The 202,602-nt window shown below is 45.8% G+C and overlaps 3 protein-coding genes across 10 annotated transcripts; 2 read left to right on the forward strand and 1 right to left on the reverse strand.

Annotated features, from left to right (window-relative positions):
• Positions 1 to 4,148: 4,148 nt before the first annotated feature.
• Positions 4,149 to 36,426, forward strand: MLF2 (myeloid leukemia factor 2). Its single transcript, XM_073684866.1, has 9 exons — positions 4,149 to 4,286; positions 17,978 to 18,086; positions 18,172 to 18,304; positions 18,417 to 18,452; positions 31,447 to 31,500; positions 31,604 to 31,738; positions 31,902 to 32,061; positions 33,736 to 33,899; positions 35,590 to 36,426. Exons 2-8 carry the CDS (start codon positions 18,034 to 18,036, stop codon positions 33,894 to 33,896), a joined length of 732 nt encoding a protein of 243 aa, XP_073540967.1. The 5' UTR covers positions 4,149 to 4,286; positions 17,978 to 18,033; the 3' UTR covers positions 33,897 to 33,899; positions 35,590 to 36,426.
• Positions 36,427 to 52,064: 15,638 nt separating this feature from the next.
• Positions 52,065 to 124,409, forward strand: PIANP (PILR alpha associated neural protein). 3 transcript variants are annotated; one of them, XM_073684875.1, is made up of 6 exons: positions 52,065 to 52,262; positions 53,583 to 53,633; positions 60,873 to 61,438; positions 61,516 to 61,597; positions 77,425 to 77,607; positions 123,818 to 124,409. In XM_073684875.1, the coding sequence occupies exons 2-6, from the start codon at positions 53,626 to 53,628 to the stop codon at positions 123,837 to 123,839; spliced, it is 861 nt and encodes a 286-aa protein (XP_073540976.1). In that variant the 5' UTR covers positions 52,065 to 52,262; positions 53,583 to 53,625; the 3' UTR covers positions 123,840 to 124,409. The 3 variants fall into 3 exon arrangements, with proteins under 3 accessions (XP_073540976.1, XP_073540975.1, XP_073540977.1); XM_073684874.1 differs by lacking the exon at positions 52,065 to 52,262 and adding an exon at positions 52,618 to 52,781; XM_073684876.1 differs by lacking the exon at positions 52,065 to 52,262 and adding an exon at positions 53,369 to 53,436.
• Positions 76,647 to 181,963, reverse strand: LOC141273269 (F-box/WD repeat-containing protein 9-like). 6 transcript variants are annotated; one of them, XM_073684870.1, is made up of 16 exons: positions 181,849 to 181,962; positions 174,600 to 174,705; positions 162,001 to 162,107; positions 160,864 to 161,027; positions 156,613 to 156,718; positions 155,995 to 156,113; positions 155,834 to 155,917; positions 154,658 to 154,744; positions 143,223 to 143,311; positions 142,931 to 143,138; positions 142,623 to 142,748; positions 127,247 to 127,415; positions 126,760 to 126,833; positions 124,458 to 124,530; positions 118,091 to 118,393; positions 76,647 to 77,592 (listed from the first exon to the last, which is right to left on the reverse strand). In XM_073684870.1, exons 1-15 carry the CDS (start codon positions 181,926 to 181,928, stop codon positions 118,381 to 118,383), a joined length of 1,605 nt encoding a protein of 534 aa, XP_073540971.1. In that variant the 5' UTR covers positions 181,929 to 181,962; the 3' UTR covers positions 76,647 to 77,592; positions 118,091 to 118,380. The 6 variants fall into 6 exon arrangements, with proteins under 6 accessions (XP_073540971.1, XP_073540968.1, XP_073540974.1 ...); XM_073684867.1 differs by lacking the exon at positions 118,091 to 118,393 and having other exon boundaries at positions 76,654 to 77,592; positions 181,849 to 181,963; XM_073684873.1 differs by lacking the exons at positions 118,091 to 118,393; positions 181,849 to 181,962 and adding an exon at positions 177,215 to 177,260 and having other exon boundaries at positions 76,656 to 77,592; positions 174,600 to 174,734.
• Between the last annotated feature and the right edge of the window lie 20,639 nt (positions 181,964 to 202,602).

Here is a 202,602-nt window from a genome sequence, read left to right on the forward strand (position 1 = left end):
CCATGTCCCTGCTGGAGTGGGGAGGGAGGGGTGGAACACCCAGTGCTGTAGGGGCAGATAGGGGGCAGTTCCTGAGCGTAGGAAGGAGCCCATTGGTTGCTGGTCACCTGGGCTCATGGCTAGAAGGAGGTATAAAAGGTGGGCACCATCTTAGATCAGTGTTCAGTCTGTGAGGAGAGGAGAGCTGACAGGGAGCAGCAGCTCAGGCTGAGTGCTGCTCCAGAGGCAGGCCTAGAGAAGAGGCCGGAGCCTGAGAGGAGAAGGAGAAGTGGGCCTAGAGAAGAGGCCGAGGAGGAGGTGAAGGGGAGCTGAGATTCTAGCTCATCTCAGCTCCAAGAGAAAGGAAAAGGAGCAGAAAGGAACTGCAAAGAAAGAGAGACAGAGAAACAGAAGGGCTGAGGAACAAGAAGGTGGAAGGGACCCTAAGAACCCACGAGAATCCAGGGTGCAGGGTCAGGCAGATTAAGGGTACCGGATCCCAAGTTGGTGGAGGAGAAACAACCCTCAGCCAAAGACCGGTCGTCGTGATCATATATTGGTGCGACACCTCATCAAACCTGCTAGGAAGGCACCATATAGGACAGCGGAGGACGGGGCCCACGTTTAACCGCACAGGTCCGCGGCAGCTGGACAAAAGTGGGTCACTGGTGAGGCAGGCCAGAGAAAGGATAAAAGGGGGTCCTGTGCCATGCTCCTGAACTGCCTGGGAGTTGACCGAGCCCCACACCTGGTGGACGCAGCACGGCTCGGGCAGTCATTGCCAGCTGAAGTGACTTGGATATTAACCGTGAGTAAAGACGCTGGACTGCAGTACGTTGTCTGTGTGCTTTTTCGCTCCTCCGGCACTACCGGTACTGGGACTCTCACTACCATCACTCCCACCATCCACTACACTGCCCTGGGGCTGCACTCTTCCCGTGGGGAGTCACATTACCTCAGCTGCACCCATCATCAGCCCCAGCGGACTGCCTTGCAGCGGCGGTTCCTAATAACCGCAATCCACGAGTGGCGTAGTCAGACATTATCTAAAGCACGTAGCAGACTACCATTGGCCTGACCACCCTGAGCCACGGAACTGGGTTGCCACTACTACTCCCACTGTTCCCTTAATTGCCCGGATCCGAGTGCCCCACGGCCCAGGGGGCGAGTCAAATGCAGCGTCCACGAACATGAAAGAGAAGTGGGTCGCCTCGTCTCTAATGGATCCGGTTAGTGGTTACCTCTCCTCATCCGGCATCATGTGATTATTATTTTAAGCTTATTATTACACAGCCCCGGGTGGTGCCGCCACGTTACGGCTCGCAGAATATTACACTGATGCCAATGATATCTATCCCATCTGACATCTGCCACATTTTATCATCTTTTTTTTTCATAATTTCCATCTACAAATTAAATAAATCTAAATATTTTATCCCGTATTTTCTTACCATCCAGTAAAGTGACAGCGCATCGCTGGGAAATAGGATCAAAGGGGTCATCCCATGAACATATATCACCGGTTTAAAGAACAACCCCTTTAATAGCCTTTTTTTTTTGTTTGTTTTTCTCTCCTTTTTTATTTTTCTTGTCCACATAACTGTATCAGGGCTTGTTTTTGTTTTTTTTTGCAGGAAGAGTTGTAGAATTATTTGACTCCATTTACCAAATAATATACTGAAAAATGGGAAATGTAACTTCCAAGTGCAGTGACGTGATGAAAAATACGCCATTGTTTTTTGGCTTTTGCTTTTATTTGAGCGTGATTCTTCAAATGAATACGAATATGACGATGATAAACCTACGGTATATAGTTTGTTTTTAAGTGGTGAAATATAAATAAAAAAAATTCATTTGTGTCGCCAATTTTTGATACTTGTATTTTTTTTTTTTACACAACAAACTATTATTATTAATTCACACACTTTTGGGCGGTTTATACAACATTTTGATCACTTTTTATTACTTCTTTTACGGAGGTGCAGCGACTGAATGATGGAGTTTCCTTTTTTTTCCACATTACCGTGTGGGTCGAATTTGTATTGATGCAACGATATCAGATATTTTTATTTTTCTATTTCCTTATTTTTGAACTGGGAGAAGACTTCAGATTCAAATATCTATCTATCTATCTATAGGTATATATATTTGTATATATATAAATAATATAAATAACAATATAAATATAAATCATAATAAATAAAAAATAATAAATAATATAAATTATAATATATAAAATATTTTTAAGCATGAAAAAATCATATATATATATATATATATATATATATATATATATATATATATACATATACATATCTTATTTTCTTTTTTATTTTTAAATACATTTTTTTTTACTTTATTTTATAATCCACCTTAGAGGACTTGAACCTTGATCCTCCTATTGCTAATACTAAATACAATGCAATAAAATATTTTTAAAAATGAAAATAAAAATATAGGAAAAATAAAAAATAATAAATATATATATATATTATTTTTTATTTGATTTTTTTCTATTTTTTAAATATGTTTTTTTTTTACTTTATTTTGTAGTCCACCTTAGAGGACTTGAACCTTGATCCTCTGGTCGCTTATACTATATAATACAATACTACAGGATTGCAGTAAATAGCAAAATTGACATTCTGAAATGAAGACCACTCCTCGGCTGCTCTTTACTGGAGGACAACCTATTTACGCCCTGCAATTGTGTTACTGGGGGGCTGATGGGACTTGGAGCACTCCGCAACCAGTGATTGACAGCAGAGTTTAAATGATTAAGCAGCAGCGATTGGAGCTAAGCTCTGGTTGCTGTTGTCACAGGCAGATTCCCCTGGAATAACACAGCTCCACACGTTCTATATCAGGAAGGACTTAAAGGGGTATTCCCATCTCCAAGATCCTATCCCAATATATAGTAGGTGTAATAATAATATTAGCAAATACCTCCAATTAGAAATATAGCATAGTTCAATTGTAGCATAGTTCTTCTGATTAGCTATATCGCTTACCCCATGTGCAGGCATTGCGGTAGCTTAGGTATCCATGGTTATGACCACTCATATAGTGACAGTCAGTTAGTTGTTAGTGGTCGTAACCATGGATAGATAAGGCCCTGCAATGTCTGCGACATAGTGAATCAGAAGAACTATCCTACATTTCTAATTGGAGGTATTTGCTAATATTATTATTATTACACCTATTACATATTGGGATAGGATCTTGGAGAGGGGAATACCCCTTTAAGGGTTCCAAAAATTGACCTCCACCAATCGTAAAGTGACCACTTTTTAACCCCTTGGGTTCCTATGGCATATATTTACAGCAGAAAGCAGCAAGAAATCTTAGTTCTGTCTATAGTCGGGGGAGCAGGCAGAAATAAACAGCCGGGATCGGAGATAACTCTGATACTGGACATGTCAGCATCTCCCGTGAGCCGGGGTCTCCTCTGCCACCCGTCGTGAACACAAGAATCCTATTTGTCGCCTCTTCCCCTCCCCAAAATAATGCAATAAAAAGTGGTCAAAAAGTGACGATGCCAAAAAAAAAGTCAGCGGATGGAAAAGTAAAATGGTTCAGTAGTTCTGGGTGTCACAATACGGTGACACAACAAAACACACACACAAAAAAAGTTTCTAAAAACTTAATAAAACTTGTTAAAGTAGTAAAAGACAAAGAAAACGATATAAATTAGGCATCGCCTGCGCTGACCGCAGGATAACGTCAGCCATACGGTACTGCTGCGAAGCTAAACACACAAAAATGGTGGAAATCCACCCACAAAGGAATTTTTTTCCCAATACATAGATGGTAGATTAAATTTAAAAAAAAAAATCTGGATAGCAAAAAAAAATCCAATAATCATATGACGATGCCAAAAAAAAAAGTTATGGCTCTCCAAAGGCAGGAGGAAAAAAAATGAGAAAGTCTATATAGTGCTATATAGGACCAAACAGGAGGGGGGGGTACAAAAAGTAAAGTGAAAAAAATGAATATAAATGAGAAATAAAATATCTGATCCTAGCAGAGACCAGCGCGCCTGCGCAGTGCGCCGCTCACAGTGATACGTGCTACCTGCGACACCTGTTGGCTCTTGTGGGTACTGCAGTGGCACCTTCTGTTCTGTCAGGCGGCCACACCCCTCTGAGAAGCGTCATATCTTGCGCGGTGCATGCTGGGGGAAAGACGGAAGTGCACAAGGTTCTTCTCCGTTATGGAAGAGAAGGCAGTGTGACGTCACTTCCGCTGCGAGGCTGTGTTATTGTTGTGTTATAGGCTGCGCCGAGCCGAATCCGGAACGTTACCAGGTAACCGGGGACCGCGGGGATGGCGGAGGGGAGGGGGTGACTGACCGGAGGATGTCTGTATGTACGGGGAGGGCTGAGAGAGGCGACCACCGACCTGTGTGTATGCACAGCAGAGAGAAGATGTCACTGAGCTGAGGGGGAGATAGATGTATTACAGGGCAGGATACTGACCTATATGCATATAGTAGAGGGGGATCACTGAGTATACACTGTGTGTATAGAATATATATATATATAATCACTGACCTGTCTGGGGTCTGTCATTTTTAGCAGAGGCCTGAAGGCTTTGATGCAAAATTGACTGATATTTGGAAATGTCTATAGATTCCCCCCCCCCCCTCCTTGACTAAAGCCCCAGCTCCAGCCGCTGAAAAAACAGCCCCAAAGCGTAATACTGCCCCCCCCCCACACACACACCATGCTTCATTGTGGGTATGGTGTTTTTCTGGATATGCGCAGTGTCTGCTTTGCTCCTTTTTGGAATTCTGGCCAAAAAGTTTAACCTTGTTCTCATCAGACTATAGTACATCTTCCCACATGCTTTTTGAAGACTCAACATAGGTTTTGGCCGGGCGTGGATGTTTTTCTTTGTAATAAAAGGCTTCTGTCTTGCCACCACCCTACCCCAAAGGCCAGACTTAGGGTATGTGCAGACGATCAGGAGTGTTATGCAGCGTCAAACCCGCAGCTGCCAGCTGTTACAGCATAGTGGATGGGATTTGTAGAAATCCCATGTCCGCTACACGTCTCTGCTCCTGCGGACACGGTCGTGTGGCGCGTCTTTCCAGATCGCAGCATGTCAATCTCTGTTGCAGAGTCACTAGTCTCCGTAAGAGAAATTCTATCAGTGCAATGGGTAGGATGCAGTGAATCTGCACGGTTCTATGAACACATGTGGCTTCACCTGCTTGCAGCGCTTTGAACGTAGCATAAAGTATACTGTGTTCAAAGCGCTGCCTCTACGGATGGTGTGCACACACCCTTACACTACTCACAAAAAGTTAGGGATATTTGGCTTTCGGGCGAAATTTACTGAAAACGTAAAAAGCACACTCTCCAGTGACATTTTATCATGAAAGTTGGGCATTTTCTGTAGAAGCAGCAATGGTGATTTCCTCATCTCAAACAATTTATTGAAAGAAAAGCCAAGAACAGTGGTGGATATCCCCCTTCCCAAAAAATGTCAATGTCTCAATAACTTGTAATGTGGCCTTGAGCATCAATTACAGCTGACAACGACATCTCCCGCTGTTCACAAGTGGAGTTCTTGTCTGCTGAGGCCATATCCCACTCTTCTTGAAGGGCAGCCCCCAGGTCATTGAGGTTCTGGGGTACATAGTTATGACCCTCTACACTATGACTCAGCTGATCCCATAGGTTTTCTATGGGATTCAGGTCTGGAGAAAGTGCAGGCCGCTCCATTTGAGGTTCCCTAATGATACAACTTTGATAAGCTGGAGCATGGTCATCCATGAAGATGAAATTAGGCCAGTGTGGTTTGTGCAGAGGCATAATGACTGGATTAATGATGTTATTCAGGTAGTAGAGGCTTGTCACAAAGTGTAGGGCAGTTCTTTATTGACTAGACACACCAGCTCACACTAACACCACCACCAAAGGCTCGTCTGGTGACAACTGTGACTGATGCATAGTGCTCTCCTTGACGTCTTCAACATCATTGGCGGCCATCATTTCCGCTCAGCGTGAAATTACTTTCATCAGTGAACGCACTGAGGCCCACTGGTCCCGCGTCCAGCGTAGATGCTCCCTGTGATGACACCTGTGCCTGGTGGGGTGGTCTGTTACCTTGCAAGTTGTCTAGCACGCAGACATAAATGGTTTCGAATAGTCTGACGTGACACTTGGGTGCCTCTCATCCTCTTAAATGTTCCTGGAGTTGTGTGGGATGTGGCTAAAGGACTTCCACTTCTCTGCCTTTCTGTGACTCTTCCAGTCTCTGTATCTCTGTTGCCACCTGCTGATGACTCTGACTCTTTAAGCTCAGTGGCCACTTCCTTCTGAGAACATCCTGCTTGAAGCCTCGCAATGACAGCGTACTGTCGATCAATTGTTAGATGTCGTCTTGGTCTCATGATTTTAAAATGTGAACAGTGTGATGTGAATGACTGTTTAATACCAATTCTAATTGCACCCTGAAATTTATTGGGCGATTCTTGGATCAAACACCTGTTGCAAATTTTGCCATTAAACTCTGTTAGAGAACAGCAAGTATGAAGAATACAGGAGATTGATGTCACATGCAGTACACAACCAGTACTTGTCAGAAGTTCCTGCAGCTCCTTTACTGTTGCTGCCGGCCTCTTGACAGTCTCTCAGACAACTTCTTTGTCTTTTTATCAATTTTTGAGGCACCTCCAGTTCTAGTTAATGTCACTGTTGTGCCAAATATAAGCTGCTACTTGATGACATCTTTTCAGTGTCTATTGTAGATTTTATTCTTGGAGATTGTTATACCCTTCTCCTGACTAATAGCTTTCCACAATGAGATCCATTTGCTGTGTTGTCAGCTGTTTACGGTCCATGTCTTTTGATGTAAAATGTAACTGAGAAAATGTCAGGAAAATTCTCGTAGAACAGTAAAACTTTATACAGGGTTAATCAGAATGTCTGTAAATGATGGCAGCTGAGCACGGACTACTATGTTACATGAGGGTAAATGTGATTTCTGAATGGTCCCTCTCCTTGATGTCAGCGCACATTTCCTGCATCTCTGATGTATAGGGGGCATTATTGCCTATGGCAGACGCAGCGCACACCTGAAAGGCGTCATCACTGCTGAGCCTTATATAGAAATGATAACACAACATCTGCTCCATCCAGACAATGTCTATTTCGGGGAAGGACTTGTATATTTCAGCAAGACAATGGTAAACCACAGACTGCTTCCATCACAGCAGAGCGGCTCCGCAGAAGAAGAGTTTAGGGGATTAAACGTCCACCTCCAGTCCACCTTCACCAACAGAAAACATTTGGTGCCTTATGAAATGGAAAAAAATTCAGCAAAGACCCTGAACTGTGATGCAACGAGAATCCGACATCAGACAAGAAGGGGACAACGTTCCTCTCCCAAAACTCCAGTAAATTGTCTCCTCACTTCCCTCAACATTTACAGACTGTTATAATGAGCAGAGGGGACGCTACACAATGGAGGACACGGCCCGGGCACATGTTTTCTGAGATGTGTCGCTGTCATCAGTTTCCAAATTAGTTATTTTTTCCAAATGATATGGAAAAATGTCCAACGTTCCCCTTCTGATCTGTTCTATGTTTTGCAGCGAATAAAATATGGCGATAAGAGATTTCCGAATCATCGCATTCTAGTTTTCTTCACGTTTTACTCAACGTCCCAATTTATGGGGAATTGGGGGTGTGTGTATATGAATAGAGCAGGGAATCACTGACTGTGTATATAGTAAGGTGCAAAAGTCTTTGGTGTTGGGGGGAAAACTGCTGCAGAGTAAGAAGCTCACAAATCTAGAAACATTCTGTTTTATTTTTATCAATTAACAAAATGCAAAGTGAATGAAGAAAAGAGAAATGTAAATCCCATCAGCATTCGGTGACCGCCCTTTACCTTCATCAGTTCTTCTAGGCCACTCCTGCACAGTCAGGGATTTTATAGGATTATAGTTGGGTGTATGAGTAACTACGGTAATTATACCAAACCGGTGATTATCATCCTTTTTTTTTTTATATATATATATATAATATATATATATGTATGTATGTATGTATGTAGGTTGAAACAGTCATGAATGCTGCTTAACCCCGTCATGACATTTTGACATACCCATACGTCATGGAAGGGAAGGCGTTTCTGACCGATGAAGTATAGTTACGTCATGGAGATTGTGTGCGTGCGATCGCCGCCAGGAGCTCAGCTTTCATGACAGCGGAGACCCGGCTCTTGCAGCCAGGATGCCCCCCCTGCTGTTAAACCCCCTGACTGCTGCAATTGATATTGATTGCAACATTTAGGAGGGAGGGGGCTCCTGTCCGAATTGCGCCCACAACGTTATTGTAAGGGCCCAATCATTGCCATGGTTACCAGGGTCATCATAACGACATCCGGGTCACAGAGCTACGAAAAGCCTGTTAGACCATGCACAGAGCGAGGTCTAAGAGGATTCGGTCAGTGCAGCTCTGACAGGTATAATGCATTTCAATGCTTTATATCAGCGATCAGAGTGCTAAAAGTTTAAGTCCCGTAGAGGGACTAAGTAAAAAAACATTTTGGTATCGCCGCTTCCGGAACGACTCTACATTTAAAACTGTCACACTAGTTAACCCCTTTAGTGAATACCGTTAAAAAAAAAACCTTTTATCATTTATACCGCCAACCAAAAAGTGAAATAAACACAATCAAAAAGACAAATGTAAATAAAACTGGTATCTCTGAAAACCTGATCTTGTCCTGCAAAAAACAAGCCGCCATACAGCTCCATCAGCCGAAAAATAATTTTATTTTTTTTCTCTATAAAATAGTGTTTATTGTATAAAAGCGCCAAAACACAAAAAAAACATAATAAAGTATCACTGTTTTCATACTGACCCCCAAGAATAAAGCTGCCTTTATCAATTTTACCACACGCAGAACGACATAACAAAAAACAGTTCCTGAATTGTTGCTTTTAGTGTATTCTGCCTCCCAAAAGTCGGAATAGAAAGTGATCCGAAAATGTCACGCGCCCGAAAAACGGTACCAATAAAAACGTCAACTCGTCCCACAAAAAAACAAGCCCTCACATGACTATTTCGAGAGAAATAGAGAAAAACGATAGCTCTCAAAATATGGCGATGCAAAAACTTGTTTTTGCAATAAAAAGTGTCTTTTAGTGACAGCAGCCAAGCAAAAAAAACCCGTAACAATAAATCTGGTATCGCTGTAATCGCACAGACTTGAAGAATAAAGTCGTGTAATCACTTATACCGCATGAGGAATGGCGCAAAAAAAAAAAAATCTTCACCTGCTGTTGACTTGTTCATTCTGCCTCCCAAAGATCGCAGTAAGGCTCGGCTCACATTTATCCTGCGCTGAGCGCTTACACCGGGGTTTCCGTGTAAATCACCAAAATGCGTGATTCAGACGCAACCCCAGGAGGAAGATTCCCTGTAATGAGGCAGGTGGAGGCACCGTGGACGCCGTCTGGCCTATGATCTAATGGTGTCAGTCTTTTTAGGTGTATATAAAAAAAAGCTGCCCACCACAGTTTTGTGCACCTCTGAATAGGACAACGCTTAACAGAGGCCAGACTGGGTCCAGAGTAACTCTGTTGCCTCATTATAGTGAATGGATCCCCTGGGGGGGTTTCATCTAAATCACGTCACTCGGAGATTTAGATGGAAACCCCGATGTAAGTGCTCAGTGTAGAGCACAGGATAAATGTTATGTAAAATGTTCCCAATAAAAGCTTCAACTCAATCCACTAAAAAAAAAAAAAAAAGTCCTCACTCAGGTCCGTCATCTGTTATTGGAAATATAGGGGGCTTCCATGTTACTGGTAGCAGAAAGGCTCTGGAAAAGTCTGCTCTCCCACATCCAAATGCCCCCCCCCCCCTTCCCTTCTGAGCCCCACAGTGTGTAAATCACAATTGGCATTCCTGTAGCCATGAGAGCCCGCCTAATTTACGGGTGCGTGTCTCCAGAAGCATGAGATGGGCGCAATGCACTGGGCACTACAACGTACGGGCACTACACTGGCAGATTTACAATATCCACTGCTGCTTGTTTCTGGCAAGCGTCCATGAAGTCACAATCGTCACTGTACCTGTAGATAAATTCCCAGAGGGGGTGTAATTTCCAAAAAATGGGGTCACTTGAGGGGAGATTCTGCTCTTCTGGCACTTGGGGACTCTCTATGTCGTCTGCGTACAATAATTTGTTCTCCAAGAGTCAAATGGCGTTCCTTCCGTTCAGAGTCTCGCCTTGTGGCTAATCAGTACTGTACAACCACATTACTACTGTACTGTAATACCACGTTCTTCAAAAATTGTCTGACACATTTTGGTGCCATTTGGGGAAATCTGGGGCCAAAACAAAATTCTTGTGGTAAAAATGTAATTTTTTTTTTTTTCCTTCACCGCCCAATGGTATAAAATTCTGTGACACTCATGTGGTGTCAACATGATCACTGCACCCCTTAGATGAGTTCATTTGTAAAATGAGGTCACTTTTAGGGGGTTCTGCTACCTCAGGGGCTCTGCCAATGTGACATGGCACCCACAAGCCATTCCAGCAAAATGTGCAATACAGTATGGTGCGCCTTCCCTTCTGAGCTTTGCATTGTTCCTCAAAAGTAGTTTTCGACCACATATGGGGGGGGTATCGACCTTCTCAGGAGAAATTGCGTAACAAATGGTACTCTTCTTTTTCTCCTATTATCCCCTTTTGAAAATTGAAAACTTGAGGCCAAAGTAACATTTTGCAAAAAATGGTAATTTTCCATTGACACAGCCCAATGTTATACAATTCTGTGAATCGCTTGAGGGTTAAAAATGCCCACTACACCGCTAGATTAATTCCTCCAAGAGGTGTAGTTTCCAAAATGGGGTCACTTGTGGGAATTTCTGCTGTTTTGGCATGTCAGGGGCATCCGCAATCTGTTCAAGCCAAAATTGAGCTCCAGAATTCAATTGGCGCTCCTTCCCGAGCCATGCACCCAAACAGTAGTTTTCCACCACAGATGGGCTATCGGAGTACTCGGGAGAAATTGCTCAATACGTTGTATGGTCCTTTTTCTCCTGTTACCCTTGTGCAAAAGGAATATGTTTGTGGGAAAAATTTTAATTTTTACAGCTCAACGTTATACAATTCTGTGAAGCACCTGTGTGGGTTCAAGGTGCTCACCACACCTCTAGATAGGTTCCTTGAGGGGTGTCGTTTCCAAAATGGGGTCACTTGTGGGGGGTTTCCACTGTTTAGGCACATCAGGGGCTCTGAAAACGCAACATGGCTTCCACTAACTATAAGAGACAATTTTGTGCTCCAAAAGTCAAATGGTGCTCCTTCCCTTCCGAGCCCTGCCGTGCGCCAAAACAGTAGTTTTCCACCACATATGGGGTATCGGCGTGCTCAGGAGAAATTACACAACAAATTATATGGTCTATTTTCCCTGTTATCCTTGTAAAAATTTAAAATTTGGGGCTAAATGAACATTTTTGTAGGAAGAATTAACCCCTTGACCACCGAAGGCTGTATGCACATGAACGACCAGGCTAATTTTTACAATTCTGACAAGTGTCACTTTATGAGATAATTACTCTGGAACGCTTCAAAGGATCCCACTGATTCTGAAAATTTTTTTCGTGGCATATTGTACTTCATGGTAGTGGTAAAATTTCTTCAATATGACTGGCGTTTATTTGTGGGAAAAAACGGAAATTTGGTGAAAATTTTGCAATTTTCAGACTTTAAATTTTCATGCCGTTAAATCGGAGAGATGTCACACAAAATGTAAAGTAGACATGTGGGAAATGTTATTTTCTATCAGCATAACTTTGGAGCGAATTTTTTTTTTGTTATAAGGGTTAAAAGTTGACCAGCTATTTCTAATTTTTTCCAACAGAATTTACAAAACCATTTTTTTAGGGACCACATCACATTTGAAGTCACTTTGAGGGATCTTTATGACAGAAAATACCCAAAAGTGACACCATTCTAAAAACTGCACCCCTCAAGGTGCTCAAAACCACATTCAAGAAGTTTATTAACCCTTCAGGTGCTTCACAGGAATTTTTGGAATGTGGAAGAAAACAATGAACATTTAACTTTTTTTCACAAAAAAATGTTACTTTAGACCCACATTTTTTTTTTTATTTTCACAAGGGTAGCAGGAAAAAATGGACCCCAAAATTTGTTCTGCAATTTCTCCTTAGCATGCCAATACCCCATATGTGGGAAAAACTATTGTTTGGGCGCACGGCAGTACTCGGAAGGGAAGGAGCGCCATTTGACTTATTGAATGTAAAATTTGCTTGAATAATTATAATTAGTGAACGCAATGTTGTGTTTGGAGAGCCCCTGATGTGCTTAAACAGTGGAAACCCCCCACAATTGACCCCATTTTGTAAACTAAACCCCTTAAGGAACTTGTGTGGTGAGCACTTTGAACCCTCAAGTTTCACAAAAGTTTATAACGTAGAGCTGTGAAAATTTAAAAAAAAAAAATCACTTTTCCACAAAAATGATCTTTTAGCCCCAATTTTTTTATTTTTCATAAGGGTAACAAGAGAAATTGGACCCCAAAGGTTGTTGTGTAATTTCTCTTGAGTATACTGATACCCCATATGTGAGAGAAAACTACTGTTTTGGCGCACGGCTTGGAAGGGAAGGAGTGACGTTTTGGGATGCAGACTTTGATGGAATGGTCTGCGGGCGTCATGTTGCTTTTGCAGGGCCCCTGATGTGCCTAAACAGTGGAGATGCCATGCCAACACGTGCCGATCTTTTTGGAAACCAGACACCCCCCCCCCCCCTCCCAATGAATTTATCTACATGTGTGATGAGCACCTTGAACCCCCCAGGTGCTTCACAGAAGTTTATAATATTGATCCGTAAAAATAAAATGTTCAAATTTTCCCACAAAAATGTTTTTCATAAGGGTAACAGTAGAAATTGCACAATACCATTTGTTGTGTAATTTCTCCTGAGCAGGCCAATACCCCATATGTGGTCGAAAACTACTTTTGAGGCACAGTGCAAAGCTCAAAAGGGAAGAAGCGCCATATTGGAGTTCATATTTTGCTGGGCTGGTTTGACGGTACCATGTCACATTGGCAGAACCCCTGAGGTGCCAGGACGGCAGAACCCCACCCCTATGAGACCCCACTCTACAAACTACACCTCTCAATGAATTTATCTAGGGGTGCAGTGATCATACTGACACCACATGTGCCTCACAGAAATTTACACCATTGGGCGGTGAAGAAAGAATAATTAAATTTTTACCACCAAAGTTTTGTTCTGGCCCCAGATTTTATATTTTCACACTGGGAAATGGGTAAAAATGGCACCAAAACTTGTCACACAATTTCTGCTGAATGTAGAAATGCCCCATATGTGGCTGTACAGTACTGCTTACCCACACGGCGAGACTACGGAGGGAGCACTATTTGCCCCCTGTAGCACAGATTTTCCTAGAATAGTATGCGGACTCCAAATACAGAGACCATAAGTGCTAGAGAGCTGAATTCCCCCTCAAGTGACCCCATTTTGAAAATGATACCCCTTTGGGAATTATTCTACAGGTGTGGTATGGATTTTTACTATATGGTGTTTTCCAGAAACAAGCAGCAGTTGATGTTGCTGAGTGAAAATTGAAAACTGCTGCTGTAGTGACCAGTACGGTGTAGTGACCACCTCATGCTTCTGGAGACGTGCACCCATAAATTGGGCAGGCTCTCATCGCTACAGAAATGTCAAACATGTGGACGCTAACTGCGGTTTAGGCACACACTGGAGCTCAGAATGGAGGTGGGCATTTGTATTTGGGAGCACAGAATTTGCTGAATTTATTTTGGGAGGGCAAGGGGGGCCATTTTGCTTCTCCAGAGCCTTTTGTGCTACTAGTAACGTGGAAGGAAGCCCCTTATAGTTTCGTTAACAGATGACGGACCTGAGTGGGGACTTGCTTTTATTGTGATCCAAAATGTTATGTAAAATGTTCCCATTTATCCTGTGCTCTACGCTGAGCAGTGATATTGGGGTTTCCATTTAAATCTCTGAGTGACGTAATTCAGATGAAACCCTGAGGGATCCATTCACTATGAGGCCGCAGAGTTAGGCCTCTTTTCACATGTCAGTGTGTTCGGTATGTGTGGTGACCGTTTTTCACACGTACCGGAGACGCATACACATGCAGACCCAGTCAAATGAATGGGTCTGTGCACATGTTGGTGTGCTTGCACGGACCCTGTGTCTGTGGGCAAAACACTTTGACATGTCCATTTTTTTTTCACGCTGCACGGGCCGCAAAACGTCCCACACTGATGACATACGGATGTGATCTATGTGTTATCAGTGTGACACGTACCGGTGCCTGAGAATCAGGGTACAGTTAGCGCTATTCCCAAGCGCCGGGTGCTGAACGCTGCCCTCATCATTGTCCCCTACCTGCGCTGCGATCAGCACGAGCAAGGGACAATGATGAGAGTAGTATTCTGCTCCCGCTGTGTCCTGGCGTAAAAAAATGAATAGGAATAAAAAAATCCTTATACTCACCTGTCCGAAGATGTCCCCCGCTGTAACCCACCTGACCACTCGTGCAGAGGAGCCAAGGAGAATGACTTTCTCCTACGGTTGCCACACAGGTGCACAAAGACACACACGTTTCTGGTACTGTTTTTTCCGGTACCGGAAATATCAGGATGTGTGAAACCGGCCTTACTCTGGACTCCGTCTGGCCTCTGTTCAGTGTCGTCCTTTTTTTCAGAGGTTCACAAAACGTACAACGTCAGAAAGGGGTTAAAATGTTGTTTGTTTTGTTTTTGTTTTTTCCTTCCTTGCATAAATTCCTGAGAAGCACCTATGGGGTTAATAAACTTCTTGAATGTGGTTTTGAGCACCTTGAGGGGTGCAGTTTTTAGAATGGTGTCACTTTTGGGTATTTTCTGTCATAAAGGCCCCTCAAAGTCACTTCTAATGTGATGTGGTTCCATAATTTACAAAAAACTTTTTTTTTTTTTTTTTGAGAAATTGCTGATAAAATTATAACCCTTTGAAACTATTTTTTTTGTTTTGTTAGGAGGTTTATAAGGGTTTAAGGGGTTGTCTGGTCTCAGAAAAAAGACTGCAGACTACCGAATTGAGAAGGGTTGTGATGCACTCCATGTCACAATTCCCGTGATCACCGTGCGGGTGTATGTCCAAGTGCAGACTAGACTCCTGCGTGTTTTTCTATATAGAAAAAAAATTTGGAGAAGTCTGTCTGAGATTCAATTTTTCTTCTAAGACTGGACAATTCCTTTAAAACTGGTTGAGGAATAGCCATACTCTGCTACAAAGATGAGGTTGTGGAAGACTGTTCCATGTCACCAGTCATACACCATGACGAGACTGAGCACAGCAACAAGACACAAGGTAGTTATACTGCATCAGCAAGGTCTCTCAGCCGGTCACCAAATATTGATGGGGTTTACATTTCTCTTTTGTTCATTGACTGACTGACTTTATTATTTTATCAATTAATAAAATATATTAAGGGGGAACTTGTCACCAGATTCATGCTGCAGAAAGCATAAATTGCAGCCAAGTATAGTATTCTCTGAAACACTTCGGCGTTCCAGAGAAAATCTACTTTCAAGATCTAGCCAGGGACCATAGCCGGAGACGAGACTAGTCCTTGGATGGTTCTTCCCAGCAGGTGATTAACAGGTGTCTCTTGATATAAATGTATCAGCGCTGAGACGGCCTAGTCTCCTCTCTGGCTTTGGTCCTTGGCCAGATCTTCAAAGTATATTTTTTTTCTGAAAGGCCAGAAAGTTTGATAGAGTAATATATTTGTCTGCAGTTGTTCAGTAGAGCTCTGAATCTGGCTGCCCGTTATTTGGACAGCCTGAATCTCCAAGTTCCCTTTAACATTGCTATTTTTGGAAGCTTTTTACATTGCAGCATATTTTTTTCCCTCACCCCTGCCTAAAACTTTTGCACAGTAATATACACTACTCAAAAAAATAAAGGGAAGACTCAAATACCACATCCTAGATGTGAATGAATGAAATATTCTCATTGAATACTTTGTTCTGTACAAAGTTGAATGTGCTGACAACAAAATCACACAAAAATCATCAATGGAAATCACATTTATTAACCAATGGAGGCCTGGATTTGGAGTCACCCCCAAAATTAAAGTGGAAAAACACACTACAGGCTGATCCAACTTTGATGTAATGTCCTTAAAACAAGTCAAAATGAGGCTCAGTATTGTGTGTGGCCTCCACGTGCCTGTATGACCTCCCTACAACGCCTGGGCATGCTCCTGATGAGGCTGAGTATTGTGTGTGGCCTCCACGTGCCTGTATGACCCCCCTACAACGCCTGGGCATGCTCCTGATGAGGCTGAGTATTGTGTGTGGCCTCCACATGCCTGTATGACCCCCCTACAACGCCTGGGCATGCTCCTGATGAGGCTGAGTATTGTGTGTGTGGCCTCCACGTGCCTGTATGACCCCCCTACAACGCCTGGGCATGCTCCTGATGAGGCTGAGTATTGTGTGTGGCCTCCACGTGCCTGTATGACCCACCTACAACGCCTGGGCATGCTCCTGATGAGGCTGAGTATTGTGTGTGGCCTCCACGTGCCTGTATGACCCCCCTACAACGCCTGGGCATGCTCCTGATGAGGCTGAGTATTGTGTGTGGCCTCCACGTGCCTGTATGACCTCCCTCCAATGCCTGGGCATGCTCCTGATGAGGTTACGGATGGTCTCCTGTGGGATCTCCTCCCAGACCTGGACTAAAGCATCCGCCAACTCCTGGACAGTCTGTTGTGCAACGTGACTTTGGTGGATGGAGTGAGACATGATGTCCCAGATGTGCTCAATCGGATTCAGGTCTGGGGAACGGGCGGGCCAGTCCATAGCTTCAATGCCTTCATCTTGCAGGAGCTGCTGACACACTCCAGCCACATGAGGTCTGGCATTGTCCTGCATTAGGAGGAACCCAAGGCCACCCGCACCAGCATATGGTCTCACAAGGGGTCTGAGGATCTCATCTCGGTACCTAATGGCAGTCAGGCTACCTCTGGCGAGCACATGGAGGGCTGTGCTTCCCTCCAAAGAAATGCCACCCCACACCATTACTGACCCACTGCCAAACCTGTCATGCTGAAGTATGTTGCAGGCAGCAGATCGCTCTCCACGGTGTCTCCAGACTCTGTCACTTCTGTCACATGTGCTTAGTGTGAACCTGCTTTCATCTTTGCCAATCCTGGTGTTCTGTGGCAAATGCCAAGCGTCCTGCACGGTGTTGGGCTGTGACCACAACCCCCATCTGTGGACGTCGGGCCCTCATACCACCCTCTTGGAGTCGGTTTCTAACCGTTTGTGCAGATACATGCACATTTGTGGCCTGCTGGAGGTCATTTTTCAGGGCTCTGGCAGTGCTCCTCCTGTTCCTCCTTGCCCAAAGGCAGAGGTAGCGGTCCTGCTGCTGGGTTGTTGCCCTCCTACGGCCCCCTCCACGTCTCCTGGTAGCTCCTCCAGCCTCTGGACACTACGCTGACAGACACAGCAAACCTTCTTGCCACAGCTCGCATTGATGTGCCATCCTGGATGAGCTGCACTACCTGAGCAACTTCTGTGGGATGTAGAGTCCATCTCATGCTACCACGAGTGTGAAAGCACAACCAACATTCAAAATTGACCAAAACATCAGCCAGAAAGCATTGGTACTGAGATGGGGTCTGTGGTCCCCACCTGCAGAACCACTCCTTTATTGAGGGTGTCTTGATAATTGCCAATAATTTCCATCTATTGTCTATTCCATTTGCACAACAGCATGTGAAATTGATGGTCAATCAGTGTTGCTTCCTAAGTGGACAGTTTGATTTCACAGAAGTTTGATTTACTTGGAGTTATATTCTGTTGTTCCCTTTATTTTTTTTGAGCAGTGTATGTATAAGAGTAGCAAAGACAAATATGTTGCTGAGTTTTCCACTTTTTTTTCCCATCAGTTGTGTCTTTAGATTTTCCCAGGAATATTCTGCAGGTAGAAGAACGGTCAGCTGCCATGTTTCGCTTCATGAGAGACACCGACCCCCAGGATCCCGCCATGTTCTTGATGTGAGTGCTGCCCCCTTTCTTTTGTTGCACGTTCTGGATGGTCTTCCTCCTGTGATCACTCCTCATATCGCTTCTTCCTCCACAGGGATCCATTCGCATTGCACCGTCAGCACATGAGACGCATGTTTTCCGGGAATTTCGGAATGTCGCCATTTCTGAGTCTGACGGACGGGAGTGTCCCAGCGCTCCCTCGCACCGGCGGACATCGGGACATGCAGGTGATGCCGCGTACCAGCTCTGCGTTGCCGTAATGTATTACATTGTCTGAGACTCATGTCTGCTCCTTTTTTTTCCCTTTTCATGTCTCTTGCTGCCCGTTCTACTTTCCAGGCCGGAGCACTGAGCCCGTACGGCATGATGGGAATGGTGAGTGTCCTCTTGCCACAATGCAGACCAGCCTTGATGCCAGCTTATGGACCTTAAAGGGGATGTCCTCTCCCTTCTGTCCACACACTGGCAAAGATAACCCTGCCCTTATCATACCATGGGTCTAATATCTTAACCAAAAGCATAAGATGCCCACGTCAGGCCCCAAGTATCACATACTTTTATCATGAGAGAATCCTCATTGCCTGGGGACTAATGTGAGTCACAGGAGAATGAAGCTAAGGCTTCCATACCTTATCACATTTTTGAGGACATTGTCTATTTTTATATACCGCCCTTTCATAGAAAGCTTCAGTATTTGCCATATTGACCGAGTGTGAAATCCACAAGGGGGTCTTCTATCCATCCATCTTATGGCGATCGCCTTGAGGGCCTAAAAACAAGGTTCCCCTGGGAAGAGTGCGAGGGTGGGGAGGCCAGGTCTCTTCTTCAAGGATTCCTAATAAACGCACCTTACGGCAGAAGAGTACAGGGTGTTGTATGATCTCGATGAGGAAAGCTAGGACCTCTTTCTAAAAGTCTCCAATAGGAGGGCAATACCACATCAGGTGTATAAAATCTGCCGCCTCTTCCCCACACCTGTGGCAATCTGCAGTGGTGGATCTACGCATTTCATACCTGCTTGGGAGTCGGGTAGCATTGATGAACTATATACATCCGGACAAGCTTGTTATTAATTGCTGGTGAAACATATGGAAAGATCAAGACCTCGATCCAATCCTCCTCTGACAGTAAGGGTAATACTGTCCTCCCATTTGGCCTCAACGAACAATGGTGATGAGGAGCATCTCCTGCTTAGGAGATCACCCCCTTGGGTCCCTGGCTCCTTAGTATCCCAATCAGGGGTATGAGGATATGAGAGAATTTCTGGGAACTGGATATTTAAGACATGCCTTAGTTGCAGATACCTAAAGAAAGCGTGTCTGGGGTTTTAGAGCTGTTAACATTGATCGAAGGAAACAAGAACACCCTGTGCCAGAGTCTTCACTCCTAAGTTCGTCCAAAACTGAGCATCTTGGGAATTCAGGAAGAGCACCGTTATACCATAAGAGGAACTCTGCTACCGTGTCCTTGAATTGAATAATCTATTTGTTGTCTCTCCCCACTACGCAAGTCTGTGGATGTGCAAGAAGGAGCTTGTGTATTGCTCTGGTGCCTCCAAGACCCCCATAGACTCTGAAGACTCAGACAAGGTGGTGGTCACAATTAGGCAAATGATTATCTGCTGTCCAGTGTTTGTAGAAAGCAAAGTGGTATGAGAAGTAGTCCGGGAGTGCCGCCGCTGCCTCATCCCTGGGCCTCGGAAGGGCAGTTAGCTTCAGTTTGTGTCTGTCTGAGCCCCACGGAGGCTGAAGGGTCCAGAATATACCGGAATTTAGGGAGGACTATTATTTTAATGACATTGATTCTCTTAGCTACTGACAGAGGGAGGGCTCCCTATATTCTGATTTTCTCCCGCAGGTATGACAAAAGAGGGGATATACAGCCAAAGGTTTTGCATCTACTATTTATGAATCACAACTAATTCATTGCTTACAGTGCCATAACTTAGTATTTTGTAGCATAACCTCTTTCTGTAATTCCTGCACCGCATCAACGGGGCATTGAAGCCACTCGGGTATTCAAGACATCTTGAGGGATCTTGCTCCAGTCCATTTGCAAATCTGCAAACAATTTGTCTTTATTGCTACGGGTGCGGGCCCCAACTCTTCGCCCCAACTCATCCCAAATGTGCTCTATGGGTGTAAATCAGGTGATTGGATCGGCCATTGCAACAGGTGAACATTTTTTCTTTGCTAACCAATTTTTGAGTAAATTGGATGTGTGTGTATATCCTTGCACATGATTGCAGTCATATTTCCATCAATTCTATGCAGAGGGCCAATGGAAGATGCAGAAAGCAGCCCCAAACCATGACATTGCCACCACCATGTTTCACTGTAGGTGTTTTGGTACCTTACATCATTACGTTTTCCAATTGGGCGGTGTATACATACAGTGGGGAAAAAAAGTCTTTAGTCATCCACCAATTGTGCAAGTTCTCCCACTTAAAAAGATGAGCGAGGCCTGTAATTGACATCATAGGTCGACCTCAACTAGGAGAGACAAAATGAGAAAACAAATCCTGAAAATCACATTGTCTGATTTGGAAAGAAATGTTTTTTCAAATTTTGGTGGAAAATCAGACAATGTGATTTTCAGGATTTGTTTTCTCATTTTGTCTCTCCTAGTTGAGGTCGACCTATGATGTCAATTACAGGCCTCGCTCATCTTTTTAAGTGGGGGAACTTACACAATTGGTGGCTGACTAAAGACTTTTTTTCCCCCACTGCAGTGCTGCCATCACTACCAAACAGATTGACCTTGGTCTAAGGTGTTGTGGTCGGATGAATCCAATCTGTCTCTTTCCATTGCTGTGTTCTTTGGCAAACTCAAGTCGGACCTTCCGGTTCTTTGCAGAGATGGAGGGCTTCTTGACTGCTCCTCGTACATTCAGCCCTACTGCTCTTAGCCGTCGCATCACAGTTTGGCGATTCACTTTGACCCCATATTCTTCCTTCATTTCGAGTGAAATCTGTACAGCACTTTTATGGACATCAGATAATGACTTTTTTCATAATAATGTGATCAACTCTGGAGGACTTTTTCGGTGGTCGTCCAACTTCTAGGTTCATCAGCTGTTCCAGAACCTTCTATTTCTCTCTTTAATATACGTGACACTTGACTCTGAGAACAGGTGAATTCCATAGCTCCTCTTTTTGGCTTTTGCCTGACTTTATTCTCCGAATAATAAGCTTTCTGACATCTGGTAATAAATTTGGCTTGGTCTTTGCCATGTTTTAACCTAAAAACACATAAAAAAATAAATAAATAAATAAATAAAAAAGTAGGCAAAATTCGACTACCCATGACAAAATATGCAAAACATTAGGCCCAGCAAATGGTGAAAACTAACACCTAAAGGCATAAAACAATGTCTTCGACACAATTTTCATCCTTTTTGCTGACAACCATTTGCTTCCGGTTTACTAAAGTCACCAGGAAAATGGCAACAACCAGACAGAAATAATCACACTTTAAAAAAAAAAAAAAAAAAAGCAAAACTTTTGGTCACCGCTGTATTTACACTGATGAGCAAAAGGGTAACAATGTTTTGACCTTTTGACTTTCCGGCTCCATATCTCACATCCTCTACTGCTGAACGTGAGACTCCCATCATTTTATAGACAATCATCTTGGCTATCTCATACATAAATTTGACTTACAGCTATTTAGCATATGATCAGTTTTGCAGATTTTTCTCATGTCGCTGCATTGTTACTGTTTTGCTCCTGGTGGTGGAAAAATCTTTTTCTTCCTGTATACTACAAATTACAACCTGTTCTCACATTCCCTAGTTAGCACAGTGTGTTATTAGGCTGATTTCCAAGCAAAAGGTCACTGGTTTTAATCGAGGAGCAGCCATGTAGAAGATTTCCCAAGAAAAGAGAAACCGCATCATCCAACTCATCGATAGGGGTCTCTCGGCCAAGAAAATTGACAAACTGCATCATGTGAGCGCCATGACAGCTGGAAGAATATGAAATGAAGTCCGTCCATCCATTCAGAAGCCAAGAGGTGAACGTCCTGGCAAAATATTGGAGTCAAGAAGTCGGCTCTTCACAAGGTCTATCAGTTCTTGCGCGTCAAACACGGCAGTGGAGGAGGCTCGTATGCTTCGTAATAGTGAGATCACAGACGTACATTCAAGCACCGTGCGACGCACGTTACACAAGTCTGGAATGGTGGCCCGAAAAAAAAGGTGGAGAAGCCTCGACTTCAATATCGTCATAAGACGCATTGGCTCGAGTTTGCAAAAAAAGTACGAAAAGTGGACAGTAGAAGATTGGAAACGGGTGATTTGGAGCAATGAGATGAAAGTCAATAGGCTCTGATGGAAGAAACAAGGGGGAAAAACGGCTAACACATCAAGAAATTGAAGGATCTGTCAAGTTTGGTGGAGGAAACCTGATGATATGGGGTTGTTTCAAACCTAAAGGTATTGGATACTTGACCAGGATCGATGGTGGCCTCAATGCTGAGCTATATGTAAGTATCCTACATGACGAGTTTCTTTGTACACTCGAGTTCTATGGGTACGAAAAGGACGACATAGTGTTCCAGCAGGACAACGACCCGACACATATGTCGAGATTGGTGAAGAAACTGTTCAATGACAATGAAGTAGATGTACTGGATTGGCCCCCACAGTCCACAGACCTCAACCCAATCCAACACTTGTGGGTGGAGGTGTATACATACCCAAGTGAGTCAACCAGTATCCACCAACTGTGGGAACTTGTAGAAGAGACCTGGGATCCGATTTCTGTGGAGCCATGCTTGAATCTGATGGAGAGCAGCTCCGAAGGATTCAGGCAGTGGTGAAAGCCAAAGATGGATATACTAAGAAAATAACAAAAATTTTAGATTTTTAGGAGCAAAACAGTAACGATGCAGTGACCTGACAAGAATCTGTATAACTAATCATATGCTAAATAGTCGCAAGTCAAATTTATGTATGAGATAGCCAAGATGATTGTCCATAGAATGATGGTCGTCTCACAGTTGGAGCTGTAGAGGATGGTGCGATACGGAGCCTGAACATTGTTACCCTTCTGCTCGTCAGTATAAATCATGGCGTTGCGTGTGATTTCTTGCTGTGTATATACCTAGATATTTAAAGTTGGATACTATTCGTGCAGAATTCATCCCCTACTCTCCATCCCACAGTGCTTAGAGGTAAAAACATGGATTTCTGCCAGTCTATTTTTTAGGCCGGAGAGTCAGCCAAATTCATTAATCAATCCATTAACAAAGGCAGTGTAAGGGTGCAGTCATACTTGTATATCACACGGACGACAGTCGCATCGCAATGTCTGGACTGGCCGGCAGCTCTCCTGACCCTGAGCTTCATGTATTTCTATGCAGCTGTCCCGCTCTGGTCAGGAGAGCCGCCGGCCAGTCCGAGCACTGCAATGCGACCTTTGTGCATGTTATACGGCCATCTGATCGCTCCGTTTTCTTGGACTGGCCAGAAATAGGATTATATCATCGGCCTATAACCCCCCAAGTGGTCCTCAAGGGAACCCATTTTAATCCCTTGATAGCTTGCTGTCTGATTGCAAATAAAAGGGAGGACAGAGGGTGCCTCCTCCCCATTGAAAAAATGGCCTATTTTATTTAGTGCTAATTTTGATGGTCTTTTTGTAGAAAAGACCTGGAGACCCGCCCCAAGGATCCTGTGAGCCACACCCCTTTGTACATCCCATAAAGTTAGCACGAAGTTAAAACAACTCCTCTAGAACCGTATGGCAGATTAAAGAAACAACTAATGTTCAGGGGAGCAGTGGGAATATACTTAGAGCAAAAACTCTCCGCTTTTCATCTGGTGACCGGTAAGGAAGCTGCCGGTGTTTTTTTTTTTTTTTTTTTTTTTATATTCGTTTCCAAAGAGAGAACTTTTGTATTTTTCCATCAAAGTTGCCACATAGAGCTTGTGGCTTTGTTTTGTTTTTTTGCAGGATATTTTATTTTTAGTGCCACCGTTTTGTGGTGGTTTGGGTTGATAGGATGACAATAATGCCATATTTATTTAAAGCACAATAAAAATAAAAAGTTAAATATAGAGGTTGCACCGTTTGGGGCTAAAAATCACTTTTTGCTATTGGGTTTCATCAAAAATTTTGCACCATTTGCCTGCTGTGGCCTATATATCGCGGTCTTTATTGCTGGCTGTAGAATGAGGTAACTTAGAATTCATCAGTGAGCTCATCCTAAAGGCCTGAAAGGGGAGGTTGTTCCTCTTTTATCTGACTTTTCTGATCTCCTCTCAGCTGATTTATGACCACAGACTACATCCGTGTTGAATGTGAGTGAAGGGAAGCAAAGAGCCTGTAGAAGTCAATCGGTGCAAAATATTTAGTAATATAATTTTGGTTTTATAGCACCGACCTATTCTGCAGCACTGTACAATTCAGAGGAGACGTGCTCACAAGCTTAAATCTGTATAGAAGTAGGGGAGACAAAAAAGATAGAAAGTGATTGTCGTGTACGGTCCGGACATCGGTATAATAAGTGTAAGCGGAGCCACGTGAAGCGGTCGTCATCTGTATATGTAAGTATCCAGACGCTGAGTGCATGGGGGGTGTGGGAACAGATGATGGGACCAGATTCTGAGGAAAAATGTAGAAAGGGAGGACTGAGCACACAGACTGGTGAGGGGATGAGAGAGGCCTGCCACAAAAGATGCATTTTCAGAGTACTCACAACTGTGGATACTGGGAATTAACCAAATTGTCTGGGGTAGTGCAATCCAGAGAACTGGCACATCATGAGAGAAGTCTAAAGACAGGAGCAGAAGGTTCTGATTATGGATGATGTTAGTCTTGGATCATTAGCAGAACAGAGAGCACTGGTGATAGACAGAGATGAGGAGGAGATGTAGGGCGGTGCAGCACTGTGGATAGAACTAGTAGGATGTTAGATGAGGAGGAGATGTAGGGCTGTGCAGCACTATGGATAGAACTAGTAGGATGTTAGATGAGGAGGAGATGTAGGGCGATGCAGCACTGTGGATAGAACTAGTAGGATGTTAGATGAGGAGGAGATGTAGGGCGGTGCAGCACTATGGATAGAACTAGTAGGATGTTAGATGAGGAGGAGATGTAGGGCGATGCAGCACTGTGGATAGAACTAGTAGGATGTTAGATGAGGAGGAGATGTAGGGCGATGCAGCACTATGGATAGAACTAGTAGGATGTTAGATGAGGAGGAGATGTAGGGCGATGCAGCACTGTGGATAGAACTAGTAGGATGTTAGATGAGGAGGAGATGTAGGGCGGTGCAGCACTATGGATAGAACTAGTAGGATGTTAGATGAGGAGGAGCTGTAGGGCGGTGCAGCACTGTGGATAGAACTAGTAGGATGTTAGATGAGGAGGAGATGTAGGGCGGTGCAGCACTGTGGATAGAACTAGTAGGATGTTAGATGAGGAGGAGCTGTAGGGCGGTGCAGCACTATGGATAGAACTAGTAGGATGTTAGATGAGGAGGAGATGTAGGGCGGTGCAGCACTGTGGATAGAACTAGTAGGATGTTAGATGAGGAGGAGATGTAGGGCGGTGCAGCACTGTGGATAGAACTAGTAGGATGTTAGATGAGGAGGAGATGTAGGGCTGTGCAGCACTATGGATAGAACTAGTAGGATGTTAGATGAGATGTAGGGCGGTGCAGCACTATGGATAGAACTAGTAGGATGTTAGATGAGATGTAGGGTGGTGCAGCACTATGGATAGAACTAGTAGGATGTTAGATGAGATGTAGGGCGGTGCAGCACTATAGATAGAACTAGTAGGATGTTAGATGAGGAGGATATGTAGGGCGGTGCAGCACTGTGGATAGAACTAGTAGGATGTTAGATGAGATGTAGGGCGGTGCAGCACTGTGGATAGAACTAGTAGGATGTTAGATGAGATGTAGGGCGGTGCAGCACTGTGGATAGAACTAGTAGGATGTTAGATGAGGAGATGATGTAGGGCGGTGCAGCACTGTGGATAGAACTAGTAGGATGTTAGATGAGGAGGAGATGTAGGGCGGTGCAGCACTATGAATAGAACTAGTAGGATGTTAGATGAGGAGATGTAGGGCGGTGCAGCACTATGGATAGAACTAGTAGGATGTTAGATGAGATGTAGGGCGGTGCAGCACTATGGATAGCACTAGTAGGATGTTAGATGAGGAGGAGATGTAGGGCGGTGCAGCACTGTGGATAGAACTAGTAGGATGTTAGATGAGGAGGAGATGTAGGGCGGTGCAGCACTATGGATAGAACTAGTAGGATGTTAGATGAGGAGGAGCTGTAGGGCGGTGCAGCACTGTGGATAGAACTAGTAGGATGTTAGATGAGGAGGAGCTGTAGGGCGGTGCAGCACTGTGGATAGCACTAGTAGGATGTTAGATGAGGAGGAGATGTAGGGCGGTGCAGCACTGTGGATAGCACTAGTAGGATGTTAGATGAGGAGGAGATGTAGGGTGGTGCAGCACTGTGGATAGCACTAGTAGGATGTTTGATGAGGAGGAGCTGTAGGGCGGTGCAGCACTGTGGATAGCACTAGTAGGATGTTAGATGAGGAGGAGATGTAGGGCGGTGCAGCACTGTGGATAGCACTAGTAGGATGTTAGATGAGGAGGAGATGTAGGGCGGTGCAGCACTGTGGATAGAACTAGTAGGATGTTAGATGAGGAGGAGATGTAGGGCGGTGCAGCACTGTGGATAGCACTAGTAGGATGTTAGATGAGGAGGAGATGTAGGGCGGTGCAGCACTGTGGAGAGGATGGGTAGGATGTTAGATGAGGAGGAGATGTAGGGCGGTGCAGCACTGTGGATAGCACTAGTAGGATGTTAGATGAGGAGGAGATGTAGGGCGGTGCAGCACTATGGATAGCACTAGTAGGATGTTAGATGAGGAGGAGATGTAGGGCGGTGCAGCACTGTGGATAGAACTAGTAGGATGTTAGATGAGGAGGAGATGTAGGGCGGTGCAGCACTATGGATAGAACTAGTAGGATGTTAGATGAGGAGGAGCTGTAGGGCGGTGCAGCACTGTGGATAGAACTAGTAGGATGTTAGATGAGGAGGAGCTGTAGGGCGGTGCAGCACTGTGGATAGCACTAGTAGGATGTTAGATGAGGAGGAGATGTAGGGCGGTGCAGCACTGTGGATAGCACTAGTAGGATGTTAGATGAGGAGGAGATGTAGGGTGGTGCAGCACTGTGGATAGCACTAGTAGGATGTTTGATGAGGAGGAGCTGTAGGGCGGTGCAGCACTGTGGATAGCACTAGTAGGATGTTAGATGAGGAGGAGATGTAGGGCGGTGCAGCACTGTGGATAGCACTAGTAGGATGTTAGATGAGGAGGAGATGTAGGGCGGTGCAGCACTGTGGATAGCACTAGTAGGATGTTAGATGAGGAGGAGATGTAGGGCGGTGCAGCACTGTGGATAGAACTAGTAGGATGTTAGATGAGGAGGAGATGTAGGGCGGTGCAGCACTGTGGATAGAACTAGTAGGATGTTAGATGAGGAGGAGATGTAGGGCGGTGCAGCACTGTGGATAGAACTAGTAGGATGTTAGATGAGGAGGAGATGTAGGGCGGTGCAGCACTGTGGATAGAACTAGTAGGATGTTAGATGAGCAGGAGATGTAGGGCGGTGCAGCACTGTGGATAGAACTAGTAGGATGTTAGATGAGGAGGAGATGTAGGGCGGTGCAGCACTGTGGATAGAACTAGTAGGATGTTAGATGAGGAGGAGATGTAGGGCGGTGCAGCACTGTGGAGAGGATGGGTAGGATGTTAGATGAGGAGGAGATGTAGGGCGGTGCAGCACTGTGGAGAGGATGGGTAGGGTGATAGATACAGTTGAAACCAGAAGTTTACATACACTATATAAAAAGATACATATGCATGTTTTTCTCTCTGACATGAAATCAGAATAAACCTTTCCTGTTTTAGGTCAGTTAGGATTACCATAATTTTTAATATTTGCTAAATGCCAGAAGAGAGACAGAGAGAATTTGGTTAGTTCCCAGTATCCACAGTTTTGTGAGTTCTCTGAAAATGCATATCTTCCCCTCACCAGTCTGTGTGCTCAGTCCTCCCTTTCTACATTTTTCCTCAGAATCTGGTCCTATCATCTGTTCCCACACCCCCCATGCACTCAGCGTCTGGATACTTACATATACAGATGACGACCGCTTCACGTGGCTCCGCTTACCCTTATTATACCGATGTCCGGACCGTACACGACAATCACTTTCTATCTTTTTTGTCTCCCCTACTTCTATACAGATTTAAGCTTGTGAGCACGTCTCCTCTGAATTGTACAGTGCTGCAGAATATGTCGGCGTTCTATATGCATATGTGTCTTTTTATATAGTGTATGGAAACTGCTGGTTTCAACTGAAGATGAGGAGGAGATTTAGGGCAGTGAAGCACTGTGGAGGGGACTGTTAGGGTGGTGGACAGATGAGGAAGAGATGTAGGGCTGTGCAGCACTGTAGAGAGGACAGGTGGTAGACAAAGGAGAGGAGTTGTATGGTGGTGCATGACTGTCGAGAGGACTGGCAGGTTGTAAAGATAAGGAGATGTAGGGCGGTACAGGTAGGGTGGTACAGAGGTGAGAAGGAGACGTAGGGTGGTGCAGCACTGTGCAGAGGACGGGTAGGGTGGTACAGAGGTGAGAAGGAGACGTAGGGTGGTGCAGCCCTGTGCAGAGGACGGGTAGGGTGGTACAGAGGTGAGAAGGAGACGTAGGGCGATGCAGCACTGTGCAGAGGACGGGTAGGGTGGTACAGAGGTGAGAAGGAGACGTAGGGCGATGCAGCACTGTGCAGAGGACGGGTAGGGTGGTACAGAGGTGAGAAGGAGACGTAGGGCGATGCAGCACTGTGCAGAGGACGGGTAGGGTGGTACAGAGGTGAGAAGGAGACGTAGGGCGATGCAGCACTGTGCAGAGGACGGGTAGGGTGGTACAGAGGTGAGAAGGAGACGTAGGGCGATGCAGCACTGTGCAGAGGACGGGTAGGGTGGTACAGAGATGAGGAGACGTAGGGTGGTGCAGCACTGTGCAGAGGACGGGTAGGGTGGTACAGAGGTGAGAAGGAGACGTAGGGCGATGCAGCACTGTGCAGAGGACGGGTAGGGTGGTACAGAGATGAGGAGACGTAGGGTGGTGCAGCACTGTGCAGAGGACGGGTAGGGTGGTACAGAGGTGAGAAGGAGACGTAGGGCGGTGCAGCACTGTGCAGAGGACGGGTAGGGTGGTACAGAGGTGAGAAGGAGACGTAGGGCGATGCAGCACTGTGCAGAGGACGGGTAGGGTGGTACAGAGGTGAGAAGGAGACGTAGGGCGATGCAGCACTGTGCAGAGGATGGGTAGGGTGGTACAGAGATGAGGAGACGTAGGGTGGTGCAGCACTGTGCAGAGGACGGGTAGGGTGGTACAGAGGTGAGAAGGAGACGTAGGGTGGTGCAGCACTGTGCAGAGGACGGGTAGGGTGGTACAGAGGTGAGAAGGAGACGTAGGGCGATGCAGCACTGTGCAGAGGACGGGTAGGGTGGTACAGAGATGAGGAGACGTAGGGTGGTGCAGCACTGTGCAGAGGACGGGTAGGGTGATACAGAGGTGAGAAGGAGACGTAGGGCGGTGCAGCCCTGTGCAGAGGACGGGTAGGGTGGTACAGAGGTGAGAAGGAGACGTAGGGCGATGCAGCACTGTGCAGAGGACGGGTAGGGTGGTACAGAGGTGAGAAGGAGTCGTAGGGTGGTGCAGCACTGTGCAGAGGATGGGTAGGGTGGTACAGAGGTGAGAAGGAGATGTAGGGTGGTGCAGCACTGTGCAGAGGACGGGTAGGGTGGTACAGAGGTGAGAAGGAGATGTAGGGTGGTGCAGCACTGTGCAGAGGACGGGTAGGGTGGTAGACCGAGATGAGGAGGAGTCGTAGGGTGGTGCAGCACTGTGCAGAGGACGGGTAGGGTGGTACAGAGATGAGGAGGAGTCGTAGGGTGGTGCAGCACTGTGCAGAGGATGGGTAGGGTGGTACAGAGATGAGGAGGAGTCGTAGGGTGGTGCAGCACTGTGCAGAGGATGGGTAGGGTGGTACAGAGATGAGGAGGAGTCGTAGGGTGGTGCAGCACTGTGCAGAGGATGGGTAGGGTGGTACAGAGATGAGGAGGAGTCGTAGGGTGGTGCAGCACTGTGGAGTTCTTTGTGGGTGAGTCATAAGTTTATATTGGATTCTATAGCAGATGGACAGCCAGTGCAATGACTGGCACGGCGTGGAGGCTTTGGTGTAGCTGCTGGCTAGAAATAAGACCCTGGCTGCTGCAGTCAGGATGGATTGGAGAGGGGAGAGGTGAATAAAAGGAAGGAGGAGGATCAGAGTGTTGCAGTAGTTCAAACGAGATTAAAGAACAGTGACGGGAAGAGTTTTTGCCGTTTCAAAGGTGAGAAAAGGGCGGATTCTGGAGATGGCTTTTGAGTGAGTGATCGGATATAGGGAGTAAAGGAAAGATCTCTGAAATATAACCACAAGACATCAGATGTTGAGGTTTTAATGAATCCCAATTGCACAAATGTGTTTTTTATTTTTTTTAATCCCAAATACATTCATTTAAGAGAGGAATAAGTCTCCTATAGTGGACAACCCCTTTATTTTAATATCTTTCCGTCGATGGAGCTGTATGAAGGATTGTTTGGGACAACTTGTAGTTTTCATTGATAATATATTGGGGCCTGTGACTTTCTGATGGTTTTTTACTCTGTGGCGAAGAGGCGACAAGGACAGCATAATTGCATTGTCCGGTGTTCACCTTGCTGAAAAGATAATGTCCTAATTGCATTGTCCGGCGGTTGGGTGTACGGCCGATACCGCATCCTTCCCTTCAAATTAAAGCTTTTTTCTGTAAACTTGATTGATCTTTTTGCTTTGCTCTTGTCGGGGACTTGATTGATGGCTTCTATCATACAGTGAGGCTCTCTTGTATTGTGTCGTGCATCCGGCTTATTAGTCCCCTGTCCATAGATACCCCCAGGGCTGTTACGTCGGGCCCCTGGCTGCAATAATGAAGTCAGCATCCCGCAGTCTTGTGTTCAGGGCACCAATGTGCCGCCACCCTTTATATAGCCACTTAGATGCCGCCATCACTATGGATGGTGTCGGAGATAATTCATCTGCCACCCACAAGTCATAGCGAAGAGCAGCCCCTGTACACTCCCCATCACACACTATTACATCGCAGGGGCAGGAACGTGTTAAAGGGATTGTCCAGTTTGGTTCCCGGTCATGGGTGGTCTCCCACTGCCACGTTTTTTTGTGGGGGTTTTGAGTGAGACCCAGTGACTGATCCACTGTATTGTGCACTTTTCTGTTCAGGGCGGTGGATTCATCGACATGTTCTCTATGATGAATGACCTCATGGGCGGCATGGTGAGTATACATATATACACGTGGCTGTAATGTCTGCCATGATATTTCTGCTCCTTTCACCCCTCCATTTACTCCTTTTTCTCACCTGTTTTCTTTTCTTTAGGATCAAATGACGAACGCCTCAAACTGTCAGACCTTCTCGTCTTCCACAGTCATCTCCTACTCCAATATGGGGGGAGTAAGCGGTGCCCCCAATGTGTATCAGGAGACATCGCAGACACGCACTGCACCTGGAGGGGTGAGCAGGATTTTATCTATTGATCTCGTATCTGTCTGTCAATGTCGTCCTCTCGTATTGATCTTCTATCGATCGATCTCGTATCCATCTCTTCGAGGTCTGTCGCTTGGGGGGGGCACGAGGACCACACTTGTCGGATATTATCAGAGTTCTTTTTCTCCAGATCCGTGAGACGCGGCGCACCATGCGGGATTCAGACAGCGGCATGGAACAGATGAGCATCGGACATCACATTGGAGAACGATCACACATCATGCAGCGTTCACACAACCGCCGCACCGGAGACCGAGAGGAGAGACAAGAGTTCATCAACCTTGATGAGCGTGAGCAGAGAAGCCTTTATTAGATAGTTATACAGCGCATCTGGCCCCAGAGATCACAATATAAACTTCATATATTATTACATAGGTCTTGGACCTGAAGACACTGGTATACTCACTTTGAAGCATGTTATCAGTCCAGTGAAAATGTGAGAGTTCAGGAATCCAAGTTTATTCCGTCTCCGCCCGCCCCGGCCTGACTGGCGGCTCTTTGGCCTCCGCCCGCCCCGGCCTGACTGGCGGCTCTTTGGCCTCCCTCCGCCCCGGCCTGACTGGCGGCTCTTTGGCCTCCGCCCGCCCCGGCCTGACTGGCGGCTCTTTGGCCTCCGCCCGCCCCGGCCTGACTGGCGGCTCTTTGGCCTCCGCCCGCCCCGGCCTGACTGGCGGCTCTTTGGCCTCCGCCCGCCCCGGCCTGACTGGCGGCTCTTTGGCCTCCGCCCGCCCCGGCCTGACTGGCGGCTCTTTGGCCTCCGCCCGCCCCGGCCTGATGGCGGATTCAGCTTGTACTGAGCAATTGGCAATTTCAATTGCAGCAGGAAGAGGGGACAAGTCTAGATGGGCGGAGATTGAGATTGGCTGTATAATCTAATATAGATTGTTACAGTAAGTACACCGGCCTTTTTCAGGTCCAAGAGATTAATTTAATCTATGCAGTCTGTACTGTCAAATCTGGTGACTGATCCGCATTTTCTCTTCATTTCCTTCAGACTCTGTGTGTGTATATGTATGCGTGTATATCTCTATCAATATATCCGGTTGGACAGTTCATCAAAGTAGAGCGAGCTCTGTATCTGTGGTCTCTGTTCTGCAGCTACCTATACCCTTTTGCTGGGAGTTGTAGTTGTACAACATCCAGAGAGACGCATAATACAGACTTGTCTGCTCTATCCATTTACTTCACCGGGTGTTTTCCTGGCTTCTCCGTAGGAGAGTCTGTCGGTATCAGATTGGTGGGGGTCTGACTCTTCGCTCCCCCTATACCTATCAGGTGGTTGATTGGGCTGCGGAGCGCTACCAACCGTACGCAGCTGTGCCAGGTGGTTTCAGCGCTCACCAGAGCCCCGAGGGCTCCTCAGTCATCGCAGACTTCTAGCATTCAGGCCCACGAGCAATCTGATATTGATAACCCATCCTCTTGAAAGACCATCAATACAAACACTTTTTTTAAAGAGCTTTTTCTTTAAGGGAAAACAAATCCTAAAAATATAAAGGAGGCCGTGTCGTCATCAATATTCTCTTTAATCCTTTCTGAACAAAGTAATACTGGAGATCGGTAAACGAGCATCCCCCACCCGCCATGTTCTGCAGTTATCAGCCCTAACACTGGGGAGACTATTGCGTCCTCCCGCGCTCTGCCTCCTCCCGCGCTCTGCCTCCTCCCTGCAGCAGGGTGGTTTTTGCTTACCGCCTGTGAGGTGCTTGCTGCTGCGCTGTGCAGTCTGTGGCCTCTCCTGTGCATTACACCTGCATCTAGGGCTCTCAGACCCCCCCCCCCCCCCCATGTAATATCTGGGCTAAGATAAGTACCGCTGCAGACAATCAGCAGAGCTGCAATAAGCATGGAAACGATCCACTACAACATACAGACGACCCAGTAGGGAAGCAGACGAGGCTCTTTATGCCGCCATCTGTCCCCACATTTCTAATATAACATCTTTTCTTTATCCTCCGTTACAGTTGATGCTGCTGAGTTTGATGACGAGTGGCAGAGGGGGACGTCCCGCTATAGGAACCAGAGGGGGCTGGCATACAGAAGGAGAGGCGGCCCCGAGGAGCAGCTCGCCATCCAGGGACCTGAAGACAGCACAATTAGGCCGTCTCGCAGATACGACTGGTGATAGGTGAGCGCACGTCACCATTACACTCCCCGCCTGCTGTAATGAACCCAACGCATTGCACAGAACCTGCTGTAAGAAGAACCGGGTGCAGTTATGGACCAGAGCACTTAAAGGGGTTGTGTTGATTAGAAAAAATATGCCTCCTTCCCAAAAAGAAAAACAGCACCACACCTGTCTAGAGGTTGTATGTGGTATTGCGGCTGAGCCTTATTCACTTCAACAAAGCTGGGCTGCAATTACAGATACGACCTGTGGGCGGGGTGGCGCTGCTTCTGGGAGAAGGCAGCCATTTATTTTTTTTTTCAAGTCTTCTAACCGATGCCTGATAATTGAGACCCCCATAGATCTGCAGAATAAGGGATTATTGCCCATTTAAGCCTTGCAGCCCATTTGGCTTTTCTCTGATTCAGTGCCAATCCAGATAAAACCCCATTCACATGGATTGGACTGGTCCGCAGCGGCGTGGTGCAGATCCAGAAGCCCCCGCCGTGTGTCCTCAATGTGCATGCAATACCCCGTCAGATAAGACGTTGTAGCTTTATTTTGCAGTGCCTCGTACTTACCAGCAGGTGGCGCTCTATGTTTTGGGATTTTTTTTTTTTTTTTATTATTTTAGATTTTGTGTAATCAGGAAATCTTCCCGCTGAGCAGTAAAGTCGCAGATCTGCCTGTGATTTCTGATGGAAACTGCAAAGTTATGATCTAATTAAGATTTTGTCACTTACGTTATCTACTGCACCCAAACCTCAACGCTTCCCACATGGGTGGAGCAGAGTGGCCTCCAGAAGGACCGCTGCCCCCCTCCACCCTGTGCAGGCGATGGGTGCTTACTCGCCCCATAGCATTGGTTCGTCAGCTAATTTCTAGGTCCGTCGTGCCCTCCATGTTTTATGCATGCCATTCTTTTAGCTCCGCGGTCCTGGCAGCGCCCTGGAGACTTCACTGTAAGCAATTCACTGAATTTTTAAAGTCCAGAGTGGCACGGTGCATGCCGCGAGGAGCTGCCGAATACCGTCCCCGGGGTGTACGGAGCCGGCCCGTCCTCTACGTGTAATGCCGAGCAACCGCACACGCACTTCACATCGGATCTCACTCCAGTCACACCGAGAGCTGCTGCACACAGCATCCTGCTAATGGACTGCACAGCTTTTCTTACGAGGTCGGATCCCATTCTGTCCTCATGGCCTTAAACCTGCCAGGACCTGTAAAGCCATGTTCTCACATAGCATAAACGCTGCTTTTTTTTTGTTGTTGTTGTTTCGCTCTTTTCCAAGCAAAGTGGATGTGATGTTATGAAAAATGCCCACTGTGTCTAAAGACGCTGATAAAACAGGGTTTTGGTTTTTTTTGCTGTTTTTCACTATAGACTGAAATAAATTGCATGTTATCACCCCTCCTAGCTGTCGAAAAGGCTTTGTGGTGCCAAGTGAATGGGACAAGCGCCTATAACGAGGTGAACGAGATCAGTGATCACACCCACTTTTGTGAAACTATAACTACCAGCATGCACTAGCAGCTGGTGGCTGTCAAGGAATGCTGGGAGCTGTAGTTTAGCAAAAGCTTGTTTGCCGAGGGTAGATGATTTGCACCATGTCCATACTTGTTGCTATTGATGAACGGCCTGTAATGCTTTGTTTCGCCTGTGGTGGCGCTGCTCCTGGGCCCCTCACCCGCTTCTCCTCTCTCGTTGCAGGGAACGTCTGCACGGATAAGACAAGATTCCGAATATTCCCAAAGGGACCACTCCCTCCGCTCACCGCTGCATCATCTCCTGATACCTCTGTCCAGTCCCCCTCGCCCACTTGCTCCCTAATTTTTAATTTTCCCCTCACGTCTGCACTTTTTTTTTTTTTTTTCCCCCCCTCCTCTGGAAAGTCCATAATCTGTTCCATACTAATGGGAGCTACAATGGGGAGACGGCGATGGCTGCTGTCGGGGGGGCTACGCAGGGGTAGATGGAGTCTCGTTACATGGGGGTGGCGTAGAGGGATTCGGGGCCTGTGAAGGGTCGGGGGAGGGGTGGGGAGGTGGACTTCATATTTAATTTCTGTAGATGTAGACTTTTCAGTATAGACCATCATCCTGCAAGCCGCCGGCTCTTTAATGACGGAACTACTGCTCCTGTCTATGCTGGGAGTTGTAGTCTCGCTGCGAGTTCTGTGATGGTGGTAGAAGAGATGGGAGAGCAGGACGGACATGATTTTTACATCTGGGTGGGGGTGGGATTGGGGGGGGCAAGGTACTCTCCGGCTTTTACAACATGAAGGGGCGGCCATCTTGTATTATTATTCTCGTGGGTTTGTCGGTGGATTCACATTCCTCTACAGCGGGGCGCGACGACGCTCTGCAGAGTTACTGATCCTGGGTGGGTGCAATGAAGGCCAATTCGCTCTGCCTGATGGGGGTTGTAGTATAACTTCTCTTTTTTTTTTTTTTTTTTTGTTTTGTTTTTCTTTTGTTTTTGTTTCACAATGTTTAATAATAATTGTACAACTGTATTAATAAAAGGAGAACGTGTTCTGTTCCTTCATCTGGTCTTTCACCTCAGTGACAAGGAAGCGGGCACGCCCTTAAAGGACACAACATTGGGTGGGGAAGTAACAGAGGGACAGATGACGGGGAGCGTGACTGCAGGACCCTCAGCGTCTGTCAGGTGCCCCCCTACTGCTACTAGAGAGAGGAGGCCCAGCCACGTACTGTGCCAGCCAGGGTATAGGAGGCCCTGCCCCGTACTGTGCCAGCCAGGGTATAGGAGGCCCTGCCCCGTACTGTGCCAGCCAGGGTATAGGAGGCCCTGCCCCGTACTGTGCCAGCCAGGGTATAGGAGGCCGTGCCCCGTACTGTGCCAGCCAGGGTATAGGAGGCCCTGCCCCGTACTGTGCCAGCCAGGGTATAGGAGGCCGTGCCCCGTACTGTGCCAGCCAGGGTATAGGAGGCCGTGCCCCGTACTGTGCCAGCCAGGGTATAGGAAGGCCGTGCCCCGTACTGTGCCAGCCAGGGTATAGGAAGGCCGTGCCCCGTACTGTGCCAGCCAGGGTATAGGAAGGCCGTGCCCCGTACTGTGCCAGCCAGGGTATAGGAAGGCCCTGCCCCGTACTGTGCCAGCCAGGGTATAGGAAGGCCCTGCCCCGTACTGTGCCAGCCAGGGTATAGGAAGGCCCTGCCCCGTACTGTGCCAGCCAGGGTATAGGAAGGCCCTGCCCCGTACTGTGCCAGCCAGGGTATAGGAAGGCCCTGCCCCGTACTGTGCCAGCCAGGGTATAGGAAGGCCCTGCCCCGTACTGTGCCAGCCAGGGTATAGGAAGGCCCTGCCCCGTACTGTGCCAGCCAGGGTATAGGAAGGCCGTGCCCCGTACTGTGCCAGCCAGGGTATAGGAAGGCCCTGCCCCGTACTGTGCCAGCCAGGGTATAGGAAGGCCCTGCCCCGTACTGTGCCAGCCAGGGTATAGGAGGCCCTGCCCCGTACTGTGCCAGCCAGGGTATAGCAGGCAGATGTATCACCACCCATGGAAAAGTTGAGCAGCTGCCTTCATTTTCCATAGAAGGGCTGAAGAACAAGGTGACTGCGCCACTTTTTTTTGTATTTAATTTTTTAGCACCCATTTATTTTTTTAAACTGTTGAAAAGGAAAAATTGATATTGCTGCCCGTGATGACCAATGATCATCAAGTTAGATAATTTACAGTTTTTCTCAAAAGTTTACATACCCTGGCAGAATTTTTCCTTTCTTGGCCTTTTTTCAGAGAATATGAATGATAACAAAAAATATTTTTCTCCGCTCATGGTTATTGGTTGGGTGAAGCCATTTATTGTCAAACTACTGTGTTTTCTCTTTTTAAATCTTAATGACAACCAAAAACATGGAAATAACCCTGATCAGAAGTTCACATACCCTGGTGATTTTGGCCTGATAACATGCACAGAATTTGACACAAATGGGTTTGAATGGCTGCTAAAGGTAACATCCTCACCTGTGATCTTGTAATGTTTGCTTGTAATCAGTGTGTGTGCATAAAATCTGAGTGCGTTTCTGGGATCCAGACAGACTCCTGCATCTTTCATCCAGTCACTGATGTTTCTGGATTGTTGTACAGAGGGTTGATGACAGTTAAATTTACTTAGTCAAATCATAGTTACTGTCATCAACCCCCTTGTACAGCAGCAGTGACTTGAAGGAGGATACAGGAACTTTTCTCCATGTTATCACCTCTTTTTACCAATCACAGCCACTGTCAACAACTCAGTTACTCGAGACGCCGTTAGTAATTTGACTAAGTAAATTTAACTGTCATCAACCCCCGCCCTCCCATACCCTGTACAACACCAGCGACTTGAAGGAGGACGGTACAGGAACCTTGTGAATATACCCTGTCTGGAGTCTGCTCTGGATATTGCACTGGTAGTGGGGTGTTATATGATTTTTTTTTTTATTTATTTTTTTTTCATACAGTGTCAAAATGATTGCAACATCAAAAAGGGTTAAAAACTGTGATCTAAACCTCCTTTATGTGATTCTTGCACCTTTTTGGGTTGTAAATCTTTATCCTAGTCCTGGCGGTTTAGGACGCTCCCAGCAATCGGACCCCTCCTATAAATTTTCATGCTGGCAAGATTTGCACGTTTTATCTCCCAGATTTGGAGAAAAAAAAAAAAAAGCAAAAAAAAAAAAACTGTGAGAAATTCTTATTAAAAATGCAATAGAACAACAGAAACTGTTCCATCCATCTAATTGTCAGAGGCGAGGAGCGGCTCACCGTCCCCGAAGAATAATAACCAGAGCGAGCGACGGCGGGAAGTGTTATGATTGTGAACAGGATTGACCTTTTCATTATTTTCCCTCCGAGTCGTTTTTATACTTGTCCCCAGTCTTCACATTTTATTTTTTCTTTTATTGATGGCCCTAAGAGCTTGCAATCTATACTGTGCCAGTATAGGGTGCCCCCCCCCCCCCCCCTTTTTTTAGAAGCCAATGACTCCTATTGGGGGGGCTGCTTCCTAACTAGTACGGGCATTAGTGCAACCTCGCATCCACTAATTGAATTGCTTTCTGTGCTCTCAATTTCCTGTACAATAGTCCAAAAGAGCAGAGCTGCAGTGTAAAGCATGGAAGAGAGAAATAACAGCTGTCTGGACGTTTCTGACGATCACTGACTCCCAATAGACAATGCAGCTATAAGGAACTGTTCACACTTTATTTATTTTTTTGCCATCTTGGGAGGATTTTAACAACCTCTACTTGCTGCCAGGGAATGGAAAGCTTCATGCCAAATACTTCTCACAGCTGAGGGTTTGTTCTAGTTGTATCCAATGTAGAAATCTAGAGTTTGTTACAGTGTATCAGTGTAGGTAAAATGTTCAAGCTGGGAGGGGGGGGGTTAAACAGAATTGAGTACACTGAAAGCAGCTGTGGCAAACCCTCAGCTGTGAGCAGTATTTGGACAGGATGTTTTCTTTTTATCTTCTGGATGGAAATATTATTTCAATTCACCGACGGCTTGCAGAGATCTTGACGCCGGTGAGAAATGGAGACACCAAGTATATTAGAGAGCGGCAGAGCCTCATTATACCAAGTAATAAGCCGCTTCCCGGGTTCTGCGCTTTCATCAGAGCGGACGGAGACGACCCGTGGTTCCTCCATTGTTATTGTCACGACGTGCTCAGCTCTGCACAGTTTAGAGAAGACGTAGATCTTGGTGCTTCACCTGCTGCAGCAGCTGGAGAGCCAGGGGCAGAACGTAGCGTCTTACCTCTTATCTCCACCTAACAGAGCGCAGGCCGCAGCTCCCTCGAGACAGCCTGGTCGCCATGCTTTGAAGCGAGCCACCTCCGATGCTTTACGGATTTACATTTATCAGCGAGCGTTAACCCCTTCCTTCATACGGAACAATCACGTCATCTAAGGGAATCATAAAATCCTGTACGAGGAACAGGAACGATCCCCAAGTGCTTCACATTCTGCCATGTAGACTCGTACTACCGCTTTAAGAACTACCCCCATTTATTAATTAATCCCCATGAAATTTTAAAAAATTCTTGAGTCACTTTTGTTAAGTTATTAAAAATTCTATTTACCTTTTCTAAGTTTTGATCCAAGCCATCCTAAATACTGACAAACGTTGCCGGATTTGGTAAGCTGTCCCGCCAGGTTGGTGGTATGTGCCACAATGGTGGAGAAAGGGGCCACCAGCTCTCTTCACCATCTGAGGCTTGGCGCAGGGGGCCAGCAGCTCTCTTCACCATCTGAGGCTCGGCGCAGGGGGCCAGCAGCTCTCTTCACCATTTGAGGCTTGGCGCAGGGGGCCAGCAGCTCTCTTCACCATCTGAGGTTCGGCGCAGGGGGCCAGCAGCTCTCTTCACCATCTGAGGCTCGGCCCTGGGGGGCCAGCAGCTCTCTTCACCATGTGAGGCTCGGCGCAGGGGGCCAGCAGCTCTCTTCACCATGTGAGGCTTGGCGCAGGGGGCCAGCAGCTCTCTTCACCATCTGAGGCTCGGCGCAGGGGGCCAGCAGCTCGCTTCACCATCTGAGGCTCGGCGCTGGGGGCCAGCAGCTCTCGGCGCAGGATGAGTGAAGACTTCACTAGGGGGTGCCTGTTGCACTGAGCCTCATGCAGCAAAGATTTGCCCCACTCATTGGGGAGAACGGAGCCACGTATTTTTTTTTTTTATGTTCATTCTGGATTTGGGCGCCTCATATTGTGCGGGGAGGGGGGCAGCAAAATGTATGAGGGAGCTGCTATGGAGGCTTCATAAAGTATGTGGGGAGCTGTGGGTGCATCATAATGTTCAAAGGGCCCTATGGGGGCCTCATATTGTGTGTGGGGCACTGAGAGGGTATTATAATGTATGTGGGGGCACTATGGAGGCTTCATAAAGTATGTGGGGCGATTTGGGACCATAATGATGTATAAGAAGAACTAAGGGTGTTTCATAACATGAGGGACACTGTGAGGGTATCATAATGTATAAGGTGTACTATGAAGGCATCATAATGTATGAGGGGCACTATGAATATCTATTTAGGGGGTCTTATAATGTATGTGGGGCACTGTAAGTATTATAATGTATGAGGGGCATTGGGGGGGCCCCATTACGTATGTGGGGTAGGATGGAGCCTTCATAATATGTAAGGGGCACTATGGTCGCATTATACTGTGTGTGGTTGCATCATACTGTATGAGGGGCACTGTGGGGGCATCATAATGTATGAGGGGCACTGGGGGTATTATACTGTGTGTGTGAGGGGGGTACTATGGGGACATTATGTATGAGGAGCATTGTGGGGGCATCATACTGTATGAGGGGCATTGTGGGGGCATCATAATGTATGTAGGACACTGCTGGGCATTATACTGTGTGTGTGAGGGGCACTATGGGGACATTATAATGTATGAGGAGCATTGTGGGGGCATCATACTGTATGAGGGTGCACTATGGAGGCCTCATAATGTATGTGGGGGCATTATAATGTACGAGGGACATTATACTTTGTTGGGAGGCACCTTTTGGGCATTGTACTGTGCAGAGGCCATGAATATCGTAAAGGGGTGGAAAACGCTAAGGGGCTTCACTGGGACACGATTCTGGCAAATTTTCAGTTTCCCAAACTGAAAACGGGAGGGGTTTACATGGGTCCGGCCACAAATGGGATTTTCCCAAAAAATGCCAACGCCAATTTTGGTAACTATGTAAGTATATAATGGGGAATGTGCCGTTATAGAAAAGAGTCAGAACATCGCAGATTGCGTCGTATGGGGCTGCGGAGCAAGCGAGTGCCCATACTGAGCCCTGTCCTTCATGGAGTCCAGGAATCAATGACTGCGGGACCTCTACCCTATAGTGAGCGGATGCTTTTAATGCTATGGTTGATTTGGTGTATAAGGTGGAAGCCATACTAGTCTGGGAGTAATATGCCCCATATTCCCCTCAGACCTCTCCTCCCGGGGAGGGGCAGTAATGTTGATATTATTGTCCCCCAGTTTTCCCAGATAGAACTGCCGCAGCATCAGACGGTTTTTATTTTCGGAGATGTCACCTGAGCCGCACAATTTCAGAGGTCGACATAATTTGTAATCTAAAAATAATAGAGTGGTCGTTGGTGGCGCGGCGGCTGGAGGGCAGGCGGCTAATGAACGTGACGGGCTGGAAGCCTCCGCTTCTCTCTTGTCGGCTTTTGATCAGTGAAATAATGGCTCGTTTGCCGCGCTGGAGCTCTCCGAGCTGCTCCTCGTCTTCTGCTGTGACAATCTGTTCTCTCTCGCCGCTTCTTCTTTTCCAAACTAACCAACTGTGTCACGGGTCTAATGTGCCCTCCGCGCTGCAATATTGATTCCTGTGTATTCGCACATAAGCGCCGCTCGGGCCGGCAGATGCCGTCATTGCTGTTGTGGGCGCACGGATATTTCTTGCTCGTGAAGCTGGGACTGAGCCAGGAGAGAAGCGCTGGATTCACACCCGGTGGGGGGCAGCTGTGATACCCCGTAAATTACAGAACATCTTCAGTATAACGATGCGGATATGCAAAGATGCTTTATAAATGTGGAGAACGTCAGGAAAAGATTAAAATGGCGGGGGGGGGGGGGGGGGTTTCCATCCCCAAAAAAAAAAAAACCGCTCGGAGGACATTCTGTGCCGACGTTCGTTCTGTGCCGACGTTCGTTCTGTGCCTTTAGGTTCACCGACACTTGGGAACGACATGATGTTATTTGAGGGGGTGCAGGGTTTGGAGATGCTGTGAGCGTAGAGATCCCTGTCCTTGACGGCAACAATAGCCATAGGAGCCATGATGTACAGAGACCCCAGACAGGTGGCGAAACATGGTGCCGGCGTCCTGCGCCATCCTCTTACCCCATACTTACCAGCCCTTAAATCCAAAATTTTATTACTTTTGTAAACCAGGAACCTAAAAGACAGCGGTGCAGCAGCAATGGTGGCAGACCACGGAGATGGCTATGGGGCAGTGGCAAATAGCCATATCCCCTCCCTGGCATCGGGTGGAGGCTCACACTCTGGGCCCGCTCCATACCCGGTACATCGGCTGTTTTACACAGCAGACACCTGCCGGTAGCAGAGCTAGCTTTGATCGCTGCAGTTCAACCCCTTAGATGCTGTGGTGAACAGCGACCATGGCATCTACGGGGTTATAAGACTGACCCGCTGTAATCCTCGTTGTGCCTCTGTGGCGCAACGGCGTGAATCTGATAGGTTAATGGCAGCTTTGGATTTTAGCTCCAGGTTCCCTGGAATTCTTTGCTAAAGTAAATACCCTTTGGCCGAACACTTATAGCTGAAAGCCGATAAATTGCTCCCGAACATCCCCATACATGTGCGTGCTCTGGTATCGACTTATCTCCCCTGATCAGGCATATTGAAATCCAGCTGCCCAGTCCTTCTTGCTCAGCTGATCCTGGTAAAATCTAAATGTTTGGTGGCCACTAATTTATTATGTATGGCCGGCTTAAAGGAACGTATTCCGGCTCTAGCCCCGATCACTCCTACGTTGCTGGGACAGCCGCCTGTCGTATCATACAGGCCCGGCCGGTGTCACTCACGAGTCCTAATAATTAGACCAGGCAGCGCCTCTTACCGCAGAAGTGGAGGCGCTGGATGACCCCTTTAAGGCCGCACGGTTTCTAAGGCAGTCCCACAGAGAGGAAGGTTTTCCCTCCTCGTCTTAATGAATATTATCTGCAAATGTTCAGGTTTCTTGAATAAAATTTGCAGTTGCCTAGCAACATGTTATACGGGGCGGAGAGGTCGCGGTAACACGAGGGTCCTTGTCCAGGTCCGGCCTCCATCTACATAACACAGCGGTGCTATACAGCAGCACCATATGGCGGAGGTGGCCATGTATGGACCCAGCACCTTCCACTGACGTCTATGGGAGCTATGGAGACTGAACACGAACATGTAAGACTTTTAAAGGGATTGTCCAGGCGTCATCAATATCAGAGCGATTGGGCCCCATTGATCAGCTGACACCAGGGCCCGCAGCCGGATGTACCCAGTATAGAGAGTCAGAACAGCACAGCGCCGTACACCATGTAGTGTCCGTTCTCGGTACTGCAGCCCAGCTCCTATTGAAGTAAATGTGATCTGAGATGCAGTACTTAGAATGACCACTACATGGTGTATGGCACTGTGCTGTCCCGGTCTGTACACTGTGCATACCCACTGCTGATTGGTCGGGTGCTGGGTCAGCTATTGTCCAGTAGCGAGGAGTACCGCCAGTAATGGATCTGGTGACTAGGAAAAAAAAGTTGCAGGGGTGGTTCAGGAATTAGGAGAAAAAAAAATCAGCGCCTCCGGTCTACATCTTTGTGTCTGGGATGGCACTTTTGTTGAGCAGATCTGCAGTACCAGACATTACCTGGTGACAGGGGTGGCACTGTTTCTGGAAGAAACGCGGCATTGTTGTTGTAATCCTGTAAACCCCTTCAAAGAGTAAATAGCTGGTGTTTAAAGAGGGATGGGGGGCCGCACCTTCATATATTACACCTGCTATGTTGCTACTATAACAGGACTAGATAATACCTACAAGTACAATACTACCAATATACCGCTATACTGGGTCGAAATAAAAACCGCCACACCATGACCACTACATAGTGGACAAATAATATGTCTTCGGAACAAAGCACACTGTACAAAAAAGAATATTACCAATAATACCACTGTAGTATATACTTCTACATATACCTGTGATGAGCTGCAGTACCCAGAATGACCACTACTTAATATAATAATAATAATTTTTATTTTTTTATAGCGCCAACATATTCTGCAGCACTTTTCAATTTTAGGGGGGGACTTGTACAGACAATAAAGACATTACAGAATAAGCATAACTCAGATATTACAAGGAGCGAGGGTCCCGCTGCTCGCAAGCTTACAGTCTATAAGGAAATAGGGGGGACACAAAAGGTAAAATGTAGAGATATTGTATAATACAGCCATAATATGGTAAGTAGGGTAAGTACATAGCACTACATGAACTGGTCGTCAGCCGGTATGTGCGCAGTACAGACAGAGGCTAATCAGTGCATGGATGGGATCAGCATGATTTTGAAGAAAATGTTGATATGGGCCAAACTGGGACAGATAGATAAGTGTGTTGAGGCGATAGGCCAGTCTAAAGAAATGGGTTCTTAGGCCACGCTTAAAGCTGTGGTTATTGGGAATTAATCGAATTGTCCTGGGTAATGCAATCCAAAGAATTGGTGCAGCACGTGAGAAATCTTGGAGACGGGAGTGGGAAGTTTGGATTAAGGAGGATTTTAGTTTTAAGTCACCACTACTTGGTGTATGGCGCTGTGCTGTCTATTATCTACAGAAGCACTGAACTGAACCAAAATGGTTACCATATTATCGCCATACAGTGCTCATATAGAGGGTAGATACCAGTACGTTTATATATAGCTGACGCTCTGTCTGATGGGGTCGCTCACTTTTTCCATCTGGCCCAGACCGCCATGACGACTTCTTGGTGACTTTTCTCTGCAGACTTTGTATGGCTGCTTTCACACTGCGTGGGTCCCGTCGGTACTTATGTCCGAACACTTTGTAAAATGGGATTCGGACATATGCTCCGATGGGGACATAGACTATAATGGTGCTGACGGAGTGAGCGTGTGCTCTGCCATGCATCATTTTTGGCCGCATACGCCTACTGGAGGTGGAAACCCAGACACAGTCTACTACATCTGAGTATACACCCAAAAATGATGCACGATAGAGCACACGTTCACTCTGTCAGCACATTATAGTCTATGGCCCCGTCGGCGCATAGCCCAGAATCAAGTTTTGCGAGGTGTTTAGACATAAGCCCGGACGGGACCCATGAATGGGCGCCAAAATGCAGTGTGGAAGCAATCTAACACAGACACATTTGACTTCTCTTATTTCCAGCTCCGTCCCTATCTATTCCCAACCTAGATAATCTCTCCATCCTGCTGCTACCCCCTACAATGGCCGCTGAGTGCCCCCTTCAAGTAATAATGCCCCTGGCTGTTCCTTTAATGTAATAATGCCCCATTAGTGCCCCCTCCAGAAATAATGCTCCCAACTTTGTAACAGTTTGGGGAAGACCCTTTTCTGTTCCCTATGACTGTGCACAAGCTCCATACAGACGTGGAGCGGGGCAGAACATGAGGGGCCGCGCTGAGCCCGGACCTCAGCCCCATCCAAAGCTTATAACGGAGATGGTGAGCCTGCCCCCCCCCCCCCAACATCAGGGTCTACCCCCCAAATGCTCTTCTTGATGAAGGGTTAAAAATTCCCAAAGAAACTTGTAGAAACCCCAGAAGAGCAGGAGCCGTTATTCCTGCAGAGGAGCGATGCCATATTAATGTCTATGGATGTAGGATGGGAGGTCAGAGAAGCCCCTGGAGGTGGATGTGGGGGGGCACATACTTTTCTCCATATTAATGTCTATGGATGTAGGATGGGAGGTCAGAGAAGCCCCTGGAGGTGGATGTGGGGGGCACATACTTTTCTCCATATTAATGTCTATGGATGTAGGATGGGAGGTCAGAGAAGCCCCCGGAGGTGGATGTGGGGGGCACATACTTTTCTTCATATTAACGTCTATGGATGTAGATGAGGACAGAGAAGCCCCTGGAGGTGGATGTGGGGGGCACATACTTTTCTTCATATTAATGTCTATGGATGTAGATGAGGACAGAGAAGCCCCTGGAGGTGGATGTGGGGGGCACATACTTTTCTCCATATTAACATCTATGGATGTAGATGAGGACAGAGAAGCCCCTGGAGGTGGATGTGGGGGGCACATACTTTTCTCCATATTAATGTCTATGGATGTAGGATGGGAGGTCAGAGAAGCCCCTGGAGGTGGATGTGGGGGGCACATACTTTTCTTCATATTAATGTCTATGGATGTAGGTGGAGGACAGAGAAGCCCCTGGAGGTGGATGTGGGAGGCACATACTTTTCTTCATATTAATGTCTATGGATGTAGGATGGGAGGTCAGAGAAGCCCCTGGAGGTGGATGTGGGGGGCACATACTTTTCTTCATATTAATGTCTATGGATGTAGATGAGGACAGAGAAGCCCCTGGAGGTGGATGTGGGGGGCACATAATTTTCTCCATATTAATATCTATGGATGTAGATGAGGACAGAGAAGCCCCTGGAGGTGGATGTGGGGGGCACATACTTTTCTTCATATTAATATCTATGGATGTAGATGGAGGACAGAGAAGCCCCCGGAGGTGGATGTGTGGGGCACATACATTTCTCCATATTAATGTCTATGGATGTAGATGGAGGACAGAGAAGCCCCTGGAGGTGGATGTGGGGGGCACATACATTTCTCCATATTAAGGTCTATGGATGTAGATGGAGGACAGAGAAGCCCCTAGAGGTGGATGTGGGGGGCACATACATTTCTCCATATTAAGGTCTATGGATGTAGATGAGGACAGAGAAACCCCTGGAGGTGGATGTGGGGGGCACATACATTTCTCCATATTAAGGTCTATGGATGTAGATGAGGACAGAGAAGCCCCTGGAGGTGGATGTGCAGGGGGCACATACCTTTCTCCATACAGAGCAGATGATGTTCTGTAATGGGTATGGTAGGAGCCCTTGTATGGGATGATTTCCATTGACTCTCACTCTTGTAGGACATATTTGGTTAGTTTTATCGCGTATAGTTTTCCGGGATTTGTGAGCGGTGACGACGGTCCCTTCCGGTGCCTGGATCCACATCACACAGGGTGTCGGGGTCCTCGGTGTATAAATACCAGTAATCGCTGTAACAGATGGACTCAGTGTGATTGACGGGAAGTGTAATGACAGGACGGGGACCAGCGTAGACGGAGCCACACAGATTGTGAGCCTACGAGCCGGGCCTTCCTTGTGTTCCCGCAATGTGTTCCTGCCATCTCCGGCAAGTCTTATGTAAGACGACTATTATTATTAATTGAGTATGTAGGCAGATAACAGAGAAGCAAGGCTGAAAGCCGAGGCTCGTGGCAGGGGAGAATGAAAGAAAGACCACCCTGCCAGTGTGTGGGGGGAGCGCGGCGTGTGCTGCGCTGTCGACGAACCTTTCATGAATTCATTCACCGACTCATTCAACGCTTGGAAGCGGCTTCCTAAAATTAGCAATAACTTACAATGGACGGGAGAGAAAAAAAAAAGAAAAAGCCTCTCCTTCAAGGACTGAACGCAAAGAACGTTATGCAGAAGACGGTATAATTCTCCTTCAATGATCCCGCTGGGAAATATAGTGATCACATCAGCTGCAGACTATCTCAGACAGACGCCCTGCAGATGGCGAGTTAGAGGTGCCCGATGCAGACGTATCTAGGGTGGAGATTGCAGGACGGCAGTGTGGTGGGCGACCGGAGACCACGCGGTGAAATCACGTGAAAACCCAGCCTTATAGGCAGTGTCAGACTGAAGAACATTGGGCCACACCAGAGTATTTTATTCTGAGGGCCCACCTTTCTCCCCCACTCAAGAGCCCCCATAGCAGCTGCAAGGTTTGCGCTATTAACTCTCCCGAAGGAGAAGCCAGGGCCCACCGGAGGATTCTCCGGTTCTCTGGTGGCCAGTCCAACCCTGCTTATAGGGGTACCCGCTGCTCCTATCCCGGATCATGCCCCCCAGTATCTCGCCCGCTATTGGGTAAGCCAGGGGGTTAGCAATGTCTGCCATATGTATTCAATCTGGATGGTTTTTGGAGGGTCTTCTTAGACACCACCAACCAACCATCTGCCATTTATACTGGTGTTTTTTTACGTGGCAGACTGGCACTGAAGCACCAGGGTCCAGGTGGGACTATTACCGCTGTATGTCTTAGCCGTGCCCACGAGAAGTTCTGACGTCTACTCAGTGCAAACAATTCTTAGGGCCAGGAGGGTGCCCACAAACAAGTGCCAAGAAGGTGCCCACAAAGGGGCAAAAAAAATAAGGTACGGTGTATTAGGATAATCCATACAGAATAGATAGAAGTTACCACACATAGGCCTCACATGGCATATCAATGAATGCCCACACCAAGGGGCAGCCACAGCCACTGCTATCGGGCATCTGAAGAGCACAGCGGGACCCAAATCAGGCTGGTATATTTCCCTATGTTATTAGGTGGCGAGAACCTAACATATAGACATGCCATGGATCATGGAGACCTCTTGTTCCCGGGGGTGAAGGACGTGGTATTGTTAACCCGCAAAAATATAATGTCTTCTTTGGTGCCCGCTCACCTGTGTGGACACTCCTGTCTGACACCAAAAGTTTGGGTGAATGCTAGCATAAAAGAAAAATCAATGGGTACCCAGAGATGGCATTAATATTAGATGCCAACACTTTGTATACGGTTCTGATCCAGATCGTAAGTGGCTCAGATGAATGTCTATAAATGATTGGGGCAGAAGCCCACACGTGATCTCCAAAGTGCCATTAGATAGAGTTGGGGTAAAAGTTAACGAAGCACAAACAAGAGGATCAATGAGCGTCTCCAGAGGACATTATTAAAGTGGGCAAACACCAAAGTCTGGTGAATATTAACAAAAGTTTTTGTGAAGCAAGCGCCCACGTTAGGAGTCTGGATGAATGTCCACACACAACAACAATAGGTGCCCACTGCCCACCAATACAATGTTCACACAGAGGGCACTCTTGCATTGGAAACATCGTGCCCACCATTAGGACTCAGCAGGTGCCGACCGATGGGGTTCAGGTGAATGTCAACATAGAAGATTAATAAGTGCCCACATAAAGGAGGATCATATGGTGCTGAAAGAGCCCACATAAGGGATTTGGTTGAATGTTGACACATCATCAATAGCTGCCCATCTATGTGTGCCCATGGATATATATCCATATCATATGGCAATATCAAAGTGGCCACATACCCAAAATCTGAGAAGTTATATCTTGTTTTGGAATCACAGTGCCCACATTGAGGACTCAGTTGGTGCCCACTGATAGGGTTCAGGTGAATGTCAACATAACAGAGAGGGCATGATCAAAGTGCCCACACACAGGAGTATGAACATAAAAGAGAGGGCATGATCAAAGTGCCCGCATACAGGACTATCAACATAAAGGAGAGGGCATGATCAAAGTGCCCACACACAGGAGTGTCAACATAACAGAGATGGCATGATCAAAGTGCCCGCATACAGGAGTGTCAACATAACACAGAGGGTATGATCAAAGTGCCCACACACAGGAGTATCAACATAACAGAGATGGCATGATCAAAGTGCCCACACACAGGAGTATCAACATAAAGGAGAGGGCATAATCAAAGTGCCCGCATACAGGACTATAAACATAAAGGAGAGGGCATGATCAAAGTGCCCGCATACAGGACTATCAACATAACAGAGATGGCATGATCAAAGTGCCCACACACAGGAGTGTCAACATAACAGAGAGGGTATGATCAAAGTGCCCACACACAGGAGTATCAACATAAAGGAGAGGGCATAATCAAAGTGCCCACATACAGGACTATCAACATAAAGGAGAGGGCATGATCAAAGTGCCCGCGCATACAGGAGTATCAACATAACAGAGATGGCATGATCAAAGTGCCCGTGCACAGGAGTATCAACATATCAGAGAGGGTATGATCAAAGTGCCCACACACAAAAGTATTAACATATCTGAGAGGGTATGATCAAAGTGCCCACACACAGGAGTATCAACATATCAGAGAGGGCATGATCAAAGTGCCCACACACAGGAGTATAAACATATCAGAGAGGGTATGATCAAAGTGCCCACACACAGGAGTATAAACATATCAGAGAGGGCATGATCAAAGTGCCCACACACAGGAGTATCAACATATCAGAGAGGGTATGATCAAAGTGCCACAGGAGTATAAACATATCAGAGAGGGTATGATCAAAGTGCCCACATACAAGAGTATCAACATAAAAGTGGCCACATACCCAAAATCTGAGAAGTTAAATCTTGTGTTGGAATTACAGTGCCCACATTGAGGGCTCAGTTGGTGCCAACTGATAGCATTAAGGTGAATGTCAACATAAAAAAGAGGGTATGATCAAAGTGCCCAATACCGGAGTATCAACATAAAACCTCTTGTTCTGAAAGTGTCCACATTTAGGGTTCAGTTGGATGACAACATCAGTCGGTGCCACCGAACAGGTTCATGTGGCTGTCAAAATAATAGATTCAGAAAATTGGCAAGTGCCACACAGGGCACTATCAGAGTGCCCGCATACAGGAAAATCAACATAAAATGTCTGGTTGGAGGAGCCCGCATCGAAGGTTTAGATGAACGCAGAACATTGATGTGGCCCCTACACGGATGATGTAAGACAACATAGCAGATCAATGAGTGCCCATTATCATAGTGCCCACATAGAGGGTTCGGATGAATGTTAACATAAGTGTTAATGAGTGCCCGCATACAGGAGAAGCAACATGAAGCTTCCTTTGCTGTAAGTGCCCACATGGAGGGTTCAGGTAAAAGTCAACACTGGCAATGAGCGGATGATGAGAAGGTGATGAGCGGGTGCCCGCATAGGGCACGATCAAAGTTCCTACAAAGGATGATGATAAAGAGACGGCTTACAAAAAGGGTTTCGGCCACACGTATGGGCATTTATGGGTCAGGGCAGGTGGCCCGGATCTGTGCCCGCATACGCCCCACAGGTGATGGAGGGTACCAGGCACCTTCATGGGCTGAACTGGATGGACCTTACAATATAACTACACAAACATGATGCACATGCAATACTGAACCACAGAGACATCTGTATGGAATAAGAGACAGTCAGGACCAAGGAGAGAGAGACGAGACAAGACATTATGCAATAATGAGACCGTCTCAGACAGGTGACCAGACTGCTGCTTGGAAAAAGTGGAAGCAAGTGCAAAGGAAAAGAGACAGACAGAGCAAGCGGGAAGAAAGGACCTGAGACAGACAGACAGACAGACAGCTTTGGAAAAGACAGCCGTTTGCATCTAGAATTAGCCCCGGTCCTCAGAGACAGGACATTTGTGCAATGATTTGTGCAACTGAGAGACGAGCGCAGGGGGAGGAGATGAGAGACTTGCAAAATAGAGACAGACCAGACAGCTGTGTGCGGAGAGAGCAGGAGAGAGGTGGACATTTGGGTGGAAAGGAGACAGCTGGTACCAGTGATACGCTCTCCTCTGTCTCCATGGTAACCTCCAGGCATCTCGCAAGGAGACAGCAAATAAGAGATAGGAGGGGAAGGGAGTGCAGGGAGGATGGAAAGAGACTCCGAAAGTAGCAGATAGCGAGAGAGCGCCGTAGAGTGCGGCGACGGAGCCGGCATCCTCAGGATGTCACATGAAAAGAGACACACAGAGAATCGAGCGGGAGGCGTCCTCTCTTCGGTACGCAATGTCCCCGTCTTGTCAGAGCCTGCAATAACTTGTACCATTAACGCAGCTCTGCAGAGCATCTCACCATTAACCAGTTCTTCACAGCCGGGCTAAGTGTCCGTCTATTAACCTCCAGCTTCCCAAGGGCCTACGAAAACCATCTTTGGTTTTTAATAACCGGTCAAGCCGAGGAAGTCACCCCTGTACTCGACCCCCGCAGATGGTCACTCCATTTGTTGTCGCCCCCCCCTCAGCACTGTTCCCAAGACACTGCAGAATGTTGCATCTTGCATGCAACAGTGGACAAGGAAGGGTAAAGAGCAAGAGAAGAGAAAGGTGGAGACAGTCTGCGAGGGAGGGAGAGAGATAATATGAGTGGATGGAAGGGAAAGAGGGGGAGAGAGTGAAAGTGCGAGAGGGAGGGAGAGAAAGAGAGAGCGCAGTGATCCTGCCAGACAGAGACAGAAAAAGAGAAAGCAGAGGTAGACCGAGAAGCATCACCCCAAAACCAGCCTGCACCCCACACCTGAGGTCAGAGCACCCTGCACCAGCTGTGTGTGTCCCTGTATCGTATGTGATGTTTAATGGGGGGAGAGGAAAAATCCTTCTTTGCTCTGTAGCTCAGGGCATGTCCACCTGTTGTGCATGCATGTAGTGGTGCGCCAGATGGGTGTGTGGCTGCAGCACTCGCTGTGTGTGGCACTGACACTGCATGCTGTGTGTGGCACTGACAATGGATGCTGTGTGGGTGTGTCACTGACTTGTGCGACGTTAGTGCAAGGACCACCACCAGTTGCTTTTGTGTAGACGTCTACCAGCACCAGGTGTGATACAAAGTATTCACCTTCCAGAAAGAAAGCCACCTGTGCCATGGGGGAGTGTGGGGATTATAGAACTACAAGTCCCAGATCAGTAAAGCCAAGTGCAGGTCTCTTTTTCCCTAATCTCTGCCTTACTTTAAGACAAGCTGACAGTGCTGATTGCGTTTCATCTTTGAACGTCGTCTATATACCTCCCACAGAGTCCTAGACACTTTCCAAAGACTCAGACCTGTACGTACATACCCCCCTCCACTGGCACCAAGCATGCACCCCCCGAGCACCTACGCCCCTTATTTATAAAACACCCTATAACGACTGACGCTATTTCGGTGGTATTTTTCCAGCTCCCACTTGCAGATATCAGGGTACTGAGGATGTCTATGATCATATTGGGAGGGTTTGGGGAATAATACGGGATGGACCAGAATGATCATTTTGATAATAATGGGTAAACGGGGAAGTGTAGGCTTTTCTACAGATGTCTCTGTCTAATCGAATCTTCAACCCACAGGCAATGATCATCTCGTTTTGGGGTTAACGCTGTGGGATCCAACATGACGTGGTATGTAAGACCATATAATGGGGTAAACAATCTAAACTGGGTGTGGGGGGTAATAAGAGTGGAAGGGTACGACTTCTAGATGTCTGTATACGCCCGTACTGATAAAAGGATACAGAAAGTATATGTGTGTCTGTATTAAGGTTATATATGTTTATATAAGGTGTATAGGATATATTTGATACATTTAGGTATACAGAAGAGATATGTATGGGTATATAAGGATATAATCATATATAGAATATATGTCTCCTAAATTACAAGATATGGTGTAAAAATACTAGTGTCGGTATACAGGAGTGGGGTACATCAGTATATTTAGGACGTATGCATGTAAATAACAATATTTAGATTATCCGAGACGTTTTAGAAAGCAAGAATAAACTATGAAATAATGACAGGGTGTTAAATATTTGGGGGGAGCAATGGTAGAATGCTCATTCTTCTAGGAAACAAAGTTAGAATGCCCAAAATTAAGAGCGTGGAGTGATTGATGTAGAAAGATCAGAATGTGACGATGCTACAACGGCCAAAGCGTGAGAGAAAACATAGAGTGCATGGGTGTTGTGCCGAGTTAGATTTCCTAGTGTAGGGAAATATTGCTGCTTCTGTGGGGAAAGCAGAATTAGAATGTGCGGAGTGTTTACAGGAGCAAACATCGATCTTGTGATGTTCTAGATAGAATGCTTTCCGTAAGGAAACAGTGTTAGAGCGTGCTGTTTGTATGGTGGACACGATGTGATACAAAGACTCGCTTCGGAGGAAGGGATGTTAGAATTGTTTACATCTTGAGAAAAGCAAAACTAGAAAGTCCAGGATTTAAAGTTACAAAGATTAGAATGCCTCGCACAAAGAAGCAATGTTAGAATGCTCTGTATGTATGATGCCACATTGCTACAATGTCTAGACGGCAAGAAAGGGAGCAGTTATAATAATCTGCGATATTCAAGGAAGCAAGCAACAGATTAGAGTGCTTCATAAAGGGAAAGTAGACAGATTAGAGTGCTTCATAAAGGGAAAGTAGACAGATTAGAGTGCTTCATAAAGGGAAAGTAGACAGATTAGAGTGCTTCATAAAGGGAAAGTAGACAGATTAGAGTGCTTCATAAAGGGAAAGTAGACAGATTAGAGCGCTTCATAAAGGGAAAGTAGACAGATTAGAGTGCTTCATAAAGGGAAAGTAGACAGATTAGAGTGCTTCATAAGGGGAAAGTAGACAGATTAGAGTGCTTCATAAAGGGAAAGTAGACAGATTAGAGTGCTTCATAAGGGGAAAGTAGACAGATTAGAGCGCTTCATAAAGGGAAAGTAGACAGATTAGAGCGCTTCATAAAGGGAAAGTAGACAGATTAGAGCGCTTCATAAAGGGAAAGTAGACAGATTAGAGTGCTTCATAAAGGGAAAGTAGACAGATTAGAGCGCTTCATAAAGGGAAAGTAGACAGATTAGAGTGCTTCATAAGGGGAAAGTAGACAGATTAGAGCGCTTCATAAAGGGAAAGTAGACAGATTAGAGTGCTTCATAAAGGGAAAGTAGACAGATTAGAGTGCTTCATAAAGGGAAAGTAGACAGATTAGAGTGCTTCATAAAGGGAAAGTAGACAGATTAGAGTGCTTCATAAGGGGAAAGTAGACAGATTAGAGTGCTTCATAAAGGGAAAGTAGACAGATTAGAGCGCTTCATAAAGAGAAAGTAGACAGATTAGAGTGCTTCATAAGGGGAAAGTAGACAGATTAGAGTGCTTCATAAAGGGAAAGTAGACAGATTAGAGCGCTTCATAAAGGGTAAAGTAGACAGATTAGAGTGCTTCATAAGGGGAAAGTAGACAGATTAGAGTGCTTCATAAAGGAAAACTGTCCGAATACTCTGTATGTAAGGTTGCAAAATCTAAACTATCTGAGGTACGGGCCACTGCATGTGAGAATATACATGTTGCCTGCACTCTAATCCAGCCAGCCTGGATTGATTGACCTCTTGGAGGACTAGAAACGTCATCACGAGCCTTTCCAAAATATTCCACTTGAACCATTGAGCTCCTGGTGCAAGTACAGTGAATAAGACTCATGCACCTTCAACCGAGTACATATAGTATCTCAACAGGACTTGTGAAGTTTTTTCCTGTCCTCAGGTAAGGGATTCAAGCCAGATTCATTAGGATTACAGAGGGTGAACTTCTCGACTCTTCTTTGAATGGTCTCCACCTCTCCGGCTGGACAGAGCTCATTAGCATTTGGCACATGCAAGCATTAAAAATATTTTTTTTATCATGATGAAGATCTACAAAGGACACTTTTGGAGAGTACAGGAAAATAACAGTCAGATACTGTTGACAGATTAGGATAAAGGATCCTTCTCACAGGGTTCCCTTTAAATTATGACAATCCGGCTGCTTGCCGACACCATTAGGGGGTGATCACAGCATAAAAAAAATGATACCCATCTCATTAAACTGAATAATCAATCTGTATGCACTGGACTATTAGAATCTTCCTAGTAGGATATTGGATAAGGAGAAAGATTAGAATGGCCAGCACAATAATCTGAAGTGTGAGGGGTGGCAGAATGCACAGAACGTAAGAAGAAAGGTTAGAATCCGTAGAAAGGGAGAGAAGTGACAGTACATCAGCTTATGCAGAGTTAAGATTAGACTGCTCATCACAAGTAAAAAATAAAATGAGAATGTCCACGATGTGGGCAATGCTTTCATAATTGCAGAGTGAGGAAGCAATAATACAGTGCTCGCACAGCCTTTATATCAGGAAGAAAAAGTGTGGTTGAGCATCATTATAAAGCTTAATAGAAATTCATAGTCACATAGCCAGAATATTAGCAGATCGTATAATAATGAAGCATAACAGCACTGTTAAAATCTTCATGCTCACATAGTGGGGAGGTAATAGTAGAAGGCTCACATATTGTGGAATCAAGGCTGGAATGCTCACATAGTAAAGAAGCAATAGTATAAAATAGTAGAATGCTCACATAGTATGGAAGAAATAGTATAATGCTCACATAGTAAAGAAGCAATAGTATAAAATAGTAGAATGCTCACATAGTATGGAAGAAATAGTATAATGCTCGCATAGTAAAGAAGCAATAGTATAAAATAGTAGAATGCTCACATAGTATGGAAGAAATAGTATAAAATAGTAGAATGCTCACATAGTAAAGAAGCAATAGTATAAAATAGTAGAATGCTCACATAGTAAAGAAGCAATAGTATAAAATAGTAGAATGCTCACATAGTATGGAAGAAATAGTATAATGCTCACATAGTAAAGAAGCAATAGTATAAAATAGTAGAATGCTCACATAGTATGGAAGAAATAGTAGAATGCTCACATAGTAAAGAAGCAATAGTATAAAATAGTAGAATGCTCACATAGTATGGAAGAAATAGTAGAATGCTCACATAGTATGGAAGAAATAGTATAAAATATTATAATGATCACATAGTATGGAAGAAATAGTAGAATGCTCACATAGTACAGAAGCAATAGTATAAAATATTATAATGATCACATAGTATGGAAGAAATAGTATAAAATAGTAGAATGCTCACATAGTATGGAAGAAATAGTATAAAATAGTAGAATGCTCACATAGTATGGAAGAAATAGTAGAATGCTCACATAGTATGGAAGAAATAGTATAAAATATTATAATGATCACATAGTATGGAAGAAATAGTAGAATGCTCACATAGTACAGAAGCAATAGTATAAAATATTATAATGATCACATAGTATGGAAGAAATAGTATAAAATAGTAGAATGCTCCATAGTAGGAAAGCAATAAAAACCCCTTACATAGCAGGGAAGCAGAAGATTGCTTCCGGAATACTCAGATAGCAAAGAATGCTAACATACATAATAGAGACACAATAGTAGAATGCTCACATTGTACAGAAGCAATAAAAAAAAGTATTACATAGCAGAGAGAAGAATGCTTCCACTATAGAGAAGCAATAATAGAATGCTCACATATTAGGGAAGCAATAGTAGAATGCCCCTGTAGAAGGCAATGGTAAAGTGCTCACAAAGTAGAGAAGCAACAATAGTAGCGCTCACATAGTATGGAAAACAATAATAGAAAGCTCACATCGTATGGAAGTAATGGCAGAATGCTCATACAGTGTGGAATAATAGTTGATTGCTCACATGGTAATGATAAAACGCTTACATATTATGGAGGTAATGGTAGAATGCTCTGGTGATTTGCATTCTAGGAAGCAAATTAAACCAATGCAGGAGAAACTAACTGCCCTCCTGACTGACTGCGTCAATTATCTTGCTGTTTTCAATAATAACCAGCAGAACTGTGAATGCAGCTATGGAGAATAATACAGGCTGTAACTCAGAATCGGTGCAGCATAAAAAAAATGTCAATGTATTTACACTGTGACTTAATTTCTTCAGATGTCTTTGAAGGATTTTCCGCTTTGGACAATCTCTTATTGTCAAGATTAATCTGACAACAAACTGACTTGTAGGGTGACCTAGTGCTGGGACCCCCATGATCAACCGTAATCTGCAGAGAAATCCAGCAACAAGTGTTCAAATTACACATAGCGCCACCACAGAGGAAATTTAAGAACAACCCAAATTCCTAAAAGGTTGGGCCGCTGTGTAAAATTTCAAGAAAACCAGAATGTGATAGTTTGGAAATCTCTTATCGCCATATTTTAGTCGCAGCAGAACATAGAACAGATCAGAAGGTGAACGTTGGATATTTCTCCTTTACATTTGAAAAAATTAACTAATTTAAAAATTGATGACAGCGACACATCTCAGAAAAAGTTGTGCCCAGGCCGTGACCACCACTGTGTAGCGTCCCCTCTTCTTTTTACACTAGTCTACAGACATCTGGGGAGTGAGGAACAATTGCTGGAGTTTTGAGAGAGGAACGTTGTCCCCTTCTTGTCTGATGTCGGATTCTTGTTGATTCAGTGTTCGCGGGTCTGTGCTGAATTTTTTGTTTCATAATGCGCCAAATGTTTTCTATTGAAAGGTCGGGACTGCAGGCGGCTGGATCATCCCCCGAACTCTTCTTCTGCAGAGCCGCGCTGCTGTGATGGAGGCAGTCTGTGGTTTATCATTGCCTTGCTGAAATATACAATTCGTTTCCTGAAATTAAGGTTGTCTGGATGGAGCAGATGTTCTATCACTTTTATATAAGGCTCAGCAGTGATGGCGCCTTTCATGAGTGCGCTGCCCCTGCCATAGGCACTAATGCCCCCTATACATCAGAGATGCAGGAACTGGGCATTGATAACAAGCTGGATGGTCCCTCTCCCCGATAACAAGCTGGATGGTCCCTCTCCTCGATAACAAGCTGGACGGTCCCTCTCCTCGATAACAAGCTGGACGGTCCCTCTCCTCGATAAGCTGGATGGTACCTTTCCCTGATAACAAGCGGGATGTCCCTCTCCTTGATAACAAGCTGGATGGTCCCTCTCCTCGATAACAAGCTGGATGGTCCCTCTACTTCATAACAAGCTGGAAGGTCCCTCTTCTCGATAACAAGCTGGATGGTCCCTCTCCTTGATAGCAAGCTGGATGGTCCTTTCTCCTTGATAACAAGCTGGATGGTCCCTCTACTTCATAACAAGCTGGAAGGTCCCTCTTCTCGATAACAAGCTGGATGGTCCCTCTCCTTGATAGCAAGCTGGATGGTCCTTTCTCCTTGATAACAAGCTGGATGGTCCCTTTACTTGATAACAAGCTGGATTGTCCTTCTCCTTTTGAGTCCGCAGGACATGACATCCGTGGTTTCCATAAAGAATTTCACATTTTGATTCCACCGACCACAGAACACTTTTGCATTTTTCCTCAGTCCATTATAAATGAGTTTTGGTCCAGAGAAAACGACAGTGTTTCTGGATTGTGCTGATATTTGTCTTCTTCTTTACATGATGGAACTGTAACTTGTATTTGTGGATTGCACGGAGAACTGTGATCACAGAGAATGATTTCTGGAAGTTTTCCTGAGCCTGTTCGGTGATTTGCACAACCGAATCAGGTCTGTATTTAATGCAATGGGACCTGAAGGTCCACAGATTACAAGCATCCAGTACTGACCGTCTGTCTTGTCCTTTCTGTACATGGATTTCTCCAGAATCTCTGAATCTTTTGATACTAGGTCCTGTAAATGGAGAATATTCAAAGACTGCACAAAAATTTTCTGAAATTGTTCCACAAGTTTTAGGCACAGTCATTCAGAGTTGGGTGACTTCCAACCATCTTTGCTTTTGGGAGACTCTGCCTCTCTAGCATGCTCTTTTTATACAGTCATGTGACTATATAAATTGACCCTCCAGCTGTTTTTCCTATCAATTACTTTTCCAGCCTTTTACTATCTTTGTCCCAACTTTTCTGAGAGCTGTTGCCACCATTAATTTCTAAAAACTTATTTTTTTCAACTAAAAGAGAAAAATGTTCACCATTCACCTTCTGATCTGTTCTATGTTCTGCCGTGAATAAAACATGGCGATAAAAGATTCCCAAATCATTGCATTCTTGTTTTCTTTACATTTTACACTGCGTCACAACTTTTTGGAATTTGGGTTTGTATAACAAATCTGAACTATGCATTTATATGTATCATTAAAAGGGTATGTAGACTTTTACATCCAGTTTTTAGCACTCTAATGCATCTAAAACGAGAAATTTGTAACTTTCAAATATTCTTAATTTTAAAAAAATTCCCTTACAATATTATGTATGCAGCTATTATGCAGACGCATGTGTCTCTGCTAACAGACAATGAATAAATCCTGCAATTAGTGTGATCCTGTAGCCATATCAGAGCAAAGAGCTATAAAAAAAAGTTACTATGGTGGACCGGATATAACATGGACAGGCTACTTACTTCAGTAAACGTTGTGTAATACTTCACTTCTCCTGTAGGAATGCTGTAGGGAAACTGAACACTTGCTTCCAGGATACAGCTGATCACTCTGGGGTGTAATTCTTCACTTCTACTGTGGGAATGCTGTAGGGAAACTGAACACTTGCTGCCAGGATACAGCTGATCACTCTGGGTCCTAGTGCTGAGACTTTTCATGGTCTGCTCATTTTTGTGGCAACCTCTTAACTAAATGGATTTGTAAAAAGTAGGACAATGCCTTTAAGAAATGAATTGAGGTGAGCTAAGTATAGGGTGATGAAGTAGGGCGAATGAACCAAGGGCAGGGGGGTTGATGTTAAAGTCAATCTACTAACCTTCCCCCTCTCTCTCAGGTCTGGTTTTCCTTCCACCTTCTTCATTTATTATTCAGTACTCCTATCAAGCACGTGTTCCTCACTCCCCAATCTCCTGCACCCTACGAGGTCTCCCCATCATAGTGCAATAAGATCTTCCTCTATCCCAGCTGTCCTTAAGCATCTACACTCCTCCCATCATCCTGCTCCACAACCCTCAGCCTCAACTCACCATCTCGACCTTCATGCTTCCTCCATGATCGGATCACAAGACTTTCCACCAAAAATCACATACTTCGCCCACAGGAACCATAAGTACCTCCATCAGCGCTCTGCGCCCACACGAGGCAAGCGTCAGTCCTCGGCGTCTAGCTTGCTCTTCCCTGCAGCCATCGAAGGAGCAGTTCCCCCATCTCAATATCCATGGGCCATCTTGTGGGACCCTACAGTATCGGACGAAGAAGGGGCTCAGAGTTCTTCCACTCCTCGACCTTTTTACCATTCGGAGTGGGGCATCTTGGAAAATAATGAACCAGCACGAGGACTCGATTTGCGAGGGGTCCCGACGACACTCAGACCCCACGGATTTCCTCCACAAGATGAAGGTGAGGGAAAACCTTGAAAAAAAGCTTAAAATCCAAGATAGTCTCTGCACCTTTTTATTTTCTGCCTTTCTTAACAGGAACGGACCCCCAACTGTATGTGACGATCGTCATCTCCGTGGTCATTGTGTTCGTGGCAACCGGAATAATCATCAAGTTCTGGTGAGTAATTATCAACATCACATTGTGTCTTCCATCCAATCACCAGAGCTACATCTGTAACTCCGCTGCTGCTTCACTGTTAGCTCTCAGGCAGCGAAGCAGCACATCGATGTTATGTACATACGTACAATGCAATGTATGATCCGCTGGAGAACTTTCTGGTTAGTGTCTCCCCAGTAATGAATCTGAAGACTCCCAGGTTATACCAGCTGTACATATATAATTATATACAGGAAATACCCAGGTTATACGGGCTGAACATATAAAAATATATACAGGAGATACCCAGGTTATACCAGCTGTACATATATAATTATATACAGAAGATACCCAGGTTATACCAGCTATATATATATAATTATATACAGGAGATGCCCAGGTTATACCAGCTGTACATATATAATTATATATAGGAGACACCCAGGTAATACCAGCTATACATATATAATTATATATACAGTGGGTACGGAAAGTATTCAGACCCCTTTAAATTTTTCACTCTTTGTTTCATTGCAGCCATTTGGTAAATTCTAAAAAGTTCATTTTTTTTCTCATTAAAGTACACTCTGCACCCCATCTTGACTGAAAAAAAACAGAAATGTAGAAATTTTTGCAAATGTATTAAAAAAGAAAAGCTGAAATATCACAAGGTCATAAGTATTCAGACCCTTTGCTCAGACACTCATATTTAAGTCACATGCTGTCCATTTCCTTGTGATCCTCCTTGAGATGGTTCTACTCCTATATTGGAGTCCAGCTGTGTTTAATTAAACTGATAGGACTTGATTTGGAAAGGCACACACCTGTCTCTATAAGACCTCACAGCTCACAGTGCATGTCAGACCAAATGAGAATCATGAGCTCAAAGGAACTGTCCAAGGAGCTCAGAGACAGAATTATGGCAAGGCACAGATCTGGCCAAGGTTACAAAAGAATTTCTGCATTAGTCAAGGTTCCTAAGAGCACAGTGGCCTCCATAATCCTTAAATGGAAGAAGTTTTGGACCACCAGAAGTCTTCCTAGACCTGGCCGTCCAGCCAAACTGAGCAATCGTGGGAGAAGAGCCTTGGTGAGAGAGGTAAAGAAGAACCCCAAGATCACTGTGGCTGAGCTCCAGAGATGCAGTAGGGAGATGGGAGAAAGTTCCACAAAGTCAGCTATCACTGCAGCCCTCCACCAGTCGGGCCTTTATGGCAGAGTGGCCCGACGGAAGCCTCTCCTCAGTATAGAGTTTGCTCAAAAACACATGAAGGACTCCCAGACTATGAGAAATAAGATTCTCTGGTCTGATGAGACGAAGATAGAACTTTTTGGTGATAATTCTAAGCGGTATGTGTGAAGAAAACCAGGCACTGCTCATCACCTGCCCAATACAATCCCAACAGTGAAACATGGTGGTGGCAGCATCATGCTATGGGGGTGTTTTTCAGCTGCAGGGACAGGACGTCTGGTTGCAATTGAAGGAAACATGAATGCGGCCAAGTACAGAGATATCCTGGATGAAAACCTCTTCCAGAGTGCTCTGGACCTCAGACTTGGCCGAAGGTTCACCTTCCAACAAGACAATGACCCTAACCACACAGCTAAAATAACAAAGGAGTGGCTTCAGAACAACTCTGTGACCATTCTTGACTGGCCCAGCCAGAGCCCTGACCTAAACCCAATTGAGCATCTCTGGAGAGACCTGAAAATGGCTGTCCACCAACGTTCACCATCCAACCTGACGGAACTGGAGAGGATCTGCAAGGAAGAATGGCCGAGGATCCCCAAATCCAGGGGTGAAAAACTTGTTGCATTATTCCCAAGAAGACTCATGGCTGTACTAGCTCAAAAGGGGGCTTCTACTCAATACTGAGCAAAGGGTCTGAATACTTATTTCTACATTTCTGTTTTTTTCAGTCAAGATGGGGTGCAGAGTATACATTAATGAGAAAAAAAAAACTTTTTAGTATTTACCAAATGGCTGCAATGAAACAAAGAGTGAAAAATTTAAAGGGGTCTGAATACTTTCCGTACCCACTGTAGGAGACCTCCAGGTAATACCACCTATACATATATAATTATATATTGGAGACACTCAGGTAATACCAGCCGTACATACTGTATATAATTATACAGGAGATGCCCAGGTTATAAAAGCTGTTCATATATAATTATATACAGGAGATACTCAGGTTATAACAGCTGTATGTATATAATTATATACAGGAGATGCCCAGGTTATAACAGCTGTATGTATATAATTATATACAGGAGATGCCCAGGTTATAAAAGCTGTTCATATATAATTATATACAGGAGATACCCAGGTTATACCAGCTGTACATATAGAATTATATACAGGAGATGCCCAGGTTATAAAAGCTGTTCATATATAATTATATACAGAAGATTCCCAGGTTATACCAGCTGTACATATATAATTATATACAGGAGATGCCCAGGTTATACCAGCTGTACATATATAATTATATACAGGAGATACCCAGGTTATACCAGCTGTACATATATAATTATATACAGGAGATGCCCAGGTTATAAAAGATGTACATATATAATTATATACAGGAGATGCTCAGGTTATAAAAGCTGTTCATATATAATTATATACAGGAGATGCCCAGGTTATACCAGATGTACATATATAATTATATACAGGAGATACTCAGGTTATAAAAGCTGTTCATATATAATTATATACAGAAGATTCCCAGGTTATACCAGTTGTACATATATAATTATATACAGGAGATGCCCAGGTTATACCAGCTGTACATATATAATTATATATAGGAGATGCTCAGGTTATAAAAGCTGTTCATATATAATTATATACAGAAGATTCCCAGGTTATACCAGCTGTACATATATAATTATATACAGGAGATACCCAGGTTATACCAGCTGTACATATAGAATTATATACAGAAGATACCCAGGTTATACCAGCTGTACATATAGAATTATATACAGGAGATACCCAGGTTATACCAGCTGTACATACAGTTGTGCTCAAAAGTTTACATACCCCGGCAGAATTTTTCCTTTCTTGGCCTTGTTTCAGAGAATATGAATGATAACAAAAAAACACTTTTTCTCCACTCATGGTTATTGGTTGGGTGAAGCCATTTATTGTCAAACTACTGCGTTTTCTCTTCTTAAATCTTGATGACAACTGTGATGCAGTGACCGGGATCGTATACGAGGGACGTTATATATCCCCCAGAATGTGTACAGAGACCTATTAAATCCATTGGAGTGCACTGCAGTCACAAACTCACCTGCGGCTGCAATGCAGGAATGAAGGTGAGCATTGACCTGGTCAGGCTATCTGGCTAAGGCAGATTAGTAAAACCCGGCAGGGCCTTCATTTCTTGGAGGAGGTCACAGGAGGCAGTGGGGCGGCCTCCTCCCTCCAACCCGGGTTTTCCAGTGGCTTTTGCCACAGATCCTTTAAAAACCCTGCATTAAGGATTAGTGTTGTTCAGTGTTGGGACCTGCTAGGAACATAGCAGGAAACCTCGGCGGGCCTGTGTGTAGCTGAACCCACGCCTGGGAAGGCTCTGCACCCGTCAGGCTCTGAGCGGCCCAGCACGGCCGTTGCCCCCGGCAACCGTTGTTATGGACTTGTGTTAACCCGGCTGCGAACCGGGGAACTCTTCTGTTTACCCGGAGTGCTGAATAAAGCTGTCTATGTTGGACTTGCTTGGGTCACTGCCTCAGTTACTGCACGGTGTGAACACCGCCGCCTTACAGCTTGGTGGAGAATGCAGGCATTGTGACTGAGGCATACCCCACCAGCAGCTGCATGACCACAATCCGGCCGGCCACCTTTCAGCCCCACCCCATGGACAAAATGGAGGAGCTGTTAAAGCAATTGGTACTCACCCAGCAGCAGCAGCTGCAGTCTCAGCGGCAACAGCAGGAGCGGGAACAGCAGCATAATCAGCAGCAGCAGCTACTGTACCAGCAGCAGCAAAAAACTAATGAACTGTTGCTGCAACAGATTGCTGCCCTGCGGGAAACGGCCACAACGCCGATCCCCGGAACGTCGAGAGGCCCGGGACAAGGTTCCCTCAGTGCTGAGGAAGATGGGACTGGCGGACGACGTGGAAGCCTTCCTGTCCATCTATGAATGCACAGCAGAGCTGGAAAACCTACCAGCAGTCCAGTGGGTAGAAGTGGTGGCTCCGTTTTTGGTCGGCAATGCCCAGAAGGCCTACTTAGTCAGTCGGGAGGAAGCCCCAGACTACCAGAGGCTCAAAGGTGAGATCCTTGCCCGACTGGGGGTCAATACATACATGATGGCTCAGCGCGTATTTTCATGGGCCTTTGTGGAGACCGGACCCGCCCGGTCTCAAGCTTATGACCTTCTGCAGCTGGTACGGAGGTGGCTCCAGCCCGAGACTTTGACTCCAGCCCAAATGGTGGAGAAGGTGGTGGTCGACCGGCAGGTGAGGACTCTGCCGGCCACTATCCAACGTTGGGTGGGGCAAGGGGACGCCGGCACCCTCAACCATGTGGTCAGCCTGATCGAGCGGTACTCGGACACTCAGGACTTTATATGAGACTCTGCCCCCTCGCTGCTGTCATGCTGGACCCTGCCAGACCAGGAACCGGGAAAGGGGTTGCATCTCTCTGGTGAGGACAGTCAGCACCGTACCCGTGCTGAAGGGGAACCCCAGAGTGAGAGTGGCAGGAGACCAGTTCCCTCCCAAACGGTCACAAGATCTAACAGTACCTCCGCCATTAGGTGCTGGCGGTGTCAGGGGCCGGGACATGTGGTTGCTAACTGCCCCCTGACTACAGAGCCCATGAACTGCGGGTATAACCGCCGGGTCTCACTGTACACCCAGACCGTCTGCTCTACGAGTGCCGACCCCCTGGACAGTGAACCCCAACTGTGCCAGGTACTGGTTAATGGGTACCCAATGGAGGCCATCTTAGACTCGGGGAGCCTAGTGACTTTGGTACATGAGTCGCTGGTGGCAGGAGACAACTCCAGTGGACGGACCGTCGGGGTTGTGTGTATCCATGGGGATCTCCGAGAATACCCAACCGCAGAGGTAGTGTTGTCCACGCCATGTGGGGACACTAAACATGTGGTGGGGATGGTAAAAACTCTTCCCTATGGGACTGTGTTGGGAAGAGACTTGCCCCTGTTCTGGACTCTGTGGAAAAACAAAAAACACTCTTCCCCGGTAAAATTTATTACAGGTGCTGTACCCGAAGAACCCGCGGGAAAGGGTGTTAGAGGTAAAAGGTGTAGCTCAAGAGCCCGGTGCAGATACTGTGATTCCATGCATGGTGGTCAACGGTGAGTTGTTCTATAGGGTAGACAAAATCAGGGACGAGGTCATGGAACAGTTAGTGGTACCTGAGTCGTACTGTCGGGCAGCTCTGGAGATGGCACAAACACACCTGCTGGGTGGACACTTAGGGGTTAAAAAGACACAAGAGCGTATCTTGCAGTGGTTCTTTTGGCCAGGGATTTATGTGGAGGTCCAAAAGTACTGCGAATCCTGCCCCGAATGTCAGCTGACCACACCCACCGCAAGCTTCCGTAGCCCATTGGTACCCCTGCCAGTGATAGAGGTACCTTTTAAACAAATTGCAATGGACTTGGTAGGGCCCATTGTAAAATCCGCTCGTGGCCACCAACATATACTTGTGGTCGTCGACTGTGCCACCCGGTACCCGGAGGCTATACCGCTACGCCACACCTCGGCGAAACTGATTGCACGGGAGCTGTTTGCCATGTTCTGACACCTTGGGCTACCTAAGGAGATCCTGACGGATCAAGGGACCCCTTTTATGTCCAAGGTGACGAGGGAACTGTGCAAACTGCTAAAAATAAAACTATTGCACACCTTGGCGTACCACCCTCAAACCGACGAGCTAGTATAACCGTTCAATAAAGCCCTCAAGTCCATGTTAAAAAGGGTGGTTTCTAAGGACGGAAGGGATTGGGACACGTTGCTACCCTATTTGATGTTCCCCGTCCGTGAGGTACCCCAGGCTTCCGCAGGGTTCTCTCCCTTTGAGTTATTGTACGGCAGACACCCTAGGGGTCTGTTGGACATAGCCAAAGAGACGTGGGAACAAGAGCCAACTCCACATAGGAGTATAATTGAACACGTGGCTAGTATGCAGGACCGATTTGCGGCGGTCATGCCCATCGTGAAAGAACATCTGTTAGATGCCCAGGCAGCACGGAGGCGCACATATAATAAAAGAGCCAGAGTCAGGTCTTTTAACAAGGGCGATCGAGTGGTAGTACGTGTAACCTCAGCCAGGGGTGCGTCCGGGGGAGAGGTCAGGATAAGTGATGCTCTCACTAAACAGCAGCGACGGGAGGCTCGCTCGCTGGTGCAGAAGAATACCGACATGTTCTCAGAGCTACCGGGTAGGACTGGGGTTCTCCAACATGACATTGTCACCGAACCTGGGGTAAGGGTACGAATGAGACCGTACCGGTTACCCGAAGCTCGGATGCAAGCCATCACGGCTGAGGTAAAACAAATGCTCCCGTTAGGAGTCATCGAGGAATCACAGAGTGAATTGGCTAGCCCCATCGTACTGATCCCGAAACCAGACGAATCATTACGCTCCTGTAACGATTTCCGGAAATTAAATGAAGTGTCGAAGTTGGACCTTTGTCCAACGCCAAGGAGAGGAATGCGCGAGTCACCAGGTGGTTTCTGTCACTGCAAAATTTCAGTTTCTCTGTAGAAGTCGCAGGCAAATGCGGATACCCTGTCCCGGGCACCCTGTATGGTGACAAATGTTCAACCCCACAAGTTTGAACAGAGTGGGGGGGTATTAAAAACCCTGCATTAAGGGTTAGTGTTGTTCAGTGTTGGGACCTGCTAGGAGCACAGCAGGAAAGCTCGGCGGACCTGTGAGTAGCTGAACCCACGCCTGGGAAGGCTCTGCACCCGTCAGGCTCTGAGCGGCCCGGCGTGGCCGTTGCCCCCGGCAACCGTTGTTATGGACTTGTGTTAACCAGGCTGCGAACCAGAGGACTTTTTGATGAGTGCAAATTTGCCTCCAGTATTGCCTCCATCTTTCCTTCAACTTTTACCAAGTTTCCCGTACCTTTGTAGCTCACACATCCCCAAAACATCAGCGATCCACCTCCGTGCTTTACTGTAGGAATGGTGTTCCTTTCATCATCGGCCTTGTTGACCTCTCTCCAAATGTAACATTTATGGTTGTGGCCAAAAAGTTCAATTTTGGTCTCATCACTCCCAATTACCTTGTTCCAGAAGTTTTGAGACTTGTCTCTGTGCTGTTTGGTGTATTGTAGGCGAGATACTTTGTGGCATTTGAGCAGTAATGTCTTTCTTCTGGTGACTCGACCATGCAGCCCATTTTTCTTCAAGTGCCTCTTTATTGTGCATCTTGAAACAGCCACACCGCTAGTTTTCATAGAGTCCTGAATTTCAGATGATGTTATTTGTGGGTTTTTCTTTGCATCCCGAACAATTTTCCTGGCAGTTGTGGCCGAAATTTCTGTTGGTCTACCTAACCATGGTTGGGTTTTTACAGAGCCCCTGATTTTCCATTTGTTAATCACAGTTTGAACGCTGCTGACTGGCATTTTCAATTCCTTGGATATCTTTTTGTATCCCTTTCCTGTGTTATACAGTTCAACTACCTTTTCCCGTAGATCCGTTGACAATTCTTTTGATTTTCCCATGACTCTCAATCCAGAAACGTCAGTGACTGGATGAAAGATGCAAGAGTCTGTCTGGATCCCAGAAACTCAGCTTTTATGCACACACACTAATTGCAAGCAAACAGGTCACAGATGAGGATGTTACCTTTAGTAGCCATTCAAACCCATTTCTGTCAAATTCTGTGCATGTTATCAGGCCAAAATCACCAGGGTATGTGAACTTCTGATCAGGGTCATTTCCATGTTTTTGGTTGTCATTATGATTTAAAAAGAGAAAACACAGTAGTTTGACAATAAATGACTTCACCCAACCAATAACCATGAGAGGAGAAAAAGGTTTTTTGTCATAATTCATATTCTCTAAAACAAGGCCAAGAAAGCAAAAATTATTCCGGGGTATGTAAACTTTTCAGCACAACTGTATATAATTATATACAGGAGATACCCAGGTTATACCAGCTGTACATATATAATTATATATAGGAGAAGCCCAGGTTATACCAGCTGTACATATATAATTATATACAGGAGATGCCCAGGTTATACCAGCTGTACATATATAATTATATATAGGAGACGCCCAGGTTATACCAGCTGTACATATATAATTATATACAGGAGATGCCCAGGTTATACCAGCTGTACATATATAATTATATACAGGAGATGTCTAGGTTATACCAGCTGTACATATATAATTATATACAGGAGATGCTCAGGTTATAAAAGCTGTTCATATATAATTATATACAGGAGATGTCCAGGTTATACCGGCTGTACATATATAATTATATACAGGAGATGCTCAGGTTATACCGGCTGTACATATATAATTATATACAGAAGATTCCCAGGTTATACCAGCTGTACATATATAATTATATACAGGAGATGCCCAGGTTATACCAGCTGTACATATATAATTATATATAGGAGACGCCCAGGTTATACCAGCTGTACATATATAATTATATACAGGAGATGCCCAGGTTATACCAGCTGTACATATATAATTATATACAGGAGATGTCTAGGTTATACCAGCTGTACATATATAATTATATATAGGAGACGCGCAGGTTATACCAGCTGTACATATATAATTATATACAGGAGATGTCCAGGTTATACCAGCTGTACATATATAATTATATATAGGAGACGCCCAGGTTATACCAGCTGTACATATATAATTATATATAGGAGACGCCCAGGTTATACCAGCTGTACATAAAGAATTATATATAGGAGACGCCCAGGTTATACCAGCTGTACATATAGAATTACATACAGGAGATGACCAGGTTATACCAACTTGGTCCAACGAATAAGCTCATGTTATACCAGTCATGCAGGCAGCACGTGGACTGAAGTTGATTGGTTGGAGATGATAGACATTTCATTACAGAATATACAGTAACATTTATAAATCTTTATTCGCCTATGTCGTTCCAGCTGCTTATGTCGTTGTATAATCTGAGCCGTGTAGAAGGCATGCACTTACTTTGGATAAATGACTGCCAGCCATTATGAGCCTTTAATTGTGGCGGCGCTGAGTGCTCCCCTGCTGTGTCCTTCTGCGTGACTTCCTCATCACAGCAGAGCAGAGGAACTTTGCTTCCCCCACAGAACAAATTACATTACAGATCCATTCTGCTGCGATGTCACCTTGAATTTTCGGCATCACTATTTACATCAGAAAAATATTTTATGGAGCGACGATTTCACTACAAATCCCTGACCCCATATACTGGAGGAATGAGGAGCGCAGGGGATAAGCGGTGCCAGGGGCTGCTGCACCACTCCAGGGGCCGCTGCACCACTCCTCACCTGTACGCTGGAGTCCTGGCTCCACAATAAAAGTGGAAGCAAAGTATAGCTTCAGCATTCTCTCACTTCCCACGGTCCCGATTGTACCAGGACAGTCCCACAAATAGGACCTCAGAAGGAAAGTGGCTCAATAAGACTGAACCCACCCAAACCCACAGGTTCCAATTTTAGCAAATAAATGATGTTCTTGTATGATAAAAAATAACTTTCCAGCAAACTTTCTGCATCAGTTTCACAGTTTTATAGATCTTTGCTTGCTGTCATTCTGTAGGAATCTGACCTGGTCGTGTGATGGACCCACAACTGTGACAGCAAGCAGAGATGTGTCCACCACAAGGCCGAGGCCGGCAGCTAGTGAGACAGCAAGCAGAGATGTGTCCACCACATGGCCGAGGCCGGCAGCTAGTGAATAACAGCAAGCAGAGATGTGTCCACCACATGGCCGAGGCCGGCAGCTAGTGAATAACAGCAAGCAGAGATGTGTCCACCACATGGCCGAGGCCGGCAGCTAGTGAGACAGCAAGCAGAGATGTGTCCACCACATGGCTGAAGCCGGCAGCTACTGAGACAGCAAGCAGAGATGTGTCCACCACATGGCCGAGGCCGACTGCTACTGAATAACAGCAAGCAGAGATGTGTCCACCACATGGCCGAGGCTGACTGCTACTGAGACAGCAAGCAGAGATGTGTCCACCACATGGCCGAGGCCGACTGCTACTGAATAACAGCAAGAAGAGATGTGTCCACCACATGGCCGAGGCCGACTGCTACTGAATAACAGCAAGCAGAGATGTGTCCACCACATGGCCGAAGCCGGCAGCTAGTGAGACAGCAAGCAGAGATGTGTCCACCACATGGCCGAGGCCGACTGCTACTGAGACAGCAAGCAGAGATGTGTCCACCACATGGCCGAGGCCGACTGCTACTGAGACAGCAAGCAGAGATGTGTCCACCACATGGCCGAGGCCGACTGCTACTGAATAACAGCAAGCAGAGATGTGTCCACCACATGGCCGAGGCCGACTGCTACTAAGACAGCAAGCAGAGATGTGTCCACCACATGGCCGAGGCTGACAGCTACTGAGACAGCAAGCAGAGATGTGTCTACTACATGGCCGAGGCTGACAGCTACTGAGACAGCAAGCAGAGATGTGTCCACCACATGGCCGAGGCTGACAGCTACTGAGACAGCAAGCAGAGATGTGTCTACCACATGGCCGAGGCCGACAGCTACTGAATAACAGCAAGCAGAGATGTGTCCACCACATGGCCGAGGCTGACAGCTACTGAGACAGCAAGCAGAGATGTGTCCACCACATGGCCGAGGCCGACTGCTACTGAGACAGCAAGCAGAGATGTGTCCACCACATGGCCGAGGCCGACAGCTACTGAATAACAGCAAGCAGAGATGTGTCCACCACATGGCCGAGGCCGACAGCTACTGAATAACAGCAAGCAGAGATGTGTCCACCACATGGCCGAGGCCGACTGCTACTGAGACAGCAAGCAGAGATGTGTCCACCACATGGCCGAGGCCGACTGCTACTGAGACAGCAAGCAGAGATGTGTCCACCACATGGCCGAGGCCGACTGCTACTGAGACAGCAAGCAGAGATGTGTCCACCACATGGCCGAGGCCGACTGCTACTGAGACAGCAAGCAGAGATGTGTCCACCACATGGCCGAGGCCGACTGCTACTGAGACAGCAAGCAGAGATGTGTCCACCACATGGCCGAGGCCGACTGCTACTGAGACAGCAAGCAGAGATGTGTCCACCACATGGCCGAGGCCGACTGCTACTGAGACAGCAAGCAGAGATGTGTCCACCACATGGCCGAGGCTGACTGCTACTGAATAACAGCAAGCAGAGATGTGTCCACCACATGGCCGAGGCCGACAGCTACTGAGACATCAAGCAGAGATGTGTCCACCACATGGCCGAGGCTGACAGCTACTGAGACAGCAAGCAGAGATGTGTCCACCACATGGCCGAGGCTGACAGCTACTGAGACAGCAAGCAGAGATGTGTCCACCACATGGCCGAGGCTGACAGCTACTGAGACAGCAAGCAGAGATGTGTTCACCACATGGCCGAGGCTGACAGCTACTGAGACAGCAAGCAGAGATGTGTCCACCACATGGCCGAGGCTGACTGCTACTGAATAACAGCAAGCAGAGATGTGTCCACCACATGGCCGAGGCTGACAGCTACTGAGACAGCAAGCAGAGATGTGTCCACCACATGGCCGAGGCCGACTGCTACTGAATAACAGCAAGCAGAGATGTGTCCACCACATGGCCGAGGCTGACAGCTACTGAGACAGCAAGCAGAGATGTGTCCACCACATGGCCGAGGCCGGCAGCTACTGAATAACAGCAAGCAGAGATGTGTCCACCACATGGCCGAGGCTGACAGCTACTGAGACAGCAAGCAGAGATGTGTTCACCACATGGCCGAGGCTGACAGCTACTGAGACAGCAAGCAGAGATGTGTCCACCACATGGCCGAGGCCGGCAGCTACTGAATAACAGCAAGCAGAGATGTGTCCACCACATGGCCGAGGCTGACAGCTACTGAGACAGCAAGCAGAGATGTGTTCACCACATGGCCGAGGCTGACAGCTACTGAGACAGCAAGCAGAGATGTGTCCACCACATGGCCGAGGCCGACTGCTACTGAATAACAGCAAGCAGAGATGTGTCCACCACATGGCCGAGGCTGACAGCTACTGAGACAGCAAGCAGAGATGTGTCCACCACATGGCCGAGGCCAACTGCTACGGAATAACAGCAAGCAGAGATGTGTCCACCACATGGCCGAGGCTGACAGCTACTGAGACAGCAAGCAGAGATGTGTCTACCACATGGCCGAGGCCGACTGCTACTGAATAACAGCAAGCAGAGATGTGTCCACCACATGGCCGAGGCCGACTGCTACTGAGACAGCAAGCAGAGATGTGTCCACCACATGGCCGAGGCTGACAGCTACTGAGACAGCAAGCAGAGATGTGTCCACCACATGGCCGAGGCTGACAGCTACTGAATAACAGCAAGCAGAGATGTGTCCACCACATGGCCGAGGCCGGCAGCTACTGAGACAGCAAGCAGAGATGTGTCCACCACATGGCCGAGGCCGGCAGCTACTGAGACAGCAAGCAGAGATGTGTCCACCACATGGCCGAGGCCAACTGCTACGGAATAACAGCAAGCAGAGATGTGTCCACCACATGGCCGAGGCTGACAGCTACTGAGACAGCAAGCAGAGATGTGTCTACCACATGGCCGAGGCCGACTGCTACTGAATAACAGCAAGCAGAGATGTGTCCACCACATGGCCGAGGCCGACTGCTACTGAGACAGCAAGCAGAGATGTGTCCACCACATGGCCGAGGCTGACAGCTACTGAGACAGCAAGCAGAGATGTGTCCACCACATGGCCGAGGCCGACTGCTACTGAGACAGCAAGCAGAGATGTGTCCACCACATGGCCGAGGCCGGCAGCTACTGAGACAGCAAGCAGAGATGTGTCCACCACATGGCCGAGGCCGGCAGCTACTGAGACAGCAAGCAGAGATGTGTCCACCACATGGCCGAGGCTGACAGCTAGTGAGACAGCAAGCAGAGATGTGTCCACCACATGGCCGAGGCCGACTGCTACTGAGACAGCAAGCAGAGATGTGTCCACCACATGGCCGAGGCCGACTGCTACGGAATAACAGCAAGCAGAGATGTGTCCACCACATGGCCGAGGCTGACAGCTACTGAGACAGCAAGCAGAGATGTGTCTACCACATGGCCGAGGCCGACTGCTACTGAATAACAGCAAGCAGAGATGTGTCCACCACATGGCCGAGGCTGACAGCTAGTGAGACAGCAAGCAGAGATGTGTCCACCACATGGCCGAGGCCGACTGCTACTGAATAACAGCAAGCAGAGATGTGTCTACCACATGGCTGAGGCCGACAGCTACTGAGACAGCAAGCAGAGATATGTCCACCACATGGCCGAGGCTGACAGCTAGTGAGACAGCAAGCAGAGATGTATCCACCACATGGCCGAGGCCGACTGCTACTGAGACAGCAAGCAGAGATGTGTCCACCACATGGCCGAGGCTGACAGCTACTGAGACAGCAAGCAGAGATGTGTCCACCACATGGCCGAGGCTGACAGCTACTGAGACAGCAAGCAGAGATGTGTCCACCACATGGCTGAGGCCGACAGCTACTGAATAACAGCAAGCAGAGATGTGTCCACCACATGGCTGAGGCCGACAGCTACTGAGACAGCAAGCAGAGATGTGTCCACCACATGGCCGAGGCTGACAGCTAGTGAGACAGCAAGCAGAGATGTGTCCACCACATGGCCGAGGCCGACAGCTACTGAGACAGCAAGCAGAGATGTGTCCACCACATGGCCGAGGCTGATAGCTAGTGAGACAGCAAGCAGAGATGTGTCCACCACATGGCCGAGGCCGACAGCTACTGAATAACAGCAAGCAGAGATGTGTCCACCACATGGCCGAGGCTGACAGCTAGTGAGACAGCAAGCAGAGATGTGTCCACAACATGGCCGAGGCTGACAGCTACTGAGACAGCAAGCAGAGATGTGTCCACCACATGGCCGAGGCTGACTGCTACTGAGACAGCAAGCAGAGATGTGTCCACCACATGGCCGAGGCTGACAGCTAGTGAGACAGCAAGCAGAGATGTGTCCACCACATGGCCGAGGCCGACAGCTACTGAATAACAGCAAGCAGAGATGTGTCCACCACATGTCCGAGGCCGACTGCTACTGAATAACAGCAAGCAGAGATGTGTCCACCACATGGCCGAGGCTGACAGCTAGTGAGACAGCAAGCAGAGATGTGTCCACCACATGGCCGAGGCTGACAGCTACTGAGACAGCAAGCAGAGATGTATCCACCACATGGCCGAGGCCGACAGCTACTGAATAACAGCAAGCAGAGATGTATCCACCACATGGCCGAGGCCGACAGCTACTGAATAACAGCAAGCAGAGATGTGTCCACCACATGGCCAAGGCCGACTGCTACTGAGACAGCAAGCAGAGATGTGTCCACCACATGGCCGAGGCCGACAGCTACTGAATAACAGCAAGCAGAGATGTGTCCACCACATGGCCGAGGCCGACTGGTACTGAATGACAGCAGAGATCTTGAAAACCATGAAGAATTGATACAGAATGTATATTGGAAAGTTGGACAACTTTTAACTAAAGATTATCGCTCCAGAGTCTCTACTGTACAGGGGTGTGAAAAAGTGTTCGCCCCCTTCCTGAGTTCTTATTATTTTACATGTTTGTCACTTAAATGTTTCTGATCACAAAACAAATGTAAATATTAGACAAAGAGAACACAAGTAATCACAAAATGCAGTTTTTAAATGAAGGTCTTTATTATTAGGGGGAAAAGAAATCCAAACTTACAGGGCCCTGTGTGAAAAAGTGATTGCCCCATAAACTTAATAACTGGTTTCGTCTTTAGCAGCAACAACTGCAATCAAGCGTTTGTGATAATTGGCAATGAGTCTTTACAACGCTCTGGAGGAATTTTAGCCGCTCATCTTTGCAAAATTGTTGGAATTCAGCCATATTGGAGGGTTTCTGAGTATGAAAAGCATTTTTAAGGTCATGCCACAGCATCTCAATCGGATTAAGGTCAGGACATTGACTAGGCCACTCCAAAGTCTTAATTTTGTTTTTCTTAAGCCATTCAGAGGTGGACTTGCTGGTGTGTTTTGGATCATTGTCCTGCGGCATAACCCAAGTGCGCCTCAGCTTGAGGTCATGAACGGACATTCTCCTTCAGGATTTTTTTGTGTATATTATGAGGTTTTACAGCAGGTGAGGTGTATATTATGAGGTTCTGCAACAGCTGAGGTGTATGAGGTTTTGAAGCATCTACTCGCATCTAGTACACACTTTGCAGCTGCTGAAGAACCTCTTTTTATAGAATGGAATCAATAAATGCCAGTCAATCAGTGAGCGACATAAAAGCTAAGTCCTGTAAAACTGAGGTAGCCGACTGCTCTGATAAGCGGTGTCTGCATAGTGTATCTTCGCAGGCTACCTTCAGGCTGGTTTCAGACCTTGTTCACACCTGAGGTTTTGCACAATTCCGGCTCTATAATTTTAGCGGTTCTGTAAATTGCCTCTTACATACATGGCGTCTGCAGCGGGCGACACTCTGAGGACACAGGTGTCGCCCCCTACAGGTGATCTGCTGCCAGCCATATGACCGATATATATTGTCTCTTCGCATCACGTATACTTCACGCTTTCTCATCTTCCCCTCAGTTGTGAGCGTAAACAGAAGCGGAGACGTCACCGGAATGACCGCTGCCCGTTACCGGAGGAGGGAAGCTTACAGCCGCTCACGGACCTTTCACCCGACACCGATATTCCTGGGCTTCATCCTTTAAAGCTGGGAGACTTCAAAAGTAGCCTGGACGAGAGAGGCATCCCCTGCCGGACAAGCAAGTAAGAGAAGTGTTGTGACTGCTACTAATGCAATGTTGTGTCCCTGGTGGGCTAGTGGTAGGGTATCATGCTCCTGGTGGTCCAGTATTCTGCTTCTGATCGCTCAGTGATGAAGTCATCTGTCCTTGGTAGCCAAGTGATAAAGAATTATGTACCTGCAGGTTCTGTATTCAATTTCTTGTGGTCCGATGTTCTGTCCCTGGTGACCTAGTGGTACTGCATTACATCCCTGGTGGTCCAGGATTTCAGTGTTTACTCACTAGGGGCCTTGTGGTACAGCAACAAGTCCTTGGTAAACCAGTATTCTGTTAGTGGTTGCCCAGTGATGTAGTGCTCTGTCCATGGCGGTCCAGTATTACAGTCTTCTGTTCCTGGGGGCATAGTGCGTTTGTCTGTACCTGTTCTATGTCCCTATCCTTTACAGACCCTTTTGCTTCCTTAGACAGTCTGATTGCAAAAAGCCTCTAAGTAAAATTATGGAAAACTTACAATAATGCATCTTATAGTTTATATAGTAGTTTACACTTTCAAAACTACATTGTATTACTTACCCTGTATTATACTCCAGAGCTGCACTCACTGTGTACATACATTACATTACTGATCCCGTACCGATTCTGAATTACATCCTGTATTATACTCCAGAGCTGCACTCACTATTCTGCTGGTGCAGTCACTGTGCACATACATTACATTACTGATCCTGAGTTACATCCTGTATTATACTCCAGAGCTGCACTCACTATTCTGCTGGTGCAGTCACTATGTACATACATTACATTACTTATCCTGTACTGATCGGGAGTTACATCCTGTATTATACTCCAGAGCTGCACTCACTATTCTGCTGGTGCAGTCACTGTGTATATACATTACATTACTGATCCTGAGTTACATCCTGTATTATACTCCAGAGCATCACTCACTATTCTACTGGTGCAGTCACTGTGTACATACATTACATTACTGATCCTGTACTGATCCTGAGTTATATCCTGTATTATACTCCAGAGCTGCACTCACTATTCTGCTGGTGCAGTCACTGTGTACATACATTACATTACTGATCCTGAGTTACATCGTGTATTATACCCCAGAGCTGCATTCACTATTCTGCAGGTGCAGTCACTGTGTACATACATTACATTACTGATCCTGAGTTATATCCTGTATTATGCTCCAGAGCTGCACTCACTATTCTGCTGGTGCAGTCACTGTGTACATACATTACATTACTGATCCTGTACTGATCCTGAGTTACATCCTGTATTATACTCCAGAGCTGCACTCACTATTCTGCTGGTGCAGTCACTGTGTACATACATTACATTACTGATCCTGTACTGATCCTGAGTTACATCCTGTATTATACTCCAGAGCTGCACTCACTATTCTGCTGGTGGAGTCACTGTGTACATACATTACATTACTGATCCTGTACTGATCCTGAGTTACATCCTGTATTATACCCCAGAGCTGCACTCACTATTCTGCTGGTGCAGTCACTGTGTACATACATTACATTACTGATCCTGTGTTACCTCCTGTATTATACCCCAGAGCTGCACTCACTATTCTGCTGGTGCAGTCACTGTGTACATACATTACATTACTGATCCTGAGTTACATCCTGTATTATACTCCTGTATTATACTCCTGAGCTGCACTCACTATTCTGCTGGTGCAGTCACTGTGTACATACATTACATTACTGATCCTGAGTTACATCCTGTATTATACTCCAGAGCTGCACTCACTATTCTGCTGGTGGAGTCACTGTGTACATACATTACATTACTGATCCTGAGTTACATCCTGTATTATACTCCAAAGCTGCACTCACTATTCTGCTGGTGCAGTCACTGTGTACACACATTATATTACTGATCCTGAGTTACATCCTGTATTATACCCCAGAGCTGTACTCACTATTCTGCTAGTGCAGTCACTGTGTACATACATTACATTACTGATCCTGAGTTACATCCTGTATTATACTCCAGAGCTGCAATCACTATTCTGCTGGTGGAGTCACTGTGTACATACATTACATTACTGATCCTGAGTTACATCCTGTATTTTACTCCAGAGCTGCACTCACTGTTCTGCTGGTGCAGTCACTGTGTACATACATTACATTACTGATCCGGAGTTACATCCTGTACTATACTCCAGAGCTGCACTCACTATTCTGCTGGTGCAGTCACTGTGGACATACATTACATTACTGATCCTGTACTGATCCTGAGTTACATTCTGTATTATACTCCAGAGCTGCACTCACTATTCTGCTGGTGCAGTCACTGTGCACATACATTACATTACTGATCCTGAGTTACATCCTGTATTATACTCCAGAGCTGCACTCACTATTCTGCTGGTGCAGTCACTGTGTACATACATTACATTACTGATCCTGAGTTACATCCTGTACTATACTCCAGAGCTGCACTCACTATTCTGCTGGTGCAGTCACTGTGTACATACATTACATTACTGATCCTGAGTTACATCCTGTATTCCTGTATTATACCCCAGAGCTGTACTCACTATTCTGCTAGTGCAGTCACTGTGTACATACATTACATTACTGATCCTGAGTTACATCCTGTATTATACCCCAGAGCTGTACTCACTATTCTGCTAGTGCAGTCACTGTGTACATACATTACATTACTTACCCTGTACTGATCCTGAGTTACCTCCTGTATTATACTCCAGAGCGGCACTCACTATTCTGCTGGTGCAGTCACTGTGTACATACATTACATTACTGATCCTGAGTTACATCCTGTATTATACTCCAGAGCCGCACTCACTATTCTGCTTGTGCAGTCACTGTGTACATACATTACATTACTGATCCTGAGTTACATCCTGTATTATACTCCAGAGCCGCACTCACTATTCTGCTTGTGCAGTCACTGTGTACATACATTACATTACTGATCCTGAGTTACAGCCTATATTATACTCCAGAGCTGCACTCACTATTTTGCTGGTGCAGTCACTGTGTACATACATTACATTACTGATCCTGAGTTACATCCTGTATTATACTCCAGAGCTGCAGTCACTATTCTGCTGGTGCAGTCACTGTGTACATATATTACATTACTGATCCTGAGTTACATCCTGTATTATACTCCAGAGCTGCACTCACTATTTTGCTGGTGCAGTCACTGTGTACATACATTACATTACTGATCCTGAGTTACATCCTGTATTATACTCCAGAGCTGCACTCACTATTTTGGTGATGCAGTCACTGTGTACATACATTACATTACTGATCCTGAGTTACATCCTGTATTATACTCCAGAGCTGCACTCACTATTCTGCTGGTGTAGTCACTGTGTACATACATTACTGATCCTGTACTGATCATGAGTTACATTCTGTATTACACTCCAGAGCTGCACTCACTATTCTGCTGGTGCAGTCACTGTGCACATACATTACATTACTGATCCTGAGTTACATCCTGTACTATACTGCAGAGCTTCACTCACTATTCTACTGGTGCAGTCACTGTGTACATACATTACATTACTGATCCTGAGTTACATCCTGTATTTTACTCCAGAGCTGCACTCACTGTTCTGCTGGTGCAGTCACTGTGTACATACATTACATTACTGATCCGGAGTTACATCCTGTACTATACTCCAGAGCTGCACTCACTATTCTGCTGGTGCAGTCACTGTGGACATACATTACATTACTGATCCTGTACTGATCCTGAGTTACATTCTGTATTATACTCCAGAGCTGCACTCACTATTCTGCTGGTGCAGTCACTGTGCACATACATTACATTACTGATCCTGAGTTACATCCTGTATTATACTCCAGAGCTGCACTCACTATTCTGCTGGTGCAGTCACTGTGTACATACATTACATTACTGATCCTGAGTTACATCCTGTACTATACTCCAGAGCTGCACTCACTATTCTGCTGGTGCAGTCACTGTGTACATACATTACATTACTGATCCTGAGTTACATCCTGTATTCCTGTATTATACCCCAGAGCTGTACTCACTATTCTGCTAGTGCAGTCACTGTGTACATACATTACATTACTGATCCTGAGTTACATCCTGTATTATACCCCAGAGCTGTACTCACTATTCTGCTAGTGCAGTCACTGTGTACATACATTACATTACTTACCCTGTACTGATCCTGAGTTACCTCCTGTATTATACTCCAGAGCGGCACTCACTATTCTGCTGGTGCAGTCACTGTGTACATACATTACATTACTGATCCTGAGTTACATCCTGTATTATACTCCAGAGCCGCACTCACTATTCTGCTTGTGCAGTCACTGTGTACATACATTACATTACTGATCCTGAGTTACATCCTGTATTATACTCCAGAGCCGCACTCACTATTCTGCTTGTGCAGTCACTGTGTACATACATTACATTACTGATCCGGAGTTACAGCCTATATTATACTCCAGAGCTGCACTCACTATTTTGCTGGTGCAGTCACTGTGTACATACATTACATTACTGATCCTGAGTTACATCCTGTATTATACTCCAGAGCTGCAGTCACTATTCTGCTGGTGCAGTCACTGTGTACATATATTACATTACTGATCCTGAGTTACATCCTGTATTATACTCCAGAGCTGCACTCACTATTTTGCTGGTGCAGTCACTGTGTACATACATTACATTACTGATCCTGAGTTACATCCTGTATTATACTCCAGAGCTGCACTCACTATTTTGGTGATGCAGTCACTGTGTACATACATTACATTACTGATCCTGAGTTACATCCTGTATTATACTCCAGAGCTGCACTCACTATTCTGCTGGTGTAGTCACTGTGTACATACATTACTGATCCTGTACTGATCCTGAGTTATATCCTGTATTATACTCCAGAGCTGCACTCACTATTCTGCTGGTGGAGTCACTGTGTACATACATTACATTACTGATCCTGAGTTACATCCTGTATTATACCCCAGAGCTGTACTCACTATTCTGCTAGTGCAGTCACTGTGTACATACATTACATTACTGATCCTGAGTTACATCCTGTATTATACTCCAGAGCTGCAATCACTATTCTGCTGGTGGAGTCACTGTGTACATACATTACATTACTGATCCTGAGTTACATCCTGTATTATACTCCAGAGCTGCACTCACTATTCTGCTGGTGCAGTCACTGTGTACATACATTACATTACTGATCCGGAGTTACATCCTGTACTATACTCCAGAGCTGCACTCACTATTCTGCTGGTGCAGTCACTGTGTACATACATTACATTACTGATCCTGAGTTACATCCTGTATTCCTGTATTATACCCCAGAGCTGTACTCACTATTCTGCTAGTGCAGTCACTGTGTACATACATTACATTACTGATCCTGAGTTACATCCTGTATTATACCCCAGAGCTGTACTCACAATTCTGCTAGTGCAGTCACTGTGTACATACATTACATTACTTACCCTGTACTGATCCTGAGTTACCTCCTGTATTATACTCCAGAGCGGCACTCACTATTCTGCTTGTGCAGTCACTGTGTACATACATTACATTACTGATCCTGAGTTACATCCTGTATTATACTCCAGAGCCGCACTCACTATTCTGCTTGTGCAGTCACTGTGTACATACATTACATTACTGATCCTTAGTTACATCCTATATTATACTCCAGAGCTGCACTCACTATTTTGCTGGTGCAGTCACTGTGTACATACATTACATTACTGATCCTGAGTTACATCCTGTATTATACTCCAGAGCTGCAGTCACTATTCTGCTGGTGCAGTCACTGTGTACATACATTACATTACTGATCCTGAGTTACATCCTGTATTATACTCCAGAGCTGCACTCACTATTCTGCTGGTGTAGTCACTGTGTACATACATTACTGATCTTGTACTGATCCTGAGTTTTATCCTGTATTATACTCCAGAGCTGCACTCAATATTCTGCTGGTGGAGTCACTGTGTACATACATTACATTACTGATCCTGGGTTACATCCTGTATTATACCCCAGAGCTGCACTCACTATTCTGCTGGTGGAGTCACTGTGTACATACATTACATTACTGATCCTGAGTTACCTCCGGTATTAAACTCCAGAGCAGCACTCACTATTCTGCTGGTGGAGTCACTGTGTACATACATTACATTACTGATCCTGAGTTACATCCTGTATTATACTCCAGAGCTGCACTCACTATTCTGCTGGTGCAGTCACTGTGTACATACATTACATTACTGATCCTGAGTTACATCCTGTATTATACTCCAGAGCTGCACTCACTATTCTGCTGGTGGAGTCACTGTGTACATACATTATATTACTGATCCTGTACTGATCCTGAGTTGCATCCTGTATTATACCCCAGAGCTGCACTCACTATTCTGCTGGTGCAGTCACTGTGTACATACATTACATTACTGATCCTGTACTGATCCTGAGTTACCTCCTGTATTATACCCCAGAGCTGCACTCACTATTCTGCTGGTGCAGTCACTGTGTACACACATTACATTACTGATCCTGAGTTACATCCTGTATTATACTCCCGAGCTGCACTCACTATTCTGCTGGTGCAGTCACTTTGTACATACATTACATTACTGATCCTGAGTTACATCCTGTATTCCTGTATTATACCCCAGAGCTGTACTCACTATTCTGCAAGTGCAGTCACTGTGTACATACATTACATTACTGATCCTGAGTTACATCCTGTATTATACCCCAGAGCTGTACTCACTATTCTGCTAGTGCAGTCACTGTGTACATACATTACATTACTTACCCTGTACTGATCCTGAGTTACCTCCTGTATTATACTTCAGAGCGGCACTCACTATTCTGCTGGTGCAGTCACTGTGTACATACATTACATTACTGATCCTGAGTTACATCCTGTATTATACTCCAGAGCCGCACTCACTATTCTGCTTGTGCAGTCACTGTGTACATACATTATATTACTAATCCTGAGTTACATCCTGTATTATACTCCAGAGCCGCACTCACTATTCTGCTTGTGCAGTCACTGTGTACATACATTACATTACTGATCCTGAGTTACAGCCTATATTATACTCCAGAGCTGCACTCACTATTTTGCTGGTGCAGTCACTGTGTACATACATTACATTACTGATCCTGAGTTACATCCTGTATTATACTCCAGAGCTGCACTCACTATTCTGCTGGTGCAGTCACTGTGTACATATATTACATTACTGATCCTGAGTTACATCCTGTATTATACTCCAGAGCTGCACTCACTATTTTGCTGGTGCAGTCACTGTGTACATACATTACATTACTGATCCTGAGTTACATCCTGTATTATACTCCAGAGCTGCACTCACTATTTTGGTGATGCAGTCACTGTGTACATACATTACATTACTGATCCTGAGTTACATCCTGTATTATACTCCACAGCTGCACTCACTATTCTGCTGGTGTAGTCACTGTGTACATACATTACTGATCCTGTACTGATCCTGAGTTATATCCTGTATTATACTCCAGAGCTGCACTCACTATTCTGCTGGTGGAGTCACTGTGTACATACATTACATTACTGATCCTGAGTTACATCCTGTATTATACCCCAGAGCTGTACTCACTATTCTGCTAGTGCAGTCACTGTGTACATACATTACATTACTGATCCTGAGTTACATCCTGTATTATACTCCAGAGCTGCAATCACTATTCTGCTGGTGGAGTCACTGTGTACATACATTACATTACTGATCCTGAGTTACATCCTGTATTATACTCCAGAGCTGCACTCACTATTCTGCTGGTGCAGTCACTGTGTACATACATTACATTACTGATCCGGAGTTACATCCTGTACTATACTCCAGAGCTGCACTCACTATTCTGCTGGTGCAGTCACTGTGTACATACATTACATTACTGATCCTGTACTGATCCTGAGTTATATTCTGTATTATACTCCAGAGCTGCACTCACTATTCAGCTGGTGCAGTCACTGTGCACATACATTACATTACTGATCCTGAGTTACATCCTGTATTATACTCCAGAGCTGCACTCACTATTCTGCTGGTGCAGTCACTGTGTACATACATTACATTACTGATCCTGAGTTACATCCTGTATTATACTCCAGAGCTGCAGTCACTATTCTGCTGGTGCAGTCACTGTGTACATACATTACATTACTGATCCTGAGTTACATCCTGTATTATACTCCAGAGCTGCACTCACTATTTTGCTGGTGCAGTCACTGTGTACATACATTACATTACTGATCCTGAGTTACATCCTGTATTATACTCCAGAGCTGCACTCACTATTTTGGTGATGCAGTCACTGTGTACATACATTACATTACTGATCCTGAGTTACATCCTGTATTATACTCCAGAGCTGCACTCACTATTCTGCTGGTGTAGTCACTGTGTACATACATTACTGATCTTGTACTGATCCTGAGTTTTATCCTGTATTATACTCCAGAGCTGCACTCACTATTCTGCTGGTGGAGTCACTGTGTACAAACATTACATTACTGATCCTGGGTTACATCCTGTATTATACCCCAGAGCTGCACTCACTATTCTGCTGGTGGAGTCACTGTGTACATACATTACATTACTGATCCTGAGTTACCTCCGGTATTAAACTCCAGAGCAGCACTCACTATTTTGCTGGTGGAGTCACTGTGTACATACATTACATTACTGATCCTGAGTTACATCCTGTATTATACTCCAGAGCTGCACTCACTATTCTGCTGGTGCAGTCACTGTGTACATACATTACATTACTGATCCTGAGTTACATCCTGTATTATACTCCAGAGCTGCACTCACTATTCTGCTGGTGGAGTCACTGTGTACATACATTACATTACTGATCCTGTACTGATCCTGAGTTGCATCCTGTATTATACCCCAGAGCTGCACTCACTATTCTGCTGGTGCAGTCACTGTGTACATACATTACATTACTGATCCTGTACTGATCCTGAGTTACCTCCTGTATTATACCCCAGAGCTGCACTCACTATTCTGCTGGTACAGTCACTGTGTACATACATTACATTACTGATCCTGAGTTACACCCTGCATTATACTCCCGAGCTGCACTCACTATTCTGCTGGTGCAGTCACTGTGTACATACATTACATTACTGATCCTGAGTTACATCCTGTATTCCTGTATTATACCCCAGAGCTGTACTCACTATTCTGCTAGTGCAGTCACTGTGTACATACATTACATTACTGATCCTGAGTTACATCCTGTATTATACCCCAGAGCTGTACTCACTATTCTGCTAGTGCAGTCACTGTGTACATACATTACATTACTTACCCTGTACTGATCCTGAGTTACCTCCTGTATTATACTCAAGAGCGGCACTCACTATTCTGCTGGTGCAGTCACTGTGTACATACATTACATTACTGATCCTGAGTTACATCCTGTATTATACTCCAGAGCCGCACTCACTATTCTGCTTGTGCAGTCACTGTGTACATACATTACATTACTGATCCTGAGTTACATCCTGTATTATACTCCAGAGCCGCACTCACTATTCTGCTTGTGCAGTCACTGTGTACATACATTACATTACTGATCCTGAGTTACAGCCTATATTATACTCCAGAGCTGCACTCACTATTTTGCTGGTGCAGTCACTGTGTACATACATTACATTACTGATCCTGAGTTACATCCTGTATTATACTCCAGAGCTGCACTCACTATTCTGCTGGTGGAGTCACTGTGTACATACATTACATTACTGATCCTGTACTGATCCTGAGTTACATCCTGTATTATACCCCAGAGCTGCACTCACTATTCTGCTGGTGCAGTCACTGTGTACATACATTACATTACTGATCCTGTGTTACCTCCTGTATTATACCCCAGAGCTGCACTCACTATTCTGCTGGTGCAGTCACTGTGTACATACATTACATTACTGATCCTGAGTTACATCCTGTATTATACTCCTGTATTATACTCCTGAGCTGCACTCACTATTCTGCTGGTGCAGTCACTGTGTACATACATTACATTACTGATCCTGAGTTACATCCTGTATTATACTCCAGAGCTGCACTCACTATTCTGCTGGTGGAGTCACTGTGTACATACATTACATTACTGATCCTGAGTTACATCCTGTATTATACTCCAAAGCTGCACTCACTATTCTGCTGGTGCAGTCACTGTGTACATACATTATATTACTGATCCTGAGTTACATCCTGTATTATACCCCAGAGCTGTACTCACTATTCTGCTAGTGCAGTCACTGTGTACATACATTACATTACTGATCCTGAGTTACATCCTGTATTATACTCCAGAGCTGCAATCACTATTCTGCTGGTGGAGTCACTGTGTACATACATTACATTACTGATCCTGAGTTACATCCTGTATTTTACTCCAGAGCTGCACTCACTATTCTGCTGGTGCAGTCACTGTGTACATACATTACATTACTGATCCGGAGTTACATCCTGTACTATAATCCAGAGCTGCACTCACTATTCTGCTGGTGCAGTCACTGTGTACATACATTACATTACTGATCCTGTACTGATCCTGAGTTACATTCTGTATTATACTCCAGAGCTGCACTCACTATTCTGCTGGTGCAGTCACTGTGCACATACATTACATTACTGATCCTGAGTTACATCCTGTATTATACTCCAGAGCTGCACTCACTATTCTGCTGGTGCAGTCACTGTGTACATACATTACATTACTGATCCTGAGTTACATCCTGTACTATACTCCAGAGCTGCACTCACTATTCTGCTGGTGCAGTCACTGTGTACATACATTACATTACTGATCCTGAGTTACATCCTGTATTCCTGTATTATACCCCAGAGCTGTACTCACTATTCTGCTAGTGCAGTCACTGTGTACATACATTACATTACTGATCCTGAGTTACATCCTGTATTATACCCCAGAGCTGTACTCACTATTCTGCTAGTGCAGTCACTGTGTACATACATTACATTACTTACCCTGTACTGATCCTGAGTTACCTCCTGTATTATACTCCAGAGCGGCACTCACTATTCTGCTGGTGCAGTCACTGTGTACATACATTACATTACTGATCCTGAGTTACATCCTGTATTATACTCCAGAGCCGCACTCACTATTCTGCTTGTGCAGTCACTGTGTACATACATTACATTACTGATCCTGAGTTACATCCTGTATTATACTCCAGAGCCGCACTCACTATTCTGCTTGTGCAGTCACTGTGTACATACATTACATTACTGATCCTGAGTTACAGCCTATATTATACTCCAGAGCTGCACTCACTATTTTGCTGGTGCAGTCACTGTGTACATACATTACATTACTGATCCTGAGTTACATCCTGTATTATACTCCAGAGCTGCACTCACTATTCTGCTGGTGCAGTCACTGTGTACATATATTACATTACTGATCCTGAGTTACATCCTGTATTATACTCCAGAGCTGCACTCACTATTTTGCTGGTGCAATCACTGTGTACATACATTACATTACTGATCCTGAGTTACATCCTGTATTATACTCCAGAGCTGCACTCACTATTTTGGTGATGCAGTCACTGTGTACATACATTACATTACTGATCCTGAGTTACATCCTGTATTATACTCCAGAGCTGCACTCACTATTCTGCTGGTGTAGTCACTGTGTACATACATTACTGATCCTGTACTGATCCTGAGTTATATCCTGTATTATACTCCAGAGCTGCACTCACTATTCTGCTGGTGGAGTCACTGTGTACATACATTACATTACTGATCCTGAGTTACATCCTGTATTATACCCCAGAGCTGTACTCACTATTCTGCTAGTGCAGTCACTGTGTACATACATTACATTACTGATCCTGAGTTACATCCTGTATTATACTCCAGAGCTGCAATCACTATTCTGCTGGTGGAGTCACTGTGTACATACATTACATTACTGATCCTGAGTTACATCCTGTATTATACTCCAGAGCTGCACTCACTATTCTGCTGGTGCAGTCACTGTGTACATACATTACATTACTGATCCGGAGTTACATCCTGTACTATACTCCAGAGCTGCACTCACTATTCTGCTGGTGCAGTCACTGTGTACATACATTACATTACTGATCCTGAGTTACATCCTGTATTCCTGCATTATACCCCAGAGCTGTACTCACTATTCTGCTAGTGCAGTCACTGTGTACATACATTACATTACTGATCCTGAGTTACATCCTGTATTATACCCCAGAGCTGTACTCACAATTCTGCTAGTGCAGTCACTGTGTACATACATTACATTACTTACCCTGTACTGATCCTGAGTTACCTCCTGTATTATACTCCAGAGCGGCACTCACTATTCTGCTGGTGCAGTCACTGTGTACATACATTACATTACTGATCCTGAGTTACATCCTGTATTATACTCCAGAGCCGCACTCACTATTCTGCTTGTGCAGTCACTGTGTACATACATTACATTACTGATCCTGAGTTACATCCTGTATTATACTCCAGAGCCGCACTCACTATTCTGCTTGTGCAGTCACTGTGTACATACATTACATTACTGATCCTTAGTTACATCCTATATTATACTCCAGAGCTGCACTCACTATTTTGCTGGTGCAGTCACTGTGTACATACATTACATTACTGATCCTGAGTTACATCCTGTATTATACTCCAGAGCTGCAGTCACTATTCTGCTGGTGCAGTCACTGTGTACATACATTACATTACTGATCCTGAGTTACATCCTGTATTATACTCCAGAGCTGCACTCACTATTTTGGTGATGCAGTCACTGTGTACATACATTACATTACTGATTCTGAGTTACATCCTGTATTATACTCCAGAGCTGCACTCACTATTCTGCTGGTGTAGTCACTGTGTACATACATTACTGGTCTTGTACTGATCCTGAGTTTTATCCTGTATTATACTCCAGAGCTGCACTCAATATTCTGCTGGTGGAGTCACTGTGTACATACATTACATTACTGATCCTGGGTTACATCCTGTATTATACCCCAGAGCTGCACTCACTATTCTGCTGGTGGAGTCACTGTGTACATACATTACATTACTGATCCTGAGTTACCTCCGGTATTAAACTCCAGAGCAGCACTCACTATTCTGCTGGTGGAGTCACTGTGTACATACATTACATTACTGATCCTGAGTTACATCCTGTATTATACTCCAGAGCTGCACTCACTATTCTGCTGGTGCAGTCACTGTGTACATACATTACATTACTGATCCTGAGTTACATCCTGTATTATACTCCAGAGCTGCACTCACTATTCTGCTGGTGGAGTCACTGTGTACATACATTATATTACTGATCCTGTACTGATCCTGAGTTGCATCCTGTATTATACCCCAGAGCTGCACTCACTATTCTGCTGGTGCAGTCACTGTGTACATACATTACATTACTGATCCTGTACTGATCCTGAGTTACCTCCTGTATTATACCCCAGAGCTGCACTCACTATTCTGCTGGTGCAGTCACTGTGTACACACATTACAATACTGATCCTGAGTTACATCCTGTATTATACTCCCGAGCTGCACTCACTATTCTGCTGGTGCAGTCACTTTGTACATACATTACATTACTGATCCTGAGTTACATCCTGTATTCCTGTATTATACCCCAGAGCTGTACTCACTATTCTGCTAGTGCAGTCACTGTGTACATACATTACATTACTGATCCTGAGTTACATCCTGTATTATACCCCAGAGCTGTACTCACTATTCTGCTAGTGCAGTCACTGTGTACATACATTACATTACTTACCCTGTACTGATCCTGAGTTACCTCCTGTATTATACTCCAGAGCGGCACTCACTATTCTGCTGGTGCAGTCACTGTGTACATACATTACATTACTGATCCTGAGTTACATCCTGTATTATACTCCAGAGCCGCACTCACTATTCTGCTTGTGCAGTCACTGTGTACATACATTATATTACTAATCCTGAGTTACATCCTGTATTATACTCCAGAGCCGCACTCACTATTCTGCTTGTGCAGTCACTGTGTACATACATTACATTACTGATCCTGAGTTACAGCCTATATTATACTCCAGAGCTGCACTCACTATTTTGCTGGTGCAGTCACTGTGTACATACATTACATTACTGATCCTGAGTTACATCCTATATTATACTCCAGAGCTGCACTCACTATTCTGCTGGTGCAGTCACTGTGTACATATATTACATTACTGATCCTGAGTTACATCCTGTATTATACTCCAGAGCTGCACTCACTATTTTGCTGGTGCAGTCACTGTGTACATACATTACATTACTGATCCTGAGTTACATCCTGTATTATACTCCAGAGCTGCACTCACTATTTTGGTGATGCAGTCACTGTGTACATACATTACATTACTGATCCTGAGTTACATCCTGTATTATACTCCAGAGCTGCACTCACTATTCTGCTGGTGTAGTCACTGTGTACATACATTACTGATCCTGTACTGATCCTGAGTTATATCCTGTATTATACTCCAGAGCTGCACTCACTATTCTGCTGGTGGAGTCACTGTGTACATACATTACATTACTGATCCTGAGTTACATCCTGTATTATACCCCAGAGCTGTACTCACTATTCTGCTAGTGCAGTCACTGTGTACATACATTACATTACTGATCCTGAGTTACATCCTGTATTATACTCCAGAGCTGCAATCACTATTCTGCTGGTGGAGTCACTGTGTACATACATTACATTACTGATCCTGAGTTACATCCTGTATTATACTCCAGAGCTGCACTCACTATTCTGCTGGTGCAGTCACTGTGTACATACATTACATTACTGATCCGGAGTTACATCCTGTACTATACTCCAGAGCTGCACTCACTATTCTGCTGGTGCAGTCACTGTGTACATACATTACATTACTGATCCTGTACTGATCCTGAGTTATATTCTGTATTATACTCCAGAGCTGCACTCACTATTCAGCTGGTGCAGTCACTGTGCACATACATTACATTACTGATCCTGAGTTACATCCTGTATTATACTCCAGAGCTGCACTCACTATTCTGCTGGTGCAGTCACTGTGTACATACATTACATTACTGATCCTGAGTTACATCCTGTATTATACTCCAGAGCTGCAGTCACTATTCTGCTGGTGCAGTCAATGTGTACATACATTACATTACTGATCCTGAGTTACATCCTGTATTATACTCCAGAGCTGCACTCACTATTTTGCTGGTGCAGTCACTGTGTACATACATTACATTACTGATCCTGAGTTACATCCTGTATTATACTCCAGAGCTGCACTCACTATTTTGGTGATGCAGTCACTGTGTACATACATTACATTACTGATCCTGAGTTACATCCTGTATTATACTCCAGAGCTGCACTCACTATTCTGCTGGTGTAGTCACTGTGTACATACATTACTGATCTTGTACTGATCCTGAGTTTTATCCTGTATTATACTCCAGAGCTGCACTCACTATTCTGCTGGTGGAGTCACTGTGTACAAACATTACATTACTGATCCTGGGTTACATCCTGTATTATACCCCAGAGCTGCACTCACTATTCTGCTGGTGGAGTCACTGTGTACATACATTACATTACTGATCCTGAGTTACCTCCGGTATTAAACTCCAGAGCAGCACTCACTATTTTGCTGGTGGGGTCACTGTGTACATACATTACATTACTGATCCTGAGTTACATCCTGTATTATACTCCAGAGCTGCACTCACTATTCTGCTGGTGCAGTCACTGTGTACATACATTACATTACTGATCCTGAGTTACATCCTGTATTATACTCCAGAGCTGCACTCACTATTCTGCTGGTGGAGTCACTGTGTACATACATTACATTACTGATCCTGAGTTGCATCCTGTATTATACCCCAGAGCTGCACTCACTATTCTGCTGGTGCAGTCACTGTGTACATACATTACATTACTGATCCTGTACTGATCCTGAGTTACCTCCTGTATTATACCCCAGAGCTGCACTCACTATTCTGCTGGTACAGTCACTGTGTACATACATTACATTACTGATCCTGAGTTACATCCTGTATTATACTCCCGAGCTGCACTCACTATTCTGCTGGTGCAGTCACTGTGTACATACATTACATTACTGATCCTGAGTTACATCCTGTATTCCTGTATTATACCCCAGAGCTGTACTCACTATTCTGCTAGTGCAGTCACTGTGTACATACATTACATTACTGATCCTGAGTTACATCCTGTATTATACCCCAGAGCTGTACTCACTATTCTGCTAGTGCAGTCACTGTGTACATACATTACATTACTTACTCTGTACTGATCCTGAGTTACCTCCTGTATTATACTCAAGAGCGGCACTCACTATTCTGCTGGTGCAGTCACTGTGTACATACATTACATTACTGATCCTGAGTTACATCCTGTATTATACTCCAGAGCCGCACTCACTATTCTGCTTGTGCAGTCACTGTGTACATACATTACATTACTGATCCTGAGTTACATCCTGTATTATACTCCAGAGCCGCACTCACTATTCTGCTTGTGCAGTCACTGTGTACATACATTACATTACTGATCCTGAGTTACAGCCTATATTATACTCCAGAGCTGCACTCACTATTTTGCTGGTGCAGTCACTGTGTACATACATTACATTACTGATCCTGAGTTACATCCTGTATTATACTCCAGAGCTGCACTCACTATTTTGGTGATGCAGTCACTGTGTACATACATTACATTACTGATCCTGAGTTACATCCTGTATTATACTCCAGAGCTGCACTCACTATTCTGCTGGTGTAGTCACTGTGTACATACATTACATTACTGATCCTGAGTTACATCCTGTATTATACCCCAGAGCTGTACTCACTATTCTGCTAGTGCAGTCACTGTGTACATACATTACATTACTGATCCTGAGTTACATCCTGTATTATACTCCAGAGCTGCAATCACTATTCTGCTGGTGGAGTCACTGTGTACATACATTACATTACTGATCCTGAGTTACATCCTGTATTATACTCCAGAGCTGCACTCACTATTCTGCTGGTGCAGTCACTGTGTACATACATTACATTACTGATCCGGAGTTACATCCTGTACTATACTCCAGAGCTGCACTCACTATTCTGCTGGTGCAGTCACTGTGTACATACATTACATTACTGATCCTGAGTTACATCCTGTATTCCTGTATTATACCCCAGAGCTGTACTCACTATTCTGCTAGTGCAGTCACTGTGTACATACATTACATTACTGATCCTGAGTTACATCCTGTATTATACCCCAGAGCTGTACTCACTATTCTGCTAGTGCAGTCACTGTGTACATACATTACATTACTTACCCTGTACTGATCCTGAGTTACCTCCTGTATTATACTCCAGAGCGGCACTCACTATTCTGCTGGTGCAGTCACTGTGTACATACATTACATTACTGATCCTGAGTTACATCCTGTATTATACTCCAGAGCCGCACTCACTATTCTGCTTGTGCAGTCACTGTGTACATACATTACATTACTGATCCTGAGTTACATCCTGTATTATACTCCAGAGCCGCACTCACTATTCTGCTTGTGCAGTCACTGTGTACATACATTACATTACTGATCCTTAGTTACATCCTATATTATACTCCAGAGCTGCACTCACTATTTTGCTGGTGCAGTCACTGTGTACATACATTACATTACTGATCCTGAGTTACATCCTGTATTATACTCCAGAGCTGCAGTCACTATTCTGCTGGTGCAGTCACTGTGTACATACATTACATTACTGATCCTGAGTTACATCCTGTATTATACTCCAGAGCTGCACTCACTATTTTGCTGGTGCAGTCACTGTGTACATACATTACATTACTGATCCTGAGTTACATCCTGTATTATACTCCAGAGCTGCACTCACTATTTTGGTGATGCAGTCACTGTGTACATACATTACATTACTAATCCTGAGTTACATCCTGTATTATACTCCAGAGCTGCACTCACTATTCTGCTGGTGTAGTCACTGTGTACATACATTACTGATCTTGTACTGATCCTGAGTTTTATCCTGTATTATACTCCAGAGCTGCACTCACTATTCTGCTGGTGGAGTCACTGTGTACATACATTACATTACTGATCCTGGGTTACATCCTGTATTATACCCCAGAGCTGCACTCACTATTCTGCTGGTGGAGTCACTGTGTACATACATTACATTACTGATCCTGAGTTACCTCCGGTATTAAACTCCAGAGCAGCACTCACTATTCTGCTGGTGGAGTCACTGTGTACATACATTACATTACTGATCCTGAGTTACATCCTGTATTATACTCCAGAGCTGCACTCACTATTCTGCTGGTGCAGTCACTGTGTACATACATTACATTACTGATCCTGAGTTACATCCTGTATTATACTCCAGAGCTGCACTCACTATTCTGCTGGTGGAGTCACTGTGTACATACATTACATTACTGATCCTGTACTGATCCTGAGTTGCATCCTGTATTATACCCCAGAGCTGCACTCACTATTCTGCTGGTGCAGTCACTGTGTACATACATTACATTACTGATCCTGTACTGATCCTGAGTTACCTCCTGTATTATACCCCAGAGCTGCACTCACTATTCTGCTGGTGCAGTCACTGTGTACATACATTACATTACTGATCCTGAGTTACATCCTGTATTATACTCCCGAGCTGCACTCACTATTCTGCTGGTGCAGTCACTGTGTACATACATTACATTACTGATCCTGAGTTACATCCTGTATTATACTCCAGAGCTGCACTCACTATTCTGCTGGTGTAGTCACTGTGTACATACATTACATTACTGATCCTGAGTTACATCCTGTATTATACTCCAGAGCTGCACTCACTATTCTGCTGGTGCAGTCACTGTGTACATACATTACATTACTGATCCGGAGTTACATCCTGTACTATACTCCAGAGCTGCACTCACTATTCTGCTGGTGCAGTCACTGTGTACATACATTACATTACTGATCCTGTACTGATCCTGAGTTACATTCTGTATTATACTCCAGAGTTGCACTCACGATTCTGCTGGTGCAGTCACTGTGCACATAAATTACATTACTGATCCTGAGTTACACCCTGTATTATACTCCAGAGCTGCACTCACTATTCTTCTGGTGCAGTCACTGTGTACATACATTACATTACTGATCCTGAGTTACATCCTGTACTATACTCCAGAGCTGCACTCACTATTCTGCTGGTGCAGTCACTGTGTACATACATTACATTACTGATCCTGAGTTACATCCTGTATTCCTGTATTATACCCCAGAGCTGTACTCACTATTCTGCTAGTGCAGTCACTGTGTACATACATTACATTACTGATCCTGAGTTACATCCTGTATTATACCCCAGAGCTGTACTCACTATTCTGCTTGTGCAGTCACTGTGCACATACATTACATTACTGATCCTGAGTTACATCCTGTATTATACTCCAGAGCCGCACTCACTATTCTGCTGGTGCAGTCACTGTGCACATACATTACATTACTGATCCTGTACTGATCCTGAGTTACATTCTGTATTATACTCCAGAGCTGCACTCACTATTCTGCTGGTGCAGTCACTGTGCACATACATTACATTACTGATCCTGAGTTACATCCTGCACTATACTCCAGAGCTGCACTCACTATTCTGCTGGTGCAGTCACTGTGTACATACATTACATTACTGATCCTGAGTTACATCCTGTATTCCTGTATTATACCCCAGAGCTGTACTCACTATTCTGCTAGTGCAGTCACTGTGTACATACATTACATTACTGATCCTGAGTTACATCCTGTATTATACCCCAGAGCTGAACTCACTATTCTGCTAGTGCAGTCACTGTGCACATACATTACATTACTGATCCTGAGTTACATCCTTTATTATACTCCAGAGCTGCACTTACTATTCTGCTGGTGGAGTCACTGTGTACATACATTACATTACTGATCCTGAGTTACATCCTGTATTATACTCCAGAGCTGCACTCACTATTCTGCTGGTGCAGTCACTGTGTACATACATTACATTACTGATCCGGAGTTACATCCTGTACTATACTCCAGAGCTGCACTCACTATTCTGCTGGTGCAGTCACTGTGTACATACATTACATTACTGATCCTGTACTGATCCTGAGTTACATTCTGTATTATACTCCAGAGCTGGACTCACTATTCTGCTGGTGCAGTCACTGTGCACATAAATTACATTACTGATCCTGAGTTACATCCTGTATTATACTCCAGAGCTGCACTCACTATTCTGCTGGTGCAGTCACTGTGTACAAACATTACATTACTGATCCTGAGTTACATCCTGTACTATACTCCAGAGCTGCACTCACTATTCTGCTGGTGCAGTCACTGTGTACATACATTACATTACTGATCCTGAGTTACATCCTGTATTCCTGTATTATACCCCAGAGCTGTACTCACTATTCTGCTAGTGCAGTCACTGTGTACATACATTACATTACTGATCCTGAGTTACATCCTGTATTATACCCCAGAGCTGTACTCACTATTCTGCTAGTGCAGTCACTGTGCACATACATTACATTACTGATCCTGAGTTACATCCTGTATTATACTCCAGAGCTGCACTCACTATTCTGCTGGTGCAGTCACTGTGTACATACATTACATTACTGATCCTGAGTTACACCCTGTACTATACTCCAGAGCTGCACTCACTATTCTGCTGGTGCAGTCACTGTGTACATACATTAAATTACTGATCTTGAGTTACATCCTGTACTATACTCCAGAGCTGCACTCACTATTCTGCTGGTGCAGTCACTGTGTACATACATTACATTACTGATCCTGAGTTACATCCTGTATTCCTGTATTATACCCCAGAGCTGTACTCACTATTCTGCTAGTGCAGTCACTGTGTACATACATTACATTACTGATCCTGAGTTACATCCTGTATTATACCCCAGAGCTGAACTCACTATTCTGCTAGTGCAGTCACTGTGCACATACATTACATTACTGATCCTGAGTTACATCCTTTATTATACTCCAGAGCTGCACTCACTATTCTGCTGGTGGAGTCACTGTGTACATACATTACATTACTGATCCTGAATTACATCCTGTATTATACTCCAGAGCTGCACTCACTATTCTGCTGGTGTAGTCACTGTATTCATACATTACATTACTGATCCGGAGTTACATCCTGTACTATACTCCAGAGCTGCACTCACTATTCTGCTGGTGCAGTCACTGTGTACATACATTACATTACTGATCCTGAGTTACATCCTGTACTATACTCCAGAGCTGCACTCACTATTCTGCTGGTGCAGTCACTGTGCACATACATTACATTACTGATCCTGAGTTACATCCTGTATTCCTGTATTATACCCCAGAGCTGTACTCACTATTCTGCTAGTGCAGTCACTGTGTACATACATTACATTACTGATCCTGAGTTACATCCTGTATTATACCCCAGAGCTGTACTCACTATTCTGCTAGTGCAGTCACTGTGCACATACATTACATTACTGATCCTGAGTTACATCCTGTATTATACTCCACAGCTGCACTCACTATTCTGCTGGTGCAGTCACTGTGTACATACATTACATTACTGATCCTGAGTTACATCCTGTACTATACTCCAGAGCTGCACTCACTATTCTGCTGGTGCAGTCACTGTGTACATACATTAAATTACTGATCTTGAGTTACATCCTGTACTATACTCCAGAGCTGCACTCACTATTCTGCTGGTGCAGTCACTGTGTACATACATTACATTACTGATCCTGAGTTACATCCTGTATTATACCCCAGAGCTGTACTCACTATTCTGCTAGTGCAGTCACTGTGTACATACATTACATTACTGATCCTGAGTTACATCCTGTATTATACTCCAGAGCTGCACTTACTATTCTGCTGGTGGAGTCACTGTGTACATACATTACATTACTGATCCGGAGTTACATCCTGTATTATGCTCCAGAGCTGCACTCACTATTCTGCTGGTACAGTCACTGTGTACATACATTACATTACTGATCCTGAGTTACATCCTGTATTATACCCCAGAGCTGTACTCACTATTCTGCTAGTGCAGTCACTGTGTACATACATTACATTACTGATCCTGAGTTACATCCTGTATTATACTCCAGAGCTGCACTCACTATTCTGCTGGTGGAGTCACTGTGTACATACATTACATTACTGATCCTGAGTTACATCCTGTATTATACTCCAGAGCTGCACTCACTATTCTGCTGGTGCAGTCACTGTGTACATACATTACATTACTGATCCGGAGTTACATCCTGTACTATACTCCAGAGCTGCACTCACTATTCTGCTGGTGCAGTCACTGTGTACATACATTACATTACTGATCCTGTACTGATCCTGAGTTACATTCTGTATTATACTCCAGAGCTGCACTCACTATTCTGCTGGTGCAGTCACTGTGCACATACATTACATTACTGATCCTGAGTTACATCCTGCACTATACTCCAGAGCTGCACTCACTATTCTGCTGGTGCAGTCACTGTGTACATACATTACATTACTGATCCTGAGTTACATCCTGTATTCCTGTATTATACCCCAGAGCTGTACTCACTATTCTGCTAGTGCAGTCACTGTGTACATACATTACATTACTGATCCTGAGTTACATCCTGTATTATACCCCAGAGCTGAACTCACTATTCTGCTAGTGCAGTCACTGTGCACATACATTACATTACTGATCCTGAGTTACATCCTTTATTATACTCCAGAGCTGCACTCACTATTCAGCTGGTGCAGTCACTGTGTACATACATTACATTACTGATCCTGAGTTACATCCTGTACTATACTCCAGAGCTGCACTCACTATTCTGCTGGTGCAGTCACTGTGTACATACATTACATTACTGATCCTGAGTTACATCCTGTATTCCTGTATTATACCCCAGAGCTGTACTCACTATACTGCTAGTGCAGTCACTGTGTACATACATTACATTACTGATCCTGAGTTACATCCAGTATTATACCCCAGAGCTGTACTCACTATTCTGCTGGTGCAGTCACTGTGTACATACATTACATTACTGATCCTGAGTTACATCCTGTATTATACCCCAGAGCTGTACTCACTATTCTGCTAGTGCAGTCACTGTGTACATACATTACATTACTGATCCTGAGTTACATCCAGTATTATACCCCAGAGCTGCACTCACTATTCTGCTGGTGGAGTCACTGTGTACATACATTACATTACTGATCCTGTACTGATCCTGAGTTACATCCTGTATTATACTCCAGAGCCGCACTCACTATTCTGCTTGTGCAGTCACTGTGTACATACATTACATTACTGATCCTGAGTTTCATCCTGTATTATACTCCAGAGCCGCACTCACTATTCTGCTTGTGCAGTCACTGTGTATATACATTACATTACTGATCCTTAGTTACATCCTATATTATACTCCAGAGCTGCACTCACTATTTTGCTGGTGCAGTCACTGTGTACATACATTACATTACTGATCCTGAGTTACATCCTGTATTATACTCCAGAGCTGCAGTCACTATTCTGCTGGTGCAGTCACTGTGTACATACATTACATTACTGATCCTGAGTTACATCCTGTATTATACTCCAGAGCTGCACTCACTATTCTGCTGGTGCAGTCACTGTGTACATACATTACATTACTGATCCTGTACTGATCCTGAGTTACATCATGTATTATACTCCAGAGCTGCACTCACTATTCTGCTGGTGCAGTCACTGTGTACATACATTACATTACTTATCCTGAGTTACATCCTATATTATACTCCAGAGATGCACTCACTATTTTGCTGGTGCAGTCACTGTGTACATACATTACATTACTGATCCTGAGTTACATCCTGTATTATACTCCAGAGCTGCACTCACTATTCTGCTGGTGCAGTCACTGTGTACATACATTACATTACTGATCCGGAGTTACATCCTGTACTATATTCCAGAGCTGCACTCACTATTCTGCTGGTGCAGTCACTGTGTACATACATTACATTACTGATCCTGTACTGATCATGAGTTACATTCTGTATTACACTCCAGAGCTGCACTCACTATTCTGCTGGTGCAGTCACTGTGCACATACATTACATTACTGATCCTGAGTTACATCCTGTACTATACTGCAGAGCTTCACTCACTATTCTACTGGTGCAGTCACTGTGTACATACATTACATTACTGATCCTGAGTTACATCCTGTATTCCTGTATTATACCCCAGAGCTGTACTCACTATTCTGCTAGTGCAGTCACTGTGTACATACATTACATTACTGATCCTGAGTTACATCCTGTATTATACCCCAGAGCTGTACTCACTATTCTGCTAGTGCAGTCACTGTACACATACATTACATTACTGATCCTGAGTTACATCCTTTATTATACTCCAGAGCTGCACTCACAATTCTGCTGGTGCAGTCACTGTGTACATACATTACATTACTGATCCTGAGTTACATCCTGTACTATACTCAAGAGCTGCACTCACTATTCTGCTGGTGCAGTCACTGTGTACATACATTACATTACTGATCCTGAGTTACATCCTGTATTCCTGTATTATACCCCAGAGCTGTACTCACTATTCTGCTAGTGCAGTCACTGTGTACATACATTACATTACTGATCCTGAGTTACATCCAGTATTATACCCCAGAGCTGTACTTACTATTCTGCTAGTGCAGTCACTGTGTACATACATTACATTACTTACCCTGTACTGATCCTGAGTTACATCCTGTATTATACTCCAGAGCTGTACTCACTATTCTGCTCGTGCAGTCACTGTGTACATACATTACATTACTGATCCTGAGTTACATCCTGTATTATACTCCAGAGCCGCACTCACTATTCTGCTTGTGCAGTCACTGTGTACATACATTACATTACTGATCCTGAGTTACATCCTGTATTATACTCCAGAGCCGCACTCACTATTCTGCTTGTGCAGTCACTGTGTACATACATTACATTACTGATCCTTAGTTACATCCTATATTATACTCCAGAGCTGCACTCACTATTTTGCTGGTGCAGTCACTGTGTACATACATTACATTACTGATCCTGAGTTACATCCTGTATTATACTCCAGAGCTGCAGTCACTATTCTGCTGGTGCAGTCACTGTGTACATACATTACATTAGTGATCCTGAGTTACATCCTGTATTATACTCCAGAGCTGCACTCACTATTCTGCTGGTGCAGTCACTGTGTACATACATTACATTACTGATCCTGTACTGATCCTGAGTTACATCATATATTATACTCCAGAGCTGCACTCACTATTCTGCTGGTGCAGTCACTGTGTACATACATTACATTACTTATCCTGAGTTACATCCTATATTATACTCCAGATCTGCACTCACTATTTTGCTGGTGCAGTCACTGTGTACATACATTACATTACTGATCCTGAGTTACATCCTGTATTATACTCCAGAGCTGCACTCACTATTCTGCTGGTGCAGTCACTGTGTACATACATTACATTACTGATCCTGTACTGATCCTGAGTTACATCATGTATTATACTCCAGAGCTGCACTCACTATTCTGCTGGTGCAGTCACTGTGTACATACATTACATTACTGATCCTGTACTGATCCTGAGTTACATCATGTATTATACTCCAGAGCTGCACTCACTATTCTGCTGGTGCAGTCACTGTGTACATACATTACATTACTTATCCTGAGTTACATCCTATATTATACTCCAGAGCTGCACTCACTATTTTGCTGGTGCAGTCACTGTGTACATACATTACATTACTGATCCTGAGTTACATCCTGTATTATACCCCAGATCTGCACTCACTATTTTGCTGGTGCAGTCACTGTGTACATACATTACATTACTGATCCTGAGTTACATCCTGTATTATACTCCAGAGCTGCACTCACTATTCTGCTGGTGCAGTCACTGTGTACATACATTACATTACTGATCCTGTACTGATCCTGAGTTACATCATGTATTATACTCCAGAGCTGCACTCACTATTCTGCTGGTGCAGTCACTGTGTACATACATTACATTACTGATCCTGTACTGATCCTGAGTTACATCATGTATTATACTCCAGAGCTGCACTCACTATTCTGCTGGTGCAGTCACTGTGTACATACATTACATTACTTATCCTGAGTTACATCCTATATTATACTCCAGAGCTGCACTCACTATTTTGCTGGTGCAGTCACTGTGTACATACATTACATTACTGATCCTGAGTTACATCCTGTATTATACCCCAGAGCTGCACTCACTATTCTGCTGGTGCAGTCACTGTGTACATACATTACATTACTGATCCTGAGTTACATCCTGTATTATACTCCAGAGCTGCACTCACTATTCTGCTGGTGCAGTCACTGTGTACATACATTACATTACTGATCCTGAGTTACATCCTGTATTATACTCCAGAGCTGCACTCACTATTCTGCTGGTGCAGTCACTGTGTACATACATTACATTACTGATCCTGTACTGATCCTGAGTTACTTCCTGTATTATACTCCAGAGCTGCACTCACTATTCTGCTGGTGCAGTCACTGTGTACATACATTACATTACTGATCCTGAGTTACATCCTGTATTATACTCCAGAGCTGCACTCACTATTCTGCTGGTGCAGTCACTGTGTACATACATTACATTACTGATCCTGAGTTACATCCTGTATTATACCCCAGAGCTGCACTCACTATTCTGCTGGTGCAGTCACTGTGCACATACATTACATTACTGATCCTGAGTTACCTCCTGTATTATACCCAAGAGCTGCACTCACTATTCTGCTGGTGCAGTCACTGTGTACATACATTACATTACTGATCCTGAGTAACATCCTGTATTATACTCCAGAGCTGCACTCACTATTCTGCTGGTGGAGTCACTGTGTACATACATTACATTACTGATCCTGTACTGATCCTGAGTTACATCCTGTATTATACTCCAGAGCTGCACTCACTATTCTGCTGGTGCAGTCACTGTGTATATACATTACATTACTGATCCTGTACTGATCCTGAGTTACATCCTGTATTATACTCCAGAGCTGCAGTCACTATTCTGCTGGTGCAGTCACTGTGTACATACATTACATTACTGATCCTGAGTTACATCCTGTACTATACTCCAGAGCTGCACTCACTATTCTGCTGGTGCAGTCACTGTGTACATACATTACATTACTGATCCTGAGTTACATCCTGTATTATACTCCAGAGCTGCACTCACTATTCTGCTGGTGGAGTCACTGTGTACATACATTACATTACTGATCCTGAGTTACATCCTGTATTATACTCCAGAGCTGCACTCACTATTCTGCTGGTGCAGTCACTGTGTACATACATTACATTACTGATCCTGAGTTACATCCTGTACTATACTCCAGAGCTGCACTCACTATTCTGCTGGTGGAGTCACTGTGTACATACATTACATTACTGATCCTGAGTTACATCCTGTATTATACTCCAGAGCTGCACTCACTATTCTGCTTGTGCAGTCACTGTGTACATACATTACATTACTGATCCTGAGTTACATCCTGTATTATACTCCAGAGCTGCACTTACTATTCTGCTGGTGGAGTCATTGTGTACATACATTACATTACTGATCCTGAGTTACATCCTGTATTATACTCCAGAGCTGCACTCACTATTCTGCTGGTACAGTCACTGTGTACATACATTACATTACTGATCCTGAGTTACATCCTGTATTATACCCCAGAGCTGTACTCACTATTCTGCTAGTGCAGTCACTGTGTACATACATTACATTACTGATCCTGAGTTACATCCTGTATTACACTCCAGAGCTGCACTCACTATTCTGCTGGTGGAGTCACTGTGTACATACATTACGTTACTGATCCTGAGTTACATCCTGTATTATACTCCAGAGCTGCACTCACTATTCTGCTGGTGCAGTCACTGTGTACATACATTAAATTACTGATCCGGAGTTACATCCTGTACTATACTCCAGAGCTGCACTCACTATTCTGCTGGTGCAGTCACTGTGTACATACATTACATTACTGATCCTGTACTGATCCTGAGTTACATTCTGTATTATACTCCAGAGCTGCACTCACTATTCTGCTGGTGCAGTCTCTGTGCACATACATTACATTACTGATCCTGAGTTACATCCTGTATTATACTCCAGAGCCGCACTCACTATTCTGCTTGTGCAGTCACTGTGTACATACATTACATTACTGATCCTGAGTTACATCCTGTATTATAGTCCAGAGCTGCACTCACTATTCTGCTTGTGCAGTCACTGTGTACATACATTACATTACTGATCCTGAGTTACATCCTGTATTATACCCCAGAGCTGCAATCACTATTCTGCTGGTGCAGTCACTGTGTACATACATTACATTACTGATCCTGAGTTACATACTGTATTATACTCCAGAGCTGCACTCACTATTCTGCTTGTGCAGTCACTGTGTACATACATTACATTACTGATCCTGAGTTACATCCTGTATTATACCCCAGAGCTGCACTCACTATTCTGCTGGTGCAGTCACTGTGTACATACATTACATTACTGATCCTAAGTTACATCCTGTATTATACTCCCGAGCTGCACTCACTATTCTGCTGGTGCAGTCACTGTGTACATACATTACATTACTGATCCTGAGTTACATCCTGTATTATACTCCAGAGCTACACTCACTATTCTCCTGGTGGAGTCACTGTGTACATAGATTACATTACTGATCCGGAGTTACATCCAGTACTATACTCCAGAGCTGCACTCACTATTCTGCTGGTGCAGTCACTGTGTACATACATTACATTACTGATCCTGTACTGATCCTGAGTTACATTCTGTATTATACTCCAGAGCTGCACTCACTATTCTGCTGGTGCAGTCACTGTGCACATACATTACATTACTGATCCTGAGTTACATCCTGTATTATACTCCAGAGCCGCACTCACTATTCTGCTTGTGCAGTCACTGTGTACATACATTACATTACTGATCCTGAGTTACATCCTGTATTATACTCCAGAGCTGCACTCACTATTCTGCTTGTGCAGTCACTGTGTACATACATTACATTACTGATCCTGAGTTACATCCTGTATTATACCCCAGAGCTGCACTCACTATTCTGCTGGTGCAGTCACTGTGTACATACATTACATTACTGATCCTGTACTGATCCTGAGTTACCTAATGTATTATACCCCAGAGCTGCACTCACTATTCTGCTGGTGCAGTCACTGTGTACATACATTACATTACTGATCCTGAGTTACATCCTGTATTATACTCCAGAGCTGCACTCACTATTCTGCTGGTGCAGTCACTGTGTACATACATTACATTACTGATCCTGAGTTACATCCTGTATTATACTCCAGAGCTGCACTCACTATTCTGCTGGTGGAGTCACTGTGTACATACATTACATTACTGATCCTGAGTTACATCCTGTATTATACTCCAGAGCTGCACTCACTATTGTGCTGGTGCAGTCACTGTGTACATACATTACATTACTGATCCTGAGTTACATCCTGTACTATACTCCAGAGCTGCACTCACTATTCTGCTGGTGCAGTCACTGTGTACATACATTACATTACTGATCCTGAGTTACATCCTGTATTATACCCCAGAGCTGTACTCACTATTCTGCTGGTGCAGTCACTGTGTACATACATTAAATTACTGATCCGGAGTTACATCCTGTACTATACTCCAGAGCTGCACTCACTATTCTGCTGGTGCAGTCACTGTGTACATACATTACATTACTGATCCTGAGTTACATCCTGTATTATACTCCAGAGCTGCACTCACTATTCTGCTGGTGGAGTCACTGTGTACATACATTACATTACTGATCCTGAGTTACATCCTGTATTATACTCCAGAGCTGCACTCACTATTCTGCTGGTGCAGTCACTGTGTACATACATTACATTACTGATCCTGAGTTACATCCTGTACTATACTCCAGAGCTGCACTCACTATTCTGCTGGTGGAGTCACTGTGTACATACATTACATTATTGATCCTGAGTTACATCCTGTATTATACTCCAGAGCTGCACTCACTATTCTGCTTGTGCAGTCACTGTGTACATACATTACATTACTGATCCTGAGTTACATCCTGTATTATACTCCAGAGCTGCACTTACTATTCTGCTGGTGGAGTCATTGTGTACATACATTACATTACTGATCCTGAGTTACATCCTGTATTATACTCCAGAGCTGCACTCACTATTCTGCTGGTACAGTCACTGTGTACATACATTACATTACTGATCCTGAGTTACATCCTGTATTATACCCCAGAGCTGTACTCACTATTCTGCTAGTGCAGTCACTGTGTACATACATTACATTACTGATCCTGAGTTACATCCTGTATTACACTCCAGAGCTGCACTCACTATTCTGCTGGTGGAGTCACTGTGTACATACATTACGTTACTGATCCTGAGTTACATCCTGTATTATACTCCAGAGCTGCACTCACTATTCTGCTGGTGCAGTCACTGTGTACATACATTAAATTACTGATCCGGAGTTACATCCTGTACTATACTCCAGAGCTGCACTCACTATTCTGCTGGTGCAGTCACTGTGTACATACATTACATTACTGATCCTGTACTGATCCTGAGTTACATTCTGTATTATACTCCAGAGCTGCACTCACTATTCTGCTGGTGCAGTCTCTGTGCACATACATTACATTACTGATCCTGAGTTACATCCTGTATTATACTCCAGAGCCGCACTCACTATTCTGCTTGTGCAGTCACTGTGTACATACATTACATTACTGATCCTGAGTTACATCCTGTATTATAGTCCAGAGCTGCACTCACTATTCTGCTTGTGCAGTCACTGTGTACATACATTACATTACTGATCCTGAGTTACATCCTGTATTATACCCCAGAGCTGCAATCACTATTCTGCTGGTGCAGTCACTGTGTACATACATTACATTACTGATCCTGAGTTACATACTGTATTATACTCCAGAGCTGCACTCACTATTCTGCTTGTGCAGTCACTGTGTACATACATTACATTACTGATCCTGAGTTACATCCTGTATTATACCCCAGAGCTGCACTCACTATTCTGCTGGTGCAGTCACTGTGTACATACATTACATTACTGATCCTAAGTTACATCCTGTATTATACTCCCGAGCTGCACTCACTATTCTGCTGGTGCAGTCACTGTGTACATACATTACATTACTGATCCTGAGTTACATCCTGTATTATACTCCAGAGCTACACTCACTATTCTCCTGGTGGAGTCACTGTGTACATAGATTACATTACTGATCCGGAGTTACATCCAGTACTATACTCCAGAGCTGCACTCACTATTCTGCTGGTGCAGTCACTGTGTACATACATTACATTACTGATCCTGTACTGATCCTGAGTTACATTCTGTATTATACTCCAGAGCTGCACTCACTATTCTGCTGGTGCAGTCACTGTGCACATACATTACATTACTGATCCTGAGTTACATCCTGTATTATACTCCAGAGCCGCACTCACTATTCTGCTTGTGCAGTCACTGTGTACATACATTACATTACTGATCCTGAGTTACATCCTGTATTATACTCCAGAGCTGCACTCACTATTCTGCTTGTGCAGTCACTGTGTACATACATTACATTACTGATCCTGAGTTACATCCTGTATTATACCCCAGAGCTGCACTCACTATTCTGCTGGTGCAGTCACTGTGTACATACATTACATTACTGATCCTGTACTGATCCTGAGTTACCTAATGTATTATACCCCAGAGCTGCACTCACTATTCTGCTGGTGCAGTCACTGTGTACATACATTACATTACTGATCCTGAGTTACATCCTGTATTATACTCCAGAGCTGCACTCACTATTCTGCTGGTGCAGTCACTGTGTACATACATTACATTACTGATCCTGAGTTACATCCTGTATTATACTCCAGAGCTGCACTCACTATTCTGCTGGTGGAGTCACTGTGTACATACATTACATTACTGATCCTGAGTTACATCCTGTATTATACTCCAGAGCTGCACTCACTATTCTGCTGGTGCAGTCACTGTGTACATACATTACATTACTGATCCTGAGTTACATCCTGTACTATACTCCAGAGCTGCACTCACTATTCTGCTGGTGCAGTCACTGTGTACATACATTACATTACTGATCCTGAGTTACATCCTGTATTATACCCCAGAGCTGTACTCACTATTCTGCTGGTGCAGTCACTGTGTACATACATTAAATTACTGATCCGGAGTTACATCCTGTACTATACTCCAGAGCTGCACTCACTATTCTGCTGGTGCAGTCACTGTGTACATACATTACATTACTGATCCTGAGTTACATCCTGTATTATACTCCAGAGCTGCACTCACTATTCTGCTGGTGGAGTCACTGTGTACATACATTACATTACTGATCCTGAGTTACATCCTGTATTATACTCCAGAGCTGCACTCACTATTCTGCTGGTGCAGTCACTGTGTACATACATTACATTACTGATCCTGAGTTACATCCTGTACTATACTCCAGAGCTGCACTCACTATTCTGCTGGTGGAGTCACTGTGTACATACATTACATTATTGATCCTGAGTTACATCCTGTATTATACTCCAGAGCTGCACTCACTATTCTGCTTGTGCAGTCACTGTGTACATACATTACATTACTGATCCTGAGTTACATCCTGTATTATACTCCAGAGCTGCACTTACTATTCTGCTGGTGGAGTCATTGTGTACATACATTACATTACTGATCCTGAGTTACATCCTGTATTATACTCCAGAGCTGCACTCACTATTCTGCTGGTACAGTCACTGTGTACATACATTACATTACTGATCCTGAGTTACATCCTGTATTATACCCCAGAGCTGTACTCACTATTCTGCTAGTGCAGTCACTGTGTACATACATTACATTACTGATCCTGAGTTACATCCTGTATTACACTCCAGAGCTGCACTCACTATTCTGCTGGTGGAGTCACTGTGTACATACATTACGTTACTGATCCTGAGTTACATCCTGTATTATACTCCAGAGCTGCACTCACTATTCTGCTGGTGCAGTCACTGTGTACATACATTAAATTACTGATCCGGAGTTACATCCTGTACTATACTCCAGAGCTGCACTCACTATTCTGCTGGTGCAGTCACTGTGTACATACATTACATTACTGATCCTGTACTGATCCTGAGTTACATTCTGTATTATACTCCAGAGCTGCACTCACTATTCTGCTGGTGCAGTCTCTGTGCACATACATTACATTACTGATCCTGAGTTACATCCTGTATTATACTCCAGAGCCGCACTCACTATTCTGCTTGTGCAGTCACTGTGTACATACATTACATTACTGATCCTGAGTTACATCCTGTATTATAGTCCAGAGCTGCACTCACTATTCTGCTTGTGCAGTCACTGTGTACATACATTACATTACTGATCCTGAGTTACATCCTGTATTATACCCCAGAGCTGCACTCACTATTCTGCTGGTGCAGTCACTGTGTACATACATTACATTACTGATCCTGAGTTACATACTGTATTATACTCCAGAGCTGCACTCACTATTCTGCTTGTGCAGTCACTGTGTACATACATTACATTACTGATCCTGAGTTACATCCTGTATTATACCCCAGAGCTGCACTCACTATTCTGCTGGTGCAGTCACTGTGTACATACATTACATTACTGATCCTGAGTTACATACTGTATTATACTCCAGAGCTGCACTCACTATTCTGCTTGTGCAGTCACTGTGTACATACATTACATTACTGATCCTGAGTTACATCCTGTATTATACTCCCGAGCTGCACTCACTATTCTGCTGGTGCAGTCACTGTGTACATACATTACATTACTGATCCTGAGTTACATCCTGTATTATACTCCAGAGCTACACTCACTATTCTCCTGGTGGAGTCACTGTGTACATAGATTACATTACTGATCCGGAGTTACATCCAGTACTATACTCCAGAGCTGCACTCACTATTCTGCTGGTGCAGTCACTGTGTACATACATTACATTACTGATCCTGTACTGATCCTGAGTTACATTCTGTATTATACTCCAGAGCTGCACTCACTATTCTGCTGGTGCAGTCACTGTGCACATACATTACATTACTGATCCTGAGTTACATCCTGTATTATACTCCAGAGCCGCACTCACTATTCTGCTTGTGCAGTCACTGTGTACATACATTACATTACTGATCCTGAGTTACATCCTGTATTATACTCCAGAGCTGCACTCACTATTCTGCTTGTGCAGTCACTGTGTACATACATTACATTACTGATCCTGAGTTACATCCTGTATTATACCCCAGAGCTGCACTCACTATTCTGCTGGTGCAGTCACTGTGTACATACATTACATTACTGATCCTGTACTGATCCTGAGTTACCTAATGTATTATACCCCAGAGCTGCACTCACTATTCTGCTGGTGCAGTCACTGTGTACATACATTACATTACTGATCCTGAGTTACATCCTGTATTATACTCCAGAGCTGCACTCACTATTCTGCTGGTGCAGTCACTGTGTACATACATTACATTACTGATCCTGAGTTACATCCTGTATTATACTCCAGAGCTGCACTCACTATTCTGCTGGTGGAGTCACTGTGTACATACATTACATTACTGATCCTGAGTTACATCCTGTATTATACTCCAGAGCTGCACTCACTATTCTGCTGGTGCAGTCACTGTGTACATACATTACATTACTGATCCTGAGTTACATCCTGTACTATACTCCAGAGCTGCACTCACTATTCTGCTGGTGCAGTCACTGTGTACATACATTACATTACTGATCCTGAGTTACATCCTGTATTATACCCCAGAGCTGTACTCACTATTCTGCTAGTGCAGTAACTGTGTACATACATTACATTACTGATCCTGAGTTACATCCTGTATTATACTCCAGAGCTGCACTCACTATTCTGCTGGTGGAGTCACTGTGTACATACATTACATTACTGATCCTGAGTTACATCCTGTATTATACTCCAGAGCTGCACTCACTATTCTGCTGGTGCAGTCACTGTGTACATACATTACATTACTGATCCGGAGTTACATCCTGTACTATACTCCAGAGCTGCACTCACTATTCTGCTGGTGCAGTCACTGTGTACATACATTACATTACTGATCCTGTACTGATCCTGAGTTACATTCTGTATTATACTCCAGAGCTGCACTCACTATTCTGCTGGTGCAGTCACTGTGCACATAAATTACATTACTGATCCTGAGTTACATCCTGTATTATACTCCAGAGCTGCACTCACTATTCTGCTGGTGCAGTCACTGTGTACATACATTACATTACTGATCCTGAGTTACATTCTGTACTATACTCCAGAGCTGCACTCACTATTCTGCTGGTGCAGTCACTGTGCACATACATTACATTACTGATCCGGAGTTACATCCTGTACTATACTCCAGAGCTGCACTCACTATTCTGCTGGTGCAGTCACTGTGTACATACATTACATTACTGATCCTGAGTTACATCCTGTACTATACTCCAGAGCTGCACTCACTATTCTGCTGGTGCAGTCACTGTGTACATACATTACATTACTGATCTTGAGTTACATCCTGTACTATACTCCAGAGCTGCACTCACTATTCTGCTGGTGCAGTCACTGTGTACATACATTACATTACTGATCCTGAGTTACATCCTGTATTATACCCCAGAGCTGTACTCACTATTCTGCTAGTGCAGTCACTGTGTACATACATTACATTACTGATCCTGAGTTACATCCTGTATTATACTCCAGAGCTGCACTTACTATTCTGCTGGTGGAGTCACTGTGTACAAACATTACATTACTGATCCGGAGTTACATCCTGTATTATACTCCAGAGCTGCACTCACTATTCTGCTGGTACAGTCACTGTGTACATACATTACATTACTGATCCTGAGTTACATCCTGTATTATACCCCAGAGCTGTACTCACTATTCTGCTAGTGCAGTCACTGTGTACATACATTACATTACTGATCCTGAGTTACATCCTGTATTATACTCCAGAGCTGCACTCACTATTCTGCTGGTGCAGTCACTGTGTACATACATTACATTACTGATCCGGAGTTACATCCTGTACTATACTCCAGAGCTGCACTCACTATTCTGCTGGTGCAGTCACTGTGTACATACATTACATTACTGATCCTGAGTTACATTCTGTATTATACTCCAGAGCTGCACTCACTATTCTGCTGGTGCAGTCACTGTGCACATACATTACATTACTGATCCTGAGTTACATCCTGTATTCCTGTATTATACTCCAGAGCTGTACTCACTATTCTGCTAGTGCAGTCACTGTGTACATACATTACATTACTGATCCTGAGTTACATCCTGTATTCCTGTATTATACCCCAGAGCTGTACTCACTATTCTGCTATTGCAGTCACTGTGTACATACATTACATTACTGATCCTGAGTTACATCCTGTATTATACCCCAGAGCTGTACTCACTATTCTGCTAGTGCAGTCACTGTGCACATACATTACATTACTGATCCTGAGTTACATCCTTTATTATACTCCAGAGCTGCACTCACTATTCTGCTAGTGCAGTCACTGTGTACATACATTACATTACTGATCCTGAGTTACATCCTGTACTATACTCCAGAGCTGCACTCACTATTCTGCTGGTGCAGTCACTGTGTACATACATTACATTACTGATCCTGAGTTACATCCTGTATTCCTGTATTATACCCCAGAGCTGTACTCACTATTCTGCTAGTGCAGTCACTGTGTACATACATTACATTACTGATCCTGAGTTACATCCAGTATTATACCCCAGAGCTGTACTCACTATTCTGCTGGTGCAGTCACTGTGTACATACATTACATTACTGATCCTGAGTTACATCCTGTATTATACTACAGAGCCGCACTCACTATTCTGCTTGTGCAGTCACTGTGCACATACATTACATTACTGATCCTGAGTTACATCCTGTATTATACTCCAGAGCTGCACTCACTATTCTGCTGGTGCAGTCACTGTGTACATACATTACATTACTGATCCTGAGTTACATCCTGTATTATACTCCAGAGCCGCACTCACTATTCTGCTTGTGCAGTCACTGTGTACATACATTACATTACTGATCCTTAGTTACATCCTATATTATACTCCAGAGCTGCACTCACTATTTTGCTGGTGCAGTCACTGTGTACATTCATTACATTACTGATCCTGAGTTACATCCTGTATTATACTCCAGAGCTGCACTCACTATTCTGCTGGTGCAGTCACTGTGTACATACATTACATTACTGATCCTGAGTTACATCCTGTATTACACTCCAGAGCTGCACTCACTATTCTGCTAGAGTAGTCACTGTGTACATACATTACATTACTGATCCTGTACTGATCCTGAGTTACATCATGTATTATACTCCAGAGCAGCACTCACTATTCTGCTGGTGCAGTCACTGTGTACATACATTACATTACTGATCCTGTACTGATCCTGAGTTACATCATGTATTATACTCCAGAGCTGCACTCACTATTCTGCTGGTGCAGTCACTGTGTACATACATTACATTACTTATCCTGAGTTACATCCTATATTATACTCCAGAGCTGCACTCACTATTCTGCTGGTGCAGTCACTGTGTACATACATTACATTACTGATCCTGAGTTACATCCTGTATTATACCCCAGAGCTGTACTCACTATTCTGCTAGTGCAGTCACTGTGTACATACATTACATTACTGATCCTGAGTTACATCCTGTATTATACCCCAGAGCTGCACTCACTATTCTGCTGGTGCAGTCACTGTGTACATACATTACATTACTGATCTGGAGTTACATCCTGTACTATACTCCAGAGCTGCACTCACTATTCTGCTGGTGCAGTCACTGTGTACATACATTACATTACTGATCCTGTACTGATCCTGAGTTACATCCTGTATTATACCCCAGAGCTGTACTCACTATTCTGCTAGTGCAGTCACTGTGCACATACATTACATTACTGATCCTGAGTTACATCCTTTATTATACTCCAGAGCTGCACTCACTATTCTGCTGGTGCAGTCACTGTGTACATACATTATATTACTGATCCTGAGTTACATCCTGTACTATACTCCAGAGCTGCACTCACTATTCTGCTGGTGCAGTCACTGTGTACATACATTACATTACTGATCCTGAGTTACATCCTGTATTCCTGTATTATACCCCAGAGCTGCACTCACTATTCTGCTAGTGCAGTCACTGTGTACATACATTACATTACTGATCCTGAGTTACATCCAGTATTATACCCCAGAGCTGTACTCACTATTCTGCTAGTGCAGTCACTGTGTACATACATTACATTACTTACCCTGTACTGATCCTGAGTTACATCCAGTATTATACCCCAGAGCTGCACTCACTATTCTGCTTGTGCAGTCACTGTGTACATACATTACATTACTGATCCTTAGTTACATCCTATATTATACTCCAGAGCTGCACTCACTATTTTGCTGGTGCAGTCACTGTGTACATACATTACATTACTGATCCTGAGTTACATCCTGTATTATACTCCAGAGCTGCAGTCACTATTCTGCTGGTGCAGTCACTGTGTACATACATTACATTACTGATCCTGAGTTACATCCTGTATTATCATAGAATCATAGAATGGTAGAGTTGGAAGGGACCTCCTGGGTCATCTGGTCCAACCCCCTGCTCAAAGCAGGATTCACTAGATCATCTCAGACAGATGTCTGTCCAGCCTCTGTTTGAAGACGTCCATTGAAGGGGAACTCACCACCTCTCGTGGCAGCCTGTTCCACTCATTAATCACCCTAACTGTCAAAAAGTTTTTTCTAATATCTAATCTGTGTCTCCTCCCATTTAGTTTCATCCCATTGCTTCTAGTCTTTCCTTGTGCAAATGAGAATAAAGATGATCCTTCTACAATGTGACAGCCCTTGACATATTTGTAGACAGCTATTAAGTCTCCTCTCAGTCTTCTTTTTTGCAAGCTAAACATTCCCAAATCCTGCAACCGTTCCTCATAGGACATGGTTTGCAGACCAGTCACCATTCTGGTCGCTCTTCTCTGAACTTGCTCCAGTTTGTCTATGTCTTTTTTAAAATGTGGTGCCCAAAACTGTACACAGTATTCCAGATGAGGTCTGACCAAAGAGGAGTAAAGACCGATAATGACTTCACGTGATCTAGACTGTATGCTTCTGTTAATACATCCCAGAATTGTATTTGCCTTTTTTGCTGCTGCATCGCACTGTTGACTCATGTTCAGTCTATGATCTATTAGTATACCTAAGTCTTTTTCACATGTACTGTTGCTTAGCTCTATTCCTCCCATTCTGTATGTGCTTTTTTCATTTTTATTGCCCAGATGTAGTACTTTCCCTGTTAAAAACCATTCTGTTGGTTGCTGCCCACTGCTCCAGTTTATTTAGATCTTTTTGAATCCTCTCTCTCTCTTCTCTAGTATTAGCTATCCCTCCTAGCTTTGTGTCATCAGCAAATTTAATCAGCTTACCCTCAATTCCTTCATCTAAATCATTGATAAAGATGTTGAACAATACAGGTCCCAGGACGGAGCCCTGTGGTACCCCACTTGAGACATTCATCCAGCTGGATGTGAAGCCATTTACAACCACCCTTTGAGTCCGATCACTAAGCCAGTTATGAATCCACCTAACAGTTGCCTGGTCCGTTGCATACTTGGTCATTTTTTCAATAAGGATGGTGTGAGATACTTTGTCAAATGCTTTGCTGAAGTCAAGATATACTATATCTACAGCATTTCCCTGATCCACCCAGTCAGTGATTCTGTCATAGAAGGAAATTAAGTTAGTCTGACATGACTTGTTAGTTACAAACCCATGCTGACTCTGGTTAATCACTTCATTCTTATCCATGTACTTACATACATGTTGTTTAATAATTTGTTCAAAGATCTTTCCTGGTATAGAAGTCAGACTCACCGGCCTATAGTTCCCTGGGTCCACCTTCTTCCCCTTTTTGAAGATAGGAACAACATTTGCTCTTCTCCAGTCTTCTGGGACTTCTCCTGTTCTCCAAGAATTTTCAAAGATTATGGAGAGTGGTTCTAAAATTTCTTCTACGATCTCCTTCAGTACTCTGGGGTGTAATTCATCTGGACCTGGAGACTTGAACTCATTTATGTTAGCTAAATATTCCCTCACAATCTTTCTGTTTACAGATAACTTGGATTCCTCTATTCCTTTAAAAGGACAGTGAAGATCAGTTGATGTTACATTTTCTTTCTGAGAGAAAACAGATGCAAAATAGGAATTAAAAAGTTCGGCCTTCTCAACATCCTCTCTTACCATTTCTCCATTTTCATCCTGTAAAAATCCTATAGCATCTTTGACTTTTCTTTTACTTTTGACATACCCCCAAAATCCTTTTTTATTGCTTTTGACATCTCTTGCAAGCCTTAATTCATTGTCAGCTTTAGCTAACCTGATACGTGCCCTGCAGGATCTGCAGACTGCATTATAATCTTCTTTAGATATGCCTCCCTCTTTCCATTTAATAAACATTTCTTTCTTTCTTTTTAGCATGTGTTTAAGTTCTGTGTTCATCCATCCTGGTTTCCTTAAATGCTTCCCATTCTTCCTACTTTTCGGGATTGTTAACGATTGTGCTTTGAGAATCTCATTTTTAAAAATTATACTCCAGAGCTGCACTCACTATTCTGCTGGTGCAGTCACTGTGTACATACATTACATTACTGATCCTGTACTGATCCTGAGTTACATCATGTATTATACTCCAGAGCTGCACTCACTATTCTGCTGGTGCAGTCACTGTGTACATACATTACATTACTTATCCTGAGTTACATCCTATATTATACTCCAGAGCTGCACTCACTATTTTGCTGGTGCAGTCACTGTGTACATACATTACATTACTGATCCTGAGTTACATCCTGTATTATACTCCAGAGCTGCACTCACTATTCTGCTGGTGCAGTCACTGTGTACATACATTACATTACTGATCCTGTACTGATCCTGAGTTACATCATGTATTATACTCCAGAGCTGCACTCAGTATTCTGCTGGTGCAGTCACTGTGTACATACATTACATTACTTATCCTGAGTTACATCCTATATTATACTCCAGAGCTGCACTCACTATTTTGCTGGTGCAGTCACTGTGTACATACATTACATTACTGATCCTGAGTTACATCCTGTATTATACCCCAGAGCTGCACTCACTATTCTGCTGGTGCAGTCACTGTGTACAGCATTACATTACTGATCCTGAGTTACATCCTGTATTATACTCCAGAGCTGCACTCACTATTCTGCTGGTACAGTCACTGTGTACATACATTACATTACTGATCCTGAGTTACATCCTGTATTATACTCCAGAGCTGCACTCACTATTCTGCTGGTGCAGTCACTGTGTACATACATTACATTACTGATCCTGTACTGATCCTGAGTTACTTCCTGTATTATACTCCAGAGCTGCACTCACTATTCTGCTGGTGCAGTCACTGTGTACATACATTACATTACTGATCCTGAGTTACATCCTGTATTATACTCCAGAGCTGCACTCACTATTCTGCTGGTGCAGTCACTGTGTACATACATTACATTACTGATCCTGAGTTACATCCTGTATTATACCCCAGAGCTGCACTCACTATTCTGCTGGTGGAGTCACTGTGTACATACATTACATTACTGATCCTGAGTTACCTCCTGTATTATACCCAAGAGCTGCACTCACTATTCTGCTGGTGCAGTCACTGTGTACATACATTACATTACTTATCCTGAGTTACATCCTGTATTATACTCCAGAGCTGCACTCACTATTCTGCTGGTGGAGTCACTGTGTACATACATTACATTACTGATCCTGAGTTACATCCTGTATTATACTCCAGAGCTGCACTCACTATTCTGCTGGTGCAGTCACTGTGTATATACATTACATTACTGATCCTGTACTGATCCTGAGTTACATCCTGTATTATACTCCAGAGCTGCACTCACTATTCTGCTGGTGCAGTCACTGTGTACATACATTACTGATCCTGGACTGATTCTGAGTTACATCCTGTATTATACTCCAGAGCTGCACTCACTATTCTGCTGGTACAGTCACTGTGTACATACATTACATTACTGATCCTGTGTTACATCCTGTATTATACTCCAGAGCTGCACTCACTATTCTGCTGGTGGAGTCACTGTGTACATACATTACATTACTGATCCTGAGTTACATCCTGTATTATACCCCAGAGCTGCACTCACTATTCTGCTGGTGCAGTCACTGTGTACATACATTACATTACTGATCCTGAGTTACATCCTGTATTATACTCCAGAGCTGCACTCACTATTCTGCTGGTGCAGTCACTGTGTACATATATTACATTACTGATCCTGTACTGATCCTGAGTTACATCCTGTATTATACTCCAGAGCTGCACTCACTATTCTGCTGGTGCAGTCACTGTGTACATACATTACATTACTGATCCTGAGTTACATCCTGTATTATACCCCAGAGCTGCACTCACTATTCTGCTGGTGCAGTCACTGTGTACATACATTATATTACTGATCCTGAGTTACATCCTGTATTATACTCCAGAGCTGCTCTCACTATTCTGCTGGTGCAGTCACTGTGTACATACATTACATTACTGATCCTGTACTGATCCTGAGTTACATCCTGTATTATACTCCAGAGCTGCACTCACTATTCTGCTGGTGGAGTCACTGTGTACATACATTACATTACTGATCCTGTGTTACATCCTATATTATACTCCAGAGCTGCACTCACTATTCTGCTGGTGCAGTCACTGTGTACATACATTACATTACTGATCCTGAGTTACATCCTGTATTATACTCCAGAGCTGCACTCACTATTCTGATGGTGGAGTCACTTTGTACATACATTACATTACTGATCCTGAGTTACATCCTGTATTATACTCCAGAGCTGCACTCACTATTCTGCTGGTGCAGTCACTGTGTACATACATTACATTACTGATCCTGAGTTACATCCTGTATTATACTCCAGAGCTGCACTCACTATTCTGCTGGTGGAGTCACTGTGTACATACATTACATTACTGATCCTGTACTGATCCTGAGTTACATCCTGTATTATACTCCAGAGCTGCACTCACTATTCTGCTGGTGGGATAGTCGTCTCTTAGCTATAATGGATCACTAATTAGCAGGGTACGCCCCTGTGAATCATATAACGATGGCGGACCCTCATACTACACTTTGTGCCGTGTCTCTGTATATAATTAGCTCTGATTTTACTGCCCAATCTTCCAAGTGTTTCCTTGAAGCCAAGTAATTTTCCTTCCCGCTATAAATCGTGTCATGAACGCGCGCACAGATGAGGATTACGGAGCGTTATAATTTACGGCCGATTGTTTAAGTGAATGTTTATGGGAAATTAATTCCGTCTCTTTACGGTGAGCGGAGACTGCGCTGCGCCCACCAGTGACACCTACAGGTCAGACCGAGCACTGCAGCTGTCTGCTGCTCCACCAGTGTATCCTGCGGGTCACAGTGGGGACCTGGTGACAGACCCCGCTGGTTGTGAGGCTTCTCTGTGGTCAGAGACTTCGGAGTTTGCTTGTTCTGTAGGAGAGGAGGGAAGGGTCGCACGACTTCAAGACGTTCCTAAAAGTAGAAAGGCCTCTCCCCTGTCAACATAACCCACAGAAAGGAGAAGAGGGGCCGTAGTGTAACACACGACTGCATGGAGACTTCTTATAGTCTGTAACCATAGAGACGCATCAGTCTGCATAGCAACTGTATACACAAAACGGTAGATTGCCTCATTGTTTACAAACGTTTGTCTGCGCCGTCACTAATTGATATTGTGTCACATCGAGTCTCCTGGCGACTGTCGATCACCCGCGGCCATTAACAAGATGTCAGGGAGGACTGACAGCGCCCAGGCAGCTTCCACCTTCTGCGCTCACTGATAATGTATTGATCTCACAGGTCACCTTCATTATAAACCCACTGATCAGACACAACGATAAAACCTCCTGCCTTGTTATGTGTCGCCCCCCTCTGACCCCCGGACTCCAGGAGCCGCTCCGCAGGGGTCCGGGGGTCTCTGCACCAGATCCTAGAAGTCCTGAGCGCTACTTGGTGCGGCCCCCATGGATCCTGACCACTATCTGCTCTGCCATTACTAGACTGATGCCGTGAATGTGGGGTCGGGGGCACGTGCCACATCCACATGATGCCACGTCCACCGTCACTCTGCCTCCGCCGTGGTGTCTTCTTCCCATACTGCACTCGGCCGTCCATACAATGTACGGCACGATTCATCAGAGCAGACGACTCCTTCCATCGCTCCACTGTCCGGCTCTGGTGCTCATGTGCCCACTGTGCCAGGGTTCAGAGTGGGCATTGTGACCCGTACACAGCAATCTGTGGTACTCTGCGAGTTCTGACACCTTTCTATCATTGCTGCGATGCTCTGCGTATTCTGACCAATGAATCTGTTGCTGCTTCAATGGTTCTCATTCCTTGGACCAGTTTTAGTAGATATTAATCTTACATGCCAGGAACACCCCACAAAACCCGCCCTATACCGGGAACACCCCACAAGACCCGCCCTATACCGGAAACCCCCCACAAGACCCGCCCTATACCGGAAACCCCCCCCAAGACCCGCCATATACCGGAAACACCCTACAAGACCCGCCATATACCGGAACCCCCCACAAGACCCGCCCTATACCGGAAACCCCCCACAAGACCCGCCCTATACCGGAAACCCCCCACAAGACCCGCCATATACCGGAAACACCCTACAAGACCCGCCATATACCGGAAACCCCCACAAGACCCGCCCTATACCAGGAACACCCCACAAGACCCGCCCTATACCGGAAACCCCCCCCAAGACCCGCCATATACCGGAAACACCCTACAAGACCCGCCATATACCGGAAACCCCCACAAGACCCGCCCTATACCAGGAATACCCCACAAGACCCGCCCTATACCGGAAACCCCCACAAGACCCGCCATATACCGGAAACACCCCACAAGAACTGCCATATACCGGAAACACCCCACAAGACCCGCCGTATACCGGAAACACCCCACAAGACCCGCCGTATACCGGGAACACCCCACAAGACCCGCCGTATACCGGGAACCCCCCACAAGACCCGCCGTATACCGGGAACCCCCCACAAGACCCGCCATATACCGGGAACACCCCACAAGACCTGCCATATACCGGGAACCCCCCACAAGACCTGCTGTATACCGGAAACCCCCCACAAGACCCGCCGTATACCAGGAACCCCCCACAAGACCCGCCGTATACAGGAAACACCCCACAAGACCCGCCGTATACAGGAAACACCCCACAAGACCTGCCATATAACGGGAACCCCCCACAAGACCCGCCATATACCGGGAACCCCCCACAAGACCCGCCGTATATCGGGAACACCTCACAAGACCTTCCCTTTTGGAGATGATCGGACCCAGTCGTGTTGTGTTGTTCAGTGCCCCATCAAGAGACCTCCTAGGACCAACCTTCGTCTCATGTTGCCCACTTGGTGGCCATATTACTTTGTTAAAGAACTTGATTATTTGGAGATTTTCTTGATTTTTGCTAACGCTTCCTCCTCTCCCGCAGGATCCCTGTGGTGACCATGTGATGGCGCTGTTACTGTGGAAGGACACAGCGGGCGAATAGAAAACAGAAAAGGAACTGTCCTGGTGGCCGGTGGTTGCATACAACCCCACGTTTCTTAAACCTCTGCACCCCCCGAAAAAAACACGCGTGTGTGGGAGGAGACAAGTGTCGGAAGAAGAGACCGGTCAATGGACGACGACCTCACCTAGCCAGGCGAAGCCCCCTCCTCAGCCGCAGGGCTGTATGTTTATTTATGATACATGTATGTATGCATGGGCGCACATAACTAGTGATCCGAGGGCGCACATAACTAGTGATCCGAGGGCGCACATAACTAGTGTTCCGGGGGCTGCCCACGGAAAAGAGCCGGGACGCCCGGCCGCACCGGGACAGAACATATATGTTCCCTATATCTATCTATGTACGTATGACAGCATGTATGACTGTTAACATGTGATCACTAAGGGCTTACACCCCTCCCCCCACACGTATGTGCTGTGAATGTCTCCATCTGCACCACGTGGACGCTCTCCGCTCATCTTCAGGGTTTGGATCACAGTTTTATTTTTAATAAAGGTAATTTTGAGTGTAAGATCGTAGATTGTGTCATCGGCTTCTCCCCGGTTATATCAGTACGCACCGGTGCCAGCCGGGCGGTCCTGCTCGCACGTCAGACGGTTCATTCTCAGCGTCCGCTGCCCACAGATCTTCCTCTGGAAAAGAACATCGTCACAGCTGAATGTACGGTGAGCCAAGGATATGACACATCTAGCCGGCACGCTGATGCATAGAGTCAGGCTGTGCGTGCTACGCCTCTGCTACATAGCAAGGACGGGCGATCAGTGGGCGGGACAATAGGCAGCCTCGGATGCAAAACTAAAGCCCACGTGCAGAAAGTAAAGAGTTAACAGGTGGCTCCGGCGCCTCCACATCCCATCGAAAAGTGCACAATGTCTTGGGGCAAGTCGGGCTGTGTGTGCTACGCCTCTCTACTACATAGCAAGGACGGGCGATCAGTGGGCAGGACAATAGGCAGCCTCGGATGCACAACTAACGCCCACGTGCAGAAAGTAAAGAGTTAACAGGTGGCTCCGGCGCCTCCACATCCCATCGAAAAGTGCACAATGTCTTGGGGCAAGTCGGGCTGTGTGTGCTACGCCTCTACTACATAGCAAGGACGGGCGATCAGTGGGCAGGACAACAGGTGGCCTCAGATGCAAAACTAATGACCATGTGCAGAAAGTAAAGAGTTAACGGGTGGCTCCGGCGCCTTAACATCCCATAGAAAGGTGCACGATGTTTGGGGCAGGACAACATCAACACCACTCACCTCCTGGTGGAGCATCCCTTTAAAGGGGGTTGTCTAAGATCCCAAAACAGCGCCACACCTGTCCATGGGTTATGCAGCTCAGCCCCATTGGCTGAGATTAGGCAGAGCCTACAGTCGGGTGTGGCGCTGTTTTTGAATTAATATTTTTTTTTCCATGGATATCTTCTGACCAGGATGCGATAATCTCAAAAGTTTGATAATCTGTCGTTTGTGTTTTTAGTATGAAAATTGCCTCTTCAGAGAAGAAGAAGAAGACTGGAACTTTGTCGCCACCTATTGGAAGTAGCAGTCCTAAAAGTCAATATCGACCCTTTAACGAGCCTTGTCACATGACTTAGGATATAAGTCAAATCAGAATCTCAATTTGCGGTCACAGTGTTTCTGGGTGATTGCCCTTCATCAGTGCAAAGTATGAGATCTTATTTGGCTAGGGGAGGGGCGTAAGACTGGGATCTGAGGGGTAACGTTTCTCCTTGTGGAGAGTCTCCTCACTCTGATATGCCAGGCTTGTCTTGTCATTCTCCACAAGAAGAAACGTTATCCCTTAGACCCCAGTCTTAAGTCTCTCACCTCACCAAATCAGATCTCATACGTTGCACTGATGAGGGGCATCACCCCGAAACACCGTGTCTTCAAATTGAGATTCTGATTTGGCTTTTATCCTCAGTCATGTGGCAAGACTCAATAAAGAGTCGAAAATGACTTTTAGGATTGCTACTTACAATAGGTGACACAAGAGTTCTAGTCCTCTTCTTCTCTGAAGTGGCAATTTGCATATTTAATTTCACAGAGGAGCATGCATGGCCTATAAGTCTCCTCACTCTTACATGCCAGGCCTGGCTTGTCACTCTCCACAAGCAAAAACGTTACCCCTTAGATCCCCTTTTCTTAAAACAGAACTGCTAAATAACGCAGAAGGTTAAAAATCTGGATCCTATTGATGCCTCTTGAAGGATTGGCTGATAACAGGGAGTAATAGCTCTTCCCCGCAGGATTATCTCCTATTCCTTTATATCTCAGATGACACTGGAGACCATTGAGTGACGAAGCCAAAGGCAGAAGCGATGAGCTCCGGCCGACAGGATCTGTACCTGTTAAATGGGGGTGGACAATTTTTTTTTTTCACTTACATGGATTTGGGGCTGAAACTCATTTTTGCAACTGGGTTACATTAAATATTTTGCACCATTTGGCTTTTACATAAGAGGAGCCCAGAAAATGACAGATGAAAGAGTTACAAACTCTGCAGTCAGACCTCACACTGAGCTCACTGACCGATTCTCAGTTAACTCATTCATCAGCCAGCAATGCACAGTTCATCACGGTGGCTATAGAATGCAAACTGTGCACTTCTTTTTTAATGAGACTCAATTGTAAAAATTATTTTTTGCCCCAATTATATGCATTTAAGTAAAGAAAATATATAAAAATGCTCCCCAAAAAGGTGGAGGACCCCTTTCATGATCTCAGATTTGGCTGCTGCACCTCCTGGGGGCAAGGTGAGAGAGGAGAGGAAGGACCCCGTGAACATTTTGTCGTGGGCTCCTCAAGGGCAAATGTAACTTGGAGTCACCAGATCTGAGAACAGACGACTACTCCCCGGTATTCTTACCCTCATCATCCTCTGAGTCGCTGTCCGGAGGAGGCTGTAGAAAATCTGGACAGAACTGAACCTGCGCAACGGATCTAAGACAAGAAAAAGGAAAGGAACGAGTCAGAGCCGGCCGGTGGTGGTACATGATGCTGCCTTATACTCTAGACACATCCAGAGCTGCGCTCACTGCTCCTATTACTGCGGCAGCTGCAGGACATTGCGTCTCACTGCTGTACAGAAGATGCTCTGCACCGGGGATGTATCACACCTCCTGAGCTCTGCTTGCTGTCACTGAAAGAAGCCGAATATCCAACATGAGGTTTTAATAAATTATCAAAATAAATAAGTAAAAATGGAAATTCTCCTCCCCGGTCATTGTGCAAAACCAGGAACCTTTACAGCACTGGCACCATGTAACTAATGCAGAGCCTGGAGGATGTTCTGCAGCAGGTGCGGCCACGGGACGGGGAACACGACAAATGTATCCGACTGTATAAGGACTCACCCGCTGACTGCTCCGCCTCCCGGAAGCTCCTCCCACAGCAGCAGGTCCCGCCCTCCAGTCACCCATCGGCACAGTCCACCGGATGAACAAGAAGCCGCCAAACATAAGAGTCGAGAGACATCGGGGCTGGAGACGGTGCACAGATAGCGGCCCGAATCCACAGTACGGACTGCAAGAGGAGAACATGGGAAATCAGGAGGTAACGAGCAAAGAAACATCCAAGCAATCCCCTACTGCTCTACACTCCATCCCCCCGGCCGACGCTCTACATTACATTCCCCTACTGCTCTACACTCCATCCCCCCGGCCGACGCTCTACACTCCACCCCCCCGGCCAGCGCTCTACATTACATTCCCCTACTGCTCTACACTCCATCCCCCCGGCCGACGCTCTACATTACATTCCCCTACTGCTCTACACTCCACCCCCCCGGCCGACGCTCTACACTCCATCCCCCCGGCCAGCGCTCTACATTACATTCCCCTACTGCTCTACACTCCATCCCCCCGGCCGACGCTCTACACTCCATCCCCCCGGCCGACGCTCTACACTCCATCCCTCCGGCCGACGCTCTACATTACATTCCCCTACTGCTCTACACTCCACCCCCCCGGCCGACGCTCTACACTCCACCCCCCCGGCCGACGCTCTACACTCCACCCCCCCCAGCCGACGCTCTACACTCCATCCCCCCGGCCGACGCTCTACACTCCACCCCCCCGGCCGACGCTCTACACTCCATCCCCCCGGCCGACGCTCTACACTCCATCCCCCGGCCAACGCGCTACACTCCATCCCCCCGGCCGACGCGCTACACTCCATCCCACCGGCCGACGCTCTACACTCCACCCCCCCGGCCGACGCTCTACACTCCACCCCCCCGGCCGACGCTCTACACTCCATCCCCCGGCCAACGCGCTACACTCCATCCCCCCGGCCGACGCGCTACACTCCATCCCCCCGGCCGACGTTCTACACTCCATCCCCCCGGCCGACGCTCTACACTCCATCCCCCCGGCCGACGCTCTACACTCCATCCCCCCGGCCGACGCTCTACACTCCATCCTCCCGGCCGACGCTCTACACTCCATCCCCCCCGACAGGCACTCTACACTCCACCCCCCCAGCCAGCGCTCTACATTACATTCCCCTACTGCTCTACACTCCATCCCCCCGGCCGACGCTCTACACTCCATCCCCCCGGCCAGCGCTCTACATTACATTCCCCTACTGCTCTACACTCCATCCCCCCGGCCGACGCTCTACACTCCATCCCCCCGGCCGACGCTCTACACTCCATCCCCCCGGCCGACGCTCTACATTACATTCCCCTACTGCTCTACACTCCACCCCCCCGGCCGACGCTCTACACTCCAGCCCCCCGGCCGACGCTCTACACTCCACCCCCCCCGGCCGACGCTCTACACTCCATCCCCCCGGCCGACGCTCTACACTCCATCCCCCCGGCCGACGCTCTACACTCCACCCCCCCGGCCGACACGCTACACTCCATCCCCCGGCCAACGCGCTACACTCCATCCCCCCGGCCGACGCGCTACACTCCATCCCCCCGGCCGACGCTCTACACTCCATCCCCCCGGCCGACGCTCTACACTCCATCCCCCCGGACGACGCTCTACACTCCATCCCCCCGGCCGACGCTCTACACTCCATCCTCCCGGCCGACGCTCTACACTCCATCCCCCCCGACAGGCACTCTACACTCCACCCCCCCGGCCGATGCTCTACACTCCATCCCCCCTGGCTGACGCTCTACACTCCACCCCCCCCCGGCCGACGCTCTACACTCCATCCCCCTGGCCGAAGCGCTACACTCCATCCCCCCGGCCGAAGCTCTACACTCCACCCCCCCCGGCCGACGCTCTACATTACATTCCCCAAGTGCTCTACACTCCACCCCCCCGGCCGACGCTCTACACTCCATCCTCCCGGCCGACGCTCTACACTCCATCCTCCCGGCCAACGCTCTACACTCCATCCTCCCGGCCGATGCTCTACACTCCATCCTCCCGGCCGACGCTCTACACTCCATCCTCCCGGCCGACGCTCTACACTCCATCCCCCCGGCCGACGCTCTACACTCCATCCCCCCGGCCGACGCTCTACACTCCATCCCCCGGCCGACGCTCTACACTCCATCCTCCCGGCCGACGCTCTACACTTCATCCCCCCGGCCAACGCTCTACACTCCATCCCCCTGGCTGAGGCAGTACACTCCATCCCCCCGGCCGACGCTCTACACTCCATCCCCCCGGCCGAGGCTGTACACTCCATCCCCCCAGCCGACGCTCTACACTCCACCCCCCCGGCCGACGCTCTACACTCCACCCCCCCCGGCCGACGCTCTACACTCCATCCCCCCGGCCGACGCTCTACACTCCATCCCCCCGGCCGACGCTCTACACTCCATCCCCCCCCGGCCGACGCTCTACACTCCACCCCCCCGGCCGACGCTCTACATTACATTCCCCAACTGCTGTACACTCCGACCCACGGCCGACGCACTCCACTCCACCCCCCCCTGCCGACGCTCTACACTCCACCCCCCCCACGGCCGACGCTCTACACTCCACCCTCCCCCCCGGCCGACGCTCTACACTCCACCCCCCCCGGCCGACGCTCTACATTACATTCCCCAAGTGCTCTACACTCCATCCTCCCGGCCGACGCTCTACACTCCATCCTCCCGGCCGACGCTCTACACTCCATCCTCCCGGCCGACGCTCTACACTCCATCCCCCCGGCCGAGGCTGTACACTCCATCCCCCCGGCCGACGCTCTACACTCCATCCCCCCGGCCGACGCTCTACACTCCATCCCCCCGGCCGACGCTCTACACTCCATCCCCCCGGCCGACGCTCTACACTCCACCCCCCCGGCCGACGCTCTACACTCCACCCCCCCGGCCGACGCTCTACACTCCAGCCCCCCGGCCGACGCTCTACACTCCACCGCCCCGGCCGACGCTCTACACTCCACCCCCCCGGCCGACGCTCTATATTACATTCCCCAACTGCTGTACACTCCGACCCACGGCCGACGCTCTACACTCCACCCCCCCCCCGGCCGACGCTCTACATTACATTCCTCAACTGCTCTACACTCCATCCCCCGGCCGACGCTCTACACTCCACCCCCCCCGGCCGACGCTCTACATTACATTCCCGAACTGCTCTACACTCCATCCCCCCGGCCAGCGCTCTACATTACATTCCCCAACTGCTGTACACTCCGACCCACGGCCGACACTCTACACTCCACCCCCCCCCCCCCGGCCGACGCTCTACATTACATTCCCCAACTGCTCTACACTCCATCCCCCTGGCCGGCGTTCTACACTCCATCCTCCTGACGGGAGCTCTACACCCCATCTCCCCGACCAGCGCTCTGCACCCCATCCCCCCGACCAGTGCTCTATATTCCATTCCCCGATCGGTGTTCTACATTCCATCCTCCAACCGGAGCTCTACAATCCATCCCCCAAATGGCGTTCTACGTTCCATCCCCTGACCTGTGCTCCAAAATCCATCCTCGACCCGTCCTCTACATTCCATCCCCCAACTGGAGCTCTAAAATCCATCCCCCAACTGGGCGCTCTACACTCCATTCACCGGCCTGTCCTCTACATTCCTTCCCCCAACTGGCGCTCTACACTCCATTCACCGGCCTGTCCTCTACATTCCTTCCCCCAACTGGCGCTCTACATTCCATCCCAACCGGCGCTCTACACTCCATTCACCGGCCTGTCCTCTACATTCCTTCCCCCAACTGGCGCTCTACATTCCATCCCAACCGGCGCTCTACACTCCATTCACCGGCCTGTCCTCTACATTCCTTCCCCCAACTGGCGCTCTACATTCCATCCCAACCGGCGCTCTACATTTCCCCAACCGTCACTCATGATTGTTGCTCTGCGATGACCCAGGTACAAACAACATTCTTTTTTTATGCAACTTCGGCATCAGTTCTCGTAATTAAAGGTAAAAACATACTGGAGTTCCCCTTTAAATGTTCTGATCTATTCCCTCCCTGTCCGGAGCTGACTTTGTGTGAATGTCGGGTTGCTCATCAGATACGTGGAGTTACAGCGAGGTCACGCTGCTCTCAGGACCGCGCCGCCTCACTCTCTACCTGCAACAATCCTTTTCTCATCTTCATAGAAGAAAAGGAAGCTGATTTTGCGTTATCGCTCCCAGATGACGCGTGGAGGAGAGAGACGATCAGCGAGCGCAGGAGAGAAGCAATTACAGCAAATTAGTAAAACAGCGTGCGGGAAAAGTAAGCGAATACCAGGAGAAACGATCAGCACAGCCGCAGCGGCATCCGCTTATCACTCATCTAGGCCTCAGCTTACACGCTCCTGAAATACTCTGCGCTGCTAAATATTTACTTCCCCCTGTCTCGGATCCTGTGACTTCCCATTTCTTTTCCTATCTATACACCTCCTTCTCCTTACTTCTTTCATTGCATGAATGAATCAGCCACAACCCTACAGCACAAGAACTACATTTCTTTCCTGAAATCCTCTGTGCTGCTGTTTCGTTATGTTTTTTTTTTTTTACTCTGCCACCTAACACTGAGTCTAGCAGTCAGCGAAATCCCAATCGTCCCTATTCCCATGACAAAAATCACAAGAGTGGTCATGTCACTACCTCCCCCCAGACTAGCGCACACGTTTCCTGAAATACTCTGTGCTGCTAATTCTTCAACATTCAGCCCTCGGTGCTTTATTTCCCCCATTTACACACTGGCCATTTCTCTTTCACACGATAACATAACTGGACGGGTCACTGCCTTTCCTATAACCAGCAGACGCTTCTCCTGAAATACTCTGTGCTGCTGAGGCTCTTTATTCCCCATCTTTCATCCTGTGATATCCCTTATTTCAATCTCCACCTACCTCTATCTTTTCCCTTACATCACTGCATGAGCGAATAAGGCACAGATCCCCCCCCTAAAAGATCACTACTCTCCCGTCCTGAAATACTCTGTGCTGCTCTGAAAGTCGAGGTTTATACAGCGTCTACGCTCCTGCACTGTAATGAGGGAGCGATTACAACACGGTCAGCCACAAAGGTTCATTTTACCGTTCATAAATCTGGATGAATATATTTCACGAGGAGACAATTCTAGTTTTGGGATGTATAACGTCCCCCCGCTCCTCATGGTAAAGCCGCACATTACTTTTACTGCTTTTTTGTTTTCCTGCAACGTTCAATAAAACACCTCGGCCGTGAATGATTTCAGCTCCATTTGTAATTTTCCGCCTGAGCTCAATAAAACAATCATTTAATGATGGTGTCGTCCGACCTACATAATGCAGGTTACATTGTGCGCAGGCGAGGGGATAAATTACACCGCCAGACACCCTGCGAGCTGTTAAACTGAAATGTGTTTCCATCAGAAACCGAAGCGATGTGACTGCACCGAAATCCTGGGCGGCCTCCATCTAATGCGCCAAGAGATCGAACAGCCGGATAATGAAAAGCAATCTCGCTTTTCAAAACATATCGGCAGCGTGCGGAGACAAGCGCCTCCATGTGACCTGCGCCGAAGGATAATCCAGAGAAAACCGCCCTAGTGTGACCATAAAATGTATGGATCCAGGGGATCTGATATTCCAGAAACTCTAATCTATGCCGCAAATGTCCAGAAGAGGCAGTATTATAGTAGTTATATTCTTGTACATAGGGGCAGTATTATAGTAGTTATATTCTTGTACATAGGAGCAGTATTATAGTAGTTATATTCTTGTACATAGGAGCAGTATTATAGTAGTTATATTCTTGTACATAGGAGCAGTATTATAGTAGTTATATTCCTGTACATAGGAGCAGTATTATAGTAGATATATTCTTATACAAAGGGGGCAGTATTATAGTAGTTATATTCTTGTACATAGGGGGCAGTATTATAGTAGTTATATTCTTGTACATAGGGAGCAGTATTATAGTAGTTATATTCTTGTACATAGGAGCAGTATTATAGTAGTTATATTCCTGTACATAGGAGCAGTATTATAGTAGATATATTCTTATACAAAGGGGGCAGTATTATAGTAGTTATATTCTTGTACATAGGGGGCAGTATTATAGTAGTTATATTCTTGTACATAGGGGGCAGTATTATAGTAGTTATATTCTTGTACATAGGAGCAGTATTATAGTAGTTATATTCTTGTACATAGGAGCAGTATTATAGTAGTTATATTCTTGTACATAGGGGCAGTATTATAGTAGTTATATTCTTGTACAGAGGAGCAGTATTATAGTAGTTATATTCTTGTACATAGGGGGCAGTATTATAGTAGTTATATTCTTGTACATAGGGAGCAGTATTATAGTAGTTATATTCTTGTACATAGGGGTCAGTATTATAGTAGTTATATTCTTGTACATAGGGGGCAGTATTATAGTAGTTATATTCTTGTACATAGGGGGCAGTATTATAGTAGTTATATTCCTGTACATAGGAGCAGTATTATAGTAGTTATATTCTTGTACATAGGGGGCAGTATTATAGTAGTTATATTCTTGTACATAGGGGGCAGTATTATAGTAGTTATATTCCTGTACATAGGAGCAGTATTATAGTAGTTATATTCTTGTACATAGGGGCAGTATTATAGTAGTTATATTCTTGTACATAGGGGCAGTATTATAGTAGTTATATTCCTGTACATAGGGGGCAGTATTATAGTAGTTATATTCTTGTACATAGGGGCAGTATTATAGTAGTTATATTCCTGTACATAGGAGCAGTATTATAGTGGTTATATTCCTGTACATAGGGGCAGTATTATAGTAGTTATATTCTTGTACATAGGGGCAGTATTATAGTAGTTATATTCTTGTACATAGGGGGGCAGTATTATAGTAGTTATATTCCTGTACATAGGAGCAGTATTATAGTAGTTATATTCCTGTACATAGGAGCAGTATTATAGTAGTTATATTCTTGTACACAGGGGCAGTATTATAGTAGTTATATTCTTGTACATAGGAGCAGTATTATAGTAGTTATATTCTTGTACATAGGAGCAGTATTATAGTAGTTATATTCTTGTACATAGGAGCAGTATTATAGTAGTTATATTCTTGTACATGGGGGCAGTATTATAGTAGTTATATTCTTGTACATAGGAGGCAGTATTATGGTAGTTATATTCTTGTACATAGGAGCAGTATTATAGTAGTTATATTCTTGTACATAGGAGCAGTATTATAGTAGTTATATTCTTGTACATAGGAGCAGTATTATAGTAGTTATATTCCTGTACATAGGAGCAGTATTATAGTAGATATATTCTTATACAAAGGGGGCAGTATTATAGTAGTTATATTCTTGTACATAGGGGGCAGTATTATAGTAGTTATATTCTTGTACATAGGGAGCAGTATTATAGTAGTTATATTCTTGTACATAGGAGCAGTATTATAGTAGTTATATTCCTGTACATAGGAGCAGTATTATAGTAGATATATTCTTATACAAAGGGGGCAGTATTATAGTAGTTATATTCTTGTACATAGGGGGCAGTATTATAGTAGTTATATTCTTGTACATAGGGGGCAGTATTATAGTAGTTATATTCTTGTACATAGGAGCAGTATTATAGTAGTTATATTCTTGTACATAGGGGCAGTATTATAGTAGTTATATTCTTGTACAGAGGAGCAGTATTATAGTAGTTATATTCTTGTACATAGGGGGCAGTATTATAGTAGTTATATTCTTGTACATAGGGAGCAGTATTATAGTAGTTATATTCTTGTACATAGGGGTCAGTATTATAGTAGTTATATTCTTGTACATAGGGGGCAGTATTATAGTAGATATATTCTTGTACATAGGGGGCAGTATTATAGTAGTTATATTCCTGTACATAGGAGCAGTATTATAGTAGTTATATTCTTGTACATAGGGGGCAGTATTATAGTAGTTATATTCTTGTACATAGGGGGCAGTATTATAGTAGTTATATTCCTGTACATAGGAGCAGTATTATAGTAGTTATATTCTTGTACATAGGGGCAGTATTATAGTAGTTATATTCTTGTACATAGGGGCAGTATTATAGTAGTTATATTCCTGTACATAGGGGGCAGTATTATAGTAGTTATATTCTTGTACATAGGGGCAGTATTATAGTAGTTATATTCCTGTACATAGGAGCAGTATTATAGTGGTTATATTCCTGTACATAGGGGCAGTATTATAGTAGTTATATTCTTGTACATAGGGGCAGTATTATAGTAGTTATATTCTTGTACATAGGGGCAGTATTATAGTAGTTATATTCCTGTACATAGGAGCAGTATTATAGTAGTTATATTCCTGTACATAGGAGCAGTATTATAGTAGTTATATTCTTGTACACAGGGGCAGTATTATAGTAGTTATATTCTTGTACATAGGAGCAGTATTATAGTAGTTATATTCTTGTACATAGGAGCAGTATTATAGTAGTTATATTCTTGTACATAGGAGCAGTATTATAGTAGTTACATTCTTGTACATGGGGGCAGTATTATAGTAGTTATATTCTTGTACATAGGAGGCAGTATTATGGTAGTTATATTCTTGTACATAGGAGCAGTATTATAGTAGTTATATTCTTGTACATAGGAGCTGTATTGTAGTAGATATATTCTTGTACATAGGAGCAGTATTATAGTAGTTATATTCTTGTACATAGTAGCAGTATTATATTAGTTATATTCTTGTACATAGGGGCAGTATTATAGTAGTTATATTCTTGCACATAGGGGCAGTATTATAGTAGTTATATTCTTGTACATAGGGGGCAGTATTATAGTAGTTATATTCTTGTACATAGAAGCAGTATTATAGTAGTTACATTCTTGTACATAGGGGCAGTATTATAGTAGTTATATTCTTGTACATAGGGGCAGTATTATAGTAGTTATATTCTTGTACATAGGGGGCAGTATTATAGTAGTTATAGTCTTGTACATAGGGGGCAGTATTATAGTAGTTATAGTCTTGTATATAGGGGCAGCATTATAGTAGTTATATTCTTGTACATACGGGGCAGTATTATAGTAGTTATATTCTTGTACATAGGGGGCAGTATTATAGTAGGTATATTCTTGTACATAGGGAGCAGTATTATAGTAGTTATATTCTTGTATATAGGAGCAGTATTATAGTAGTTATATTCTTGTACATAGGGGCAGTATTATAGTAGTTATATTCTTGTACATATGGGCAGTATTATAGTAGTTATATTCTTGTACTTAGGAGCAATATTATAGTAGTTATATTCTTGTACATAGGAGCAGTATTATATTAGTTATATTCTTGTACATAGGGGCAGTATTATAGTAGATATATTCTTGTACATAGAGGCAGTATTATAGTAGTTATATTCTTGTACATAGGAGCAGTATTATAGTAGTTATATTCTTGTACATAGGAGCAGTATTATAGTAGTTATATTCTTGTACATAGGAGCAGTATTATAGTAGTTATATTCCTGTACATAGGGGCAGTATTATAGTAGTTATATTCTTGTACATAGGAGGCAGTATTATAGTAGTTATATTCCTGTACATAGGGGGCAGTATTATAGTAGTTATATTCTTGTACATAGGAGGCAGTATTATAGTAGTTATATTCTTGTACATAGGGGCAGTATTATAGTAGATATATTCTTGTACATAGGAGCAATATTATAGTAGTTATATTCTTGTACATAGGAGCAGTATTATAGTAGTTATATTCTTGTACATAGGGGCAGTATTATAGTAGATATATTCTTGTACATAGGAGCAATATTATAGTAGTTATATTCTTGTACATAGGAGCAGTATTGTAGTAGTTATATTCTTGTACATAGGAGCAGTATTATATTAGTTATATTCTTGTACATAGGGGCAGTATTATAGTAGATATATTCTTGTACATAGGGGCAGTATTATAGTAGTTATATTCTTGTACATAGGGGCAGTATTATAGTAGTTATATTCTTGTACATAGGGGCAGTATTATAGTAATATTCTTGTACATAGGAGCAGTATTATAGTAGTTATATTCTTGTACATAGGGGCAGTATTATAGTAGTTATATTCTTGTACATAGGGACAGTATTATAGTAGTTATATTCTTGTACATAGGGGCAGTATTATAGTAATATTCTTGTATATAGGAGCAGTATTATAGTATTTATATTCTTGTACATAGGGGCAGTATTATAGTAGTTATATTCCTGTACATAGGGGCAGTATTATAGTAGTTATATTCTTGTACATAGGAGCAGTATTATAGTAGTTATATTCTTGTACAAAGGGGCAGTATTATAGTAGTTATATTCTTGTACATAGATAGGTGGCAGTATTATAGTAGTTATATTCTTCTACATAGGGGCAGTATTATAGTAGTTATATTCTTGTACATAGGAGGCAGTATTATAGTAGTTATATTCCTGTACATAGGGGGCAGTATTATAGTAGTTATATTCTTGTACATAGGAGGCAGTATTATAGTAGTTATATTCCTGTACATAGGGGCAGTATTATAGTAGTTATATTCTTGTACATAGGAGCAGTATTATAGTAGTTATATTCCTGTACATAGGGGCAGTATTATAGTAGTTATATTCTTGTACATAGGAGGCAGTATTATAGTAGTTATATTCCTGTACATAGGGGGCAGTATTATAGTAGTTATATTCTTGTACATAGGAGGCAGTATTATAGTAGTTATGTTCTTGTACATAGGGGGCAGTATTATAGTAGTTATATTCTTGTACATAGGAGGCAGTATTATAGTAGTTATATTCTTGTACATAGGGGGCAGTATTATAGTAGTTATATTCTTGTACATAGGAGGCAGTATTATAGTAGTTATATTCCTGTACATAGGGGGCAGTATTATAGTAGTTATATTCTTGTACATAGGAGGCAGTATTATAGTAGTTATATTCCTGTACATAGGGGCAGTATTATAGTAGTTATATTCCTGTACATAGGGGGCAGTATTATAGTAGTTATATTCTTGTACATAGGAGGCAGTATTATAGTAGTTATATTCTTGTACATAGGAGCAGTATTATAGTAGTTATATTCCTGTACATAGCGGCAGTATTATAGTAGTTATATTCTTGTACATAGGAGGCAGTATTATAGTAGTTATATTCCTGTACATAGGGGGCAGTATTATAGTAGTTATATTCTTGTACATAGGAGCAGTATTATAGTAGTTATATTCCTGTACATAGGGGCAGTATTATAGTAGTTATATTCTTGTACATAGCAGGCAGTATTATAGTAGTTATATTCCTGTACATAGGGGGCAGTATTATAGTAGTTATATTCTTGTACATAGGAGGCAGTATTATAGTAGTTATGTTCTTGTACATAGGGGGCAGTATTATAGTAGTTATATTCTTGTACATAGGAGGCAGTATTATAGTAGTTATATTCTTGTACATAGGGGGCAGTATTATAGTAGTTATATTCTTGTACATAGGAGGCAGTATTATAGTAGTTATATTCCTGTACATAGGGGGCAGTATTATAGTAGTTATATTCTTGTACATAGGAGGCAGTATTATAGTAGTTATATTCCTGTACATAGGGGCAGTATTATAGTAGTTATATTCCTGTACATAGGGGGCAGTATTATAGTAGTTATATTCTTGTACATAGGAGGCAGTATTATAGTAGTTATATTCTTGTACATAGGAGCAGTATTATAGTAGTTATATTCCTGTACATAGCGGCAGTATTATAGTAGTTATATTCTTGTACATAGGAGGCAGTATTATAGTAGTTATATTCCTGTACATAGGGGGCAGTATTATAGTAGTTATATTCTTGTACATAGGAGCAGTATTATAGTAGTTATATTCCTGTACATAGGGGCAGTATTATAGCAGTTATATTCTTGTACATAGGAGGCAGTATTACAGTAGTTATATTCCTGTACATAGGGGCAGTATTATAGTAGTTATATTCTTGTACATAGGAGCAGTATTATAGTAGTTATATTCTTGTACATAGGAGCAGTATTATAGTAGTTATATTCTTGTACATAGGAGCAGTATTATAGTAGTTATATTCTTGTACATAGGGGGCAGTATTATAGTAGTTATATTCCTGTACATAGGGGGCAGTATTATAGTAGTTATATTCTTGTACATAGGGGGCAGTATTATAGTAGTTATATTCTTGTACATAGGGGGCAGTATTATAGTAGTTATATTCTTGTACATAGGAGGCAGTATTATAGTAGTTATATTCCTGTACATAGGGGGCAGTATTATAGTAGTCATATTCTTGTACATAGGAGGCAGTATTATAGTAGTTATATTCCTGTACATAGGGGCAGTATTATAGTAGTTATATTCTTGTACATAGGGGCAGTATTATAGTAGTTATATTCTTGTACATAGGAGGCAGTATTATAGTAGTTATATTCTTGTACATAGGAGGCAGTATTATAGTAGTTATATTCCTGTACATAGGGGGCAGTATTATAGTAGTTATATTCTTGTACATAGGAGCAGTATTATAGTAGTTATATTCCTGTACATAGGGGCAGTATTATAGTAGTTATATTCTTGTACATAGGAGGCAGTATTATAGTAGTTATATTCTTGTACATAGGAGCAGTATTATAGTAGTTATATTCTTGTATCTAGGAGCAGTATTATAGTAGTTATATTCCTGTACATAGGGGGCAGTATTATAGTAGTTATATTCTTGTACATAGGAGCAGTATTATAGTAGTTATATTCCTGTACATAGGGGCAGTATTATAGCAGTTATATTCTTGTACATAGGAGGCAGTATTATAGTAGTTATATTCCTGTACATAGGGGCAGTATTATAGTAGTTATATTCTTGTACATAGGAGGCAGTATTATAGTAGTTATATTCCTGTACATAGGGGCAGTATTATAGTAGTTATATTCTTGTACATAGGGGGCAGTATTATAGTAGTTATATTCTTGTACATAGGAGCAGTATTATAGTAGTTATATTCTTGTACATAGGAGCAGTATTATAGTAGTTATATTCTTGTACATAGGGGGCAGTATTATAGTAGTTATATTCTTGCACATAGGGGGCAGTATTATAGTAGTTATATTCTTGTACATAGAGGCAGTATTATAGTAGTTATATTCTTGTACAAAGGGGGCAGTATTATAGTAGTTATATTCTTGTACATAGGAGCAGTATTATAGTAGTTATATTCTTGTACATAGGGAGCAGTATTATAGTAGTTATATTCTTGTAAATAGGGGGCAGTATTTTAGTAGTTATATTCTTGTACATAGGGGGCAGCATTATAGTAGTTATATTCCTGTACATAGGAGCAGTCTTATAGTAGTTATATTATTGTACATAGGAGCAGTATTATAGTAGTTATATTATTGTACATAGGAGCAGTATTATAGTAGTTATATTCTTGTATATAGGGGGCAGTATTATAGTAGTTATATTCTTGTACATAGGGGGCAGTATTATAGTAGTTATATTCTTGTACATAGGGGGCAGTATTATAGCAGTTATATTCTTGTATATAGGGGGCAGTATTATAGTAGTTATATTCTTGTACATAGGGGGCAGTATTATAGTAGTTATATTCTTGTACATGGGGGCAGTATTATAGCAGTTATATTCTTGTATATAGGGGGCAGTATTATAGTAGTTATATTCTTGTACATAGGGGGCAGTATTTTAGTAGTTATATTCTTGTACATAGGGGGCAGTATTATAGTAGTTATATTCTTGTACATAGGGGGCAGTATTATAGTAGTTATATTCTTGTACATAGGGGGCAGTATTATAGTAGTTATATTCTTGTACATAGGGGGCAGTATTATAGCAGTTATATTCTTGTATATAGGGGCCAGTATTATAGTAGTTATATTCTTGTACATAGGGGCAGTATTATAGTAGTTATATTCTTGTAAATAGGGGGCAGTATTTTAGTAGTTATATTCTTGTACATAGGGGGCAGTATTATAGTAGTTATATTCTTGTACATAGGGGCAGTATTATAGTAGTTATATTCTTGTACATAGAGGCAGTATTATAGTAGTTATATTCTTGTACATAGGGGGCAGTATTATAGTAGTTATATTCTTGTACATAGGGGGCAGTATTATAGTAGTTATATTCTTGTACATAGGGGGCAGTATTATAGTAGTTATATTCTTGTACATAGGGGGCAGTATTATAGCAGTTATATTCTTGTATACAGGGGGCAGTATTATAGTAGTTATATTCTTGTACATAGGGGGCAGTATTATAGTAGTTATATTCTTGTACATAGGGGGCAGTATTATAGCAGTTATATTCTTGTATATAGGGGGCAGTATTATAGTAGTTATATTCTTGTACATAGGGGCAGTATTATAGTAGTTATATTCTTGTACATAGGGGCAGTATTATAGTAGTTATATTCTTGTACATAGGGGGCAGTATTTTAGTAGTTATATTCTTGTACATAGGGGGCAGTATTATAGTAGTTATATTCTTGTACATAGGGGGCAGTATTATAGTAGTTATATTCTTGTACATAGGGGGCAGTATTATAGTAGTTATATTCTTGTACATAGGGGGCAGTATTATAGTAGTTATATTCTTGTACATAGGGGGCAGTATTATAGCAGTTATATTCTTGTATATAGGGGGCAGTATTATAGCAGTTATATTCTTGTATATAGGGGGCAGTATTATAGTAGTTATATTCTTGTGCATAGGGGCAGTATTATAGTAGTTATATTCTTGTAAGTAGGGGGCAGTATTTTAGTAGTTATATTCTTGTACATAGGGGGCAGTATTATAGTAGTTATATTCTTGTACATAGGGGGCAGTATTTTAGTAGTTATATTCTTGTACATAGGGGGCAGTATTATAGTAGTTATATTCTTGTACATGGGGGCAGTATTATAGTAGTTATATTCTTGTACATAGGGGGCAGTATTATAGTAGTTATATTCTTGTACATAGGGGGCAGTATTATAGTAGTTATATTCTTGTACATAGGGGGCAGTATTATAGTAGTTATATTCTTGTACATAGGGGGCAGTATTATAGTAGTTATATTCTTGTATATAGGGGGCAGTATTATAATAGTTATATTCTTGTACATAGGAGCAGTATTATAATAGTTATATTATTGTACATAGGAGCAGTATTATAGTAGTTATATTCTTGTATATAGGAGCAGTATTATAGTAGTTATATTCTTGTATATAGGGGGCAGTATTATAGTAGTTATATTCTTGTACATAGGGGGCAGTATTATAGTAGTTATATTCTTGTACATAGGAGCAGTATTATAGTAGTTATATTCTTGTACATAGGCGGCACTTACTGTTCAGGTATCCGTGCCCTTGGTCAATGTTAAAGCCTGTGGTTATGAACAGATTGTCAGGTGAAACAGTCAGTGCGTCAACAAATCCAGAGCTGGAGTTGTGATTGGACAGACGGGTGAGACGATCTGTAAAACATAAATGTGGATGACCTTATGGACGGGACGTGGCATATAATGGTTGTCCAGCATGGCAGAGGATCCACAATTCCATCCTTATATGAAACTGTTGGGTTTCCGGACCTGCTGCACATGAGCCCCACTATTATCCAAAGCCCAAGCTCGCGGGCGGGCGAATGTCTGAATCTCACCTTGTTTCCAGTTGACGGTTTTAATGCACGACCCCTGTGTCGCCAAGTAGAGTTGGTCTGGAGTGGCACAAAGACTGTACAACCCCTTCAAAGAAAGTGCCAGCGGGTCACAGGAGTGCTGAAGACTCAGAGCTCCGGAAGAAGGGACGACTCTCCAGACCTTCAAGAAACCGTCCGAGGATCCAGAGTACAGGAACCCCGAATGGAACTGCAAGGAAACACTTAGACGTTATCTTTCTTTCTGCTCCTGATACAACACAGAACCGCCGCTCCGGACTCTTTCCCCCATTACCTGCAATACTGACACCTTCTCATCGTGCGCCCTCTCAGATCCAAGGCTTTCTTGTGTTTCCAGATCCCAGACGTCGATCTTTCCACCATCTGAAAGGTAACGAAAAAATGTCGCATTACTGTGGAATATCCGTATCCACCCTTCATGGGGAAAAAATCAAACATTCATGGGGGAAAAGCAAATTATTTACATAAAACTTATCAAAACTTCTGAAGCTTTCTAAACAACTTCATGAGTCAAATTCTCATTGTTTTAAAGGGGAACACCTACATTCAGAGATCGGGGACTGCTGCAGATACCATATGTGTAAACATCCTGAATAAGTGTCGTGCTAATATCCATGTTGTTGTCGTCAGTAAAAAAAACATTGCAGCAGTTTTACTAATCATAGTCTTAAAATCACAGTCATTCATGCCCCAGATTGGTATAGCTTGATAAACCATGTCCCTTTAAATAAATTAAATGCGAGGTACAAGCTGTGGGGAGTGTATGGTCGGGGCGGGTTGTCAGACAATAAGGTTTCCATTCACTGACAGCAAGTAGATAGTTTCAAACACATCGACTGATTGAAACACAAAGTTTCAAAACTTTTTATTATACACAGATGAAACTTTTTTTTTTTTTTTTATAGAAGTAGAAACCTTCCTTATAACATTGCAGTATTAGCAGCAAGACAATGGTGGGAGTTACGGTGGGAGTCAGACTTCTGGGACCCCCACTGATCCTGAGAATGAAGGGGCTTCACTGTGGGGGACACTGCAGAACGGGCCTCTTCATGTCTACAGACCTGTGCTGCAGAGGGCGACCAGGGAGCTGATGTACAAGAAAACTCAACGATCGGGCCATAGTTCTTAAAGGGATTTTTCAAGACAGGGATCGCTTCCACTGGCCGACCCGCGGCTACCGGCCAGTGATCATTTAATAGCCTGTGTATGATGCATACAGACCAATCAGTTATACTTCGCTCAATGCGCTTACATGGTCATTGTTCTCGGCAGCACATATTCTTTGCACAGGACAATGTGCTGCCGAGAACAATGTTTTTTTTTTTTAAAGGGGTATTCCCCTCTCTAAGATCCTATCCCAATATGTAGTAGGTGTAATAATAATAATAATATTAGCAAATACCTCCAATTAGAAATGTAGATTAGTTCTTCTGATTCGCTATGTTGCTTACCCCATGTAAAGGACATTGCAGTAGCTTAGGTATCCATGGTTACCACCACTAACAACTAACTAACTGTCACTACATGAGTGGTCATAACCATGGATACCTAAGCTACTGCAATGCCCTGCACATGGGGTAAGCAACATAGCGAATCAGAAGAACTATACTACATTTCTAATTGGAGGTATTTGCTAATGTTATTATTATTATTATTATACTTACCACATATTGGGATAGGATCTTCGAGATGGGAATACCTCTTTAAAGACCATTTGAACCCCATGAAGTGTTTTACTTGATTGCTGTTGAACAGCAGCTTATTTAATCTGCATGATTGTTGGTAAAAGAGCGTTCTTATGAAGGTTTCTTCCACGATAATCGTGCACTCTTATTATAGGTCATTGACATGAGATTGTTAAGCGTCTGACACCCTGCACGCTCACAGATGAGCTGTTATCGGGCTCGATATACAGATCATTCTCGGCCATGGCTGTTCTCGGTACTGCAACTCAATTTCCATTGACTTCAATAGGATCTGAGCTGCAATACCGAGAACGGCCACTACCCTGTGCATGGCGCTGTGACAAACAGGCAACTGGAGCTAAAAACGGCTGGGATTAGGCTATAAATATCAAAGTCTTGGACGACTCCTTTAATCAACTGTCACGGGTGTGTCAGATGTGACAGACAGTTGCCCTGCTGTTGGTTGCAGGAGATCTCTTTGTTTGGCATTACAGACACCTTCTTAGAGGCTGTCTCTCTAGGACCCAGCGGCTACCTTCCTCTGGCTAATTAACACCCTGGCCTGGGTGTATAAATACTAAATACCTTCCATTTGGTAGAGGGAGGTGCCGGCGATACTCACATTACCCCTTGTGAAGGCTCAGAGCAAGTGCATTACTTCTTCCTCTCTGTTGCTATGAGGACGGGTGTTCATCTCTCTGAAGTCGACTAAAGCTAAGCTATCTTCCCTTGTTTGTTCCCCCATTGTTGTCCTTAGTTGTCAGTGGGGATCGACTAGCGCTCATCCTCTCCCTTCCCTAGCCAGGGCCAAGCGCCAGGGAAAGACAGGGTGAGGTTCGCGTGTGGCGACTGGTGAAGAACTGGTATAGGGATGTTAATGGCGACAGGGTGATAACAGATCAGCCTAGGAGGTCTCCACTCCCCCCTTTCCCTCTTCCCTTTGTGTTGCACTAAGTCTTTCCCACACCCAGCGTGACAAACAGTGTAGACCACTGAAGAGAATGCCATAATTTAAGTGTAAACTGACACAAAAAAAAAAAAGCAAAGAAGAAGGTGAATAATGGATTCATTAGCCGGTCAGGTTCTACGGAAAGCTGGGTGACAGCCCCTATAATGACCTGTCAGTCGGGATCACCACCCAGTACTTGATCCCTGTGTAAGAAAATATAAACGGAGGAATATAACACCAGAAGCCGCAGCACAAGAGGAGCCCAGGGATTTATCTTTCTAGGTCAGGTCTTTATTTTCGGGGGAAGACACGCTCTTTAGGAAGGAATTTAGAGGTTAGTCATAAAGTATTAATACCGCCAAACTCAGAAACAGCAGAATATAATGTCTGACAATGGAAAGAGGACGACGCAAGGACTTTATTTTTAAAGGGGCTCTCTGCCTTAAACAAGGGGTTCTAGACAAGAAGCTGATTACAAGGCGTCCTCCCTGCTGACCCCAGTGATCTACAGGGAAACCTGGCAGTAACTGTTCATTTTTTCCTGCAGCACCCCCACAGGGGAACAGAGGTATTACACAATGACCATTATATATTTTAATATACAGTACTGACCAAAAGTTTAGACACACCTTCTCATTTAAAGATTTTTCTGTATTTTCATGACTTTGAAAATTGTACATTCACACTGAAGGCATCAAAACTATGAATTACCACATGTGGAATTATATACTTAACAAAAAAGTGTGAAACAACTGAAAATATGTCTTATATTCTAGGTTCTTCAAAGTAGCCACCTTTTGCTTTGATGACTGCTTTGCAGACTCTTGGCATTCTCTTGATGAGCTTCAAGAGGTAGTCACCGGAAATGGTTTTCACTTCACAGGTGTGCCCTGTCAGGTTTAATAAGTGGGATTTCTTGCCTTATAAATGGGGCTGGGACCATCAGTTGTGTTGTTCAGAAGTCTGGTGGATACACAGCTGATAGTCCTATTGAATAGACTGTTAGAATTTGTATTATGGCAAGAAAAAAGCAGCTAAGTAAAGAAAAACGAGTGGCCATCATTACTTTAAGAAATGAAGGTCAGTCAGTCCGAAAAATTGGGCAAACTTTGAAAGTGTCCCCAAGTGCAGTTGCAAAAACCATCATGCGCTACAAAGAAACTGGCTCACATGAGGACCGCCCCAGGAAAGGAAGACCAAGAGTCACCTCTGCTTCTGAGGATAAGTTTATCCGGGTCACCAGCCTCAGAAATCGCAGGTTAACAGCAGCTCAGATTAGAGACCAGGTCAATGCCACACAGAGTTCTAGCAGCAGACACATCTCTACAACAACTGTTAAGAGGAGACTTTGTGCAGCAGGCCTTCATGGTAAAATAGCTGCTAGGAAACCACTGCTAAGGACAGGCAACAAGCAGAAGAGACTTGTTTGGGCTAAAGAACACAAGGAATGGACATTAGACCAGTGGAAATCTGTGCTTTGGTCTGAGGAGTCCAAATTTGATGTAACGGGTCTGGGAGGTGGAACCTCTGTGCAACTATACAAGGGGGCAATCCATGTAAGGAAGCGGGTGGCTCCCAGGGAAGACGGGCAGGTAGTCACGGCAAGTGACAGGGACAGTCTCTGGGTAGAGGGGCAGGTAGTCACGGCAAGTGACAGGGACAGTCTCTGGGTAAAAGGACGGGTACTCACGGCAAGTGACAGGGACAGTCTCTGGGTAGAAGGACAGCAGGCAGGTGGCTGGTGAGCGCTACCAGGTGAGCGGGCGAGAGTCTCTGGACAGGCAAGTGGTCACGGCAAGTGACGGCAGAGCCTCCAGGTAGGCTAGCAGACAGGTAGCAGGTGAGCACTCCCAGGTGAGCAGGCGAGAGTCTCTGGACAGGCAGGTGGTCACGGCAAGTGACGGCGGAGCCTCCAGGTAGGCTAGCAGGCAGGTAGCAGATGAGCGCTCCCAGGTGAGCGAGCAGGCTGGTCCATAGACAGACTGACAGGTGTAGGAAAGCAGACCGTCGGACCGCAGGCTTGCAAGCAGGTAAACGGATATCAGGCAGGTATCAAGCAGGAATCATGCAGGTAACTGGCAGGTAACAAGCAGGAATCTGGCAGGTGACTGGCTGGTAACTGGTAACGGGACCTGAGGGCTGAAGCAGAGTGAAGGCTTTGCAACAACATTGCTCGGGCACCTCCATTTTGGAGGAGGTGCCTTAAATATGGGAGGTCCTCCGGCAATTGGCCGGGGACTCCTTAGGACGGCGCGCGCTGTCCCTTTAAGAGAGGGGGAGCGCGTGCTGGAAGCAGCGGGGAGAGAAGCGCTGGAGGACGCCGCGCCAGGAGCGGGGAGGTGAGAGGGACGGCGTCTCTGCCTAGTACGGGGCAGAGACGCCGATGCTACAGTACCCCCCCCTTTAGGCCCCCTCTTTTTTTGGCCAGAAAGAAATTTTTCAAGGAGAAGCGGGGCGTTGATGTTCTCCCTGGGTTCCCAAGTTCTCTCCTCAGGACCAAACCCCTTCCAATCTACCAGAAAAAAGGTCTTTCCTCTTACCCTCTTGGAGGCCAGAATACTCTCTACCTCAAAGACGTCATCAGCGGAAACCGGAGCAGGAGGGGCACCTGGATTATTGGAAAAAGAGTTAAAGACAACGGGTTTGAGGAGAGATACGTGGAAGGAGTTGGGAATCCGTAGGGTGGCCGGGAGTTTTAATTTGTAGGCCACAGGGTTAATTTGCCTGAGGACTTCGAAGGGACCGATGAATCGAGGGCCCAACTTGAAGGAGGGTACTTTGAGCCGCACATGTTTGGACGAGAGCCAAACCTTGTCTCCCGGACGGAATTGAGGCGGATCCAGACGTCTCTTATCAGCATATCTCTTCATCCGCTCAGAGGACAGAAGAAGAGCGGACCTGGTACTCTCCCAAATAGTAGAAAATTCGCTGACAAGAGACTCCGCAGCAGGGTTGTCCACAGAAACGGAGACAGGGAGCGGAATCCGGAGGTGCTGGCCATAGACAATAAAGAATGGGGACTTGGAAGAGGATTCGCTCTCGAGGTTATTATAAGAGAACTCGGCCCAAGGAAGGAGGTCCACCCAATCAGAATGGTGGGCATTAACAAAGTGCCGGAGATAGCTGGTAAGGATCTGATTGATCCGCTCCACTTGACCATTGGACTGAGGGTGGTAAGCGGAGGAGAAGTCCAGGGTGACGTCCAGCAGTTTACATGTGGCTCTCCAGAAGCGTGAGGTAAACTGAACCCCTCGATCCGACACGATGTGGAGGGGTAGGCCATGGAGACGGAAGATATGGCGAATAAAGTCCTTAGCCAGCTCAGGTGCAGACGGAAGACCAGGCAGGGGAATGAAGTGGGCCATTTTAGAGAAGCGGTCCGCGACCACCCAAATGACAGTACACCCGGCAGAGACAGGAAGATCGGTAATGAAGTCCATAGCAATGTGTTGCCACGGGGCAACAGGTATGGGAAGCGGCAGGAGATGACCAGCTGGTAAATGGCTGGGAATTTTGTTGCGGCCACAAGATGAACAGGCAGAGACGAAGTCTACCACATCCTTACGCAGGGTAGACCACCAGTAATGCCGGGAAATGAGTAGGAAGGTCTTCTTTAGGCCGGCATGGCCAGCTAGTTTAGAAGAATGACCCCAGCGAAGAACCCTCTCACGGTCTGGAGGCGCCACGAACGTCTTGCCGGGTGGAAGACGAGTCAAATCCAAGGGGGCCACATTCATCACCTTGGAGGGGTCGATAATGTGCATAGGCTCCTCCTCTTGGTCGGAGGACAGGAAGGATCGGGACAAGGCATCAGCTTTGACATTTTTGTCCGCCGGGCGGAAATGAAGGATGAAATCGAAGCGGGCAAAGAACAAAGACCACCGGGCTTGACGTGGATTAAGTCTCTGGGCATTTTGGAGATATGCCAGGTTCTTGTGATCCGTATAGATGATCACCGGGTATAGAGCCCCTTCAAGCAGGTAACGCCACTCCTCCAGCGCCAATTTAACGGCAAGCAGTTCTCGGTCTCCTATGGAGTAATTGCGCTCAGAGGAGGAGAAGATTTTAGAGAAAAAGCCGCAGGTTACCATTCTCCCGGAGGAAGACTTCTGTGTGAGCACCGCTCCGGCTCCAGAGGAGGAAGCATCAACCTCCAGGTAGAACTGTTTGTTGCAGTCCGGACGGTGCAGCACAGGGGCAGAGGAGAAGGCTTGTTTCAGGGAAAGGAAGGCCTCCTCAGCTTCGGGTGGCCATACCTTGGGATTTGCTCCCTTACGGGTGAGCGCAGATATGGGCGCAGTCCGTGACGAGAAGTGAGGAATGAAGAGACGATAGTAATTAGCGAAGCCCAGGAATCGCTGTATCGCCTTCAAGCCCTCCGGACGGGGCCACTTTAGGACAGCAGAGAGCTTCTCGGGATCCATTCGCAAGCCTGTCTGGGAGATAACATAGCCCAAGAAAGGAAGAGAGGTCTGCTCAAAATGGCACTTCTCGTATTTAGCATAGAGGTGGTTCTGCCTGAGCCTAAGCAGGACCTGACGAACATCCCTCCGGTGTGTGGGAAGATCCGGAGAGAAGACCAAGATGTCGTCCAGGTATACCACCACGCAGGAGTAAAGAAGGTCACGGAAGATGTCGTTGACCAGTTCTTGGAAGACGGCGGGAGCATTGCAGAGACCGAAGGGCATCACACGGTACTCATAGTGTCCGTCCGGGTATTAAATGCTGTTTTCCACTCGTCTCCCTGACGGATACGGACCAGGTTATAAGCTCCACGTAGATCCAGCTTGGAGAAGATCCTGGCGCCTTTAAGACGATCAAATAACTCAGAGATGAGCGGAAGGGGGTATTTATTTTTAACCGTGATCTGATTGAGTCCTCTATAGTCAATACAGGGGCGTAGCGAGCCGTCTTTCTTTTTGACAAAGAAGAATCTGGCTCCAGCCGGGGAGGTAGATTTCCGGATAAATCCCCTAGCCAGATTCTCCTCAATGTACTCAGACATGGCCCGGGTCTCGGCTGCAGACAACGGGTAGATACGCCCACGGGGAGGAGTGGTGCCAGGTACCAGGTCGATCGGGCAGTCATATGGCCTATGGGGTGGCAACGTCTCTGCTTCCTTCTTACCGAAGACGTCCGCATAGGGCCAGTAAGGAGCCGGGAGACCTGGTAAATTAGCTGGAGTAGGCGGAGGGCGAACTGGGCGGACCGGAACCAGGCAGGTCCTATGGCAGTCTGGACCCCATCGGAGTACTTCACCGGATCGCCAGTTCAATACGGGTTCGTGTGTCTGGAGCCAAGGTAGACCTAGCAACAGGGAGTGAGAAAGTCCGGACAACACATGGAATGAGATTTCCTCAGAGTGCAGCATTCCCACCTGCAGGGTTAAGGGTTCAGTGACGAGCAGGATGGCCTCCGAGAGAAGTCTTCCATCCACGGAGGCGACTGATAATGGTTCAGCCAGGGACTTGGTGGGAATACGGTCTCTCTCTACCAGAGACTGGGAGATGAGGTTTCCAGCAGCTCCAGAATCCAGGTGGGCGAGTTCAAAGTGACGGTTTTCTCCCCAAGCAATAGAGACCGGTAAAGTCAGAGACGGAGAGGGCTTACTTTTGTCTAGGACGACCTCTCCGAGCGGTCCTAGACACTGGCGTTTCCCGGCTTCTCCGGGCAGGAACGGATGAAGTGCTCCATACTGCCACAATAGAAACAGCTTCCCTCGGCTCGGCGAGATTCTTGGCGAGATTTGACCATCTTGATCTGGTCGATCTGCATAGGTTCAGGCGAGTGCGCCCGTGGAGTGACTGGTTGAGAGGCAGGTCTCAGGGAAGTAGGAGCAGAGCAAGAAAAGTCTTTCTCCCAGGTAGTCTCTTTGGCACGTTCTTGGAACCGGATGCCAATCCGGGTAGCTAGTGACACCAGGTCATCCAGAGTGGTAGGAATGTCCCGACCAGCTAACTCGTCCTTAATCCGACCGGAAAGACCCTCCCAGAAGACGGACACCAGAGCCTCATTTTCCCAGGCAAGCTCAGAAGCGAGGGTGCGGAACCGTATGGCATATTGGCCCACGGTGAGACTCCCTTGGCGGAGACGTAGCAGTGAGGAGGCAGAAGAGGTTTTCCGTCCAGGTTCATCGAAGACTTTCCGGAAAGCAGCGAGGAAAGACGGCAGGTCGGACACCAGGGGATCCCCTCTCTCCCACAGGGGATTTAGCCATGCCAGTGCCTCCCAAGTAAGATGGGACATGATGAAGGCCACCTTGGCTCGGTCGGAGATGAACTGGTATGCCAATAGCTCAAAGTGCAGGGTGCACTGGTTTATGAAACCTCGAGCTAAAGTAGGTTCGCCGGCAAAGCGTGGAGGTGCCAGAAGCCGAGGTCCATAGTCGGGTACCATGAAGGGACTGGATTGCGGTACCGCAGGAATGGGCACGGCTGGACCAGAGGTAGACATAGACAAGTCACACAATGCGCCTAGACGAGAGTTAACGGACCGTAGATAGGACAGTACCACCTCCTGCTGAGTTTTCTGACGTAAGACTTCCTGGTGCAGATCGGAGATCTGGGGGCCACCGGGTTCCATGGCCCGAGCAAACTGTAACGGGTCTGGGAGGTGGAACCTCTGTGCAACTATACAAGGGGGCAGTCCATGTAAGGAAGCGGGTGGCTCCCAGGGAAGACGGGCAGGTAGTCACGGCAAGTGACAGGGACAGTCTCTGGGTAGAGGGGCAGGTAGTCACGGCAAGTGACAGGGACAGTCTCTGGGTAAAAGGACAGGTACTCACGGCAAGTGACAGGGACAGTCTCTGGGTAGAAGGACAGCAGGCAGGTGGCTGGTGAGCGCTACCAGGTGAGCGGGCGAGAGTCTCTGGACGGGCAGGTGGTCACGGCAAGTGACGGCAGAGCCTCCAGGTAGGCTAGCAGACAGGTAGCAGGTGAGCGCTCCCAGGTGAGCAGGCGAGAGTCTCTGGACAGGCAGGTGGTCACGGCAAGTGACGGCGGAGCCTCCAGGTAGGCTAGCAGGCAGGTAGCAGATGAGCGCTCCCAGGTGAGCGAGCAGGCTGGTCCATAGACAGACTGACAGGTGTAGGAAAGCAGACCGTCGGACCGCAGGCTTGCAAGCAGGTAAACGGATATCAGGCAGGTATCAAGCAGGAATCATGCAGGTAACTGGCAGGTAACAAGCAGGAATCTGGCAGGTGACTGGCTGGTAACTGGTAACGGGACCTGAGGGCTGAAGCAGAGTGAAGGCTTTGCAACAACATTGCTCGGGCACCTCCATTTTGGAGGAGGTGCCTTAAATATGGGAGGTCCTCCGGCAATTGGCCGGGGACTCCTTAGGACGGCGCGCGCTGTCCCTTTAAGAGAGGGGGAGCGCGCGCGCGCCCTAAGCACACTGCCGGGGAAGGAGCGCGTGCCGGAAGCAGCGGGGAGAGAAGCGCTGGAGGACGCCGCGCCAGGAGCGGGGAGGTGAGAGGGACGGCGTCTCTGCCTAGTACGGGGCAGAGACGCCGATGCTACATTTGAGATCTTTGGTTCCAACCACCGTGTCTTTGTGCGATGCAGAAAAGGTGAACGGATGGACTCAACATGCCTGGTTCCCACCGTGAAGCATGGAGGAGGAGGTGTGATGGTGTGGGGGTGCTTTGCTGGTGACACTGTTGGGGATTTATTCAAAATTGAAGGCATACTGAACCAGCATGGCTACCACAGCATCTTGCAGCGGCATGCTATTCCATCCGGTTTGCGTTTAGTTGGACCATCATTTATTTTTCAACAGGACAATGACCCCAAACACCTCCAGGCTGTGTAAGGGCTATTTGACCAAGAAGGAGAGTGATGGGGTGCTACGCCAGATGACCTGGCCTCCACAGTCACCAGACCAGAACCCAATCGAGATGGTTTGGGGTGAGCTGGACCGCAGAGTGAAGGCAAAAGGGCCAACAAGTTCTAAGCATCTCTGGGAACTCCTTCAAGATTATTGGAAGACCATTTCCGGTGACTACCTCTTGAAGCTCATCAAGAGAATGCCAAGAGTCTGCAAAGCAGTCATCAAAGCAAAAGGTGGCTACTTTGAAGAACCTAGAATATAAGACATATTTTCAGTTGTTTCACACTTTTTTGTTAAGTATATAATTCCACATGTGTTAATTCATAGTTTTGATGCCTTCAGTGTGAATGTACAATTTTCATAGTCAAGAAAATACAGAAAAATCTTTAAATGAGAAGGTGTGTCCAAACTTTTGGTCTGTACTGTATATATTTTTTCTTTTAGAACTTTTTTTTTATTTTACAAGTCCCCCTAGGGGAACTGAAGCTGGGGTCATATGTGTGATACAGCATTAAGCAGAGAAATTAACAACCTCCTATGAGTTCACGGTGCTGGGTGGGCTTCATCGGAGTACAAAGATGGCAGCAATAGGGTTTTTCTGTAGGGTCGCAAGCTAAGGGTGATGGGAATCGAAACGGATCGAGCCACTTAAATGTAGTTGTCAGATATTGACAGCGGCATTTATGTGGCTAAACAGCAATGGATGAGGCGGGTGCCGGCTGTATGATGTGTGCTCAGATCCATACAACCGCGCTCAACATCCGTAGTATAAGAATCGGGAATATCGGGAAGGGGTTAATGTCAGCACTCGAAAAAAAGTAAAAATACTTCCCCATGTTCTGCAGGAGGCAGTGACGCAGAAACAAAGAAAGGGATCATGAAGAAGGATAATTGTGTCTTTGTGGTTTCTTGAGTAATTGCAGAGCAGGTATAAGAAGCCATTTCTATATAAAGCGTCCGGAAGTTTCCTTCATTCTAGTCCATTCTTTTAAGAAGTATTGTTAAAGTAAAACTCCAAAATACAAAAAAAAAGTCCTTAAATCGCCTTTTTTGAGAAAGTGCTGGAAAATTCATTTATTTATTTTTTTCTTCTTAAATCTGTTTCTGGAATAGCTGCACCCAACTTTCCTGGACCCCTGAGTGTAAATCTACAGATATGGATCCTTTATTGTGGCTGAACAGAACGGCCATTGTGAAGTCTGATTTAAAGGGGCCATGACAGACCAGTGACCAGCGGAGACTCACCTGAGCCAGAAATCAGCAGCTTTGTATCCGGTATATGAGTGATGGCAGACACTGCAGAGAAGGTGTATATACTGTGGAGAGGCTGACCTGGGAGGAAAGCAGACAGCAATCACTGGTGGATCACCCAAACCATGCAGACATCAGCCTGCTTTACCTTCTGTACGTGACAATCACTGCACACTTATCCCATGTGCATTGGGTCCTATTAAGTTAAAGAGTTTGTCCAGAATTAGGAAAAAAGTGCCTGCTTTCTAGCGCCACTCCTGACCATAGGTTGTGCCTGGTATTGCAACTTATCCCCATGCCCTTAAATGCTGCAATCCCAGACACAGCCATAGATAAGAATGGAGCTGTTTTTTCTGGAAAAAAAAGCAGACACTTATTCCCTCTTTTTTTTCATAATTTTTCAGTACAATTTAAGGTAAAGCAAACAGCGTTATTCAAAAGTAAACCTTGTCCTGCAAAGAAACCTAAACCCTTAGGCTGTGTTCACACGTTGTATTTTTGCAGCATTTTTTTATGCAAATTTTCAGCTGCATTTTCCAGTACCAGAAAAGTCTAGGACATTTCAGAAATCTCGTGCACACACCTTGTTTTTTTTTTTTCCTGTTTTGTCAAAGAGCTGCGATTTTGCAGCGGTTTTGCAGTGTTTTTCACCCACAGAAAGCAATGATTAAGTGCAAAAACTTAGCAAAAATGCAGCAAAAAATGCAGGTATCAGGTTTTGCTGCGTTTTTGGTGCCAAAAGCTGAGAAAGTTGACTCAGGTTATTTTTTTATGCACTAAAACTTCATCAGCATGCACAAGAGACAAATGTACAGTGACAAAACAGCAGTAAAAAAATGATGCAAAAACTTATCAAAACCTGCTTTCTGACGTTGCTTCTTTACTGTCAAAAGTGCCGGTTTTGCCTGCAATAAAAAAAAACAGCAAAAACGCAACGTGTGAACATAGCCTTATATGCCCTTGTCGAAAAAAAAAAAAAAAAGTATTGACTCTTGGAAGTGGAGGAAAGAATGAATGCTCCAAAATGGAAAAATCACCAGGGAAAGCCACCACGCTGGAGCTGCTGATTTCGGCCGCACCGGCTGACCATGGGGTGTCAGGTGTAGTCTCGCTCGACATTATGGACACTCGGCCCGTACAGAGTGCTGATGTGTACGGTGACATCGTTACCTGTGCGCAGACTCCACACTTTGATGCTGCTGTCGGACGATCCGCTGCAGACAAAATGTTCTCCAGGGGGCAGAAGATCCGAGTCTAAAAGTAAAAAATAAAAATATTCCTCTCTTTCGGTACAGACACCCGCCCCGTCACCTCATCTAGGGCTCACTTACTTAGCTTGGTGTCATCCTGGTAGACCATGACCAGGCAGGTGATCGCTCCAGTGTGGCCGCACAGCGTCCTGACCTCTGACCGGGACTGAATATCCCATACACGTACTGAGGTGTCCCAGCTGTCCCAAGATGGGGGTACAGAGGGATGAAAAAAAGAAAAGAAGAATGGAAGCAAAGGGAAGTATAGAAGTGGGAGAAAGGCGACTTCCTATCACTGATGTGGAGTTACGGGTCTTTGTTGCATTTTTACGTCTCGTTTCTCAGCAGGCAAAACCGTTGACAAGCACCGATCCCAATCCCAAAACACCTATCGTTAACCTCTTCCCAACATGTGACGTATATGTATGTCGCTCGCCGGGTGTGAGGGGGTTATGGAGCAGGCTCAGGAGCTGAGGCCGCACCATACAGAGCATTGTGGTTCACCATAGGTTGGGCTTCATAGATTGTTATTTTTACTATATACTGCAACATAAAGTCCACTTGGGGACTAAAAAAATAAATAAAAAGTAACTAAAAAAAGTTTTTAAAACCCCCCAGAGACTTAAAGAGAGGTGGTGTGCGGTGGGAACGCTCGGGTTTCTGCCCAGTGTGAGGAGGCTGATGATCTGCACGTCTCACCTCCCGGAGATCACGTATGTGTCATGTATGAGGACGCTCGTCACTAGATCACTGTGTCCTTCCAAGCTGTGGATCGAGAACTGGGAGTTTTGCAGTGGATACGGATCTGGGCGCAGCGAGGAAACGATAAATTTAGTGAAAAATTTGGGTTAATGCCGAGTAGGGGTCAGTGCGGATGAAATGAAAGCAGAAAAAGATTCATGAAAGAAGAGAAGGAGAAGAATAAAGGAGAGCAAGAGAAGTAAACATAAAGGGAAGACGTCCATTATTACCATTTACGCGGCTCCCGTTATACTCGGGGATGCACAGGGTGAGAAAAGCAATTTACAGCTTTATATTGAAAAACATTTACTTTGAAATTTCTTTTAAGTGGATCTGTCACAAGACATCACAATACAAACTGCACGTATTACCAAACAGATCCGCTACACCTGATAAGACTGGTGTACTTACCATGAAAATCCATGTTTGAATTTCCATATAATCCTCTATGAAAGTCTCTAATGATCTACTAACATCTACATCTAATGGTCAAAAAATTGCTGCTTTTTTGTAGCGTTTTCAGACAGCAGTGAATTCTATAGCGATAGATAATAATAACCTATTTGGTCTAGGTGTCGATATGAGAGTCAAATGCCCCCCGGGCGTTCCTGGGGAACATTCATATGGTAGCTATTCTCCTGCATTGTTTACAGGGGTATTACACCTGGGTCTGCTCATTTATATATATATATATATACACGGTAGATCTATTTACTTTTTGCATCACACTAACATCCATTTATATTCTATTCTTTAATATTTATATTCTACAGGTGCATCTCACAAAATTAGAATATCACCAAAAAGTTATTTCAGTTCTTCAATACAAAAAGTGAACCTCCTATATTATATAGAGTCATTACACACAGAGGGATCTATTATATAGAGTCATTACACACAGAGGGATCTATTATATAGAGTCATTACACACAGAGGGATCTATTATATAGAGTCATTACACGCAGAGAGATCTATTATATAGAGTCATTACACACAGAGGGATCTATTATATAGAGTCATTACACACAGAGGGATCTATTATATAGAGTCATTACACACAGAGGGATCTATTATATAGAGTCATTACACACAGAGGGATCTATTTCACGTGTTTATTTCTGTTAATGTTAATGATTATGGCTTACAGCCAATGAAAACACAAAAGTCATTATCTCAGTAAATTAGAATACTTTATAACAACAGCTTGAAAAATGTTTTTAAAATCCAAAATGTCCTACTGAAATGTCTGTTCTGTAAATGCCCTCAATACTTGGTCATTGAGTGCATTTCTCAGTAAATTAAAATAATTAACAAAAAACACCTGCAAAGGCTTCCTACGCGTTTAAAAAAGGTCCCTTAGTCTGTTTCAGTAGGCTCCACAATCAAGGGGAAGATTGCTGACTTGACAGATGTCCAGAAGGCAGTAATTGACACACTCCACAAGGAGGGTAAGCCACAAAAGGTCAATGCTATAGAAGCTGGCTGTTCACAGAGTGCTGTATCCAAGCATATTAATGGAAAGTTGAGTGGAAGGGAAAAGTGTGGTAGAAAAAGGTGCACAAGGAACCGGGATAACCAGCCCACAGCCGCCCCAAAAGTGGAGCATCCCCTGAGATGCTCCAATTCTGACACTTCGCCTTTGCTCTTCCCGATTGCCTGGTACGTTGGGGTTAAAGTCAGCTGTGAATTGTCCAAAAACACAGCTGACATCAAGCCCTGGGGTTAGTAATATCGATCAGACACCCCCATTACTAACCCAGTAAGTAAAAAACACACACACACCACAAAAAAAATTTCCGACGCAGTCCAGGGAAGCCAACGTAGTCCAGAGCGCAGAGTGACCAGGAAGGTCTGAAGCGCAGTGACATTACTGGCGTTACCGCTCTTCAGAGGCGCCAGGTCTCGCACAGCGGGACCCCAGAGTGTCTGCAGCTAAAGCCTATGGCGTCTCAGAAGAAGGCTCCATAGGCTTTGGACGACAGATTCGGGGAACGTCGTGGGAAGCGCTGAACTACATCGTATTTGGGGGACTATGACGGACCTACGTGGGGACTTTTATTATAATAAAGTGGTGAACCAGGGCCAGTGTCTTGTTTTTATGTCTCTCTGTTTCTCTTTTTCAGGTTTCCATTTGTGGAAGTCGGATTCGGAGGACTACGTCGGACCTGCATGGGAACTTTTTTTTTTTATAAAGTGGTGAACAAGGGAAAGTGTTGGGAAATGTTTATTTAAAGAATGATTTGTGTGTGTGTGTTTTTTCTTTATACTTACTGTGCTGGTAATGGGGGTGTCTGATGACACCTCTCCATTACAAACCCTAGGGCTTGATGTCAGCTGTGATTTATGGACAATTCACAGCTGACATCAACCCCAACTACCATTACCCCAAATGCCACCGTACCAGGGAAATCGGAAAGAGCCGGGCAAAGTGGCAGAATTGGAGCATCTCATTTGATGCTCCACTTCTGGGGTGACTGCGGGCTGGTATTAGTAACCCAATAACCAGGGACCTTCCTGGCCGGATAACATCAGCCATCATCTGTCTGCTTTACCTTGGCTGGTTATCAAAAACAGGGGGGACCCCAAATCATTTTTCTAAATTTATTTAATCATAAACAGCTGTCCAATAAACTCCACACAGTGCAATTTTCTAATATGTTGGTTGTCCAATGATATGTCTGTATGTCTGTCTATTTATATCTATCATATATCTCAATAGCATTCACTGCTGTCCAAAAACGCCAGAAAAATGCATGCAAAGACGCATAAAAAATGTGTGTTTTTGCTACTGCGTTTTTCCTGCCAACAGATGCAGAAATGGTGCAGAAATGTCTGCATCCAAATACTCAACGTGTGCACATACCCTCACTGCTGCTCTTATTCATTCTCGTTAACTCTTTACTGATCGGTCTCCCTCTTACCAAACTTTCTCCTCGGAATGTGGGAGCCTCGGTTGTATTTCTGTCCAGTCGCTTCACTGATGCTTTTATCCTGGGCCAGTCATTGCACTGATTACCGATCCACTACAGAATACAATACAAACTCATCTTTCTCATCCATAAAGCTCTTAACAGTTCTGCACCCCCTTACATCTCCTCCCTCGTCTCTGTCTATCACTCTGCCAGTCCTCTCCGTTCTGCAAGTGATCTAAGACCTAACTACCTCCATAATCTGAAACTCTTCAGTGTCCCTCCTCCCTGCTGATGAATCTCCGTGCACCCAGCCTGACTGACAGCTCCTCAGTGTCCCTCCTCCCTGCTGATGAACCTCCGTGCACTCAGCCTGACTGACAGCTCCTCAGTGTCCCTCCTCCCTGCTGATGAACCTCCGTGCACCCAGCCTGACTGACTGACAGCTCATCGGTGTCCCTCCTCCCTGCTGATTAATCTCTGTGCACCCAGCCTGACTGACAGCTCCTCAGTGTCCCTCCTTCCTGCTGATTGATCTCCATGCACCCAGCCTGACTGACAGCTCTTCAGTGTCCCTCCCTCTGCTGATGACCGTCTTACACCCAGCCTGACTGACAGCTCCTCAGTGTCCCTCCTCCCTGCTGATGACCCTTGTTGCACCCAGCCTGATTGACAGCTCCTCAGTGTCCCTCCTCTCTGCTGCTGAGATCCCACACTGCTCAGTACAAACTGCAGCTGTCCGTAAGGCTGGTTGGAAGGAGACTAAATGCACCTGGACTCATGAGTTTTCTCACTCTTTAGCTGGACTAATAAAATTCTTAAATCAAGATTATAAAGCCATTCTGATATGTATTTCACAGTAAGTACACTGGCCCCATCAGGTCTGAGAGTTCTATTTAGTGTATGCGGTTTACATTGTACAATCCAGTGACAGATCCGTTTTAATCAGGAGACTTTGTGAAATAATTTGGATTACAGCGTGATCAAAAGAGTATATTATTTTAACTTTTTAGGACACAGACCCTCGATGAAGATGGAAGGCAAAGAGCTAAGTTACCTAAAGGGGCTGTGGACAAGCAACGAACACCGTGCCCCCTTCCTGTTTACCATACATTTAGTAGTGGCTGCAACCAAATCCTACTCCTTTGAATAAGACCGATCTGCAGTCAAACACAGTGCTACACAATGCACAGATCTGTAATGGCGGCCATATTGTCACCCAGCTTTCCCAGGTACAGATACAACTTTTCAACAACTTGGCAGAAGACGTACAACCCCTTTAACTGAATATTTAACAAACCTGTCGGAGGTCCCGTGGGGTCCGGCGTCTCAGCTGTAGGTGCTGTCCGTACTTGTGAGACCGTTTTGTGCTTTTTCCGCTTAGATGCTGCGGCCGGTTGAGGGGTCGGCCGGGTGTCAGGGTCAGGGTCAGGATCCGAGGAGAATGAAGGGTCTCTGCAAGAGCTGAAGAAAACACGAGGCCTGCATGTATGTATCAGGGTGGGGGGCTATGAACTACGACCACAACCAAAAAGAATGGCGGGATCTTCCTGCGCCCCTTGTCCCTTCTGGAGTTAATGGCGCCCACAAACCGCCAATGTGATTACAGCGACGCGGTCGTAGTGATGGACGCCGCTGCGACTTCACGCTGCAGATTCCCGACAGGGGTAATATGGAGGAAGCAGCTGTCTGGCACCAGCCCCTCACTGTGCTAATGAAGGGAATCAGCGCTGGATTTCCTATACAACGGGGGTCACAGGCTGGTAACAATTCCCAGTCCACATGCAAAATTATTATAGCCTGCAGGCACCAGCACTAGAGTCACTGACACCGGAAATATCCCCCTATAATCATTACACGGCTGCTGGATCCCATAATCAGTGCTGATTCATTTCTTAATATATTTTTATAGGGCTCGGCGCGCCAATATTCCGATACAGAAGTCCAAACCTTCAATGTCCCCACATACCACCGTGGCGCCAAAGGTATATGCCATAGATGTGGGTCCTAGCTCTGGGATGGGGGTCCTGCCTGAGGACACAGCCACTGGCAGACAAGGAATGGGAGTGTTTAAAAGGGTTACGGAAACAGCTGGGCAACTAAAGGACATTTATGGCAGACGCTGGGGAGACGTCCCAAATGTCTCAGATGGGAAAATGTCTGAAATTATGTGTACAGTCAGACAGCCGTAATTCTCGTGCAAGGATAACATCGCAATCCTCGGACTGGCCGTCGGCTCACCTGTCCTGAGCGTGACAGCATGTATTTCGCCACTAGAGGGCGCTTACTGCAGACATTCACCTCCTCATGGGACAGTTGGATATTACTCTGACAATGGACTCAATCAAAGTTGTCCGGATCCTCAGACCCTCGCATGGGCACGGACTGACTAACATCACCCTCGTTCTGGATGACGACACTTTACCGTCTGACGTACCTGCAATCTTCACTCGTCTCCTCATCTTCCTCCTTGGGCTTCTCCTCCTCGGTGATCTGAGATAACAATTCCTCTACAAGTCTCCGCAGCTCGTGTTTTAGGGCAACCTAAATAGAGGAAGGGGTTATTGCTACGATACCTAATAACTGGTGTCAATTTTGGTTTGTGGCGCATGGGATGCCGAAAATACACCAAATTTATTAGGAGGAGGGCTCTTGTTAAAGGGGTTGTCCAGGACGGAGATAATGAAGATGTACGTTCAGGAAGGGTCATCAACATCAGACTAGTCGGGGTCAAAATCCTGGCACCCACTGAAATTCTCAAAACTGTTGCCGTGGCCCCTGGAAGTGCAAAGTGTGCGGAGCCAGAACAGCACAGCGCCATACAGCTTGTAGTGGCCGTTCTCAGTAGTGCAGTTCAACTCCTATTGAAGTGAATGTGATCTGAGCGGCAGAACCGAGGACGGCCACTACACGGTGTACCGAGCTCTGCTGTACCGGAGGGTGCGGGACGAGCTGATCGGTGGGGTGTAAGATATCGATATCTCAGTCCCATTCAACCCCTTTTAATAAAATTAGTCATGGACAACAACTAGAGATGAGTGAAACTCCCAAATTTTTTTGAGGTAGATTCACTTGATTCAGTCAAAAGTGCCCCAAAAAAGACGTTTATCATGTTCTGAGGTCTCTCCAGACCCCAAAAGCATAACAAATGGAGTAAGGGGTTAGTGGCCTGTCTGAGACTACGGCGCAGCCTCTTCAGCAATGACCTCAAGTGGTTGTCAGTAATGTCCATCGCGCCCCATGAGACTATGTATGACCCAGTCATTGCTGGAAGATCCGAAAACTGGAGTAATCGAGCAGAGGATGGGGCAGAGGATGGGGCAGAGGATGGAGAAGAGGATGGAGCAGAGGATGGAGCAGAGGATGGAGCAGAGGATGGAGCAGAGGATGGAGCAGAGGATGGGGCAGAGGATGGAGCAGAGGATGGGGCAGAGGATGGGGCAGAGGATGGAGAAGAGGATGGAGCAGAGGATGGAGCAGACGATGGGGCAGAGGATGGAGCAGAGGATGGGGCAGAGGATGGAGCAGAGGATGGGGCAGAGGATGGGGCAGAGGATGGGGCAGAGGATGGGGAAGAGGATGGAGCAGAGGATGGAGCACAGGATGGAGCAGAGGATGGAGCAGAGGATGGAGCAGAGGATGGGGCAGAGGATGGAGCAGAGGATGGAGCAGAGGATGGAGCAGAGGATGGGGCAGAGGATGGGGAAGAGGATGGGGAAGAGGATGGAGCAGAGGATGGGGCAGAGGATGGAGCAGAGGATGGGGCAGAGGATGGGGCAGAGGATGGAGAAGAGGATGGAGCAGAGGATGGAGCAGACGATGGGGCAGAGGATGGAGCAGAGGATGGGGCAGAGGATGGAGCAGAGGATGGGGCAGAGGATGGGGCAGAGGATGGGGCAGAGGATGGGGAAGAGGATGGAGCAGAGGATGGAGCACAGGATGGAGCAGAGGATGGAGCAGAGGATGGAGCAGAGGATGGGGCAGAGGATGGAGCAGAGGATGGAGCAGAGGATGGAGCAGAGGATGGGGCAGAGGATGGGGAAGAGGATGGGGAAGAGGATGGAGCAGAGGATGGAGCAGAGGATGGGGCAGAGGATGGAGCAGAGGATGGGGCAGAGGATGGGGCAGAGGATGGAGCAGAGGATGGAGCAGAGGATGGAGCAGAGGATGGGGCAGAGGATGGGGCAGAGGATGGAGCAGAGGATGGGGCAGAGGATGGGGCAGAGGATGGGGCAGAGGATGGAGAAGAGGATGGAGCAGGGGATGGAGCAGAGGATGGAGCAGAGGATGGAGCAGAGGATGAGGCAGAGGATGGGGCAGAGCATGGAGCAGAGGATGGAGCAGAGGATGGAGCAGAGGATGGGGCAGAGGATGGAGAAGAGGATGGAGCAGAGGATGGAGCAGGGGATGGAGCAGAGGATGGGGCAGAGGATGGGGCAGAGGATGGAGCAGAGGATGAGGCAGAGGATGGAGCAGAGGATGGGGGAAAGGATGGAGCAGAGGATGGAGCAGAGGATGAGGCAGAGGATGGAGCAGAGGATGGGGGAGAGGATGGAGCAGAGGATGGGGCAGAGGATGGAGCAGAGGATGGGACAGAGGATGGGGGAGAGGATGGGGAAGAGGATGGGGAAGAGGATGGAGCAGAGGATGGGGGGAGAGGATGGAGCAGAGGATGGGGCAGAGGATGGGACAGAGGATGGGGCAGAGGATGGGGAAGAGGATGGGGCAGAGGATGGGGAAGAGGATGGGGAAGAGGATGGGGAAGAGGATGGGGCAGAGGATGGAGCAGAGGATGGAGCAGAGGATGGGGCAGAGGATGGAGCAGAGGATGGAGCAGAGGATGGGGCAGAGGATGGGGCAGAGGATGGAGCAGAGGAAGAGGCAGAGGATGGAGCAGAGGATGGAGCAGAGTATGGGGCAGAGGATGGGGCAGAGGATGGAGCAGAGGATGGATCAGAGGATGGATCAGAGGATGGAGCAGAGGATGGAGCAGAGGATGGATCAGAGGATGGATCAGAGGATGGGGCAGAGGATGGGGCAGAGGATGGGGCAGAGGATGGAGCAGAGGATGGAGCAGAGGATGGGGCAGAGGATGGGGCAGAGGATGGGGCAGAGGATGGAGCAGAGGATGGGGCAGAGGATGGAGCAGAGGATGGAGCAGAGGATGGAGCAGAGGATGGGGCAGAGGATGGAGCAGAGGATGGGACAGAGGATGGGGCAGAGGATAGAGCAGAGGATGGAGCAGAGGATGGGGCAGAGGATGGGGCAGAGGATGGGGCAGAGGATGGGGCAGAGGATGGGGCAGAGGATGGAGCAGAGGATGGGGCAGAGGATGGAGCAGAGGATGGAGCAGAGGATGGAGCAGAGGATGGGGCAGAGGATGGAGCAGAGGATGGGACAGAGGATGGGGCAGAGGATAGAGCAGAGGATGGAGCAGAGGATGGGGCAGAGGATGGGGCAGAGGATGGGGCAGAGGATGGGGCAGAGGATGGGGCAGAGGATGGAGCAGAGGATGGAGCAGAGGATGGGGAAGAGGATGGGGAAGAGGATGGAGCAGAGGATGGGGCAGAGGATGGAGCAGAGGATGGGGAAGAGGATGGGGAAGAGGATGGGGAAGAGGATGGGGCAGAGGATGGGGGAGAGGATGGGGCAGAGGACGGAGCAGAGGACGGGGCAGAGGACGGAGCAGAGGACGGGGCAGAGGACGGAGCAGAGGATGGGGCAGAGGATGGAGCAGAGGATGGAGCAGAGGATGGGGAAGAGGATGGAGCAGAGGATGGAGCAGAGGATGGAGCAGAGGATGGGGCAGAGGATGGGGCAGAGGATGAGGCAGAGGATGGAGCAGAGGATGGAGCAGAGGATGGGACAGAGGATGGGGCAGAGGATGGGGCAGAGGATGGAGCAGAGGATGGGGCAGAGGATGGGGCAAAGGATGGGGCAGAGGATGGAGCAGAGGATGGGGCAGAGGATGGAGCAGAGGATGGAGCAGAGGATGGGGAAGAGGATGGGGAAGAGGATGGAGCAGAGGATGGGGCAGAGGATGGAGCAGAGGATGGAGAAGAGGATGGAGCAGAGGATGGGGCAGAGGATGGGGCAGAGGATGGGGCAGAGGATGGGGCAGAGGATGGAGCAGAGGATGGGGCAGAGGATGGGGCAGAGGATGGGGCAGAGGATGGAGCAGAGGATGGAGCAGAGGATGGAGCAGAGGATGGGGCAGAGGATGGAGCAGAGGATGGAGCAGAGGATGGGGAAGAGGATGGGGAAGAGGATGGAGCAGAGGATGGGGCAGAGGATGAGGCAGAGGATGGGGCAGAGGATGGAGTAGAGGATGGGGAAGAGGATGGGGAAGAGGATGGGGCAGAGGATGGGGCAGAGGATGGAGCAGAGGATGGAGCAGAGGATGGGGCAGAGGATGGAGCAGAGGATGGAGCAGAGGATGGAGCAGAGGATGGGGCAGAGGATGGAGCAGAGGATGGAGCAGAGGATGGGGCAGAGGATGGAGCAGAGGATGGGGCAGAGGATGGGGAAGAGGATGGGGAAGAGGATGGGGAAGAGTATGGAGCAGAGGATGGAGCAGAGGATGGAGCAGAGGATGGGGAAGAGGATGGGGAAGAGGATAGGGGAGAGGATGGAGCAGAGGATGGGGGGAGAGGATGGGGCAGAGGATGAGGCAGAGGATGGGGCAGAGGATGGGGAAGAGGATGGGGAAGAGGATGGGGAAGAGGATGGGGCGGAGGATGGGGCAGAGGATGGAGCAGAGGATGGGGAAGAGGATGGGGAAGAGGATGGGGCAGAGGATGGAGCAGAGGATGGAGCAGAGGATGGAGCAGAGGATGGAGCAGAGGATGGGGAAGAGGATGGGGAAGAGGATGGAGCAGAGGATGGAGCAGAGGATGGAGCAGAGGATGGGGAAGAGGATGGAGCAGAGGATGGGGCAGAGGATGAGGCAGAGGATGGGGCAGAGGATGGGGCAGAGGATGGGGCAGAGGATGGGGAAGAGGATGGAGCAGAGGATGGGGCAGAGGATGAGGCAGAGGATGGGGCAGAGGATGGAGCAGAGGATGGAGCAGAGGATGGGGCAGAGGATGGGGCAGAGGATGGGGCAGAGGATGGGGAACAGGATGGAGCAGAGGACGGGGCAGAGGATGGAGCAGAGGATGGGGCAGAGGATGGAGCAGAGGATGGAGCAGAGGATGGGGAAGAGGATGGGGAAGAGGATGGAGCAGAGGATGGAGCAGAGGATGGGGCAGAGGAAGAGGCAGAGGATGGAGCAGAGGATGGAGCAGAGGATGGGACAGAGGATGGGGCAGAGGATGGGGCACAGGATGGAGCAGAGGATGGAGCAGAGGATGGGGCAGAGGATGGGGCAGAGGATGGAGCAGAGGATGGGGCAGAGGATGGGGCAGAGGATGGAGCAGAGGATGGAGCAGAGGATGGGGAAGAGGATGGGGAAGAGGATGGAGCAGAGGATGGGGCAGAGGATGGAGCAGAGGATGGGGAAGAGGATGGGGAAGAGGATGGGGCAGAGGATGGGGCAGAGGATGGGGCAGAGGATGGGGGAGAGGATGGGGCAGAGGATGGGGCAGAGGATGGGGGAGAGGATGGGGCAGAGGATGGGGCAGAGGATGGGGGAGAGGATGGAGCAGAGGATGGAGCAGAGGATGGAGCAGAGGATGGAGCAGAGGATGGAGCAGAGGATGGGGCAGAGGATGGGGCAGAGGATGGGGCAGAGGATGGGGCAGAGGATGGAGCAGAGGATGGGGCAGAGGATGGGGCAGAGGATGGGGCAGAGGATGGAGCAGAGGATGGAGCAGAGGATGGAGCAGAGGATGGGGAAGAGGATGGAGCAGAGGATGGGGCAGAGGATCAGGCAGAGGATCAGGCAGAGGATGGGGCAGAGGATGGAGTAGAGGATGGGGAAGAGGATGGGGAAGAGGATGGGGCAGAGGATGGGGCAGAGGATGGAGCAGAGGATGGAGCAGAGGATGGGGCAGAGGATGGAGCAGAGGATGGAGCAGAGGATGGGGCAGAGGATGGGGCAGAGGATGGAGCAGAGGATGGAGCAGAGGATGGAGCAGAGGATGGGGCAGAGGATGGGGAAGAGGATGGGGAAGAGGATGGGGAAGAGGATGGAGCAGAGGATGGAGCAGAGGATGGAGCAGAGGATGGGGAAGAGGATAGGGGAGAGGATGGAGCAGAGGATGGGGGGAGAGGATGGGGCAGAGGATGAGGCAGAGGATGGGGCAGAGGATGGGGCAGAGGATGGGGCAGAGGATGGGGCAGAGGATGGGGCAGAGTATGGAGCAGAGGATGGGGAAGAGGATGGGGCAGAGGATGGGGCAGAGGATGAGGCAGAGGATGGGGCAGAGGATGGGGCAGAGGATGGAGCAGAGGATGGGGAAGAGGATGGAGCAGAGGATGGGGCAGAGGATGGGGCAGAGGATGGGGCAGAGGATGGGGCAGAGGATGGGGCAGAGGATGGAGCAGAGGATGGAGCAGAGGATGGGGCAGAGGATGGGGCAGAGGATGGGGAAGAGGATGGGGAAGAGGATGGAGCAGAGGATGGGGCAGAGGATGGAGCAGAGGATGGGGCAGAGGATGGAGCAGAGGATGGAGCAGAGGATGGGGCAGAGGATGGGGCAGAGGATGGGGCAGAGGATGGGGAAGAGGATGGAGCAGAGGATGGAGCAGAGGATGGAGCAGAGGATGGGGCAGAGGATGGGGCAGAGGATGGAGCAGAGGATGGAGCAGAGGATGGAGCAGAGGATGGAGCAGAGGATGGGGCAGAGGATGGGGAAGAGGATGGGGAAGAGGATGGAGCAGAGGATGGAGCAGAGGATGGGGCAGAGGATGGAGCAGAGGATGGGGCAGAGGATGGGGCAGAGGATGGGGCAGAGGATGGAGCAGAGGATGGGGCAGAGGATGGGGCAGAGGATGGGGCAGAGGATGGGGCAGAGGATGGGGCAGAGGATGGAGAAGAGGATGGAGCAGGGGATGGAGCAGAGGATGGAGCAGAGGATGGAGCAGAGGATGAGGCAGAGGATGGGGCAGAGGATGGAGCAGAGGATGGAGCAGAGGATGGAGCAGAGGATGGGGGAAAGGATGGAGCAGAGGATGGAGCAGAGGATGAGGCAGAGGATGAGGCAGAGGATGAGGCAGAGGATGGAGCAGAGGATGGGGGAGAGGATGGAGCAGAGGATGGGGCAGAGGATGGAGCAGAGGATGGGACAGAGGATGGGACAGAGGATGGGGGAGAGGATGGGGAAGAGGATGGAGCAGAGGATGGGGGGAGAGGATGGAGCAGAGGATGGGGCAGAGGATGGGGCAGAGGATGGGACAGAGGATGGGGCAGAGGATGGGGCAGAGGATGGGGAAGAGGATGGGGCAGAGGATGGGGAAGAGGATGGGGAAGAGGATGGGGGAGAGGATGGAGCAGAGGATGGAGCAGAGGATGGAGCAGAGGATGGGGCAGAGGATGGGGCAGAGGATGGAGCAGAGGATGGAGCAGAAGATGGAGCAGAGGATGGAGCAGAGGATGCAGCAGAGGATGGAGCAGATGATGGAGAAGAGGATGGGGCAGAGGATGGGACAGAGGATGGGGCAGAGGATGGGGGAGAGGATGGAGCAGAGGATGGGGCAGAGGATGGGGCAGAGGATGGAGCAGAGGATGGAGCAGAGGATGGGGCAGAGGATGGAGCAGAGGATGGGGCAGAGGATGGAGCAGAGGATGGAGCAGAGGATGGAGCAGAGGATGGAGAAGAGGATGGAGCAGAGGATGGAGAAGAGGATGGAGCAGAGGATGGAGCAGAGGATGGAGCAGAGAATGGAGCAGAGGATGGGGGAGAGGATGGAGCAGAGGATGGGGCAGAGGATGGAGCAGAGGATGGAGCAGAGGATGGAGCAGAGGATGGGGGAGAGGATGGAGCAGAGGATGGAGCAGAGGATGAGGCAGAGGATGGAGCAGAGGATGGGGGAGAGGATGGAGCAGAGGATGGGGCAGAGGATGGAGCAGAGGATGGGGCAGAGGATGGAGCAGAGGATGGGACAGAGGATGGGGGAGAGGATGGGGAAGAGGATGGAGCAGAGGATGGGGGGAGAGGATGGGGCAGAGGATGGGACAGAGGATGGGGCAGAGGATGGGGCAGAGGATGGGACAGAGGATGGGGAAGAGAATGGAGCAGAGGATGGGGGGAGAGGATGGGGGGAGAGGATGGGGCAGAGGATGGGGCAGAGGATGGGACAGAGGATGGGGAAGAGGATGGGGCAGAGGATGGGGAAGAGGATGGGGAAGAGGATGGGGGAGAGGATGGGGGGAGAGGATGGAGCAGAGGATGGGGCAGAGGATGGGGAAGAGGATGGGGCAGAGGATGGGGAAGAGGATGGGGCAGAGGATGGGGAAGAGGATGGGGCAGAGGATGGGACAGAGGATGGGGCAGAGGATGGGGCAGAGGATGGGGCAGAGGATGGAGCAGAGGATGGGGCAGAGGATGGAGCAGAGGATGGAGCAGAGGATGGAGCAGAGGATGGGGCAGAGGATAGAGCAGAGGATGGGACAGAAGATGGGGGAGAGGATGGGGAAGAGGATGGGGAAGAGGATAGGGGAGAGGATGGAGCAGAGGATGGGGGGAGAGGATGGGGAAGAGGATGGGGGAGAGGATGGAGCAGAGGATGGAGCAGAGGATGGAGCAGAGGATGGGGCAGAGGATGGGGCAGAGGATGGAGCAGAAGATGGAGCAGAGGATGGAGCAGAGGATGGGGCAGAGGATGGGGCAGAGGATGGGGCAGAGGATGGGACAGAGGATGGGGCAGAGGATGGGGAAGAGGATGGGGCAGAGGATGGGGAAGAGGATGGGGAAGAGGATGGGGAAGAGGATGGGGCAGAGGATGAAGCAGAGGATGGGGCAGAGGATGGAGCAGAGGATGGAGCAGAGGATGGGGCAGAGGATGGGGCAGAGGATGGAGCAGAGGCAGAGGATGGAGCAGAGGATGGAGCAGAGTATGGGGCAGAGGATGGGGCAGAGGATGGAGCAGAGGATGGATCAGAGGATGGATCAGAGGATGGAGCAGAGGATGGAGCAGAGGATGGAGCAGAGGATGGGGCAGAGGATGGGGCAGAGGATGGGGCAGAGGATGGAGCAGAGGATGGAGCAGAGGATGGGGCAGAGGATGGGGCAGAGGATGGGGCAGAGGATGGGGCAGAGGATGGAGCAGAGGATGGGGCAGAGGATGGAGCAGAGGATGGAGCAGAGGATGGAGCAGAGGATGGGGCAGAGGATGGAGCAGAGGATGGGACAGAAGATGGGGGAGAGGATGGGGAAGAGGATAGGGGAGAGGATGGAGCAGAGGATGGGGGGAGAGGATGGGGAAGAGGATGGGGGAGAGGATGGAGCAGAGGATGGAGCAGAGGATGGGGCAGAGGATGGGGCAGAGGATGGAGCAGAGGATGGAGCAGAAGATGGAGCAGAGGATGGAGCAGAGGATGCAGCAGAGGATGGGGCAGAGGATGGAGCAGATGATGGAGAAGAGGATGGGGCAGAGGATGGGACAGAGGATGGGGCAGAGGATGGGGCAGAGGATGGGGGAGAGGATGGAGCAGAGGATGGGGCAGAGGATGGGGCAGAGGATGGAGCAGAGGATGGAGCAGAGGATGGGGCAGAGGATGGAGCAGAGGATGGGGCAGAGGATGGAGCAGAGGATGGAGCAGAGGATGGAGCAGAGGATGGAGCAGAGGATGGAGAAGAGGATGGAGCAGAGGATGGAGAAGAGGATGGAGCAGAGGATGGAGCAGAGGATGGAGCAGAGAATGGAGCAGAGGATGGGGGAGAGGATGGAGCAGAGGATGGGGCAGAGGATGGAGCAGAGGATGGAGCAGAGGATGGAGCAGAGGATGGGGGAGAGGATGGAGCAGAGGATGGAGCAGAGGATGTGGCAGAGGATGAGGCAGAGGATGGAGCAGAGGATGGGGGAGAGGATGGAGCAGAGGATGGGGCAGAGGATGGAGCAGAGGATGGGGCAGAGGATGGAGCAGAGGATGGAGCAGAGGATGGGACAGAGGATGGGGGAGAGGATGGGGAAGAGGATGGAGCAGAGGATGGGGGGAGAGGATGGGGCAGAGGATGGGACAGAGGATGGGGCAGAGGATGGGGCAGAGGATGGGACAGAGGATGGGGAAGAGAATGGAGCAGAGGATGGGGGGAGAGGATGGGGGGAGAGGATGGGGCAGAGGATGGGGCAGAGGATGGGACAGAGGATGGGGAAGAGGATGGGGCAGAGGATGGGGAAGAGGATGGGGAAGAGGATGGGGGAGAGGATGGGGGAGAGGATGGGGGGAGAGGATGGGGAAGAGGATGGGGCAGAGGATGGGGAAGAGGATGGGGCAGAGGATGGGACAGAGGATGGGGCAGAGGATGGGGAAGAGGATGGAGCAGAGGATGGGGGGAGAGGATGGAGCAGAGGATGGGGGGAGAGGATGGAGCAGAGGATGGGGCAGAGGATGGGGCAGAGGATGGGGGGAGAGGATGGAGCAGAGGATGGGGCAGAGGATGGGACAGAGGATGGGGAAGAGGATGGGGCAGAGGATGGGGCAGAGGATGGGGCAGAGGATGGGACAGAGGATGGAGCAGAGGATGGGGCAGAGGATGGGGCAGAGGATGGGGGAGAGGATGGAGCAGAGGATGGGGCAGAGGATGGAGCAGAGGATGGGGAAGAGGATGGGGGAGAGGATGGGGGAGAGGATGGAGCAGAGGATGGGGGAGAGGATGGAGCAGAGGATGGGGCAGAGGATGGAGCAGAAGATGGAGCAGAGGATGGAGCAGAGGATGGGATAGAGGATGGGGAAGAGGATGGGGAAGAGGATGGGGGAGAGGATGGAGCAGAGGATGGGGGAGAGGATGGACCAGAGGATGGGGCAGAGGATGGGGCAGAGGATGGAGCAGAGGATGGAGCAGAGGATGGGGCAGAGGATGGAGCAGAGGATGGGGCAGAGGATGGAGAAGAGCATGGGGCAGAGGATGGGGCAGAGGATGGGGCAGAGAATGGGGCAGAGGATGGAGCAGAGGATGGAGCAGAGGATGGGGCAGAGGATGGACCCGAGAATGGAGCAGAGGATGGGGCAGAGGATGGGGCAGAGGATGGGGCAGAGGATGGAGCAGAGGATGGAGCAGAGGGTGGGGCAGAGGATGGAGCGGAGGATGGAGCGGAGGATGGGGCAGAGGATGGAGCAGAAGATGGAGCAGAGGATGGGGCAGAGGATGGAGCCGAGGATGGTGCCGAGGATGGAGCAGTGGATGGAGCAGAGGATGGGGCAGAGGATGGAGCAGAGGATGGGGGAGAGTATGGAGCAGAGGATGGGGCAGAGGATGGGGCAGAGGATGGAGAAGAGGATGGAGCAGAGGATGGAGCAGAGGATGGGGCAGAGGATGGGCAGAGGATGGAGCAGAGGATGGGGCAGAGGATGGAGAAGAGGATGGGGCAGAGGATGGGGCAGAGGATGGGGCAGAGGATGGGGCAGAGGATGGGGCAGAGGATGGAGCAGAGGATGGGGCAGAGGATGGGGCAGAGGATGGGGCAGAAGATGGAGCAGAGGATGGGGCAGAGGATGGGGCAGAGGATGGGGCAGAGGATGGGACAGAGGATGGGACAGAGGATGGAGCAGAGGATGGAGCAGAGTATGGGGCAGAGGATGGAGCAGAGCATGGGGCAGAAAATGGGGCAGAGGATGGGGCAGAGGATAGAGAAGAGGATGGAGCAGAGGATGGAGCAGAGGATGGAGCAGAAGATGGGGCAGAGGATGGAGCAGAGGATAGGACAGGGGATGGAGCAGAGGATGGGGAAGAAAATGGGGCAGAGGATGGGGTAGAGGATGGGGCAGAGGATGGGGCAGAGGATGGGGCAGAGGATGGGGCAGAGGATGGGGGAGAGGATGGGGCAGAGGATGGGGCAGAGGATGGGGCAGAGGATGGGGCAGAGGATGGAGCAGAGGATGGGACAGAGGATGGGGAGAGGATGGGGGAGAGGATGGGGGAGAGGATGGGGGAGAGGATGGGGGAGAGGATGGGGGAGAGGATGGGGGAGAGGATGGAGCAGAGGATGGGGAGAGGATGGGGGAGAGGATGGGGGAGAGGATGGGGGAGAGGATGGAGCAGAGGATGGGACAGAGGATGGGGAAGAGGATGGGGAAGAGGATGGGGAAGAGGATGGGGAAGAGGATGGGGAAGAGGATGGGGGAGAGGATGGAGCAGAGGATGGAGCAGAGGATGGGACAGAGGATGGGGAAGAGGATGGAGCAGAGGATGGGGGAGAGGATGGAGCAGAGGATGGAGCAGAGGATGGGACAGAGGATGGGACAGAGGATGGAGAAGAGGATGGAGCAGAGGATGGAGCAGAGGATGGGGAAGAGGATGGGGGAGAGGATGGAGCAGAGGATGGGGGACAGGATGGAGCAGAGGATGGGACAGAGGATGGAGCAGAGGATGGGACAGAGGATGGGGGAGAGGATAGGGGAGAGGATGGAGCACAGGATGGGGGAGAGGATGGAGCAGAGGATGGGGCAGAGGATGGGGTAGAGGATGGAGCAGAGGATGGGGGAGAGGATGGAGCAGAGGATGGGGGAGAGAATGGAGCAGAGGATGGGGCAGAGGATGGGGCAGAGGATGGAGCAGAGGATGGGGGAGAGGATGGAGCAGAGGATGGGGGAGAGAATGGAGCAGAGGATGGGGCAGAGGATGGAGCAGAGGATGGAGCAGAGGATGGGGCAGAGGATGGAGCAGAGGATGGAGCAGAGGATGAGGCAGAGGATGAGGCAGAGGATGAGGCAGAGGATGGGGCAGAGGATGGGGAAGAGGATGGGGAAGAGGATGGGGAAGAGGATGGGGAAGAGGATGGGGAAGAGGATGGGGAAGAGGATGGGGAAGAGGATGGGGCAGAGGATAGGGCAGAGGATGGAGCAGAAATGGAGCAGAGGATGGGGCAGGAGGCTGCAGTAGTAGGGAGAGGTGATGGGCAGATGTAGGACAGGTGAGGACTGCGGTACGTCACCTTTGTGATCTCGCTGGGGGTCAGCTCCCGGGGAAGATGCTCTAAGGTTTCGATCTGTCTAAGCTTCTTACGTACTTTTCGAAGCTCAAGAGCGGCCATCGCGGTCCTAGGAGAACATTGCGAGGAGTTAAGATTCTAGGAGACAATGGAGAATAACTGGGGAGGTGCAGAAATGACAAGAGCAATTATAGAGCTGCACATATGAATGGCTCAGGCTGGAGTTTTGTCCCCTATGCGTTACACTGCAGTGACGCTTTTTTACACCAGTTAATGTGTATGAACATAGGTTGAGCAATAAATCAGTTTATGAGCAAATGGCTGTCCTAAGGCAACATTCACACTGGACAATTCATTGCAGATTTTAAACGCAATTTTTTATGGGTTTTTTTTTTAAACAAATCCTAAAACGGATGCAAAGTATCCCTTAAAGGTTGTTGCCTACTTTTAGTGTTTACGTACCAGTGTCACTATTAAAATAAATCTTTATGTAAATGAGGCTGCAGGTGCACTGGGGGCGGTACAATTCCCGGCAATGGTACAGATTCTCCACATTGTGCTCCTCCTCCATTGACTGAACTGCTGATAACAGCGAGGTAGCAGCACTGATGTCAAACAAGCCATTGGGGAGGAGCCAGCCTAGGGGTGATGGCAGATCATCCCGCCCTCGGGGAACTTGCAGCCTCATTTACATAAAGAGTCAGAGTTGATTTTCTCAGTGATGGAAAATCCATTTATGACCAAGAAGGTTTGGGTGGACTCATCTCTTACTACCGGCAATAAGAGGAGGTTGGTGACGGTGAGGATCCCGACGGGATGAAGTTCTGAGCACACCGATGTTATGCGATTTGCATACGAAGTCTTTGAAGGGAATCTGTTCGTAGGATCAACCCTCCTCAGCCGTCTATATGGGCATGTAGGTCATAGGAAACGGAATAAAATGATACCTTGATATCTGCGATCCGATTTCTTATTCCAGAGAAATCCACATCTTTCTTAATATGTAAATGAGCTGTTAAGATCTATGGGCCGGACATAGATCTAATTGAGACTCCGCCTCCAAAGCTAAAGCGGGTGTTACTAGTGTGAGACATGTAATGGCTGACAGTCTGCTCTCCTGATCTACATGTCTCGCACTAGTAACGACCCCTGTCATTTATAATAATCTCTGGAGGCAGATTCTTGGTAAGATCTATGTCCAGCCCATAGATCTTAACAGCTCATTTACATATTAAAAAAACATAGATTTCTCTGGAATAAGACATCGGATCGCAGATATCAAGGTATCGTTTTATTCAGCTTCCTATGACCTACATGCCCATATAGACGGCTTAGGAGGGTTGATCTTGCCGACAGATTCCCTTTAAGATGCTGTTGCAGCTGCTCAGATATCCCAGGTGACGCCGCTTCAGGAACACGCCAGCAGTCGCTCCCTGAGACAGCTTTGCTGCTGTTCTTTCGGCGGCTCCATCGCTGGTGTCTTTTACTCTATATTGTGAATTATAGAGAGCGGACGGCTTCATAGCAGGAGCCGCCCAGAGAAGGAGCAGGTCACTTATTAATGCTTTCCAAACCTTGAAGAGGTTAAAAGAAGTAACATAAGACGGAGCATGGACACAGTAATGTCCCTGTTACACTGCTGGGCGCTATGGTCATTTATGAGACTGAGGTTTTATAGGCGGAATCTGCCTGAAAAATACACAGTGTGAACACAGCCTAAGGGATTATGGGGTAGAGTCACAACATGTCCCAGAAACCGTGGTGACACAAATAGATGGATAGAGAAGATAGATATATATGTGACAGATAATAGATAGATAATAGATAGATGACAGATAATAGATAAATAGATAGATTATAGATAATAGATAGAGGATAATACATAGATTATAGATAGATGATAGATAATAGATAGATGATAGATAGATAGATAATATAGATGATAGATAATAGATAGATAATAGATAGATGATAATAGATAGATGATAGATAATAGATAGATAGATAATAGATAGATAATAGATAGATGATAATAGATAGATGATAGATAATAGATAGATAATAGATAGATAGATAATAGATAGATGATAGATAATAGATAGATGATAATAGATAGATGATAGATAATAGATAGATAGATAATAGATAGATGATAGATAATAGATAGATGATAGATAGATAATAGATAGATGATAAATAATAGATAGATAATAGATAGATAGATAATAGATAGATAATAGATAATACTTAGATTATAGATAGATGATAGATAATATATCGATAATAGATATATAATAGATGATAGATAAATGATATAGATAAAAGAGAGATGATAATAGATAGATGATAGATATAGATAGAATATGGGATAAATCCTCAGATATTAGACGTCTCCATCTTCTGTATATATATATATATCAGTGTGAGGTGGACCCTATAGACATTTACTATCTGTCTCCCTCTTCGCTGTACATGTGTCAGACACAGCCGTCTCCATACACAGAGCAGACAAATCCTGTCGGCAGTGACCGCACAGCTGTGGTGCTGCTGCTCTGGCCGCTGTTCACACTGTGAGTCCGGGATCAGAGAGCACATCTCACAAACTGCCACATAGTTACCTCTCCCCGCGCCCCGGAAGGTAAATATCCACGTGACCCGGAAGTGCAGGCGGCTGCTGCTATGCGACTGACTGGCCACCGGAAGTGTGTGGCCGCTGTGTTGGGGGGCGCTGTTGCTAGGTGGCGCTGTTGCTAGGTGTCACTGCTGCTAGGTGTCACTGTTGCTAGGTGTCACTGTTGCTAGGTGTCACTGCTGCTAGGTGTCGCTGCTGCTAGGTGTCGCTGCTGCTAGGTGTCGCTGTTGCTAGGTGTCACTGCTGCTAGGTGTCACTGTTGCTAGGTGTCACTGCTGCTAGGTGTCACTGCTGCTAGGTGTCGCTGTTGCTAGGTGTCACTGCTGCTAGGTGTCGCTGTTGCTAGGTGTCACTGCTGCTAGGTGTCACTGTTGCTAGGTGTCACTGCTGCTAGGTGTCACTGCTGCATGTCCCCCAGCACAGCGCTCTGCCTCACCAGCACACATAATAAAGCTGTGATAACACTCGTGTCCTCTGCAGCACTGTGCGCAGTCACCACATACACTATGGAGGCGCTGGGCCTTCCCCAGCAGGGTCTGCACCCCCAGGAGACCTCTCACCCTCCAGGCTCCTTGTTATCCACTATTTCTGTTTTTACAATTTAATTATTTCATTTAATTTTTCTAGGAGCCGAAACTCTTCTTCTGGCCCCCAAGCTGTACAGGGGCCTATTTTTTAATGGCGTGTAGTTGTGAAGGACACCACTCATTTTCCTATATAATCTGCTGGAAAACTGGAAAAATTCCAAGATGGATGACACTGAAACAAAACAAAATTCTGCCATTTTTTTCTACAGGGGTCAAAGTGACTGCAGACTTACCGATTAGGACCGGACAACCCCTTTAATGAGTTTCACAGTAGTGCACAACCCCTTTAATGCTTAAAGGGTTATTTTCATGTTCATAGCTGAGTATTATTGGATAGAGCTTGTAAATACAAGCAATTTTGCAATTTACTGCATGTTAAAATTTTCAGCTGTTATTGAGATATTAACATTTGTTTACAGCTTGTTGCCTTGGAGACCGACCAACACTACTAGACATGTGCAGCGCTTACATGCTCTTTTCTACTGTTTAGAAGCTGCCGGGATCACTGAAGCCCGCTGTTATCTCCTAATCCCAGCCAGCTTCAGCGCAGCGCTTACAAGCTAGACAGCAGTGGTGGTCGGTCTCCTAGGTAACCAGCTCTAAACTAAAAGAAAACTGTTCATATCTCAAGAATGGCTTTAATAAGATGTAGATTGCAAAAGTGCTTGTTTTTCTATGAACTACCGTAGTTGATAATATCCATCTATAAAGATAGGAATAACCCCTTTAAGCCAGATGTTAAATGGAAACCAAACGAAGTGATGAGAACCAGTCCTAAAATGTTATGATGAAACAATAAAAATAAAGAATTGTGCAAAAATAGTGCAGGGATCCCTGTATGTGCCACAGGTATAAGATAGATGTAACACATGCAGCCGCGGCGTCACTTTCATTGATGCCGAGCACGCCGCAAATACTCGGCGAGCACCCGAGCGTGCTCGCCGAAGGGGTTAACAGTTCATACTCGCTGAACACTAGTTACAACCATTTATATGTAACATAAAAAATCGCAAGTTTGCAGAAATTTCTACATTAACGTGCAACATTTGACATATTAGTCTCACCTTCTTAATAATAATAGATTATTTTATTTCTATTTCACCAACGAGGAAAAGTTAGGAAGGGAGAGGAGGGAATGGTTATAATAGTGAGGTGATAGATTCCAGTCTAAAGAAATGTTTCGTGGGTGAGAGTGATAAGTTTATATTGTACTCTGTAGCAGATGGGCCACCAGTGCAATGGCTGGCACAAGGTGGAGGTATCTGTGAAGCGGCTGGACAGGAATATGATACTGGCTGCTGTATTCAGGGTGAATTGGAGAGGAGAAAGTTTGGTTAGTGAGAGACCGGTTAGTAGAAAGTTGCAGCAGTCCAGACAAGAATGAAAGAGCAACAATAACAGTATGTGATGTCAGAAGAAGAGGTGTATACTTGGGTGTCATCAGCATAGAGATGATACTGGAAACCAAATCTGCTGATGGTTTGTCCAATAAGGTCAGTGTATAGAAAGAAGAGGAGGGGACATAGGACTGAACCCTGAGGAATCCCGACAGTAAAGGGCCGAGGAGAGGAAGAGGAGCTGGCAAACGAGACGGAAGGAGCGGTCAGAGACGTAGGAGGTGAACCAGGAGAGAGCAGTATATTTGAGGCTGATAGAGCGGAGCAAAGTGAGGAGGAGCTGGTGATCCACGGTGTCGAATGCTGCAAAGATCCAGGAGAATCAGCAGGGACCATTAGAATTAGCTCTCTTCTAACAGTGGGAAGTGTATCACTTAATATGTAAAAAAAAAAATCACAATTTGTGCAAAAACCCTCCAGAAACTAAATTTGCATTAATTTGCGACATTTGACACACTGCTTTCTGTTACTTATCTAACATTAGGAAGTGTAATCCGTGTTTAAGAAATTTTCGCTGGTAAAATGAGAGACAAATTTATCTTTAATGTGCCACATTTGATAACTATGGAGTGGCATAGTTGAAGTCAGTTTGCTAAAGATTTGGAGTAAATAACGCAACTTTTGATAAATGCGGGCCGATGTGTCTAAAGGTGTCCATCGCTCGTTCACGGTTGTTCTGTCCAATATCACAATTTACAAAAGGGCACATGGGGGTTTTACAAGAAAAAACATAATTCACCCATTGCACCTCTGAAGTTCCTCCTCTGCAGTCCTGGCCGTGTCCCTCACCGGTCTCTTCGCTTCCTCTTCTGGCAGAGGACATCACATCACCACTGATTGTCTGCAGCCTTCATGTTCTATCATCCAGCTAACATGGAACATCAAGGCTGAAGGCAGTTAGCGGTGTTGTGATGTCCTCTGCCAGAAGAGGAAGCGAAGAGACCGGTGGGGAACAAGGCCAGTATAGCAGAGGAGTGGCTAGGGGCTGGTAGGTATTTTTTTATTCTTTTAAGACCATGGGCCCTTTGGTCAAGTTCATTCTTGTACCCACAGCCATTAGCGGATTCCCTGTTCCCATAAGTCCTCTGCTTTCCTACGTGAGATTAAAGTTTGTGTCATACCAGAAGGCAAAAATGCAGCTTTATCATCTGCCCAGACACCATTTTTGCTTAGCCATGGAAGAAGGAAATTTGCTGACAATTGTGCCCTTCCTCCCAATAGTACCATGGACAGCGACCTGCACCTTTTCTCGCCTCTGCTTGTTGCTCTAGATAAGAAAATGTCCAACACTGACTTGTCCAAATCTCAAATAATGGAGCCTAGAAAAGGTGGAAACCATAGTTTTCACCTTTCCTAGGCTTTATTTTACAAAAGGGCACACCCCAAGGGTTTCTACCCATAGCCCCTTAATGACCGTCAGGGAATATGCAACTGGACCCTGAGTTACAAAAAAAAATTCTAGAAACTACAGCATTGCACATAACCATTGCCAACAATTCCTCTCTTTTTTTCCCGGATCCCCCTAGAAGTTCTAGGAGAGGTGACATGAATTAAAGGGGTATTCCAATAATTAAGAGTTATCTCCTATCCAAAGGACAGGTGATGACTTGCAGATCAGATGACTGCCCTTCTACTCTACCATATGTACCATCGACATCTCGATTGCTAAAAAAAGTTACTTTAAAGCCCTCACTCACAGCTGGATGGGACATCCCACTTCTGGGTGTTATTTATGTGAATCCCACCATGTTTTGGATTGGGCCATGCTTAAAAGGGTTTCCCCGGTTTTGGTTCCCAGCTGAAACTTGTTTAAAAAACAAACTGCACCTTTTTCACCCTCCCCGGGTGCAGCGCTGAGTGTCTGCCGCTGCTCCTATTTTCTGTAATACTGATGTCACATCAACAGCGCAGCAGCCAGGGGCGTGCATAGAAATCATGGGGCCACATAGCCGAAGTCCCAATTGCCCTCTCACCTCTCATCACAATAAAAAAGATTAATATTTGGCGGGGTCATAGAAGAGCATATCTCACAACTTTGCAGCCCTTACAAAGTAAGTTTTCTCCAATTAAAGCCCCTTAGTGTTTCCATGCATTTAGATATCCCTTTTATGGCCCCCATTAGTATGATGTCAAAAAAAGTGCCCCCCAATGATACACCCAGAGTGAATTCCTACAGAGCACTCTCCAGACGCATAGTTTGATGACCCTACATTACCCCCCACCCTGCAAAGTATGATATCCCCACAGTGACCCCAACAAAGTATGATGGCCCCAACCCACCTCTCCATACAGTATAACTGCCTTCCATACTGTATAATGTCCCAGACACAGCCCTCCACATTGTAAAATGGCCCCCACACAGTATAATGGACCCCACACAGCCCTCCAAACAATATATTGGCCCACACAAAGCCCTGCAAACTGTATAATGCCCCCCCCCCCCCCATGCAGCGCTGCAAATATTATAATGGGCCCTATAAACTATATAATGGCCCCCATGTAGCCCTGTAAAATGTATAATGACCCCACATTGCCCTGCAAACTTTTTTAGGTCCCACCACACAGCTCTCCAAATAGTATAATGGCCCCCTGTTACGCTGGCCACTCACACGTCTTCTTAGCGCTGCCTTACTCACCGTGTGTTTTGCTCTGCTCCACCCTGTACCTGACCATCGCTCTGAGCTGCCTTGTGCTTCTCATAGTTACAGCGGGGCATGGCTGAACTCTGCAGGAACTTGTATCCATTCTGTCCAGCAGAGATCTGCTTCCCTGGCCTATCACCTGCTGGCAGGTGATATATCAGGCGACTCCACCCTCCACTCCTAGCCAACCTTAGGTTCTAGTTGCTCAGTCTCTAGTTCCTGTATTGGCGTATTCCTGTTTTGTCTCACCTGTTATCGACCCGGCTAGCCTTCTCGTTTATCCTGATCTCTCCGCTCCTGACCTCGGCTACAAATTCTGAACCTGTGCTGCCTGCCTCAACCTTGGACTGTCTTACTACATTTTTGTCTCCCCCACCTGTACCCTATACCTGAGTCTCTGACCCTCTGGTCAGTGGCTGCAGTCCCCGGGACGACCCTGGGGTGGTACCTGGTGTCTACCAGTGGCCCAGCCTATCCTCACTATCAGAGGCTCTAGTGACTAACCGGTGGACACTTAGTCACGGCCTCCACGGTAAGCCCGGCCCGTGGAGCAGTGGGTCCACACCCACCAGCATTACAATAAGTTCAGGTTTTGGGCTTGCTGACAAATTGGGAACCAGAGACCCCAATCGAACATACAAGTGCTGTACGAGGAGGTCCGATTTAAATAAGAGTGTCAAGGCCACCTGATGCAGGCTATCAATGTGGTGACAACTCAGTTGCAGGATCTGACCACCGCAATGTCCTCCCTGTTCCCCCGCCTCTACCATGTCTGACCATTTTTCTACGGGACAGCCTGCCTCTTCGAGGGAATCGCCAATGAGTCCAGTTTCTGGCGGAATCTATAAGCTACAGCTTCCGCTCCCATCCCACTATGATGGAGATCGCAAGGAGAGCCGCGGCTTCATTAACCAGTGCCAGATACACTTCTCTCTCCACTCCCACCTGTTTCCAGCAGACCAAAATAAGATAGCGTTTATGGTCTCTCCGCTGTCTGGACAAGCCCTGGGTTGAGCAAATCCCATTTGGGAGCGTACAGGTCCAGAGACCATGACTTAAGGAGGTTCCTGGAGCACTTCTAAGCGGTGTTCGAGGTACCAGACCACACCTCCTCAGCCACTTCATCCCTGTTGAATCTGAGACAAGGCGCGGACGACGTGACACAGTATGCTCTATGCTTTCGTACCCTGGTTGTGGAGCTAGCCTGGAAAGAAGAAGCCCTGTTATCAAGCTTCTTGCAGGGCCTATCTGGCTGAATTATGGATGAGTTGGTAGACTATCTTCCCTGGATGCTCTTATACATCTGGCTTCTAGGATTGATCTCCGCTTTCACTAGCATGCGCAGGAACAAGCCCAAGTATCACTCTGTGCCAGTGGACCCCCGAGGCTGGTTTCTGCCTTCCAGTATCCCTTGCTGCCGCAAGTCACACTGCTGTTAAGCTGATGCTAGTGGAACAGGCCAGATTTTCTGTACAGGACCATCATCGAAGGTATAATGAGAACAAATGCATGTATTATGGAGCAAAATGCATTATGTTCGCCAGTGCCCAGTGAAGCTGGGAAACTTCTGCACTTAGGGTTGGTCGGAGAGATGACCCTAGGTGAGAAAGATTGCGCTCCGAAACCAATGACTGAAGTCACACTGGTCAGGGTTGAGATGTCTGTCTCTACTGCAGCCCATACTGATTACAGTTCGGCTGCCACCTTCATCCGTCAGGACCTGGCTCTTGGACTTCAACTTCCAACATAACGACTTGATCAACGCCTGGCTATTGCTTCCATAGATAGACAACTCCTAGCTGAGCCTATCCTAGCCAATCTGATTCATCATGTGGCTTGTCACGTTGCAGATTGGAGCCCTGCATTTCGAAAGGATTTCGTTATATGTGCTGTCAAAATCTGTGAACTCTGCCCTGCTGGGTCTGCCTTGGTTGCATTCACGTGCTCTGGTTGTCGATTGGTCCTCCAATCAAGTGTTACAGTGGGGACCATCATACACTATCACGTGTTGCCAAGGTCTTGCCCAAGGTCTTGCCCAATTCTCCACCTTCTGTGCCTATGAACTGTTCCCCTCTGACCACCTATTGTCAAGCCTTTGCAGACGTCTTTTGTGAGAAGGCAGAGGTCTTGCCACCTCATAGACCTTACGAGTGCCCCATCCACCTTCAGCCAGACACCTCTTCTGTCCGAGGCTGTGTATGCCCTCTATCCGTGCCAGAGACTCGGACCATGTCGGAATAGATCCAAGAGAACTTTGCCAAGGGATTCATTCGTAAATCCTATTCTCCTGCTGCTGCCGGCTTCTTCTTCGTGACAAAGAAGGATGGTTTCCTATGTTAACAAAATCACCATCACAAACAATTTCAGAAATTTTTGACAGAATCTGTGAGGCTAAGATTTTTACCAAATTGGATCTAAGAGTGTTACGATACTGGCGTAGTACTGCTGGAAACCAGTGGCCGAAGGAGCACAAGCAGGAACAGCAAGCGGTAGTAGAAGTTCTAAGAGTTAGCAAGGATTTGTAGGAAACAATCCGTAGATGAATGAGAACAGTCTGAGTAAGAATGTCCAGGAGTTGGAAACTGGAACTAGGCTACAGCTAGACACAATACTCAAGCTATGAGTGAGAGGTCCATGTGGCTTTAAGTAGGCCCAAACAGGAAACAAGATGGATTCCATGGATTAAGAATCCGCCATCTTAGTAAAGGGCAATAGCAGAACACAACAGCAGCATCCAGTGGTATGGAGTTAAACTGCAGCACAATTATTAAAGTGAACAATAGTGGCAAATAAAAGCCTAACTAAAAGTCTAATAGGTATTACAAAGGTGATTATGTCAGTGATGACTATATAAGGAATACCTCAGACACATCGGAGATATGAGAAATATACCATAATTTTATTAGATACAAATATTTTTATATATAAAAAACATCACATAATGAGTGTTGGGAGAAGGACAGCTGAAACAGTAGGGGGATACAGGGTTCAGAATCCCAGTAAGTGACAGAAAGCCCTGCACTGACAGTCCCAGGTCACTGCAAACACTCTATAGGCATATCAATTACAGCTGATACCTGAAAGACCAGCAAGTTCAAATATAATTCAATGCATGTCAATGCATAAATATCGCGTAACAGCTACAGATATAAGGGATGAACAAATGTCACATGATAATTCAGCTCAATCCATCATATATAAGCTGAATTCAAAAGGATATTTGAGCTGTTTAATAATAAAAGGTGGGTCCCATTTATATGGGTCGGGTGTATAGGTCACCAATCGGCGCGCAGTCAGTCGCGATGCCACCCCCCCCCCCTGTGACGCTGCGGCCTGGCACGCAGCCCGCGAGATGAGGAGGAGGAACAACGTCACCCTCCTCATCACCCCGGCTACGACGCACGGACCACGACGCCACCGGGGCGCCGCGGTTCACGAGTGAAAGCGCGTCCCTGTGTAAAAGATGAAAGGCTGTGAGAAGGATTTGCCCCATTTCTTACATGGCATCATTGCGGACGGGGGGTGGCCAGTCCCCCGTCATCAACGAGGACAAGTCAAGATAGAATATTAGGTAAGTAATACATAGTAGAGGAGGACATCCCATATTAATGTTTGATAAAGGTGATGAGAATATATAAATGCTCATTGGGTCTAACATATCCTAATTACCACCCTAAAAGGTATCCCCTCTCCATATGAAGGGTGGGAGGAAAGAGGGGGGGGGGAGGGGGAAGGGAAAAACAGGGGGGAGAAATATAATGCTGTCCAATACAAAACAATTATATTTCATCACCAAGTAATAATCATAAGTACATCGCATTATAAATAATGGGCCATAAAGTGGCAAGGAGGGAGAAGTCATCAGGTATAATATAATGACTACATCAATAACAGCTCCAAACAGGATCACAATGTAATAATTACAATAACATAGAAATAGGTATCTTCATCAGATATAGATCTTGATAGAGGAGATCATGTGGATATTGTTCCCTCAAATAATGTGTGACACAATCTCTAAGACTTGATGAGACGTCAAATCTCCATAAAGAGATGGGGAGCCGTAACAATACGGCAGCAGCCATGATATAACAGGGGGTGTTAGAGATATCAAAAAGCACATCATTAGTGACCACATCATTAGTGACCACATCATTAGTGACCACATCATTAGTGACCACATCATTAGTGACCACATCATTACTGACCACATCATTACTGACCACATCATTAGTGACCACATCATTAGTGACCATATCATTAGTGACCACATCATTACTGACCACATCATTAGTGACCATATCATTAGTGACCACATCATTACTGACCACATCATTAGTGACCACATCATTACTGACCATATCATTAGTGACCATATCATTAGTGACCATATCATTAGTGACCACATCATTAGTGACTATATCATTAGTGACCACATCATTAGTGACCATATCATTAGTGACCATATCATTAGTGACCACATCATTAGTGACCATATCATTAGTGACCACATCATTACTGACCACATCATTAGTGACCACATCATTACTGACCACATCATTAGTGACCACATCATTAGTGACCACATCATTAGTGACCATATCATTAGTGACCACATCATTACTGACCACATCATTAGTGACCACATCATTAGTGACCATATCATTAGTGACCACATCATTACTGACCACATCATTAGTGACCATATCATTAGTGACCACATCATTAGTGACCATATCATTAGTGACCACATCATTACTGACCACATCATTAGTGACCACATCATTAGTGACCATATCATTAGTGACCACATCATTACTGACCACATCATTAGTGACCATATCATTAGTGACCACATCATTAGTGACCATATCATTAGTGACCATATCATTAGTGACCACATCATTACTGACCACATCATTAGTGACCATATCATTAGTGACCACATCATTAGTGACCATATCATTAGTGACCACATCATTAGTGACCACATCATTACTGACCACATCATTAGTGACCATATCATTAGTGACCACATCATTAGTGACCACATCATTAGTGACCATATCATTAGTGACCACATCATTAGTGACCATATCATTAGTGACCACATCATTAGTGACCATATCATTAGTGACCACATCATTAGTGACCATATCATTAGTGACCACATCATTAGTGACCACATCATTAGTGACCATATCATTAGTGACCACATCATTAGTGACCATATCATTAGTGACCACATCATTAGTGACCATATCATTAGTGACCATATCATTAGTGACCACATCATTAGTGACCATATCATTAGTGACCATATCATTAGTGACCATATCATTAGTGACCACATCATTAGTGACCATATCATTAGTGACCACATCATTAGTGACCACATCATTAGTGACCATATCATTAGTGACCATATCATTAGTGACCACATCATTAGTGACCATATCATTAGTGACCATATCATTAGTGACCATATCATTACTGACCACATCATTAGTGACCATATCATTAGTGACCATATCATTAGTGACCACATCATTAGTGACTACATCATTAGTGACCATATCATTAGTGACCATATCATTAGTGACCACATCATTAGTGACCATATCATTAGTGACCATATCATTAGTGACCATATCATTAGTGACCACATCATTAGTGACCATATCATTAGTGACCATATCATTAGTGACCACATCATTAGTGACCACATCATTAGTGACCATATCATTAGTGACCATATCATTAGTGACCACATCATTAGTGACTACATCATTAGTGACCATATCATTAGTGACCATATCATTACTGACCACATCATTAGTGACCATATCATTAGTGACCATATCATTAGTGACCATATCATTACTGACCACATCATTACTGACCACATCATTAGTGACCATATCATTACTGACCATATCATTAGTGACCACATCATTAGTGACCACATCATTAGTGACCATATCATTAGTGACCACATCATTAGTGACCACATCATTAGTGACCATATCATTAGTGACCACATCATTAGTGACCATATCATTACTGACCATATCATTAGTGACCATATCATTAGTGACCATATCATTAGTGACCACATCATTAGTGACCACATCATTAGTGACCATATCATTACTGACCACATCATTAGTGACCACATCATTAGTGACCATATCATTAGTGACCATATCATTAGTGACCACATCATTAGTGACCATATCATTACTGACCACATCATTACTGACCACATCATTACTGACCATATCATTAGTGACCACATCATTAGTGACCACATCATTAGTGACCATATCATTAGTGACCACATCATTAGTGACCACATCATTAGTGACCATATCATTAGTGACCACATCATTAGTGACCATATCATTAGTGACCACATCATTAGTGACCATACCATTACTGACCATATCATTAGTGACCACATCATTACTGACCATATCATTACTGACCATATCATTAGTGACCACATCATTAGTGACCATATCATTAGTGACCATACCATTACTGACCACATCATTACTGACCACATCATTAGTGACCATATCATTAGTGACCACATCATTAGTGACCACATCATTAGTGACCATATCATTAGTGACCACATCATTAGTGACCACATCATTAGTGACCACATCATTAGTGACCATATCATTAGTGACCACATCATTAGTGACCACATCATTACTGACCACATCATTACTGACCACATCATTAGTGACCATATCATTACTGACCACATCATTACTGACCACATCATTAGTGACCATATCATTAGTGACCACATCATTAGTGACCACATCATTAGTGACCATATCATTAGTGACCACATCATTAGTGACCATATCATTAATGACCATATCATTACTGACCATATCATTACTGACCACATCATTAGTGACCACATCATTACTGACCATATCATTACTGACCACATCATTAGTGACCACATCATTAGTGACCACATCATTAGTGACCACATCATTAGTGACCACATCATTAGTGACCATATCATTAGTGACCACATCATTACTGACCATATCATTAGTGACCATATCATTAGTGACCACATCATTAGTGACCACATCATTAGTGAACATATCATTAGTGACCACATCATTACTGACCATATCATTAGTGACCACATCATTAGTGACCACATCATTAGTGACCATATCATTAGTGACCACATCATTAGTGACCACATCATTAGTGACCATATCATTAGTGACCATATCATTAGTGACCACATCATTACTGACCACATCATTAGTGACCACATCATTAGTGACCATATCATTAGTGACCACATCATTAGTGACCACATCATTAGTGACCATATCATTAGTGACCACATCATTAGTGACCACATCATTAGTGACCATATCATTAGTGACCATATCATTACTGACCACATCATTACTGACCACATCATTACTGACCACATCATTAGTGACCACATCATTAGTGACCATATCATTAGTGACCACATCATTAGTGACCACATCATTAGTGACCATATCATTAGTGACCACATCATTAGTGACCACATCATTAGTGACCATATCATTAGTGACCACATCATTAGTGACCACATCATTAGTGACCATATCATTAGTGACCACATCATTAGTGACCACATCATTAGTGACCATATCATTAGTGACCATATCATTAGTGACCACATAATTACTGACCACATCATTAGTGACCACATCATTAGTGACCATATCATTAGTGACCACATCATTAGTGACCACATCATTAGTGACCATATCATTAGTGACCACATCATTAGTGACCACATCATTAGTGACCATATCATTAGTGACCATATCATTACTGACCACATCATTAGTGACCACATCATTAGTGACCACATCATTAGTGACCATATCATTAGTGACCACATCATTAGTGACCACATCATTAGTGAACATATCATTAGTGACCACATCATTAGTGACCACATCATTAGTGACCACATCATTAGTGACCACATCATTAGTGACCACATCATTAGTGACCACATCATTAGTGACCATATCATTAGTGACCACATCATTAGTGACCACATCATTAGTGACCATATCATTAGTGACCACATCATTAGTGACCATATCATTAGTGACCACATCATTAGTGACCATATCATTAGTGACCATATCATTAGTGACCACATCATTAGTGACCATATCATTACTGACCACATCATTAGTGACCATATCATTACTGACCACATCATTACTGACCACATCATTAGTGACCATATCATTAGTGACCACATCATTAGTGACCACATCATTAGTGACCATATCATTAGTGACCATATCATTACTGACCATATCATTAGTGACCACATCATTAGTGACCACATCATTAATGACCATATCATTACTGACCATATCATTACTGACCACATCATTAGTGACCACATCATTAGTGACCATATCATTAGTGACCACATCATTAGTGACCACATCATTAGTGACCACATCATTACTGACCACATCATTAGTGACCACATCATTAGTGACCATATCATTAGTGACCACATCATTACTGACCATATCATTAGTGACCACATCATTAGTGACCACATCATTACTGACCACATCATTAGTGACCATATCATTAGTGACCACATCATTAGTGACCACATCATTAGTGAACATATCATTAGTGACCACATCATTAGTGACCACATCATTAGTGACCATATCATTAGTGACCATATCATTAGTGACCACATCATTAGTGACCACATCATTAGTGACCACATCATTAGTGAACATATTATTAGTGACCATATCATTAGTGACCACATCATTAGTGACCACATCATTAGTGAACATATCATTAGTGACCACATCATTACTGACCACATCATTAGTGACCATATCATTAGTGACCACATCATTAGTGACCACATCATTAGTGAACATATCATTAGTGACCACATCATTAGTGACCACATCATTAGTGACCATATCATTAGTGACCACATCATTAGTGACCATATCATTAGTGACCATATCATTAGTGACCACATCATTACTGACCACATCATTACTGACCATATCATTAGTGACCATATCATTAGTGACCACATCATTACTGACCACATCATTACTGACCATATCATTAGTGACCATATCATTAGTGACCACATCATTACTGACCACATCATTAGTGACCACATCATTAGTGACCACATCATTAGTGACCATATCATTAGTGACCACATCATTAGTGACCATATCATTAGTGACCATATCATTAGTGACCACATCATTACTGACCACATCATTACTGACCATATCATTAGTGACCACATCATTAGTGAACACATCATTAGTGACCACATCATTAGTGACCATATCATTAGTGACCACATCATTAGTGACCACATCATTAGTGACCATATCATTAGTGACCATATCATTAGTGACCACATCATTAGTGACCACATCATTACTGACCACATCATTAGTGACCACATCATTAGTGACCACATCATTAGTGACCATATCATTAGTGACCACATCATTAGTGACCACATCATTAGTGACCATATCATTAGTGACCATATCATTAGTGACCACATCATTACTGACCACATCATTACTGACCATATCATTAGTGACCACATCATTAGTGAACATATCATTAGTGACCACATCATTAGTGACCACATCATTACTGACCACATCATTACTGACCATATCATTAGTGACCATATCATTAGTGACCACATCATTACTGACCACATCATTAGTGACCACATCATTAGTGACCATATCATTAGTGACCACATCATTACTGACCACATCATTACTGACCATATCATTAGTGACCACATCATTAGTGAACACATCATTACTGACCACATCATTAGTGACCACATCATTAGTGACCACATCATTACTGACCACATCATTACTGACCATATCATTAGTGACCATATCATTAGTGACCACATCATTACTGACCACATCATTAGTGACCACATCATTAGTGACCACATCATTAGTGACCATATCATTAGTGACCATATCATTAGTGACCACATCATTACTGACCACATCATTACTGACCATATCATTAGTGACCACATCATTAGTGAACACATCATTAGTGACCACATCATTAGTGACCATATCATTAGTGACCACATCATTAGTGACCACATCATTAGTGACCACATCATTAGTGACCACATCATTAGTGACCACATCATTAGTGACCATATCATTAGTGACCATATCATTAGTGACCATATCATTAGTGACCACATCATTACTGACCACATCATTAGTGACCATATCATTAGTGACCACATCATTAGTGACCACATCATTAGTGACCATATCATTAGTGACCACATCATTAGTGACCACATCATTAGTGACCACATCATTAGTGACCATATCATTAGTGACCATATCATTAGTGACCATATCATTAGTGACCACATCATTAGTGACCACATCATTAGTGACCACATCATTAGTGACCATATCATTAGTGACCATATCATTAGTGACCACATCATTAGTGACCACATCATTAGTGACCACATCATTAGTGACCATATCATTAGTGACCACATCATTAGTGACCATATCATTAGTGACCACATCATTAGTGACCACATCATTAGTGACCACATCATTAGTGACCACATCATTACTGACCATATCATTAGTGACCACATCATTAGTGACCACATCATTAGTGACCACATCATTAGTGACCATATCATTAGTGACCATATCATTAGTGACCACATCATTACTGACCACATCATTAGTGACCATATCATTAGTGACCACATCATTACTGACCACATCATTAGTGACCACATCATTAGTGACCACATCATTAGTGACCACATCATTAGTGACCATATCAATTTATCCAACACAATAATCCAGCGTGTCTCTTTTTGGAGCAGTTTTTGTTACATTACCTCCCCTTATACCCATATACACTCTGTCGATGCCACAAACTGAAAGACCCTTGGGGCTACAGTTGTGGACATCGAAAAAGTGTCTAGGGATAGTTTTAAGTTGTTCGGGGTCCAGACAGGTAGCAGCATTTTTTATGTCCCTAATATGCTCTTGAATGTGGATTTTTAGGAGTCTTGTGGTCATGCCTATATAGACAGGACCACAAGGACATCTAATGTGGTAAATGACCGCTTCGGTTTCACAAGTGATGTGATGCAGAATTTTTAATTTTTCCCCTGATGAAGCTGCAGCCCTAAGCAGCGGAACACATGGGGTGGGCCACAGGGACCTCATATTCCTATTTGGGGCTGGTAATATTGTGGCAGGCTATTGCATCAAAACCCATGCTTTCTTTTATGGTCACTTAGATTATGTCACATCCATGGACTTTTATCTAGACCTATAGAACTGCATGAGGTATTTGCTTGCATATATAGGCTCTCTATAAGCTATTTCAGAGGGTAGTATATGGTATTTATAAGACATCATAGGATCTAACTTCCCATTCAGGATTTTATACTATCCTTTTGGAGATTATATGGATATATTTCAACCATATGCGTATGAACATCTCTATATATAATGCCTATATCTGCTCTGTGTATTTTCTGTGACACAATTTGATCAATTTATTGGCCGCCAATTGTATTGTCATGAACTTTAGATACATATCCTTTGGGGTTAATAGTGTGTGTTCATATATTTTGTCATTCTAATCATAACCTACTAAGAATTTATCACGCACTATTGATGAATTAACTTATCCATGATCATTTTATTGCCATAATTGTGTTTCCCATGATCTTGGTATCTTGTATCTGACTACTTGAGGTTCCCTTGTGTGTGGTTTTTTAAATGATTTTATCTTCTTTTTGTCCACATGCTTGTAAATAAATAAATTTGTACTTTTTTGCATACATAATTCGGTGTGCTCCCTCTCTATTATATGCCATCCTTTTTTCTTCTGGTTCCGGGGTGATAAAGGGGATGATGTTGTTCCTCCTCCTCATCTCGCAGGCTGTGGCGTCACAGGGGGGGGTGGCATCGCGACTGACTGCTCGCCGATTGGTGACCTATACACCCGACCCATATAAATGGGACCCACCTTTTATTCTAACCACGCCTCCTGACGAAGCTGAGGCGAAACGCGCGTTGAGGCTTTTGGTCTAAAGCTCTCACAAGCCCCAGGCTCTTCACCATGACTCAAGGTATTCATATCTAACTAACATTCACTCTATTGCTTAGCATGCCGGAACATCACCACTAGATGGCTACATGGCACGCCAGCCATTATTTCACATGTACTATAAACAGCTCAAATATCCTTTTGAATTCAGTTTATATATGATGGATTGAGCTGAATTATCATGTGACATTTGTTCATCCCTTATATCTGTAGCTGTTACGCGATATTTATGCATTGACATGCATTGAATTATATTTGAACTTGCTGGTCTCTCTGGTATCAGCTGTAATTGATATGCCTATAGAGTGTTTGCAGTGACCTGGGACTGTCAGTGCAGGGCTTTCTGTCACTTACTGGGATTCTGAACCCTGTATCCCCCTACTGTTTCAGCTGTCCTTCTCCCAACACTTACTATGTGATGTTTTTTATATATAAAAATATTTGTATCTAATAAAATTATGGTATATTTCTCATATCTCCGATGTGTCTGAGGTATTCCTTATATAGTCATCACTGACATAATACCTTTGTAATACCTATTAGACTTTTAGTTCGGCTTTTGCGTATTATCAGGAGATTGCACCTCACCTTATGGTGATCTGCCTTATAGGTTATTAATAGTGGCAAATATTGGTCAACCTGTAGAAGGGCAACAGAAATCCTGACAAAGAGGGGCTTATAAATTGATCCGGAACCGCAAGGGCGACGAGTGGAAGACGGCCTTTAATACTCATGACTGTCACTACTGTAGCATCGGCGTCTCTGCCCTCTGCAAGGCAGAGACGCCGTCCCTCTCACCGCCGCGCTCCCTGCCCGGCGTCCTCCAGCGCTCCTCTTCCTGCTTCTGCTGCCGGAGCGCGCAGCTTCCCAGGCACTGTGCTTAGGGCGCGCGCGCTCCCTTCCTCTTACAGGGGCCGCGCTCGCCGCCCTAAGGAGTCCCCGGCCAAATGCCGGAGGTCCTCCCATATATTAGGCACCTCCTCCAAAGTGGAGGTGCCCGAATAATAGTTGTTGCACAGTGTACTTACCTCTGCTTCAGCCCTCAGGTCCCGCTGCTAGCCTGACTACTAGTCCTGCCCGCCAGCCTGACTATCAGTCCAGTTCGCCAGCATGACTACTCTCCAGCCCGACAGTCTGTCTTCCGTTCAGTCCGCCAGTCTGTCTATGGGCTTCGCCCGCCTGCTTACCTGGGAGCACCTGCCTGTTACCTGTCAGCCTACCCGGAGGCTCCTGCCTGTCACTTGCCGTGACCACCTGACAGCCTACCTAGAGACTTCCGCCTGTCACCTGCTGTCTCTGCCAGTTCATCTACCAGGACCTCTCATCAGCCTGCCTGCTGTGCCCATCTGCAGTATCGGTCAGTCTCAACCATCTGACCCGTGGGAGTCACCTGCTCCCTTACAAGGTCGTCCCCAGAGTAGCACCTGGTCCCTCTGCTCGTTCCCTCCCTGGTCACGGAGTCGTTAGCCGCCGTACGACCAGGGTCGGTCCGTGTTGATACCTAGTTACGCCCCTCTGGGTCCCTCCTTGCACCACAGCACAGAGGTTCCACCACCCGGATCCGTAACAACTACAAGTATCCTTTAATGCCTTTTGGTCTGTGCAATGCACCAGCCGTGTTCAAAGAATTCATCAATGACATCTTCAGGGACCTTCTCTATGCTTCCGTGGTCGTATATATTTGGACAACATCCTGATATTCTCTCCGTATCTACCTATCCATAGAAGACACGGTCGGTCAAGTTCTTCAGCGCCTACGGAAGAACAATTTATTTGCCAAGTTGTCCAAATGTGTCTTTGAAAAGTCTTCCTTGGTATTCCCCGGTTACATTGTTTCCAGCCAGTTTTTTTAGATGGATCCTGAGAAGGTTTCTGCGGTTCTCTCCTGGCCTTGCGCTCAGGGCTTACGTGCCATCCAGCGCTAACTTCTACAGTTTATACCTCACTTTTCGTCCATCATGGCACGTATCTGTAACCCTAACTAAGAGGGGGTGAATGCCAGGATCTAGCCGGAGTCTCCCGTGTCGTCCTTCCAGGACTTGAAACAGGCCTTTGCGAGAGCTCCGGTGCTGCATTACTCCAACTCTAGTAAACAGTTTCTTCTAGAAGAGGATTCTTCCTCTATTGGTGTTGGGGAATTCCTCTTCAATGAGCATCTTCTGGGAAATCTCTCTCCTGTGGGTTGTATCTAAACTGTTCTCACCGGCTGAGTGAAATTACTTTATTGGGGATCGCAAACTACTAGCCATTAAGATAGCGCTAGAAGAATGGCATCATCTACTGGAAGTCGCCAGCTATCCAATAATAATATACACTGATCATAAGAACTTAACCTTTCTGCAGTCCACCCAATGGTTAAATCCTCATGAAGCCAGGAGGGCAGTAGCACTCTTCTTCGCTCGTTTAGATTTCCAGCTACACTTCCGTTCATAGGACTAGAATGTTAAAGTGGATGCTCTGTCTCGATCTTTTGAGAAGTCTCAGCACATCATAGACCCAGCCAGGACTGTTGAAGCAGGCCATGTCCTCCTGAAACACATTCCTCCTGGAAAAACCTTTGTTCCTACTGCTGAGAGAAGTATAATACTGTCCTGGGGACATGAATCCAAGTTAGCCGACCATGTGGTCGTACGCAAGTCTACTGAGCTAATTGCTCACCGCTTTTGTTGGCCCTCACTGGCCAAGGATGTTCTTTTGTGACCGCTTGTCCGCAGTGCGCCAGGAACAAGTCTCCCAGGAACACGCCTGCTGGTCTTCTTCAGCCTCTGACAGTTCCTTCTGTCCCCTGGCAACATATCGCTATGGATTTCATCACGGACCTGCCCTTCTCTGAGGGTTGCAACACCATCTGGGTCGGGATGGACCGGTTCTCTAAAATGGCTCACTTTTCCCCTTGGTCGGCTTGTCTTCAACTCCCAAGTTTGCCCCACAGTTCTTCCAGCATGTTTCATCTCCATGGTCTCCAGCTCCACATTGTCTCTGACTGCGGTGTCCAGTTTGTATCTGAATTTTGGAGGGCTCTTTGCAAGCTGCTGAATGTCCAGCTGGATTTCTCCTCCGTATACCATCCACAGACCAATGGGCAAGTGGAACGGGTTATCCAGACTCTCAAAAATTATCTTCGCCACTTTATTTCTGCTGGCCAGGGTGTCTGGGTACAACTACTCCCCTGGGAGGAGTTCTCCCACAGCAACCACGTTGGGGAGTTTTCAGGAGCATTTCCATTCTTCATTGTTTTCTCACAGCATCCTCAAGTGCCTTCTCCTATGACTGCTTCTTCCAAGGTACAAACTGCTGATTCTTCTTTTGGCGATTTCCTTCAGATCTGTCAGCAAGCTTGGGCCTCCCTCCTTAAGGCCATGTCTTGGATGAAGACTCATGCAGACAGGAAGAGAGGTTCGCCGCCTCAATACCTACCTGGAGGTAAGGTTTGGCTCTCTTTACTGAATGTTCGCCTGAAGGTTCCTTCCTATAAGTTTGCTCCTCAGTATCTTGGTCCATTCAAAATCATCAGACAACTCACTCCAGTGACCTACAGTCTTCTACTTCTGCCAAATCTACAGATCCTGAACTCCTTCCATTTCTCACTCTTGAAGCCAGTTATCATGAATCGCTTCTCAGAGGTCCATACTCCTGCCTCTACTTCCGTTCCTGAGGGGCCTGTGGAAGTGTTCGAGGGCAAAGACATTCTGGATTCCAAGAGGTTCCGAGGGAGAACATTCTGTTTGGTAAATTGGAAGGACTTTGGCCCGGAGGAGAGATCTTGACAGCTTGTGGAGAACATCTGGGCCCCTACCATCCTTGAAACATTTCTCTGTCTGTCTGACCAAAAAAATGAGGGGGCGTAAGGCAGGGGGTACTGTTATGTCGGCTGCTCGCACACCTTCTAAGCGCTGTCCTACTCACCGCGTATTTCGCTCAGCTCCACCCAGTACCTGACCATCAGTCTGTTCTGCCATGTGCTTCTCTACCAGCTCTGCTATTTGTGAGTCATAAGAGGGTACGGCCGAACTCTGTAGGAATTTGTATCCATTCTGTCCTGCGGAGATCTGCTTCCCTTCCCTATCACCTGCCAGCAGGTGATATATCAGGCCACCCCACCCTCCATTCCTTGTCTGAACTTAGGTTCTGGTCGCTTAGTCTCTTTCTTACCGTACTGGCATATTCCTGTTTTGTCTCGCTTGTTATCGACCCGGCTAGCCTTCTCCTTTATCCTCATCTCTGCGCTCCTGACCTCGGCTAGGAATTCTGAACCTGTGCTGCCTGCTCAGACCTCGAACCGTCTGACTACGGTTTTGTCTCGCCCACCTGTACCCGGGTCTTTGACCCTCCGGACAGCTGCTACTGTCCCGGGGACTGCCCAGGAGTGGTACCTGGTGTCTACAGGCGTGCCAGCCTATTTGCACCATCAGAGGCTTTAGTGAATACCAGGTAGAAACTCAAGTCACGCCCTCCAGGGTAAGCCGGGCCCATGGCGCAGTGGGTCCACACCCACCAATGTTACACCACCATTGATTTACAAAAAAAAAACAAAAACAAAAATAGTCATCTCTCCTTATTCCCCCAATGCTCCGTTCTCCTCAGAATGTGGTCTGCATCTCTGCACTGCTCAGCATAAGAAAGGTTGAACTTGATGGACCTAGAGATCTTTTTTCAACCTATGTAACTACACTGTGTTCCAAATTACTATGCAAATAATATTTTCTCAGAATTTCCCAAATTACCTATATGAATTGCAGTCATTGTAATTTTCCAGTCAAATAACTATTAGAGTACAATTGAAAGGTTTTTGTACAAACTGCCTATGATAACAGTATATTTTTTAAAAAAAACTCAAACTGCATTCAAAATGCATGTTCCAAATTATTATGCACAGCAGAGTTTTCAACCTTTTCATTTTAATAAAGAACAAAAAAATGGTCATTTTTGAAATTATAAGCATTAGCAGGTTATTACACACTGAAATCAAACAGTTTTCAACTCAAAACTTTATTCTAGGTGATGTTACATTTGCACATAGGACCCCTTGTTCGAAAGGAGCTTCTGAACTCTCTCGTCCATTGAATTTGTCAGGTTTTGGATGGTTTCTGCTTCAATTGTTTTGCATGAGGACAGAATACCCTCCCAGAGCTGTTGCTTAGATGTGAACTGCCTCCCGCCATCATAGACACTCCTTTTGATGATGCTCCAGAGGTTCTCAATGTGGTTGAGGTCAGGGGAGCATGGGGGCCACACCATAAGTTGGTCCCCTTTTATGCCCATAGCAGCCAGAGATGCAGATGTGTTATGTGCAGCATGAGACGGGGCATTATCATGCATGAAAATGATCTTGCTGCGGAATGCACGGTTCTTCTTCTTGAACCATGGAAGGAAGTGCTGTTTGAGAAACTCAACATACATTATGGAGTTCATCTTTACCCCTTCAGGGATCCTAAAAGGGCCGACAATCTCTCTCCCCATGATTCCAGCCCAAAACATTACTCCACCTCCTCTTTGTTAGCGCCGTAGCCGTGTTTGCATGGGGTGTCCATCAACCAGCCATCCTCCACTCCATCCATCTGGACCATCGAGATCATTTCATGCATGATAATGCCCCGTCTCATGCTGCACATAACACATCTGCATCTCTGGCTGCTATGGGCATAAAAGGGGACAAACTTATGGTGTGGCAGCCATGCTCCCCTGACCTCAACCCCATTGAGAACCTCTGGAGCATCATCAAAAGGAGTGTCTATGATGGCGGGAGGCAGTTCACATCTAAGCAACAGCTCTGGTAGGGTATTGTGTCCTCACGCTAAACAATTGAAGCAGAAACCATCCAAAACCTGACAAATTCAATGGACGAGAGAGTTCAGAAGCTCCTTTCGAACAAGGGGTCCTATGTGCAAATGTAACATCACCTAGAATAAAGTTTTGAGTTGAAAACTGTTTGATTTCAGTTTGTAATAACCTGCTAATGCTTATAATTTCAAAAATGACCATTTTTTTGTTCTTTATTAAAATGAAAAGGTTGAAAACTCTGCTGTGCATAATAATTTGGAACATGCATTTTGAGTGCAGTTTGAGTTTTTTATTTTTTTAAAAAAATATACTGTTATCATAGGCAGTTTGTACAAAAACCTTTCAATTGTACTCTAATAGTTATTTGACTGGAAAATTACAATGACTGCAATTTATATAGGTAATTTGGGAAAATCTGAGAAAATATTATTTGCATAGTAATTTGGAACACAGTGTATATACACTACTCACAAAAAGTTAGGGATATTTGGCTTTTGGATGAAATTGAAGGAAAACTTAAAAAGTTCACGCTACTGTGATATTTCATCAGACCATGCTGATGTAAACGGTTTCGAATGGTCTGATGTGACACTTGGGCGCCTCTCACCTCCCTTAAATGTGCCTGAAGTTCTGACATTCATCATCCAGTTCTGAAAGGCATTGTTAATAATGAAGCGGTCATCAGCGTGGGATGTGGCAGAGGACGTCCACTTCTCTGCCTTTCTGTGACTCTTCCAGTCTCTGTATCTCTGTTGCCACCTGCTGATGACTCTGTGACACTCTAAACTCAGTGGCCACTTCCGTCTGAGAGCATCCTGCTTGAAACCTCGCAATGGTGACGTACTGGTGATCAATTACTAGGTGTCGTCTTGGTCTCATTATGTCAAAATGTGAACAGCGTGATGTGGAGGACTGTTTAATACCAATTCTAATTGAACTCCGAAATATATACTGGCCGATTCGTGGATCACACACCTGTCGTGAATTTTGTCATTAAAGGGAACCTGTCACCAGGTTTTTCCCATATGGGGTAAGGCCTGTACCTGTAAGCCCTCGTATACAGCATTTTATTATGCGGTCTATATGCCCCCAATCCAGCCTGCAAGACAAGAAAAAGACCTTTTATTATACTCACCTGCGGGGCGGTCCGGTCCTATGGGCATTGCTGGTCTTGATCCCGCATCTCCTCTCTTCTTGCAATGCCGTCCTCCTTCTTGCTTCGTGTGGATGACATGTCTTAAGTCATCCACACAAGTGTCCAGCATTGAGCTCCTGCACAGGCGTAGTTCTCTCTGCCCTGTCGAGGGCAGAGTAAAGTACTGCAGTGCGCAGGAAAAGGCCAGAGAGCGCCAGCGCATGCGCACTGCAGTACTTTACTCTGCTCTCAACAGGGCAGAGAGAACTACGCCTGTGCAGGAGCACAATGCTGGACACTTGTGTGGATGACGTAAGACGTGTCATCCACACGAAGCAAGAAGAACAGTATCGCAAGAAGAGAGGAGCACTGGATCAAGACCAGCAATGCCCATCGGACTGGACCGCCCCCAGTTGAGTATAATAAAAGTTTTTTTTTCTTGTCTTGCAGATCGGATAGGGGGCTTGTATACAGGATATTAGAATACTGTATACGAGGGCTTAGAGGTACTGGCCTTACCTCATATGGGAAAAACCTGGTGACAGGTTCCCTTTAAGCTACTTGTTAGAGAACAGCAAGTTGTGCAAAAAGTACCGAAACATTGAAAAGTTGGACATATGCATTCAAAAGTTTAGAGACGTCGCATTAAAGAGGTTGTCCACTACTTGTATATTGATGACCTATCCTTAGGACCAGGTCATCAACGTCTGATCGGTTGGGGCCCGGCACCACCGCCGATCAGCTGCTATCTCACTCACTTGCTGAGCTGCTCCATTTACTTGTAGTGGCCGGGATTTGATACTGCACATCTGCCTCCTATTTAAATCAATAGGAGGCGGATGTGTAGTTCCCTTTGGTGGCCACTACAAGTAGACGGAGTAACTCGGCAAGTGAGTACTTCTGGGGGTGCCAGGTGTAAGTAGTGGACAACCTCTTTAAGTTCACCTGAAAAAGGTAGAGTGCATGTTGGTTCACCCTGGAATTTCACCAGAAAGTCAAATATAACTTTTTTGTTGTTGAGTAGTGTATATGCTATCGCGCTGGCTGCACTGAGACGTCAGAGCTCAGAAACAGAGGGCGAATGATGTTGGAAGAAGCGGACGGCCCCCTCTTCCATTATTCCTTTCAACTGTATCGGCATCCAGGATGCCGATACACTTGAAAGTGCAATGCCAGGAGCCCCATAGCGGCCGCTATTAGCGGTATGCCACTGGCTGCAGCCAATCAGTGAGCTCAGTGGTTCTACCCGAGTTGACAGCACTGAGCTTAGTGATTGGCTGCAGCGCTGTAGACAATAACAGACACTGGGAGCTGCAAGAGGATTAAGTGCTGGACCTGGGGAGAGTGAGGAAAGCTCAGTTTGTTTTGTTAACCTGTTATTTTTGGGATTCTGGAAAAATCGGGACTGTTGGCAATTATGTTCTCTGCTTCCCACCTCCTGACATTTCAGGAGCCTTGGCGAGGGACTATTTGTACAGTTTGTGCAAGTTTGCAATATTTTTTAGCAATGTTTAACCATTTTTATTGAAAATGAGAACAATAATCAGGTCCGGTGTAATCCCGGGCCACACGGCCTGAGAATATATGAAATAATACAG

Source organism: Phyllobates terribilis, unplaced genomic scaffold (genome assembly GCF_046119375.1).
Source record: "Phyllobates terribilis strain yellow unplaced genomic scaffold, ASM4611937v1 Scaffold_5__5_contigs__length_657084704, whole genome shotgun sequence".
NCBI classification, from domain to species: Eukaryota; Metazoa; Chordata; class Amphibia; order Anura; family Dendrobatidae; genus Phyllobates; species Phyllobates terribilis.

Bases quoted from the DNA above. Each gene is read 5' to 3' on its own strand.
- MLF2 (XM_073684866.1), top strand. From the start codon at position 18,034: ATGTTTCGCTTCATGAGAGACACCGACCCCCAGGATCCCGCCATGTTC. The intron at 18,305-18,416 runs GTGATGCCGCGT...TCTACTTTCCAG, and splicing joins GCGGACATCGGGACATGCAG to GCCGGAGCACTGAGCCCGTA. The intron at 31,501-31,603 runs GTGAGTATACAT...TCTTTTCTTTAG, and splicing joins ATGACCTCATGGGCGGCATG to GATCAAATGACGAACGCCTC.
- PIANP (XM_073684875.1), top strand. The intron at 61,439-61,515 runs GTGAGGGAAAAC...CTTTCTTAACAG, and splicing joins ATTTCCTCCACAAGATGAAG to GAACGGACCCCCAACTGTAT. The intron at 61,598-77,424 runs GTGAGTAATTAT...TCTTCCCCTCAG, and splicing joins GGAATAATCATCAAGTTCTG to TTGTGAGCGTAAACAGAAGC.
- LOC141273269 (XM_073684867.1), bottom strand. From the start codon at position 181,928: ATGCCCCGCTGTAACTATGAGAAGCACAAGGCAGCTCAGAGCGATGGT. The intron at 154,745-155,833 runs GTAACGATGTCA...CTTTCCTCCCAG, and splicing joins AGTGTGGAGTCTGCGCACAG to GTCAGCCTCTCCACAGTATA. The intron at 142,749-142,930 runs GTGAGATTCAGA...TATGTTTTACAG, and splicing joins AACCGTCAACTGGAAACAAG to ATCGTCTCACCCGTCTGTCC.